The 257,641-nt window shown below is 54.0% G+C and overlaps 9 protein-coding genes, 1 long non-coding RNA gene and 2 other non-coding genes across 27 annotated transcripts; 6 read left to right on the top strand and 6 right to left on the bottom strand.

Annotated features, from left to right (window-relative positions):
• Positions 1-239: 239 nt before the first annotated feature.
• AK1 (adenylate kinase 1) lies at positions 240-45,234 on the top strand. Of its 9 annotated transcripts, XM_073313939.1 has the most exons (14): positions 240-402; positions 8,174-8,360; positions 8,719-8,880; positions 9,849-10,021; positions 11,919-12,032; positions 12,977-13,168; positions 13,574-13,664; positions 16,205-16,284; positions 30,338-30,380; positions 35,251-35,286; positions 36,488-36,651; positions 37,273-37,389; positions 42,980-43,171; positions 43,747-45,234. In XM_073313939.1, the coding sequence occupies exons 1-14, from the start codon at positions 343-345 to the stop codon at positions 43,813-43,815; spliced, it is 1,680 nt and encodes a 559-aa protein (XP_073170040.1). In that variant the 5' UTR covers positions 240-342; the 3' UTR covers positions 43,816-45,234. The 9 variants fall into 9 exon arrangements, with proteins under 9 accessions (XP_073170040.1, XP_073170041.1, XP_073170042.1 ...); XM_073313940.1 differs by lacking the exon at positions 8,719-8,880 and having other exon boundaries at positions 241-402; XM_073313941.1 differs by lacking the exons at positions 8,174-8,360; positions 8,719-8,880; positions 9,849-10,021 and having other exon boundaries at positions 250-402.
• Positions 10,921-19,518, bottom strand: LOC140899098 (uncharacterized). Its single transcript, XR_012155217.1, has 4 exons — positions 19,289-19,518; positions 18,283-18,369; positions 15,833-15,950; positions 10,921-12,043 (listed from the first exon to the last, which is right to left on the bottom strand). It is a non-coding gene; the product is annotated as an uncharacterized lncRNA (long non-coding RNA).
• Positions 45,235-56,298: 11,064 nt separating the features above from the next.
• Positions 56,299-111,113, top strand: ENG (endoglin). 2 transcript variants are annotated; one of them, XM_073314756.1, is made up of 15 exons: positions 56,299-56,685; positions 73,826-73,974; positions 84,311-84,448; positions 89,427-89,583; positions 90,401-90,566; positions 91,586-91,724; positions 92,693-92,867; positions 93,743-93,885; positions 94,189-94,329; positions 97,719-97,757; positions 99,835-99,948; positions 103,394-103,648; positions 104,436-104,496; positions 108,005-108,100; positions 108,856-111,113. In XM_073314756.1, exons 1-15 carry the CDS (start codon positions 56,628-56,630, stop codon positions 108,972-108,974), a joined length of 1,950 nt encoding a protein of 649 aa, XP_073170857.1. In that variant the 5' UTR covers positions 56,299-56,627; the 3' UTR covers positions 108,975-111,113. The 2 variants fall into 2 exon arrangements, with proteins under 2 accessions (XP_073170857.1, XP_073170858.1); XM_073314757.1 differs by lacking the exon at positions 108,856-111,113 and adding an exon at positions 108,677-108,849.
• Positions 71,876-71,968, top strand: TRNAR-UCU (transfer RNA arginine (anticodon UCU)). Its single transcript has 2 exons — positions 71,876-71,912; positions 71,933-71,968. It is a non-coding gene; the product is annotated as a tRNA-Arg (tRNA).
• FPGS (folylpolyglutamate synthase) lies at positions 88,551-131,769 on the bottom strand. 3 transcript variants are annotated; one of them, XR_012155297.1, is made up of 16 exons: positions 131,587-131,769; positions 127,412-127,540; positions 127,124-127,177; positions 126,747-126,811; positions 126,517-126,631; positions 125,864-125,941; positions 125,058-125,119; positions 124,503-124,605; positions 124,078-124,155; positions 123,407-123,554; positions 121,792-121,893; positions 120,180-120,330; positions 119,622-119,697; positions 118,450-118,516; positions 116,959-117,835; positions 88,551-89,763 (listed from the first exon to the last, which is right to left on the bottom strand). XR_012155297.1 is itself a non-coding variant. In XM_073314758.1 (15 exons), the coding sequence occupies exons 1-15, from the start codon at positions 131,695-131,697 to the stop codon at positions 117,399-117,401; spliced, it is 1,776 nt and encodes a 591-aa protein (XP_073170859.1). In that variant the 5' UTR covers positions 131,698-131,769; the 3' UTR covers positions 113,394-117,398. The 3 variants fall into 3 exon arrangements, 1 of the variants encoding a protein (XP_073170859.1); XR_012155296.1 differs by lacking the exon at positions 88,551-89,763 and adding an exon at positions 113,394-115,831; XM_073314758.1 differs by lacking the exon at positions 88,551-89,763 and having other exon boundaries at positions 113,394-117,835.
• Positions 131,770-134,261: 2,492 nt separating this feature from the next.
• Positions 134,262-143,908, bottom strand: CDK9 (cyclin dependent kinase 9). Its single transcript, XM_073314080.1, has 7 exons — positions 143,688-143,908; positions 142,559-142,640; positions 141,638-141,728; positions 139,635-139,801; positions 138,579-138,750; positions 138,047-138,195; positions 134,262-135,489 (listed from the first exon to the last, which is right to left on the bottom strand). Exons 1-7 carry the CDS (start codon positions 143,903-143,905, stop codon positions 135,124-135,126), a joined length of 1,245 nt encoding a protein of 414 aa, XP_073170181.1. The 5' UTR covers positions 143,906-143,908; the 3' UTR covers positions 134,262-135,123.
• Positions 143,909-147,466: 3,558 nt separating this feature from the next.
• Positions 147,467-147,582, bottom strand: LOC140899463 (U5 spliceosomal RNA). Its single transcript, XR_012155348.1, has one exon. It is a non-coding gene; the product is annotated as a U5 spliceosomal RNA (small nuclear RNA).
• A 9,364-nt stretch (positions 147,583-156,946) lies between these two features.
• Positions 156,947-211,836, top strand: SH2D3C (SH2 domain containing 3C). Of its 3 annotated transcripts, XM_073313991.1 has the most exons (12): positions 156,947-156,986; positions 162,225-162,891; positions 175,162-175,201; positions 197,394-197,522; positions 199,901-200,349; positions 201,537-201,661; positions 203,170-203,735; positions 205,018-205,133; positions 205,813-205,984; positions 206,978-207,089; positions 208,509-208,715; positions 210,636-211,836. In XM_073313991.1, exons 1-12 carry the CDS (start codon positions 156,947-156,949, stop codon positions 210,809-210,811), a joined length of 2,799 nt encoding a protein of 932 aa, XP_073170092.1. In that variant the 3' UTR covers positions 210,812-211,836. The 3 variants fall into 3 exon arrangements, with proteins under 3 accessions (XP_073170092.1, XP_073170093.1, XP_073170094.1); XM_073313992.1 differs by lacking the exons at positions 156,947-156,986; positions 162,225-162,891 and adding an exon at positions 165,364-165,450; XM_073313993.1 differs by lacking the exons at positions 156,947-156,986; positions 162,225-162,891; positions 175,162-175,201 and adding an exon at positions 182,879-183,076.
• Positions 211,837-215,272: 3,436 nt separating this feature from the next.
• TOR2A (torsin family 2 member A) lies at positions 215,273-222,664 on the top strand. The gene is made up of 5 exons (XM_073313971.1): positions 215,273-215,506; positions 216,599-216,864; positions 218,022-218,197; positions 218,536-218,663; positions 219,513-222,664. The coding sequence occupies exons 1-5, from the start codon at positions 215,371-215,373 to the stop codon at positions 219,755-219,757; spliced, it is 951 nt and encodes a 316-aa protein (XP_073170072.1). The 5' UTR covers positions 215,273-215,370; the 3' UTR covers positions 219,758-222,664.
• TTC16 (tetratricopeptide repeat domain 16) lies at positions 222,527-231,937 on the bottom strand. Its single transcript, XM_073313972.1, is given in 12 exon segments — positions 222,527-222,884; positions 223,271-223,413; positions 224,319-224,484; positions 224,607-224,748; positions 225,863-226,104; positions 226,277-226,491; positions 227,532-227,753; positions 227,756-227,854; positions 228,395-228,538; positions 228,843-228,933; positions 230,067-230,245; positions 231,365-231,937. Coding segments are annotated over 12 exon segments (1,878 nt in total). The 5' UTR covers positions 231,410-231,937; the 3' UTR covers positions 222,527-222,694.
• A 1,983-nt stretch (positions 231,938-233,920) lies between these two features.
• Positions 233,921-243,216, top strand: PTRH1 (peptidyl-tRNA hydrolase 1 homolog). 2 transcript variants are annotated; one of them, XM_073314239.1, is made up of 5 exons: positions 233,921-234,034; positions 239,030-239,249; positions 240,227-240,326; positions 241,628-241,673; positions 242,353-243,216. In XM_073314239.1, the coding sequence occupies exons 2-5, from the start codon at positions 239,081-239,083 to the stop codon at positions 242,563-242,565; spliced, it is 528 nt and encodes a 175-aa protein (XP_073170340.1). In that variant the 5' UTR covers positions 233,921-234,034; positions 239,030-239,080; the 3' UTR covers positions 242,566-243,216. The 2 variants fall into 2 exon arrangements, with proteins under 2 accessions (XP_073170340.1, XP_073170339.1); XM_073314238.1 differs by lacking the exon at positions 233,921-234,034 and adding an exon at positions 234,042-234,098.
• CFAP157 (cilia and flagella associated protein 157) lies at positions 242,865-254,786 on the bottom strand. Of its 2 annotated transcripts, none has more exons than XM_073314236.1 (9): positions 254,578-254,786; positions 250,956-251,227; positions 249,761-249,914; positions 249,212-249,479; positions 248,741-248,895; positions 246,626-246,776; positions 244,602-244,789; positions 243,733-243,898; positions 242,865-243,432 (listed from the first exon to the last, which is right to left on the bottom strand). In XM_073314236.1, the coding sequence occupies exons 1-9, from the start codon at positions 254,721-254,723 to the stop codon at positions 243,325-243,327; spliced, it is 1,608 nt and encodes a 535-aa protein (XP_073170337.1). In that variant the 5' UTR covers positions 254,724-254,786; the 3' UTR covers positions 242,865-243,324. The 2 variants fall into 2 exon arrangements, with proteins under 2 accessions (XP_073170337.1, XP_073170338.1); XM_073314237.1 differs by having other exon boundaries at positions 242,868-243,432; positions 248,741-248,871.
• Positions 254,787-257,641: the final 2,855 nt, after the last annotated feature.

The following is a 257,641-nucleotide window of genomic DNA, read 5'->3' on the forward strand; positions in this document are numbered from 1 at the left end:
CCAGACCCACAACCTGCATCTTCCCCCCCCCCCGCAACTCCGATCCTGCAGCCCTGGACCCACAACCTGTAGCCCCCCCAGTCCCTCCAGAGAGACAGCTCCCTTCTCTCCCTGAGCCTGCAGCCACAGCCCCCAACCCCGGGCCGCCACCCCCCAGATCCTAGAGCTCCGGCCCCACAGCCTGCAGCTCCCAGCCCCGCTCCTCCAAGACCCTCGCTGCAGCCCGGTGCCCAGGAGGGGCGGGGGCGCCTGTCACAGCCTCAGGCGCAGGGGAGGAGGGAGGACGCGGCTCCTCCTGCCCCAGCCCGCGGGAGGAGCCGGGCCGGCGCTGCGGGCTGCAGCATGACCACGGCGGAGGCGAAGGACTATCTCCAGCGGGGAGCGATCCCGCAGCTCTTCGAGGTGAGGGGCGGGGGCGCCGGGGGCAGGGGACGGGCCCTGGGAGCTGGGGGGCTGCGCCCCGCTCTGCGCTGGGAGATCCCAGGGAAGGGACGGGGGTCCCAGGCTCTCCCGCTCCCGGGGGCAGCTCCAGCCCTCTCTGGGTACCCCAGACTCCAGCCCCGGTAACCCCTCCCCTCCCCAGCTCCATGCCCCGTGTACCCCTCCCGTATACCCCGTGCCCCTGCCTTGCCCTCCCCTTCACCAACCCTCACACGGTACCCCTACCACCCTCCCGCTATCCCTCCCCTCATACCCCGGTCCCCTGCCTGCCACCCTCCCCTCCACCTCCCCTCACACATCCCGTCCCCTGCCACCCTCCCGCTATCCCTCCCCTCATACCCCGGTCCCCTGCCTGCCACCCTCCCCTCCACCTCCCCTCACACATCCCGTCCCCTGCCACCCTCCCGCTATCCCTCCCCTCATACCCCGGTCCCCTGCCTGCCACCCTCCCCTCCACCTCCCCTCACACATCCCGTCCCCTGCCACCCTCCCGCTATCCCTCCCCTCATACCCCGGTCCCCTGCCTGCCACCCTCCCCTCCACCTCCCCTCACACATCCCGTCCCCTACCACCCTCCCGCTACCCCTCCCCTCATACCCTGGTCCCCTGCCTGCCACCCTCCCCTCCACCTCCCCTCACACATCCCGTCCCCTACCACCCTCCCGCTATCCCTCCCCTCATACCCCGGTCCCCTGCCTGCCACCCTCCCCTCCACCTCCCCTCACACATCCCGTCCCCTGCCACCCTCCCGCTATCCCTCCCCTCATACCCCGGTCCCCTGCCTGCCACCCTCCCCTCCACCTCCCCTCACACATCCCGTCCCCTGCCACCCTCCCGCTATCCCTCCCCTCATACCCCGGTCCCCTGCCTGCCACCCTCCCCTCCACCTCCCCTCACACATCCCGTCCCCTACCACCCTCCCGCTACCCCTCCCCTCATACCCTGGTCCCCTGCCTGCCACCCTCCCCTCCACCTCCCCTCACACATCCCGTCCCCTGCCACCCTCCCGCTATCCCTCCCCTCATACCCCGGTCCCCTGCCTGCCACCCTCCCCTCCACCTCCCCTCACACATCCCGTCCCCTACCACCCTCCCGCTATCCCTCCCCTCATACCCCGGTCCCCTGCCTGCCACCCTCCCCTCCACCTCCCCTCACACATCCCGTCCCCTACCACCCTCCCGCTATCCCTCCCCTCATACCCCGGTCCCCTGCCTGCCACCCTCCCCTCCACCTCCCCTCACACATCCCGTCCCCTGCCACCCTCCCGCTATCCCTCCCCTCATACCCCGGTCCCCTGCCTGCCACCCTCCCCTCCACCTCCCCTCACACATCCCGTCCCCTACCACCCTCCCGCTATCCCTCCCCTCATACCCTGGTCCCCTGCCTGCCACCCTCCCCTCCACCTCCCCTCACACATCCCGTCCCCTGCCACCCTCCCGCTATCCCTCCCCTCATACCCCGGTCCCCTGCCTGCCACCCTCCCCTCCACCTCCCCTCACACATCCCGTCCCCTACCACCCTCCCGCTATCCCTCCCCTCATACCCCGGTCCCCTGCCTGCCACCCTCCCCTCCACCTCCCCTCACACATCCCGTCCCCTGCCACCCTCCCGCTATCCCTCCCCTCATACCCCGGTCCCCTGCCTGCCACCCTCCCCTCCACCTCCCCTCACACATCCCGTCCCCTGCCACCCTCCCGCTATCCCTCCCCTCATACCCCGGTCCCCTGCCTGCCACCCTCCCCTCCACCTCCCCTCACACATCCCGTCCCCTGCCACCCTCCCGCTATCCCTCCCCTCATACCCCTGTCCCCTGCCTGCCACCCTCCCCTCCACCTCCCCTCACACATCCCGTCCCCTGCCACCCTCCCGCTATCCCTCCCCTCATACCCCTGTCCCCTGCCTGCCACCGTCCCCTCCACCTCCCCTCACACATCCCGTCCCCTGCCACCCTCCTGCTATCCCTCCCCTCATACCCCGGTCCCCTGCCTGCCACCCTCCCCTCCACCTCCCCTCACACATCCCGTCCCCTGCCACCCTCCCGCTATCCCTCCCCTCATACCCCGGTCCCCTGCCTGCCACCCTCCCCTCCACCTCCCCTCACACATCCCGTCCCCTGTCACCCTCCCGCTATCCCTCCCCTCATACCCCGGTCCCCTGCCTGCCACCCTCCCCTCCACCTCCCCTCACACATCCCGTCCCCTGCCACCCTCCCGCTATCCCTCCCCTCATACCCCGGTCCCCTGCCTGCCACCCTCCCCTCCACCTCCCCTCACACATCCCGTCCCCTGCCACCCTCCCGCTATCCCTCCCCTCATACCCCTGTCCCCTGCCTGCCACCCTCCCCTCCACCTCCCCTCACACATCCCGTCCCCTGCCACCCTCCCGCTATCCCTCCCCTCATACCCCGGTCCCCTGCCTGCCACCCTCCCCTCCACCTCCCCTCACACATCCCGTCCCCTGCCACCCTCCCGCTATCCCTCCCCTCATACCCCGGTCCCCTGCCTGCCACCCTCCCCTCCACCTCCCCTCACACATCCCGTCCCCTGTCACCCTCCCGCTATCCCTCCCCTCATACCCCGGTCCCCTGCCTGCCACCCTCCCCTCCACCTCCCCTCACACATCCCGTCCCCTGCCACCCTCCCGCTACCCCTCCCCTCATACCCCTGTCCCCTGCCTGCCACCCTCCCCTCCACCTCCCCTCACACATCCCGTCCCCTGCCACCCTCCCGCTATCCCTCCCCTCATACCTCTGTCCCCTGCCTGCCACCCTCCCCTCCACCTCCCCTCACACATCCCGTCCCCTGCCACCCTCCCGCTATCCCTCCCCTCATACCTCTGTCCCCTGCCTGCCACCCTCCCCTCCACCTCCCCTCACACATCCCGTCCCCTGCCACCCTCCCGCTATCCCTCCCCTCATACCCCTGTCCCCTGCCTGCCACCGTCCCCTCCCCTCACACACCCGTCTCCTGCCACCCTCCTGCTATCCCTCCCCTCACACCCCCCGTCCCCTGCCACCCTCCCGCTATCCCTCCCCTCATACCCCTGTCCCCTGCTTGCCACCCTCCCCTCCCCTCCCACCCCCTGTCTCCTGCCACCCTCCTGCTACCCCTCCCCTCATACCCCTGTCTCCTGCCACCCTCCTGCTACCCCTCCCTTCATACCCCTGTCCCCTGCCACCCTCCTGCTATCCCTCCCCTCATACCCCTGTCCCCTGCCTGCCACCGTCCCCTCCACCTCCCCTCACACACCCCGTCCCCTGCCACCCTCCCGCTATCCCTCCCCTCATACCCCTGTCCCCTGCCTGCCACCGTCCCCTCCACCTCCCCTCACACACCCGTCTCCTGCCACCCTCCTGCTATCCCTCCCCTCACACCCCCCGTCCCCTGCCACCCTCCTGCTATCCCTCCCCTCATACCCCTGTCCCCTGCCTGCCACCCTCCCCTCCCCTCACACCCCCTGTCTCCTGCCACCCTCCTGCTATCCCTCCCCTCATACCCCTGTCCCCTGCCACCCTCCTGCTATCCCTCCCCTCACACACCCCGTCCCCTGCCACCCTCCCGCTATCCCTCCCCTCATAAACCTGTCCCCTGCCTACCACCCTCCCCTCCACCTTCCCTCACACCCCCGTCCCCTGCCACCCTCCTGCTATCCCTCCCTTCATACCCCTGTCCCCTGCCTGCCACCGTCCCCTCCACCTCCCCTCACACACCCCGTCTCCTGCCACCCTCCAGCTATCCCTCCCCTCCTACCTCTGTCCGCCACCCTCCCCTCCACCTCCCCTCACACATCCCGTCCCCTCCCACCCTCCCGCTGTCCCTCCCCTCATACCCCGGTCCCCTGCCTGCCACCCTCCCCTCCACCTCCCCTCACACATCCCGTCCCCTGTCACCCTCCCGCTATCCCTCCCCTCATACCCCTGTCCCCTGCCTGCCACCGTCCCCTCCACCTCCCCTCACACACCCGTCTCCTGCCACCCTCCCGCTATCCCTCCCCTCATAACCCGGTCCCCTGCCTGCCACCCTCCCCTCCACCTCCCCTCACACATCCCGTCCCCTGTCACCCTCCCGCTATCCCTCCCCTCATACCCCGGTCCCCTGCCTGCCACCCTCCCCTCCACCTCCCCTCACACATCCCGTCCCCTGTCACCCTCCCGCTATCCCTCCCCTTATACCCCTGTCCCCTGCCTGCCACCCTCCCCTCCCCTCACACCCCCTGTCTCCTGCCACCCTCCTGCTATCCCTCCCCGAACACCCCCGTCCCCTGCCACCCTCCCACTATCCCTCCCCTCATACCCCTGTCCCCTGCCTGCCACCCTCCCCTCCCCTCACACCCCGTCTCCTGCCACCCTCCTGCTATCCCTCCCCTCACACCCCCATCCCCTGCCACCCTCCCGCTATCCCTCCCCTCATACCCCTGTCCCCTGCCTGCCACCGTCCCCTCCCCTCACACACCCATCTCCTGCCACCCTCCTGCTATCCCTCCCCTCACACCCCCCGTCCCCTGCCACCCTCCCGCTATCCCTCCCCTCATACCCCTGTCCCCTGCCTGCCACCCTCCCCTCCCCTCCCACCCCCTGTCTCCTGCCACCCTCCTGCTACCCCTCCCCTCATACCCCTGTCTCCTGCCACCCTCCTGCTATCCCTCCCCTCACACACCCCGTCCCCTGCCACCCTCCCGCTATCCCTCCCCTCATACCCCTGTCCCCTGCCTGCCACCGTCCCCTCCACCTCCCCTCACACACCCGTCTCCTGCCACCCTCCTGCTATCCCTCCCCTCACACCCCCCGTCCCCTGCCACCCTCCTGCTATCCCTCCCCTCATACCCCTGTCCCCTGCCACCCTCCCACTATCCCTCCCCTCATACCCCTGTCCCCTGCCTGCCACCCTCCCCTCCCCTCACACCCCCTGTCTCCTGCCACCCTCCTGCTATCCCTCCCCTCACACACCCCGTCCCCTGCCACCCTCCCGCTATCCCTCCCCTCATAAACCTGTCCCCTGCCTACCACCCTCCCCTCCACCTTCCCTCACACCCCCGTCCCCTGCCACCCTCCAGCTATCCCTCCCCTCCTACCTCTGTCCGCCACCCTCCCCTCTACCTCCCCTCACACCCCCTTTCCTCTGCCCCTTCCCCTCACACCCCCTGTCCCCTGCCACCATCCATCTACATCCCTCCCCTCCACCTGCTCTCACACCCCCTGTCCCCTGCCACCCTCTCCTCTACCTCCCCTCACAGCCCCTGTCCCCTGCCACCGTCCATCTACATCCCTCCCCTCCACCTCTCTTCATACCTCAAGGCCTCCAACAGCCTCATACTACTCCCCTCCCCTCATATACCATGCCCTCCAGCAGCACCCCTAGTCCCTTCTCCCTTCATATCCCTGGGCCCCTTCCCTGTTCTCTCTCTCACCGTGTGCCCTCTCCCCTCTCTCCCTTTTTACCAGCAAGAGTGACCCTGTAGAAAAACATTCAGTCCAAGCCATGTACGAGTGCAGCACCCCCTCTGCCCCCCACAAACATGGCTCTCAGTGCAAGGGCGTGAAGGGGCAGGGGTCTCCTGACCCTGGAGCTCCCATGCAGGAGCCCCCGAGTGCCCTTCCCGGCGCTATCATTGATGCTCTCTATGGCCTTGGGCGAGTCCCTTCCCCTCTCTGAGCCTGGCTCCCAGCGTATAAGGACTTCCAGAGGGAAAATCCCAGGCCCTAACGGGCCCTTGAATGCACAGAGAGCCTCTAGAGCGGGTGGCTGGAAGCTGAAGCCAGACAAATCCAGAGGAGAAATAAGGCACCATTATGTTAACAGTGAGAGTGATTAACCATAGGAACAACCTACCAGGCCAGTGGTGGGTTCTCCGTCTGGTGAGGTTTTCAAGACAAGACTGGACACCTTCCTGGAAGATGTGCTTTGGTTATTGGGCACAACAGAGGGGTAACTGGCTGCGCTTCTCTGGCCTGGCTCCTACAGGAGGGAAGACAGACTGGGTGATTAATGATTTGCGACTCTAAAATCTTTGCCGAGCTCTTGGCGATTGCCTGAAGACAAGAGCTAAGGATTTATTATTCTCCAATGGCAGAAGACACTTCCGGACGGGGCCCATAGCAACATGCAAATCTCTGTCTCCCAGCCTGGAGCACTCACCGCTCCCAGGCCTATGCTCTCTCATGCAATGGTGCTTTGAAGCAGCTGCTTTGAAAGGAGCCATGGCACTCATACCCCTGCAGTTGCCTTTGATCCTACCAGGTGCACCCCTCTCCCCCCAACACAGGCTGTTTGTTCCCGTGGCTGGGCTGGAGCGTTCGTGCTCCCCCCCGCCCCACATTTTGTTCCTAGCTGCTTCGAGTGGTTTGAGGCGCTTGCGGCTTCTCATCATGGCTGTTAGCAAACACTGATGTGGAAACGAGCGAGCTGTCACTCATTAATATAACAAGTGAGCAACATTGCCAGCAGCGCCAGCCCCAGTGGGAATCAAAGCAGGTGATCTTCCCACCTGCACAATAGTCCCCCTGGACTTTGCTGCCGTTGGGCCACAGGGCTGTAGGAGACCCTGTGGTCATGTGGCTCAGAGACGGCACTTGTCTCTCATTCTTGCTCCTTAGTTACCCCCGGGAACGTCATGCAGTGGTGTTGCAGGACTAGCAGCCCTTGATACCACACACTAAGAGAGACACAGGTGAGCTGAGGGGTTGGAGCAGGGGAATCCAGACACCTGGGTTCTCTTCCCTACCTCTTCTATTGGCCCTTTGCCTCCTTAGGCAAGCCAGGTCACTTCTCTATGCTTCTCTCTGTAGGTACCTGCCTCAGCAGGCTGATAAGAGGATTTGTTAGTGAATATTTGCAGAGTGCTTTAAGGATCCCTGCTCCGCTAAGCACTGATAAACTAGGGCTGGATTCCACCACCGTCACTCACGCCAAGTAGAATCTTATTCCACTGTTCTCCTGAGTTCCTTCCACGGCGTGAGTGGCAGAATCTGACCCACAGCCAGCGTGCCGGAGCTGTGTCTCTGGGATGGCAGTGGAGGCGGTACAGTCACGTCTCTGTGCTCGGAGGCTGTGCGCTAGCATGGAGAATATGGCAGGTGGGTCATGGCTCAGTTCGGCGGGCCCCGCACCACCGTGCTTTGCGAGAGCAGGTGCTGTGAGAGTGGAGGCTACACGGTGCTGGCCGCCAGCAAGCAGCGGGAACGTGGTGTACCAGTGCTGGAGAGAGGGGCCTGGACGCTGAGCTGTGATAGCACCTTTCCTCAGGGTGGGCCAGTGTCATTAGCTCTGTGTGACAGGCGGGATCAGCCCTATGGCTCCAGCGAGCCCAGTGTCAGGTATTTGCAGCCATCAGTACCAAAGGCTTCAGAGGAAGGTGGCCCCTCACCCCTGAGCACAGCCAGGCCTCGCTCACTGTCTCCTTGGACTGCAACATATGCAGATGTCGAGCACAGTAAAACCACGGCACCCACCAGTGTAATGAAAGCATGAGTCTCTGAGCATAAACACGTGCCAGGACTTGGGCTATAGTGTCCTGCTAGGCTCCTGGAGGGACAAGCGCCTCCCTCATCTCCATCCTTCCTCCTAGTACACCAGAACCATGAAGCTCTCCAACAAGAACAGGCAGAGGTGATTCCAGCACTCCACAGATTTCATTGCTGCCCCTGCTCTGCAGAATCTCACCCCCCAATTCTCCCTCTCTTTTCCCTGCTGTCTCTCACCCCACCTTGTCTGACCTGTGTCTGCTTCCTTCCCAGAGCATGCTAACAGGCTTGATGTATTACCACCCTGAGGACCCCATTGACTACCTGGAGCGTTGCTTGCAGAAGGTCCGGGAGCTGGGTGGTCCCGAGAAGGTGCAATGGGACACTTTCATTGGCCAGGAGCGGCGGACCTTACCCCCCATCAATGGCGGGCAAGGGAAGAAACCTATTTTCTGGACAGGTGAGCTGCATCTTGAACTGGTGTCTGTTCAGAGTGAGGGGGGATCAGGGGCAGGACTGCTCGTGAGCAAACTTTCTCGGGGGCCTGAGTACGTGCAAATGCACACAGATCCCAGTGCACATGCGTGAGCACGTCTGCCCATGGGTTGGCACAGGCTTGTGTGCACCTGCACATGCCCGGACACATACCTGTTGCTCAGCTGCATGTATACCTGTCTTAGCAGGCTCATCCATGTGTTCACACCTATATCCCTATGTGCCACTCAGGTCAGCTCCTCAGTGTATCAGCACTGTAACCACCTGAGTGGGCCGTGTGCAGTCCACTGCAGCTGATGCATTGCCCCTGGTTTCTCCTACAGACCCCCTTGCAGGGCCATACCGCCGGTATGGGTGCCTGCCACCCATCCAGAGCCAGTTCTCCATCGAGAGTGACTCGGACATGACAGAGTCCACTGGACTGATCCAGGAGTATGACGTCTTCAACCCCAGTAGACCCCGCCCCAAAATCATCTTTGTCATTGGTGAGAAACTTGCTTTCCTGCAGCTGTGGGATGAGCTGTGCAGTTTGGGTAATCCCTCTAGGGAGAGGCGGAAGAATAAGTGAGCATGGGAGAGCGAGAGGGAGGGGAGAAGAGAGGCAGAGGAAGGATGGGGAGATAGAGATGAGAGACAAATGAAGAAACATACTGTAATCTCCAGTGATTTCCCTATTAGACAGCCACATACTAAGGAAGAGGACAATTTGCAAGCCTCAGTTTCCACATCTGTAAAATGGGCATAATGCTGTGCTGCTTTGCTGGGGGCTGGAAAGGATTAATTCATAAATATGTGTTAAACACTTTGAGATCCTGGAATGGGAGGTGCTGGAGAAGGATCATTATTCCCCTAAGGATGGCTTCTTCTCCTCTGTTTCCCCACCATTCCTGATGAGTTTGGAGGGCGTTTGGTTGTTGTCAACATTATATACGTTGTTGCTAGCGTAGCTATTTTGGGGGAAATGGCCTCTTACCCCTTTAATGTCAGCAGCCAGCTTGTCCCCACACTTACATCGGTGGAACTCCACTGGTTTCCTCCTGATTTACTCTAGTGTAGGTGAGAGAAGAACCAGGCCTTAGTATTCAATGGTGGGAACTCAGCTGCCTTATCAGAGGCTCCTTCATCAGTTCAGTGAAGAAACCCAAAGCTGGTTAATCCCATATTGGGGAATTGACCCTGGCACCTCTGTGTTGAATGCGAATGCTGCAGACAACAGAAACAGGTGCTTGATAAATCCCATGAATATCTGGGGAACCAGGAGTAGAACCCGTGTTCTCTTGCTCGAAGAACACAGCAATTACCACTTGAGCTTTTCCTGAGCTGCTAGTAGGTAACTTACTTGCACACATGTACCCCTTGGGGAGAACCTTGGCAGGGCAAGGAAAGAGCCTCTTGGCCAACGCTTGGGGATGCTCAGGCATGGATGCCTCTTTGACCCTCTCTTGCTTGGCAGGGGGCCCTGGCAGCGGGAAGGGCACTCAGAGCACCAAGATGGCCTCCCACTTCGGCTTCGTCTGCATCTTGGTGGGTGAGATCCTGCGCAACCAGCTGATCCACCATGCCACCAGCGACAGGAAGTGGGAGCTGATCGCCAAGATAATCGCCAATGGGGAACTGGCCCCACCAGTGAGTCATGGCCAGAGCTTTCTATCACTCCTTCAACGCAGCCTGAGGGGGCATCCATCCAGGCCGCAACAGACTCCCTGCCTTCTGCACTCATGGTCCTGAGGCCTCTTCTGGCAGCCTCTGTCTGGTCAACAGGACCCTGCCGGCTTGGGGCAGATGTTTCATGGCCCCACAGCCTGCTTGGAGAGGCACCAGGGAAATATTTTCCATGCTCTGCCCTCCCACTTTTGCTGAGTTCATGTCAGTGGCTGCTCCCAGTGCTGGGACCTGGGACACAACACTTTCATGGTGGGGAGTCCTGTCTCCCATCGATCTGGAGCTCGTAATAGCACCCTTGGTGATGTCCACAAGATAATGGGCAAAACAGTAGCCTGTTTCGGCCACCCAGTGTCTCTGTTGGGTCTTGTTTGGCTATATCCTCAGGAAAGGTGGTGGCCGGTCAGCCTTGGGGGCCCAAGTATTGAGCTATCCACGGGCTAGCAGCTGTGCAAGCTTCCCATGCTACCCAGCCAGGCTGCTTCTCTCTAAGGTCAAGAGGGGAGTGTGACCCGTGATGCCTAGGGCAGCCTCACTGGAAATGCCAAGGTCAGTGCAGGCTGCAGAGGGAGAGCAGATACTCCCAAGCCTGGGCGGTAACACTGAAGTCAAACTCCCTAACCAGTCACAAACTGCTTCTGATCTCTCCCACTGGTTATCAAGAAGCAAAAAAGAAATCACACAACCCCCTTTATTGCATTCCCATTCTTTGGCTCCCAGTCAACACCTAGGTCCAGTACAATGAGAAGTTATTTAAAAAACTCTGCTCACATATACAAAATGTCACAGCCACGTTACCAGGTCAGTATAGGTTTGGATCTTACCCAAAATACCACGCTGCCAGCCAATCCTTTGGTGTCTAAAACTAAAGGTTTATTATAAAGAAAAAAGAAAGAATAAGGAGAGAGATGTTAAATGGTAAAACAACGTACAAAGTACAAAGTACAAAGTAAAACAACGTACAAATACGTACAAAGACTTCAAAATCCATCAGGTTCCTCGCAGTATTGGTGAGTTTGCTGGCTTGAAAGTCCCTCTGGAACACATCCACAGCTTGGATGGGTCATTCAGTCCTTTGTTCAGAGCTTCGTTTGTAGGAAGGTTACTCCAGAGGTAAGAAGCAGGCCTGAAGACAAGAAGCAGGACTGAAGACAAAATGGAGAAGATGCAGCTGCCTTTTATAGTCTTTTGCCATGTGGCCTGTGCTTCCTTTGTTCCAAACACAAGCTGCCCAGCATATGGCCTGGAAGCCTTAGAGTTCTGTCCACAGACATGCCCTTGCTGAGTCATAAGGTGTAGCCCTTGAACCTTTCAATGGGTTCACTGTACGGTTGATGTTCCTTGGTGAGCCATCAAGCAGGCCCAGAAGCATGGCACAAGTTTTAAATACAGACATACATACATATCTATAACTCCTAATACAAAGGTGATACAAACAAGATTATCATACTTGCCAAATTATAACATTTTTGCAGATACTTGACATGGCATATCTGGCACAACTCATTGCAATTTTACAATATTGGTGTTCATAATATCCTAACGTGCCCCCCAAATTCCATACAGCGTCACAGGGAGTTACGGAACCATAGCCCAGTTAGGTGTCTCTGCTGAGCCTGCCAACAAGGGGACAATTAGTGTCAATTACAATGGTGGGTTTTGTGCTCTCAACACTGTTCCATCAGGAACCGGACTGAGACCCACCAAACTCATGTCCCATAGGCCATCTGGCAGCCACCAACTGGGAATGACTTTTGGGTTCCTTCTGAGCCGGGCTGGGTTCAGCCCAGTGGCCTGTAGGTGAGAGGCTCAGTCTCCATCCCCCATTACGAGCCCCTCGAGAGGTCTCTTTGCCTTGCAGGAAACTACCATTGAGGAGCTGAAGCAGCAGTTCATTAAGCAGCAAGACGCCAAAGGCTTCGTGGTGGATGGGTTCCCCCGGGAGATAGGACAGGCCTTCACCTTCGAGGAGCAGGTGAGGTGCAGCTGTGGAAAAACAAAGGGGCTTTACAAGCCTTTGCTGTCCATCCTGGGCTGCCCCTTTCCCTGTGCCCTCATCAGGCACCAGCTCCCTGGGGCCTTCTCTGAAGGGGTGTCCCTCTCCTGGCACCCTGTGCCCCGGGCCTCTCCGAAGAGCATCCCCACACCTGGCACTATATTCCTTGGACATGCTGCTTTGTCCTTTCCTTTCTCTGGTTATTGCATGTTGGCCGAGCCCCTCCATGCTGCCCCCTCCCGCCCGGCCTCAGGACGTGTGCCCCAGCTCCAGGCTCTGCTCTCTGAGGACACAGGGCACGGCTTGGCAAAACCCAACTACACAGAGGACAAAGACCGTTGCTCTCGGTGACCCTTTGCTGGCCAAAGACAGGTGCATGGCTCAGTTTCCCCCTCCTCTCCTAAGACACACACCTGCCCTGGGTGCCAGCCTGGGTGCTCTGGAGCTGCCATGGTAGTGCCGCTCCTCTCCGAGGGCATGTCAGGCGCCCGCTGTTATTCCCGCACTGCCGAAGGACGATGGGAGCCCGGCCAGCCCTACAGAGGGAGGAGTAACATCTGCGCTCAGGGTCCCAGATGGGATCATGATCGACTCACTTCAGCCCAAGGGTCCTGGGAATGCCTGGACCCTTCTAGTCCCTGAGGGACAGGGCGTCACTGATTCAGGGATGCCACGGGGCTCTTCAGACCCCTCTGTGGGATGGCAGGACTCATTGGAGACCTGCAGCTCCTCTGTGGAAGGGGGGCGTGTTGATGTGGAGGGGCTGGCAGCCATTAGAGTCCTTTGCTGATGGGGTCTCAGCTCCCAAGGAGCCCTGAAATCCTCAGAGCCCCTGTCAGGCCCATCAAGGACTCCCCAGAGCCCCCTGTAGGGAAGGGATCACCACTGTATTGCCTCTGAGTGCTTGTCTCTCTCACTGGCAGATCGGCTCCCCAGACCTGGTGGTTTTCTTGGCCTGCTCCAACCAATGTCTCCGGCAGCGTCTGGAGAAACGGGCGCAGGAGCAGGGCCGGCCGGACGATAATGCCCACGCCATTGACCGGAGGGTGGAGACCTTCAAGCAGAACATCTCGCTGATTGTGAAATATTATCAGGAAAAGAGCATCATCGTCCGGGTAAGGCTCCGTTGGGGCAGCCTGCGCCTGGATTGGGACACAGCCTTTCCCACTGAAGCTGGTCTAGTTAGTAGTCCCAGACACCAACACTTGCACAGATCCAAGCCCTGGGTCTTGATGTCCTGGTTACCAGCTTGATTTAGGGTCCTGACACATACTGGGTCCAGGTCTCTGGTACTGATCACAAAGGGTAAGCATGGGACATGCTCACAGGACCCTGGCACTGACCTGCCTAATGTGCACTATGGCCCTGAGGTCTCGTTCTTCTGAGATGCAGGTGGGATTCACTGTGGGGGAGTCCTGAACCCCAGCGTGGAGTGGAGTTCCCGGTCTCCCTTCCCCCACCACACCCCTCCCCCACCCCCAGAACCCGGCTGATGGCTGTCTCGGTCTTCCCTCTTTCAGTTTGACGCAGACAGAGAGGAGGAGGATGTATTTGGTGACATCAGCGCCATGGTTCAGGAGCGGCTCTTCCCGCATGGCATCAATACAGCAGGTGAGAGCAGAGCCCCTTAGGTGCACTCAGGACAACTGGCCAAGGAAACTGGGCTGCTTCCGGGCACACAGACCCCTGGGAGTTGTAACTCCGTGTCCAGATGGGACCCGCCCCGGCCTGCTCTGCACAGGGCGAGCCCCTTACGGCCGGCTTTCGGAATCTGAAGTAAATTTGGGGGCTCCCGTCCCCTCCTACTTGTGCAAGAGCCATGGCATAGCTAGCGGGGAGGCGATGGAGGTGCTCCGGCAGTGATGCACCCCAGAGTCTTTGTTCCCTTCGCGGGAGTCCCTGCAACTTGGAGGCAGCTCCGGCCCTTGGATTGCGTGAGCCCCACAAAGCTGGTGCGCTCCTCCCCCTGCCCCACCTGTCTCCCTGCCCCGCCGGTGCTCTGCAGTCCGGCTTGTGTTGCTGATTTCTCTGGGGTTCGCCCAGTGGCATCATGAGAGAGGTGGGTGGGAGACTTGACCGCTGACTTCTGCACGGGCCAGGGAGCAGCACTCGGCTGAGCTCAGGGCATCCAGCTGTCCGGGTGATCCCCAAAACCCTCTAGTCCCTAGGGAATCAGCGCAGCCTAATGGTTAGAGCCAGGACGTGGGAGACGAGAGGGCTGACTCTGTACCTGGCCCTGCCATCAACTTTGTGTGACACTGGGCAGTTCCCCTCACCTCTCTGCTTTCCCCAGTCTGTACAATGGTGAGAATGATACAGACCCAGCCCACCAGGGACTGCGAGGGCTCTTTAATGAGAAGGTTTTTTTTAAAGGCACAAAGATACCTTGGGCACCCAACCGCCATTGAAAATCAATGAGACAGGGGCACCTCAGTGTCCTTTGTAAGCCTCCCCCTTGGTGCAAAGTGCTTTGATATTCCCAGGTGAGAAGGGCGGTGTCGTTGTTCTGGTCCCTGCGTGCAGTACGAGGGAAGAGAAGGGAGTGTCTATCTGCCCGCTGGAGGAACAGTGACTGGCAGAGACCATCGGCCCTCAGAAGCCCCCACCGCACTGTCCACCGTGGCCGAGCGGGGCCGGGTCGCCGGGGTGACATTCTCATCTTGGGGCAGGCTCCATCCTTGTGGAAGCCTCCCCCACCGTTCTCTGGGGCATGACACCACGCCAGGCGAGGGCTCTGCAGATTTCGCTGCCCTCTGCTTTCGGGGCGTCTCCGCTGGGAGCCGGAAGGGGAGTCCATTTCCAGAGGCAATGGGGAAGAGTCGCCTAAAGTAGCAGAGATCCCCGGGATGCTTTTAACCCATTCCAAGACATGCCTCATCCTGTGGGAAACAGGAACCCGAATACCCCGTCCCCAGGCTCATTCCGAGCGCCTGACCTCACCTCGGTGTCTGGCAGGAACAAACCAGCAGGGATGAGCCCATCTCTGCACCAGGCAACACAGAACCCCAGGGTGATTTTTGCACAAGGCTGGCATGGAGGGCATTGCACCCGCACAAGTGCCAGTGGAGGGATGGAGGGAAGCAGCTTGTGCCTCCTCTCTGCATAGGCTGTTGGGGTCCAGGCAGCTCATAGCACAGGCTAGGGCAGCCCCAAGGCTGGCAGACTCTCTCATTCACAGTGCCCCCCGCCATCCAACCCACTAACCAAACACACAGCTGTTCCCCTAGAGTCTGAAAATCTCCCCAAAGACCCCACTTCCTGTAGCTACCCAGGAGACACTACTGCCAAGTGCAAAGCACCTTAGAACATGGGGTAAGCCATACTACCTCAATAGGGAGACTGAGGCACGGAGGCATCATGTGACTTGCCCAAGGTCACATTGCAAGCCAATGGCAGTCCAGAATAGACCTCAGAGCTCTTGACGCCCAGGCTGGTGTGCTGCCCACTGGGCCATGCTGTCTGCAGTACATAGTCTGTGCATCTCTGCCTCCTCCTGGACAGTTTGGAAAGGATCTATTAATGTGGCACCCCTTCTCCCGCCCAGGCATCTACCCTGCAGGGGCTTCCAGCTCCTCTCTGATTCTTCCACCATCATTCCCACTGTTCTAGCTTGCTGACGATGCCCATGTGCCCACACACACACACACTATGCACGGACCCTGGGCTAATCTCACAGCGACATTGAGCTCATCCCCACCCACGCCTTTTAATATCTGCGGCAGGCAGCCACTGTTGCTCTGCAGGGCCCTATTGATCAGCCCTTCAAATCTCCCACTCACTGTGCAGTGTAGCCTTTTGCAAAGCAATCCTAAGAGGGTGCCAGAGCTCAGAGGTCCCTGGGTCCCTGCAGCAGCAGTCTGATCCTGGAACAGATTGGCACAGCTGGCTCCGATGACCCTGAGAGGAACACGGAAACGCGTGTATAGTGGGTGGAAGGAGCCAGGGATGGGATGGGGGTTTCCTAAGGTACAGAGGGTTAGTTATGGCTCTGATAGACAACTGCACTTACGGATGCTGATCTGACAAGACTTCAAACCCGTCCCATTGCTAGCACTCCCCCTGTGTCCCCCTGTCATCCCCTCACCCCCACCCCCTGAACCCTCGGGGTATTTGACATGGCTTCCTGGTGACTGTTTATCTCTCTGGCTTAGGGTCTCCACAGTTGGCTCTGTTAGACTCGCCTTATGGTGCAGACAGAGAACATCCTCAGGAGGAAGATGAGGAAGGGCAGGTAAGGCTGCAGTGACGCTCCCCAGGCCCCAGCTAGGAGCCTAAGGGAGATGCCATTGGAATTTCCAGGCCCGGGATTGGAAATTAACAAAACTTCCTCTTGAAGGGTCAAAAACAGGAACCAGGGATGCTCCCGTGGGCCTGTGGAAACATACTGCAGAGTCCACATGCTGGAGCCATCAGCAGCCAGTGGGCTGAGGTCAGGAACAGCCGCAGCACAGAGCAGGGAACAGAGAATGCAGGGTGGGCGGTGAGCACCAGGAGAACGCCAGGGGAGGAGAGAGTGGAGCAGGTAGAGGAGGGAAAGGGAGCGTAGGGGGATAGAGAATGGGGAAGGGGTGCTGCTGGACGGGATCCCAGGGAAGAGAAGCGGCGATGGATGGTGAGCCCCAGATGGATGGGCCGAGTACGCCTGACAATTCTAAGCAACTCCCTGGTGGAGGGATGGAAGGGGCGGGAGCCCTGATGTGGGTCTGTGTGTGTTATGGTGCGTGAGCTTTCTAGGAGATGGGAGAGGAGACTGGCTACCGGGAGAGCCGTGGGGCGAGTAAGCAGCTGCAGGCATGTGGTGCTTGGGGAGCTCGGAAGGGACTGCAGTTTGACAAAGGGAACATTTAACATCGAGCTGGGCTGCTGTGGGCCGTACTTTAAACCCTGTCTTACCACGGCTGCAGCTCCCTGATTGTGAGACCCCCTCACTCACTTTTTTCAGACCACTTTAGGCACTGTGCATGCACAGGGGGGCTAGCCCATCCCTCACACGGCGTCAGCTGTGCTGAGCCGGGCAGCTGATGCTGTTGTACCCGGGTCTGCTCCAGAAGGATCCTGGCTCTCATCAGCGCAGCGGGGCCTGGGGGAGTGGGCAGGATGGCTGCTTTTTCACCCCCTGCTGATTCCAGATCACCTGCATCATGCCAACCTGGGGGCCCTGTTTGGCTGAGTGGGTGTGGAGGAGATGGAGCAGCGCTATGCTGCGTTCACTCTGCCCTAAACCCACCCTGGCCTGCAACCTCCTTTTCCTGAGGAGACTAGCCCTGCGGCAAACGCCTGGGGCAGGCTGGACAAGCCTCCCCCACCAAAAACAGTCCATGTGGGGGCAGGGAAGCCTCCCCCATGACAGCCCCAAGGCAGCAGACAATCCCCCCGACCTGTGGTCCCAGAGAGAGTCAGTTAAAGCCAGCCCTGGCCTCTGCCCATCTCTGGCTCATCCACCCTGGGCCCTGCTGCTGTGTTGACTGCAAGCCCGGCTGAGCGTCAGGGGCCTAGTTCCTGATCCCAGCTGGTGAATTGCCCCCAGCCACCAGCAAGGAGGGGCGTGTGTGGGTGGGTGTCAGGCGGGAGGCAGAGCAGCTGGCCTGAGCCATCACTGGATTGTCTGGGAGACAGAGGTGCAGCGTCTTCAGGCTGGGCTGGTTTAGCTGGGGCAGGGGAATTAATTCCATGGGGCCCTTGTCTTGGGGCCGCTGTGGGACGGGCTAGCCCTCAGTTGTGCAGCTTCCACTTTGGAGCCTGCCCAGAGGAAATGGTTTCTAATGGCTCCGCATCCAAACGCTGTCATTGCTTGAAAGACCAGCCTGGGATTATAAACCACCTCCTCCCTCTTCTTCCTGCCCACCGGGGTGGTTCCTTCAGGCTTGCCTCACACAAGATTGCAAGCTACTAGAGGCAGGGACTGTCTCTTGCCATATGTCTGTACAACACCTAGCACAATGGGGCCCAGAGCTGGCACCCGGCTGTTCTGATGCCTCCGAGGCGAGGGGCTGTATTAAGGCACAGGCTCAGTAACTGTTATGCTGTCACTGCTCGGCATCACTTCTTGGCATTCAGAGTAAGTGAATACACACAACAGAAGTAAATAAACAGTGAATAATCCAGGAGTAATAACTCAAGGTGCTGAGTGGCCTTTTTCATAGTATTCTATATACACCAGGGACTTGAGCCTCGCAACTCCCCTAACTACTATCCCAAGGGGAAACTGAGGCACGGGGAAGTGACTTGCCTGAGGCCACACAACAAGGCAGTGGGCAGAGCTGGGAATGGAAGCCCAGTGTCCTGCTTCCTTCTTCTTCATGCTTCCTTCTTCCACCTGGACACACAAGCAAAAGGGAGTAAGACGAAGAAGATCCTACAGCAGCATTTTAACAGCTGCGCTGCCTGGTACACTGGATGGCTCCCCCATCTGGTTCTGCTGCCCCCATGCAGTAGGCAAGGTCTTTGTGGGGTTGCTTGCCCTGGTGCTGCAGCAGGGCCCAGCAGTGCAGGGGTTAGCTCCCCCAAAGCACTGTCCCTTGTTTGGGTGCAGTTCTGGAGGGGAGGGGACAGGAAGAGCTATTTTCACCTTCCATCAGACGAACAGATAGGTCTGAGCAAGGAGACCCCCTTATGGTCCAGAGTGGCTGCTGTCTGAGCAGCAGCACGTCCCCGGATGGAGCTGTGCTGTGCCTCTCTGGGTGCCTGGCAGATGGCAGGAAGAGGCTGTTGTAGCCAGAGTATTTTAGCCACACCTGCAAAAAATGCCCCACTTGGTGAAATAATGAGCTCTCCCGCTTAGCCTGAGCATGGAGCGGTTTGGTCTGCCCCCCCCTTCTCCCCCCAGGATGGTACTTCCTGGGGAGGTGCGGGGGGTGGGGGGGGATTTCCAGACAGTTCCCAGGGGTGAGTCCCCACTCGCCACATCACAAAAGCTGACCTCCCCCGGGGCCAACCAGCACATGGAACAGTTCCCCCTTGAGCCCTAGAGGGGGTCCCCCCAGGGCACATTTGCAGGGCTGCATGTGGGGAAAGCTTGCCCTGCTGCTGCTCATGCCACATCTGATCTGGGGATCAGTGCAGAACCTCGCCCCAGGGCTACCATACCTGCCCCCTGCACTCCAAACAGGGCTGGGAAGGGGGTCAGGAAACGGCACTTCAGCCTCCTTTGTGGGTGCAAACGTGCTGGGCCCCCTTCTGGCCTCAGTCACAGAGCTGCAACACTGCAATAGCCCTACAAGCTTCAGGGGACTCACCCTGGATGACAGGCCAAATTCTAGCCCTGCCTGTTGACTTCAATGGGAGCAGGATTGGGCCCCAAGACCTGAGCTGAGCCTGGCCCCATTCTCCCTGCTGTAACTCCAGCACCTCCAGCCAGCTCCTCTGTGCTCTCGCTCTCACTGGGCTCTTTGTCTGCACCATGCACTCCCCCCTTCTCCCCTAAATCATTGCTATGCAGATCACATCCCTGGGAGTCAGGTGTCTCTCTGCTGGCTCAGCTCAGAGGCTGTGAGAAATCTCCCTCCCGGCATGCAGTGCGAATGACAGTGTTATATGTAGAGTAAAAATAGCCAGGGAGGACATGCAGGGCAGCTGGCTGCACAGAACCGGACCTGGTTGCTCTCTGCCCCCTTGCACTTCTGCATCCCAACACTGAGAGGTCAGTACGCAAAGCCCCCAGGGCCTGCGCAGGAGGGCAGGGGAACAGGGTTTTGCTGGGTTTTGTTGGAGGGGAGGGTTGCTTTGGACCCCTCCCGGCTGCTGCTCAGAGTCTTGTTTTGTTTCCCATCTGCTCTCCCGCCCCAGGAGCCAGACGGGGGGGTGGCGGGACGGTTATTTGGCTTGTGAGGCAGCTCGGGGCGGCTGCTGGCCCTGGCAGACTCTGTCCATAGCTGTTTGTCACGGGCAGTCCAGATTCCCAGCACTCCCCGGGCGAGTTGATGTTTATCCCTTTGCTGGCTGCTCTGCACACGTGCACTGGGTGTGCGTCTGGGTTTGCCTGTGACTGTGGTGAAAGCTCCAGTCTGGAAGTGAGGACTTCTGGCTTCTGATCCCAGCTCTGCCCTGGCCGCACAATGACCTTGGGCAGGTCATGTGACTCCTGTGGCTCAGTTTCCCCATCTGGATGACAATACCTACCTTCCCCCACACCCAGGCAAGTCGGGAGGCTTAATTAAGATTGTCAAGGGTGCCTTGATTTGCGCAGCTGGACTCTGCAGGAGCAATGCAAAGTCTATTATTCCTGGTACCTGCTTCTGACTTTGGGCCGGGCTTCTGGCGTGTCCATTGTGTAGGTGGTGCAGCGTGGCTGAGCTCTCTGCATGCCTGCAGGAGTCAGTGCATGCGGGCAGTATTGGCTGTGCCTTGTGAGTGTCGGCCTGTGGTAGCGGGTGGCTTTGCTGCTCCCTGTGTGTGTTGTCTGCCTGGTTTAGTGGCTGTCGGCTCTCCTTCCACTCTCTAGGCATCTCACCAGTCTGGACACAGGACGGGTCCAAGAGTGGAACAGCCATGGGTGTAGCAGGTTTGAAGGCTGTTGTTTTGACTGAGCTGTGGGAAGCCCAGAGCAGGGGGTGTTACAGTCAGAACAGAGGAGTCTTGGTGGAGCTCTGTGGGGCTCTGGGTTGAAATGAGGGGGTTGGGGATTCCAGCTTGGGATTGTGGGGTGTTGGCCGGGCTGTGGTGGGAGAGGGGCTCCAGGATAGATGACGCTGCAGCTCCGGACTGAGGTGCATTGGCCAAGTTGGGCAAGGCGAGGGGCTCAGGACGGGACTAGCTGGGTAGGGTTGCAGGTCAGGATCAGTGAGAAGTTGGGAAGTTTGCAGTCTCCCTGCACTATACTAAGAGCCCCTTGCTGTCCTAGGCCCTGAATTCGCTCACTGGTGATTGGAAGAGGACTCCCCAGCCACACACCCTGCCATCAAGTGGAGAGAGAGTGGCTGGCAGGACCCCGCCCCCCTGCTAGCACTTCCCAGTCTTCCTTTGCACAGAATTCCCAGCAGGGGTGCTGGGACAGTTTGTATAGAGGGGTGCTGAGAGCCATTGAATGGAACTGTAAACCCTGCATTTGATGGAAACCACTTACAGCCTGGGGTGCTACTGCACCCCCAGTTCCAGCACCTATGGTTCCCAGTTCCCAGCTGGGTTTCACTGGGGTTATCTTGGAAAGAGCCGCAGCTTCCCGACGGACAGGGCCTTGTGCTTTGCAGTCAGGTGGAGGAGGAGTGTGGAAGTGGATATTGTTCTGTGGAGGCCCAGAGCCAGGTTCATTGCCACCTGGAGACATTTGGAGTTGCTTTTTAATTTCTTCCCACCAGTCAGATGGCTGTGGGGTCAGGGCAGGTTACCTGGAGGTGTTGAATCGCATGGGGCAGTCACCAGCAACTGTCAATGTGTTTAGGTAATAAGGATGTCAATCTACAGGGAGAGGTGTATTCATTTGGGTTTGGGAGATGATGCATGTGTGACGAGTTCCCCCGGGGTGCCACCTGAAACTGGGGTATCACTGAGTTCCCATGACCCACCAGCCTGGGCTCCCTCTCACACTGTGCTGGTGTGACAAGTTGCTAAGCTCTCCAAGCTTGTTCTTTAAATCAGCATACACATAGGTGGGGACACACCCAGCTGCAGCTGCTCACAGATGCTGGGATCAGCTCTGCATAGGAAGACTCAGCTAAGGCACCTCCCCGTTCCCAAGGCGTGCACCCTCCTCTAGAATGTAAACCCAAAGTTATACTGTCTTGCACTGCACAGGGAACTGTACACCGTAAGCTCATAAAATTCACCCCCTCCCTCAATGTGGAGAGAGATATGTTTTCTGCCCCAAGTTATAATGTCCACACACTGGTTTTAGACAAAACAAAAACAAGTTTATTAACTACAAAAGATAGATTTTAAATGATTTCAAAGGATAGCAAACAGATCAAAGCAGATTACCCAGCAAATAAACAAAAACACAATCTAAGCTTAATATACTAAAGAGATTGGATATGAGTAGCAAATTCTCACCCTAATTGTTAATTTAGGCAGTTTGCAGAGATTCTTGAGGGCAAACTGCACTTGTTTGCAGCTTAAAACGCCAGGCATACCTTTCACAGGCTTGAAACCCGTCTAGCCTGGGTTCAGCCCTTCTCCCCAGTTCCAGTCCTTGTTCCTCAGGTGTTTCCAGCAGTCTCCTTTGGGAGTCAGAGAAGAATCCTGGTGATGTCACTCCTGTGCCTTAAATAGCTTTTGAATATGGCGGGAATCCTTTGTCTCCAGACTTAGTTCCCACGCCTTTCAGTGGAAAAAACACTGGTATTCCAAGATGAAGTCCAGTACCAGGTGACTTGGTCACATGTCCCTGTAGGGTCACATAACTCGGAGGCTGTTTGTAGCGTCCTCAGGAAAACTTCCCAAGAAGGCTCCCCAGAGGGAGATTAGCATCTTCTAAGACCTGTTGTTTTCCCTAATGGCCCTTCCCAGCCAGCCATCTAGACTGATTGCATTCTGTCCAGTGGGCATTCCCCAGGTGTAAACACATTTGTAATAGAGGCATAGACCATATTCCTAACTTCAGATACCAGAATGCCGCATGCATACAAATAGGAGAATCATATTCAGCCAAGCATAACCTTTCCGATGACATCTCCCATGACCCATCTTGTATAAAACACCTCATAGTTACGCCATAATCATATCATAACAACATCTCTATGAAGAATATGGGGCTTAGGGTCACAGCATGTTCTGAGCCAGGGATTGCAGAGCCCAGACAGAGCATTCCCCTGGCTTCTCTGCTACCAATACGTGGTGGATGCCAGACAATCAGCTGGCAGGGAATCAGAGTATCAAGATAGAGTCCATGCATCCAAACATCACTCTAACCGGCAGGTACCTCAAGGGCTCCTGGCTGCAGGGCTAACCATGCAGCACCATTCCTGAGAACTACGGTGGCTTTTCAAAATGGAAAAATAGTGGAGCTAGTCATTGGTAGTATGGCTGCACCCAGACCAGTCAGGAGCAAGGCCACGCCGTGCTTGGTGCTGTACAAACACATGGGAAGAGACAGGCTCTGAGCTTACAGTGAATGTGTGACTCTGTATGAATGATCCTGCAGCGTCTGCAGGCTGGGACCACATGGCCTCTGACAAGCCCTAGCTAGTCTGAAGATGGAGATTGATCCGTTTTTGAACAGGAGTCTCTGACGGGGTTGCCTGTGACAACAAAGCACTGGACTCAGTGACCCAAGAGGTCCGTTCCAGTTCTGTGTTCCTAAAGGTGATTCTCAAACGATTCTCCCTCTGCCTAGTCTTATCTGCCTAGGGGTGTTGGTTTTGTACCGTGCCCACCACTGTGGTACCTGGTCTGGGGATCAGCAGTGGTTGATGGAGCCTTTGGTGGCATGGGCAGAATGGAGCAGCGTGAGAGCTGTGTGGTGAGTGTTGGGAGAGGAAGGGGGCTATCCACTGGCCTTTCTCCTATGGCACAGTCAGTAGAGTGAGGTAACGGCAGCCTACCGCCCCCTGCAATTGCTGATACCCATGGGGGGGATGCCGTCTCCACTCTGTGGGCTCCATTATTAGAGTCGCTGGCTTGATCGCATTGATCCTGTGGGGCCCTCACCTCCCTTTCCACTTGTCGGCTCCAATGGGGCACTCAGCCCCTCCAAGGATCGGTCCCATAGATGCACTCCAGCTCTGACAGTGTCGGCGCTGCTCCGAGGGCCATTCCCACACGGGGGAGTCGCCCGGTGGCCCAGACTCAAACTGGGGAGCAGCAGGACCCCAGGGGAGGTGGAAAGGCCCGGCATGCATGGGAGAGGAGGGAGGGCAACTCTCCCAAGTGCCCTAGTTACAGGGCCCCACCTAGCAAACAGACCCTGACCCACCACCAGAACACCCCAGCCCAGAGAGGGTGAGGCACACGGGGCTCCCACTTGCCGGATACAGGGAAACAGATGGGATCTGAGCTGGCACAGCTGCCGACTCTGATGAGCACTCTCGGCTTCAGGGCAGCAGGAACCCTCGGTCGCCTGCTCTCTAGGTTAATGTCCCTGCTCACCCTGGCCCTGCACAGCATGTGAAACCAGCCTGCCTGGTCAGGGACCTGAGGTAACGCCTAATGAACAGGGATACTCCCCGGGCAGACAGGGTGGCTACCCCCAGGCCGTGGGTGGGGAAGCAGAGGCAGGTAGATGGAGCGTGACCGGCCCAGCCTGTCCATAGCAGAGCCAGGCACAGAACCCAGCTCTCTTGAGTCCCAGGCCCCGGCTCTAACCGCGGCATGGCATTGTCTCTGGCGCTCAGCGGCATAGCCTGAGATGCAAAGGCTGCAGGGCCCCATTGAAGGCCAGCAGGCCTGGTCTTGCAGCTCCTGAAAGCCAATGGGAGCTTTTGCTTTGGCTTCAGTGGGAGCGGGGGCAGGCCCGTGGCTCTAAGGAACAGGGGAGGGTGGGGGACGTGGCTGCGGCAGTGCTGGGACATCACAGGAAGTGGCTCTTGCCCCTAGGAGGGGTGAGCTGGCAGCACTGGAAACCCCACCTCTAACGTGCTGCCCCCTTGCGCTGCTCTCTGGTGTGGGAGGGAACCGGGGAGGGAGAGGGGCTGAGGGGGCTACGGGCCCATTTTGCTCAGATGGAGAGGTCAAACCACAGCTCTGTGCTCAGAGCCTCCCTTCTCGGGGCTGAGCGAGGCCTGGCTGATGGAGGGGAGAGTCTAGGGGTGTCAGACAGGGGGCTGGCTACCCTGCCATTGCAGCCTGCTGAGCTGAAGGAGCACAGATGCTGCCAGGCACCCAAAGGGCTATGTTGGGCATGACACTGATCTGAGCCAAGAGGTTGCTTGTCGGGGCATTTTAGGATTAAACCTGCCCTGGAGCCACCAGTGTTTGGAAGCGCCTCTCCTCCCCCAAATATTGCCCTGCAACCCTAGCTGGAGCTCTTTTCTCCAGCCTCCATGGACTCCTAGATTCCTCCCCACCCACCGAAAACAGAACTGTCTCCTTAGCCTCCCCCATCGACTTCCTCCCGGTGCCCTCGTGGGCCCATGTTCAGCCTTGGCATGAGCAGATGCAGCTCCAGAGGAATTGCCCCTTAGGGCTGGATGAGGCCCAAGGCCTCACTGACCTCTCACTTTGGGCCCCTCTGGTCACAGGGCAGCCCCCAAGGGCTTCATGGGGCTGAGATGCAAGCTGGAGGGCAGAGGCTAGTCCCTGTGGAGCTGTTCAACGCGCCAGGGGAGCTGAGGGGCCGCTATTTCCACCCTCCTTTGGGTTGCTGCCACCTTTGCCTTCCTCTGACTGACTGCTCATGGGGGAAAGACTGTGATTCTAGCTGGCTGCTCCTTGGGGCCGACCCCACCCTGGCACAGGTGTGGACGTGACCTCTGCAGGATTTATGCCTGGGCCATACTTAGAACCCCAGAGCAGGCTGAAGCTGAAGGGCACCTGCCCTTTTTAGGCATGGGCTGGGGGCTGTAACCGGACCTCTGTTCTTCCCCACTGAGGCTGGGCCTGCCCGGGGGAGGAGGCGTTAGCTCTGGAAGGGCATGGATCTATTTTAGGGATGGGCTACCCAAGCTGTTTTTCATGTGCTCCCTAATGCGCAAGGCCTTTTCAGGCTTTCCCTACATTGCTGGGCATGAGGGTGGCCCTGACGTGCCAGGCAGGTTTGCTGCCCGTAGGCGATAAACACAGGTGAGCAGGAGGGGATTGGGCCCTGGGATGCCCCCTAGTGGCAGGAATAAGTGAAAACACAAGACTGATGAGGAACCCAGAACCCTTCTCCGAGCACCTGGATCCCATCTTACTGAAGGGTGAGAGCTGCAGTTCTGTGCACTGGGGGCCAGTGGGGGTGGGCCACTATGTCCGAGGCTGGGGGACTCCTGTAGTTGGGTGAGGGAAGAGGAATGGCTCTCTGTGGGGGCTGGGCAGCTGCGGGAGTGTGCCCAGGAGGTTCAGCAAGTTGGCTACTGCGTGTGGGAGATGGGTGGGGAGGACGGGCTGTTCTTTGTGCGGGGGGAGTCCAGGGTTGTGTCTTTGCTCTTCATACACAACAGGGGAGGCAGAGGGCTGGTTAGTCCTGTCCCCAAACATGCCAAACGGCACACATCCTGCTGCGCTGGCTGCTTCTGAAAACATACAACATCCACCACTAGAGGGCTTGCGAACTATCCAAAGGGACACTGCCCTGTTCCTGCACACTACAGACTGGAGTAAGGCCCTGTCTGCATCAGGGGGAAGCGCGGTTTGCACCAATGTAGTTGCCCTGGTGTCAAAGGGCATTTACACCGACACCCAGGGTAAGCTGCACTTGTTCCACGCACGCGGGGCGTCCCCTCTGGTGCAGCTGCATCGGCATAATAACACCAGTTCAATAACCCCCAGGGTAGACCCACAGTCAGGGGGTGAAAATGGGAGCAACTCCACCCTCACTCCAAATGCATCGGCCTTCTCTCCAGTTCCCCCCTTCCCCCCAAATGCTTCTCTTCCCCATGCTCCCCCTAGTGTTTACATACCTGTATTGCATTTACTCACTCTCCATTCAACACACATTAATTCAACATTGCTGCAAGGAAATAGGGCCATGCAGTGACCAATGTGTAGGAATCCTACAGGCCCCCACCAGTTTAACTCAGGGTGGAATTTGGGCCCTGTACCTTTAAGAATTTGCTTATTTGGGTGGACTGTCAATCAGATGTGTTAACTTCCTGCAACAAAGGAAGCTGAGAGCTGATGAGATCTGGTCACTGAGCAGCGCAGGGGCAGGTAACAACAGGTGTCCGATGTAAGCATTATGTTTCCAACCTAAGGTGGCTGCATCGTAAAGCTGTCAGGCCAAGATCATTCCTGATGTGACACCCAGGGGTTAGCTTGGCCCCTCAGTGGAGTAAAGTCAGCTCTACTCAGGTGCTCTGTAAGGGTGGAGCCTTGATCAGGCTGTGCAGGGGGCACAGTAGAGGCTGGGTCATATGACTTCCTCTCTGATCTCTGGGAAAGGGAAGCTGTGAATTCTGGAAGTGAGGTCTGAAGCGTGCAAGGTCTGTGTGAGAGAGAGCATCCCTCGAGGGGGTTCCTATCACAGGGGTGTGGTGCCGGGCTCACTCATGCATACACCAGTTGGCTCTGTTTCTAGGTGAACGCAGCGATGCCAGCTCTGGCAATTTTATCACAGGATACCTGGTGTTTTTCTTAAAGCCCCAGGTCTTGGAGTCATGTGATTAGATGAGAATCTCAGTTTTTGTTTGTTTGTTTGTTTAAAAAGCCAGTTTCCAGCTTGACTGAAGAGAAAAGCTTGAGAACATGAATCCAAATGCCGCCCAATGGCTCAGTAACCAAAAGACAAAAAGACCCCAACACTTATGATTTTAAAAAATCTCATGACTTTGAAGGAAATCGTCTTTTTTGGGGACCTGACTCATGATTTATGAACCCTTTGGACTGGCCATTCTAGGCTGGAGAAAAGTGACACAAGTTCTCCCTGCATGTCAGAGAGGTTTGAACAGGGGCTGGATGGGTCTGCTGGCACTCTTGGTGATGGTGACTCTTTCTGGTTTGGGGGCTAATACCCAAACAGGCACTTCAACCTCTTGAGGTCCCTTTCTAGCCCTACATTGCCAGGATTCTCTGTGAGCCCTGGAGGATGGGGAACAATTTACCAAGGGTCCTGTTGGATTCTCCATTACCGGCAATTTTAAAATCGAGACTGTCTGTTTTGCTAAAGGATCCGCACTAGGAATTATTTGGGGGAAGTTCTCTGGCCTGTGTTACACAGGAGGTCAGCCTAGATGACCACAAGGGTCCCTTCTGACCTTGGAGTCTGTGAATCGAGGTAAACTGCCCTCCCCCCTAGGGAGTCAGCATGGCGGATGTGCACTGTCAGTTGCTGAAGATATCAAGGGAATGGGGGCGGGGGGGCCTGGAATCATGGCTGGCTACTTGTGGGGAAGGGAGGGCTGAGTTAGATAAAGGTGCATGAGAAACATCTGCATGTTCCAGCTTCTGGGGCTCCGTGAAGGCAACCAGGTCTCTCCATTTCTGCTGGAGCCCCGAGCCACTGCCCCACCCTAGCCGGGCAGGGCTGGGTGAGGCTTGCTATGGACCTCAGCAGCATGACTTTGTCGTCTTGAGGATGCAGCTGACTTTTGGGATCAACAAAACCTGTGGTCACAAAGTGAGGGGAGGGGATGCAAGACAGCCCCAAATGGGACTGATCGTGTCAAGGCAGACGTACAGCTGAGCATTGGAAGGGAATTTGGGGTCTCTCTTCTAGTGGGGAAATGTACTGAATAATGCAGCCCTCAGCTGCCCCCACGATCATGTGTGTCCAGTACTCAGGGCTAAGGGGGTGTCACCCCGAACTCCCTCTACAATGTCACAGTAGTAAATTTTAAAGGGGTCCTGTTACCCTGCTTTTCTGCCCCTCTTGATTCCTACCCTGTAAACAGCAGGCCCACGGAGATGCAATATTACTGTCAACTTGGTTCTTGCCTCATAGCAAACCCTCTGGGATGAGTATGTAGAGAACCCAGCAGGGAAGGTCTATGTACATGCACTCGCACCCACAACCCCTCCTGTGCCGTTGTGACCCCATTGGGTTGAGTGCAATGACACTGTGCCAGGGAGAGGAGTTCATCATTCATTAATCAAACTCTGTGGCTAGGCTTTATCTAAAGCTCTTCCTCCAAGAGCTCCCCTTGCATGCCACTGGCTTGGAGCGCTCCAGCCCCGGGAGACTTTGGAGACTCCAGGGGGGAATGTCCAATGCTCTTCCTTTAATCTGTCTAAGGAAGAAGAAGGCTAAACTCGCACTTCGTATCCCCTCCGCCCCAAGCTATTCCAGATGCCCCAGTTTTCCCCACTTCACTCCAGCGAGTCAAAGCACCCGTCACCCTCTTAGTTTCCACCCCCAAACTCAGCTTGAGAGCAGCCAGTCCCTCAGGCAAACGCTGCACAGTGGAATCTGCCTGCTGCCCTGGAGACATGGCTCAGGGCTCCCAGCTGGGCCCATAGCAGAGTCTAAGCACTGACTGCTAGTTATGCCAAATCTTCACCAGAGCACCAGACCAAAGTGCAGTGCCCAGGAGAAGAGACCTGACCGCCTGGCTGAGGGTGGCCCTGCATCCCATGGGGGGGGGAGGAAATGGGGCTGGAGAAGAGGGAGCAGGAACAAGGGGGGGTGGGAGCGCCCCCCAGTGGCCAAAGCAAGGCTCTCCACCTGCCCTCCAAGGAGCAGGGTGTGCTGGTGATCCAGTTGGCTCAAACCCAGGCCTCTTGTCTGCTGGGGCGGTGCACTAAGCCCTGGGTCACGAGGCTGGAACAGGTTCTGTAGGATGCTTCTTCATCCCCTGAGCTCCCGCTGTCACCGAAGCAACGCTTATGAAACATGCAAAGGCAGCCGCCAGGCTCCGACACCAAGTGCTGCTGCTGTGACAGGCAGGACTGGATCAGCTGGGCTGGTGACCAGGTCTGACTGACGGGGTCTGTCCCAGTGCCCATCTCTGGCTCTCTGATTTCTCGCTGCTCAGAATCTATCTCATGATTCCTGTCTCGGGTGGGTTTTGTCTCCTGTGTTTTCTCTCTTGCTTTTTCTCTCCCTCCCTGGGTGGAAGAGGAGGCAGGAAGGGCTGGTTGTCACAGTGACGTGCCATAGGCACTGAGGCACTCCCAGGTGGCCGGGGGACTGCTGTTCTCTGGATCAGACCGGGTAGCAGAAAGCAGCTAGAGGAAGGCTCTGAAGTGTCCATGTCCATCAGGTAATGGGACTGCTGGTTCAGAACCGCTATGCTAGAACGGGCTACAGGCTGAGAGCCTTCTGAGCTGCAGGGGAGGTTGGGGCCTCCTCCTCTGAAGTCTTCGGACATGTCTTCAAATGCACCAGCTTCCAGTAAGTAGGTGCCTGATTGCCAACCAGCCTGGGAGCCTCAGGAACCTGCACCTCTGTCCCCAGCCCTGTCAGTCACTCTCTAGAACAGAACAAGGGAGCAGTTACTAGGGTGCTGTGTTTGTGGGCCTGTGCCATTCGTGTGTGGGTAGCCATGTGTGTGCAGGGGAGCTGGCGTGTTCCTCTGCTCCAAGATACTGGCAGCTGAGCAAACAGTGGGAATCACCTTCTTCCATTTTCTAGGAAATGTATTTGAGAGGTGGGAAGAGATTGAAACCCAGTGAGCTAAGGGGGAGCATGGGCCCTGGGAAGCATTAAGGACTACTTAGCCTCAGGAGGAAAGGGACTGGGGCTGTTTCTGAAGGCCAAACCAGCCCCTTCCTAAAGCCCATAGCTGACCCCCCAGGCCCTCCTGCACTGTCTAACCAGGAGTTCTGTTTCCTTTCAGACTGAAGAGCTTCTTTGCCCAGATCTTCTGAGGATGGCAACAGGTGAGAGCTCCCTTTCCCTGGCTTGGGCGTGGCTCCTTCTCTCCACGCATCTGTCTCCATCTTACTAAGGCTACATCCAGTTGTCTAAGCCCATAGCAATGGGCCTGAGCCCCCAAGTGCAGATCCAGGGTATGGCTGGGGGAGGGGAGGGATGTTGGATCCAGAGTTCTGGCTCAGGGCCATCTCTGCTAACCAGGCTCAGGTTCTGTTGTTGCGTAATCCCCTTTTAGAAACCTTGTGTCCTTCCTTGGTTCTCTTCCTCTTTTCCACTCATCTCCCTGCCAGCCCAGAACAGCGGAAATGCAAGGCTCATGCATGCTGCAAGGATCAGGAGCCGGAAAGAACTAAGGCACCTCCCTTGGACAATTGGTCCTGGCTGGCAGCATCCATGCGCAGTCCTTGCACTTGAGCCCAGTATGAGGGCTTGCAGCTGTCAGGGTGTTCCCCCTCTCCCTCTCTCCTCTTTGGGTTTCACCTGGGTCTTCACCTGCTCTAGCCTGGAGGCAGTGGGTTGCTCTCTGCTCTGTAAACACAGAATAACAGCCCTAGTGACTAAGGGACACGGCCCTGGCAGCAGCAGTACGTCCCTGGTGTCCCCACCCTGTCCTGCCGTGAGACCTCAGCACTGGCCTGCAGGGACCGTTTCTAGGGCCGAGAGGGGAGTTCAGTCTCCATGGCCCTCAGTCAGTCCTTGGCATCACTACTGCCAAGGTTGCCGATTAGTGCTGGTTATGAGGGTGGTTTTTGTGATGCTGGCACTTGTTCACTAGCAACTGGACTGAGAACCACTCAGCTTGTTTCTCCCAGACCGGAGAAGAGCCATCAGATGATCAGGGAAGTGATTATTCCCCTCTATTCAGCACTGATGAGGCCACATCTGGAATATTGCATCCAGTTTTGGGCCCCCATTACAGAAAGGATGTGGACATATTGGAAAGAGTCCAGTGGAGGGCAACGGAAATGACTAGGGGGCTGGGGCACATGATATATGAGGAGAGGCTGAGGGAAATGGGATTGTTAGTCTGCAGAAGAGAAGAGTGAGGGGGGATTTGGTAGCAGCCTTCAACTACCTGAAGGGGGGGTTCCAAAGAGGATGGAGCTAGGCTGTTCTCAGTGGTGGCAGATGACAGAACAAGGAGCAATGGTCTCAAGTTGCAGTGGGGGAGGTCTAGGTTGGATATTAGGAAAAACTATTTCACTAGGAGGGTGGTGAAGCACTGGAATGGGTCACCCAGGAAGGTGGTGGAATCTTCATCCTTATTGGTTTTTAAGGCCCGGCTTGACAAAGCCCTGGCTGGGTTGATTTAGTTGGGGTTGGTCCTGCTTTGAGCAGGGGGTTGGACTAGATGACCTCCTGAGGTCTCTTCCAACCCTAATCTTCTATGATTCTGTGACGACTTCATTACTACCAACCTGAGCCAGTGACAGGCTATACAACCGAGAGCCAATCCCCTGTCTGTACACCTCTGTCTTTGGCTCCCATTGCCATGGGCTCTGAATATATCCTTACAGCCTCTCTAGTGGGTGGTGAAGTATTATCCCTGTTTGATAGGTGGGAACTGTGGTACAAAGGGAGTAAGGGATAACAATTTTCAAATATACTCAAGTCCCATTTTCAAAAGCGTTGGCTTTCAGTGAGACTTGAGGCTGCTACGTGTGGAAACCACTTTGGGCTGGTCTACGCTGGGAACTTACATCAGCATAACTATGTCTCTTGAGGATGTGAAAAATCCACTCCCCTGAGAGATGCAGCTATACTGACCTCACCCCGATGTAGACATTGCTAGAAAGAATGCCCTCCGTCAGCTACACCAGTGGGAGAACCCCGCCCATCACTGTAGTGAGTGTCTCTGCTGTAGGATTTGAAGTGTAGACAGAGCCTTTGAAAATGTGGGACTTAAGTTTCTAAGTCACTTGAGCATTTTTGCAAATGTTATCCATAGTGCAAATCTGTGACAGAGCCAGGAATTTAACCCCGTCCTCTGGCTCCCTGTGCAGTGCCCTAACTATCAAACAGCCTTTTCTCCATTCCCAGTTTTTCTCCAATTCCTGAAGAACATCCCCAGTGTCTCAGACAAAAACAATGAGGAGTCCTGTGGCACCTTAAAGACTAACAGATTTATTAGGGCATAAGCTTTCGTGGGTAAAAAACCCACTTCTTCAGATGCATGGAATAAAAATTACAGAAATGGGCATAAATATATATTGGCACATGAAGAGAAAGGAGTTCTACCTTGCAAGTGGAGAACCAGTGTTCAAGGCCAATTTAGTCAGGGTGTATGTGGTCCACTCCCAACAATTGATGAGGAGGTGTAAATACCAAGAGAGGGAAAATTGCTTTTATAGTGAGCCAACCACACGCAGTCCCGCAGAGTCTCAGACAGTGCTTGCAACCATGGCTCTGCCTTTCTCTGCATGAGCTCCTTGGCACAGTCAGATCTCATCTGCCAACGTGATCAGAAAGCATCTTAACTGCCAAAGGCCACCCTGTTCCCCGTCTGCTCGGAGGTGTAATTTTAGAAGGCTGCAATCAGAAGACCTCTTATTGCTGGGAGCTGCAGACTCCAAGCCACAGCCAGCTCTGAGAACACCTTCCTTTATTTTTAGTACTTCTGCCTTGTCCTTGCGACACTTGAGACAGGACCATTCACCCAGCTTTGAAAATGTTCCAGCGTACTGTACCTGGGGAGAGGAGCTCCCTATCAGCTCCAGGCACTGGAATTAATGGTGACTTCGAATTAAATTGCCCACTCCCAGAATGATTGTGACGCTGAGGGAACCTCTCGGTTGTGGAGCTGGGATGTTGGCCCAATGTGAATTGGGGGAGGGGGGCAGTTGGGACACTGAGGTTGCAACTTTTCTGAGAGGGTCAATGGTTGCATCTCTCTTGTCACTCTGGCTTTTTGGAGGAGATTCTTTCCTGGGTGGGGATTTATAGCTGCGGCCAAATGCAAGTGAGCTGGCCCTCCTGGTGCTAATCCAGCGTAATATTTGCTGTTGTGTGTGGCATGGGGGCCAGATTCTGCTCTCAGTCACACTGGTGTAAAGCTAGAGTAACTCTGTGCATAGGCTGGGGGAGTCGTCTAGGCCATCGGCCTGACCACTTTTTGGCCAGGCCAAACCAGAGTGACACTGAAGCTCCCACCCACCACAACACCACGCATTCAAATATGGAGGGGATGGGTGTAGGGGCTCATGAGCCGGGGGGTGGGAGGGTCAGGCTGCTGGTGCAGGGGGCACCTGAGAAGGGAAGAGAGGGCTAGGCAGGGGTGTGGCGTAAATCTGTTCCCCCCACACACACACTTTAAGTGGTGCTTCACAGCCCCTGACTGTATGTACACCTGTGCAGTTACTCCAGCTTTATATTGGTGTAACTGGCAGCAGGATTTCACACAGAGAGTTTAATGGCCAGAGAGGGTGGGCAAGGAAAAGGGGAATGCGTGTCGGAAATAGTGGGCATGTCCGCGGGTGGACATACCATGGCGGGTGGGAATATCAGAGATGATGGGCTTGTGCAAGAGGTGGGCACAGAGGCTGTGATGGGGCGACTGGAGCAGGTGGAAGATCTGGAATTGGAGTGGCTGGCTCAGCAGAGCTTGTGGAGGCATTGGCTGGGGCAGATGGGAGACAGTGATGTCTGCGAGGGGTCAGAGTTTGTGAAGCACCTGCCAGGCCACGGACGTGAGCCTCTGGGGAGGGAGCGTGTCCCGGGAGAGAGGTGAATCACCCTTAGGTTTTGTAATGGTGCGGGCGCTAAAGGGGGAGATGTCAATCGCCACAGGCTGAAGGAGCTTCTCCCCTCCCTAGAAGGAAGCACCCGCCTGTTTCGTCCCATGGCCCATGCCTTTCTCAAAGGGCTGAGGCCCTGACTCGCTGTTTGATTCCTTAGTCTCCTTGTCTCACTGGGGGCCCTCGGATTTTGAGCTTACTTACAGTGGGCCAAATCCCTCCCTGGTGTAGCTCCAGTGAAGCCAGCTGAGTTACACCAGGGATGAATTTGGTCCTCTCTCTGGAGGCATCTGAGGCGGTGGGGCAGAGGCCAAGAGGAAGCCATCCTCCCGGTCAGAAGGAAGATGGATGCCACCCAGTGCCCTGCCTTGTGTGCCTGGGGAACCTGGGATGTCCTACCACTTTCTCCCCTATCCTTATATATACATCAAAAGCTACAGCTCAGTGCTAGAGGATGGGTCCTGGGTGGCATTGGTGTGGGCGCCATGTTGTGGGGGCTCATGGCTGTCGGGTTCCACGGTATAAGGCTGTTCCGTGAGAGGTACCGCCAAGAGCTGCTGTCTGAGCCCATTTACACCAGCCCCCCATGGGGTCACTCCAGATTGACTGAGATCAGAATCTTTGCCCACTGGCTTCTGTGATGTGGCTGAGGCTTGGCTCCTGCCATATCCTAGCAACCGTCTCCCTGGCAATGTGTGTTAGCCCTGACCACAAGGCTCCAGCCTGGCCCAGCCCTGAAGGGAGGCCAGCCGCTGGCTCAGGCATCAAAATGTGCTGAGCAGAAACTGCTTGGCAAGAAGAGGGGGAACAGAGGAGAGCAGGAGCCAGCAAGTCGGAGAGATGGGGACAGAGTGCTCCTGCCTGGCTGCCTCAGCGGAAAAGGCTGGCAAAGGTACCCTGGGGGGGCAATGTCCCCATATCGCCTGCCATGAAGCCACCAAACGAACGGCCCACTGCTGACCGTGTTCTGCTCCCATTTATCCCCGGGGAACTGGGGCTGGTTGCCAAGTTCCCTCCTCCAGGCAGATCCCCTGGGGAAGTGGTCGAGAGGGATTTGTCCCGGCTCGGGGGAGGTTTCCTTCCTGCGATCGCTCACTCGCTCTCGGACTAATCCTCTTCTCTGCTTTTCCTTCTCCCACAGAAAAACTGAAGAACAGCAAAATCATCTTCGTGGTGGGTAAGTCAGCGATGGGCTCAGTGAAAAGCTGAGGAGTCGTGAGCGGCGCTTTCAGTCCTGGCTCGGTTACCTAAAGCCACATCCACTGAGCTCATGGGGCTGTGACATGGGACCCTGTCCTTCAAATTTTAAGCTGAAGTTTTCAAAGAGACCTGGGATTTCAGGGGGCCAACCTGAGATCCTGTAAAGGGGTTTGATTTTCAGCAGGCAGGTGCTCGGAGCTTTCGGGTCATCAGGTGCCTTTAAGGTGTCCTAAGTTGTGCTCTAAAAATCACTAGCCATGTCTGCAAATGTTTGCCCTGGCCTCCAAAGGGAAGTCATGGCTATCATCCAAAACCAGACTGGACAGAATACATGGGAGTGGGCAATAGAGAGCGCCCTGCTGTGGCACCGAGACGGAATAGAGGGCCTGTGGGCGCTTGCCACCTTTGCTTTCGGTGTTGTTGGGGAGGGTGCCCTGAAGGCCTCTAATTACCCCCAGATCAGGTACAGCATAGGGGAGAGCTTCCACAACCTGCCTTCCTCCACCTCACTTGGAGGAGCCACCTCTGGAGGCATGAGTGGGGGCACAGTCTCCAGGGCCTATTCAGTCCTTTGCTTCTCTCTGCTGAGACTATCCGATGCATCGGACACACAGTGACACCCCCCCCCCCCCGCCCCCCGGCCCCTTTTATTCATGTAGGCCACCAAGCAAAGTCCCAGCTTGGGCTAGGTTTGAAGTGGCAGCTGAGCCACAGATTTCGGGTGACATCCTGGGCAGCTGCTTTCAAAGACACACGGGCGCTTTGTGGGGGAAATGTGGATCCATGTCCTGTGGAGGCAGTTCTGCGGGTATCTCTGTTTCTCTCCCCGCCGCCCACCTTTTGTCACTAGCGATAGAGACACAAAGACAGGAGCTTCCTGGCTTTGGGGTTCAGCTGCTGCCTGTTTTGCTTCACGCTGACCTGTTGATGAGATCATAATAATCTCCCCAGAGCTGGTTGTGCTGCCTGGGGCAGAGGGCTCGGAGCCCAGCAGGAGCCCTGAACTCCTTACCTAAGGTCCCCATTGTGTGCAGAGGCTCCTAGTAAGTAAGAACAAAGAGGAGGATGAAACAGGGCTGTTGCTAGGTGGGATTTTTGCCTCGGAAGCGCCCAAGCTCTTTTCCCATCCTCCCCCTTCTGTGTTTTGAATCTGGGCCTTGTCCTTGTGTGAATTGCAGGTGGGCCCGGCTCAGGGAAAGGGACCCAATGTGAGAAGATTGTCCAGAAGTATGGCTACACCCATCTGTCCACTGGAGACCTCCTGAGAGCAGAGGTCAACTCTGGCTCAGAGAGAGGCAAGAAGCTCTCTGCCATCATGGAGAAGGGAGAGCTGGTGCCCCTGGTGAGTCTGGGCCATTTTTGCAGTGGAAGGAAGTGGATCTTAAACCGTTACATCCTGGCACATTTCCAGCTACCCATGCTGGCGTGTGAGAACCTGATGCGGAGGCCATCTCAGGCCACCTGCTTTCCTGGCTGCAGTGCATTGTGGGGAGCTGAGGCAGGTGCATGGAAGGACCACTGTTGGGGCACCTCTTTCCCAGCTCTTAGGGGATGGCTTATGGACCTGGCTTCCCAGGAGTCTGGTCGCTCCTGGTAGCAGCAGGGAGAAAGTGCTCTGGCAGCTGGGGAGGGGAGCAAGTTAGGGCATAAAATGGGGGAGGACAAGCTCCATGTCTGTGGGTGTTGGTGCCCAGAGACCACGGTGAGCAGCCGCTGCTTGCTGTGCCTCCTCTGGTGAGACAGGAGCTGCATATGGTCCCTGGATCCTGCAAAAGGATCTGTCTGTTGGTGTGATCGAGGACAAACATTGATGCTCCTGTGGCTTTTCACTAAGAGGTAGGGCTGCCCATAGGGAAGGGGAGCCCAGCGACTGCGGGAGACTCTGCAAAGCTGCCAGCTAGCTGGAACTGAAAGCGCTGTCCCTAACTGTGACCTAAAACACCTACGTTTCCCCTCCCCTCAGGACACGGTGCTTGATATGCTGCGAGACGCCATGGTGGCCAAGGCAGATGTCTCCAAGGGATTCCTGATTGACGGCTACCCCCGAGAGGTGAAGCAAGGTGTGGAGTTTGAGAAGAAGGTGAGGAAGGGGGTGGCAGAGGCTCCAATGCCGTTGGGAGGGCCATCCACTTGGCACAATCCTGACTGAGCGTGCTACCATTTGCACTAAAAGCTTGTCAAGCAGAACCAGAGCCACCCTAGAGAGCAGAGCAGGGGCTGGGCAGCTGTTCAGTGGGGCAGAAAAGGGATACGCTCCCCAGGGGAGAGACACAAACAGTGAGTGTAGACAGCAGTGCCAGCCGTGTCTTCTCACCCCTTGCCCCCAAACACTGGACATCACACCCATACCTGTGGTAGTTTTGTCACAAACTCAGCGTGGTGGGGTTGCTCGATGGCTGGATAAGGCGACCCTAGAAATGGGGAAGTGGTGGGGTCGATTCATTGGGGCAGACCATCTCTTCGGGGGGAGTTGAACCAAAGCCCCACATGGTGCCAGGAGAAGCTCTGCTGCTGGAGGCACCATCTTTAGGTTGTGATGTCAAGCCAAGGTCTGGATCACTGCTATTTTCTGTAGAACAGGTTTTGTCCCAGCTCAACTTGAGTAATTACGTTCTGCCTCCCCCAGTTACCCAGTCATGTTTAACTGAGTGTCAGATTCGTCTTTCCTTCCCATCCTGAACTGCTGAGGTAGGGTTGCTGCATGCTGGTAAATAACTGTCATGCTCCACCTGAGAGGTGGCTGCAGTGAGCCCCTTAAACACCCTGAAGGTGTCTGGAGTGCAAGGTTGTATATGATGGTATTGTTAATGGGGTTAGAGCAGGAAGGCTGTTCCGTGTGCTGCCTAGGAGCAGGTTTTACTGTCTGCTCCAGGGAAACTGTAACCCTGCTAGTGCAGGCCTGGAGAGGCTGGGGAGAAAACTTGTGAGAGAGGAAGGTACCTGCGTTGGAGTGATCCCTGGCTGTAATACGTGGGACTGGCACAAGGTGGCGCAATGGTTGCTCCATAGAAACAGCTGGAAAAAACAATTGAAGAGGAAGGATCCTTTTTAGCAGGCTGTGGCCTGGGATGAACCTACAAGTCAGGGTGGTAAATGGCCTGGGCTAATGAACATGTGCAAAGTAACAAGCAAACGGAGGCTCAGTGTGCCCCTGGCACATATGCAGTAGCGTGCTCCAGAGCAAAGACAGAGCCAGCTATTAGAGGGTCACCCAGCGCCCGGAAAATCCAAGTTACCCCCAACCTGATTGCCATGGGATGGTTGGTGTGAGGGCATGTATGTTGGTGCACACTGTGGTAACAGTCCTGACCCTCGTCTGCACGGGGTCAGAGTGGTGGGGTGATAGGGTTGCCAACTTTTTACTCGCACAAAACCGAACACCCTTGCCCCGGCCCCTGTCATAGAATCATAGAATATCAGGGTTGGAAGGGACCTCAGGAGGTCATCTAGTCCAACCCCCTGCTCAAAGCAGGACCAATCCCCAGCTAAATCATCCCAGTCAGGGCTTTGTCAAGCCTGACCTTAAAAACTTCTAAGGAAGGAGATTCCACCACCTCCCTAGGTAACTCATTCCAGTGTTTCATCACCCTCCTAGTGAAAAAGTTTTTCCTAATATCCAACCTAAACCTCCCCCACTGCAACTTGAGACCATTACTCCTTGTTCTGTCATCAGCTACCACTGAGAATAGTCTAAATCCATCCTCTTTGGAACCCCCTTTCAGGTAGTTGAAAGCAGCTATCAAATCCCCCCTCGTTTTTCTCTTCTGCAGACTAAACAATCCCAGTTCCCTCAGCCTCTCCTCATAACTCATGTGTTCCAGTCCCCTAATAATTTTTGTTGCCCTTCGCTGGACTCTTTCCAATTTTTCCACATCCTTCTTGTACTGTGGGGCCCAAAACTGGACACAGTACTCCAGATGAGGCCTTACCAGTGTCGAATAGAGGGGAACGATCACATCCCTCGATCTGCTGGCAATGCCCCTACTTATACATCCCAAATGCCATTGGCCTTCTTGGCAACAAGGGCACACTGTTGACTCATATCCAGCTTCTCGTCCACTGTAACCCCTAGGTCCTTTTCTGCAGAACTGCTGCCGAGCCATTCGGTCCCTAGTCTGTAGCATGGGATTCTTCCGTCCTAAGTGCAGGACTCTGCACTTGTCCTTGTTGAACCTCATCCATTTTGGCCCAATCCCCTAATTTGTCTCGGTCCCTCTGTATCCTATCCCTACCCTGCAGCGTATCTACCTCTCCCCCCAGTTTAGTGTCATCTGCAAACTTGCTGAGGGTGCAATCCACACCATCCTCCAGATCATTTATGAAGTTATTGAACAAAACCAGCCCCAGGACCGATCCTTGGGGCACTCCACTTGATCCTGGATGCCAGCTAGACATGGAGCCATTGATCACTACCCGTTGAGCCCGACAATCTAGCCAACTTTCTATCCACCTTATAGTCCATTCAACCAGCCCATAGTTCTTTAACTTGCTGGCAAGAATACTGTGGGAGACCGTGTCAAAAGCTTTGCTAAAGTCAAGGAACAACACGTCCACAGCTTTCCCCTCATCCACTGAGCCAGTTATCTCGTCATAGAACGCAATTAGAATAGTCAGGCATGACTTGCCCTTTGTGAATCCATGCTGACTGTTCCTGATCACTTTCCTCTCTTCTAAGTGCTTCAGAATTGATTCCTTGAGGACCTGCTCCATTTCCAAGAGGGAAAAAGTCCCTCTTTTTCCAGGGACTGAGGTGAGGCTGACTGGCTTGTAGTTCCCAGGATCCTCCTTCTTCCCTTTTTTTAAAGATGGGCACTACATTAGCCTTTTTCCAATCGTCCGGGACTTCCCCCGATCACCATGAGTTTTCAAAGATAATGTCCAATGGCTCTGCAATCACATCCGCCAACTCCTTTAGCGCTCTCGGATGCAGCGCATCCGGCCCCATGGACTTGTGCTCGTCCAGCTTTTCTAAATAGTCCCGAACCACTTCTTTCTCCACAGAGGGCTGGTCACCTCCTCCCCTTGCTGTGCTGCCCAGTGCAGTAGTCTGGGAGCTGACCTTGTTCATGAAGACAGAGGCAAAAAAAGCACTGAGTACATTAGCTTTTTCCACATCCTCTGTCACTAGGTTGCCTCCCTCATTCAGTAAGGGGCCCACACTTTCCTTGACTTTCTTCTTGTTGCTAACATACCTGAAGAAACCCTTCTTGTTACTCTTAACATCTCTTGCTAGCTGCAACTCCAAGTGTGATTTGGCCTTCCTGATTTCACTCCTGCATCCCCGAACAATATTTTTATACTCTTCCCTGGTCATTTGTCCAATCTTCCACTTCTTGTAAGCTTCTTTTTTGTGTTCAAGATCAGCAAGGATTTCACTGTTAAGCCAAGCTGGTCACCTGCCATATTTACTATTCTTTCTACAAATCGGGATGGTTTGTCCCTGTAACCTCAGTAAGGATTCTTTAAAATACAGCCAGTTCTCCTGGACTCCTTTCCCCCTCATGTTATTCTCCCAGGGGATCCTGCCCGTCAGTTCCCTGAGGGACTCAAAGTCTGCTTTTCTGAAGTCCAGGGTCCGTATTCTGCTGCTCTCCTTTCTTCCCTGTGTCAGGATCCTGAACTCGACCATCTCATGGTCACTGCCTCCCAGGTTCCCATCCACTTTAGCGTCCCCTACTAATTCTTCCTGGTTTGTGAAAAGCAGGTCAAGAAGAGCTCTGCCCCTAGTTGGTTCCTCCAGCACTTGCACCAGGAAATTGTCCCCTACACTTTCCAAAAACTTCCTGGATTGTCTGTGCACCACTGTATTGCTCTCCCAGCAGATATCAGGGTGATTGAAGTCTCCCATGAGAACCGGGGCCTGCGATCTAGTAACTTCCGTGAGTTGCCGGAAGAAAGCCTCGTGGTCTATAGCAGACTCTCACCACGACATCACCCTTGTTGCTCACACTTCTAAACTTAATCCAGAGACTCTCAGGTTTTTCTGCAGTTTCATACTTGAGCTCTGAGCAGTCAAACTGCTCCCTTACATACGATGCAACTCCCCCACCTTTTCTGCCCTGCCTGTCCTTCCTGAACAGTTTATATCCATTCATGACAGTACTCCAGTCATGTGAGTTATCCCACCAAGTCTCTGTTATTCCAATCACATCATAATTCCTTGACTGTGCCAGGACTCCCAGTTCTCCCTGCTTGTTTCCCAGGCTTCGTGCATTTGTGTATAGGCACTTGAGATAACTTGCTGATTGTCCCTCTTTCTCAGTATGAGGCAGGACCCCGCTCTCTCGCATGCTCCTGCTCGTGATTCCTCCCGGTATCCCACTCCCCCACTTACCTCAGGGCTTTGGTCTCCTTCCCCCGGTGAACCTAGTTTAAAGCCCTCCTCACTAGGTTAGCCAGCCTGCTTGCGAAGATGCTCTTCCCTCTCTTCATTAGGTGGAGCCCATCTCTGCCTAGCACTCCTCCTTCTGGGAACACCATCCCATGGTCAAAGAATCCAAAGCCTTCTCTCCGACACCACCTACGTAGCCATTCGTTGACTTCCACAATTCGACGGAAGTCAACGCCCCTTCCCAGAGGCCCCGCCCCTGCTCACTCCATCCCCCCTCCCTCTGTCGCTCGCTCTGCCCCCCTCACTCACTCGCTCATTTTCACTGGGCTGGCTCAGGGGGCTGAGGTGCAGGAGGGGGTGAGGGCTCCGGCTGGGGGTGCGGGCTCTGGGGTGGGGCCAGAAATTAGTAGATCAGAGTGCGGGAGGGGGCTCCAGGCTGAAGCAATGGTCTGGGATGTGGGAGGGGGTGAGGGCTCCGGCTCGGGGTGTGAGCTCTGGGGTGGGGTCAGGGATGAGGGGTTCAGAGGACGGGAGAGGGATCAGGGCTGGGACAGGGGTTTGGGGTGCGGTGAAGGGAGTGAGGGCTTTGGCTGGGGTTGCAGGCTCTGTGGTGGGGATGGGGATTTGGGGTTTGGAGGGTCCTCTGGGCTGGGACCGAGGGGTTTGGAGGGTTGGAGATGGATCAGGGCTGGCGTAGGGGGTTGGGACATTGTGGGGTTCAGGGATGCAGGCTCCTGGTGGCTCTTACCTCAAGCAGCCCCCAGAAGCAGCAGCATGTCGCCCCTCCGGGCTCCTAAGCGGAGGCATGGACAGGCAGCTCTGCATGCTGCCCTGTCCGCAGGCACCACCCCTGCAGCTCCCATTGGCCTTGGTTCCTGGCCAGTGGGAGCTGTGGGGACAGCACTTGGGGCGGGGGCAGGATGGGGAGCCCCCTGGGTGCCCCTACACATAGGAGCTGGAGGGGGGAAATGCTGGCTGCTTTCTGGGAGCCATGCAGCATGGAGGCTAGAAGGGAGCCTGCCAGCCCCACTGCTTGGCGCTGACAACTGGACAGTGAACGGCTTGGTCAGCGGTGCTGACCGGAGCCTCCAGGATCCCTTTTTGACCGGGTGTTCCTGTTGAAAACCAGACACCTGGTCACCCTAAAGGGTGACTGCTCCAGACCCAGCTCTCCCTTCCCTTCCTCCATGTCAGGGTGATTCAGTGACGGCGCGGGGCACAGTCTCCCCCACCCCTCGGGTCATCATCCTGCAGGGCTAGTGGAGGAAACTATGAACTTTGTAAAGCCAAAGCCTGTCTGTATAGGTAAGGACGTTTCCCTGGTTCTCCTCCCCAACAGATCGCCCCCCCAACACTGCTGCTCTACGTGGATGCAGGGAAGGACACCATGGTCAAGCGTTTGTTGAAACGGGGTGAGACCAGCGGGCGGGTGGATGACAATGAGGAGACGATCAAGAAGCGCCTGGACACTTACTACAAGGCCACTGAGCCGGTCATCGCATTCTACGAGAAAAGAGGGATCGTCCGGAAGGTACGTTGGCCACAAGCCAACTGGGGATGGGTGGGGGTGGAACTGGCCCTTTCCCATCTGCTGAGACTCTGCAGAGTCCATTGTGGGTTTTGGCAGGTCTGAGCCACTTGCCGTCCTTGTGTCTCAGATGGTCTGGGGCTTCCCAGCAGTTAAAGGGGCAGAATGCACCCTCAGATGCCTCTGATCTGAGGAAATCCCAGAGCAAGCCACATTCAAGGTTGGCTGTCAGCACGCCCTGCTACTATGGATCAACAAGCAGGGGAGGAGAACTAATGAGGGATGGGGCTCTGAGGAGGGAAGAGAAGCAGCAGAGAGGGCTTTCCAACCAGGCCTTGGGCCTGGCAACCCAGAGCAGACAGGCCTCAGGCCCGGTGCCCCCCAGAGCCAGACAGGCCTCAGGCGCTGTGGAATGGATTCTGAGGGCATTGCACCTGCCAGGAGTAGATCCTCTGGCTAGCATGGAGATCTGGGAGCTGGGCTGTCCCAGGCCTGTGCGGTGCTGCACGAAGCAGGATGTAGTCTAGGGGCTTCTCTATGGCCCTGTCCTGACTGGCTCTCCTCCTTTGCCCCTACAGCTGAATGCAGAAGGCTCTGTGGATGACGTGTTCATACAGGTCTGCACTCATCTGGATGCCCTGAAGTAAAGCACAAAAGGGACCCCCCACCTCTAACCCCTTCCCACCCAGAGAGAACATCACACTTTTCCCACCCCCAGAGCCCGAGTATTCCCCCCGCCCCCATTTGAGCTCCATGGCAGAGACAGCGGAAGTGGCTTTATCCTGTTTTCATGGACACAGCCCTGTGGAGGAAATTTCAAGGACATTGTGTTTGACTCCTTCCCTTCTCGCCACAGTAAAATTCACTTTAATGAGTCCAGGCTTTATCTTTTTCTTCTGTAACAGGAAGTGAGTTTTTCTTTCCAGATATTCTCCCCCCCCCCACTGCGCCCTGAGGTTGATTAAAGGCAGGAAGTGGCCTGTTTATCCCACTCCATGGCATCAGCAGGAGGAGAGGGGAATCTGCTCCTGCATGGAGGGGGAGGATTCTCTGACAGTGCAGGCAACTTGCTCCCTCTTTTGAGCAGAGGATGCAGTTGAGAGTCTTAAAATCTGCCTGGCACAGAGGGAATTTGAATCAAATGCAGAGAAAACCCCATTTGAGCCAGGGCTGGGCAAAATCCCTTTGTGCCTGTAGAGCCAGACACCAACTAGTGTCACCATTGCTGAGCGCCGCCCCCCCCCCCCACCCCATCCACTCTCCTTGCATGATGTGAGCACAGGGAGAGAGCAGTCATCAAGCAGGGGATGCCTTGGGGCAGGAACAGATTCCCCCAGGGGGTGTATAAAATCCATTTGTAGGCTGAAGCAGTGGGCTGGGATGTGGGAGGGGGTGGGGGCTCCGGCTGGGGGTGTGAGCTCTCAGGTGGGGTCAGGGATGAGCTCCATTCCCCACTGTGATGCTGCCTGCACAGAGCCAGCATCTGCCAGCAGAGTAGCCCAGCATTAGCAGCAGAGAGCCCGGGGTTTGGGGGGGTGGTATCTTCCGCTGCTTTAGAACATAAGGGAATAGTCTCTCCAGGAGCCTGGAGTCCAGCTGCCCTGTACCTCTGTGTAGCTCTGTCTCCAGAGAAGGCGTTCGAGGCTGGAGTGCATCTCTGCTGAAACCCCTCTCCGCTTGCTTTTTCCCAACTCTCCCAGGACTGTCTAGCGCTTTGGGTGAGTTACCAAAGGCCAGGGGCCCTGCCTGAGCCTAGGGGCTACCCCAAAAGGCTGTGATGTGAACACTGTGCCTCATTTGGTCGCTGTCTTACTGTGCTTTTTATGGCTCCCGTGCCCCGCACACACTCACGTTTCACACCTCTCCACACACACACATTGTCTCCCACACACTCATTGGTGGCAGCTCTTCTCTTCCTCATTTTTTTTACAATGGTTACAAACAAAAGTATTTATGAATGAAAAGCAACAACTCCACCCCCACCCCAAGTCTTAAAGGCGGCATGTTGCCCCTGCTGCCCAAATGTACACTGACATATTGTTATTAAAGAGCGTGGCAGAAAAGTGCTTCTCAGTGTGAGCTGTGCCTTTATTTGACTTTCACCGCGCTCCATTCAATACCAACTGTGTCTAGGGAGTTGCGGGGAGGACTGCATTGCTGTCCTAATTCACACCCCTGGCTCGGATCCTGTCTGCTCTCGCCAGGGCAGGGCCCGTCCCCACTGGGATGGGAGACCTCCGAGGAAAGCCCAGGACATGGGAATGTACCATAGTTCTCCTCCACAAGGCAAGGCCCTCAGCATAATGTTAGGGGGTCCTGGACAGTGAGTGGTGCCATCTTCAAGTTGCCATGGAAACCTGCAGTCCTGTGCCCTTGTGGCATGTGGCACTTTTCACCAGTGGGGTATTGGCCCCTGGTATCCTGGCCAAACTCCAGCCAAACATCTGTTTCCCACGTACACAGAGACCCCTTGTCGCTGCTCGGGCGGCAAGAAGGAGCCTTAAAGTGGGTGTAACTGCAGCTTACACCCCTTTATGTTGCCGGGGCCCTACCTGCAAGCTCATCCTTCCTCTCTACAATGGGGCGAGGCATCTTCTCCAATGCGTGCAAGCTAAGGTGGCCAGGAGAACCAAGTTATCACTCTCAGGACAATGTGCCATTAATATCAGTGTATTTAGGAGGCAGAGATTTTATGAAGGGCTGTGTGGTGTGAGAGATGCTGAGTGAAGGTGAAGTTCTGGTGGCCTCTGTGTTTTCAGCCAGGGACACTTGAAAGGCCAAAAGACAGAAAGTGATTTTGACTCCCAGTTGACAAACCAATGCACCAAACAGATCCATTGCTTGGGGACCCTCCTGGGCCAAGTTCGTCCTGCTTCATGCCCCATTGGCACTGCTGTACCCATGGCTCATGGGCTGCTACTCCAGGGTCAGTGGGCTTGAATAGGTGTGCACTGGGCCAGTGCACAAAATGCTCAGAGAAGCAACGGTCATGAACTTCTCCACCCTCCTAAGGACAAGAATCAGTAGGAGGCCTTTGTGAGCCAGATCCAATGGCCACTGAAGTCAGCAGGGATCTTTGGCTTCAAAGGGCTTTGGATCAGGTTCTTTCTAGAAAGGGGAAGATCACGTTGCCGTCAATCAGCCAGCAAGGGTCCGGGCAGATCCAAGGTCGGGAGAAAAGAGATTGTCTGGAAGGCACAGAAGTTGCTGAGACGGTGATGAGGAAGGAAATGAGCAGCAAAACATGCTCAGATGTTAGACGTGTTATACAAGAGCTTGGAGTCTGGGTCACAAACAGGAACAACCGGTGGGTCCGCGACAAGCAAATAAGCCCAGTCTGGCTGCTGTTGAGAAGCATCAGTCAGACACAGCATGCGTCTGGAATGTCAGTCAGGAAGGATGTCGCCCGTCCCGTCAGGGGTACATTCCATCAAAGGCAACACCTCCTGCAGCAGCTGTGGTGTGTGTGTGTGTGTGTGTGTGTGTGTGTGTGTGTGTGTGTGTGTGTGTGTGTGTGTGTGTGTGTGTGTGTGTGTGTGTGTGTGTGTCAGTGTCAGGTGGCCAATGGAGCGGAGGATTGTGATGACTGGGGGAATTTCCAGTGTATAACTTATGAAGTTGAGTTTATGAACTGTCTGTTAGGGCTGTCAACGACTGTACTGTCCCCTCACACTCCTCATGCTAAGGGGCAGAGGGTGGCGCTGGGTGTCTGTTTATGAACTGGTTGGTCATTAATGACTATCAGCACCTGGCTAGATCTTGCCCAGGCAGAGCAGAGGAGTCACTGCCTCCTAGAAAAACCTAGTTTTCTCAACTTCTCTGCAGAGGGCTAGGGGCTGAAGGAATGGAACTGGCCCAGGAGAGGGAACAGAGATGTGTCTATACAGCCCTTTAGAAACGCGGGGCCTGGGTGGGTCACAGAGACACAGGAAACTTGGGGCAGGAGAGAGGAACAACGGGATCAGGATTTTGGAGGGAGAGGAGACATTTGATTGTGGGACCAGCCAAGGCTGAAGGAAGCTGTCAGAGAGAGAGGCCAAGGCTTGGAGGAGAAGCCATGAGCTGGAGAAGTGTGGCCCAGAGGAGGGGACCTGGAAGCCAAAGGCCTAAGAATTCTCGAGTGGTGAGGAAACTGAGGCAAGGCTTTGCGTGCCGGTGCTTTGTATTTTGCTTGGGTTTGTGTCTCTCCCCTGCTGGCTAATTGGTTCAGAAATCCCTTTTGCAAAGCCAGTGTGTTATGTGCTTCACCTGCCCATGTCCCTGAAGCAGTAAAGTGTTTGCCAGCGTGCCTGCAGGCAGGAGCTCTGGGGAAGGGTGTGCTGATGCAGTTGAGGAGTTTGGGAAAGGCGGCCCTAGTCTCAAGGCCTAGGCAGTTGCACTGTGGGATCTCCGCTCTCAGAAGGGGCTGCAAGAAGAGAATCTGCACTCCGAGCGTTGCCTGAACCATAGAGCCAGGACTGAACTCTGCTTGGATTCACACTGTATGCGCACACGGGTCTAGTGCTGGGAGCCAACCCCAGCAACCCGGTGAGTGACCAGGGCTTGAGCTCGGAGCACGTGCAGATGGGCAGTCAGCTAGCAGTATGGGGATGAGCACATGACCAGTGGCTAGTATCTGGGGGAAGGTAGAGGTGACAGGTGAGCTACCTGAGGCTTGCTGCAGACTTGTGTGCAGCTCTCCTTGGCTTTCCGAAGGACGTTGCATGACATTCTGGTACCAATGGGGCAGGAGCCCTGGGGGGCTAGCCATCTATATATCCATAGGTCTAACTGGACAAGGTCCTGCTTCTCCCCTCCTTCCCATTGCATAGTAGAGACAGCAGGTGTTCATGTGGAGAGAACCAGGCCCAAGAAGTTTATGCTACTTTTCCCACCCCTGAGCTCCACCGTCTTCTTCCCACGGCAGCATGGCCTAGTGATCTGAGCATGGAACGGGGACCAGGAAATCCTGAATTCTAGTCCTGGCTCAGGTACTGGTGCCCTTTGTGGCCTTGGATCACTTCACCGTCCTGTGCCTCAGCTTCCCAAATGTGTAAAATGGGGATAATGCTGACCTACCTCATGGAAAGCGGTGGGACTAATCAATTCATGTTTGTGAAGTGCTGACTGTTCCTGTAGATGGGACGGGTGATACCTTGCAGGAGCTGGCACTGAAAGTGTTAACCCCCTGCCCCAGGGGAGGGAGGCTGGGTTCTCTCCCTGGCGGCTGGACTGAGCTAGGAGCCAGAGGCAGCCTGGAAGAGGAGACGCCCTTTGATTTCTTTCAATGAACTCTCCATCCGTCCCTGGCCAGGGGTTGTTTGTCCTTCCCCTAACCTGGCAGCAGAGCGGAGTGAGGAGGAAGGAGAAGACTCTGAAAAGCCCAAACAATATTGCAGTCGGGAACTGCAGTGCCTAGAGAGTTGCTGGAAAACAAAAGCAAAATGTATCCAGGAAATTGTTGATATGGGGCCTCTGCATATTGAGAGGTCAGCGAGAGAGAGCTGGAGCATTGGGCTAGAGAGGGGAAAGGACCAGGGCTCTGTCTACTGAACGCAAACACTTAAGGCTTAATTATTGCCAAGGCTGGGGAGTGAACATAGCTCTCATCGGCTTTACCTGCCTCTGGGGTGCTCAGAGAACCCGGAAGGGAGGACTCAGTGTTCCTTAGTCAGAGAAGCACTGACCCAACCCTAACCCTTAGTACCAAGGTCGTACTGCTCCTGTCCCCAGCATTCCGTGTGCACAGGGGGAGCTACCTGAGACGCCGGGCACTTTCTTCTCTTCTCTTCTCTTCTCTTCTCTTCGGGCCAGACTTTTAAAGGTATTCAGGCACCTAAACAGACAGGGACCTTGTGGGGTTTTCAAAGTGCCTAGGTGCCTAACTCCCATTAAATCACCTTGGTGCCTAACTCCAATTGATTTCCTGCCCCATTGACTCAAGCCTTCCACTCTCCTCCAGCACCAGTTCCATGGGCCCTCCCTGACTCTGCTCGCCCTTCCTCCATTGCCCATGTTGGTAAGTCTACCTATTGCTCCTTTTGCAAACCCCAGCCGGGTCAGATGTTCAGTAACACCCAGGCCGCCTCCTCCCGCGCTTCCCCCAAATAAGCCCTGGAGCTTCTGCACTCACATAGCACAGCATCCATTCACAGCTGTCTAGAGCCACATCTCCCAGACCCCACGTGAGACAGGTATTGTCCCCATTGTACAGCTGGAGAAACTGAGGCCCAGAGAAGTGCAAGGACGTGCTCAAGGCCTCCTGGTCTGTGACTGAGTCGGAGTCATGCTCAGGTCAGAGCAGGAAATGTTTGCTAAACAAGTGGCTCTGTCAAGGCCTAATCAGGAGTTTTACCCAGGCAACCCCCTGAGAAGGGTTTGTGAAAACTGACTGGAGTGTCCCCAGCTGCCAGAAGACAGGTATGTGTTCCCCTCACGGCATGCAGAGCGGTGTACTCCTGTGTCTTTGTAAATCTCCACCAGCTCCCTGCTACCGTACCTGGCTTTAAGCAAGGGTTTTACCAAAGGCTTTGTAGCGGTGCCCGTTGCTGCTGCTTTTCCGGAGCTGTCCAGGAGGTGGCAGTGTGCTCTCACAGGAGACAGCCCTCTGGTTTCTCTCAAGGTGGACTTGAGGGATAGTTCCAGGTTGAAAACAATGGACCCTGGGTTGGAGGCAAGTGCCCACCCTGTGCTACGGTTGGGCTCTCCAGCACTTCATCTAAAAGCACAGCGGGCAGCTATCCCCCGTGGAGCAGGCACGGAGGGGAACAGGTAACACACTTAACCCTGGGTGCCCGTGTCACCTACTAACGTAGCCGGGGAATCAGGAATACCGGCTCCATCTCGTCCAGCAACCTATCTCTGGCAGTGCCCAGCGCCAGGTGTGTTGGAGGAAGATGCAGGAAACCGTGCAGCAGGCAGATAGATGTAGGATAATCTGACTCCGGGAAGGTCTCCGCCTAATCCCTAATAGTTTGCGTTTGGTTTGTATCCCTTCCAAACTGTTCTGTTAGCATGAACTATCCTAGCTTTGGATCTTCTCCATAGAAACATCTCAGCCCACTTTGATTTTATTTAAACAAATAAACTCGCTTTTTCTTTGCCGGGGATGGACCCCATGGAAAACGCTAAAGATCACATTTTCAAAATTAGTGCCTTGCATGGTGACAAGTATCAGAGGGGGAGCCGTGTTAGTCTGTATCCACAAAAACAGCAAGGAGTCCGGTGGCCCCTTAAAGACTAACAGATTTATTTAAGCATAAGCTTTCATGGGTAAAAACCCCACTTCTTCAGGTTACCCACGAAAGCTTATGCTTAAATAAATCTGTTAGTCTTTAAGGGGCCACCGGACTCCTCGTTATTTTCAAAATCGCTCAGCATATTGGGTGCATGATGGGGACTGAGAGTGAGATTTAATGAAACCATTTCCATTAGCAATTTTTTTAAAAAAGAAAAAAACTTAATTTTAGCTCTAAAGTTCTCTGTGATACAAGAAAAAAGAAATGAGTTTGGCCTTGCTATTGGAAATGATCTCTGCAAACACAAGTGCCATTGGTAGGGAGTGCCTAGAATGACCAGATCTAGAAGAAATGGTTAAAATGTACAAACTCATAGAAATTCAGAGATTTACCAGGACAACCCTGTGAGACCGTTCAGTGACAAGCGCACAAATGACGCATGAGGACATCTGACTACACTTGGAAATCTGGGGCTGGGATGCGGGAGGGCCTGATTCCCTTGAACTCTGCAAATCAGTGTTTTATCCAGGCTTTGGGCAGCTATCAATGACCGTGCAAGGAGCAAGGCAAGGGAGAACCAGGCCTTGACATCCAGTCGCAGAGCCTAGGCCAACACGCTCCTCTTGCCAATGCCTGATGCACTCTTATGCGTGTGCACTAGTATAGTGTACTGTGTGTGTGATGGGATATCATATCGATGCATGTCTGTGTGTAATGGATCATCCTCTCTAGATACTTGTGTGCTGTGTCACTCAGTGAGGTGTGTCCTGTGTGTGTCTATATGATGTGTCCTGGGGGTGACACAATGCCATTTTTGTATCGCTTGTACAGTGAAAATTTGGGGGCCTTTTCCCTTTCTCAAACCTTCACGCCGCAGAGCCCCAATTGTTTACATGAAAGCAGAATTTGATGTGGAGACACACAACTGCTACCTACACTGCCATTTAAAACCATATTAAAACGAGTCCGCTTCTACGAATGTCATCAGCACATCTGTACAATAGTGAGTAAGAAGGTGAATGTCCAGAATGATTTTCACATCAAACGGGGGAAGGAACAGAGCGGGGTAGGCTTACATCTATATGTTCTGGGCACAATTCTACTCTCATACACTGCGTAACTCAAGAGTAACTCCAGTATAGTCAGAGGTAAACTGGAATAAAAGTGGTGTGAGAGGAGAACTGAGTCTTCTGTCTCCAGGGGGCAAAACTTTATAAGAGGAGAGGAAGAGTGGCTCAGCAGTATGGGGACTAGCCTGGGACTCAGGACATGTGTGATAAATTCCTTGCTGTCCTATGGACTTCTTGTGTGACCTTGGGCAAGTCACTTAGTTGCTCTGTGCCTCAGTTTCCCCATATGTAAACTGGGGATACCAGCACTGCCCTGCCCCCTATCGGTGTTGTGAGGATAAAAACATTAAAGATTGTGGCGTGCTCTGTTACTGTGGTAACAATCGATGGCTAGAGTCTCCGGCTATTGGACAGTGGTAGCATGAGACAGGCGTGCTGGGAAGAGGCTGATCTTTGTTACTGTGCTCTGACATGGGGCAGAGGTCTGTGGCTGCCGAGCCAGTGGCTGCTGTTCAGATGGGCAGGGGAGAGAGATGGTGTCAAAGGGCCATGGAAGCGAAAATGCATGCAGACAGACCCAGGAGAGGGAGCTTCTCCCAGGCAGCAGGGAGCTGGACTGCCCCCACCAGCGAACATAAATAGAAAAGCAAAAATTAAAAATTGTCCCCAGCCATAAAAATGGCAGGGCAGCGAAGAGCGCAGGAGTTTCCTCCCTCCCGTGTAAGTTTCACCACAGCTACATACTCTGAAGCTTCTGCAGTCCGGCTTCCTGAGCTCTGTTGTGCTGGTTGATGGGTGCTCTAGAAATTGATGTGGCTCAGCAGAATCCCCAATTACTTTGGGATCACAGTTCTCAGACCGACAGGCCCAGCTCAGCAAGGTGGCGAGCACCCTCTGCTCCTCGGCATCTCCAGGGGAGGAATCACCTGCTGGAAAAGCCAAAGCCGAATCGAAGCGTACAAAGAAGATGTTAATGGTGGACAAAAGGAGGTCACAGACTGCAGTGTGTCAGTTCCATCAGCCAGGCCCTGGCATATGGGGATCCGTGTCCCCCATTCTGAAGGCAGCTCTGTCCTGTTGTCTATTCTGCAATCAAGGAGCTTGCTCTGATTGACGTCCATCCCAACCTGTAATCAGGGTAACATGAGCTGTGGACTCACCAGGGAAAAATTGATCATAACAAATTTGTGTGTGCAGGCAAGGGCATTCCCCCCCCCCCATGCACACACACCAGAAGGACAAATCGATCTGTCGATCTAATCTAGACAAGGCCAAAGACAGCAGGGAGCGGGGAATGCAGCTGCGTCTAGGAGCTGCACCGTTCCGTGTGTGTCTCTGTTCAGTCTTTGATCCTCCCGAATTGAATAGCCACTGGGGAAGGAGTCTATTGAGAAAGCGCTCTCAGCACAGTCAGGGCTGTGCAGCATGGAGAGAGTCACGCTCCGAGTCCAAACCAGACACGTAACGCGCCGGATGTAGGGCCCAACTGGAAGCGGTGCGGGCGTCCGCTGGAGGAATCCTTGTGGACAGGCGCCGCAGAAGGACTGTGTTTTAAGGGAGGGTCTGGATGGAAGAGGATGGTGTTCCAAGCGGAGGGGAGGGGCATCGAAAGAGGCCGAGGGAATCGCCACCTCCCACCCATTGGATCCCAACTCCAGCATGTATTTTGCCGTCTCGCTCTCCGTGGGTGGCTTGTTGACTGTATTAGTTCTATATTGATTTACGCCAGCTGGGCCCATTCCTCTGCTAGATCTATTAGCTTTCTGGCTGGCTCCTCACTCTGGTTTCAGGCCTGTGTCCAAGCCAGTCACTCTGTTTTTTGAGTCCTCGAGACTCCCGTTCTCCGCCCACAAGTTACACCAATATTTTATGTGCCATTAAACAGCTGCTGATGCTCCGGCCTTTGATCCCTTGGCCAGCTGTTTATCCCAAGGCATCCCCAGCCACTTTCCAAGCCTGGGATGTCAGATCCTACCCTTGGATGCTTCAACTGGCATCTAGGGGCTTGAAATCAAGAAACGCACCCAAACCGGACACCCTAGCCTACATTTCCAAAAGCGACGGGTGACTTTTGGAAGCCCAGCACGAGGCACCCCAGTGGGACCTGAGGGTCCGAAAGTGCTGAACATCCGTCCTCGGAGGGTCAGGCCCTTTTGCAGGCATTCCCCACTGGGCACCCGAAATCACTTTTGGGAACTGTGGGCCCTCCTCCCCAGAGCCAAACATGCCTCCAGTTTCCTTGGGGTGTTTGAAATCCAGATCCCAGTTCTACAGCTCACCTTTCTGGTGCCTGCCCAGGTCTCCGAGCCGGTGTGAGGGGCCAAGTGTGGGCTCTGGATGCCTGCTTGGGAAAAGGGCCCCCATGTCCCCTGCCCGCTTAGAGGTGGAAGGCCAGTGAGTTGGCGAGGGAGCCGGGAATGCCTCAGAAAAGCTGCCGACAGGAGTCTCCAGGCCCACTGGGGGAAGAGGGCATGTGGCGTGGTGGGTTCGGGAGCAGAGGGATGACCGAAGATGGTGGCACCACCTGTCAGGGCCGAGCTGGCGGCCCAGAAGGGCAGAGGAGTTGCTGAGAAGCTGCTGCAGGGCTGTGGGAGGGTGACGCAGCAGGGGGTGATCACGGACTGTGAGAGCAGCATGTCACGAGCTGAGATCTAAACAGAGCCTGGCCTGCCCTGTGAAGACCCAACCTGGCAAAGTCCCAGCCTCCTCCTCTCACCCAGGACATCCCTGGTGCTCCACTGTTGTGAGCCCTTCGGCCCTTCCGTGGTGCTATCCACCCTTTCACATAGACGTGTTCCTTTAGCCTGCTTATGCTGGGACTTATTGGAGTTGGGGGCCAGGGTCAAGTGGGGTGGGGGTGAATCTCTCTGCTTCAGATGGGATTCGTTACCTTGCCAACCCCTCCCAGCCCGGGGGACCTATCCTGGGGGCTCACCCAGAGCCTTCCAGTGAGCAATTACAAACATTCTTCTGCTTTGGTACGTTCTAATGGCTGGGGAGAAACTTTTTTTTTTGAAGGATCTGCTGGGATGGCCTGGTAGGGGAATGAAGCCCACCAGAAACAGGGAGATTCCCTCCCCCAGCTACTATGGGACCTTGGCTTCTGAGGTCATGAAGTCCCATTGTTATATCGACAATAGCTCTTTAGCAGCGTCCTTAGTGAGCCTTTAACAAGTCACTCTTGCTCTCGCATACGGCCGTGGGACTAAGACCCTGCCCGGGCATCAATTATGGCCTGTAACAACATGCTTGTCCCCTGAGCGGGGTGAAAGGCAGTTCCATGCTGTAGCCTACCTAGGATCTCAGCTGTATTCCCTAGCCAGGCTAAAGCCTTGGCCATGTCCAGTGACAGACCACAGCTAAGGGACAGACCACAGTGGTGGCAGATGACGGAACAAGGAGTAATGGTCTCTAAGTTGCAGTGCGGGAGGTTTAGGTTGGATATTAGGAAACACTATTTCACTAGGAGGGTGGTGAAGCACTGGAAGGGATTACCTAGAGAGGTGGTGGAATCTCCTTCCTTAGAGGTTTTTAAGGCCTGGCTTGACAAAGCCCTGGCTGGGATGATTTAGCTGGGGATGGGTCCTGCTTTGAGCAGGGGTTGGACTAGATACCTCCTGAGGTCCCTTCCAACCCTGATGTTCTCTGATTCTATGTTTCTAAGAGCCCATCGGCACTACAATTGGAGCCAGGTTGCAACAGGTCCTCTGCCTCAGCTGCTACTGTGGCATGGAGCGGCCCTTTGACTTCTTCAGCACTACCCATGGAGTGGCGCCATCAGCCATATGCCAGTGAGAACACGAAGTCCTGTCAGGATGTGTTGTGTGGGGGGGAGGGTCTGCTGCTAACCTAGAGAAAAGTTTCTTCTACTGTGCTTTGCCTGAAAAGTTTCCTCTCCCCCTCGTAGGTCCTTGTGCTAGCCAGGCTCTGAGAATGCCCTGGGAGAGGCTGCAGTGTCTGTGTTCTCCAGCGCATAGACACTGTGCCCCATGTTGTTGAGCTTGGGCATGGGAACTCCCCGTTTGGCCTCAGACAGCCCGTCAAACTCCCGTCGTACCCCCTGAAAGGACACTGGGAGCCCCCGCAGAAAGATGCTTTGTCCGTCTCTGTCCCCTTCCATCCAAAGCACTCTAGATTCACCACCCCTCAGAGGCGGGAAGAGATTAGCAGCCTCATTTGACAGGGGAAACCGAGGCACAGAGCAGTGATGTGACTTGCCCAGGGTTACCCAGCAGGTCAGTGGCAGAGCTGGGAATAGAATCCCAGGCCTGGGTACTGATCATTAGACCACACTCCCTCTCAGGAATCCTAAAGGAAGGATTCAGTGGCTGGGACTTGAGAACAGGGCGGTGTCCACACACATGCTGCAGTCGCACTGAGGCATGCTCACAAACCCAACTATCTGTCTCCATGCAGAATCTGGCTGGGAAGCCAGAAATAACTCCCCAGTGTGGCCCGTACAGTTGTTCCTGGGGATGAAGCCATGCCAGGGGATAGTATCAGTTACCGGGTTGGCTGAGGGCAGGAGAAAAGAAAATGCAGACCCACATGGAGGCCAGGAAGCAGAGCCACTTCCAGGAGCTCCAGATGTGCTGGGAACCCCTTCTCGGCTGCACTCCTCCTTGCAGAGGGAACCGAAAGTGCAAGGCGCCCTCCCTTGCTCTCCTTCAGCCTTGAGCCACAGCTCCCGTCGTGCTGTCAGAGCATGACCTCCAGCAGAGGCTCCAGGCCTCTGAAAACGGCATTTCCTCTCTTCCTTTGGCAGGCGATCGCTTGGCAGACCCTCCTCTAAAGGGAGTTAATTTCCTGCCGCGCCGCGTCATCAGGGCTGGATTGAGTCAGTGCTGCCCATTCAGGCATTGTGAGTCCCACACAGCACCTCCACGCTGCAGAGCAGCCCGGGCGCAGCAAGTGGCAGCCGCCTCGCCAGCCCACGACGGCCGGCTCCGGTTCTGCTGCTTCCTCCACTTCTGCATCGCCACGAGCTCTGAAACTCCCCAAGGCTGGAGTGGAGACGCTTCCCCTCCCTCCGGCTTTGTCTCCGCGGTCCTGTAGCGAAACAGTGCAGCCCCTCGGGGGTTCCTGGTGCGAGGCCCCTGCCTCTGGACACAGGCTAAGAAGTGCCGGGAGGCAGAGAAGAGAGGCAGAGCGGGGAGTCGGCATTCCCACCCCATGGAGGCTGGGCTGTTCCTAGCAGCGCTGCTGCTCTCTTGCACACCGATACGCACAAGTGAGTGACTCCTCCTTGCCTGCGCACTGGGCGGGCGGCTCTGGGTGCGGGGCGGTTGGCTGATGGGGTTGGTTTAATTCTGTATTCTCCTGCTGTGCCTTAGCCCCATCCTTCTCGCAGCTGGATCTTTACACTAGACCTGAATCCAGCTGAGCCAAGTGCTCCATTTTTCATGCTGCACTTTCACATGCGCTGGTGGGCTAGACCCCAGGCCGTGTGCCACCCTGTCCCCAGCAAACACAGCCAGAGTCCTGCTCTTTCACCGGGAACTTGCACTCCACAAGCGTCTCCATTGCCCCTCGCAGGCACTGTGAAAAGCCGATGGTGAGAGCAAAACCCAGCTTTGCTTTCCCTTTTCCCCGCAACCCAGGGACCCCACATCGCTGGCTGACTCTTACCTAGCTCTCCGGTTAGCTGCATCTCAGCCAGTCACTCCCTTGGTCAGCCCGGGAAAGCTCACCCAGCACCTCCTTTGCTATCCCTAGGCCTGGGCTTTCCGCACTGCGCTCCCTGTGGCCGAGTGGAGAGTGACTTATTTGTGAACTATCCCGGCGGGCGGGTGCTTGCACACAGGGCCCGAGACTGCAGCCTGAGGTCTATAGCCTGCTGCTGTTAGAGCCAGATCCTGCAAAGTGCTGAGTGCTTCCGGTAGTGCCCTCAGCGCCATTGGCTTTAGTGGGAGCCAAGGGCAATCTGCAGCTCAGAACCGGACTCCCTGGGCCTCATCCAAAACTCACTGAAATCAATGAGAGCCCGTCTCTCGACGTCCATGGAAATTGGATCGGGGCCATAGTTAGCAAGTACGAAAGCAAATTACAGAAAAAATCGCTAAAGGAGGGAAGGAAAACCTGTCCCCTGGGCCTGGGACGGGGGGTGGTTTGCGGCTTCCCAGTGACCCACCAGATAAATCTCAGTTCTAGGACACAGTATGGGACCAGACAAACACTGTGCAAGGCCAGCTGAATGGCTGTTAGGAGATTCCTGGGCTATGCAAGGCAACAAACCACTGTGCTGCTTAGGGCCCCTCTCCCATTCCAGTGTTGGGCTGGGGGTGATTGACATAAGCGTTTAGTGCTGGGAGACGCAGGGGGCCGGATCCTCAGCTGGCTTGAATCAGCGCATGCCCCAGTGGGATGGCTTGGGAGGGAGGCTGATCCGGCCTGTTGTGTTTGGTGTAAAACATCTTTTGATTACTCAGTCAAATCAAACTCCTGCGGCTGCAGCCAGAATGCTGAGAGCTGGAGTTTTGCAGAGGAAATCGCTTGAAGCGTTGCTGGGAATAGGAAAGAGAAAACTCGAAACAAATGTTAGAAAAGTGCAAACCCCAGCTTGTTTGTCTCGCTTGGGATTGTAAAGGTCCCAGGCAGCGCAGGGAGGGGAGAGGGAAAAGGGGAAATGAAAATAACGTACGAGCCTTTGAAAACTGAGACTGTAAAGAAATTGGGAATTTGGCCAAATTCCGTGGATCGGGATAAATCCTCTCTCTAAAGTAACCTCCTCTGGAGAAGTGAGATGCTTGGGAAATCCCCCAGCTGCGTTTATTCACCCTCATAAAATCTTGCAAGTGTCGAGGCCAAAGAGTAAAGCAACAGTAGGAGAGGAAAGAACAATTCAGGATGAGCAAGGATTTGAAAGGGACAAATGTTGTGAGTTAATGAACAGAAATATACACCAAAGAAACTAAACGAGCTACAGGGAGAGAGCACAAGTTGTTAGCTCCCTTGGAGAATGAGACTGGAAGAGCAGATAGCAGAGATGGAGCTGTGGCTTTGCTGAAGGGTCGGACTACCTGGATATCTAGCAAGGCGCAGGGTAGCTTTGTAGTAGGGACAGGCTGTGAAAATCATCATTGATTCCACGCTGGTTTATAACACTCTGTGATCTCGTGCATACAGCCAGGCCAGCACTGTGCTATACCCCAGTCCCACAACATGGCAGGCTTGGCCGTGGAGATCGGTTCTAAACCAAAATCAGGTTTCCAGGGGGATCGTGGGTGTGGAGATAATATGGTCATGACATTCCAGGGTGCAATTCAGACCAGTGAGGGGCTGTGTCACCCCTACCTGCAACCTGGGGTGCCTCACAGTACTTTGCTGCTGTAGTTCCCAAGCTGGGCTCCTGACGTCCTGAGTATCTGTGTAGATCCACAGCCCTGGTCCAGCAGCTGTGACCCCAGCAGCCTGTCAGCGGCACATCAGCCACACTCTGGCTTCTAGCAGCCTTGAGTACTGCCTGTGGGGTGACCCCAACACACGCCCAGTCCCGAATCGTCTCCCCAAGGCGTGTGTTCTTCACTGTCTAGGCCCCTCCCGCACAGTCCAGATGTATTCGGTCCCTTGCCCCCCTAAGGAGATCAGCACACGGCAGCTTGCTGCCTTCAGAGGAGTTACCCATGCAGGTCACAACACTGGATTAGGTTTGATTAGCGAGTCAGACAAGTTTGCTGAAGTACAAGGAGCTAGGTGTTAAGTGAGTGCAAGTATAAGGCATTAAAGTCAGAAACACTTACAAGAGAAATAAAGATCAAAAAGCTTCCTAGTACTAAACGTAACAAACTAGAACGTGGTTCAAGGTGAAATTCTTGCGACAGCTTTCCAGTAGCATTGTTGACCGAACTCTCAGGTCAGGATCTGCTCCCAAAGCCCAACGTCTCTTGTCTTAGAGAGAGGTGGGCAGGGAGGGAGACCCGGAGGTGTTTTGCCTCTTGCTTTTGTTGTCCTGTCACCCTTTGAAAAGCATTTTCCTGAGCGTGCCCCCTAGTTAAGGTTCTTTCTAGCTGGGAGCAAGGAGACAGGGCCTCTGGTGGAGGAAAGAGGTGTTATGCTGTTTCTTTTCTGAAATGCAGATTTTCTCTGTGGTCTTTCTCCCCTCTCTCACTGTCTGAAGGGACTCTGTTTACAGCTTATATGTAAACTGAGGTAAACACACACCCCTTTGTTTAAGCCGGGCCTGCTTGACCAGTTCCACCTAGTCAGGGCTGTGCAGGTTTGAACATGTGTCTTCAACATCACACAGGGGGATGTCAGAACTTTACACATAAGGTTGCTATGTATGAGGTTGATATTATTGACCAGTGGCTTACTAGTTTTCGAATGATACCTCCCAAGGCATATTTTGTACAAGACTATTCCAGTGGTGTGTAGGGTGTGAATACAGGCTTGCGTGGGCTAACAGTGCGTACAGATGGTTTTTAAATGTGTATGCCCCAGGGCCCTGGCCCACAGAACCAGAGGGACTGGCAGGCATGGAAGCATTTTCAGGGGGATCTTCTGCAGTTTGGTCAGCTCAGGAGAGATCACCACTGGGCGAACTGCAGGATTCCCACTCAGCAGGAGCTAGGGATGAGGGTGGAATTTCCCTGACTCAGCTTAACCCACTCTTGCATTCAGAAATCATGCATCAAGACCCAACAAGCATCAGAATGGCTTAAAAATCACAAGCTATTAGAAAATGTGTAAATGTCTTGAGCAGGGGGATTTGCTTTTTGTTTCTGAGCTTTCGGGCTGCATTTGAGTCACATTTTCAAGCTTTTCTGTGGAACCAACCTTTTAAAAAATTACAGCTGGGATTTTCACCTAATCACATGACTCCAGAAGCTGGAGCTTTAAGAAGCCCAACCAAATATCCCAGGACTTGTGATAAAACCATAAGCTTTGGCTGCACTGTAATGAGTGGGGCTGGGAGAGCAGTGTGGAATCTCAGGACCCGGGGCGCACACTCATCTGCAGAACAGCAATCATGGAAGTGTGGTGACAGGGCAGCTCCTAGAAAATGGGAGAAGCTGCGCCTGTGATCATGAGTCACTAAGGGAAGGTGCGTCCCGAGAGCTTGTGTGATCCCTGCAGGTGGGGAAGGACTGTGCTAATCATGGCACTGAGCTCAACAGTGCGAGGGGATCTAGTTAAAGTGACTTCTCATGGAGAACTCCCATGTGGCTGGATAATCTGGTTCAAATGGGACTGGACTGTGGCTAGACAGCCTCATTGGGCCAAGTCTATCCCTGGTGGAACCCTACGCCTTCTCTGGGTTTACACCTGGGGGAAATTTGGCTCAGTATGTCTTCAGTAAAACCCTAGAGGGTCCTCGTCCTCTTTGGTGGCACCCTGAGGATCGTCCCTTTCACGCTACCATTGATGTTCCACGTGGCAGCTGCTGTCCTCCCTGTGGGCCTCCTTTGGGCCTGTGCTGAATGACAGGTGGGGATGGGCATGCTGGCTCAGTGGCTGCTCTTGGATTAGCCGCAGGCCAGTGTGTGTTTCTCGTTGCTCCTGGAAAGCATGAGGAGTCTGACACCAACCCCTCTGAGTGACAGAATCACCCGGGGATGAGAAGCTCTTTCGCTGTATGCAGGTAGAGGTGAGCTGGGCATTGCTACGCGTGGCACTGCCCAGCCACAGCCCAGGAAGGAGACCAGCTGAGCATTCCCTGCTTATGGTGGGCGGGGGGATCACACAGGATGATCCAATGTCCTCTCCTGCCCTTATCATCTACAAACCGGGTAGGAGCTGCCAGGCGCCGTGTGACAGGTGATGCCATCCTGTGCAATGTCTTTGGGGCCTGTATTATATTAAGTTTGTGTATCACTGTGAGCTAAGGATTTTACTGAACTCCCATGAGGAGGGCTCCCCCAGCTTTTCCAGGAACCACAAACCGTGGGAGATGATGACGGCAAATCACGCAGGTTATAACATCTCCAGAGAGCAGAGACTGATTCCAGACACCATCCCACAAAGCAAGGCCATTTGGATAAAGAGCTGGGTTCGCACAGGCTCAGGTCTTCTTTCTGATCCAGCAAACGGACCGGACCTTCTGTCCAAGGGCCCCAGCCCTTGCAGAAGAGTGGGAAAGACTTTGGCTTGTTAGGTCCCCCTAAGGCTGCAGGTGACCTCAGGTCAACTGTTAGCACATGTATAGGAACTTTGGTTTTTTTGCACGTTTTCTCTGTACTGCTTTTACCTTAAGAATAAAGGTGCTGGGCTGGCTCAGAAAGAGCTGAGTGGTAACTTGTAACAGCAGGCAAGGTGCTGGTCAGAACCTCGGACAGAAAGCAAACTGCAGGCACTCGTCTTTCGGCAGCCTGGCTTGCTGGGGATGTCACAGTGCAAGGCCCGGAGCTGTGCCCAAGAGAGGTGACAGCTGGGAGCCAGAAACCTTAAGTGGGTGCCCTCGAGGGACCGTGGCGGGGGATACAGGCTCAGTTACCTGAACCAGTGACATTAAGTAGAGCTGCAAAATGAAAATCTGTCTCCCCCCGTGATTCCCTGTCCCTCACTCTGGTTTTCACTTCCAAAGTAGAAAAAACACGTGAAAAGCCCTAGTTATGGAAAATCTCAAAAGCTGCCCAAACAAGTGGGGGAAAAGCTACGCTCCCCAGCTGCCATCTAGCCGTCTCTGTAGCCCCTTGTGCTGCACTCCTGCCGTCTGGCCCGAGCTCAGCAGTGTTGGACTGAGTGAGTGCTTAGCGGAGAGACCGGTCAGAGCTCCCCTGTGGGTGTCGGTGGTGCAGTAGGTGTCACTCTTCCCTTGGCCAGCACCACAATTGTGGCCTAGGACAGTGCTACTCAAAGTGGTGGTCCGTGGACCGGTGCCGGTCCGCGAGCCATCAGCTGCCGGTCTGCGCGCACATTGGAAAAAAAAATTGCAGGTCCCCCACATCAGATAGCTTGAGAAGCACTAGGAGACAGCACTCAGCTACCTGTAGCCCCTGACAACCCTTGCTGATCCCAGATTGAATTTCAGGGTGGGTTTTAATGTTCTGTCTTCCTAACAGTCCATCTGCGTTTTCCATTGAAAAGGGCATTTTTCGCTTTGTGTCCTAAACTGCAGTCGAGCGCTGGTATCTGCTGTGACGCAGCTGCCATGTCCCACCCCAGAAGGGGCTGTGTTTCAGGGACTGTTGGAGTGAGCCGTGTATCGTTTGTTTGTGAGCTGGTAAAGTGCTATGGGGTGAAAGGCGCTATGTGAATGGATGATCGGGATCCAAAGCCTGAGGCCCTTCACCCTGGCCACGCCAGTCAGCTGCCTCCCCTTTCAGCCAGACCTCCCTTCCCTAAACCCCACCCCTGCCTTCACCCGTCCTATGTGCGCATCACACCCACCACTGTTCGCACACTCTGCTCTGAATTGGCATCCCATTGTGTTGCTGGCCATTTACTGGCATTGTTTTCCAGCTCAGAGAAAGGATCTGAATCATATGATTGTGTCCCGGTGTGCTGAGCTCACCCAGCTATTACTGTATCCATCATCACCAGTGACATCAAAAAGCGAGCTGGGTAACGTTTGTGCTGCTTTTAGTGGGACTGGAGGTTTGTCCTCAGGGTCCTCATATGCCTGGGTTTACCTGGCTCTGCCTGGCATGGCAGCTGGGGCAGATTACACTGCCCTCATGTCATCCTGCAGACTGTGTAGAAGAGGTCAGGGAAAGGCTCTGCTGTACTTAACAGTGACAACACAGGACCAGGAGCCTGGACAGCATGAGCCACAGTGAATCACCAGAATCCCGTTCATGGCAATGGGACAAAGGCTTGGCAGCAGATCCTGCCTCACTTCCCTCACACGCGGGGCCAGGAGAGAGGTGTCTATGAGACGGTGATCATCCATGTTGTAGTTCTGAACTAGTGCTGGATTTCCAGCGGCAAAAATCTGCATTGTCTCCCTTAAATCCCAGGCCCATAAAGAGGCTCCATGACCCCGAGGCACCTCGGCGATCTCCCAGTTATTGTGTAGAGGGTGGAACAGACAAGCAGAAATGATGTAGAAAGGCTCAAAAAGAAAAGGGGTTATTCCCTTTGCTTAGTCCCGGAAACAGGCTGGTTCCTGGGAAATCAATTTCCCCTCACCTAGGAGGAATAGGTTTCAGAGTAACAGCCGTGTTAGTCTGTATTCGCAAAAAGAAAAGGAGTACTTGTGGCACCTTAGAGACTAACCAATTTATTTGAGCATGAGCTTTCTGATCTGATGAAGTGAGCTGTAGCTCACGAAAGCTCATGCTCAAATAAATTGGTTAGTCTCTAAGGTGCCACAAGTACTCCTTTTCTTTCTAGGGGGAATAGTTTCTCTAGCCACGATGGGAGAGGAAAATGGTCCGAGACAGCTCTCACCTACTCCATTGACCTGTGGATTTCCATCACTGCAGCATGCAGTGGCTGTGGTTAGTTAACCTAGTAAAATACCTTCCTGGGTTGATGAGTGAGCACACAGCCTAAGCTGCAGATTTCATGGGGGTCCGTCCTGGAGCTGACTAGCCCAGCTTGCTGCTGAATATCTGCTCCTTGAAGCTTTCAGATGTCACATCCCCAGTGGAATTTCCTACTGGCAGAGGTGGCAGGTTGGTCTGTGTGGTCCATTGGTCACCGCAAAGAGCCCTGGATTCTCATTCTAAACCCATAGAGCCACTGCATGACCTCGAACAAGTTCACGTCACCTCCTCAGCCAGTCCAGGAAGATGGAGCGGTAACAAATCAGCTCTGAAAAGCAGAAGGACCCAAGCGACTCTGGCTAACTAAATCATGGGGAGTGAAGGGTGCTAAGTGCTGACACAGTCAGTGTAAAAACACTTTAAATGAATGTCTTCTCTGAGTTACTAACAGCCCCATCAGTTATTAAAGCTAAGAGTTCTGAATCCCGTTGGCTTTTCACCAGTCATTCAGTCGCTGTGTTTTTCTCAGCCTGTAAATGAGAATCGATTACAGCAGCTGTTAGTGTCACTGCAGAATTGACAAACCTGTATATCCTCCCAGGATCAAGTCTCCTGGCCTTAGGTTTAGCCTTACAAAATCCCCCTGTTGTGCTGAACAAGTGAGGACAGTGGCCAAGGCATAGAAGGGAAAGCGCCCGATTTGGAAACAAGTAAATAATAAATGCAAATGGACTCCCAGTGATCCCACTGAGCAAACTGCTAAAGTTCCCAACCCTTAAAAGGCCAGAAATAGCAACAACTCCAGAATCTTCCCCAGTGTCTGGTGTATCAGCCCAGCGCAGGTGTGATTCGCACTAGGTCTGAGTGAGTGGGGCCAGGGCTCTGTGTGCGTATTCAGTCTTTAAATGATTTAGTGCTGCTGAAAGCCCTAGAGGCTGATGCTCTGGGCTCATCCCCAGGAAAGGTCCTGCCATGGCAGTAGCAAAGAAGCCTTCTCCCCCATCTCCGCCCCCTGTCAGGCACTGCCCTGTAATGGTGAGCTGATGCCCTCTCTGCTGAGACAGCCAACAAGGGGCTGGTTAGAACCAAAAGGGGTGTTGGGTTTTGTGATATGAAGGGTCTTGTGCCAGGGCTCCTGGATTGAGACCCACCAGCTCGTTCCATGTGTGCCAAGCCAAGATGCTTTTCTTGGCCATGACAGTTAGTCCCCACTCAAAACCATCAACCTAGATGTGAAAGGCTCCAAATCCCATTATCAATCCCTGGATCTATTCAGTTCTCCCTGGACTGAGGGTCTTACACTGTATCTGTATGGGAATTCTTTCCCACCCCCTCACCCCCACCTATACATATGGTTTCCTCCATGCCACTGCACCCCAGGGTCTGTTCCATTGTTCTGCACTTGTTTGGTTAGCGTCTCCTTGATCTGCTTGCAGAAAACAGGACTTCCCCCACCCCACCCCCTCCAGGCCCATGCTCTGGGCAGACAGGGTGACGCTCGGGGCCTTTCCAACTCCCTGGTCTCCTCTGCGCTGGGGTGGGCGGGGGGATGGGAGGGAAGGAGTTGGAACAAGATTTTTTTGTACAAAAATAAAGCCTCTCTTATCTGATGCCCCCGGGGCCCTGCAGGCTGGGCCCAGCTGAGCGATGTTATCTGATCATTACATAATGCTGGAGCCAGGCTGCTTTCCCCCCTGACGGAATACCAGTGGGGCCTGGCAGGGAGGTGAGGAGCCAGCCGTGTTTATGCGGAGCAGGCATGGGGAGCTGCCGAGCCTGAGTGTAACGCTGCCAGCCCTGAGCCCTCTGCAGGGAGAGGCCCTTACGCCTTGCTTGCGGGATGATGAATCCTGTTCTGGCAGCACCTACAAGAGATGAGGTTTCCCCTTCTCGGCTTAGCATCTGCACCCCATGAGAGGGTGGGACAGTGGAGAGAACGGTGGACTCCTGGCCCCCTATGATCTGGGGGCAGAGGAGGAGTCCCGCCTCGGGAGCACTGTGCTGAAGGCCCCTTGATAAAGGAGCTGGAGCACAGCAAGAGGGAGGTGTTGGCCAGGGCAGGGACAGTGCTATGAACTGGGGACATGCGGATGTACACAGCCCGAGGGAGCAGGAGGAGGGTTAAGTGAGACAGAGGTGTTTGATGTGTGAGGGCATTAGGTGATGGGGGTCTCTGGTAGCATATAACCGGGGTCTGGAGCACACGTGGGGGTTGGGTGATATATGGAACGGAAGGGGGCAGGGAGTGGGTGCCCTGTTGGCGCCGAAGGGAGGGTCTGATGGATTGTAGGGGGAAGGTGTTTCACTGGACGGCGCCAGTTAATACTAATGAGTTGCTGGGCGCAGGCGTGGAGCGTGATGTAGCAATGGGGGTGGGGGCGCTGAGTGACATGGGGAATTTGATGGACTGGTTTGTGTGCTGGGCAATGTTTTGATGAGTGGGGGCTCAGAGCTGATGAGGCAGAGGGAAGCCTTGGCCTGTCTTTTCCTGCCTTGCCAGGTGAAAGGTCTCCCCTGCTGGCTGTGCCAGCCTAGGACGCCGGGTGGCTGGCTCCTCCCAGCCGGCGTGGCCCAGCTCTCACTCTGTAGGTGGGCGGCTTCACAGCCAGGCCAGACGGCTGGGTAATCTCCCTCTTACATAAGTGATCGGTGCCGTTCTCCTTGGAAACAGTCTCTGAGCAGCTCCCGGGGGCCGCGGAGATCTAATCTTTCCCCTTTGTGTGCTAGTCCCTCAGTGCGAGGGCCATGAGGCTCTACGCAGATGGGACCTGTCTGCAGTGTTCTGAGCAGCCGCAGGAGTCCGGTGTCTAGTCCTGGCTGAATTACCCTCGACTGGCTGCTTGGGGTAGGGCTGGAAGGGAAGAGTGGGCTGCCTGTGGAACCCAGATAAGCCTCTGTTTATCTTCCTCCTGATGCTGCTGACTGCATGGCTGGTCTAGTTGGTGTGTCGAGGAAGTGCAGGACAATAGGTGGGCAGTGGACGCAGCGTCCTGGACGAGGCCTGGTCTGTGACCCTAGTGCAAGGGCGGCTTTGCAATTTGCCTTCTCCTTGTTTGACTTCTCTTCTCCCCACCCCCATCTTTTCAGCTGTCACTCTGCGTGAGTCACAGTTGCAGTCGCATCTTCTGCAGACTGGGTGCAGGAAACTGGGTTTTGACACTGGCCGAGCTCATTAGCAGGGCTTGAAAAATCTTTACCAGAGGAAGATTTCTTCGACGCGTGGGTGTGGTGTGGTGTTGCGGGACGGCAGGGGTGAAGCTACCAGTTTCGGCAGCACGTAAGCTGTCATTTGAAAGCGTGTGCATGGATTTACCTAGGATATTTCCTAGTTCGGATGCGCATGAAGCAAACTGTCCGAAGGGGAACAGAGCGTAAAGGGAAGCAGGACTAGGCGTCCCAGTCTAAAGACAGACAGCTCTGCCCAACAGCAGGGTGAAATTAACAAGCCGCTGTGAACAAGCAATGAAAGGATCAAGAAAGGATCCTAAGGCCAGAAGGGACCATTATGATCATCTCATCTGAGCTCCTGGCCACAACACAGACCCTAGAGCAGCGAAACTCAGACTGCTGCTCACGTGCCACAAGTGGCTCTTGAATGTGTCTCCTGCGGCTTTTTGCAGCACATGATATTAAAACACTGTGAGATTTAATTATTAACCAATCTAAGTTATTAACCAATCAGGATCCTTTTACTATGTTATTAACCAATTAAGTTATCAACTTACACTGTTATTAACTTATTTGCTGCGAGAATTATATATATGCACATACGTGACGCCCTCCGACTTGAACTTGAACTTGACTGGAACGCCTTGCGTAACACAAATTTTGCGTAAGTTGGAAACGTATCTCCGACCATTACGCAAAAAACCCGCAACGCTCCTATTTCTAGTTTATGGAACTTTTTCCATATGTGCGGATTTGCGTACGTCAGGTTTGCGTAACACAGGGAGCGTCTGTAAACATTTTCCTGTTATACGGTTTAAATATGACTAGTCCTGTCATATTTACTAAATGAAATGTACTAAATGAAACTATGAACTCACACGACTGGTGCTCTTTTGGGTACTGTTGGTCGCTAATTTGGCTCCTGAACCTCTGAGGTCTGAGTATCGCTGCCATGGAGTGTTACCCAGTAGATCCCATCAGTGTCATGTTTCTGTTGATTTGGGGGAGCTCTGACCAGAAGCCGGGGCAGGTGCCAGTGCTGAGGGCCACTCAAAAAACCAAAGGCTGGAGGAAGGGCAGAGCAGTGGGGACCCACCTTGAGCTTGCAGCTTCAGGGAAGCTCTGAAGGGAAGGGATGGTGAGCACAAAGTATGCCCCTTGGTGGCTAATGGGGGAAGCGGTGAACTGCTGTCACAGGGCTCACTACTATTACTAACATTCTGAGGGACTAGACCACAGGAGTGGGGGCCTCCGGCTCGCATAGTAGCCGGAGTGTTGCTTGCTGTATTCATTGCATTGAGACCAACTCCTCTCCCCCATTCCCCCACAGCCTGACTGTGTCTGACATGGGATGAGCTACACACAGCCATGTCCCAGCCTGGGGCCTTGGGGAAGTGGCTGAGATGGAGGTTGGCTTTAGTGGGATCTGAGAGTGCAAATCCCTCGGTGGCTTTGCAGATGTCAGCCTAGGGCTTACCAATACACTTCCCTCCTACTGTGGCCAGTCCAGGATCCCTGGGGGCTGGGATGGGGAGGCCCCTGGGTTCAGCAGCTCCCTGCAGTGATCCAGCCTAAGTGCTTCAGTCCCCTGAGTGGATGCTCAAGACTGCATCTCTGGGCTTAGGGCTGCTGTAGGTGGGATCTCTTGGTTAGAGCCAAGGATGCTACCCAAGAGCCCAGAGCTACCCTCCTGCCAGGAGCTGCGGCCAGGGCTCCCGTCCCCAGCCCAGCCAGCCAGGGAGCTGCTGAGAGCCCCCATACTGCAAGCCAGAGAATGGCAGCCTGGGCCAAAGGCTTCTGTCCCATCCCCAGGAGCAGCAGCCCGAAGCCCCCCAGCAGGAAATTAGGGGCTAGGAGCGGCCACAGCAACCCAGCCATAGCAGCTCTTAGCAGACAGCTGGGAGCAGCCAGGTCCCCCTCCCTCTCCAGGACAAGCAGCAGGTGTCAGCACCCCAACCTTGGTCCCCACCCAGCCTAGGACAGGGAACAACCGGGGCAGAGTCGAGTCTCGGCTCAGCCGGAGTTTCCCGGGCACCAGCCAGGGCGGAGCACGGCCAGCCCTATGTTCCTACAGCTCATTCCCTGCTGCGGGCTTGAATTCTGGGAAATGGGACACTTCTGTTCTTTCTGTAAAAGGGAATGTGTGTTCATCAGATATGCAAATTAAGGGATTGTCATTTGCATAAGACCAGCGCCCTGACCTTGCATCTTCCCTGCGCCTTCCTCCCCCCCACCACACGTTCTCCTCCTCCATCTCCCCTTCTCCTGCTCTCCATCCTCCTTTCATTCAGCACTGCTGACACTTTTGTGTAAATTTCCATTCCCATTCCTTGGGCTTTCCATTTCCTGTCACTCACTGGAGCTGTAGATAGCATCGTCCAGTCATCCACCCTTCTCCCCCTTCAACGTCAGGGCGTCTGGACAATCCGGGCCTAGCATCCGGCCCAGCTCCACTGCCTCCAGACGCCTCTGCTTGCATGCAGTTGTCTGGAGCCACTGGTAAGCGTCAGTCCCCAGAGGGAAGTGATGGAAATCCTTTCAGTGGCTGGCCATCTCCAAGGAAAACATTACCCTGAGGGGGCAGCCAGGCCCAGCTGCTGGACCCCGATTCACCCCCTCTGCTTCAGGCTCATTCTCCCACCCTCTGTGTATCGGACTCAGGAGGTTTGTCAAAGGATATTGAGCTCCCTTTAAGGAAGGGCTCATGGTGTGTCACAGTTCACTACCACCACCCTAGTGAATCCTTTGTTACCTTAGGATGTGTTGTAAAACATCTATAGGCACCTAAGGCTTCACAGCTGTTGCAGTGCTGAATGCTAGGGCCACTAGGAACTTAACAGAAGCAGCTGGGACATCAGATCTTGCACGGATAGTCCTGTGTGCCAAAGTAGAATCTCCATTAGCTGTTAGCTGTATAGGGCCTCTGACACACAACTGAACAATTCTGATCCCTCCAGTGAAAGCCATCGGTCTGTCTGTCCGTCTCTCACGCACGCACACACACACACACAATTTAATTAGTATATTTTCTTCCTTTGCCTTGTCTTCATTGATTACCTGTAGGAAAGGGGTCTCACCACCATAGCACTGGCAGCTCCTGTCCCTCCCTGCCTTGGCCGTTCACACAGGTGGACAGAGAGTTGTCAACCTGACCGTCATTCTCGACGTGCTGTAGCCACGGAGCCTCTTCTCTCCCCACCTGCACCTCACCTTCTTAATATCAGTGAGACCCTCAGGATGCAGAAAGGGGAAACTAGCCAGCTCCTACTGTAATTCCCTGCTCCCCCTTCATCCAGAGCAGGGGCAATGCCTGCCCTTCAGCAGCAGCAAGGGCTCAGTCATAAAGTGTCATGAGCTGGGGACTTGTTCCTGCGGGATATGGAACCGAATACCCCTAGGCCATTGCTGGTCTGAATCCAGCTCAGGTGGTCTGTGTGAGATGAGGTGTCTCGCCATGTCCTCACCCAGTTCTCCGGGTCTCAGCTCTAGCAGGATGAAATTTTTCCGAGGTCAGTGCAAAATAGCCACACAAAAAATATGTATTTTATTTATTTCAGAGTAACAGCCGTGTTAGTCTGTATTCGCAAAAAGAAAAGGAGTACTTGTGGCACCTTAGCGACTAACCAATTTATTTGAGCATGAGCTTTCGTGAGCTCACGAAAGCTCATGCTCAAATAAATTGGTTAGTCTCTAAGGTGCCACAAGTACTCCTTTTTATTTTATTTATGTTTATTTTCCTCAACATTTTTGTGTTTTTATTTTCCTGAGGTTTGGCCAGTTCTAGTCTCAGCTTCTGCCAAACAGAGCCGGGGGGCATATTCTGATAGCGTTACTCACACCGAGTAGCACCTTTCGGCTTCAGAAGTCCCATTGCCTTCAATGGGACAATTCCCCAATCAGCTGCATTGCAGTCAGCGGGAGTAAGTAAAATCTGCTTGCAGGATCAGGTATCTAACTTGCCCCTTACAATGAGGATTCCACGTACATTCCAGTAACTTAGATTTTCTATTTTGTTTTTTTGAATGGCACAGTATTATTGTCCCCTCAGTAAAATGTTGCATGCCCTGGTTTTTAGATGATGTAAATAACAGCTTCTGATCTTTCCGATTTCCACTTACCCTGCTGCAGACCAGGGGGTGTACGTGGCATGGCGTTGGGGGACGGGGACGACTTCTTGTCCTCAATTGTTTGTGAAAGGTATAGCCTGATTCTGTCAAGTGTTGGTTGCAGCAGGGACATAGCATTTTCCATACCGGATAAGAGCTTTATTACGTTCAATCTCCTGCCTTGGGCAGCGGCCAATATGTGACACTTCAGAGGAATTTTTAAAAAGACCCAACATAGAGCACTTGGCCTGTTGCGAAATGCTGTGTGTTTTGGTGGGAGGGCACCGGGCTGGAATTCCAGACCTCGATGGGAATTGACCGTTCATGTCCTGAAGTGTGAGTCACGGATTTCTCTGTGCTTTGGCGTGCTGAGATCTCACAATTGATTCATGGTCAGTTTTGTGTGGATGGGTCTGAAAATTTCACTTTGAATAAGGTTCAGGATTTCAACCCCCAAAGCACAGGGGTGTTTGAAGGTGGAAGGCTTGTGGCTGAGTAGGCAGTGTCGTGTGCTATTTGCGGATCTGGGAAAGGCCCCCCCAAACTAAAGCCCCCCACCATAGCTAAGGGGGAAGAACCGCTAACCCCAGGCCATAAGTGAGTATGTAGGGAAACAAATTTAAAAATAGGAGCAGGAATGAGGTCAGAGATTGAAAATCAGGGAACCAAAGGGGGATGCTGAGCAGAGAGCCCAGGACAGTGCCCATTGTCCCTCAAAGGCATCTAAGGTGTCAGTGGACACTGCTCAGAGGATCTCAGCCAGGGTGCATGCTATGTAGGCTCTGTGGCACAATGGATAGTGCATTGGACTTCTAGCATAGTGACAGATTAAGTCATTCAAAGGTTGTGGGTTTGAATCCCACCAGAGTCATATTTTGGGGGTTAGATTAGATGACCCTTGTGCTCCCTTCTAACTCTATGGTTCTAGGATAAGGCATTGGGCTGTGACTCAGGAGACCTGGGCTTTGTTCCTGACTCTGCCACAGACCTGCTGAGTGACCTTGGGCAAATCACTTCATCTCTGTTTCCCCTAAAAAAACAAGGAGTCTGGGGGCACCTTAAAGACTAACAGATTTATTTGGGCATAAGCTTTCGTGGGTAAAACACCACTTCTTCAGATGCACGAAAGCTTATGCCCAAATAAATCTGTTAGTCTTTAAGGTGCCACCAGACTCCTTGTTGTTTTGTGGATACAGACTAACATGGCTACCCCCTGATACGCTGTAGCCCATGAAAGCTTATGCTCAAATAAATTTGTTAGTCTCTAAGGTGCCACAAGTCCTCCTGTCCTTTTTGCTGATACAGACTAACATGGCTGGTACTCTGAAAACTATTCAGTGTATTACGGGGATATTGCAGATTATGTATTCCTTACACCACCAGATCCTAAACCGAACTTTGCACCCCTTGATAATCTGTACCTTATTCCCTGATAGCCAGAAATTTCTATGCTTAAACTCTGTACCGTTTTCTTTTTATTTTAACATCATCTTAATAAACTTATTAAATCCATCCCCGCTCTGTGGCTGGCTTACAGTGGATATGACTGTACTACAGGTACCAGTTAACTGAGTTACTCCTTCAGCTCAGGTGGTACGATTCACATTTTAGTGCTGGGCAATCCAGGGGTCGATGCCCAGGAATGACCTGTGATGTCTGTCGTTACCCAGGGCATAGAGCGAAAGGAGGGAGCATAGCCTTAATTTGGACTTTCCTCTCGATCAGCATAGTTTTAGTGTCTGAATGATTTTGCTGCTGCTTTTCCCTGGAGCTAGTCTCAGAGTTGGCCCTGACAGACCCTGATGAAAGTCAGTGACACTCCACCATGGATGGAGAGTGGCTTGCAAATACGTGGTAAAGGTCGTAGTTAGAGATAAAAAAGCCCTCCCGGATCAAGTCCATACAGCTGCAAAGACAGGACGCGTTCTCCAGAGAGAGGGTGTATTCCTGGTAAGCTGGTGCTTCCCCCGCCTCTTAGCCAAAACACTAGGAAGAATCCTGTTTGGTTACTTTTTTAAAGAGCAGTTACAGCTGATTGAGGAAATGTCCTTTTCAGTAACCTAGGAACGGTTCAAGATATTCCGTCCTTCTGTCCTTCCTTGCTTCCTTCCTGTATTTACGGCCTCTAGAACAATCCCTTCAGGGCTAAGTGTTCTGCCAAAGCAAATTTTTAAGCTTGACATTGTAAACCCTTGGAAACTAGAGCTGAACCCCCCCCAAACCCCTAGCCCTTATCCTACCAGCAGCATCTAATAACTGCCAGATGTTGCTTCCTCAGTGCATCCCAACCCCCTGTGCTCAGACACATTCTGCCCCCAAGTCCCTTCTCAGCTCCTGCTGCACCTCCTTCCTATGCCCCCAACCTGGAGCCCCTTCTTGCTGTCCTGAGCAGGAAATGGGCTCCCAGGGACCTCTTGTTCCAATAAGGACAATGCAGCACAGCCTTCTCCCCTCCTACCACTCAGGCTTCTTAGATAAGGCTTCAGTTGCCCTTTGATCTGTATCCTCTCCTGGCCTCCCCCCCCCCCGGCCCCCCTCCCCCCGCATCCCTGACCCCTTCTCTTCCCTGGCCACTCTGTGCTCCTGCTCCCCTCCTGATGTCCCAGGCCCTTCTCTCTTCTCCCATCCTCCTGTGCTCCTTGCCCCCTTGAGCCCCCCTTCTCACTGTAACTGTTCTGTCCCTCAGCACTGCAGCGAGATGACTGACATTGAGTTGTTTCCCCTCTAGGTCCCATGAGCGCTGATGTTTGCACCCTTCAGCAGATCATGAAGGACAAGGTGTCTTACACAACAGGCAAGACTGTGAGTGGCTGTGTGAGCCGCAGCACCGTGGGGAGACCCCAGGAAGTCCACGTTCTCCAAGTGAAAATGGAGAAGGTCAGTAATTGGGGGCTTGGAGGGTGGGGGAGAGACGCAGTGACACAATGTCTGCTCCCTGTCAGCAGACAGACCAGGTGCTTTCACTGCCTGGGGCATATGGCTTCATAGGCAGAGTTTGGGGGGAGGGCAAGGGAGGGCATTGCCCCCCCCCCCCAAAACTGCAAGCCTCAGGCAGGCAGCCTGAGAGTGTAATATAAGGAGTTCTGTAGAGGAGACAGGAGAGATACTGCTGCTTGCCCCCTGAAGCAGGGAGTCAGAATTTTGTTTCTAAACAGAGATTAACAGGTGATTAAGATAAGAAAGGGCTGTTAGGATGTTTTCTAAAGTTAACTGATCTGTTCCAAGCTTGGTGAACTGCAACAAGTAAGTAGCCTAAATAACAGAATGGTAATTGTAGATTTTTCTACAATTGTTGTATTCAAGAGAAGGTAACAAAGGGACTAGTATCTTTCTTTGGGATGATGGTTTTTTACACACAAAAGCTTATGCCCAAGTAAATCTGTTAGTCTTTAAGGTGCCACCGGACTCCTTGTTGTTTTTGTGGATACAGGCTAACACGGCTCCCCCTTGATACTTTCTGATTTTTTAGACAAAGGAAATGCAGTAGATCTAATCTACCTGGATGTCAGTAAGGCATTTGATACAGTTTCACATGAGAAATTATTAGCTAAATTGGAGAATTAAATTGGGGATTAATATGAGAACTGAGAGGTGGATAAGGAACTGGTTAAAGGGAAGACTACAGTAGGTCATACTGAAAGGTGAACTGTCAGGCTAGAGGGAGGTTACTAGTGGAATTCCTCAGGGATCGGTCTTGGGACCAACCTTATTTAACATTTTTATTACCGACTTTGGCACAAAAAGTGGGAGTGTGCGAATAAAATTTGCAGATGACACAAAGTTGTGAGGTCTTGCCAATACCGAGGAGGACTGGAATGCCATACAAGATCTGGATGACCTTGTAAACTGGAGTAATAGAAATGAGATAATATTTAATAGTGCAAAGCGCAAGGTCACGCATTTAGAGACTAACAACAAGAATTTTTGCTATGAGCCAGGGACTTATCAGTAGGAAGTGACAGTGGAGGAGAAAGAACTGAGTGTATTGGTTGATCACAGGATGACTATGAACCATCAATATGATGCGTCTGTGAAAAAGGTTAATGGATGCATCAGAAGTTTTCAGTTGCGTAGGTAGCCCCTTGAATCATGGTTAAAGTGGCCCCCCTCCCCCAAAAAATCTGAAATGGCGCCCCTGTGCAGGCACAGAATTCCCCCCTCCCTCCCCATGCAGCCCCGTTGGCCTGACTGGAGCCACCCCGCCCCACACACACACACTAAATATAGACTGGTTAACCTGTCAAACTACGCCTATGCTAATGGCCCTGGACCTGGGGAAAATCGGCCCCAGCACAGAGGTCTGGTATGGCTGTTTGGGAAAGGATCCTTTATGTATAGGGACCAGTAAGCTGGGAAGTCAGGCTCTGTGCTACCAGGCTGGCAGCCTGAACTTGGTTCCCTGCTAGGCGCAGCGCTAAGAATGACTGGTGCGAGGTGAGGATTTAAATACCATTTAAAAAGTTAACAGTTTAAACTATTAAAAAATACTTCATTTAAACGGTTAACTGATTAAAGGGAGAGGGGCTGGGGTTGCTCTGGCTGGCCAGTGCGGCTGGGGCAGGTCCTGCCGGTGTGGCTTGGGGCCAATCCAGCTGGCGCGGCTGGGGCCACACGGGCCAGCATGGCTGAGGCTGCTCTGGCTGGCCGGTCGTCTTCCCTGAGACAAGAACCTTTTTAGATGCTTGCAGAGTACATCCCCTCACTTGTTCCAGTCATTGGACAATGCTCCCTCACTCACGGAGAGCTGATGTAATCTTTTTTAACTATAGACCATTTGTGAGGAGACCACCTTTTTCCAAAGCTTGGGTGACAGGGCAACAGGCTGTCAGTTCACGCTCTACTGGCTCTTCATGACAAAAAGGATATTTCTGCCTGGGGCGGGGGGGGGGGGTGTTAAGCCTGTGGCACACTGACAAAATGTGTTGCGTCTTCCCCCGAGCCGATCCTCAGTGGCTATTTGCCTGCTACTTCCCCAGCTAACGGAATCGGTCCATTAGCTCAAGTGGTACCTGTCTGTGCTTTGGAGCAGGAGGTCCCTAAAATCAGTCCAGCCAGAGGGTCGTTTTAAATGAACATTTAGATTTGGTAGAAAACGGCAGACGTAGTGGAATCAGTCTTCGTAATAGCCCCAGTGGCTCTGCTGAGGATTACCTAGTTCTGCTTTCTCGGGGGGAGGCTGTAAGGGACAGTCTGTTGTTTGTAGGAAATGAAAGAGTTTCCAGAATTGTGGTGACAGTGAAATCTCTGAGGCTCTATAGGACGAGATCCCTGGATGTTTAAAAGATATTTGGAGTTTCCCTAAGCAACCTCGTCTCTCTGATCCTTCCTTCATACTCGCTTTTCTCCTGAATTCCTACCCAGAACTAATTCTCTTCAGCAGTGTCACCTCATCTGTTCCCGCTTCTGCACCTACTCATGTGTCATTTGTCTTGACTTTGTCTGAATTAGGCTGTCATTTCCCTTGGCGGAGAGTACCCTATTTCTTCGTGTGTTGAGAAAGGGCTGTTCGTGCTAATAGTGCTCTCTAAATAATCTGTTGCTTTTTCCTTTTGTCCCAACTAGTTTCACTAAATATTATTAAAATATAACTGTTCTACATGGCCAAAGAACAGAGCGCACGGCTGTTTGATTAAGAAATAATAGCAAGGAAGGCCAAAAGTGAAGTCTCTCAGAGAGAAAGAGCGCGGTGTGTGATTCCGCGCAGTGGGGTCCTGGTCCGTGACTCGGACTGCTCGGCGCTACAGCAATACAAATAATAAACAGTAACGATAACAACGGCTGCTGTCTCCGCATTCCGACGGAGCTTGAAAATTCCAAGGTGCAGCGTGCAGAGAACAAAAAGCATCCAGCTTAATAGCAACCAAATGCAAAGTGGCAACGGAAGGGTTGTGCGCAAGACTTTTCTGTTTCCTCTTGAACTCTGTGTCCAAGGACTGGGTGTGATATTTACAGTCTTTATTGTATCCAGCCAGAGGAAGGCTGCTGGGTTTCTTTCTGCTTTCTAAAGGTCTCATCACCCGTTTGTGGATGCTGAGCCAGATCCTCCGCTAAAGCCAATGGAGCCATGTCGATTGACACCAGCTGAGGATCTGGTCAGTTATTATTTTGCGGTCCAGAGGCCGTTTGGGCTTTGGGCACTGCAAAGAATCAAACAGTGCAGCGGGGAAGCTGGTGTGAACACAATGTGCCAGCCAAGGTGGTTTTATTTGACGAGCAGCCCTTAGGGCCTGTCCCCCTAGTAGAGAAAAGACTGAACCCAGCTGTACTGAATCTATAGGAAATTCTGTATGGGCTCTGTCACATTCCGGGGTGCAGTCCAGCCCAGTGAGGGGTTGTCTCATCACCTTCCCTGTAACCCTGGGTGCCTCACAGTGCTTTGCTGTTGTCGCTCCCAACTTGGGCTGCTCACAGCCCGCCTACCAGCATGTAGGTCACACCCTGAAGTGTCTGTGTGCTAGACAGGACTAGTTCAACACTCTGACCCCAGCAGCCGGTCTACAGCCCCTAAGCCACACTTTGGCTTCCACCAGCCTTCATTACTACTTGCAGGGGGACCCCCAACACACTCCCAGTCCCAGATTTTTCCCAAAACATCTGTTCTGCAATGTCCAGCCCTCTCCTGGGCAGTTCAGAGAGATGTTATGGTTTGCTTCCCCTTTAAGGAGTCAAGATTCAATAGTTTGTTACTTTCACTGGAGTTACTAGACAGTTTAGTTTAAACACAGCACTGGATGGGTTTAGATGTTACTTTCACTGGAGTTACCAGACAGTTCAGTTTAAACACAGCACTGGATGGGTTTAGATTAAAAATAAAATACAGTTATTAACAAAAGACTATAGGATTTTAAGTGCATTCAAGTATAAGAGATACAATTAGAGACGGTTACCAGCAAAAACATACTTAAAAGTCTAAAACTTAATCTAGCAAGTTTTGGTTCCAGACTTTGCTCAAGATGGCCATTCTCACCCCAGGCTTTCAGCAAGCTGGTGACTGACCCTATCCACAGTCAGGATCTCTCTCCAAGGCCCAAAGGTGCTGCTGCCTTTGTCTTCTTGGGTGAAAGAGACAAGCTGGGGTTCTCTGCCCCTTTCTTGGATAGCCCAGTGAACCTTTGCAATGGATTCCTCTGAAGGTTACGCCTCAAAGGGAAGTTTATCATGCAGTGAGGAAGGCACCATGGAGTATGGCGGGGAAGGAGGCTCCAGCCTCTTTTTTCCCCCACTTGTGTTTGCTGAAATTAAAATTGTTCTGCTTCCTCCCCTCTCCTCCCCCTGCTGACCTGAGGACCCTGTTTACTACTTATATGTAACGTGAGGTAAACGCACATTTCTTTGTTTAGGATAGACCGGTTTAACAACTGTACCCTCAGCAGGGCTGTCTGGCTCTGAACATATGCTCATAACAGGGGAATTCATAACTGTACGTATAACGTTGCTATATACATTTCACCAGGATATTATTGACCAGCATTTTATTAGTTTTTAGATGATACCCCACAAGGCGTATTTTATACAAAGATTATTACACTAGTGTGTAGGGTGTGAATACAGTGATGCTTTTGGCCACAGGCTCCTGGATGCAGGCAGCACTTGTGGTTCGCCTGGACCCTGTGACCTTAGGGTTTGTGTGTTCCGAAGTAGTCATTTAAGGACGAAAACCAAACTGAATTCTTTAAGTTTTGAGCCTCCAGCACTGTTACAGCTCATTTAATTTTGTGGCGGACTGTGAATAACATGCGTGATAGAATTAAAAAAGTTATTTATTATCAAATATCTATTTAACAATCAGGCCTGGCACCATAACCAGACACTGCACTGATACTCACATGCTAAGAGGAAAGCCACATTTAGAGGTGAGTGGTCCCTAAATGAGGAGACTGGGTATAATCATTTCTCTAACAGCACCTTGATGGTGGATAGATGTGCCTAAGCTAAAATTAGCCTGCTACCCTTTGTATAATCAATTATAATAACACCCCATCACTAATTAACATTAAATCTACCTTTTACCTTATCTGTATTTCTACTACCATAATTAAATATTTTCTACTTCCTTATTGGCTATTTAACATTAAGCATCATTTGAATAGACATCTGTGTAAATTCCATACCAATAACTGTCAATATAGATAACATTGCCCAAAACATTAACATTTTATTTAAAACACTTGTAAAAACCAGTAAGGACCAAAACAACATGACCTGGGTTATGCCCGAACTTATCTCTGACTTCCCTCAGAATTGTCTCACTTGACTACTCACGTTGTACCAGACCTCGCTTGGCTATTGTCATGTCTATTCTTAGGAAACAGATTTCTGGGCCTACTTACATTTTCAACACATTTTTATATACACATAAGCAAGCATCAGCTCTACAGGCTAGGATCCCAAACTAACACACAACAGCCTGGGCTGACTAATGTCACCACCCAGGCTGTCTTTAAGCCCTGGCTTCAACCATGCAATCATTGTGATCTCTGTGTTTATATAAAGTCTGCTGCAGTTTCCACGGTATGCATCCGATGAAGTGAGCTGTAGCTCACGAAAGCTCATGCTCAAATAAATTGGTTAGTCTCTAAGGTGCCACAAGTACTCCTTTTCTTTTTGCAGTCATGAAAGTGATCCAGATTAGGATCCTCAAATGGTTTAAATCAGGATAGCTTACTCTTCAATAGAGTGATGCTGATTTATACGAGCTGAAGCTCTGACCCTCTTAGCCTGTGTGTAGGGTAACACCACTCTTACTGGCCTGTGTGGGTGATGCATTGAAGGGGGATCTTCAGGGGGCTAGGCAGTACAGCAGTGTCATGTAGTATCTGTTTCAGCAGCTGCATTGATCATTGGGATGGTACTTTGGGCCACAGGGATTCAAGTCTGATAGACACATCGACTTTAAGGCCAGAAGGGACCAGCATGATCATCTAGTCTGACCTCCTGCATGTTGCAGACCACAGAACCTCACCCACCCATGAAATGTTTCCCTTCTTGCCATTCCGCTAAGCTGGCTTCTAGGCTATCTAAGGATCTATCTCAGGGATTCATCTGGCCCCATCATTGCACTGTCTGAGCATCTTGCCGTCTTTGATGTATTTATCCTCCCAAACCCATGGGCAGCATGGCTGGGTTGTTATCCCCGTTTTGCAGTCGGGGAATGGAGGCACAGGCTAAGTGATTTGCCCAAGCAGGGATTTGATGCCCTTCTCCAAAGTCTCAGGCTAGCACATAACCACTGGACCCTCCTATTCCAAGAGAGGAGCCTGAACCAACAGCTGGCCTGTGTGCCGCCCACAGTGAAGTAGTTTGACTCTGGAGCCACACTGGGCTCCTCCCCACAGGAGATGCCGTGAATCAGGGACAGCGACAGCTGGGCCTCAGCGCAGTGTTTGGGTGGACGCAGCCAGTGTCTCCTCTCTCTGCTTGGTGGATCCAGCCCAGCTTCCATCGCCTGGCTGCCAAGGCACAGACAAGGGGGGAGGAGATGGTGGGAGACCTGGTTGTGGGGCAGTGTGTTGTATCATGTAAATAAATAGCATGGACTTGCCCCCCCCCACAAACTGTTTATGTAAAGAGGAGATGGGGGGAGCCAGCCATTGATGTCACAATCGTGCCATTCAAGGTAGTTGGCACCAAGCCCCGACTGAGAGGAGGGGGCTGAGGAGAAAGTCTAGGCTCCACATATAGAAGAATTACTGGAAGCTGGTTTCTATAAGCAGATCCCCATGAAAAAGGCAGCACTGGGGTAAAATAAAACCTCCCGCCACTCTGGAGGAGAGAAACAATGGCCCCTGGAAAAAACAGGTGGTAAAAATAGAACCAAGGCCCTCCCCATCACAAGGCCAAGGGGACAGACCGGCTGGGGTCCTGTGGCCACCCACACAGTCATATTTACAGGACACCTCATGCTGTCACATAGGGGCTGGACTTGTAATAGGATTGAGTTATTCTTACGAGGCTGGTGGTAGACTTTTTGGCAGTTGATTTCCAGTAGCTCCTGATAAGATCATCTGGGCGTGTGTGTGTGTGCGGGAATAGCGTTGCCAACAGTCCCTTACTGCAAGGGAGGTCCCGATATTGAAATAGAAAATTGCCCTGTCCTATACTAAATCAGTGCAGGGCACCTTGTATCCCGTCTCGCAACATATTACAAATATTCTCATTATGCAAAGCCAGTTTGATTATTCCCTTACCGTCCAATGATACAGAGTTTGTAACATGAGCCAATGTCATAATGCAGAGCCAGTCCCATGATTTACTGAACCAATTTACCTATAGCACAGAGGTTCCCAAACTCTGGCGCACGGCCCCCTGAGGAGGGCACAATAAGATTATCGGGGAGGGGGGGCCACACTGAAAGGCTGGAATTAGTAGGGGGCTGTCCGGTGGGGGAAGTGGACAGGGCTCTGGGCAGGGGCTTGGTTGCTAGGCCCAGGCTCCCTGCCTGCCTCGCTCCCCAAGTCTGCAGCAGCTCCCGGCCAGAAGTTACGCTCCTCTGCTGGGGACGTGGGCAGAGACTCTGCGAGCAGGGAGGCCACACCCCAGCAGTACTGACCCCTCTGCCAGGCAGAGCCCCTTCCTCACCCTGGCCCTTCAGTGCATCTCCAAGGCCTGCGGCCCCGTCCACTTGCTCTGCCAGACAGAGCCTGAACAGGGAAAGCTGGGGTCAGCAGGGGGCCCTGTCCAGCGGGGGTCAGTACTCACGGGTGAATCTCTCCACTCCCCGCCTTTCTGTGCTGCCCTGTTCGCTTCCAGGATCGGGTCCTGGCAGCCCAGACTGCCTGACTGCTGCAGGGAGTGGAAGGTTTCCTCTACTGCCATGTGATTAGTACCCCCACCCCTGTGGTGGTGGGCACCCCACCCCGGCCCCGTGGGCACAGGCCACTCCCCGCTAGGGGTGCTAAGAAAACAGTCCCGTACTTTTGAATTACAGTGTTGGCCACCCTATGTGTGAAGCTCTGCCGATATCACAGAGCCCGCAGCCCAACCGCCACCGGCTCCTCCGAGCAGGGTCAGCCTGGGTGACCTCTAGGGAAAAGCCAGGCTCTGGCAGGAAGCGGGATTCAGCAGCGCGTGCAATGCCATGCGGATGGCCCTCGGATGGTGCTGGGAGAAGGGTTAGGTGCTGCTGGAGGGTCTCTCTGTTCATTTGTCCATCCATTACTGTGGTTAACTCCTCAGAGTTTTCCATCCCGTACTTGGTATTGTGGGGTAACGGTTTAGGGGGCAGTGTTCAAACTTGGTCCCTGCAGTTTGGCACCTGAAGCCAGATTTAGGAGACTAACTCTAGGCACCCCAGATTGGTACAGATTAATGCCCCAAGTTTCAATGTCTGAGGGCCCCCCCCTGGACTGTCTTGAAACGAAAAAGCTGGCAGAACTCGCTGGCCCCTGAGCTCTGTGTGTACAGGTGTGTGGGCAGGAGTGCTCTGTGTACTTCAAGAGTGGCCAAAGCGCGCCTACTAGCCTGCAGCACACCTTGCCATTGCCTTAAGTGTTCATTCGGAAATGCAGCCCCTGGAGCATGTGCGGCTTCCCCGAATCTGAGCAGAGGAGAGCTGGCTTCTCTGTGGGCCACCAGGCCCGAGGGCTGGTGGCGGAGGTCGGGGGAGGACTGCAGTCTGCTCTGCTCCATTCCTGCTCGCTGTGGCAAGCTGCTGTGGTGGCGCTTGGTTGGGCAAAGTTTGGAACTTCCTGGGCACTGGGACTGGTTGAAACAAACTTGGGGCACCCCCCCCCCCCCAGCCAAGCCGGTGGAAGGGCTCTCCTGGCTGCAGTGCCCAAGGCTTCCTTTGCCAGGCTGGATGTAGTGGGAGCTGAGGCAATGGCTCGGCAGTGGGAGGGCGTTTGTAGAGCGAGTTAGGGGGCGATGGAGGGAGGTTTCCAGTTAAATTGTGGGGAGGGGCTGCACAGAACCTGAAACAGCTGCAGGAGCCCATGAGACTCCCCGGCAGGCTCCTGTTTTCAGCGGCACGGAGCAGCTTCTGTGCCGCGCACTACGTGGCCGTAAACAGCACGCCAGCCTCTGCAGGGCCTGTGACAGGGAGCCCCCGGTGGCTGCAGGTGCAGCCGCATTGTCTGAGCTCACACAGGATGCACCAGCTAGGGTGGGGCGGTGGTTTCCCCGGGCCGCTGCACATGTGTGTGTGCTGTTGACAACAACCAGCGCGTCCACTGAAACTAACCCAAACCATCAGGGAAGCACACTCCAGCCCCCGCCTCTCGGAGGAGCAGCAGCGAGATGACCTTTCTCTCGTGGCTCGCCAGTCAAACTCATGCTTTTCCCCCCTGCACTGGACAAGGACTTGACTCCTGGCCCTTGGGACTTGAGAATCTGGGTCCTGATCTTCCCTGTACTGACCCTAACTCAAGTAGGCTCTCCTCCCAGGACATCAACACTCTTCAGTCCACTCCCTGGCTGCCTCTCAGCTACCTTCTAGCTGTGGTGGCCCGAACAGAGAGGTTGTGGAGCTTGGGTAGGTCTTTCCGCCTCCGTCCTGTTCTTAACAAGCCATGCTGGGGTTGCATTATCTTCTCAGTTACTTCTGACATGAACGAGAGCTCCAAGTCCTGATAGGGTTCTCCTGACACTAATACTAGAAGGAGATTGGACTCTTTGCACAAGCGGGTGAATGGGGAATGTGGGGGCATTGCATATAACAGTGTGTCTGCTCTGGGGGCCGAGGGGGAAAGGGGGGTGGGTATAGACCAGGTGTAATTGTCCTCACCAGTCCTCAGCAGGGTCCAGTTCAAGATGGAACATAGAGGCACAGGGACTGGGTCATACACGCATCAGCTGAGCATAGTCAGGGTTTCCTTCTCTCCTCCACCGATCCCAGAGGACAGAGCTGGCCCCTTCCCTCCCTGTCCATGTAGCGGCATCTCCCTGCCTGGGTCCAGGGGCAGCTGGCATGGAGTGCCCAACCCACGGGCAGAATGGTACCAAGCGGGTCGCTCACTCTCATGGTGACTTTCAATTTGTTTCTTGCTGTGTTTGGCTTTAGCTTAATCTGCAGAACAAGTAGCCCAGGCTGAAAAGCCTTTGGCTGCCCTGTGTGGCTGGCCCATGTAGATGTGGAAGTGAGGGTTTCTCCTCTCCCCCTCCCTGCCTGCCCAACCTGCTCAGCCGGCCTTCTCTGCACTTCACTGCGGTGGGGCACTGTCCGGAGAGCACCTAGCCTCATATGCATGAATGACGTTATCCCCATTCTCTCCTGCAGATGGGGCACTTCCAGTTGAGTGTGTCCTCAGCAGGAAGGACCACCCCACCTGAGCGAAAGGTGCTGTTTGTGATCATCTGTGACAAGTCCTGTAGGGTGACAGTTCATTCGGCGGATCTGCACCCGACCTTTGTCTCGGTGAGTATTGTACCTTGAAACACATTAGCAGCATTGAGCGGAACGCCTAAACACACATGACCGTCAGAAGGAACAAAAGATGTGTCCCGGCTCCCATTGGCTTGTTCAGAACTTTCTCAAACTAATTCTTTGGGGTGGATGTTCTCCAGGCTCAGTCTTGCCTCATGGTGAGTGTTTTGAGACCATCTGAGTAAAATCTGATCCAGCCATTGCTGGCTGAGCCGAACATGGAACGTCTGAGCAGAACATCAGAGGAAGGAGTCATCACGGCTTCCACACTCAGCTCACGAGGGCCAGTCAGACTGAGTTCAGACTTTCCCCACAAATACACGTCAGGCTCTGGGCTCAGAGCGCGCCTGGAGAATTTCACTCACCAGGAATTTGCTTGAGAAGGGTCTGAGCAGCTGGAATGCTACCTCATACTAGCAAATGGGACAGCCTTGGGGTAGCACTGTGTATTGCTGGGTGGGAGCCTCCTTCATAGGTCTTGTCCCCAGGTCAGAAGGGAGTCGGAGGAAGGGCAGCCCATGGTGGGGGAGGTGGAGCCCATCACATCTCTGAGGACTGGCCCCCCGTGATTAAAGAGCAGCATTGTCCACCTTCATTATTGTTTTCAGGTATCACTGCAGCACTCTGAGGCCCCAGCTGAGCTCAGGGCCCCATTGTGCTAGGCACTGTACATATGCAGAGCGAGGGACACTCCTTGCCCTGAGGAGCTGGCAGTCTGAATATAGAGGATGAGAGGGAAAGTGACTTGCCCAAGGTTACCCAGCAGCTCAGTGTCACAGCTGGGAATAAGACTCCGATCTCCTTATCCCCAGTCCAGTGTCCTATGCCCTAGAATATGCTGCCGCTCCAGTCCTCCTTGGCTGAAAGGATGGTGGACACAATACAGGGCCTCCAGGGACAGGGATGTAAATCTATGAAAAATGGGGACCCCTTGGGCTCCCTACAGGGGTGAGAAGGCTGCCCCAATCAAGAAGAGAGTATCAGTCCCCCATTTTACATGTAGGGAAATTGTGGCACAGAGCAGTTCCGTGATCCTTAGACATGTCAGTGGCAGAGGCAGGAGTGGGGCTGGTTCTGCCAGCTAGCCAGGACAGCAAAATCCTCAGAATCTGTTTGTGTGCATGACTGTGGCCTGGTAGGGCCAGACGTTTGGAAGCGTGGCCCAGTGGTTAGTGGGCTAGCCTGGGACTCAGCAGACCTGATGTCAGGTCCTAACTCTGCCATCGACTTCTCGTGTGACCTTGGGCAAGTCACTGAGTCTCTCAATGCCTCAGTTCCCCCTGTGTAAACTGGGGAGAGCAGCCCTGGCCTGCCTCCTAGGGGTGTTGTGAGGCTAAATTAGAGATTGTGAGACACTCGGGTAAAATGGTGATGAGTGACATATAAGCACCATAGCTAGACAGAGCTGCTTATTGGACAATCTGAAGAGCCAGCTCTGAACAGAACCCAGGAGTTCTGGATCTACTCACTAGACAATACTACCACACTCCATGGTAAGAGTCAACAGCATAAATGTTGTTGTCACTAACACAGGCTGGTGCCTTGACTCCCTAACCCCCCAATATCTGGCTTTGCTTCCCTTGGGAATTTGGCAGGTTGTGTCCCGGACTAACTCCACACCAACTCTCCTTGCCCAGGGAGAGACGCCAGCTGGGGACAAGAAGTCCCTTATAGGGAGGGACAAGTTATTAAAACAACACAGAAGAGTGCCCTAGATAGGAGGGTGGGGAGGAGCGCATGAAAGAAGGGGAGAAGGAAACGTCTCTGTCTTGTTTCTGTCTTGGTCTCTCGTTCAGGCTTTCTGGCTCCTGTGTCCTGTTGTTTGCCTTTGTCTGTCTGTGTTTTTTCTTGTGAGAATGGGAAGCAAACAGATGGCGGCATCTGGGAGAGCCGCTCAGCTCCTCTGGCTGGGTTGAGCAACGGGCCCCATGGAAGGGGGAGTTCTTGGCCAGTTAGCTGCTGGCCGCTGCCACAGCTGGAAGAAATCCTCCAAATTCCAAACCAAGCCCCCCAGGACCCATTAGTGTTGATAACAAACAGCAGGGGCGGGAGAGGGCGTGTGACCCCCCCATCGGAAACGTGCACTGCCTCCCTAGCTGAGAAGCCAAGTCCTGCACCCCTCATCCCCCTTCTCCTCCTCACGCAGAGCAGCTGCAAGGGCTCCAGGAGCCGGTGGGGGTGGGCATGGGGCTGGGGCCGGGGACTGGAAGGAATGCAGAGCTAGGACAGGAGGTGAAGAAAGGACTCGCGAAGGTCAGCACTGGCAGTTAGGCGGGGGCGGGGGGGCGGGCGGGTGCCACGGGCAGGGAGGGGCGTGTCCAGGCTGTTTATGAATAGTCATGGCACGGTTTGTACTTGGCACCAGAGGTGGCTTCAGAAGTCAGGGAGGATTTTAGGGTTAATAAAGGCTGACTTGAAAAGGTCCCGATTTTTCCTCCTGTCCAGCAGAGGTGAGAATCTGACCCCAATACACCCCACAGGGGAGGGAAAGAGAGGGCCCTGACCTCCATTTCCCAGTGAGGGGGAGACCAAAGCCCCATGCACCCAGCAAGTGGGAAGAGGGCCCGTGAGCCCCATACAACCAGCAGTGGGCCCTGAACCACTTACCTCTAGCAGCCAACTCCTGAGCCCTGTGCAGCCAGTAGCAGGCCCTGGGCCCCCTTCCTCTAGGACTCAATGCTATATGCCCAGCACTGGGCCACACCGCTTACTAGAAGATCCCTCTTCAACGCTGGTTTAATGTGAAGACACATGCCTAGCTTCCCCAGCCCGCAGTGATCCCCAATGCAGCACATGCCTCCCCAGCGGCACACAGGCTTCTGCACAGCCAAGGGGGACCCCCTTGTGGAAATGTTGGCAACGCAGCATTGGCTCACGGGCCAGGAGGGCGCGTGAGGGAGCCCTGGCCCGGTGCTCGCTGCAGAGGGCATGTGGATGCTTTGCTAAGGCTCCCATCGTCTCCTGGTTTGTGGTTAGTGGGCCCAACCTCCAGGTCAAAGCAGCCCATGCCTCCCTGCTACTCTCTGGGGGGCTTCCCCGATCCTGCTCCTCGGGAAGCCCTGGCTGCCAGGGCCCCCTCATCCCCCCATCCAGCCCCTTTCTGCGGCTGCCTTCCTGTTAGCATTGCCCACTGCGGGGCCCTTGGGCCCCTGCCTCCTCCTGGGAGCCAGGCCAGCACAGCCCCACAGAGTCAGGCAGCCGCGCAGAAGCTGTGGGGTGTGTGAACTTCAAAGGGCTGCATGAGAAATAGCTGATGATGAAGGGAACACCTGGGTTCATCCTCCCACCAGCCTAAACCAGAGCTTGGCCTGCTGCTTGGGAGGTCCCTGGCCCTTCTCTCCTGCTGGGTCTCCCCGTAGGGACCTCCCGGGCGCTATACCGCGTCTCTCTGTCTCCCTCTGGCGTCTGAGACAGGAAGTGCGTTGTCAACAGGTGAGCAAAGCCTGCAAAGAGCCCCCCCCTTGTGAGGGGTCCGTGGGCAGCGGAGAGGAGCAGGGATGGGATGGGAGGAGCTACCCATCCCTTCTGTACTGTGCTTCTGCATTGGGGCCCCAGCACAGCGCTCTGCCTCTGGGTGCAGGAGAACCTGGCAGGGAGCCGGGGAGAGCTGCAAACAGTTTCAAAACTCCAGCACCTGGGGCAGTCTGGGCCACTCCCAAGGAAAGCTGGGACTCATCCAAAGCATGGGGCTGAGCCCCAGGAATAAGCTTGGCCTGTCAGAGATGAGTTGGCAGCATCCAGGGAGCGGCTGGCTCCCCCAGAAAATGAGAGATCATTGCCACCCTCCCTTTGGAGGGCGGGGGGGAGCATTAGCTCCCCAGAGTCCCACCCAGCAGCTCCCTGCCTCCCGCAGCGCGCCCCTCCCCCAGACTGCCCCTTCCCTGCAGCTGGCCTGTATCCCCCGGCCTCCCGCAGCGCGCCCCTCCCCCAGACTGCCCCTCCCCCCAGCTGGCCTGTATCCCCCTGCCTCCCGCAGCGTGCCCCTCCCTCCAGCTGGCCTGTATCCCCCTGCCTCCCGCAGCGTGCCCCTCCCCCCAGCTGGCCTGTATCCCCCTGCCTCCCGCAGCGCACCCCTCCCTTTGGCTCAGGCCCTGTGCTTGGCCCTGGCTGGCTTTCCCCTCTGGCCCTGGATCTGAGCAGAGGGCCAGTCTGAGCAGCGAGTGACGCACAGAACTTGAAAAAGCTCCCGTTTCCTCTGCCTGTTTGGAGGAAGGTCAGGGATGGGATTTGGCTCCAGTGAGCTTGGCTGGGGCTGGGAGCTTTGTTAGCAAACTACACCTCCTTCCTATTTGTGTCTAATAATAACCCGGGCTGACAATGGCGGAGGCAGGGGCAGGGTGCAAAGGGCTATCAGATCGAACATGGCACCACTCCTGCCAGCGGCCCCTCCACTGATCCCCCCACGCGCTGCCCTGGGGGAAGTGAAGGGCCAGCCCAGCTTCCTGGCTCCCTTCCCTGGCATGTGCTCACCCAGCAAAGGTGACCTAGGGGCTCAGACAGGCTGGATGCCGGCTCCGCTGAATGTTCCTGGAAAATCCCAACGCCATGCCAGCTGATTCAGCCTTCCTGGGGGGCCGCCAGAACCCAAGCGCAGCCAGGCTGCCGATGTGGTACCTGGCTGGGATTCGGTGTCTGAGGAGAGACCCCTCCCGCAGGGCTCTAATCATCCCCGTGAGAGCTGGGCCGGGCCGGGCCGGCTGGGCAGCCGGGGCAGGGCGTTGCCTACATGTGTGCCTGCCCTTTGCCAGAGTGGCCAGGGAAGTTGCGGGGTCTTGGTATCTGGTTGCTTGGTCACCCTTGGGCCCGATTTCCAGAGACGGGAGTGCTCTCGGGTCCCCTGGACCCAATGGGGCGTTTGGGGCTAGCCTGATATTTGGTGGGATGTGGGCCTCTGGTTTCGCCCCAGCAGGGAGCCCATCACCCGTCGGGGCGGTCGTGTCCATTCGATTGCTGGCTTTGTTTTTTTCAGAATAACATGGTCAGTGGCGTCATATGCAACGTGTCAAGCGCCTTCGAGCATATCAGTGATGCGCTGCTTGTGCAACGAGTGAAAGAACACTACGAGGGCATCACGTCCTTCACCAAGCTGGAAAACCCCAACCACATCCACTTCCGAGTGGGCGAAGGTGGGTCCTGGACGTGCGTGGGGCTGGGAGCTGGCATCCACTGTGCGGTGATGTGCTGTCACCCCTTGGAGGCTCCACAGTACCCAGCTGTTGCTCTGGTTCACTCTCACACGATCAAAGCAGGGGCAGGTTTCAGGGCAGCACGTGGCTCCCGACCTCCTTGGCGGGCCGTCGCTGGGGCTGTTAAAAGAAACAATCCGTTTTTACCGTGAAAAGCCACGCTGGCGAAAGACCTTTCCCGACTCAGGCTTAGACTTTCATTGAAGGCTTACTAAGGATATGGCAGGTTTGTTTTTTTGTTAGTGCTGTGGACTTCCTCAGAGCAGTGGCCTGTCCATGCCAGCTGGCATCTCAGCAGCATGCACTCCCTTGCAAGCAGCGGTTCGTGTTGAGTGCTGCCTGCAGGCGCTGGTTTGGAGCTAGTCAAGCAGAGGCTGAGTTGATAAGGGAGGAAGGGGATTCTCTGGACAAGACTCCTTGATACCAAATGGTACCGCTGAGAATCTCAGCACCGTGTGTGTCTAAAACCAGCCGCTCTGACTCTTGTGGAACGCAGGAAGCAATGGGCCACATTGAGCCATGGAGTAAGAGGTTGCACCTCTCACGGGAGTCAGCAGGAGCTGTGTCCATTTCTACCAGGGCTCAGTGTGTTGCAAAGTAGCAGTGAGGGGCATGGTAGCCCACGTCAGACATCCCCGCTCCGTCCCATACACTGGCCTGGAGACCAGGCCCCTGTGAGGTTGGGGCAGGAGGTCACTGCAGCTCAGCAGAGGTCCCCACGCTGGAGAATACGGTTGATTTTTCTTCTCTCCCCCAGATGCTAGCAGTCCAGAGGACTGCATCGTGCAGTCTGGGTTCAGTGCCCGGCGGTACCTACAGACCGAGTTCTTAGTCCAAGAGGTTAAAGGCTGCACCAGCCCCACTGCGAAGAAGGGGAAGGAGGCTCACATCTTGCACGTGCAGCAGGGCCCAGAGGAGACCAGGTAATCGGTGTGCTTCCAACCCCGTCACCTCGCGAAGGGAGGGGTCGGAGCCTTCTCCACCCCGGGCCTCCCCATCAGAATACACCTGAGGCTGGCTGCAGGTTCTTCCCTAGCCGGGGGAGGAAAGGAAAGGGGGCACCTCTTAAAGAGGCAGCCCCGGCAGTTGGGCCGAGAGCCGCAGCGCAGGGTAGCTAAGCTCACTGCGCTGCCAGGGGGTGTATGCAGTGGGGCTTCACTTAGGAAGGGAGCCCCTCCCCCCAACACACACATGCTGGCTGGGTCCCAGCAATGGGGCCGAGAGTACGTCTCGAGGCTTGGTCTGGGGAGAAGTTGTTTAGAGGGTGGGCGGCGAGGCTCAAGGAGGGATTCGGATCTGTGAGCTCTAGGGACAGAGCTGCAGGTGTCGGGGGTCAGGGGAAGGAAGAGGGCAGATAGGGGTGATTTGGAGGAGGGTTGTGGTTCTCTTTGCCTGTTGGCAAGAGCCCAGTAGTGGTAAGAGTGATGACCAGGCTCCCGCCCTTGCTGTGGGGGTGAGGGGCGGGGGAGAGTGAGGGCTGGGGCGGGGTGCACTCTGGAAGGGGATGACACCTTGTGAGGGCCCAGGCCAGGGGGTAGAGCAGTGTGTGGTATCTCCCTCTTTGATGGAGGGGGACAGCTCCCAGTTAAGTGGGGGCTTGGCTAGGAAGACTGGGAGGTCAGTGGGGTGGGAGGTCTGGGGGGCTGGGAAAGGTGTGGAGGGTCTTGAAACCCACGCACTCTATCCAGTCTCCAGTGATGGCATGTTCCTCTCTGGCTAGGCCCATGTGTGTGTGAGGGACAGAGAGAGAGAGGACCACGTGGCATATTTTGTTGCTGGCAAAAGAGGCCCTGAAGCTGCGGAGAGCTTGTTAGCAGAAGAGGCCTACCGTGGGAGGTCTTTGTCCAGGGGGCCCAGCTGTGGCCGAGAAAGTGGACTAACCACAGTGGGAGGCCATGTTGGTTCATGAGCCCATCAGTTTATTCTGGGGTTTGCATTGTAGCTCTCAGCCTGTGGAGGTGAAGGTGAATGTGGTCTGCCCCGAAGCAAAGCTGCTGCAGGATCTGAAAATACTGCTGATCCTCCAAAGCCAACCCAACGTGACCTGGAACATTGATACGCAACGCACTGTGAGCATCATGGTAAGGCAGGAGGGAAATGCTGACAGGGAGCTCATATTTCTGTGATGCCTTTCAGCTCAAAATGTTCACCTGAAAAGCAGCCACCTCTGGGGTGGAACACAGCAGTTGTTTTATAAAACCCAGCCATGCTGCAGAGCAATCCAGGATGGGCAGTGAAGAGTTCTGTGTCCAACGGAAACAGCAGGAGGAGTTTAGGGAAGCAGACTGTCACTGAGCGAGAATCTGGCCAGGACAACGGGCTTACCAGCCCTACTCTGTGAAAAGCATCCTGGGATGTTGAAAGGCTGCAAGTGGCCAGGACCTCTGGCCGGCACTCAGACGAAAGGTGGTACCTGCCAGCAGCACAGAAGTTAAAGTAAAAAGGGGGGGGGGACACAGCTTCCCCTCTTCTCCCTGGGTTGGGCAGGCAGTGCTCCCCTACGGCTCCCCAGCTCTGGCTGGTGCGGTGAGAGCACCCCCTCCTGTTTTGATCTATTTCAACCATTCACGCCACCTATTGACTCCCCGCTGCTATTTCTTGCCGGCCGTGCTGGAGTGCTCCACAGCCGTCTCTTGCCAAGGACCAGCCCGGCCTCCTGCAGCTTGCCTGGGTCCTGATGGCATCCCGGCACCAGAACAGACTGGCTTGTCCTAGTGACTCTCATCTGGGCAGTGGGGGGAGCTGGGGCCCTGCTTTAGTTTCGCCAAAGGGGCTTCATGACGTCCCGGGGGCCATGCCACTTCACCACGCGCAACACCTGGGCTCCTGCAGGCTTCGTCCTTAGGCTGCAGAGGATGCACTCGGTTGTGCCCTCATTGAACCTGACTGAAAAATGGCTAGCACCCCCGCCAGCTTCCGCCAGGTCTGTGATTGCTCGTGGGTCACAGACAAGCTTGCTAGCCGCCACCACCCCGCTCCAGCACATCAGTTCCTGACTTCTCCATCTCCCACCCTCCTATTCTCTCTCCTCCCTCTTCTTCTTCCACAGGCGTCTGGGAAATACTGGATCACCATATTCCCCTCCAAGGCATTGGATGAGAATGTCCTCCCTGACAATGAGCAGGGCCTGATTAGCTTGGCCCGCGAGAGAGGATTTGATGACATAGCTTCATATACAGACATCCCGTCTGCTACCCACGTGACCCTTGAGCTGCACAGATGTGGTGAGTCTACACTAGATGCTGCCTGGTGCCCAGTCACTCAACTCAGTTGTCAGCCGGGCTCTAAAGGTAGGTCTACACTGCAGTTAAACGCCCATGGCTGGCCTGTGTCAGCTGACTCAGGCTCTCGGGGCTTGGGCTACAGGGCGGTTTAATGGCGGTGTAGACCTTCGCGCTCAGGCTGGAGCCCAGGCCCTGGGACCCATTGCGGGGTCTATGCCGCCATGAAACAGCCCTGTAGTGCGAGCCCAAGTCAGCTGACATGGGCCAGCCGCGGGTGTTTACATGGCAGTGTAGACATTTCCTAATGGCCCCGCGGGCAAAACTGCCCCGTGGTTCAAGAGGTTGGGAATGGGCTGCCGAGCCTCCCACCCCTGTGGTCACAGGCTCAGCTCCAGCCAGGTCAGTACTTGCTAAGCACTGTTGTCATCTGCTGGCTGCTTGGTGACCTCAGTCCAGATCCCAGCGAGCAAGTGTCCACATCAGAATTCGCACAAATTGTTCCCCTTATTGGCAGCCTCAAGAGAAGTGCCCAGGATTGGCTGGGCCATGGGGACTGAGCCCCCTGCCCTCCAGAGATGGCTCTCTCCAGCTCAGGGCTAAGGCCCAGTGGTGGGGCAGCATATGGGAAGCTGGCCCTGCTTCTGCCTGTGCCCTACCTTCCCTCTCCAGAGCTCAGTCTGGCACCTTTCCCCAGCACTAGATCAGACCCCCTGGGTTCTATCATCACCTGCATTGTGAGGGTGACTCTTGAGTTTGCAAAGACGTCATCCCAGCGAGTTCATCCTTGTAGATACCAATAGCCTCTCTCTGGGCTGCCGAAGGAACTGAGCTGTTCCAGTCCCTGCCCAATGCTGTCCTGATGTTGATTTCTATAGAACCAGAAGTGAACACTCCACCACCAACACCTGCACAACACCCTGAGACCGTCAATATTGTTCAAGCATTTTTCAGTCTGTCCCGACCGTGGAAGTGCATGGACGACTCCATTGAGATAGTCATGCTGAAGACGACCTTACAGGTGGGTGACTAAGCTGGAGCGCGCAGGCTTGAGAAATCACATGCTCTGGACAGAACTGTGGGAAGAGAACTGGGACCCGGGAGAAGGGTTCTCGGTGTCTTGCAGAGCTGGGCTCTTGGTTTCTTCCTGTCTCCGACATTTGGACGCTGGGGGTCAGAGGGTTCTGCCTTACTCTGCCCCTATGGACGGGGGAGAGAAGCAACAGAGGGATCAACCACACGTTTTCCCCAAGCAGGGGGCGCCGGGGGGAATCTGGGATTCTGCCTGTAACAGGTGATGGATACATTGGTATCTTTCTCTTAGGGTTTAAATGTCCACATCACGGATATCACATTGCAAGACCCCCATTGCAGAGCCGAACAAAACAAAACTCACTTTGTGCTGAAAAGGTATTTGGGGGACTGCCACACCGAACTGAAGAGGGGAAGCCAAGCCAAGAATAAGGTCAGTGATAGTCCAACATGGTGCTAACGTCTACGTTCTTATCCCCGTGAACGGCTTGGTGTTACAGTCTGCCCCCACCCGCACCCCCCAGCACACTGATTCTTGATTTGTTGCTCAGAGATATTGCCCCCCTCCCCCTGCTGCAGAGATTCCTGCTGTACAGAATTGCCAGGGTATTGATCTGCCGTCCTCGCTTGGGCAGAGATTTCAGGTGTATTTCACTGAGACTTTGTCACCTTCAGGCATCAAGGAAACTCCTAGTGTATTTCACAGCATGGGACTGTTAGAACTCATTTCTGCCTCCACTGAATGGGTGTTTGGCCATTGCCATCAGTGGGAGCGGACTCGGGCTCTTAGCCACTGGCCTTCTAGCAAGTATTTCACTTAATTCCAGCCCCCTTTTCTAATGCACTGGTGGCCTGATGTTCAGAGCAGCTGATCACCAATAACTCTAACGTCAGTCACTGTAGCCGTGGGCACTCAGCACTTTTGAATATCAGGCTAAGTCTTAATAATCCTGCGAGGGCCAGCCAGGTAGCAGGATGTAGTCAAGACATCTCGAGCGACATGCTGGTGTTCTGCATGCCAGTTCAGATTTCTCCATTTCAGCATCCATGCTGTTAGACGGTTCATGGGTTTGCACCTTGCCACTTCCCCACCCCAACCCAAGGGTGCTGCTTTTGGCTCCTAGTAATTGTGGAAAAATCAGATTTGGTCAAAACAAGGGACTCGGTGGAAATGTTACCTGCTAAACAGCCCTTGGCTGTCTGCTCTGGCTTTGCTAACGGAAGTGACATTTGGGCAAGTTGCATGAAATAAACAAATTGCCTTCCTGGAATGAAACCTACATGAGCTGTCACTCTTGGCAAGTGATCCCTGCTGATCACCTTTAAACAGCTAAAGACCATGGCTTTTTTATTTATATAGTGATGTATATGCATACGTGTCTCTTGCCCTGGAAAGCTTCCTCCCAAAGGACTCTGCCTGCAAACCACAAACACTCACTCACAGGAGCCGGCTCTCACTTCATTTCTCTATAAGATGTGCTCCGTTTCCTAGCAAAAAGCCGTTGTTTTTATCTGCCTGCCAACCCTGCAGTCTGACTGCAACTTGGTAAAGCATTATGTTGCCGATGCACGAATAGCCTCCAGCTCCCTCTCTCAGAGCTGTATGGGTCTGCAGGGCTGAGAGAGGGGAAAAAAAGCAGTGAAAGCGTATCGTTGTCACTAGAATAAGCAGATATGAGTCTCTCCATGCTGGGAGCAAATTAGCTAAGTAAGAAGGTGCCTTTTTTGCCTAGTTGCTTTTTGCACTAGAACCTTGCTTTAAAGAAATGGATCCAAATTGTCCTGTTGATTAACAAATGTGTATAAGGAAGGCCAAGGGGCTGATGTTGTCCTGAGGAAGGTGTGAGGCCCTTAAGAAAAGAAGGCAAACCCTTAATGCCATTCGGAATTGCCATGGAGTATCCATTAGTATCCATGGAGTATCGATTTAGATAATGACATACAGAGTACACTTGTTTGCGGACGATACCAAGCTGGGAGGGGTTGCCAGTGCTTTGGAGGACAGGATTAAAATTCAAATGGATCTGGACAAACTGGAGAAATGGTCTGAAGTAAATAGGATGAAATTCAATAAGGAGAAATACAAAGTACTCCACTTAGAAAGGAACAATCAGTTGCACACATACAAAATGGGAAATAACTGCCTAGGAAGGAATACTGGGGAAAGGGATCTGGGGGTCGTAGTGGACCACATGCTAAATATCAGTCAACAATGTGACGCTGTTGCAAAAAAAGCGAACATCATTCTGGGATGTATTAGCAGAAGAGTTGTAAGCAAGACACAAGAGAAGTAAGTCTTCCGCTCTACTCCGCTCTGATTAGGCCTCAACTGGACTATTGTGTCCAGTTCTGGGTGCCACATTTCAGGAAAGATATGAACAAATTGGAGAGACTCCAGAGAAGAGGAACAAAAATGATTAAAGGTCTAGAAAACATGAGCTATGAGGGAAGATTGAAAAAAAATTGGTTTGTTTAGTCTGGAAAAGAGAAGACAGAGAGGAGACATGGTAACAGTTTTCAAAGTACGTAAAAGGTTGTTACAAGGTGGATTGAGAACAACTGTTCTCCTTAACCTCTGAGGACAGGACAAAAAGCAATGGGCTTAAACTGCAGCAAGGGCGGTTTAGGTTGGACATTTGGAAAAAATTCCTAACGGTCAGGGTGGTTAGGCACTGGAATAAATTGCCTAGGGAGGTTGTGGAATCTCCATCCTTGGAGATTTTTAAGAGCAGGTTAGACACACCTGTCAGGGATGGTCTAGACAATACTTAGTCCTGCCATGAGTGCAGGGGACTGGATTAGGTGACCTCTCGAGATCCCTTCCAGTCCTATGATTCCATGATTAGCATCAATAGCAAGTTCTGGTAATGAAAGGCTATTCGGGGCAGGTACCCAGTACCAATGTCCATTACATCCGTTAAGCCAGTGGTTCTCAACCAGGGATCCAGAGCCCCCCTAGGGGTGGCCGCAAGCAGGTTTCAGGGGGTCCGCCACGCAGGGCCAGAATCGGACTCGCTGGGGCCCAGGGCAGAAAGCCCAAGCCCTGCCGCCTGGGGCTGAAGCCGAAGCCTGAGCAATGTAGCTTTGCGGGGGCCCCTGTGGTGTGGGGCCCCGTCAGGTGCCCAGCTTGCTGTCCCCTAGCGCCGGCCCTGGATTTTACATGCAGCAAAGCAGTTGCTGTGGCACAGGGGGGCCGTGGCGTTTTTATTGCATGCGGGGGGGGAGGGGGAGGCGGGGGGGCCTCAGCACAAAAAAGGGTTTTGCAAACCCTTGCGCTAAGCAACTAAAATGGACTCCGTCGCTTCCAGAACTGTCCCTGCGTTTCACGCCACTCCTAGGCAATTCCAGTAAAGGACCGAGCTTAATCTGCATGTCTCCAGCTGCCCGTGGCTCCAGCAGGCAGGGGTGCCCGACCCTAGCCCAGCCGAGAGCCAGTCGCAAGGGCCTGATTCGGTGGGGTGCTGAGAACCCTCAACCCCCCCATTAGCTTTGCTGGAGGTTGAGGCTGCTCAGTACCTTGCAATCGCGACACCCGAACTTGCAGACAAGTAGGCCGCAGCTGCCAGTTTTGTCTTTAATACAGAGGTGGCGTGCAGAGACTGCAAGTCCAAGCATGCCAAGTGGCACAGTGAACTCAGTGGCCAGAAACCACACTGTCTTCTGGACTTTTAACCCTTTTCTACCCCCCAAATGATTGGCTCCCACCTCTGAAAGATACGCGCGGCGCTTCGGGAACCAGGTGCCAGAGCACTGTCTGCTGCATCAGTTCTGTGAGCCATTCACCAGCGTCTCACGTTCTTTCCGTTCTCTTTGTGTTCCCAGCTGATCCTGACACTGGCTTCATCTCTGGAGAAAGTCGAGGTAAGAGGAGTTTGTTGTTTAATCTCCAAGGCTCCAAGCTGTTTCCGAGAGGACAACTCCTGGACAGCAGGAGTCCCAGGCTGTGATTCGAGAGGATTCTTTCCTTCTCTCTTTCAGTCACGCTTTGCTCCTCCCCACTGCGCCAGAGAAATCCCGGTGATTAGGGAACAGTCTTCCTTCCTCCCGCCCTGGTAGGGGATTGACAACAAAACCCGTCGGAGGGGAAGCGAAAGCGTTTGCCATTTGCTCACGATGCAGCTAGAAGTGACTGTAGGGTGACCAGAAGTCCCGGTTTTATAGGGACAGTCCCGTTTTTTGGGACTTTTTTTTTATATAGGTGCCTATTACCCCCCCACCCGCACCCCTTCCCGTTTTTTCACAGTTGCTGTCTGGTCACCCTAAGTGACTGAGACGGCCGAGTTCTCGTGGTGCAGCAGAGAGCATCCCTCCATTCCAGAAGCAGTAGAGATAAGTACAGGATTTCTACCATCCTGGGGACTGACTGGCGTCACAGATCCCAGTGAGTGCCCCCTTCCAGCCACTCGTCAGGACTGCTGCGAGGGGAATCCGAGCCACTGCTGTTCTGGATCCCCAATGCTTCAAGCCCATGGACCCCAAATGGAGTCCTGCCACTGCCCCATTCTCGGGGTCCCTAGGCTCGCTCTCAGACCACAGACCCTCTGTCTGGCAGCCCCCTCTGAGGGCTGGAACCCATTGTCCAGCTGCCTACCCACTCTGGATACGGCCCTGACCCCAGTAATTAAACACACCCCTCTTGCAGAACTTCACCCTAAAGGTGTGACGCTTTGGGGGGCCTGCAGTTGTGACACGGTCGACACGCGCACACTCTGCCAGTCTAACATTGGCATGCTGTTTGTATTGAATCATGCAATTCACCGGCGCATACAAAACAATAAAACACCCTAAATGCCATGTCCCTCTCTAGCTCAGCCTGCTCCTGTGGGCCCTGGGAGATCACCTGTGTTCTGGCAGGCCAGGGCTGCCACCCTTTGCCTATCCCACCCCTGCCGCAGCCTCCCATCCCTCATCTTAATCTGATGCAAAATGTCTCCTCCAGTCGCTCTCCATTCCCCCTGTGAGTCCCTTTAGAGGCTCCTGCTTCTTTTGTTCTCTTCCCGGTAACTTCCATTCCTCTCAAACCCCCTCCCTTCAGACAAGAGGAGGCAACGGCGTCTCCCAGCTAGACCAAACCCATGGTCCCGAGGTGTTCAACTTTGCTGGGGGATGGTTGAATTTTGATCACTCGCTGTTGTCTCTGGCCTGGCAGAGACATGACACCACCCCGCTAGCTCATGGGGATCCGCACACATATGGGCCTTCCGCCGTGCATGAAAGCAGACAGGACCCCCAAATTGTCACACTGGCTCAGGAGCCGGCAATCTGGAAACCTGTAGCTGGCTGCCACTCGCCCCAGCTCCCCAGATTGGCCCTGCCCAAGGGTTCCTCAGACTGCGGGACCTGGAGCAAGTGAAGCGAGGAGAGGTAGGAACTGTCTCATGCAGGTTCCGGGAGCCCCATGCCTTGAGTCACTGGCCAGGACAAAGCAGGGAGGAATACGCCATCGGGAACAGACCTGCCCAGGCCCTTGGGGCAATGGCAATTCCACCCTCACTTCTCTGCTTCCACACCTCTGACCGTGGAGCAGGTTTCCGCCTGGTTATAATGAACCAAGTACACAATAAGTTCTGAACAAACTGCCCTACACAGACACGCACTCTTGAATAGCCAGAGAGAGGTCAAAGGTGAGACTAGGAGCCAGATGTCCGAGTTGTTGGCAGGACTGTTCAGGGGTGGGAGGAGGGGAGCATTAAGGCTGTAGCCCTCTGGGATGCTGCATCAGGAAAAAGCACCGGAGTGGGGGGAGGTATATCCGTTGTCGCTGAAATAATCGTCCCTTTTCTGAGGTATTCCTAAGGCACCCATCAGTGCAAGGCCTCAGGGCTGGCTCCGGGAGCTTAGATTTCTGCAGTGATGCACAGTGGGCGCCCAGTGCCCTGCGGAAGCCCTGTCAGAGCGACAGCAGCCTGGAGCTCAGCCCTGTCTCCTTCCCACGTAGGTGCCGTTGGAGTGCAAACTGCCACAGGAGCTCCAGTTGCAGCTTTACCGGACCCAGGACTTCAAGTGGCCTTCTACCACCGTGCTGGAAGTCAACAAAGCTGCTTATGTCCAGGTATTGGGCATCTCTCCCATCTTTGCTGGGCCCGGCTGGTGCCAGGCTTGGCTGGGCTGAGTTCATGAGACCGGGTGAGCAGCTAGAAGGCTCCAGGCCACTTGGAGAGTGGCTTTGCATAGCCCGTCCCTGCACCTTGGGGTGTTTGTTCCCTGCTGTGGCTGTAGAGTGAGTGATGCCGTGGGAATGGGGAGTTAGTGCAGGAGCCTCTTTACCCCTGGAAAGCTGGGATGAAATCCCAGTTGGGCTCTGTGACTGGAAGTCATTTATGCACCCGCTTGAATGAATCCCCCGGCTTGGCAGGCTTTGGCTGAGAGAGGCCCAGGCCAGCACTCACTGTATGGGCTTAAAACCAAGTGTTAGATAGACACATCTGATAGATGTGTGGGGCTGGGACAGGTGTAGCCCCCCGGTCCCTTAGCTAAATGCCTCACGGAGACAATTACAGGCATGACTGAAACCAGTGAACCAGGTCTGGTGGGGACCGTTGCCCTGTGGGGGCAATGGTTGGTCTGCTGAGGTAATTAGCTCAATCAGGGGCAGCGATACAATTGATAGGAGCAGGAAGTGTGCGAGTCATGGCAGAGAAAGCTGGGTGGGGGGGGCGGCTCTTCCTGATACCTGTCTGCACTATGTTCCGCAGGGCTTGGCATCAAAAGGTGCAGATGGGCAAGCGCAACAACCTGTGTGTAAGAGACCGTGCAAATGGGCCAGGCAGCGGGTAGCTGAGCCAGCGCCCTGGGACGGGGCTAGGACGGGAATAGCCCTGGGGAGGGGACGGGGATCAGGCTGCAGCTCAGGGTTGAGGGTAGTCGGTAGAGCTGGCGTGGGAAGGAGTTTGCATGGAGCCAGCTGCACCCCCCGCCTTTGCTGCTCACACAAGTCGTAGCTACGGGAAGGGGAGAGCCGCTCCTAGGAAGAGAATTCCGGGGGAGAGCTAATTGCCAAGGACGGCATGTGACCATGGACCTGTTCCTGGGCCCGGCTGACCTGGCCCAAACTCCCGCTCCATGCCAACGCCACCTCCGCGCCCCACCCAGCCTCACTCCCTGTGTGCAGGCTTCAGTCTGACCGAGGCTGCTCCTGCAACCAGCTTCCTCCAGACACGAGAGAACGTGTGACAACCCGCTCCAGTCACCCGCACTTCAGTGCAGGAGGGGAGAGCCGTGCAGGCAGACCCGTGCCGGCCCAGCTCAAAGCAGCCGTGTAGACATGGCAGCACAGGCTTCAGCGCAGGCGAGCAACACGCGTACGAACCCTGGTGCGTTTGCACAGAGCGGGCTGAAGCCCACGGCGCTGCATCTACGCTGCTGTTTTCAGCGGTGCTCGCGGGGGGATGGCTGCACAAACCGCAGTCGCACCTTGGCTTACGGTGGAGGCATTCCCCCAGGGAGCGAGCGTCGCTGTGTTAGCTGGAGGCAGACTGTGCCCCAGAATGACCCCAGTCATACTATGCCCATGGGTATATACATTGCCCCAGTTAGGCGGGTACAGAGGGGTAAAGGGTGAGTGCAGGGGACGGGACTAGAATCGATGACCTCTCGAGCGCCCTTCCAGTCCTACACTACCCTTCGATGATAATCAGGTCTCTGATGACTCAGGCCTAGGTTTTAGTGGAACGTTTTTTCGCGTAAAGATGATAACATATCACTTAGCAACCTAGATCTCGTCAGAAGGCTCTGCCGGCCGGAAACAGAGCCATTTGGCTTGGTGTCTCTCTTATTCCCACATCCCGTCTGTAAGCATTTGATCATTGGTGACGGGTGCTGATAGCTCACTGGGGCCTTCCGGCTGGGGGAAGGTAAATAACTCGTTTTCCTCTCCTCTGTTCTCTTTGTGCCAGGATACACAGTGCATGTCAGACAATTGGCAGGGAACTGGTTCTTTGATTCCAGATGGTTCGGGCTGTCCCCTCCCTCTCCCCCTCCATCCACAAATCAGGTTTAGGGGTCAGCGTCTATCAGGGCTAATCATTTTTCCCAAACAAGGTGGCTCCAGCCTCTTCATGTGGTCATAGCTTCCTGCTCAAACTCTTCGGGCTCAGGAATTAGGACTCTAGATTTCCTGACCGTTTATCAGTCAAATGAAGGGTTGTCCGCAAACCCATTCTGTGCAAACTCTGCCGGCCATGTGGCTGTCATCAGCCTGACCCAAAGCCCAGGGAACAACGACAGTTGTTGGATCCGGCCCTTACAACCCGGCGCTGTCTGTACAGGGGATCAGAGCCAGGCCAGCTACAGCTGTGCATTAAACACTGCAGTTGCAGTGTGGGTTCTGGTACATTGGCCCAGACCAGAGAGGACAGGGAATTACAATGGTCTGAAGCCATGTTAGAAACCCAAGTATAAGGCAGTGGACTAACTCAGCAGGCAAGAAACGTGTGCAATCAACAAAGCTTTAATCCCCAGGGGTGATGCTTATATCATGAAAGCAAAGTATCTTACCCTGAGGAAAGCTCCCCACTGTGGGGGTTCACCTGTCCTGTGGTCACCGAGCGTGGAGCTCCCCCAACTCAGCAGCATCTTCCCCTCTCTCACTGGCCTGCAGCCAGACCACAGCCTTCCCCTTGAGCACCTGGGCTGAGCTAGAGTAACCCTGGTGCCGTGGGGAGAAGGTAGCCTCTGTAGATTCTTTGGGAGGTAGGTACCCAAGGGCTGGTGTCCATGGCATGGTGGTGGCTAAGATCTCCAGCAGCTGGCCCACCTCCCGCTCTCTCTGCTTTTCCTAGTACACGCAGCATTATTTGGCAGATCCCCTAACGCCCATGCCTTTGACAGCGCTTGGGGGCAATGAAGGTTTATTCTGCTTCTGCCATCCTGCCAATCCCTTCCTTCTGTGCTACTGTCCATTCCAACTGCCTGCGCAGGCCTGTTACTCCAGGGCAGGGTTTGCCGCACCATCACACCGCGGGAAGTGACTCCGCAGGGGAGTCGAGAGCGATAACCCACATTCACATGGCCAAATGAAAAGCAAAGAGAAATTAGAGAGAGGGTCATCCTGTAAAGAGTGGGTGAGAATCAACCTGCCTCGGGGTATAGTATGGCTCAGATACCGTTGGATGGGCTAGACAGTTGTGTTCCAGTGGGTCAGGCGGCGTGGAGCGGAGGATTCCTGGCTGGGCTGGTGACAGAAACCCTGCTAGAACTGTGCCACACCAGCGGTGTGTAGACAGGGTTGGAGTAGCCCAGTTCTGATCCCAGTGTGGACAGAGCTTCAATGCTTCCAGGGCCCACGCCTCAGAGAAGCACCCAGCCGGGTTGTACTCACCCATGAGGAAGCCACATCAACTGGAGACTGGGAGTCGGGGCTGGCTTGCCCCCTCCAGTCCTCAGCCTGTACATGGGTGGATCCTTTGGCTTCCTTCCCTGCCAGCCCAGATACAGAGCTGAGATGCAACCTCCGAGATGAGCTAACTGAACTCTCCTTCTCCTGCTGCCCCCTGCAGGTCTCGTTTCGGGCAGAGATTGCCCAGACTCGCCTGAAGGTGGAGGAGTGCTCTCTGCAGGCTGCTGGCGAGGAGCCTCAGCAGCTCCTGATCCAGCCTGTCACGGCGCTCGGCCAAGCAGTGACCGTCCTCAAGCCAACAGAAGCCACTCTGGGCCGGGAACTCCATCGGTTCAGCTTTGTCTACAGCCTGGCTGGGGGAGGGCCCTTTCCTCCTTGCGCCATCCTGTCGTGCAGAGTGACCTTGCCTTTCAACGTGAGTGTGGGGGCCGTCTCCTTCGTGGGCACCCCCAGGAGGCCTGGTGGCATGACCCTGGCCCAGGACCCTTTGCCCATTTGTCGAGCGAGGGGGCTGTTCCCACTGCCCTAGCAGGGGGGCAGGGAGGCACCGATGGAAGGTTTGAGGGATTCCATTCCCGTGTCCCGCTGGCTGGCTGGTGACGTGCAGCCCGAGACCAGACGACACACACATAAGGCTGGGTGGAAGTTAATGGGGCCTAGCTCTCGCTGCACCGCCCTGCTGAGCTGAGAGGGGTTTGCACTGGATCGCAGGGCCCAGCCTAGCCCCACTGCCACAGCCTTCGCACGGGGCACAAGCCGGGTGTGACGTCGCCTCCCTGTTCCCAAGAGCAGTGGAGCTGTGGCCAGGGGCACGTAGTGCATCTACTGGCCAAGAGCCCCAATGTATGTTAGAAACAGGAACGAATCAGGCTTCACACCAGTCCTGGGGATCAGTATCCCCATTTACAGTGGGAGAAACTGAGCCACAAGGAGGGGAATGAACCCCTGCCCCCCGGTCACCTGGGCACTGGTCCTGTGGCAGAGGCAGGGATAGAATCAAGGTCTCCTGCCTCCCTGGCCTGCACCTTAGCCACAAGGCCAGGGGTCTCTTCCCAGGGTGTCGCCAGGTGCTCATCCCTCCTGCTGTAGCCTTGTGACCAGCTGCTGGGGGATCCGTGGGGTACTCAGGGCTCTCTCGCTGGGCGGGGCAGAGATGTGCGCAGCTCATCTTAACCCTCTTGGTTTTCTTCTCAAAATCACAGGACAGCACCGTTGAGAGAAAATTAGAGGTGACGCTGCAGGACACCAGACCTCCACCTTCCAGTGAGTTCACAATCTCCTTGTCACGTCACGTCGGGTCAGAGCTGAGAGCTGGAGCCGAGCTACCCAGTGAGGGTGGATCAGCATGGAGCCCAGCCTGCACTGCCGTTAGATTGTCCCTGGTGCGAGGTGCAGGCAGACGGGTGGGAGCAGAGAGTGTCCCATAGTCCTTGCCGAGTTTCAGTCTGGTGAGGATCTTCTGGCAGGATTAGCGCCCTCCCTCGGCTGGAGAATGGGAGCTGGTTTAATGGGGACCAGGGTGACTAGATGGGAGAGAAATACCAGTTCAAAGAGAAACGTGGTTGCACCTATAGAAATGGGCTGAGTGGGGAAAGGAGTGATGGCTGATGGGACGCCTTGTAACTGGGAAGCAATGCCCAGGAGGGGATAGCAGGACCAGGGCTCAGTATGTTCCTCACCAAAAGGGGAGGCCCTTGAATGACTGTGAGACCTGGCAGGCTGGGATGAGCTGCCTTGCTAGCGGGTGAGATATGGACGAGGCTTCCGTGCGAGGAACTCCACGGGCCAGAGGCTGGCGGGAGCCATCCTGAGAACTGGCCATCTCAGGGTGCGTGGCTTGCGCAGGCCTCAGCAAGTGAGATGCCTTCATCCTGGTGGGGGGCTGGGGGGAAAGGGGCCAGGCTGGCACTGAGCCCAAGACTCAACACAGGCTTTTCCACGGCGCCGTCCCGCTGGCGCGCTTATCAAATTCCTGGCAGCTTCCTTCTGCTTTTCTTCCCCTCGTTTCTTCTTGATCTGCATTCCCGCTGTGGCTGTTGTGACAGAGCCGTGCAGTGTGTCAGCCGGTCTCCCCGGAGAGGGGTTAGGGGTTGCGGCTGGGCCAGGCGCTGACCTACAGGAAGTTGTGTACAGTGACTGTGCACCAGTTGTCTGCGGAGGATAACAGGCTGCAGGGGGTGGGGAAGGGAAGCGAAGTTCTGAGGTGAGCCAGAGCCCAAGTAAACTTGTCTTGGTGTGATAGGAAACAGCCCAACTTGGAGAGGACTCAGTCAAAAGAGCCTGGTGGCAATTGGATGCAATATCCTTTACTTCCTGTCCCAAACTCTTGTGTAGCCTTCCTGTGTTGCTGTTAAACCCCAGAGGTAGCTGCATTTCACTGATGTGTGCAGTGATTCCTAAAGCTAGCATTTGTAACGTGCCTTTGGGACATTCTGAACAAAGGCTGCTGCATGGATGTAGATGCATTATTGGTCCAGTTTGGTGTTTGCATTTAGTATCAACCACATCATTTTTATCCTCCCCACAAAATCCTGGAAATCAGAATCTCTGTGTGGGAGAAGCTCTTTGGAGGAGTTGATCTCTGATAGACAAATACAGTGTGGCCAAGCCTTGCCATTTTAATGCATGTCATGAGATGGTTAGTGTTTGTCTTCAAGCTCCAGCTCCTGGAGTCATAGGATGGAGGTGACAGGCTCAGCTTTCGTTACAACCCAGGACGTTTCTGGCTCTAGTGGCTGCAGAGAAAAGCTAGACAGCGTGACCCCTTACATCTCAAAACCCAGCAGGCAAAGTCAAGCTCCCAGAATGTGTTATTTTTAAGATGTCCTGATTTTGGGGGCTGGGGGGGGCTGGCTCAGGATTTCTGAAGCTTTGGGGTTGGCGATGCTGCACAGAGCTTTGTGCGAGGGCAGAGGTGTGGTGAGCTCGCTGGGGCAGGAGCTGTGCCTGCGTGCGAACAGCACCTGGCACAGGGCAGGTGCTCCCGAAAGACACAGACTTGGGGATGATAATGGACGGGTGACTTCAGCCCCTGGTGCCTACTGAGTAGTAGTTTCCTTGCCTGCCAGTCTCCCCCGGCTGACCCCCCTGAGCAGCCGCGAGGGGGGCGTCCTGCTGATGTCTCCCAGAGCAGTTATTCTTGCATTCACTCCATGCGAGGGAGCGTGGCCTGTCTTCCTGCCCAGCTGAATCCTTTCCAAGCAGGAATGAATCTTCAGCCCCATCCAAGAATGGATGATTTCCTGCTTTCCTCCCACCTTGGTCCCCTCTTCCTGCCTCTGTTTGCTCAGCTCCCCCAGGACGGCAGCACAACAAAGCAAGGAAAGGCTTTTGACACGCGCTAGCCCCGACTGGAATTCGCGCCGCACATCACACTCTCAAACACACACGTCTCACATCCCCGGGTGGTTTCATGAGTGCCGCAGCCCGGAGACAGACACAGGGAGGAGCTGCTGGGCTCAGCAGAGGAGAGCTGCTCCCTCTAGGGGGGGTGGAACCAGTGACTGAGAGGAGCCCAGGAACCATCAGCAGACCAAACCAGTGTCTACCTCTTCCAGGCCGTTGGCCTCCACCCAGCCACCTGAGCAAGGTAGGGCTTGCAAGGAACTGGGAGACCGTAGCAAGCCCAGAATAAATCAGAGCAAAGGCTTGATCGTACCTTGACTAGGTACTGCAGGCTGTGGTGGTGTGAATCTTCTCTGAGTCTGTATTGAGCCTGTGGTGGCCATGGGGTTTGCTATCTTTGGAGATGTAGCACTGAAGTCCTGAATACCTGTGCCCATGAAAGATCCCAAGGGGTGCGCTCCTCCCCCCGCCACGCCGAATGTTTAGTTTCACAACATTCAGCCTCATCTGGAATCCTCCATGTGGTTTCAGCTGCCAGGCATTCCTTGTTAACCCGCCTGCAGAAAATCCACCATCAGTGTAGTGTTCCTGTGCGCTGCCAAGCAGCTGTCACACCCATGCCTAGAGGTGGCTGCTTTTCAATGCTGCACCAAGGTGGTGCTCTGTGCGCGTACAGGAACAAACGTATAAAGCATGCAGCAGTTTGCAGGACTGCATGGCCCAAAGCGCATGGTCAGTGCGGCAGGAGAGAAGCTGTGAGCCTGCTGCTTGCAGAGAAACCTGCCTCTGACAATTTCTAAAGCTCCCCTCCCTCCGTGCGGGAGAGGGGCAGAGTCAGACTGATGCAGAGGGGTTGGGGGATAAGGTCACTTAAAAGCCATATGCTTTGCTTTCTGTCTCCTTTTAACTGGTTAATTTCAAGTCACTGGCAAGCTTTGGTCCTGCCCTCACTCCTCAGTGCCTGGTGGGACTGGCACGCTCCTGCTGTCAGACCATTGCACAGCCTGTGAGCTGCCGATCCTACCTGCTAGGGGCGCGGAGCCCTTACAAACCTAGCAGTCACGTCCTTCCAGCCAGATCCCCCCCACAGGGACAAACCCCTGCCCAGCTCGTCGCTCTGCTCCGTAGTTCAGTTCCCACCATGGTTTCATCTTGGCTATTTCCTGAGCTGGCCAGGTACCTGCGTGGAAAAGGGAGGCTCTGGGGCAGGAGACAGGGGCGTCTCTTGCTGGCCCATCAACAGTGGATGGGTTTCAGTGGAGAGTCCTTACTATGGGCAGAGAGAAGGCTCCACAGTGTGTTAACCCATCTGGAGCCTGGAGGCGGGGGGCTCTGGGCTATAGAAGAGCAATGGGGGGCTCATGTCTGAGGAAATGTGCTGATTGCTTTCAATGCTCCTCTCGCCTTGTCTCCTGTGTGGCTCCAGGCCTAGGGATAGAAGCAGTCGTGGGGATCACCTTCGCAGCCTTCTTAATCGGCACGCTCCTCACCGCCGCGCTCTGGTGCATTTACTCTCATACCCGTGAGTATCAGCTGCTCTGCCTCGTCTCTGCCCCCCTCCCCTCGCATGGTGCCCAGTGCCATGGCCTTGGGGTGAGCTCGGTCTGCTCAGCAGGAGCCGGGTCTCTCCTTGGAGTGCTGCAGGGGATGGTGGGGGAATCCGCGGCTGGCAGGTGCTGATCAGCTGTTGGGCTGGTCCAGGCTCCAGGGTGTGACGCAGCCTTCGGGCCGGATCCCCAGCCGGTGCATCTGCCCCGCAGCTCCACCCCACAGCGACCCAGGGAAAATGCTGTCCTGTTGGAACAGTCCACCCGTCCCTTTTCCTGAGGCCTCCAGCTGGGAGCGAGGATGATGGTTGCTGTCAGAAGGCCCCGGCTCTGTCCGAGGCTCGGTGCTGCTCAGGGAGCCTTGCTCCTGTTCCCAAGGGCCGGAGCAGTTGTTCCCGGTTTGCCTGGAAGCTTATCTGCATAATATGCCAGTATCAATAGAGCAAGGACAACAAAACCCTGCAGCCTATCGCCTTAGCTCCCTCCTGAATAGGCTGGCCAGGCCCAGCCCGGACCAGCTGATTGGTTTATCTCTCGCCTTTTCCTTCCAGCGCCAGTGTAAACACAGGGACAATTGGCTTATCTCAGCACTGACAGGGCCGTGATTGGGCCAGGGAAGATTGAGCCACCGCATGCTCTGTGTTCCCTCGTCATCACCTGATTGGCTGTGAGCAACCCCCTGGCGCCTGCCTAATGTTTTCCATTTTTTCTGACATGTAACATCCTCCAGGCCCCATGGCCAAAATGCAGCCGGTCTCCACCAACGCCCCAGCCTCCGAAAGCAGCAGCCCCAGTCACAGCGTCGGCAGCACCCAGAGCACCCCCTGCTCCAGCAGCAGCATGGCCTAGGCAGCAGGCCACCCGGACACCCCCACCCCTCGGGGAGAGAGGGGCTGTCTGGGAGCTCCCGCCCATGGACCTCATCGGAGCCGCAGACAGCTGAGCTCCCCGACCCAGGGACAGCTGTGGGGGAGAAGCCAGTGGGGCCCGTCCCTCGTAGCCTGCTCTGCTGGACAGGCACAGCGGAGAGGAGCACCCACACCCTCACTTTTCACCCACTCCGGGAGCAACACGCCCACCAGCTCTCCACAGCCAGAACTGAACAAAGGAAGGTACCAGCAGCATGCTGAGGGCTGGGAGACCAGGCCAGGCCCATGCCAGCCACAGGCTGGGAGCGTGAGCATGAGGACTAGCAGCCAGCACGTCGGGAGAGCGGATGGCCCAGGGAGCCTTTCACTCCGAGGCCAGTCGTTCTCTGCCCAGGAGCCGGAGTGCCCGAAATCCCTCTAACTCTCTCCTGCAGCTGTTCAGTAGCCAGCCTGAGAGGGGCTGGGGGCATCTGTCCATTCCCTAATGCAGAGATGGCCCCGCTGGATCCCCCCTGTCCTGCCCCCTTTGCAGGCTGCCCCAGGAGAGGGGCCAAAGCCTGACGGGGGCGTAAGGCCTGAACTCCCCTCGCCGGGGTCCCCCAGTCAAGGAGTGGGCTCGGCTGGTGCTGCTGCTGCCTACTTCCCAGATTAGAGGGGAAAGGCCCCTGCTCCCTGCCAATCCCTCCAGCTGAAGAATCACCGTCGCCTCCCACGCAGCCCGTCTGCCGGGATACAGCCCATGAGCAGGAGTGGCCACTCGAACGCCCTGCCACTCACAGCAGAGCTTAGGTCAGCATGAGCCCAGCCCTTTGCCCCGGGCCTCAGCCTGGCAGCCAGTGGGCTCCAGAGCCAGCTGCTTAGACCCACTCCGACTGCAGCGGTTGCCAAACGCGGTCAAGGCGCTGCCGGTCTCCCAGGCCCACTGAGGCGCAGGGGAGGCAGCTGAAATCAGCAGGTCCCCTCGTGGAACCTGGGTGCTCAGACAGCAGCTGTGTGACCGCACTCCGGCCAGGCAAGGGGAGGCTCCCGGGCCAGACGGGGTTTTCCTGCTGGAGGGATTCGTTCCACCCCAGTCCGGTTCCTTGTCAGGGACCGACTCCTACAGATCTGGGCAGGCAGCAGGGAAAGATTCCTCCCCCATGTCCTGGGGCTGCTGGAAAGGCGTGCGCACCTGCACAGCAAATAGGAAGCTGGGATTCGGCTCCCCCATGACTGTGACGGGCAGGGAGGGCAGAGCTCGGGGCCCGGCCGTCGTGGCCCTTTCGGGCCGTGGCACACCCAGCGTTCCTTGCTGTACATAACCCTCTAGCCCTGCAGTCACACAGCCGCGGTGCCGAGGCGGCGTGTCAGTTACTAGCAACTATGTACCTTTCCTTTTGGGGGGGGGTTAGAACTGGGAGCCGAGCTGCCTTCAGCCTGCCCGAGCGGGTATTTACGTGCGGGCCAGACACAGCCCAGGGCGAGGCGCGAGGCACAGCTGCGGGAACACGGGGGCCTGCGTGGCAAAGCCACAGGGGGAGTGTTTTCTGACTGGCGACCTGGCATGATGGCGGGCGCCATGCCTCTGCCCTGGAAGCACTGGGGCGAGAGGTGGGCTCGGGTCCTGCAGAGCCCCCCCACCACACACACACTTTAAACACCCCCCCCCGGTGCCCCCAGGGGGCTTGACCCTGACTGAAGTGTCACTGATACCGCCCTTTACTAAACGTAACCCACCGGGAGACACCCGCTCTGGCAGCTTGCTGGCCTGTTTCAGGCCCCCCAGGCTGAACGCCTGGCCCTTGGGGGACTGAGTGTAATTAAAGTCACACGTGGACCCCCCGAGCCGTAGCGCAGCTGGCTAGGAGTCACGGGCTCTCAGCCGAGGGCCTGGCTCCACCGGCCCACAGACCAGGTTTGATGCCCCCAGGCTCAGAACCAGTCTGAATGGCGCCCACCGGCTGGGCCTTGCCCTCCCTCCCCAGCCCTGGGGTTGTGCCTTTGGTCTGTAAATATTTGTACTGACCCCCTGTAACCATGATAACGTATCAATAAAAGTGGGTTGACTGGAGCCTGTGGAGAGGATTCCTGGCCCTGCCCAGCCTGCTCCCGGAAAGGCACCAAACAGCACGTCCCCCTTTCCAGCTTCTCCTTGTTTATCCCGGCCCAGCCACAAACCACCTGCAAGCTGGCCTGGGGGGGCGCGGGCGAGCCAGCAACTGCCAAGACCCCACGTGACCTCCCTGTGTTTGGGTTTCCAGTGCATTGTGCACATGCAGCTGTGCAAGCGGCCGGCCAGCGCTGCCCCCAGGGCCCTGGCCAGCCCCACTTCGACAACCGGAAACCCAGAGCAGCACCCTGCTGCCGAAGCGGCAGAGCACGGCCCGAGGGGCGAGCTCCTTCCTGGCTCCCGCACGGCCTGCCGGGCTCACCCCGGCACCAGCGGCCATGGGCTGACAAACAGCTGCGGTACAGCAGCAGGGGAGGGGGTGGGGAACGTGGCCCCAAGCGGGCATCCCCCCACCCTGGAGGAACAGCCAGTGGCAGATGGAGCCATCCTATCCCGCAGCCCCAGGTCTATTCTGGCCTAGAGATCCCAGCCTGCAGGTAGGGATAGCGAAGGGAAAAGCCACATCCCAGCCTGCAGAGCTGACGGGCAGAAAGGGCCAAGCTGCCCCAGACGGGTGTTGGAAGGGCTGAGCCAAAGCCAGCTCTTACTTTGAGCCCCGGGCTGGGGGCTGCCTCGGCTGGCGACGGGGAAGACGCTGCTCCTGCAGGTAGCATCGCTGCTGTCAGATGCTCCAGGCTGCCCCGGCTCCCAAAGGCCTTGGGTTAGCCCTGCTCCTGCCCACAGCTCAGCTAAGCCTCCTGGCGCCAGCCCGAGCTGAGCGATCCCAGGCCCCGCCTTGGCCAAAGCCAGCCCAGCACCCCAGTTCCTACCCCGAGCTGCCTTCCCTGGGGTGCAAAGTGAAGCAGGAAAAGCAGCTCCCTGCGCGGGCCGCCTGCTTTTTACCCAGGCTGCATGGAAGGGACCAGCCAGGCTGGCCACGGTGAGAGGAAGCGTCACGTGAGCCAGGCCTAATTCCCCCGACACTGGTGCCTGGCAAGTGTCAGCAGCCCCGTCAGCAGCTGTGTCCCTCCTTCTGCCCCCCGGAAGCTGCAGTCGGCTTGCCCAGCAGATTTGACACCACCCCTGTACATATTAGCTGGGTCCTTGAGCAGCGGCACCCAGACCAGCCCCATGTTCACCAGCTCCACCATCGCTCCGTGCAGCAGGCCCCGGGGAAGGGGGGACCACATGCAGAATGGGGTGGTCGGGCTCTAGGGATGAACACAGCTTGTCTAAGCCCTCCAGGAAAGCCCTCCACCTGTGCACAGATGGCCGGGGCCCTGGGTACGTGGAGGGGGACCCAGCCAAGATTTATTAACAGCCAAAAGCCATGGTGCTCTCAGCAGCTTCAGCCCTGCCCACGACTCCACCCGGGCAGCCCAGGCCAGGCCCCAGGCCCCCGCGGTGAATGCAATAACACAGCCAGCAGCCCCGCCGGCCCCAGGCTGGGGCCGGGGAGTCCTCTCACTCTGCAGCTGTTCCCGTTCCGTCATTTCACTCCATACCAGCCCGGGCCTGGCCCCTTCCCTTTGCACTGTATTGAGTTAGGCTGGAACCTGCCCCATGCCCCTTACCGCACACACCAGCCTGCAATGGGCATCAGAGCAGCCGGCAGCCTCCCAGGTAAAGCCCCCAAGGCCGGTGCTCTGGTCATGGAAACCTCCCCCCTGAGAAAGTGGAGCAGCAAGCGAGGTTTAAAAATCCAGAGCTGGGTGCAATCCAGCTGTTGCCTCTTGGCCAGGCTGGTGGCCGGCTTAGCACCGGATTCCAGTGCCGATCGGCAGGGCAGAGCTGGAGTAACCAGCAGGTGCAGCCCACCTAGGGCTCAGACACACAGAATTTCATCATCTAAACATTAACTACCGCTCGCTCGTTCGGAGCTCAGCAGAGCAGTGGGGCGCGCCCTAGCCCCTGCAACCCAGGTGAGGCCCACACCTGGAAGGTGAAGAGCCCTTTGAAATGAGCAGCCAGGGGGAAGGCTGCTCTTTCAGGAGCAAGCCCTTAGCCTGCCTCAGTTTCCCCACTGGCAGAGTGAGGGTCATTTTCCAGCCCACACCAGGGCCAAGGAGATTAGGCTAGGTAAGGGGCTTTACAAACAACTCCAATGCTGCCTGGCAACACAGCTCCCAGCCTCATCCCCGCCAGGCGCCCTACGCGCCCAGGAAGGAGATGACACTGTACAACGCCACGATGAGCAGGACATTTCCATCAACAGATCAATGGAGCAGGCTCTCATGTAACAGCAGCACCATGGCTTCACTTTCAAACCCTAATCTCCCAGGAAGCAATCTGGAAATTGAATCAATACTCTTTTTTAAGTTGCAGAAGATTTAATAAAAACCCTATTGCTCGTTAAATTATTGGAGACTCAGTACCATTCAGCCTTTCAACATCATCTGAGGCTGGACACGGGGAGCAACTTCCAACCTTCCTTCATGCTTGAACCCAGAATGTCCAGGCTGCAATCGGAGGTGTGATGGCAGCTGGTGTAGACCCCAACACGGAGCTGGCTAGCGAGAGCAGCATGACCTGCACAAGCCTGCCCAGGAGCCTAGGGACTCACTTGAGTGGCTAGCCCATGCTGCCGCAGCCTCCTTGCTATTGGTATTTGTGTTAGCTGGATCAAAAGTAGCACAGGTCCGTCTACCCACGCTGCAGTTACACCTCCCACGGCTGTGCAGACACCCCCCCCCCCCAGCTCCCTTCAGGCTAGTTCTGCAAAGATCTTTAAAGGAGGGGGGGCGCGACCCATCCCTGGTTAGGACAACATAGGGGAACACTAACCAGCTAGCAGATATTCCAGCCAAGGCAAACGTAGGCAGCTCGGCCCCATCTCCCACCTGGGGAGACCAGCTGCTTCGCTCATGGCTTATGCATGGCCCCTTACTAAGGGACAGGCGACACTCCGGAGCCAGCGGCCTGGCTCCAACCATCCTCTGTATCACAGCAGGACCTGCAGGCACCAGCATGCCAAAGCACAGCTCTGTGGCAGTGCAGAGGGGCCCAGCCGGCTTCTCCCCCCATCTCCGCTGCCAGGGCCAGTGTAGTAACCCAGCCCCTGGGAGAGGGGCAGGCTGCAGCAGGCCGCGTGGGTCACTAGTCTGGTGCACGGGAGGTTCCGCAAGGAGGTCCGTGGATCAGGCAGCATTATTCCGTCACCCAGACCCGCACGTGGAGTGGCTGGGCCAGAGGCCATGGGCTGGGTTTGCTGAGAGGGGGACATGCTGGGCCCCAAGCTTTTCGCAGTTTGAGATTTACCCAGGTCAACCCCTGAACCCTCCTGCCCCCCCCCACTGGGGAGGGGTTAGGGCATCAGACACACGCCCCGAGACACGGCTGGGTCAGGCCCCAGGCTGCCGTCAGCGTACTCAGGAAGGCACTGTGGCAGTAAAGGAGGAGGGGAGGAGAGACACTTGCCAGCGTGCGAAGGGCTGGGCCCGTCTCCCAGGGCGAATGCAGCAGAGCACCCAGCAGGGTCCGTGCAGCAGCGCACTGGGAATAGCTAGTGAGGCGGCTGCATGGCACAGCCAGCAAGGGGAGCAGGTAGGGCAGTGCATTGCAAGGCCAGGGAGGGGTTTCCTTCCGCGTGACAAGCCCCAGGGCCTGGTGCAGCCTGGCAGTGCCCCCTTACTGGAGCCGCCCATGCTGGGAATGGCACTGATCTGGCACAGCATCGTTCAGAGCTCCCCAGCCCTCAGGCGGAGACACACACGGCTAGGACCGGGCCACAATGCACTGGGCCACCTAGTCCCCCCAGCAACCCACGGCGTTCCTAGAGACCAGTAGCAGGATTTTGCACAGGCCCCGCGGCAGCGAATAGCCCCATATGCTCAGTGTGTGCACACGCCCCAACGTACGATCAGCCATAACAGGGCTGGTACCGACCCTCGGCACGCACCGGCCCCATTAGCCGCCCCACTCAGCACAGGGACCAGCCAGGCAGGAGCCTGCAGAAGGGGGAGACACGCTCAGCTGCCCAGCAGCACCAGGCTGGACTTGCTGTGATCAAACACAGCTCCACAGATCCATGCTCAGGGGCTAGATGGCCCAGACCTCACACTGTCTGCCCAAGCACCCCGGCACTGCATGCGTTTGAGGATGGGGTTCAAAGCCCAAGCCCACAGCCTGGCCGATGTCCGGAGTGGGTCCAGCCAATGCCCTCGCACTGGGGCAACAAATCTGAATACAGGGATACAGCAGACAGGTGGCTATTAGTCACTGAATCAGGTCATGGCTGGGCTGGCACAGCTGGGTACTCGTGTCAGCAGAGCCTGGCACATACTGACCGTGCCATGCATCTGGGCACTCCAGTGAGCACAGACAGGCCATGTAGTGCACCCAGTGCAACCAAGACCTTCGCAAGAGCATCTCGCTCCCCCCACCCCAAAGGCCGCCCTGCTCACAAGTGGCTTTCAAGGACCGATCTCCGGTAACATGCTTGCCCCAGCCTGGCTGTTTCTTCGAGCAGGGACAGCTAGCTCGCTGCCTGGCCTGGTGCAGCTTTCAGCGGGTTTCTGCATGGAGCACGCCCCCAGAGGGCAGCAAGAGACGCTGGCTGAGCTGTGACGACACCAGGCGGCTCGTGGCCTTGGGGCTTGGAGCCAGTTTCCACAACTCTTGCGCCAGAGGGACTCTGCTCCTGCGGACAGATGCTTCCTGAAGTCCCTGCTCAACGAGGGTCCCTGAGAGATCAGGCCGATTCCCAGCACCCGTTTGCCTGGACACTGCCGGGCGGTGAAGTTGTCATCCTAAAGCGACCCGGGTAGCAGGCCAGCCACCAGCACAAATAAGAGAACTGCATAAGGTCCAGAAAGCAGCCCGGCTCCTCAGCTACTAGGGCTTCCCGACCCCCAGACCCACATGCCCTGCCCACCAGTCATTCATAGTTACCGTCCAGCAGAGAGCGAGCCCAGCCTGCCGCCTGACCCACCCGAGTCTGGGTGGGGGGATCACCCACTTTGCAAATGGCATGCAGAGAGCCCTCACATCCTGCTGCCCAGCACTGGAGAGAGGCAGGAGTCTCAGCCCCAGTGCACAGATCTCTGCACCGGGAGGAGACAGGAGGGAAAGACAGGGACAAATCCTGCACTAGGCCCCTCTGCACTCAGGGATGACCTGCCTACACAACACTGGAACTAGTGCACATGGACCCCATTGCCCCATTGTTGGCCTGGGAGAAGCTCACATAATGGGGCACCAAGACCACTGTGAGAGACTCCTTGGCACTACAGTGCATGGATCTCACCCCACGGGCTGTGTGAACATGCCCGGCAGCACCAATGGGTGGGAGTGAGCATGACTTGGAGCCCTGTGCCTGGCCCACAGCTCCCACCGCACTCCTGGCCTTCGATCACAGGCAGTTCCAACCGGATCCCAATCCAGACACACCTCAGCACTAACGGCCTCTGACGAGCACCCAGCCAGAGCTTCCGGAGCCGATTCTACACACAGGTGGCAGGACCTGGCTGCATTCACCCAGGGCAAGCCCAGTCCCAGAGGAGCCAGAACAGTCTGAAGCAGCGAGACTCAAACCCATCCCTGGATCACACACCGCTCGGGTTGTGCGGCTCAACCGAACAGACACCAGGGCAGAGACAAAGGCACCAGGGCGGTGGGGGAAGAGACTCTCGTTCTGCGGGGTGGCTGGGGCAGCTCCCAGGGAAGTCAACGCACCAGCCAAGGGAGGCTGATGCTCAGCTTGGGTCTGCCCGATGCGCACGCCTCCCTCTGAATGCCTGGCAGGGGAAAGCCTCACCCTGGCAGACGAACACTGCCCTCCTCAGCCCCCCGTGGGGCCCAGAGGCTTGGGTAGGGAGAAGGCAGCAGAAGGGCAGAAACCAGGAATTCCACTCCGGCCCACGTAAGAGCTCCCCACCTGTCTGCTTGGCTAGGCCAGGGACGGTGAGCTTCCAGGAAGGACAGCGCCACGGAACATCAAGTAAACGTATGGTGCAGCCAGTCCCTGCGGGCAGAGATCAGCTGCTGGGGTCTCACCCCAGGCTCCCCAGCCCAGGCAATAGGGACACCAGCATGAGTGCAGTGACCAAATCCTGGCACTAACGAGCGGATCCTGCTCCGGCGAGGTGGGGGTGAGGTTGAATGTGTGAGTCCTGGTGCCAGGGTGCGGGTGTCACCGCCGCGAGGGGCTCCGCACAAGATCCCGGTGCCAGGACGTGGACCCTGGCTGCCCCACTCCCAGTCCTAGGGGGTAGGTCCAGCTGCTGCAAAGGGCTCAGCACGAGCGGTGCCCAGCGCCTGAGCCGTTTCAAGTAAACCTCAAAAAGCAGCACGGAGCCCCCCCCCCACGGGCGCCCGCTACTGCGAGAGCGATTGGTCGAGCAGCTTCAAGACTCCGCCCACCAGGTGCAGGCTTCCCGTGACCAGCACACGGATGGTGGCCGCTTCCTTGAGCAAGACGGCCCCGCTGCCTGCCACGGGGTGCAGGTGGAGCCCCTTGGTGGCGGGCGCCTGGAAGTGCGGGTCCCTGCCCTGGGTGATCCACTGCAGGGCGTGAGAGATGCAGGGGAACACCAGCGAGTTGGAGTTGAGAGCGCGCTCGGAGGAGGGCACGAAGAGCAGGGGGCTGCGCAAGGGGTCTGGCTTCAGCAGGCTGCCCACGCCCTCCACCTGCATGCGGGGAGACAGCCAGAGGTCCTGCCCCACCTTCTCCTCCATCAGCTGGTTCCACTTCTTCTGGTTCTCCAGGCAGCGGGTCAGCATGTTCTCCAAGGTGACGTTGAAGTTCTGTTGGTCTGCAAAGGGGAGAAGAATGAGCTGGCATCAGAGCAGCCTTGGGACACTCCCACCCTGCCTGTTTTAATGGCCTCTCTGCCTCCAGACAGCCAGGCCCCGGGGGGACACCAGGCCACTGCACCCCACCAGCTGGCAAATCCAACCCTGCAGAGCAGGAGGGTCACAGACAAGACGGGACTCCTGGCATGGTTCCGACAGAGCAGTGCTGTGGAGCCAGCCCTGGCTTTGTGGGGCTGTGAGATTGGCAGGTGGGCTGGCCCAGCCCAACACGCTGGTACATGGGGGAGCCCGCCAAGCCCCACAGCCTGCGGAAGCAGCACATGTCTCCCCAAGAACCCTGATCAAAGCTATCTGACCAGCGCTGCAGACAGGGCCCAAGACTCTGCAAGAGATCCCGAGCCCCTGCAGAAAATTCCAGCGAGGAGGTTTCCAGGGGCAACTTGCTCCCACCCCCACCATTGAGCCAACCCGTGCCCCTGGGGCAGGAATATTCCCGGCACAGACATCCCCCAACAGGACGGGCAGGGCAGAATCCAAGCCAGTCAGGGCATGCCTGCTCTAGGGCAAGTTCATGAGCAGACTCCCAATGGAGCTCCCCTCCCTGGGTACTGACCTGCGTTCCCCACCGCAGACACCTCCGTGAAGTTGGGGCAGAAGACGGCGTAGTCAAACTGGCAAGGCTGGGGCACAAGAGACACAGCATCAGCACAATGGCCATGCCAGCATAGGGGGTTGGTGCTGCAGCCTTGGGCGGCCCACATTGGGGTGGATGGAGGGGAGGAGGATGAGCAGGGGATTCAGCTCCTTACAGGAAGGACCTCGGCTACTGGCTCAGCATCCGTCATTATTCCTGCTGGAACCATTACAAACCAACAGGGGTGCATCTGGTCTAGAGGGTAGCCAGGACGCCTGGGTTCTATTCCTGCAGAGGCTACTGGGCAAAGCAGCCAATCAGTCAGTCACTGGAAACTGTCCCTTCCCCTTCTATTTTCACTTCTGCCACAAACAGGGGCAAATCCAGACCCCAAGACTCTATCCCGGGATCGCTCCCGGCCACTGCGCAGGGAGGCTGGAAGACCCCTAGAGTCCGGGCTGTTACAGGAGACAGAGGTGGACTGGACTCTAAGGGGCATGGCTGGGGGACAAGAGCGGGCCACTAGCACCACCTGGTGGCACCCTGTGGGATGTGTCAAAGCAGGCCCTGAACAACCAGGCAGGTGCAGGCCAGGCCCCACCTGGGCCAGGCCCCACCTGGGCCAGGCCCCACCTGGGCCAGGCCCCACCTGGGCCAGGCCCCACCTGGGCCAGGCCCCACCTGGGCCAGGCCCCACCTGGGCCAGGCCCCACCTGGGCCAGGCCCCACCTGGGCCAGGCCCCACCTGGGCCAGGCCCCACCTGGGCCAGGCCCCACGGCTCTGAATCCACCTGGCACGTCAGATCCATCTGCCAGCTCCTGCCCGAGGCCAGCATTACCCCATGGCACAAAAGGGGAGAACGAGGAACAGAGGGAAACGACTTAGCCAAGGGTTGGGGCAGAGCTGGGAACAGAACCCAGGAGTCCAGGCCCCCAGCCTGAGCTGGATGCTGGCAGCCTCAGATACCCGCATGCACCATCTGTAACCACCCTCCCTCAATTCAAATCCATTTGATCTGCTCCCCCCACATGGGCCAGGAGGCCCATCTGCTGCCAGCCCATTTTCTGCCCTTACCAACCCACCTGCCCGGCACCAGCCCCCCACCCACCAGCTTGTATCAGGCAGGGACCCAAGGCACCGACAGTCTCACCAGCAGCAACTTGAGCAAGGCAGCTGTGTCCCGGTCCCCCGTGGCGTTGAAGAGAAGCACCCGGACCTCGGAGCCGCTGCAGACGAGAAGGGACCAGCCTGGTCAGCTTGGGGGCTCTTGCTCCCAGCCCCACTTCGGAGCTGGCTGTGCTAGCAGCTGCCACCTCACAAGGCCCAGGAAGTCCAGGAACCCCAACCCAAGGCCTGTCCCACCAGGGTCCCTTCCCCATCTGCCCTGGTGTCCTGGGACCATGCAGGTTGCTGAGACAAACCTCAGCCCTCCTCCCCTTCCCGGCCTACCACCTCCAAACATACCCTGCTGGGCTGGGGCCCGCCCCCCTCCAGCAGGGAAAGGCAGGTGCTGCTCGCACCCTTGGCATGGCTGATGGGCAGGCTCTCCGCCGCAATGGGCCACAGGAGCCTCATTCTCAACCCAACAGGCACTTCACTGGGAAATCCCCACATAAGCCTGCTCCCTCCAGCCGCCCTAGGTGGGGCTCAGGCAAAGTCTGTGACAGCAGAGCGACGGATTCCCCTCCCCATCCCAGTGCCTCCTTACTCCACAGGCTTCTCCTCGTTGAGGGCTGCCTGGCGGAACCAGCGCACGCAGGCCTGCACGCTGCTGGTAGTGTGCGCCCCGTCGACGTACCACGTCACCGGCCCGTGCTGCAGCACCTGGGTGCGGCCCAGCCACTCCGTGTCCCGTAAACCTGGGAGGGGAGAGGGGGCTATGAGGGGCCAGGCCCACGCAGCAGGGACTCGCAGCCCCCTACACGAGCCACAACCCCGCACAACCACCCCCGTTGTTCAAGCCAAGTTACCAGCTCCCTGGCAGGCCCGACCCAGCTAAGTTATGGCAGCACGAGGGGAGTGGGGACAAAGGGATCAGAGACCGGGGGGCGCTGGTGTCATAAAGCAGGCCTGGCTTGTTAGAAGGCTGGGAACTGGCATGGGGCCCTGCTGACAGCACTGTGACCCATCCACTCTGGGGCCTGTGCATAGGTATGTTCATCCCACCCAGAGCCATTCCTGCCATAAAACCTTCCAGGGGCATTTCACTGGGGAGACCCCAACACCACCAACAGATCCCCCCTTCCCCTTATTCTGGTACCAAGCTCCCCCAAGCCCTGCACTGTGCCAGCCCAGCCTGCTCCCTAACCCCCCAAGGCGGCCACGGCAGCCAGCCTCACCCATTCTAGTGCTGGCTGTGGGGGCACCGGCCCTGTGCCGCGGAGGCAAGGAGCCCGACAGTGACTCGTTATGCCCATGGCCTGCCCACCTCATAGTGTGCTTACTCCCAATGGGGCAGGTACTGATTGCAGAGACCCCACCCAGCCCAACCCTCCTGGGCTCCTGCCCTCAGACCAGCGGCTAGGGTCATGGTGTGGGCCGGCCCAATGCTCCCGGGGAGGTAGGATGGTGCAGTGGTGAGGGGGCCAGCCTGGGACTTGGGAGACCTGATCTCAATTCCCTGCTCTGCCACAAACCCCTGTGTGACTTTGGGCCAGTCACTTGGTCTCCCTGTGCCCCGTCGGTAAAACAGGGGTAACAGCCCTGCTCTGCTTTTGGTTGCATGGATAAACCCATTATATATTGAGGCTACTGTAATATGCCCAGCTAGTGACTGCTTTGCACTGCCCAGGGACCCCACAATGGGGCACAGTACGGGGGGTAATAGCGGAGCAGAGAGAAGGCCCCTCACTCTGCAGCAAGGGGCAGAGCAGCAGGCAGCCTCCCAGGCCAGGTGGCGGAGAGACAATGACCCTTAGCCAACAAACAGGCTGGGAAATACCCAGCACGGGAGGCAGGGGGAGGTCGGGTTGGTGCTGGAGGCTGGTGATGTACAATCGCCCTCAGCACTTGCTGGCAGCCCAGGAAGCAACAAGCTCCTAAGGGTTAAAACTGAGGAACAGGAAGAGCTAAAGGGCAGCAAGTTCAAAATGTCAATGCCCGGGGTGGGCTGGGGGCAGAGTCCGGGGCCTTGGCGGTTACGGCCCACAGCGCTTCGTTATCTCCAACGAGCGGCAGCTCCGGCCTGATCCCAGTTAGCCAAAGCCAAGGGCAGGCACTAGCCAGGGACCCACAACAGAGCACCCAGGAAATGCCCAGGACACGCAGGGGGCACCGGAGCAGCAGTGGGGGGGTGGAGGGGACGACACCCACGTCCTTACCCTGCACCATGGAGCCGCTGGGCCTGAAGGCAGGTGCCAGGGGCACGGGTCTCTTGCCTAGCAGCTCAGCACTTGGCTGCAAGTCCTTCAGCTCCCCAGTACCTGAAAGATGGAAGGCGGGCTGAATCACCATTCTAACAGCCCCACATGGCCGCCTGTAGCCCCCTCTCCTCACACACGATTGGACTCCAGTCAGCCTGGTAGAGCCACCCCGGGGGTATATTCCATAGAAACGAGGGTGGATTGATTTAAATCAAGGTGACTGAAATCACCGAGTGGAAAACCTCAGTTCAAATCGTGGATTTTCATCAAGGGTTCCATTTGCACTTCGGTTCTTTTCTAGAGACAGGTGCATCCTCGTGGGTTGATACAAGCATCAAGGAACTTTCACATTACATGCGGTAGCTCTTTTTGCTCCCCAGGAGAGTATACGCTAACTATACACATTTACTTAAGCAATTATGTAGCTTCAGATTCTTGTTAATTGCATATTTTTAGTATGTTAGAAAATGGTGTCTGCTGCATTGCTTCTATACTAGATAATTAGCACTTTGCTCATGATTTGTGTCAAGCTGCATTAGGACAGTACCTGGAATTGCACTACACACAAAACAGCACATCACATTTAGTTTTAAACAAAACCACCTTTGATGATTTGGATACACAAATTGCAGTGTTTTTTCGTGAGGTAGAGAGTGTTTCCAGGGTGGGTGGAGTCCTAAATACTCATAATTTGAAAACTGAGCCAATCAGAGCTCAGGTCAGGAGACGCTATAAAATAGGGGCCTGAGACCTTCCAGGGGGGTCACTGGAGGTCCTGATGAGCTACACGATGGGGTCTCCTGAACTCAGAGGCTGGGTCCCAATACCTGTGATGACTTTGCCAGTCTCATGCACCCAGCAGCATAGCCCCTGGGCCCCCCCACAGGATCCAGCCCTTAACACATTACGCAACCTATCACATTGATAACACTTGTCCTCCAAAGTTAGATGTTTTTCCCCTGGTTCTTTCTTTGCATAGAAAAGCAGCCTTGAACTCTAAATCTTTATAGAGGCTCTTCTACACTGATTTTGAATTGAAATGTTTTTAAAGGGTTTAAAGACCTTAACATATTTTGTATTAAATTCACATTTCATTTTAAACAGGTTTATTTTTAAAAAGAAAAACTTATAATTTAAATAAAATAAAAACTATCCCAAGTATCCTACACCCCTCGCCAGCAGGGCTCCCCTTAGCTTAGCCCCCAGCACGCTGGTAACTTGCTGGCTCGTATTTGCTGGGTGCAGAGAGCCCTCCCTCCCAGTCTCCCATAAAGTCCCAGCCAGAGCTCCTCACCCTCGACACACACAGGGCACTTGGGAAAAGAGCAGCACCAGGCTGGATGGTCACATGCTGCATAAGAGCGGCCCGCCTGGAGCCCTGCGAGCACAAGCACTGAAGTGCAACCCAATCAGGACTTTCCCAGAATCTCCTCGGAGAGACGCCCCAACCAAGGAACTAGAAGCAAGGGCTGGAATGTGCCGTTCAGCGCAAGGAGGGGCGGCCCCAGCCCCCTAACAAGCTCCCCCCTTCCCATACGCACAAGCTCCCCCGTGCCGGGGCCTTGCTCCTTACCCTGATACCCCTGCCGCTGCAGCCAGGCCCGTGAGAGCTGCAGGGCCAGAGTGGCATTGCATCGCTGGTGCTCGCCCGCCAGCCCCAGCTGAAGTGCCTGATCATCCTCTTCGAAGGCTCCCAAGTCAGGGCACAGGTAAAGCGGGCACTGCACGGAGAGAGGGGGCAGAGGGTGAGTCCTGCCCAGCTCACCCACCTCCACGGGGCAGCTCCACCAGCTGACCGAGAGCCCCCGATGGGTTCTGCAGAGCTACAGACCAGGCAGCAGCGACTGAGGTAACCCCACCCCCGGGCCCTGGCTCGTATTCATGGGTCGTCACGTTTCCACCTGGCCCTGCCTCTCCAGGTATGGACCCCGAGGGGCGCCGGCACCAGCAGCACCCACACTCAGCTGCTGCACAGGAGAAACGGGGGCACCCCTGGGATCACAGGCCCGGGGCCACCCTGCAAAGGATCCAGAGTGAGGAGGGGCCACAGGAGCCCAACCCTGCCTGGGGAGGAGAGAGGGGGTTGGGACCCCAGGCCTCTGGCCAGCACCATCCACGGGGGCAGGAGCCATCTGACGTCCCAGCCCCTGCACCGGGCGTGGGTGCAGCAGGGAGAGTCATCTCCCCGACCCAGGGACAGCAGCAGGAGGGGGCAGGGGAGGCATGTATATAACAAGAACTCACCGAGCTCTCCCTGGCTCGCACCCTCAGCACCTCCAGGGGCCGCTCAGGCTGGGGCACTGTGAACGCCGGCACACCAGGCTGAAAGCAAAGCAGATGTCGTCAAGGGCAGCCACCCAGCCTGCCACCCAATGCCAAGGCCCCCCCATCCCCATGCAGACACCTGGACTCCAGTGACAGGCTGCTGGTCTGGGGCAGACCTGGACACCCAGGGGTGAGCTAGGACCCCTCACTCAGATTCAGAGCTTGCCCCTCAGATGGGCCCCCACCCCCCCAGGCTGCCCTGTGCCCTCTGGCTTGGGACCAGCCTCCTGCACCAGGGGAGTTTCACTTCCCAGATGTGGGCAGAATTGGTCCTGCTGAACCAGGACCAGCCCGCTCAAGGCTGTCAGAGACCCCCTCTCCCCACAGAGCCCCATGGTCTCTACCTTGAAGATGCCCCCTTTCTGCCAGGCAATCTTCTCAATGGTGTCCCCCAGGATGCTGGTGTGGTCGATCCCCAGAGAGGAGACCCCGCACACGATCGGCTTCCTGTAGACAGAGAGAAGGTGAGAGCCCAGCGCCAGGACTCCCGAAGGGCGGGCTCCTCTCCCCAGCTCTGCAGCCAGCACCCAGGAGGCCCCAGAACTCAAGGCACTGGCTGGCTCACTGGATCGGCACAGAGCCTTTCACCTCCCGGGCTACGGCTCACAGCGAGCCCAACATGGCTGGAAGCTTTTATCACCTCAAGGACAGTCAATGGCTTCCCTGGCCAGGAGTCCCCATCACAGCCACCAGGACTGGGACCCTTTGTCAGCAGAGGGGTCAAGAACTGACCGAACTCCCCTACCGGGCCCAGCTGGGTTGAGGCCCATTGACTCACCAGCCCCTGCCCAGGCTGTCCCTGCTCTGGGGAGAGCTGGTGGCTTCTGCATGCGAGTTTCACTCGGAGGCAATAAGGAGGCGGGCACCTGGACCCAGTGCCAGGCCCAGCCTGCTCCTACCTGATGATGTTGGTGCAGTCGTAGGCACCCCCAATGCCAACTTCCACCACAGCCAGATCCACCTGGAGGGGAGACCAGAGCGTGCTAAGGGACCACCTGTGGCATCCGTGCCCAACACGCAGGAGACAGAACAGCCCCATGGCACAGCCCTGAGCAGGGACAGAGGGCTCAGCACCCTTACGCAGGGCATGCTCTACTCACAGCAGCCCTTCAGACACATGGGACCCTGGCCCAAACACACGAGGCAGGGACAGGCTCCGATCCAGACTCTCAGAGAAATGTCCCAGCAACGCACAGCTACCCAGGTAGCTGCCCGCATGCCAGACTGCAGCAGAAAGACATGCACGTAAGAGAGCATGAACCCAGGACTTCTAGCTACACACGCACAGGCCTCTGCCCTGGAGGCTAGAGGAGAAGCTCCACTCTCTCTCAGCAGTATTACAGCTTTTACCCTGTGGGCTGCAGCCACTAGGGGGCAACAGTCACACACACAGGCGGTCCCAGGTGGCAACTACAGCTGTGCAGATCCCAGGACTCTCCTACTCGGCATCCCTGGGAACGGAACCAGGAAAGGAGGAAAAAAACATGGGAGAGGAAGGGTGGGAGAGACAAAGGCCCCTGGCCCCATCCCAGCAGCAGATGGCTGGGTAAGACTGGGGCCAGGGAGTGACAGGGCCCCGGGCTCCGGTGGCCAGACCCTCACCACCCACAGCTCCCACTACAGCCTATCAGGGCTTCAGCCACTTGGCACCGTGGGGTACTGGCAGGAACTTAGCCATCCGCCCGGAGGGGAGGGAGTGCCATACCTTCTCCTGCAGGAAGACGTGGAAGGCCATGATGGTGAGGAAGCGGAAGTAGGCGGGCATGCTGGTGTGGCCGGGGTCCTGCAGGACAGACCGTTATCTCAGGGACTGCAGGGCAGCACCTCTACCCCAGCCCCTTTGCTAAGCCACAGCCACAAGCACACTCCTGCCACAAGACCAGCAAGGGACTGACCCTTCTCCCAGCGCTGCCGGCCTCCGGCCCAGCCCCCAGGGCAGGAGCAGAGACACGGCACGTCCAGGGCCCAGCTCATCTGAGAGATTTACAAGAAGAGTCAACTTCGCCACGCAGCTGGGGAACTGAGGCACAGAGCGGGGAAACTGACTTCCCAAGGACACCTAAAGGTCCTCTGCTGTAAGCACTAGATAACCCGCCCACACCCAATCCCTACAAGGAGCCAGCCTGGGGGCTGCGGTCTGACTTTGCCTGGGCCCCCTCTGGACCCAGGAGCATAGACTCTGCTACTGTACCAAAAGGGGGGGCTCCCCTAGCATGGGAACTTACTGGCCTGGTCGCGGGGCACACTCCTGCCGAGGAATGGGTGTTCCAGTGCCTTGTACAGGCTCCAGGAGACAGCAGTCGCTTATACCCACCCGGAGCAGCAGCAGCCCCCTCCCAGAGCTCCCACCACACACACCTTGGTCTCCTCCAGCCGGTTATACACCTGCCAGAAGTACTTGCTGAAGAGCTCCTTGCTGATCGGCTGCCCGTCGATGCGGATCCTCTCACGCACCTGGACCAGGTGGGGAGAGCTGGGGTGATGGGAGAACAGACTGTCAGCACCCGGGACAGCTCCCCCATTCCACCCACCCTGGGGTGCCACTCAGCACCCTGAATCCGTCCCCCAGGAGCCACCGGGGCGCCCACCTGTAGAAGCCTGTCTTCAGGCCATAGTTGCGGAGGATGCGCTCCGTGAAGGCACACGTCGAGCCCTGGAAGAAGAAGTCGGCAGCATTAACCATGGAGCCAGCCCTCCCCAGCAGCCCCCAGCAAAAGGGAGCCCCCTGGAGTCCCCCTCATCCCCACTGTACCAGTGCCGCTGTCCTAAACCTCCAATACCCGCACCCTGAGCGTCCCATGACCCATCACACGGCCGAGTTATTTCCCCTCTCACCCTATCCTGCTGCGTGCTGGCCCATCGTTTCCCCCTCGCCCTGCGCCCCACAGAATCCCCTCACCCCAACGTGCCCCGTTCCACCCCACACCAGTGACCCACGCAACCCCACCCCAATGCCCCCGCTTACCTTGCCCTTTGTCCCAGTTACGTGGATAATGTTCAGTTGATCCAGGTCTTCGACCTGAAAGACAGAGGTTAACAAACCCATGAGAAGGGGGTCAGGGCTGGGGAGACCCCCCCGGCCCGGGCACTGTGCCAACATAGTGGGAGGGCTCACAGCCAGTCCCACCGAGCAGAAAGGCCAGTACAGCCTGGGATGCTCATCCCCCCCACCCCGCCCTCCAGCCATCCCTCGCCACAGAGCGGCACTGAGAGGGCTCTGCTCAGCCAGGGAAGGGGACATGACAGCTCTCACCTTTAACCCACTTCGCTCCAAGAAGCCTTTCATGGCCTCCAGCTGCACCTGGGGGTCTCCTCTCTCCCGCTTCACCTGGTCCAGGTAACTGGCGTTGGTCTGGAGGGTGTTCAGGGTCCGGATGGCATCCTGGAATGAGACTCACAAGATGAGGCACAGATCAGCTCTCCGCTCGTAGGAGGGGATGGTGGCCAAGAGCCAATGCTCCAGCCCCCTGTGCGTGCTGGAAGGGGGTCTCCTGCTCACCCACAGAGGAGCCCCTGGACCTACATACTAAGCTCAGGGGCTGCCAGGCAGCTCAAGCCCACACTGCTCCCAAGCATCACTGGCTCCCAACACACAGCTGCCAGCCTTTGCTCTTCTGGGGGAGGGCGACCTTACCGACCAGGCTTCCCCGCCGTCAGAGCCCTCATCACAGGTGGGAAGATAGCCACCTCCAACCCCAGTGCCACCCACCCAGCCCATCTCCACACCAGGGCCCTCCCAGGTGAAGGGCTCATCAGTCACCTCCTGTGCCAAGAGCCTCGTCTGCCCTGCACCAAGAGCAGTGCTGAAGCGTGACAAAGGGGAGCAGTAGGATCTCCCTCCTCTCCCTGCCAGGTGAGCGCTGATCAGAGCACGCCAACCCCAGCTTTCGCTTCCAGCCAGAGCAAACAAAGGCTGAGCTCAGGGCCCAGAGGGGGTGCATCACTCCAGGCAATACGCTGCACCACTGTTTACTCACACGCTGGAGGGTGAAACATAGTGGCCAGGCCAGAACCAGCCACTAGCTCCGTCTGCTCCACAGTGGCCCTTGGATGCATGGGCTGCATTCAGAACAGTAGGACTTGCACACAGCTAGCTTGTCTTGCCCCGCTATCATTATGGGACTGCAATTACACAGTCCCAGGTACAGTGCTTAGAGCAGAGGGAACTGAAATCCAGTGGCCTTTAGAGTTTTCCCCACTAGCTAGGTGACTGGCAATGCATCTCCCTGCCCTGTCTGCTCAGACCAGACTCGGGGGCCAGGGGAAGAGACACGACTGATAACTCTTTAAAAATACACAAGATGAAGGACCACAAAAATAAGGGGCACAAGCGACACCCCAGATGAGCGATCCCCACAGAGGAAGCGTCTCAGCAGTAATTCAGAAAACATGACAGGCAGCTGCCAGAGGAGGCAAGAGAGGGGGAAGGTGCGCAAAATCAGCTCTGATAACTATGTCCAAGGCACGGAGAGTGGGGACAGAGCATACCCCGATCACGAGATGAGCCCCAGGAACGCAAGCTGGAGCACTGGTGTAACAGAGCCCCAGGGTGTGTTGGGTGGGTCCAAGGGCAGTACAATCCGCCCACAGTCTACACCAGAACACTTTAAGGGCAATATATTTTCACCCATTGCCATTACTAACATTAGTTGTATTGCAGTCGTGCCTAGAAAGCCCAACAGAGACTGGGGTCCCATTGTGCTAGGCATGCCAAACATGCATGGGAGAGACCCTCTGCACCAAAGAGTTTACAGTCTAAACAGACAAGACAGTCAGTGTGAGAAGGGAAACTGAGGCACAAAGAGTGCCTCATCATGGCAGAATCAGTACCCAGGGTTCCTGACTTCCAGTCCTGTGCCCCAACCATGGGACCACAGCAATAGTATCTGGAGCAGAGCATTTAAGGGCTATATAATCTCACTCGCTTTGATCACAGCACTGTCTGAGTCAGAGTGTTTTAAGGTCCTGGTTTTCCAAGGCCCAGAATAGCCTCTTTAAATGCTGATTAATACATTTCCCAGGGTTGGCTTTAGTTCCAGTATGCCTTGTGCAGAGTAGCAATTTATTGGGGTTTCTTAAATTATCTCTGGGGGTAGACTGTGCAGCTCTGGCAGGGGCTGGACGGTAACCAGATCTACTCCCCACAATTCACCTCTATAAAAAGCACTAGCCATGCTCCTGCAGATACATGTGGCTATTTATACTGGGTGGGATAGTGTATCTCCCAGGGAGCAAAGATACCAAACGCCCTGTCCGCTTCTTGCCTTCTCTCAGCTGAGCCAGACGGAATCAGGTTTTCCCCACACTGCACCAGAACTCCTGCTCTCCCCACATCATGCACTGCTCCCCTTCTCCAACCAGGACAGGAAGCCAGCCCACGACCTGTGGTGACCCCAAGAACTTCCCAGCTAGACCCAGGCACACGGTAGCTCATGCAGATTATTATTAGGCACTATCACGATACCCGGGACTCCCGTCATAGACCAGGCCCTGCTGTGCTAGGTGCAGTACAAACACTTAATGAAGAGACTGTCCCTGCCCCAGGGACCGAAACCCACCTCCATCCTTCATCACTATTACTGGTGACTACTGACATCGGGACACCCAAACCTGACACGACTCAGAACTCAGCCAGGTGTTAAGGCTGTGAATCCCATGTGATCCTGACTCACTTCCTGCCCAAACATCATTTAATTAGACACAAAGACCCCTCCACATTATGTTCATGATGGAGCTGCCCGGTCAAAGTTGGTTCTAAGGGTAGAAATCACAGTTTCCACATGAATGTTGAACATGGCTACGTCCCAGACCCTTCTGACTTTACAGGAGGAGCCCAGTAAGCAACACAGCAAGCGCCAGAAAAAGCGAGCGAAGACATTAGCCGGGTGCAGCCAGCCACGTTAATGGTGCTTTGGAACATGATTGTTTGCGTCATCGGACATTCTGATTCCAATTCAGCTACCTTCATGTTGCTTTAGCTGTGCTTCACGCATTTCACTCCTCTAAGACCATCCAGCATCTATTAACAGTCCCTGATTTCCATATATTCAAAGCCCCTTCGTTTGAAGAGAACACGCACATACAGCTCTGCAGCTCACATAGAAGAGCGCTCCGATGTAGAGACCTTTTCTACAGGGCATTCTCAGGATGCAGTTTTCAAATGTAACTAAGTGATAGTTGACAAATCAGTTTTTCCCCCCCAAACTGAAGTCCAATCAACCAGTGCCAACCATTTTCGATGTTAAGATTCAAATGTAAGCTGTTGTGATGAGAAAAAAAAGTGATATTGTTATTTGTACAGAAGTGATTTCATTTAATTTGACAAAATGCAGGAAGTGCAGCTGTACTGGTTTGGATGCAGGCAGAGGATGAAGGAAGGGCACCTGGTGAAAGCAGCAGAGCAGAAGAGGGTGATAGGAAAGAGATGCTGAGGATGCAATGGATGGATTGCAGCAAAGAAGATGGTATGCAAGTGGACCTCAGCGCTGCCTTGGACAAAGACGGTGGATGCTTGCATGACAATCCAACTCAAGTTGATGGGATAAGGGTGATTTCATTTATTCACAAAAATGAAAGGAGGACTTGTGGCACCTTAGAGACTAACTCATTTATTTGAGCATAAGTTTTCGTGAGCTACAGCTCACTTCATCGGGAATGCATCCGATGAACTGAGCTGTAGCTCACGAAAACTTATGCTCAAATAAATGGGTTAGTCTCTAAGGTGCCACAAGTCCTCCTTTTCTTTTTGCAAATACAGACTCACAGGAGTGCTACTCTGAAACCTTTCATTTATTCAGAGGTTTCCCCCACAAATCCGAAGTTGGCTGAATGATTTTCCCCCACGTACTTCCTGACCTTTGTTTGAAGTATGGTGCCTGTTGCTGAAAGCCCACTGAAATCAAGGGAGTCTTTCCCCTGAGTTCAATCAATGGGAAGAAAGTTACGAAAGACGGAAGACAGGGAGTTGTAAGTAGAAACCATTACGCAAGCTGGGCTATTAGGACCTACGAGGAAGAGAGCCCGACCCCAGTCACCCTGTAATGCATTTTAAGCCCATCGAGCCCTTCGCAATGTCAGTATGAGGCACATCCCCGAAAATAAAAACCAGAAGGGGCGAGGGGTCGGGGGTCACCCACTGAGGTTTTGGCCGGAGGGGCTGCTCTGCATCCCCCAAGTCCCCCAGACAGCGTCAACAGCCGTTTATAATCAGCACCGACCCCCAGCACAGCACCCCGCCTCCACGTGTGCCAGATGCCCCCCCCAAAGCCCTCAACCCCCCCCCACAGAAACCCTGTATATAAACCGCGACGTGCCCACCCCCGCCCCCAGCTAAAGACACGCGCCCATGCCCCATGCAGCGCTGCCCTGCCCCCCCGCCGGGCCCCACGTGTCCCGGCTGATGTAACCGGGCCGGCCCCACGCCGGTACCTGGTACTCCATCCTGGGCACGCGGGCCGGCCGGGTGCTGAAGCAGCGCGCGCCGCCGGCCGCCACCAGCCGCAGCGCGCAGTGCAGCGCGCGGAGCCCGCGAAAGCCCATCCCGCCTCCCGCTGACAGGCGGCCGCCGCCGCCACCGACGGGCGCAGCTCCCCACCCCTCCCACTTCCCTGGGGGGTGCGCCCGCCCCGCGAGCCACCGCCAGCGCGCAGGCGCGGCAGCGTGAGCCCCGCCATCTTTGTGAGGGGCACTACAGGGCGGGAGAGAGCCCGGGCAGGGCGACGGCCGCCATCATTGTGAGGGGCACCGCATTCTCTTAAAGGGCAACGCGGTCTCCCATTTACTCATTAGGGCTACCATGTCCCCTACAGCAAAGGGGGTGGGGGGGGGGGACATAATGCTGATCTCATACACAGTGATCAATTCCCTCCCCCCAAAGGGCCCTCCCACCCCCACCCCCCAATAGCCGCATTAGAGAAGAGAGGTCAGGTCCCGCCTTGGAGAGGCCTCATGTCCCCATAGTGTCTACAGAGGAACATCCCCGGATAAAACCACGTTTGCACATTCGCTGCTTAGTATCTAAAGCCTTCCAGGGCACATGGCAAGGAAAACCCGCCACTACACAGGGGGCACTCTGCGCGCTGCGGCTTTCAAGGTCAGCCGGCACAGAAGGGCAGCGCAAAGTCCAAGCAATCCTGCTAGTTCAATAAAGCGGTTTTTATTACAAAATGGAATGTTATGGCGGTGCCTACCTATGAAAACACAACACACCCCTCTGAAGGAAACGACCAACTACAGCCAGGGTATTTCAGGGGCCTAACCCACCCCCACAAAAATACACAGCAGATGCTCCACTTTTCATGCACTGTTTTCTCCTCATGTTGCAAATACAGGGGCAAGCTGTCATTCCATCCCGTTTAACTAGACGCATGCGGAGGTCTTTTAAAAAAGGATTTTGGCAAGGACCGAAACGATAATTTAATAGCAAGCTTTAAACACACCCCAAGCCAGATACGCCATAGTTGGCGCATTGCAACGAAAACCTCCATTAAAACCTCCATTAACCAACAGCTGGAGGTGCAGCCAGCTCTACCTCCCGCTCACCATTCCCAACTCTTAACTGCATTTATAGCTTTAGCAGTGAAGTTAGTAGCACAGCCCCGAATTTAAAACAAAATTAAATTACCATCTCAATTCTTCGAGTGTAGGGGCAGCTCCACCACATTCAGCCAGTCTCTCTCCTACAGTTTGCAGGGCTGTTGCTAAGTGTGGAGATTCAGCCAGAGATTACAACTGTAGCAAAGACCAGTTTTTAGTATAGGAGCCATTTGTTCCCGTTCAGGATTATCATCTACTGCCTGTATCGTGGTAGCACCTAGGACCCCCACGTCACGGAGCAGGGTCCCACTGTGCTAGGCACTGTTCAAACACATAACAAAGACAGTCCCCCTGTCCCAAAGTGCCTCAGTGGAAAAAATGCAGGGAACGGGTAGGAATCATTACTCTAAAGTGGCCATCTTCTAAGATTCCAACACTGCTCTGGAGAGAAAGGATTCAGCAGTTCAACCAGATTTTGTTCTTGTTCATGTCTTGATGCAGGAGCTAACTTGTTAACACTGTTCAGCATTACAGCTGACAGCTCCATCCTAGCCGCTAAGGGGGACATCACCAACTGAATTACAGGTATGTGAACCGTTACCTACTTGCTCATAGAGCACATTGAAGAGCTGCAGCTCCATTTTCCCTATTTTTGAAAAAATTCACACAGGGGAGAGAAATCATTTAAAAACAGGACATATGATTGTTTCTTCACAACAACTGGCATAGGGCACCAGGCCAATGTATCACCTGCAGCTAATTTAATTCATGGCCCTTTAGCACCAAAAGCTTCCCACAACTCTCCATTGTTTCCGAACCCCATCCCAGAGAAGAGATTTACCTTATACATGTCCTTTATCATCCTTACTTTCTGCTCTGAAGCAAGTTTGATCTCTGCTGCCTGCTGTTTACAGACCTCACACTGGCTGCTGGCGGGTGTTGCTACTAGCCTAGTTGAAGGACAAAGGTTATCACCAGCTGCATTCTGCACACATTTCTCTCATTTCAAAGGCTCAGGGTTTACTCTGGTTTGCCAGCACCACTGCTGCACCCTCTCAAACAAATTCACAAGAGCTGCTGCAGCCCAAGGAAAGAGAGAATTTCCTTTCCGCACAGGAATCCATTAAGATCTCCATAGAGAGTTTCTATTAGGTGCATATCAGGTTTAATAAGCTCTGTTGGCAGGAAAAGGTATTTACGGGATACACGTTGCCGAAGTTAAGTGCATTGAATGTGCAGTGCATTTGCTCTGTTCACTTGGAGAGTTACTGCTCTTAATCTAGACCCATGTAAGCAAAGCCAGATAAAGCGACAGACACAGGAATGCTTGTAAGAATATAGCCAGGTGTCTAGCTGGGCCAGGTTTTGCAGTAGTAATAGCTCATTGGGCATTGCTGCTCTGTCACTATGGTCAGCACCCTGGGGAGTTGGACAGACCCCTGCCATCCTCCAGTCACATCCACCTTCAGACTACGAGCAGAATGTGTCCAGCTCCCTTCACGTCTGAACTGGTGCTGTTGCCGCACTGGTTAGTGAGTCAGTCAGAGGAATACACAGCAGACCAGGGGTCTAAGAAAGGGAATTTTAATTGCAGTTTACAACCAAAAGTGGCAGTAGGCTGAACACAAAGCATGATGAACTTGTGTTGAAAGCAACGACTCAGACGGATCCTCCTGGTCAGAGCAACAGTAATGAGCACCCCTGCTTCCTCCTGATTAGTCGCTGCGACCCTTTGTTTCTCATAGGCTCTGACCCTGTCTGAACCAGAAGGACTTGCTAGTCTTGAACATGGTGTGAGCTAGTTCTTGAATTTGGAGGCGTTTTGTCTGTACCAATCCCACTGGCTCCACACAAGGAAGACACGCACAAAGAGCTCAGTGGCACTCAGCAATGCGACCCCCACCCTACACACAACAAGGGAAGCTCCCTGCAGAAGGAAGGACCACATGGGGAACTGTAGCCACACACGAGCAATTCAGAAGAGATCTGAGGCAGTTCCCAAAGTGAGCCGATCTATCCTGCCAGCTGCAGCAGCAGTTCAATTACTGAGTCACCCAGTCATGTTCTCCAGTGCTGTAAAGCTTGGGCAGTGACAAAATCTTCTCCAATAGTGGCTCCCCAACAGAAATGACCCATTAGATCCAGCTACTGGTAAACAGATGCTATTTCTGGGGGCTGAGGCAGAAACTCTGAGCCAGATAGGCTGAGAGATGATCCCAGGCCCTTGGAAACAGCTCCCAAGGACATCTAGGGACAGCCCCCTTCCTTTATGCCCACAATTGTTCCAGACAGTTCGTCCAGCCCAATATCTCAGACCAGGCCCTGCAGCTCCTTTCCATCACAGCTGCTGCTACAAGAGACTGAAGAACGTAAGGGTATTTCAAAGAAAACTCAGCCTGCTCCCTACTCACTTTTCCGGGCCCCCACCAGTCAAAACACTCTGTCAAACTCTGTCTGATTGGTTGCAGCTGGATTCCTGCCCTGATTAGCTGGCTGCTGCGGCATGTGTCCACCTCTTCTCCTGGGTGGAGCCAGGTACTCAAACATTGATTGATTGTGGGTGGAGAGCATGTTCTTGAGATCAGAGGGCATCGGGTCTGACCAGAAGAAGTCATGATTCAATGCATCGTCACTGTCTATTCTTTGGGCAGGATCCAGAACGAGCAGTTTGTCTATAAGATCCAGAGCGTATGGGTCTTTGACATAGGCTTTCAGGCGATCTTTAACCTTGCGCTTTTGGCCCTTGGGCAGGTCCAGTTTCTGGTACAGCTCATACTTATCCACATTTGGCCAAACCTAGAGGGAGCATAAGGGAGATCAGCCTTAGAGAGAAGACAGCTAAACCGTTTTAGAGCCTGATGTTAGTGCCCTAATTAAACCCCACATGCATTCAGCTGTAGTGGAGAAACAAACAAACCAGTTCTTTCACTACACACCCTCTAGGGCCCCATGACATCCATTAGGGATTTTACTGTTGCAGTCGAAAGCGGAATGCATACAATTGCTACAGAGATGAGCAGCAGTACAAACCCGTAAGGCAGATATTGCACTTGGAGATACACGGGGTGGGGGGAATCAGCGGGAAAAATCTAGCAGTGTACGTTTAAGCTGCTCTTTGATACTCTAATTCTCTTAGACATCAGACAGCAGCTGCACAGTAACATGGGCTAGACAATTATGAGAATACACAAAAGAAAAAGCCAACCGAATAACTTAAATTTATACAGCACCTTTCATCCCAGCAGAGCCCAGAGCCCTTTGCAAATGCGCCCCCTCCCCAACAGTCCAGCTCTGCGTGGAACGTGGCAAGCTTTTGTTTATTTTAAAGGGGTAATACATTCATCTATACCAGTGAAGGTTACAGCCTGACAGACCTGGAGATCAGCCTCCTATTTATCCATAGCACAGGTATAATCAGGCAGCAGCAGCGTAAGTCTATCTATCATGCCCCACTATGCCACAATCCTGACTTGAAGGGACCATCGCTAGGCGTTCAGACGCAATGACTAACTCAAGACATTTGCCTCTCTTCTGAAAAAACTAGAGCCAAAAACGGTGGTGGTCTGAGAAAGAATGGTCAACTAGCAACTAGGCTGGCACCAAATTCATTTCACACAGACCTCTCAATAGCCGCAAGATGGTGGCAAGTTTACCAATGGGTTTGGTGCCACGTATCAGACAGATTCAGACCCACAACCTAGAAATGAAAAGCACCCCCCCCCTCGCTGTAATAGTAAGTAATAGCCTATTACCAACTCTCTAATGTGATAGCGGTTGAGGATTATCTTGTGGCTAAAGTGCAGGACTGGAAGCTGAGAGACCTGGGTTCAATTCTCAGTTCTCTCACTGACTTGTTGAGAAACTCTGAGCAAATAACTTCAGCTCCGTGCCTCAATTTCCCCAGCTGTAAAATGGGGGTGTGACGTGTCATTCCATATTCTTTAGGAAAATATGCTTGATATGAATATGACATAACTGAGATATACTTTACGCAAGATGGCTCATGTAATACCATTGGAAAGGTTATGATTTACTGAAAGTGGTTATCCAATTTGTATGCATGTGTCATTTCTGTATCTGAAATTAGGAATATTGACTATGTATCTGTATTTCAACTGTTACTTTGGGTGATGCCCACTGCTAACACTTCAGGTACAACAGGCCCATCAGCAAGAGACAATGGACTGTAAAAGAGCTTAGTCTTCCCGTGAGTCAGCCTCTGAAGAATGGCTACAGGGGCCCTACAGGGTCAGGTGGTCTTGTCACCTGATACTAAAACATTACCTGGGACTTCTTGTAACTTTCCACTGTAAGGGAAGAGGGGTCAAACTAGGAAACAAAGGATTCCCACCTTATGTAAATCCTATTTAATGGTGGGGAGTGAGGTACTCCAGGTCATCAGTTCTCCCCTGCTACCCCACCCAAGATGACTGCTAGAAACAACTAAGACTGAACTGGGGGGAAAAGAACTGGACCCAGGCTGGAAGGGTGTCTGGTCTGTGAAGATTATTAGAACCACATTTAGGGTGAGAACTTGCATGTACCCAGTTTCTTTAGTGCATTAAGCTTAATTTGCACGCTGTTTTATTTTCTTAGTAATCTGCCTTGTTCTGTCTGCTACCTCCTTAGCTACTTAAAATACACCTGTTACAGTTAATACCTTTATTTCTGGTTTATAATACAACCCAGTTGATGTAATTTCTAACTGGGGGGCAAGAAGTTGTGCATACCCTCCTCCACCTTGAGGGAAGAGGCAAATTTCATGTAATTTTGGGTCTGTACTCCAAGGGGGGGGGGTGGACGTCAGGATGCTGTGGCAAGCCCCTTAAGCTGAGCCTTCTCAGAGCAGATCTCTGTCTCTCTGCGCAGCTGGGTGAGGCCCTGCCTGTGCGCTTGGCTGAAAAAGGCTGGGGAGCCCAGCCCAGTAAGACCAGGTAAAAGGGTGCCAAGGCTGGCAGAATACTCAGAGGCATCCCAGCACCCCAAGTGACATCCCGGGGGTCCATCCCATCGCAGGGGGTGATACTCACCTCACATGGGGAGAGGCTAAATTCACTGTTTATCTTTGGTAGAGGTGCTAGAACAGGGCAGTGTATCATTCTAGATACAGTAAACATGTCTGATCTCTTCATGGAGCAACACAGCCCTTGAGCACAGCTCTCACCACTCTTGAGATGTAAGGATGCCCCCTTTAAATGCAGCCGATAGATCTATTACTTGCTTAAGGTCACCCAGCAGGTCAGTCTCAGAGGCAGGATTAGATTGCAGGGTTCCAGGTTTCTAAACCCATGCCCATTCAGTTTCATTGCAGTTTCCCCACAGGTGCTGCATTCCCATGCTTTGGGGCCCCTACCTCTGGAGTGATGGATCCACAGAGCTGGCTGATGAGAGTGAGCTGGTGTTGTTCCGTGTTCCCCTGCATGATGGGGCTGCGAGTCCACATCTCTGCCATGATGCAGCCTGCACCCCAGAGATCAATGGGGGGGCCATAGTCCCGTTCCCCTAAAGACAGCGGCACTAGATTAACCACTTAGACTCTAATATTAAGAGCTTTGCATGCACCAGACTGAGAGAACAAAATAGTAAAGGGGACAGGGGAAAGAGAAAACAAACAAAAGATGGGTTTCAGAGTAGCAGCCATGTTAGTCTATATTCGCAAAAAGAAAAGGAGGACTTGTGGCACCTTAGAGACTAACAAATTTAAGCTTTCGTGAGCTACTGCTCACTTCATCGGGAATGCATCCGATGAAGTGAGCTGTAGCTCACGAAAGCTTATGCTCAAATAAATTTGTTCATCTTAAGGTGCCACAAGTCCTCCTTTTCTTCAAACAGAAGATGGGAGAATTCCCTGTGCAATTTCTCCTCTAGCCAAGCCTCCCACCTACCTAAGAGAAGCTCCGGAGGCCGATACCACAGAGTCACCACCCGGTTGGTGTAGCGGTTGGGCTGACTGTTTTTTGCCAGGCTGAAGGCTCGAGCCAAACCAAAGTCTGCCAGTTTCAGGACCCCATCTCGGGTGATCAGTACATTTGCAGCTTTCATATCCCGGTGCAAGATCTGCACAAAGGAGGGAAATTGAAAGGTTAAGCCATTAAGTCATCTTCTGCTGGATCCAGCTCTATCTTCATCACAAAGATCCCCACCACCAGGAAGGTGAATGGGGCATTCCAACCCTGGAAAAGAAACACTGGAAAGGCTAGGATTGAACATGGATGAACACAACAGAAAATAAACCCATTGGGAGCATCTCACTGAGCATGGAGTTGGCTGGAGGGGAAAGTTACAGCTGAGGATCTAGAACTGGTGAGAGGTACTGCAACCATAACCCTCGGTCTCCCACAGGACAGACAGAGCACAGGCGGTAGTATGACAAGCATCCCCACAGCAGCGAATGTGCCTCACCCCTGCCGTGGGAGAGCCAGGGTGAGTGCAGATGACATGGCCCAGTCAGTCCTGGGCCCTCATGTTAGCAATCACAGCACAACTATGCATTAGCTCCTGAACTTAGAACACAGGTCACGCTTAAATTTGGTTTTCAGGTGTATCACTTCTTTGGATGCTCTATTCTGCAGTGTTACAAACACCATGGTGGGTTGGGAGGACTTCATAAGGATCCTCCAGAGCATCCTTCTCCCCCCTTTGAAAATACATCCTAAGTTTTTACTTGGCCATCACTGACTCTGCTAACACTTCCCACTCCCCCGGCCTATAAAAAAGCCTCCCAGCATCAAACCCTGAGACTGAGAATAATCGTTACTGATTCCGCGCTAAGCCACCCTGAAAAGCACACACATCCCAGAGTGTGAGTGTGCAGAACTAGCAGCCCCGCTAGAGACACTGGCCTGTGCTCACATGCCTGTATCTCAGAAGGGCACACACAAGACCACTGCAATCTCAGCCCTCAAGCCATGCAGCAAGGGAATACAGATCCCGCCCTTTACCTTATTCCTGTGGATGTAGTAAAGTCCATTCAGCAACATCTGCATCACTTTCTTGATCTCAGACAGCGTGAACTTCACATGGGCATTGCTGAGGAGGCCTGCGAGATCGTGCTCACAGAAATCGAACACCAGATAGATGCTGCCCTTGCAGCGATTGTATGGGGAGGCTACGAGAGAAGCGATGTGTGGTTGTTAAGGAGGTCTATCAACCCAAACAGTTCTCTCCCCCACACTGATGGCTAGCTTTCCCTATGTCAACTTCTAGCACCGGATGCTGACCAGCCTTTGCCACATGACTAAGAAATAGAAAACACGACATAACTCTATGTTAAGGTCACAATCGAGCGTCAGGGTGAACACACAACTTCCACCTCGCCTGCCCCCTTTCACCGCGTACCTCCAGAGTCTTCAATTACACAGCCATAGCTATACAGAGAAATGGGGACATCCCTGGCCACCAAGAACCTCAGTATCTAGATACCCATAAGGCTATCCAAAGGAGAAATATGGAGAATGGAGGAGGAGGGTCACAGCAGTGAAGATCACGGCATGTGTACATTACATACGGCACATTTCAGAGTGGTGAGCTCCTAGGGTGACCTGTCTTCTGAGAGGGAAAGTTTAACCTAGCAAAGTGAAGACTGAGAGGGAATGACTGCTCTCTAGAAATACACCAAAGAGGAAGAAGAGCTACTGAAGTTAAAGGACAATGTTGTACAAGAACAAATGGAAATAAACTGGCCACAGGTAAACTTGGTCTGGAGATTAGAAGGTCTATAACCATCAGAGGAATGAGGTTCTGGAACAGCCTCTCAACAATAGTAGTGAGGGCAAGACACCCATCTGGCTTTAAGATGGAGCTTGATAAGTTTACGAGTAAGATTATGAGACAGGGCTGCCTGCTCATAGCAGAGGACTGTACTTGATGACCCAGAAAGACCCTTCCAGTCACATTCTTATGTTTTTTAAGATTTAATATACTGGGGGGAGGTGGGGGATCCAAAATGAAGCCCAGGAGGACGAACAACTGAAGACTAAGCAAAACCAAGGAATCTTCTATTTCTCAAATGCTGTAATACACAACAGAAGGTTTTATGCAGCCTCAGATTATATTATTTGCTTCCAGGAGCGCAGATGTTAGCACTATATAAACACAGAGGAGGCACACTCACTGCCCCAAAGAGACAAAACTTGCAATGCAGTGGGAGGACAACCAGGCATTCAAGTGACTGCACCATGGAACCAGAAAGCCTTTGAATCCATTGACCAAAGTGCTTACAGTTACCAGCCACACTAGGGGAGCTCTGAGCAAATCAGCTGCAGAGCATGTCATGAATACAAAGTTTATAAAAAGAGCCAGCCTGTGTTAAACAATGTTTTTAAACAAGAAGAGGGAGCGCTCCCGCTATTAATGGGATATTAGCACCATTGGGGTTTTTGGTTTGTTCGGTTTTTTAAAGAAAGGACAAATGTAAAAAACCAACCACTTTCAGGATGAGAAACTTGTATGTCAAGTTTCTCTCCAGTGTTTTGTTGTTGTTGTTGTTGTTAAAAAACCCCAGAAACATGAGTTTTATAATCTCACACACACGCCTTCAACTGTAGCAACACAGTATTTCGAAGAAGCTTACAAAGGCATCTTCTAGTCGAGCTGCGACACAGTCAGAGCTATGCCAACTGAGGTGTTAACGCTCATATAACACACCACCACCATGTAGCTCTTTTCATCCAAAGACCTCAAAGCACTTCACAAAGCAGGTCAGTATCATTTATCCCAGTTTTACAGATGGGAAAACTGAGGCACAGGGAGGGGCAGTGACCTGCCCAAGGGCATTCAGCAGGCCACTGTTATCCAAAGGAGACAGGTATCCAACAAAATCTTTGGACAAACCAGGCTATTTTGTATTGGGCAAGTGCATCTCACTGAAAGAAAAATAAAGGGTACACTGGAGATCAACTGATGTTAGTGAACAAAACAAAAAGAGGGAACTAAAACATGCTACCTTTGGTCCTGCAGATTTCTATGAGGTTCACCACATTCTCATGCTTGAGCAGCTGAAGGATTTTGATCTCACGTAGGGCTGTGATGGGGAACTAACAAGGAGATGGAGAGCCACAAGTCAGAATTGCAAGAGAATATCCCAATCTAGTCTAAAGCAGGTTGCGGGGAAGGCGGGGGAGTGGCGGAGGAGGGAAGAGAGAAAATTATGGCAGAAATCTCGAAGAGGAGATGTATTCAAGCAGACTTAAAAGTGCAGGACAAAGTGCAGCTAGGGTCAGAACAGAGGCTAAAACCAACATTGTGGAGTTCCAGTTTTATTCACTGTGACTTCCAGTTCCAGTCTGCTCAGTTTACAACTCTTAGCACCAAGTAACTTAAGTAGAAGTTGAGTGTCCTGAACCCCACACAGGATCAGGCCCTTAAGGTGTAGCACCAACTACTAAAAAAACCCAAGTGAGATGTGGAAGAGAATCCAGTCTGGTTTTGCTTCTTATGAGGTCACCAGCAATACAGATGTTTGTCATCGGAATATGGACACATTTTGTTCATGTGTGATCCTGATTAGAATTCAGCTCCCCATCTCTTTAGTGTATCAACACTACCATGTTAACAGAAGTAAAACCTTATTTGAATCAACAGAGATGTGACTCAGACACACAAAAAGGCAATATGGAAAGAGGTTTTTTAACCAAATCACTTTCCTGATACATTGGGAAGCACACCACTTTCAGTCTTGTATATTACTTTATCCATTTCCATACTGGTTTTTACTGCAGAAGGTCCTGCAAAGTTACACACACAATGAATTTCCTTGTCACATCCCAGACAAAGATTCTGTCTTTGTCTAAAGACATATGCCCAGCTCTCAAACTCCCATCCTCCCACACCATACACAGTATAGGCACATGCCCATCTATCTTACCCCCTCCTTCTCATTTTCCATCAACACTTTCTTCAGAGCCACCTTCTTGCCAGTCTGTCGATGTTTTGCTTTGAACACTTCCCTGCAGAGAGGACGGAAATACATGAGCATTCCTGGAGGAGTTGAAGTGGCCAAGTAGAGCAGGCACAGCCAGGAAAGACCAAACAAGACATTTCTACACTTTCACACAGGCAGCTCTGTGCTGACCCTCTGCCTAACCCAGGTCCTCCCCCTTCATGCCAAGAAAGGCCACGATCTCCTGCAGAGAGCAGGCTCTCAGATTCCAGGGTATGTGAGAGAATGGCAATGGGGTAGGGCTCTCACAGATCCCCAGGAGAGTTTTGGAGGCAGGCCTCACAGATTCCAAGAGGTGGCGGGAAGGGTACAGGAGGAATCTCAGATGTGGAGGCATTCAGGAAAGAGTCTCCCACAGATCCCGGGGCACCTTTGGGGGGGGAGGGAGGGAGGGAGGGAGTCTCCCACAGATCCCGGGGCACCTTTGGGGGGGGAGGGAGGGAGGGAGGGAGTCTCCCACAGATCCCGGGGCACCTTTGGGGGGGGAGGGAGGGAGGGAGGGAGTCTCCCACAGATCCCGGGGCACCTTTGGGGGGGGAGGGAGGGAGGGAGGGAGTCTCCCACAGATCCCGGGGCACCTTTGGGGGGGGAGGGAGGGAGGGAGGGAGTCTCCCACAGATCCCGGGGCACCTTTGGGGGGGGAGGGAGGGAGGGAGGGAGTCTCCCACAGATCCCGGGGCACCTTTGGGGGGGGAGGGAGGGGAGGGAGTCTCCCACAGATCCCGGGGCACCTTTGGGGGGGGAGGGAGGGAGGGAGGGAGTCTCCCACAGATCCCGGGGCACCTTTGGGGGGGAGGGAGGGGGGAGTCTCTCACAGATCCCGGGGCACCTTTGGGGGGGGAGGGGAGGGAGTCTCTCACAGATCCCGGGGCACCGGGGGGGGGGCGGGGGAGTATCTGTGTCTCTCTCTCAGATCCCGGGGTAGCAGGAAGGCGGGTATCCGGGGCGCTGGGGGGCTCGGCCCGCAGACCCCAGGGTAGGCGCGGGGGTGGCTGGGCCCCTCTAACCCCGTGCGGGGGCAGACCCGGGAGGCTGGGGAGGGTCCGGCTCTCACCCGAACGTGCCCTGCCCAATCTTCGCCAGCTTCTCGTACTTGGACACCTCGTCGCAGAAGGGGCAGTCCACCGTGTCGTACTGCTTCGCCATGGCGGGGCCCCCGAGCCCAACGGCGCCAAACGGCCACCGTCCCCGCCCTCGCGGCTCCTCTGTCGCCCCCAGCGACGGCGCCTTTGGTGACGCGAGATCCCGGGAGCTTCCGGTCTCGCCAGCCATGCCCCGCCCCTTCCTGCGCCGCGGTGGCGCCTGGGAGTTGCAGTTCTGGAACGGCGGGGGAAAGTCACGTTTGAGTTCGGAGGCCCCGCGCCTCTTCTCCGGGGGCCGCCCCGCCAAGGGTCCCCCAGGTCTTCCCCAGCGGGGAGCCCCGTGCAGTGCCTGTGGACCCAGTGCGCCCACCCTGCTCTTCCTCCCCATGTCACGCAGATGAGAGATGATGTCATCACCCTGCATCACTGCTCCATGGCCGGTGTCACCCAGCTGAGAGATGACGTCATCACCCTGCAGCTCTGCACCATGCCCGGTGTCACCCAGCTGAGAGATGACGTCATCACCCTGCATCACTGCTCCATGCCCAATGTCAGCCAGCTGAGAGATGACATCATCACACTGCATCACTGCTCCATGTCAGCCAGCTGAGAGATGACATCATCACACTGCATCACTGCACCATGCCCTGTCACCCAGCTGAGACATTGCATCATTGCATGGCATCCCTGCATTATCACACTTGGCTCGTGTCAACCCACTGTAACATTACAGCATCAGGCAGCATCAGTACAGTACTGTCTTGTCATAGCCCTCTGTCATCATATCCCCTCTGAATTTTCTTCTGTGGCACCTCTGTGACATCACATTGCTTCTGGACATGCTGGTACCACTTCACGTCAAAACATGCACATATCACGTATGTCATTCCTCAGTCTGTGTCTTCAGGTCATCTCTGTGTGTCCTTACACCACCTCAGTTTCATCTCCCCATGTGTCTACATTGGCCAAGTGCTTAAAACAAACTCCCATCTACCTCTAGAGCGTTGTGGAGTATTTCTACATCAACCTAGCACAGTTATTCTCAAACTTTTGTACTGGTGACCCCTTTCACATAGCAAACCTCTGAGTACGACCCCCCCTTATAAATTAAAAACACTTTTAAATATATTTAACACCATTAGAAATGGTGGATGCAAAGCAGGGTCTCGGGTGGGGGCTGACAGCTTGCGACCGCCCATGTAATAACCTCACGACCCCCTGTCTTTCATTCCCCCACCCCCTACACACACTCTCTCTTCATGCATATGAATCAGATGCACATTGTCTATCTTCTCAGCACCTTTCCATCACTGGGGCTTTATCCCCCCACCCCAACCCACACTTCCTATCATATCTGCCTGATGCAACAATTATTCACAATTCAGCAGCATTCTCAGATGCAGTTGTCTGCAGATGGACATGAGTGCAGAATGCCGGCAGGGGGGGCTTTGAGACAAGCTGACGGTATTAGTAGCCAGGCAGAGGCAGAGAGGGAGAGATTTAGCACTCTCAGGAGTCCTGAGATAAAGTCAAGCCAAGATTTCAGGCAATAGAAATGGGCCTGCTGAGAGAGCAGAGACATCTGATAGTACAGTGGGGCGCCACTAATCCCGTCGTTGGGAAAGGAGAGAGACTAGATCATTGGAGTAGTTAGGACGGGCAATTGGGAGGCAGGCCTGACTTTGCCACTGTCTGCTGGTGTGGCCTTAGGTAAGTCATTTATCCTCTCAGAGCCTCAGCTGTATGATTAAGATTAAAAGGGGAGCCTAGAGAACCAGTGTCAAAAGCTGGTCCCACTGACAGTGATACACAGTATTCACTTACAGGCTGGGATGCAGGAGAACCAGCAACAAGGGAGGATTTGCATGGCCCCTGAGAGAGAGCAAAACACACTGATCATTTTTCACAGAATGTTTGCATTTTGCCCTGACTGACATGCTGTGGCATCCTGGCTACTCTTTGAGCCCTCGCATACTGCATCCAACACATCCCCTAGCTGCTGTCTGATCCCTTAGACGCTGGGCCCCATATCTGTTCTCTGATCCATTGGAGGCTGGGTCAAATGCATTCCTGCGTACATCTGGGGCCAGGTCCTCAGTGGGTATAAAGTGGCATTGCTCTGTTGACTTCATGGACCTTTGTCAGTTACACCATCTGAAGATCTGTCCCTGACAGTTTTGACGGCTTTGTGTTTCGGTGCCAGTAGGCTAGGTTGCTCACAGATGGGGCAGCGCGCTCATTTCCTGCCCTCTAGGGGTGGCATGAGCTGAAGGGGAAACAATTTTAGTCCCTATTCAGGGCAATACAAAGGGTATCTCCATCTCTAGGTAGCAGCACTGGCCCCAGTGCACCAAACTCTCTACCAGGCTCTACCAACACAGGCGATGATAATGTCCATTAGCTCCAGGCACACAGAAGGTCTGGGGGATGAGTTCCGAGCTGGTCTGGAGGTTCGTCTGTCAGTGCTTCTGGGAGCCGTTGTTATGGGAGGAGGTTAGTTTTTCCCAAGACCAGAAATGAAGGTGGCTGATCCCCTCTCCTCCCAACCCCAAGCAGAAGTCCCTGAATAAATAATTCCAAGGAGAATTCTGAGTGGATTCCATCAGCCCCTGATATTTCCCATTGCCTCTTCCCAGCCCTCCATCACTGGCCTTTCCTCAGGGAGACAGGCTCTGTGCTTGCCTGACCCTTGAGCAGGCTGTGTCCTGTGATGCAGTTTGCCTGCTTGAGTGGTTCCTTTTAATTCTGGACACCATCTGCTGATATATACTAATTTCCAAGTCAGGTGCTGCCCATCTTTCACCAGGCAAGCTGCATAACAGTGGAGTGATTTGTATTAGGGATGGAGGGAAGTCTGCAGTTCCCTCAGCCCACTAGCAAGGCAGCATGGCTTTCATAGAATCATAGGACTGGAAGGGATCTTGAGAGGTCATCTAGTCCAGTCCCCTGCACTCATGGCAGGACTAAGCATTATCTAGACCATCCCTGACAGGTGTGTGTCTAACCTGCTCTTAAAAATCTCCAAGGATGGATATTCCACAACCGCCCTAGGCAATTTATTCCAGTGCTTAACCACCCTGACAGTTAGGAAGTTTTTCCTAATTTCCAACCTAAACTTTCCTTGCTGCAATTTAAGCCCATTGCTTTTTGTCCTATCCTCAGAGGTTAAGAAGAACAATTTTTCTCCCTTCTTCTTGTAACAACCTTTTATGTACTTGAAAACTGTTATCATGTCCCCCCTCAGTCTTCTCTTTTCCAAACTAAACAAACCCAATTTTTGGATCAACTTTACCCAGTTGCACCATGGGCACTATCCCTGCAGGGGAGCAGGCAATTTGTAGGGTTCATTACAGCTCTCCACCAGATCCATCCAGCCTCCCGAGTGACCCAGGCATTAGGAAAGGCGAGTGAGATAATCAGCAGGCCTGATGAGCCTCTTGACAGCGCTAAGGAATAAAATAACTTTACACCTTCCTTGAGGAAACTCCCCACCCAGGTCAGTTCACATACCCTGCAGAATAGCTTCTCCAGTCTTCTCTTCCTGTCAAAGCACAACATGTGCAATACACATTGTGGGGAACAGTCCTGCACTGGCCCAGGGGATGGATGAGATGTGACCTTGTTCTTATGACTCCATGGTCCTTGCTCTCCCAGCCGGGGAGAAATGTTCCTGCAATAAACAAAGATTTCACATTGCTATGCTGAGCAGAAATACTCTTTGCATGTGCAAAAGCCCTCCCGCTCCTCTGCCCACCAGGCTGACTCCTACTTGCGGGATGATTTGCAGATTCTGCAGTGGAGCCTCTCCACGGAAATCTTTAGTAAAAGGAGAAAGATTTATGCGATCTGGTGCAAAATCCAATCTCATCTTCAAGGTGTGAGGTGGCGAAATCATTCATGTTATTTAGGAAGTGTGGGCTAGTGGGAAGACCAGAGGCCTGAGCGTCCAGACTCCTGTTCTATAGTGGCTCGGCCACTGAGCCGTAATGTAACTTAGGGGGAAATTTTCAAAAGTGGCCTCTGGCTTTGTGTGCCTGGAGCCTGGATTTTGGAGGTGCTGAGCAACCACAGCTCCAGGTGATGCCAGTGGAAGCCCTGGGTGCTCGACTCCTCTTAAAATCAACCCTAACTTATCTTAACGCTGGTCATCCAAAAATCAAGGCCCCTCCCCACCCAAAAGTAGCAGCTACTCTTGCAAATGCTGGCCTTCTGAGTGCCTCAGCTTCCCCTCACTGTCAGATGGGGAGAAGAACGCTGCCCTGCCTTCGCTGGGTCCTTTGAGATCTGTGAGTGAACTGGGAGCGGGAGAGGGACAGTGTACGGATACATCAGAGAGAGTCCTGCAAAGGACACCAGTGACTGACATCCCATTGTGACCCAGGCTTGTTGTTTGGCTTGGCAGTTCACTCCCCAGAACCGTCCCAGCAATATCTAAGCTTCCCATATCTCTGTAGAGACAAAGAACTTTGCAGACACAGAGCAACAAGTCACTCTCCTAAGCCTGGCCGGCTGATAAGGCTGCTTGTTTATGAACAATACTCCGTGGGGAGAGCGCTCACATCGGGAACACGGTGTGCCAACTCCCCTGGCATACATACTCGAGCCGCTGCCAGTGAATCATCTGCTCTCCTGGCTCGGGAGCATGTTGGGCCCCCCTCATTTAATGTAATCAACGCCAGGAGAAGAGCAGGCGTGGGTGTTTCATTGAGATGCAGGAGTGAGCCGTCCGCTCTCCATCCTGTTGTATCATTTTCCTGCCAGGGGCCGGTGAGTGGATTTCTTTCATTGCCTCTGGGGACTTGGGCAGGAAAAGCCACAATAAACAGGAGCAGAGAGTGAGCTCAGCTCATGGGGGAGGCGACTCCTCAGATGCACGTCCAGAAACAGACAGAGGAAAATGGAAGCACCTTGTGCTAATGTCGCGCTGGGGAGAAGTGCCAGGTTGCCAGGGCCTGGGCTCTGATGTTATCTGTTTAACCAGGCAGTAGATCCAGCCCAGGTACAAGCAGTGCAGGTAGGAGTTCTGTGACCCCCCCTGCCACTGGGTGCTCCGACATGCACCTGGCCCAGAAGAACCAGACTGGTTGGCACAGGATCCTTCACAGCCACAGAGGCAGGTGTGAGCCCAGATCTAACCCGCGGGCTCGGGATCAAGGCTGAGGAGCAGGACACCCTGCCACCCTGATCCCAGAGGGCCCCGTGAGCACCTGCTCATTTGCAGCTCAGGAGACCTGCAGCGAACAATGACAACTGCCCCCTTGCGCTTTGCTTTGCTTTCTGACCCAACCATGGGTCATCGCATGTAGGGCACAACGGGTCCCCAAGCCGCCAATTGCAAACGTTCAGGTCAGGGAGGTGGAGAGGATTGGTTGACAAACATGGATATTGCCCATCAAAATCCAATCTGCCCTTGGGCTGCGCGGCACTCAGCCGAACAACCTGCCTTTCATTGTCCTGGTGCTTTCAGCAGCGTTGTAGGTTTAGGTGCCACAGACTGAGAGGCCATCGATCGCCCTGCAAATGGAAAGCACTGTACTACCTCCTCTTTTACTCACCTCACCTGATTTATGCCCCCCAGAGCTGTGACATATACAGATTGCAGTCTGAGTCCTGGGCAAGAGGCTGTTTGAAAGTACCACATATGCCAAGACTTTCATACCATGACACCAAAACTGTGTACGCAGGAAGTGGCATGGAGAGCCTTGTGTTCAAAGCATTGATTTGAGACTCAGGCGCTCTGGGTTCAAGTCCCAATCCTGCCACAAATTCCCTGCATGGCCTTGGGTAAGTCACTTATCCTCTCTGTGCCCCAGTTTAGCCATTTATTAGCTTTCTCAAGAGGAGCATAGCAAGAATGAATTCCTGGTTTTGTAAATCACACAGACAGCCTCTGATCAAAGGCGGTGGAGAACGGCAAAGTCTTGTTGTCATTTACTACATATAGTTGCCTCTTTTTGCTCGTCCAAGTTTGGCGCCCAGGGGATGCCCAAGCTGGGAACAGAAATTGCTTCTGGAGTCTGGCTTTGCTTTGACGCAATCCTGCTTATTTACAAGAATAAACAAAGTCCTGCTGCTCCGAATGCAGGAGGAACCAAAGGCAAAAGTGCTGTAGGCAGGGCCGGCTCTACCGTTTTGGCTGCCCCAAGCCGTGAAAAAAAAACTGTCACTGCCGAATTGCCGCGGCGGACGGCAGAAGAGAGAAGCTGCCGTCCGATTTCCACCGCGGCGGAAACACCACTGCCCCTTTCTGCCTGCCACCCCACGCACCTGCTTGGAACACTGGGGCCTGGGGCTGGCCCTGGATGTATGTGTAGACGTTTTATCTCAGGGTCAAACCATGCTCACAGGCTTCTGCTGCTTCTTCAGGCTGTCTCTGTCTCTCTCTGGTTCTGGGTTCACCTTTTCCTCCCATTCCCCCTCCCATCCCCTGATGCAAAACAATACTCTGCAGCAAAACCCGCTCTGGCCACACAGTCCAAATCTCCTGGGTGGGTTCATGTAACCCTTTTCTCTTTGGTGAGGGACTGTGACTAATTATCCTTATCGTTATGTTAATTGAAGGGGTTTGTTCACACCCATCACTCTTAATGAGGCTTTAATTCAGCCCATACCCAGGTTTCGCCCAGCACATAGCAGTATTTTGGACCCTGAAGGGTTGGCAGGTGAGGAGGACAATCTAATCCAAGTCCAATAAAAGAATCCCACAGAGCTCCAGGGCCTCCCCAGATTAGCCTAGAACCTAGTGTGATGGAAGCATCTTCCACACACCAGGTGTCCCACGGGTAGCAGTGAACTACTGCAACTTGTCTGCTGTGGTGAAAGCCCTGGTATGACCAGCAATAGCTCTGCCCAGCCCAGCCAGCCCCCTTCCTGGGTGCCACACGCTGCTCTCTAACAGGTCGGCTTGGCAGATATCCTAGCCCACAACAGCTGCTTTGTCCTCCGGTCTCAGTAACACATTCCCCAGCCTTTGGCCTGTGGGTTTAGCCCTGCCAGGCTCTGACCCAGCGTGGGAAATGCCGATCGGGTTACACGCCCTTTCAAGCCCGGCCAGCCCAGCTGCTGCTCGGCAGCTGTGTGCGCAGGCCAGGCCGGGCTCTGAGAGGCAAGGAGTGCACAGGCCACTTTCCCAGCAAGGGGAAGGGGAGCAGGCGGATGACGTTCAGTGTCTCAGGGAGCATGTGCAGCCATCAGGACAGAGCGGGTGACTGTGGGGTCCAGGGTGGAACAAACCCTGCGCCGGTGACGCCCACCTCTTGGCGTGCTCAATAACGAGCGAGCGCTCTCGGGCAACGGCAACTCTGCCCGTCTGCCACAACACCGTGCTACCGAAAGGGGTGGTGGGAGCCGCAGGGTGGCTCCCTCTGCCCAGCCCTCTCACGGGCTACACCAGCGCCCTAGCGCTCCAAACACCACACCGGCCCCCTCCCATACACCACCCCCACCCCCTTCCCCTGCCTCCTAGCCCTCCCGTACACCCCACCCACACACAGCCCCTCCACCCACTACATGGGCCCTGTCTTTTCAGCACCATCCTCCCACAGGCCCCGTCTAGGTACCTGTCTTGTCCCCAGCTGCATTAACACGCCTTCCCCCGCCCCGCCCCGCCCCAAAGTGTTCTCCTCACCCACAGCACAAGAGGGGCCCCAGCTGCCAAAGAAAACCTGGAGGCTGGTTCCCAGACACTGACCTTTTCCCTACACTCTCTGACCGGGGTGTCCTGTGAATAATTCTGTGGCCCTAACGTCCAGAGGAGTTTGCGTCCCCCCTCTGCCCTGCCATCGCGCCCGGTACAAAGCTTCCCCCATTCCCCAGGCCCAGAAATGCTCTGGTGTTGAGCCTGGCTCTGACCTACGCTACCCGGGCCGGGTTTGCAGCCAGCAGGCGCCTAATCCCACCAGCTTGGACCTTTGGACCAGAAGAGGCTGGTCTCCTTTTCCCCCATGCAAAGCCTCACTGTCCAGATGGTTCTTTCCAGGGCTACTGCTGCCATTGGGATGGGTGTAAAGCACTCGGCATGCTGGAAGGCCACGCTCTCTTTCCACCCAGCGCTGCTGTTGCTGCAGCCGGATGCTGTTTAAACTGCACAGAAAGGATGAGCCGCCCCAGCTGTGGGGCACACAGCCCCCGCGTCTGGCCCCCGGAGATGGCGCAAAACGCTCCTCCAATTACAGTCCTGTTGGACCGATTCCTGCATAACCAACCTTGCCACTGGCCACCCTTCGCTGCCGCCCAGGGAGCCCCGTTTTTGATCTCTGCTGAGCTGGCCAGTCATGTAAAACTTGATTCCATTTGGATGCACAGAGATCCGGCTGTGAGACAGCATCTCCTGGGACCATAATTGGGCTCAATGGTTCACACCTATTTCTATTATAGGAACTCACTGACTGAACCAACAAAGCGAGATCAGATTCACCATCTGGTTCTACTGAATGGGCTAAATACTGGCCTTCAGTTATACCCGTGCAAGCCACTCCACTGTGGGCATCTGGGTGGGTAGAATGTGGCTCTTTGCATGGGATCTGGGCGTGCATGTGTGTGTCTCTGTGGGCGTGCACACACAGTGAGGGGGCTTTTCTCTGATGCTCATTCCTTTCTACTCATAGTGACATAGAATCGGCTTTATCCCTTCAGACCTTTGATCCATCCGGCCCAGTTTCCTGCCTCTAACAATGGCCAGTGTCTAATGCTTCAGAGGATGCAACTAAAAAATACCATTCAGCATCTATGTTTAGACTGTCCATTTGATGTAGTTGTTGCTGATTAACCGATTGCCCCTTTTGTGGGTATCTCACACACGACACCTGTCCCAAGGGTAAAAAGAGGGTAAAATCCCAATTTGCACAGCACAGGAAATGTGTCAGTGGGCTGCACTGGAGATGAATCTCCTTCTTTAGAAGTTTTTAAGGTCAGGCTTGACAAAGCCCTGGCTGGGATGATTTAATTGGGGATCGGTCCTGCTTTGAGCAGGGGGTTGGACTAGATGACCTCCTGAGGTCCCTTCCAATCCTGATATTCTATGATTCTATGATTCTATGATGAGTTCTGTAAACCTCGTTTTAGCAAAAGAAAGGCATTGTTGTCTAGTAGTTAGAGCAGAGGAGTCCGGTCGAGATCCAGGTGCTGTTCCCAACCCTGACACTGAATCTCTGTGTGCCCTTCAGCATGCCATGGACTCCCCGTGCATGTAAAACAGAGATAATGCTACTCACCCACCTCAGTAAAGTGCTTCGAGATCTTGGATGAAAGGTGCTATATAAGTACAATGTATTTATTATTCAATAAAAAGAATTAATTGATTTATTATTATTCATTATGATTCCTACTACTATTATTATTCCTTCCACCCTCCAGGATTCTTCTTCACGTCTTATCAAAAATCATTGTGTAGAATTAAACAGCCGTCACATTTCATCGCAGTGGTGGCTGTGTTTCAGGTTGGGCAGATTGATTCCTATACATAGGCCTAAACTCCAATCTCACGAACACTGATCAAAATCCATGGCAGTCAGAGGAGCCATAAGAAAATAAGAATGGCCCTACTGGGTCAGACCAAGGGTCCATCTAGCCCAGTATCCTGTCTTCTGACAGTGGCCAGTGTCAGGTGCCCCAGGGGGAATGAACAGAACAGGGAGTCATCAAGTGATCCATCCCCTGTCGCTCATTCCCAGCTTCTGGCAAACAGAGGCTAGGAACACCATTCCTGCCCATCCTGGCTAGTAGCCATTGAGAGACTGATCCTCCATGAATTTATTTAGTTCTCTTTTGAACCCTGTTATGGTCTTGGCCTTCACCACATCCTCTGGCAAGGAGTTCCACAGGTTGACTGTGCATTGTGGGAAGAAATACTTCCTTTTATTTGTTTTAAACCTGCTGCCTATTAATTTCATTTGGTGACCCCCTAGTCCTTGTGTTTTGAGAAGTAGTAAACAACACTTTGTTATCTACTTTCTCTACACCAGTCATGAGTTTATAGACTTCTATCATATCTCCCCTTAGCTGTCTCTTTTCCAAGCTGAAAAGTCCCAGTCTTATTAATCTAGCCTCATACAGAAGTCATACCCCTAATAATTTTTGTTGCCCTTTTCTGAACCTTTTCCAGTTCTAATATATCTTTTTTGAGATGGGGTGACCACAGCTACACATAGTATTCAAGATGTAGGCGAACCATGGATTTATATAGAGGCAACATGATATTTTCTGTCCTATTATCTATCCCTTTCTTAATTATTCTCAGCATTCTGTTCACTTTTTTGACTGCCGCTGCACATTGAGTAGATGTTTTCAGAGAACTATCCACAATGACTCCAAGATCTCCTTCTTGAGTGGTAACAACTAATTTAGACCCTATCATTTTATATGTATAGTTGGGATTATACTTTCCGATGTGCATTACTTTGCATTTATCAACATAAAATTTCATCTGCCATTTTGTTGCCCAGTCACCCAGTTTTGAGAGATCCTTTTGTAGCTCTTCGCAGTCTGCCTGGGTCTAACTATCTTTAGTAATTTTGTATCATCTGCAAATTTTGCCACATCACTGTTTATCTCTTTTTCCAGATCATTTATGAATATGTTGAATAGCACTGGTCCCAGAACAGACCCCTGACAGATACCACTATTTACCTCTCTCCATTCTGAAAACTGACCATTTATACCTATCCTTTGTTTCCTATCTTTTAACCCGTTACCAATCCATGAGAGCACCTTCCCTCTTAACGTATGGCAGCTTACTTTGCATAAGAGCCTTTGGTGAGGGACCTTGTCAAAGGCTTTCTGAAAATCTAAATACACTATATCCACTGGATCCCCTTTGTCCACATGCTTGTTGACCCCCTCAAAAAATTCTAGTAGATTGGTGAAGCATGATTTCCCTTTACTAAAACCATGTTGACTCTTCCTCAACAAATTATGTTCATCTATATGGCTGACAATATTGTTCTTTATTATAGTTTCAACCTGTTTGCCCGGTACCAAAGTCAGGCTTATAGTCCTGTAATTGCCGGGATCATCTCTGAAGCCCTTTTTAAAAATTGGCTTCACATTAGCTATCCTCCAGTCATCTGGTACAGAAGCTGATTTAAATGCTAGGTTACAGACTACAGTTAGTAGTTCTGCAATTTCACATTTGAGTTCCTTCAGAACTCTTGAGTGAATACCATCTGGTCCTGGTGACTTATTACTGTTTAATTTATCAATTTGTTCCAAAACCTCCTCTAATGATACCTCAATCTGGAACAGTTCCTCAGATCTGTCACCTAAAAAGAATAGCTCAGGTTTGGGAATCTACCTCACATCCTCAGCTGTGAAGACCGATGCAAAGAATTCATTTAGTTTCTCTGCAATGGCCTTTTCGTCCTTGGGTGCTCCTTTAGCACCTCAATCGTCCAGTGGCCCCACTGGTTGTTTAGCAGGCTTCCTGCTTCTGTTGTTCTTACAAAAAATTTTGCTTTTACTTTTTGAGTCTTTGGCTTACTGTTCGTTCCTCAGATTCTTTTTTGGCCTTCCTAATTGTATTTCTACACTTCATTTGCCAATGTTTATGCTCCTTTGTATTTTCCTCACTATGATTTAACTTCCACTTTTTGCCTCTCACTGCTTCTTTTACTTTGTTGTTTAGCCACTGTGGCTCTTTTTGAGTTCTCTTACTATATTTTTTACTTTGGGGTATACATTTAAGTTGAGCCTCTATTACAGTGCCTTTAAGTTTCCATGCAGTTTACAGAGATTTCACTTTTGGCGCTGTGCCCTTTAATTTCTGTTTCACTAACCTCCTTATTTTTGTATCGTTCCCCTTTCTGAAATTAAATGCGACAGTGTTGGGTTGCTGTGGTGTTTTTCCTACCACAGGGATATTAAATTTAATTATATTATGGTCACTATTACCAAGCGGTCCAGGTATATTCACCTCTTGGACCAGATCCTGTGCTCCACTTAGGACTAAATCAAGAATTGCCTCTCCCCTGGTGGGTTCCAGGACCAGCTGCTCCAAGAAGCAGTCATTTAAGGTGTCAAGAAACTTTATCTCTGCCTCCCGTCCTGAGGTGACATGTACCCAGTCAATAGGGGTACCCAGTCACTCCAGATGTACTCCAGTGTAAAGAAGCAGGGAGCTAGTCCCATTGTTTGCAAGGTGCAATCAGTAAGTAAAGCTGTAAAAGCATTTAGGGACCCACTGAGAATGTGCATTTTTATTACACTGTCATTACCAGCATTGTCACCCCGTCTTGTTTCGCAACTCAGACCACAATGACAGGGCCAGATGGCTTAATCCCTGGACTCAGAAGGGTCATATCAACCTGACAAATGTCAACACGAGCTGAGAACCACCTCCTCTGCCCAGCCAACAACAATCTCCTCCCAAGCAGCAACCCTCCACTGTGCAGGGTCAAGCACAGTGGGAATGGATCAGGCCCTAAAAAGGAGCTGTCAGGATTGCCCATTGTCCAGTGTCACTAGCTAGACAATACATTCTCTCCACAGAAACCCCTCTTGTGCCCTGGTGGACAGAGCAATCGAGGGTAGGGAGGATTTAGGCGGGAGGGATAGCTCAGTGGTTTGAGCATTAGCCTGCTAAACCCAGGGCTGTGAGCTCAATCCTTGAGGGGGCCATTTAGGGATCTGGGGCAAAAATTGGGGATGGGTCCTGCTTTGAGCAGGGGGGTTGGACTAGATGAGCTCCTGAGGTCCCTTCCAACCCTGAGATTCTACGATCTCACTACCTGCGCAGCAGCCTGCAATCCAGCTAGCTGGATCCTCGAGGGCAGGGGATCTCACTTTGCAGCATAGCGTAGGGTTGGGGTTAAAAAGTGCAGGTGGGGGACAGGGAGAAGGTTATCATGGAATCACCTAAGCCTGGAAGACCCTGCTTTGATTCCTGGCCAATGCAAGAGCAGATATTACCATTAGATCGTGGGGCCTGGACCCTGTCTTCCTATGTGTTTATATGGGGCCCTAGTCCTGATCAGGTGCCAGCAAAACACAGATCGTTCGAATCCAGCCATGGAAGGCAGGGCAGCTGGTGACAACAGGGGGCATTATCCCCCTGTGGTGACAGCAGCGGGAGGGGGTAGGGGCTGTGAAGTAGGTGATGGTATTTTTTGAAGATAGAGGAAATGCTGAGTGAAAGAGAAAGAGGGGCGGGGGAAGAGGAAGGGAGGGGAGGGGAGGGCTTAGGGAAAGTTATAAACTTAGACCTGGTTCATTTTGGTGGCTCCATCAGAAGCTGAAAATGGCAGAGAGCCCGAAGAGAGGGGCCTTCAAAAAATTCAGTAAGTTGCTCCGGGGAACGCGTCGCTAGTCTCTTGTGCATGCGCCTATCTGAGCCTGGCAGCCAGAGCTTTAAAGCAGGGTGAGGCAGAACGGAGGGGCTGTGGGGGGAGAGCGCTGCATGTGGTGAGCCCGTGTGCGTGTGTGTCTGGGCTGTGCATCGGTCCTGTGGGAGCTGGCCCAGGGGCTGCTCACGACAGCGGCGGACGCAAACTGCCCATGTAGTCAGTGGGTTCGTGGCTGCCAGGTTCCCGCGGGCCTTTCAGACCACAAGCCAATTTTGTTTTGCTCTCGGTTGGGCTGATCGGGACGGGGCTGGATTTACTTTGATGGGGCCGAGCGGGTGTCTCGTCCCACCTCTCGCAGATTGAGGTATACAAAATAATCCAGTTGATCAGCCCCTCACTGAACTGAACTGGACTGAACTGGTGAGCTGGGACCAGTTTAGTTTAATCCCGTGTGAAATTGGGTGCAGAGAAAAGTACAGGACAGGTGTCTCTCCTCCCCCCGCCCGCCGCCCTGAGCACCATGGGGGCTCCTGAGCCACCCGCAATCCTGCACCTGGACGGAGCACATCGAACACAGGGGGCAGCATGTGCGGAACAAGGGAGCAAATCCAGACTGACTCCAGTGGGACGAGGCTATGGCTGAAATCCTGGCCCCATTACAATGGGAGTTTTCCCACCGACTTCACTGGGGCCAGGATCTCACCCTACGTGTGCACAGCACTAATAAACTCTTTGGAGCTGGTCTCAGAGGAAACTAATCAGCAGCAGCTGTGGGTTGAATTCTCTTCTTTCCCAAAGACCTGGGGTTTTCCCCAAAGCCCTGAAAGGTAGCTACCCCAGCATAATTTCATTTGCTGCCCCCTCACACACTTCCTTCCCAGCAAGCCTCCCTCACATGTAAGTTGGCCTGAGATGATGACGCTAGAATTTAAATTTGCATTTTCCCCATTTCCGAACGCTTGGTGCCCACTCTGAGGCTTTGCATAGAATCGTCCTTCCCCCACAGGATCACTCAGTGCTTTGCAAACATGTACTAATCCAGCCTCACAGCACCCTCATCAAGTCAGGATTATCCCTGATTTAGAGGCGAGGGAAACTGAGGCACAGTGGCATGACGTGATGTCTGTGGCAGAGCTGCATTTACCACTCGACCATCCTGGGGCACAGCGGTTTTTGGATGGCCCCTCTCAACAAATCCATCGATTCCCCATCAATAGGGCCCCCACCCCAGCCGACAGAGGAGAAGTATGGTCTGGAGGTTCAGGTATTGCACTGGGACTCAGGAGATCTAGGTTCCATTCTCAGCTCTGCTACAGGCTTCCTGTATGACCCTTGGCAAGTCACTTATGGGGAGATTCCAAAGGCAAAAATGACAGTTAGCTGCCCTGCTCCCTTTGACTTGCAGCCTTCCCCTTTCTCTCTGTGCTTCAGTGTCCCAATTTTTGTCTGTTCAGATTGGACGGTGTCAGGGCAGGGACCATCCCACTAAGTGTTTGTCCAGCCCCAGCAGAATTTCAGTGGGGGCCTCTAACTGCTACCATAATGCAAATAAACCAGAAAAGTGAGTTAAATCCCTTCTCCTCATATGCTAGCCCCTTCTCTGAAATGGACTAAGAGATTGTAGGTGGCTTGATCTAGGAATGAAATTCAAGCCTGGGAGTCAGGACAACTGGTGTCACTCGCAGTTGTGCCACTAATTTACTGCCTGACCTTGGGCACATCACTTCCTCTCTTTGTACCTGAGTTTTCCTGCTGGGTTTTTGCAAGTCTTGTTTGCCAAATGCTCTGAGATCCCGTAGAGAAGGACAAAGCTTTGCATTAATAATGCTACAGCCAGGGCTCCATAGACTCTGAGGCCAGAAAGAACCATCAGGTAGTCTGATTTCCTGCTAAACCGGGCCAGAGACTTTCACCCAGTGATTCCTGCCTCGTGTCCTGGCCCCAAACCCTGTAACAGCTATGTACAGTGAAGCTATTCTGCACTGGGACAGCGCTGCAGCCTCCTAGAAGGGAAACAGCAATCCCAGCGGGCTGCCCAGTTACCTGCTCCCTGAACCATGCATGTGGCATGCAGAGACAGTAATGCCACAGGAAGAGCACAACCCTGGCACTGGGGGTACATCGGCGAGATTGTGTTCCGCCCTCATTTGTGGGATGCACAAGGAGAAGGGGGGGTGATTGTCTGACCCTGGGCTGCGCTACCGTTCAGAGCAGAGCTGGGGGAAAAGGGCTGGGGTGTGAAACACAAATCCATCCTGTGAGGGTTACAAATATGACTTCGGTTAACGCTCTGCACTCAGCAGTAGCAGGTGGCAGCTGGGAGATGAAAACAGTGATCTAGAGGGTCTAGTTGCTCGCTCGCTTCGCTTAGGAAGTGGGTAGATGATATCCTTCCCGCAGTACACGCTTCTCGCTGAACGCAGGCTGATCTGCTAGCTCTGGCGTGCAAAGGGGCCCTGAACTAGTTCGGAGGGAAACTCTCATAGACATGGGCACCCACACAGCAACCCGGCCCCACATGTACCAACATACACATGCATGGTCCATCCACACAGGAACCCAGCCGCACACATACCGACATGCACACACATAGTCACATGGTCTCATCCACACAGGAACCCAGCCCCACACATACACACTCACAGTCATATGTTCCCACCCACATTAACATACACTCATCATCATACACATACAGACATACGCACAAGCACAGGGTCCCCCACACACTGACATACGCACATGCTATCACACTGGGGTGACCACATGTCCCGAACTTATAGGGACAGTCCCGATTTTTGGGTCTTTTTCTTATATAGGCTCCTATTACCCCGCACCCCCTGTCCCAAATTTTTCACATTTGCTGTCTGGTCACCCTATATCACAGGCACACAGCTACACTGTCTCACTCGCGCTGATATATGCAATCATGGTGCACCATGTACCAAAGACAGTCACACATACACTCCCCTCCACCCTTTGGAAATATATACACACTCATGGACTCCTGCTGCCACATACCTACATACCCAGGGGTATTATATCATCAGGAGTCACCGGGTATTACAGAGAGCTTTTCAGGTTCTGGCTGGCTGAACGTATAGGCAGCTAGATCTTGGAGAAATGTGGTGCTGTTCTGTTTGGAAGCTGAGCACATCACAAGGCTGCGTCACTCTCCGACTGACAGAGTCTCTTAGCTGCAGGGTGACTGAAATGCAAAATGGGTGTAAAATGCTACCAGATTGGAGCTGTTACATTTGACACCGTGGCGGGGTTGACTCACCACTAGTGCCTCCTCATGGCCAAGCGTGGTGTAGCAGCTCACTCCCTGTCGGGCACCTCCTGCCGACGGTCGCTCCAACAATGTGGTAGTCTCCCTCTTCCTTTGCCTTGGCCCTCTGGCCAGGTCACTTTAAAATCTCTCCCTGTCCAGGGCAGCCAATGAACAGAAACAAGGGAATTACAAATCATTCATCCCATAATTGAGCTAAGGCTCTCGTCCAGCAGAGGGGGATCATTGGGCTCTGGCCCTAAACGGGATTTCACAGATGGTAGTGGTGGCCACTGTGGGGTTGGTATACCTGATCACAGGCACCTTCTGAGTATGGGCATACCAATGACACAGGGGACAAGGCAGAGGAGAATCAGGCCCTTAGTAGGGCCCCAATCCCACCCCCAGTTACACACGTGTTGTGCCACTGATGGGGGGGGGTGCTGCCCCAATGTCAGTGAGGGCAGGATTGGGGCCCTATGGAATTTGGGGGGGGGGGAGCGAGTGCCAGCACTCTGCAATTGACACCCATGATGTCCCTGCTGGAGCTGGTCCAGCCCCCCCCACAGAAGATGCGTCCACTCACAGGCTGCGTCCCCCTGCACGGACTCCAGTTTAACTAATGTGCACAGGCTCCAAGCTGAGCAGTTCTGGATTATTACACACTGTGCCGACCACACGCAAAACCACAATGGTGCAGAGCAGCCCTGGGACCCACAACTGTTATGGAGGAGATGGTATGATGGGATAACATGGTTTTGGTAATTAAATATTCATGGTAAATAGGCCCAATGGCCTGTGATGGGTTTTTAGATGGGGTAAGATCCAAGTTACCCGGGAAAGAATTTTCTGTAGTATCTGGCTGATGAATCTTGCCCATATGCTCAGGGTTTAGCTGATCGCCATATTTGGGGTCGGGAAGGAATTTTCCTCCAGGGCAGATTGGAAGGCCCTGGAGGTTTTTCGCCTTCCTCTGTAGCATGGGGCACGGGTCACTTGCTGGAGGATTCTCTGCTCCTTGAGGTCTTCAAACTACAATTTGAGGACTTCAATAGCACAGATATAGGTGTGAGGTCTTTTTTAGGAGTGGTGGGTGAAATTCTGTGGCCTGCATTGTGCAGGAGGTCAGACTAGATGATCATAATGGTCCCTTCTGGCCTAAATATCTATGAATCTATGAATCTATGAAACTGTTCCCACCGGGGGGGGGGGGGGGGCAGGCGCAGAAGAAACCTCTCTGAGAAAGGCAACCAGGGGAGGACTAAAAAGAACCGGGTTCTGCCAGCGGGCATGAGAGGCTGTTCTAACCAGGCTAATGGAGATTTCCAAAAGGTGGCTCCTGGGCACTCTATTTATTGATAGCATCTCTCCTGGCTTGTTTCCTGCCTTTTGTCTTGAGGCAAAGGGACCAAAGCCTCTGGCACAGAATGGGGATGGGGCCAGGAGGGTGGGGAGGGCATGTCATCAGTTTGTTCAGCAGCCAGACAAATGCAGCCTCTTCCCCTGCAGCTGTCAGTGTTTTGCTGAGGCTGGAAGCGAGAGCAGGGCTGCCAGGTGCCCTGTTCACATTCCTGTGGCTGGTTGGGAATTTCTTTCATTTCACTGATGGAGAAAGGGAGGCACAAGGCGATGACGTGATTAGCCCAAGGCCACTCAGCAAAGAAGTGGCAGGCCCAGAAACTGAGCGGAGTTCTCCTGAGCCCCAGCCCAGCGACCTAGCCATTAGGCCATGCTACCTCACTGACACCCCAAGGTGCAGGCCAGAGGGGTGTCAGGCTGGCTGGGTCTGACTCTTCTCTCTCAGGGTGCAACTCCATTGAGCTACACCCACATCAGAGGGCACAACCCCACTGCAGAGACTGCCGTCATCACCATCTCAGCCCCATACCAAGAGCCGGCCCAGACCCTGCCACCCGCCTCCTCCCCGGGAGTAATCCCAGCTCACGTTTCCTTTTCTTTTCCAGAGTTCTTTAAGTTCAAAGGCTTCGGGAGCCTGAGCAACATCCCTCGAGCCTTCACCCTTCGGCGAGTGTCCGCCTCCTCCGGCCCCACAGAGAGCTTGCGGGCGGGGACCCTGCATGCCAACAGCTTGCTGGAGGACACCCTGGAAAGCACTCAGGATGACTTGAACACCATGCCCAAGAGCCCATCCCCCTACGCCAGGTCCTGCGACATGTACAGCCACATGGGGACGATGCCCAGGACCACCCCCAGAGGGGCGGGGAAACAGACCAAGAGCTCCCAAAGCTCCCATGACAGAGGGACCACAGGTGGCAGAGCTCCTGGCACGTCCCCACCCGCCATCCCAGAGTCAGTGGCTCCCGCTGACCCTGCCCCAACAGCAGATGCTTTCTCGGGGACTTTGCCATCGACTAACAGCCCCAGCCTGGGTGTGTCAATCACAACAGAGCCCAGGGTGAGATCTGATGCCTCAGGGAACAACCCTCCGCCTGGGCAAGCACCTGGGGGCGTGGGAGAGAGACACACTGCCAGCCCACCCCAGGAGCCTTTCCGAGCTCCTAGCGCTGGTTGTACCAAAGCAGAGCGGTTGCAAGAGCCTGTCCCGTGGGAAGGACAAGAAGCAGCAAAGGAGGAATTGCCACCTGCCTCCTGGGAGATCCAGCAAGGGAGGTAAGCCACAGCATGAGCGTGCTCAGCTACTCCAGTGCCCCCTTGCTCTGCTGCTGAATGAGGGCTCAAGCCTGCAGGGTGCGGACGACTCTGGCCCCAACCCAGCAAAGCATTTAAGCACCTGAATGGTCCTGGACTAAGCACATGCTCAAAATTGAGTGCATGGTGAAGTGCTCAGCTGGATCAGGGCCAGAGTGCTCAGCACCTTGCAGGATCGAGCCCCTCCAAGGCATCCCCTCGGGTCAACTCCCTTTGTATCTAGTGATGGATTTTCTCCAGAGGTAATAATGATGGTGTATTCTGCCCACCCCAGCACCTGTCAGCCGGGGCATGCTATTTCCCAACCTCCACCTTTCACACATCCCTGAGGGCAGGGGGCTATTATCTTCATTTTACCAACAAGGGAAACTGAGCCACAAAGAGGCAAAGTGACTTGCCCCAGGTCACGAAGCAGGCCAGAACCCAGGAGGCTGGTCTCCCGGTGCTGGGTGCTAGCCTCTAGGCAACAATCCCTTACACAAACACCGGGGAAAGTGTGGCTGCTTATTACAACCTTTCGCATCTGCAGCCTGGGGTTGGCGGCTTCATGAGAACAAGCTTCCCGTGGGATTTCTGGTCTTTCCTGCTTCCGGTCGGGACGGAAACGGTTCAGGCAGCCTGGTTTAGTCCAGCCTTCGCATTGCCTTGTTCTCAGTTTAGTTTCAAGTCGTGGCTTTCATCCACGAGAGAAATACACCAGGAGTTGGGGGCGCTGTATGTGGGAGCAGAGTGGGATTTGGAGAACTTCATTCCTGATCTCTTTCCTTATCCTTCCTTTCTCTCTCCCCCTCCATCTCCTCCTGGGAGGGAAGTGTCACCAGTGGGCTCTTGGGCATGAACGTGCAGCCGCTGAGGGGTTTCTCAGACTCCAGCTGCCCGTGACTCCCAGAGGACAGCGCTGCCCCTGGGCCTCACCCGAGTGCCTCTCGGCTCCACCACTGACTCGGAGCCCATGTGGAATCTGTAAAGGAGGGCTCTGCTTGGGAACGGGCTGGGAATGCGGGGAGTGGATGAGCGGGGCCGGGTGGGCGGCTGCTGGGAGTTACAGCTGGCACTGGCTGGCCCCCGCCATGCTTGTGTGAGGACTGCAGGATCTTGTCAGCCTGGGCCCCAAAGGACAGCAGCCCCCTGCCCTCCCCGATTTCAGCCCCTGCCTGGGAAGCCTCCTGCACCTTTAACTCAGCCAAAGGAGGTGACCTCATGGGCGCTCCCTATGCCTTGTCTTCTCCACTTCGAGGGCTGGCTGCACTGAGGCCAGCTGATCCCACTACACACGCCCGTGAACACGCATGCACACACGCACACGCCCGTGAACACACACACGCACATGCCCGTGAACACACGCACACACACGCTTGTGAACACACGCACGCACACGCTTGTGAACACACGCGCACACTCGTGAACACATGCACACGCTCGTGAACACACACACGCTCGTGAACACACACGCTCGTGAACACACACGCTTGTGAACACACACGCGCACACGCTTGTGAACACACACACGCGCCCGTGAACACACACACGCACACGCTCATGAACACACACATGCACACGCCCGTGAACACATATGCATGCACCACAGCCTACGTGTGTGAGCCAGAACCCTTCTCCCTGGGAACTGGGCTCTCTCGCCTTGCTGGGCTCTGGCTGCTCCCCTGTCCCCCGACTCCCTGCAGCCCAGGCAGGGCACAGCGTGCAGGGGAGAACACCACCCGGCCCAGCGCTGCGCAGGATCCATCGCCTTAGCCAATGCCACCCTCTCAGTGCCGCCGCTCAGCATTGCCATGTCTACGGCAGAGCAAGAGGCCACCGGATTCGGGTGCCAGGGAGGCCGGGGGGGGCGTCACACGAGGGGCACTGCCCTTGGTTTAGGGGATTCAGCCCCATTGCTTGTATCTACCTCGGACGCCCTCTCCCTGGCACTGGGTTTGCTTGTTCAGAGGGGTCTGAGCTCCCAAGCTGAGGGGTTTGCCCTGCCGCCCGCCTGCCCCCGCGGTATCTGGAGGCTCCCTGGTGTCAAGTCAGTGGAGAGGCACTAGTTTACACCAGCTCCTTCTCCAGCCCATTGCTTGAGCCAGGCCTGATTCTGTTGTCCCGGTTTTACACCAGCGTGGCACCAGCGGAGTCACTCCTGATTCCCAGGGAGCTTAGCCCAGGCCCCTGCCTGCCCCCCACCGCCGGGGCCGGTCGGTTCCCAGGGCTCTGGGGTTTGTTTGCTCAGGCGGTTTGCGGTAGGGAAGGGGCTGCTGTGCCTGCCAGGAGCCTGGGAACGGAGAGGAATTTCTCCCAGCTGTGGGAGCCGGGCCCCGGCGAGGGGAGGGAGGCAGGGCCAGAGGCAGCTGGGCGGAGGGGCGGGCCTGGCCGGGCTCAGCCCTCCCCAAGTTCAGCGCTCGCAGGGGGCAGCGCTCAAACTTGCTCTCCGGCTGGCCGGGTGCGTGCGGGGGGCTCGGAGCGCAGGCAGCCGGCACCGATGACCGAGGTGGGCAGGAGGCCCCAGGGGCTGGGCCCCGGCAGGTGAGCGTGTCCCGTGGGCAGGGGCGGCGGAGGGGGCTGCAAACCACAGCGCAAAGCTGCCCCGCCGGGGGGATCCGTCCTGAGGGGGGCCCCGGTCTACTGCGGGGGCTCTGCCTGTCCCCACCCCACGGGGCAGGAGGGTCGCTCGTGGGAAGCACAGACACGTCGGGGGACAAAGCGCAGGCAGGAGGGCAGCCCCTGGGGGGCCGGGCTGGGGTGAGGTCACCCTGGCACCAACCCTGCCCGGCTCTCTGCGCCCTGCCCTGGGCTTGGGCGCTTGGCAAAGCCCCGTGTGGATCTGAGTGGGGTGGGGGTTGCCCTGCAGAACCCCCCCACCCACGCACTTCCTCGGCGGCCAGCCAGAAAGGGGAACTTAAGACCTTTCCGGCTGCAGCCCCCTCCCTTCGCCTGCCAGGGTTTGCTGCGGCCCTGGCCCAGCCCAGCCAAGGAGGCAGGGCAGGGCCTGCACAGCTGGGAGTGGAGCAGGGAAGGGGGCTACTAGCCTGGTGATTTGGGCTAGGAATGGATTAGAGCGGGCGGCAGGGAAAGTTCTCCAGCACTAGTCCCTGACGTGGCCAGCCAGGGCCCAGTCGGTTCCCTTTGACATTAAAGGCAAAATTCCCTTTAACTTAAACAGGAGCAGGATCATGCCACTAGCCCTCATTGCCAGGGCAGGGAGAGGGGTGAGCCAGTGTGACAGGCGGAAGGTGCTGGGCTCCCTGGGTTGCTGTCAGTGTGAGGAATACGGGAGAGCAGGATGATGGGCAGGCAGAAGCGTCTCGCTCTCTCCGGAGCTGGGCATGTGCAGGGCTGGTCAGTACCAGTCATGGAAACAGCGGACTCTTCCGTGCCTCCCAGGAGCGCACAAAGCCCGGTGCTATCCCCAAGGCCACCGGCGCCGCGCTGGAGCTGGGCCCGGGCTGAGGAGGGAGAGGAAGATGTTCCATAGACAACTGCAGCCGGAGCTCTCTCCCCATCCTCATAGACCAGCCTGTCGTTCTGGAATGTCTCACTTCCCCATTGAAGGGGAGAGGAGGCCAGGGATACATGGCTGTGACGGGCTGTCCCTGTCCTGGGCACCTTTCCCCTGCACTGCCTGATGCTAACTAGGAGTTCAGCTGGAAGGTGAACTGTCCAGCTGTAACTCACCCCGTGGTGCCTGAGTATTGCACCATATAGTCCATGATTTCATGCACTGATCTGAGCTCACTGCAGCATCTAAGCTCCAGGATTTGAGCAACGGTGGACAGTGCAGGAAGGGACGTACCTGCTACCTACCCACAGCGCTGCACTAGAGCTTAAAACTGCCCCATCCCTGGTTCATGAAGGTGCGATCACACCTAGCTTTAGCACTGGACCCTAATCTTGACCTGCTGTTCCACTCTGGGGCCATGCATTGCTCTGCCAATGCACCTCCATTCTGCCCTGCAGCAGCCCCTGCTGTTCCGATCCGGGTCCCCTCAGGAGTGGTGTCAGGCTGTGGCATGGTTCTGTGATGTGGACAAATGTTCACCAAGCATTAGGCTGCGACCATCATTCTTGTGTGACCAGTGATCAGATCAGAGGAGAAAGGTTGGTGCTTTCAGCAGATGTGCCAAGTGGAATGAAGTTTCCAGACAGGTCCTCCTGTAGTTCCATAGCTAGGAATAGTGATGCTCTCCTCTAAGCCCATATGTCCAAAGGTCCTGCTTCCCGAGTGTCACCGTGAAGCACCCACGTGACATGGGGCAGCTCCCTATTTCGGATCCATCTCTGCTCCCAATACACTGATTTATGCTGGGTTCTGGAGCTCACCTTGAAGCATTCCCACCGGAGGGAAGCCCAGGAAGGCTGCTGATCAGGAATATCCTCCATCCTACATAGATCATCTTCACTCTTGCACCAGGGGCAGGACGCCATCTGGGGAATAATCCACCTAAAGAAATATAGACCAGTGCTCGCTCGTGCACATACACCCCCCCACACACACTCTCTCTCTTCCCAGGGATAATCCTCAGGCGCATGTCCTGTAACAGTAGCCACCAGCATCAGTGGATCCTGTCATGGGCTTTTAATCTTTGGAACTCTGACCATTGTTGGGTGAGTGGGGCCAGAAAAGTTCAGCCTCTCCCCAGCATGCTTGTGGGCCCTGCTTTAGTACGCTGTGGGAAGCTGAAGCATCCACAAGAATGGAGCAAATGCAGCAGCTTCCTGAACTGGGGGAGTGAGTCCACCTTCTTCTTGGAGCAAGTGGTGCCGAAAGAGGAATCAGAGGGTGAAATCCTCCGGGCTGCTACCTGTGGCATTGGAGAGCCACAGTCCATTCCTCTGGGAGCACGAAGGGGACTGCAAACTGCTCGGCAAAGCCTTTCAGAAATTTCCAGAAGACTGATCCAGGCATGAATGTGACTGGGGCGAGCATGTTTTCTTTACAAGAAACCAGCTGCCAGGCGAGACCATTGACTGGTGTGTTACAGACACACGTAACACCACCCTGAATGTGAACTGTGACCAGATGAATGAATCCGAGACCGAATTATTCATGGTGTAATTGACAAGCAGCAAAAAAGGAGGTCCCTGGAAGAAATGGACTTGACTTTTCTGAGAACAATGGATATGCACAGGACTAGTGAAAACTGCTCCCCAGAGGAAAGTGATAGCACACAGTTAGCTAGCCCCCTGCAGAAGCTGTACTGCAATGCAAAATCCCTGGTACAAATACATGGCACTTTTCATCAATGGATCTTAAAGTGCATTATAAAGGAGGCAACGCGCGTTATTCCTATTTTATAGATGGGGAAACTGAGGCACTCAATAGTAAAGTGACTTGGCCAAGGTCACCCAGCCGGCCAACAGCAGAGAGTCCCCAGTGTTCCAGTCCAGTGCCCTGTCCATTGGAGCATGCCGCAGAGCGGAAGAGGAACACACAACGTTAAGAATACTCTTTGGCTGTGAAATGCAGGTGAGGCAAGGAGCGGCTTGGAGCTGGAGCACCTGGACGTGGTGAAAAGCCAGGAGCTGCAGCAGGAGCCGTTGGAAGTAAAGATTAATCAATTTCAAAACCAACGGCGACATGCTGAGGGGCTGAACCCAACGTGCCCTAGCCTTCCACTCCCTGGCATCCCTGCCAGCATTGGGGCAGTGCCTCTGAGCCTGCCCCTCCCCCCGCGAGGCATCTCAGGCCAGTCGGAAGGGGCTCCCAGGCAGCAGGGACTCATTCCAAAGGGAGCGCTGGAATTTCTCCCAGGCGCTGTGACGGGCTTCAAGAATGTTTGAGTCTCATTCCAGAATGCTCCGGCCATTCAGTCGCACAGCTCCCTGCATATTGCGGCCGCTAGCGTCCCTCTGCCTCTCCCAGGGCCAAGGCGCAGGCTCTGCATCTGCTTACAGTTAGGAGAAGGGGTTATTTATAGCCGTTTCTTTCTTCCCCAGCGCCGAGTGGAAGTCGGGGCTCTCTGGCACTGGATGCTGGGATGTGAGTGTTGCAGTTCATTAGCCACAGACCCTGATGGCTTTGCAGAGCACTGGAGGAGCTTGCAAGACCCTCCTAAATTCCACTTCCCAGCTGCTCTCATGCTCCCAATTTCCTGCCTGGAGTCTCCCTTCCCCCTCCCTTTGTTTTTTCTCACAGATTCCCAAACTCCAGCCGGTCTCTCTCTGACCCGGTGCCTCTGGAGGCCAGCTTGCAGCTGGCGTAGGGAGGGAGCAGATTTTTAGGAACCCCACCAGCCCAGGCCCATCTTTGCCCTGACATCCTGTAATCACCTGGAAAATAATCTGGCAGCAAGACGGGAAACATTCTCTCCTGCTTGCAGCTGTCTCTTCTTCCAGGAGCGTTATCCATGGCTTGCTCCTGCTCCAGCTTCTGAGAGAAACCAGCCGGTGAACTGAGGTTTGCTCTAGGTCACTGTGGCAAGCTGGGTGGATGGCGCTAATCCCCCACAACCTGCTAGGGTGCTGCTGCGGGATCAGTAGGGAAACCCTCGCTCAGTCACGGGCATGGGCTTTGGAACAGGCCTGTCAGGGAGATCCTGTGGCCCAGGGGTCGGTGCAGTATGGGATCCTATTGAGCACCAACTCATGCTTTGTACAGTCTAGCTTTGTTCCAAGCACCAGGGCTTCCTTCACACCCCCTGGGAGATGGGTCCCCAGTCCAGTAGATCTCCCTGTCAGGAAGGTTTGTTGCTGATATTCAGCCTAATGTTTAACATGAATGAAATTCAGTCTTTGTGGTCATCTAGAGCCAGGAGATAAACATATGGATGAGGTGTAATTAGATTCCATGCCAGGCCTCTTGCAACGGTCCCTGGCGCATAAAATAGATGCCATGCCTGGCTCTCACAGGCTGCAGAGATTCCTGGGAGAACATCCATTGTCTCCTAACAGCTGCAGTACAGAATAGCAGGTACCTGGCCCTAAATATATGCCACAACTGCTGCAAAGCAGCGTGGTCTAGTGGAATGAGCACAGGACGGGGAGCCAGGAACTACAGCAGGCTAATACAGGCTCTGCCCCAGACTCTCTGGGGCTTTGGGCAAGTCATTTCACTTCTAAGACTCATTCTCCCATCTGTAAAAGAGGGTAATAATCCTCATCTACCTCCCATTGGGGTCAGGGACTCTTATTAGCTTATTAATTAGACGTAGTAGTGTTGGGGTAGCACATAGGAGACTGGATATTATGTTTCGCACATAAAAGAACAAACCTTTGCTTTTAGCCTGAGGGGATTAGGGAAAATAATACAGGAAAAAACACAAAACTAAAGTCTCCCTGAGAGAGTGCAACATGCATGTCTTGTCTCTAACAGTCTGCGTCATCTCTGCCTCACAAAATAGCCACTGCAGAGAGGCAGACTCCCTGCAAAATGAAAGGTGCAGCATAGACAAAGTCCCAGCAATTCCCTGCTGTCACTCCACACACCACAAATGCTCCTACGGCATGTGGAAAATGGAACACCCAAGCATTTACACCATTAAAAGTTTATAAAGCAATGTAACATATGGGGCCTGACACCCCCCCCCCCTCACCATGTGACTCCATTGATTTTAAGGGTTCCCCCTGGTACGGGTGTGTGTGTGAGAGCTGAATAGCAAACGAATAGCAAAAATCCTGCTTGTTCTCCTCCCACTCTCAGCTCCAGGAGATGGGCAGTTTGTCTGCTATGACAGGCTCTGTTTGCCACTGGCCTGTGAGGATACCGCTCCGGTGACTGGAAAGTGCTTAGGGCTTGCTTGAATTTAAGTTTGTGACTGATTTCACTGGGGTTACTCACATGCTTAAAGTTAAGCACGTGCTTTGCTGGATCAGGATGGCCCCACTACACATGCGGTTTGTAGTGGTGTAAGGGGAGGAAGCATTTCTCAGCCTGTGGAAAAACAGCCCGGCGGGGGCGGGGGAAGATAGCATTAAGCGCCCTCTAGATCAGTGATGGGCAAACTATAGCCCAGGGGCCATATCTGGCCCTCCAGACTGGAATTGAGGTCTGGGGCTTGCCCTGCTCTGGCACTCCAGCCGGGGAGCGGAGTCAAGTTCTTGCCCCACTCCACCCGGTTCCTGTAAGCAGGGGCATGTCCCCCCTTCCGGCTCCTACACAAAGGGGCAGCCAGGGGGCTCTGCACGCTGCCCCTGCCCCAAGTGCTGCCCCTGCAGCTCCCATTGGCCAGGAATCACAGCCTGTGGGAGCTGCAGGGGCAGCACCTGCGGACAGGGCAGTGCACAAAGCTGCCTGGCTGCACCTCCTCATAGGAGCCAGAGGTGGGACATGCTGCTGTTTCTGGGAGCTGTTTGAGGCAAGCGTGGCTGGAGCCTGCCCCCCTGAATCTCTCTTCGTGCCCCAGCCATGATCCCCCTCCCACCCTCTGAACCCTTCAGTCCCAGCCCGGCGCACCCTCCTGCACCCCCAACCCCTCATCCCCAGCCCCACCCTAGAGCCCACACCCCCAGTTGAAGCCCTCCTGCCCTCCAACTCCCAATTTTGTGAGCAGTCATGGCCCGCCATACAATTCCCATACCCAGATGCGGCCCTCGGGCCAAAAACTTTGCCCGCCCCTGCTCTAGATTCTAGGCTGCTGCAGGAGCTAAAATGCCAGGCTCTGGGGCTGCTCTAACTTACGGCAGGCTCCTGCGGGCAGCATCGCAGCCCGGAACCCTGCTCCGTTTCATGCCAGGTGCGCCCATCTGCTCTGGTGGGCCCTGTGCGGGGAGGCCATGTAGGGCCCTGGGCTGCTCTTTCACCCATAGAATTCTTCCCAGCCCTTGCAGCTCCTATACAACCCCTTGTGCACCTTTCAAGCAGGCTAGAACTGGCCCCTTGCTCTCTGCTTGGAAAGCCAGCTTCTACAATGGGCACTTCCCAGCCGATTGCAGGGGTGGGTCTCTATGGCACGCGTGTCTGGGTTTGCTTTCTGTCCGCACATACATTTAAGGAGCCCGGGGTCCCAGAGGGAGGCTCTGGCACTGTGGATGCCGAATGCGGGATGTCCCCCATGATTTTTCCAGGTCGAGTTATTGTTCTGACACTCAGAAGATGCTACTCTTTATAAATTTAAACCGCGAGGTTTCAATATGGAATGCCCCGGTGCTTCTCCTGGTTACTGGTCCCGACTGCAGGAAGAGGGGGAGCTGACTTCTCCTGCAGCCGTGGCGCAAAGAGCGTCACCATTTCTTTTTTAAAGATTAAAATGCCTACTCACCCCCCCGTGCCCGGCTCAGTGAGTCTGATTGGGATTAAACGCTCTGGCCTTTCAGATCACTCCTTAGTTTGCTGGAGGTGGGAGGGGATCTAGAGCTGCAGTTTACAGACTAACAGCAGTGTGGCCCCATGCATGGTCTTTGCCTGTATGAATCATGTCAAGATGCAAGGTCATGCATGGACTGTGCCCTTAACTAGTTGTTCTCCTCCCTTAGACCTCTGATAACTGGTCTTGCTGTGCCTTGCACCTGCCACTTGGGCAGCTAAAACCAAGTCTGTCTGTTCCCAGAACTTCTAAGCAACAAGGATCATACTCAGAACCACTGACAGTGGTAGAGCAGCAGATCAGTATGCCCTGGGGGCCACGTAGCCACCTTCCAAGGTAACTCCCAGCCGCACACTTCAGATCTGTCAGGCTGCTGCCCTTGACCAGCTGGGATTCTTAATAAACGGCTGTTTCCCAATTGATCACTAGTTGGCGCCTGACAGTGATTTCCAGAGGAAAATTAAACTGGAAGCAGCTGGGAGTCCCAGGCTATGGCTGCGCTCCTAGAGATGCGGGAGGAGTTTTTCTGCGGATATAGGACCACCACCTCCGCAAACACCGTTAGCGACATCCACAGAAGCACGTGTCTGTCAGCACAGCTACATTGGTCAGGAGGGTGCGTTTTCATGCCCCAACCACCATAGCTACACTGATAAGTTTTCAGCGTAGGCCAAGCCAGAGAGTTTATATGGCATGTCCCATGCCTTGCAGCTGTGTTACCTTGTGCTATGACCCTGTCAGTTCTGACAAGCTAAGGCCAGTTGCAATAGCTCAGGACTTGGATGGGAGACCTCTAAAGAGACCCCCGGAAGAGTGGGGTTGGGGGTGTTCTTTGTTACCTACCCAGTACTCCAGCATGATGTTAGGAGTTGCTGGAGGTGCTGTCTTTTGGGTAAGAAACTAAACTGAAGTTCTGATTTTATTTTATTTTTTTACGGTGATAAGCCCCTGCTGCTGCTGGTAAGAATTGGGGTGCTAACTCCAATGTCCTGGCCAAACTCCCGCTCAGGTCAGCGTATTCCGTGCCCCTAAGCTACCCCTGCAGTTTCACTTGGACACAGCGTTCTGCTCCACTGAGCCTCAGCTTGTAGGCTGTTGCCAGGAGCTGTTAAACAGCAGCAATGGTACCCTCCAACGAGGGACGCCCGTTAGTAGGGGGTGATGTAAATCTCCGTTACGCAAGAATGACGGATTCCCACATGCTGCAGTTACATCGTTACCAATGTGGAGGTTTTGGGTGCAGAGGTTTAAGATTCAATGGGGTAACTTCCTCATGTGTTGGAGGGGCTGGTGCTTTTCTCCAATTGCAACCTTGCCCAGACAGAAGGGCACTGAGTCACAGCCAGAATGGTTTCTTTTTGCAGCCATAAGGGCAAGGAACTTCAGTGAATGTTTAAGTTCCGCAGGATGACATGGGGGCAAGTAAAGAAGTGTTAATTGTGGGGTGTTAGCCAGCAGGGCTCAGTGCCCATCCTGCTCGCTGATTAACACTCCCTCCCAGGGTGACTCTTTGGTCAAGGGTCCGGTTACAGATAGGATACTCCTTCCCTCCCATCTCTCTAGCCAGCACAGAGCCTGATCCTGTACCACTGATGTCAAGGGGAGCAGGATCTAGCCCTTGCTGTATGCTCATCACAGAGCCCATGAATACCCATCTCTGCGCCCCTCTCTTGTCAGCAGTCCCATCAGGCCAAACAGAAACAGGAGGCTGTAGCTGAGAAAGCATATTGGCTTGTGGGGCTGAATCCTTGCAGGGCACGGTGTAGAAAGAGGGAGGGGGGCCGTTTCCTGACCAACCTTCCCAGGGTGGGTGGAGGTACCACTGTCTGTCTGGCTCCTGACCCCTGATCCTGCAAGTTATTCTGGGCCTGCCATCCCACCCCTTTCCGCCCTTCAGAGCTCCCCTATGCTCCAGCTGGAAGCAGCTGGGGCCCAAGCAGGGCAGGAAGGTGCACAGGAAACACTGGTGTGAGTCTGTGTCCCAGTGACTCCCTGTTCCCAGAACAGGATGGAAATCCAGGCCTGAATAACGGGAAAATCAGCAATGAGCATCCCCCTCCAGCTAAGGAGGGGGGGGGGGAATCAGTGATTACAAGAACACCCCCCCCCAGGAAACACAGAGAGCCCCCACACCTGGTCTGCCTGCTCCTCTCCCCCTCAGTCCTAGCCCTTATGGGTCTGGAAGGATTCCACCCAATAGCATCACCTCCCCAAGGTTCTGGCTCAACTGCCATGAACTCCAGAGACCCCACTGAGCCCAGACAACGTATGAAGCCTGGCCCGGCTGACGCTGCCCAAGCCGATTTGAGGAGAGATCCTGCAAGAAAGACCTCATTCTTCTCCAGTTGCATTAGGGATGCTAAGCCCCACGCCAGGAGCTCAGGGATGGGGCAGGGGGGAGGGGATGCCAGGGCTCTAGGAACTTCACATGAAAAACACGTTGGTTCTCTTAGCTGTTTAACAAGGACTTCTGGTGCCTGTCCACATCAGGTCATTCCCCCAACTGGGAAAAGCCCTGTAGCCTTGAGTGACCCAGGGCTTCCCCCTCCTCCTTCAGGCAGTACATGGCCTCTGGCAGGAACAGCTCTGTTAGTCTTCAGTGTTACAGGAAACTGAGGGAATACACATGCGTGCAGCCCCTATAGTGCAACCGTTAGGATTTTCTGTTGTCCTTACGGCCCCACCAGTCTATAGCATGTACCATATAACGAACCCTCCCTCTGTTCGCCTTCTATAAGTAGCCATCCTTGAGGGAAGTCCCAGCTGGGATTACCCTGTAACCATGCTTTAGGCTGCTCAGGCAGATAGCTGCTGCTGGAGCATTGCCAAAGAAGTGGCCTGACTGGGGATGAGTTGGGAAGAATGTCCTGGGCTCACCCTAAGCCCTGAGGATGGTCTGTCACTGGGTGACCAAAGGACTTGCCTGGGGGCATACTGACCATGTTTGACTGCTGTCACTCTCCGATAGTCATTAACTCCTTTTCGTTTCTTCTAGTCCCGCCGATGGCCCGGAATCCTGCAGTGAATATGTTAAGGTAAGAAACCCTCCCCTTTCTACTGGGTGTCTTTTCACGGCTGTCCTGACCATGCGAGTGTGGATGCTTATAAGCCCTGCTTCTCCTTTAAAGATCAGCTGCATCCGCATTTCAGATCCAGCAGCAGGGCGGAGCACACAGCCTGCTCTCAAGAGCCCCTAGAGTGGAGCATCTTTACGTTCTGTCGAAATCCATCAGAGCTGCAGGAAGTTGGTTGTTTCTCCTGTTCCATTTGCTCCAGTAGGTTCATTAATATCCAAGAGCGAGAGATGCTGAGGTACCAGCCTGTGGATGCTGTTTCATTGCATGCAGGGCGTGGGAACCTCATTTGCTATTTATGCTCCTCCATCCTCCTCGTCTATGTAGGGCTGCGTTTCCCCAGTGGGAGCTTCCTGCTGCTCCCTTTTGGAGCCTGGTGATAAGCACCCTGCAGCTGCCAGCAGGCCTTTTCATGGGTAGAGAAGAGCCTAAGCCATTGCACGTGAATCCAGAGCTGCAGGTCACCCCTGTTCCCAACCCACTTTCAGCCCATTCAGAGATGGAGTAGGGCTGGGCAGCACGATTGCAGCATGTGTAGACGTACCCAGGCTCACTCGGGTACCAGCAGCAGTGAAGCCGCAGCAGCATTTAGCGTGGACTAGCTGCCCGAGTAAGTATCCAGGGGCCCGGGTTGGCTTGTACAGGCCATGCTGAGGCCCATACTGCTGCAGCTTCACTGTGGTGGGTACCCACCCTAGCTAGATTAAAGCTAGCTCAGGTAGGTCTGCAATCACCCCTCTGGTTACAGTGTGAACATACCCTCAAATGCACCCCAGGCCTGGATCCAATGCTTTGGTTCAGACCAATCTCTGATGTGAGAATTAACCTTGCTGCCACACGAGGCCTTTGAGGTTGGTAGGTGGGCGCACCAAAGGGAGACAGTGGAGGGCATCCCCTCCCTCCTCACAAGCAGCCCTCAGAGTGGAAGCTGCCTTCGTTTCATGCTCTGGGCAATGGGAGGGGTGTCCGCTCTCTTGGGGACACAGCCAGTGTGGGCCGTGGCAGGTGCCATCTCCTCGCTCAGCCTTAATAGGGGAAAAGCAGCATTTAGCCACTCTGGAGCTGTCACATGAAAGTTGGTGCAAATCTCTCCAAATCCTCTGCAAAGACCCTGCTTATCCTCCAGCAAACTAGTCACATTCCTGAGGGCTCTTTGCGTAGTGCCAGGAATTCACTTGGGAGATGGCTGGCTTTATGGAAGAGCGAGCCTCTTTCAGCAGACTTCCTGTGGAGTTATTCGAAGAGGCAGGGGTGGAAATGCCTGGCTTAGGGGATGCAGAGTTTTTCCATGGGACAGAGAGTTTCACCTCTACACCAGCAGTTCAAATCCAACTCAGCTCAGTAGTGAATGAAGTTGCCCCCCCACCGCTGTCAGTTTGATGGGCTATGTTATATGAGCTGGTGTCTCAGGCCGGTTCCCAGTGGGTCAGTGTTCCCAGCCACAGACCCAGAGTTCCAAACTGGCTAGTGATTTTGGGTGCCCAGCTGGAGACACCGTAGTGGAGTTTCTCTAAGAATCAGGCCCCTTGGCACCCAACTGGCCAACCCTCCAAAGTCAGGAGCTGCTCTTTAAAGTCTTGACAGTGGCACGAGGTGGCGAGGCTGAGGTGATGGAGTCTGAGTTACGCACCTGCTCTTAGAGGTGGTCCCCCCCCAGTCAGGCGGAGGCAGCGAGGGGGGACGGTAGCATTACCATTGTTCATCACGAAGGGGAAGACTCCAGGTCGTAGGTTCTGGACTGATGGTCCTTTCACCAGCACTGAACAATTTTTGAAGGCAGTTGTTCTTGTCTTTCTCCATAGCGAGACCCCACTCCCAGCTAGAAATGTGGGAAAGGCAGGGTGGCTGCATGCCATTAGGGCAGTCGAGACCACTAACAGCCCCCAGGTTAGACATCTACACGGCCAGAAGCAGGAAGTCCTTGGCTCTAGAATTGGCTGCTCATGTTAGCGTCCATGTTTGTTCAGCATCAGGGTGAGGCTCCTCTGTTCACACAGGCATTGTCCCGAGTGTGGGGATGATGGAAGGGCGGTGGGGGAGGAGGAAGTGGCAATGAAGGGATTTGCTTTAGCTGACGTTGAATATTGGTGTTCTTGTTCTATTTGTTCGTGCATCCAGAGCCTTGGCAATGGGAGCATTTTATAAATCATGAACTAACTAAAAGAGAGAGAGAGAGAGATGGGTATAAGCTATGGAGGGCTTTCAGCTTGGTGAGCCAACAGAACCCCCAGCTGCCAGGGTTCCTGTCCGGATTGAGCTTGTTCACCATTTGGGTCAGTTGTTCTTGGTGTGGCGTTGAACGGGGCTGGTTTGTATTTTGTCTGGCACTGGGCCAACCGCAATTCGCTTTGAATGGTTAGTGTGCGAGGTCACAGAGAGCCAGCGTAGGTATGTCACCCCCAGCTCCATGCATGGACATCTCCTAACAGCTGTGGTGATAGGAACTGGTGGAGTCAGCTACACACAGACAGAGCCATTGTGGAAATTTACATGCACAGACTGGTAACTTGCTACTGTGCACCTTACATCCTCACCAGGGTGTGTCCACCCCAGACAGAGGGCTAGGTTGAGGCCTATGCCCCCATTTAAACCCTAGCTTGAGGCCTTAAGTGGGACAAAAGTGATGCAAAGGCTTTGTGCTGGGCCTCACACAGGGGTGACTTTCCCTCACACCTGTCACCTTTTTTTGGTGCATTTAACCAAAGAGACCCGTCTGATGTGGTTATTCATACAGTGGCCCAGGTGTATATGGTGCTTTACAGGCAAATAAGACAAGCTCCCTGTGCCCGGAACCTTCTCAGCTAGATGAAAGTCAGTTGCATGCCCAGATTGCCTGATCCTCAGCCACGCACCCAGCAGCCTTGAGTTCCACAATGGGAATTTCACTACCCCCAGGTGGAAGCATTTGCTGCTGCCATTAGTCCTTTCTGCCTGCAATACTCTTCCCCCCACTCCTGGGAGTCAGCACCCCCCTGATGGCAGCGAGTGCTTGGTCCCTTTCAGGAGCTTGTGCTGCCCATATCCAGGTATAATGCGTGCTCCTGGCTGGCGTGTTACCAGCTGGGACAACTGGTGTTCTCTCATTCAAGCAAGAGAGCAGCATCAGTTCCAGGCAGAGGGGGATTCCTTTCTGCAGAGGAGATTCCCCTTCCTAGCTGTTAGAGGTTAAAGGCGTTGCCAGTCCAAATGACTATAATAAACCTAACTGCACAGCCGTGTCTTCTCCACCAGTGAGGGACATTGGTCTGCCTCCAGTGCAGGCTCCACGGAACCCAGACACACTGACCACCTTTTTTGCTTGCTCTCCTGTTTCCCCATCATCACTCCCCCACCTCCTCTGACCAGATCAGATCCTTCAGTCCCAGCTTCTCCCTGCAGGTGTCACTGCAAGCAATGGTGCACTAGGACTGCCAGCTAATCTGGGTCCCCAGCAGGAGTCGCTGTAGGGAATGGTGGCACTGCAGTAGTTGTGGGAGAGCTCCCAGTTCCCCCAGCTCCAGCCTCTCTCAGAAAGAGGTATGATTGGGAACAGGGTAGCAGCACTGGCCTGTTGGGAATCTGCATTGGTACAACTCCAATTCTCAGCCATTGACTCATTTCTGTATGTGGTGCAAGTAAAGTGATAAGCAAATAGAATTAACCAGCCCAGCTGTTCTGCAGCAACCAAGCAAAGAAAGATAGAGAGAAAGAGGCAGAGAAGAGAGCACGAACACCTCCCTGCTTACACACAGTTCAGTGCTAGCAAGGCCTAGAGTTCTTAAGAGAATCGACCAAGCTTGGCACTCATGGACTACAAGACCTGGCTAGGGAGGACTTTTCATCAGCTCTTAACCCCCGGTGGGTTTGCTCCTGCTACCACCAGAGCTGTTCTCACAGCCATTCACCAGCACCATGAAGAGCATCTGGACTGGGAAATGAAGCCCCAACAGGTCCCCCCTGCAGCCAAGCAGAGCAAGGATGGAGCATGTAGACTGCAGCCCAGAACCCAGGTCTGCTTAGTGACTCTATTTAGAGCCCAGGTGGCTGAAGTGAAAGAGAAGGCAGGCTGGGCAGTGTCCCTTGAGGAGCCGTGAGCAAACAGAAGTGAGCGTGCCCGCGTCCCCGAGGGAGCTGAGTGCTATTTGCTGGCCCCGTTTGCTCTCATTCACAGTTTCGTTCTGATGTGGGAGCAGCTGCTGCCACTGGCTGATGCGCTCCTGTGTGCGGCAGCGCAGAGCTGACAGTCAAGTAGAAAACCACACACCACCTGAGCTACTGTAAATGCCGGACAGCAGGGGACCAGTGGAACACGGGGTGACTGGCATCTCATTGGACAGGCTGGGCCCAAATCTCCATTGCTTACACCCTGTGTAGTCATTAACACGTGCAAAGTGCTGCTATCCTGATCTGGCCCAGTTTGAGCCCTGACTACTCCCCTTCCCATCCTGGGGAAGAGACAGACCCCCCAAGGCCCTGGGGAATGGCTGCTATTGTGAAAAGAGTGAGTGATAAAGGCCAGAATTGCAGGACAATCCAAATTTCACTCTGTATGCAATCCCAGGCTCTTCAGAGAGCTGCATTGTGGCACAGATCAGGTCTGGCCCTAGAAAGGCAGGCAGATAAGAGATGGGAGATTGGGTACATAGCCTATGTACCCATCAGCATAGGAGCTCAGTGCTGTATCAACCAGCGCTGCTTCTCCAGAGAGGAGCTGAGTCCTGCCAAAGCTCCAGCTCTGTCTAAGGAAAGCAACAAAATCCTTCAAGAAGGAACAGGCTTTTCAGGAAGACGAATCACAATCAGATTCTTTCAGTTCAGCATCTCCCTGTAAACCACCATCTGTTCTGTCCCTCGATCTCATTCAGGATGAAAGAGGAGCCTGTGCTCTCCCCTTCCAGCAGTGAAGGCCTGGAGATGCCTATGGGAATGCATGTATGTCACTGTCTCCATTATCAAACAAAGGCAAGAAGGGAATTCAACTCCAGGTTCACGTGGCAGATTTCAAATACACACACACACACAGCACTCCACCATCAATGGCATTTTCACAAGCACATTGCATTGTGTGCTATACTCCAGTCTGCTGAGACCTGGATCACCATGGCCAACCATTCACTCATAGCCCCTAGGATTCCAGGACTCTGCCCTGTGCTGCACTTCCTGCCCCAATTACCTCTTACGTGAAAGGTGCACAATATGGACATGCCATGTCCCATGCTGGAGAGGAAGGACAGCCTGGCGGGTAGGGCACTGGCCTGGGATGCGGAAGACCCAGATTCAATTCTCTGCTTCACCATGGACTTCCTGTCTTACCTCAGGCAAATCACTGAGCCTCTGTGCCTCAGTTTCTCTTCTGAGAAATGGGATGATAAAGCTTCCCTACCTTACAGGAGTCCCGGAGAGGAGGCGGCAGCACTGGGATAAAAGCACTGCCCCTTGAAATGTCACAGAACAAAGCCCCTACGACCGAGTCAGCCACAGGTCCCATATTGTATTTGTATTTCCTTTCTGATCTTCCCATGCATGGTTCTGTGTGGAACTGCCACTCTGGAGAAGTGTCTCTCTTCAGGAGCATTTGCTTTGTCCTTTCCTCAGGATGTGAGGGACTTGTTTGAATTAATTACATCAGAAAATGTACTGTTCATATGTTAACTGCAACAGAAATACCTTTGTGTGTTAGCAGTTACCTAGCTCCTTCAAGGCAGCAATTAACACCTACTGTTAAATACCAAGCACTTCTGCACCACGGTTGCCCAGGTGCATATGCTTCCTGGGCCTTTGGGGATGGGGGTATGGTTGGCAATTGCATGGGTGAGTATTACTATATCTCCCTGCAGTATTTGGCACTTCAAACGTTCGTAAGTAGCTTGCAGGCTCATCCTTCTCCCACACACCTGCCTTGTTTCACCCCCAAAGTTTTGATCAATCTGGGCCTCTAATCCTCCTCTGGTCCATCTAGTCTAATACTGGCAGCGGCCAAAACATAATCACTCAGGAGAAAGTGGAGAACCTCCTAGGATGCCCCACCTGCTGGGTTATGGGATGGGCAGAGAATTCCTTCCATCCCTTGTGAGTGGCCTTGCAACCTAAGATTCGATTTCCCTTGGATAACCAAGCAGGCAGGACTCAATACAGGGCAGCTGACACTGATGGCAGCTGTGCAGAGTGGTGGCTTCCTGCTGGCTGGGATGTGTGCCTCTCCCAGGGCCAGGGCCAGGGCCACTTTTCTCCGGACAAAGCTAAGAAACCTCCCAATAAAGAGTGAAGGGAAAAACAAAGGTCAGCCTAGTTTGGAGAGAATCAAAAGAAAGTGCAAAAAGAAAAGGAGGACTTGTGGCACCTTAGAGACTAACCAATACTGCTCACTTCAGCGGATGCATACTGTAGCTCACGAAAGCTTATGCTCAAATAAATTGGTTAGTCTCTAAGGTGCCACAAGTCCTCCTTTTCTTTTTGCGAATACAGACTAACGCGGCTGTTACTCTGAAACCTGTCAAAAGAAAGTGCAGGGCTAGGCCTGGTCTATGGGGCTAGGGGAGAAAAAACAATGGTACCAAATGGACCCTGGAGGCTGAAAGCATTCCTGATGTTACTCCATGGAAGCCACTGGCATGACACCAGGGATGAACTTGGCCCCCAGCACACAGGCCTATTATCACTTGTGAGCCCTTGCTGTGGCCAGAGATTGGCTGGACAGTTTCACTTTGGTCGCAGGCAACTCCCTTGACCCCCCAGTGGAGTTTGTTGAATTGAAGAGGATTGTGCTGGGTGGGGCAGGGCCTTTGGAATGCAGGGAAGCCTGAAGGGGCCTGGGTGCCGGGTGCTTGGGCTGGGGGGAGTTAAACGAGGCGTGAACCCGAGTCCCCTTCCTTCCCCCTGGGTTTAGTTACTCCTTTGATTAGAGAGTGTAAATGTGAGAAAACAGAGCTGGTGCCAATTAAAGCTGGCTCCCTTCTCAGAGCTTGTCCCCTGTGAACCACCTGCTTCTTGAAGGCTTGTTAGCACAGCCAGTGTGGGAGAATATCCTGCATGGGGCAGCTGGGCCTCCTGGCTGTAATAGTGGGGCTGGCAGATCAGGATGAGGTGCCCTGTGGAGAGTCAAAGATGCCCTGCAATGTGTTTGGCTAGGAGATCGGGGTGGGCTAGCCGGGTGGGAAGATGCCTGGAGGCAGGGATGGGCTGGCAGGCTGTCAAAATGGCAGGGGGGGGGCTGGCAGGGTCTGGGGGTGGCAGGGCACCCCGCCACCCCTGAAGCCTGCCTGCCTGCCCCCCCAGGGGGCACCCCCCCACCCCTGGAGCCTGCCTGCCTGCCCCCGCCATGGGGCACCCCCCACCCCTGGAGCCTGCCTGCCTGCCCCCCCCAGGGGGCACCCCCCCACCCCTGGAGCCTGCCTGCCCCCGCCATGGGGCACCCCCCACCCCTGGAGCCTGCCTGCCCGCCCCCCCCAGGGGCACCCCCCCCACCCCTGTAGTGGGGGGGCTGGCAGGCTCCCGGGGGGCCCAGGCGCCCCGTGGGGCGGGCGGGGATTCCCAGCCGGGGTTGGCAGGGCCAGGGCCCCGCCGTGCCACGCTCCCCGCGGGCTCCGGGCTGGGTGGGGGCGGGGCCGGGGGCGGGGCCTAGCCCGAGCCCGCCCCCAGCCTGACAAGGGATGAGGTAATCCGGGAAGCGGCTGAAATTGAAGCCCGGCCGCGGCAGCGGCGGCAGGAGGGAGCCGGGAGCGGCAGGTGCAGCGAGGGGCCGGTCCCGGCTGCAGCGCTGGGCCCCGGGGAGGCGCCATGACCGAGCGGTGCAGCCTCTGGAGCGCCCTGTCGGCGGCCGCCTGCTGCTTCTACCGGGGATCCTTCATGCAAGTGCAGGTGAGGGGCTGGCTGCTGTGGGGCACGGCCACGGGGGGCACCGGCTGGCTGCTGTGGGGCACGGGGCCGGGCACGGCCACGGGGGGCACCGGCTGGCTGCTGTGGGGCACGGGGCCGGGCACGGCCACGGGGCATGGTGATGGAGACGGGCACCCCCTGGTGCAGACCCTAGCATGCTAGGGGGCAGAGGTCAATTCCACCAGCCACTCCAGACTGGGGACTGCTCCTGGGGTGGGTGAAGGGGGGTCCCCCTCCCCGGCTCTGACTCATTGAGCAGGAGAGGTAGCACAGGTGTGCAGGGAGCACTTTGACTCGAGGTTTGGGAGGCAAATCACCCCCATGTTTGGCTGGGTCTCTGGGGTGCCCTGGGGGGGGCGAAGGTGGCAAGGAGCATCCCATGACTCAGGGCTAGGGGGGCAGAGGCAGCCCCCGGGACTGGACTTGGCAGCATGGGAAGAAGATGCAGGTGCAAGCAGGGATATGGGGAGGGGCACTGAGCTGCTGTCCACTGCAAGGTGAGGGAAAGTGGGTCAGAGTTACCCCCCACTACCTGGCTGAACCTTGCTAGGCTGCTGCTTTGGGGAACATAGCTCTTGGGGCTTGATGGTCAACTCTGCCCCCTCCTCCCCAGCCGTGTGTCAGCAGCAGGGTGCCAGCTAGGTCCGTTCCCAACTGGAGATGCCCCCGGACCCAGATCTGCCCCTGGCTTCAGCCCTTGTTGGCCATACTTGGCTCTGGAGAGCGACTGAGTCAGGCTAGTGCTAACCCGGTTGCAGCCACTTGCTCTGCAGAGCCCTGAGGAGCAATCAAGAAGGGCAGAGGGGGCTGCAAAGGCTCACCTGGCACAACAAAGTCAGGCTGGAGACTGGGAGCTAAATCTAGCCCCCTCTCCTGCTGCAGTTGCCGCCTTGTATGTGCTGCCCACACCCCAGCTGGGGGAGCGGTGAGGATTCCCCCTGCTTTCAGACACAGCCAGTCTGCTTTGCAGGCTCAGCAGCAGCTGCCTGCCACAGGGATGCAGCAGGGAAAGTAGCCAGGTCCTAATAACATGCGTGTGCCACTTGCTGGGTACCCGCACTGGCAGCGGGGTTGGTGTTGGAGGGCTCCAGAGCCCTGAGAAAGCCTGGAGGGAGACTGCCGGGACGGGTGGAGGGATGCTCCCTTTTGTCTGACAGGGGCTTTTTAAACACAATTTAATGAAAATTGAATCCGTCTGGTTGGGACTCAAAAACCAAAATCCCTTCGCAATAGCAAGGGTCCAGGTTTTTGGCAGTTTTTCATTGTGGGTTGACAACAGCTGTAAGATTGGAATAATCATCCCTCCTTTCTCCCCCCTCCCCTTTGCCTTGTCTAGTTAGACTGGATTATGAACTCTCTGGAGCAGGGGCAGTCTCCCACTAGGTGCATGTACAGCACCTAGCACAAACAGGGCCCTGACCTCAGCTGGACTACAAACACTACTGAGGAATACTCCACACTTGGTCCTGTTTTCAAGCAACCTTTCCCCTCTACCGTCCTCCCCCTTCCCCCGGGCTTTCACCAAACTGGATTAGCCGAATACAATCTAAACCGAGCACAGAACCCCCAGTTTCTAGGCTTTTGCAGTGAATATTTTTCACGCAGCCCAAAAAAGCAACATGGAGTCCCAGCCTCATAAGAAAAGCCTCTTTGGCCCCTGCCTTTGTCACTTCCTTTCTGAAGGACTTGCTGCCCGACCCAACCGGGACCTTTACACCTGTCTGACCAGGAGACCATGGACAGACAGCAACGTAGGAAGAGCAAAGCTGACCTGTAGTTACAGCAGTGTCGTCAATGTGCTGCGTTGAGGTTGGCGGGTGAGCAGATACAATCCACAACCTAAGACATCCAAATCAGACACAGAGGATGCTTCTACCAGTGCTCCACTACCACCGCTGGCCCTCTCCCCTGCAGCTCACTGTGTGCAAGGGTGCATTTAAATCCTTTCTTAAAAAACATACGCTTCTTCCAGAAAGTCTTCTGGCGAGAACCCACCCAACGTCAGCTCCAGACTTACCCCAAAAAACCGTCTGTGGTTTGAAGTTCACCTGCTCGGGCTGTGCTACAGCATTGGCTGGGCCTGATTTCAGCTAAAGGACAGCTGGGGTCAAGGAGCAAGGGCCTGGTTCTTGCCACCTTACACCTGGTGTCACCACTTACACTTGTGCAGAGCAGGTGTGAAAGGCTACCTGTACTGGGGCAGTAGCAAGCAATGGAGAAGCAGGTCCCTTCAGTATCTGTTTCCTATCACACCAAGCGTACAGCAGGTGTCTGGCAAATGACAGGAGTTGAACAGAGCATTAGAAGAGTCCAGCTGCATTTGACTGGAAATTCAGAGGAGAGTAATCTAGTACAGTATGGGTTTAAAAACACCACTTTGTGGAAGGGATGACTTACCGCTGGCACGCCCCCTCCTGGCTGGGCACAGTGTAGCAGTATCTTCGGCTGTAGCAGCCCCTGTTAACAGCCAGTCTGGCCCTGTAGTGGTCTACTTCTCAGGATTCGGCCCTCCCACTGAGTCACATGTTGTCTCACCCCTTCCAGGGTAATAGAGTAACAAACCAGTGTCCAATCCCTCTGCCTGGTCTGCCACCCTTGAGTCTGAGCCCAGGAGGTTATACACCCCTTTTCTTGGGCTTTGTACCACCTTACCAGGGGCTGGCAGTGGAATGCAGGCCCACCCTCCACACTAGGCTCCAGTCCAGGGCCCTAGGAAGGCAGTGAAGGGTCATTCCAACAGACTCTCTGATACTGCCTCCCTGGATGTATTCCTACCAAGCCTTTCTTCTCATCCTCCAGGAGCTTTTTCTTATAGGTCTGGTCCCTCCCTAGTACCAAAAGATTAGTTGCAGAGTTCCTCCCTGCACCCCCTCCATTATATGCTACACTTCCTCTCTTTATAGCATCACCTAGTCCCTCCCCAGCTAGGTTTCATCATTCATTAGGCCTGGCCAACCCTCCAGGTGCAACCAGGTGGGTTAATTGTGTGGACTCTCCGGTCCACTTTAGTCCTTTCATCAGCTGTGTGGGGTAGGCACCATATCACAAGTCCACGGCTTATGTCCCAGGTAACTTGGAGCTCCTTAAATCGTGAGGACTCTCCAGAACTGGGAGGTATAGCCCTCTGAGCTTCAGTGATCCTGTCTGCACTGCGTGAGTATAGGCAGAGACCAGTCTAAATCCCAAAAGCCGTGTCACTGCAAGCACTGGTCTCAGCGTAAAACCTGGGCAGGATTTTCTGGGGACAGCTTCTCTTCTGATTGTTCCAGACCTTTGCTGAGGAATCTGGAAGGAACATCCACAGGACATACAGCTCTGGCTCATCAGTCCATGGGTTAAAGAAAGGTGCTTTAGCCACTCTGACCCAGCACTGCATGAGTTAAACCAGCTACGGTCTCTCTTGCTGGGACACTGCAGGGAATGTGGTGTTATGTCCCAGCAATGCAGGGTTAAAAGTGAGCCCCAAGCGCTCACCTGGCTCTGCCAGATCTTTATCTCCATCTATGTGTCCAAGCCCACAGAGTGAACATGCACTGAACTCCACATGAATGACTGGAGCCTTTCCAGCTGACAACAGCATCTCTGCCCCTCCACCAATAGCAATGCACCGCCACCCAGCACTGGAAGCAATGACATCATTTCTGACCAATGACAGCTTGGCAAAGGGATGCAGCTGCAGCCTTGGAGTGAGATAACTAATATCTAGATAGATGGATGTGCATACGCACGCCCTGGCTGGGTCTACACTAGAGACTGAACCAGTAGCATAGCGCCCAACCTAAGTACCAACACTGCAACATCTCCGCCATAGCCGTGCTGTCTTGGCTTCAGCTTTGCCCCACAGCTCCAGGACTATCTGCTATTGTACTAACTGCTATTCCATAGTACAACTGCTATTCCCCCTAACATTTCAGAGTCCCCCCACCACACACACACATCCCACAGTCATGTCTCATTGTTCCAATGGAACGCAGCTGCTGTGAGAGGTCATGGTCATGGTCATGGAGAGAGCTGACTTGTTGTGTAGCTATGAGCAATTCCAAAAGAGGGCTTTGAATATCAGGACAGCGACCTTGAACTGGAGTCTGAGGCAGTGCAGAGAGTGGTGTACTTGAGTGATGTGTTCAGTGACCTATGTTACTAAACATACGGGGTGGCGTGTTCCGTACCAGTGGGTGCTCTTTCGGGATGCGTGGCTGCGTTCCTAGAGAGAATGGAGGAGTGAACTGTTGTTTTTGGTATTAAAGACCAGCATGATTGATTGTGCTCATTACACAGACTTTCCCCAGATTCTGCTTTATTATACACCAACAAAAATTCAGGCCAGCTGCAATGGCAAAGCAGAGTAACACAGTTGCACGAACAATGGTAACTGAATATTTTACAGGTGCATCTTGCCCATCTAACTGGGGATTCTAGTCCTCTTAGGTGACTGTGACAGAGGGGTTCAGTACCTGGAGTGAGGGCTATGAAGGAGCTGGAGAGTAGGAGATGCTCCAAAGAGCACTATTAACCTATATCTGGCAGGTGCCAGGGCCAGTTATTAGGTTCAATGTGATGCCTGAGTCCTTGAAAAGCTCTCATTAGAATTGCCTGGTCTCAGGTCTCCTTCCCCTCTCATTCCACATCTGCCTGGACCTGTCCAGTCTCTTAAAAGCGGGCGTCATTTTTACCTCCTTCCATCATTCACTCCAAGACCCTTCTCAGGTCCCTCTACGTGTCCCAAGTATTAGTTTTCCTTGCTTTTCCTGGTCCTTGGGCTTCTTAGCTGTTCCACCATGGATCATGTCCTCCAGCCCCACATCTGTAGCAGGTGCTACAAAGAAAAAGAAGAGATGGAGTTGACAGCATCCCTGTGCAGAGGGTCCCAGCAAGGGACTGTCAGGCAATTCTTGAGTTCATGAGGAAATTGGGGTTACTCACATGGATCATATCAAAGGAACCACTCCCTGGATGGAGAGGCTAAAAAGTTCTGTGGGATTTGATGGAAACATGCATTACTCCTGCAACTGATTTGCATTTTCAGACACCACTGCCGAGGATCTGGGGGTGAGGGGGAAATAAGGGCTAAGATTAATTCTCTCTGCTAGACTGATAAAAGGTATCTTGTGCCTGACAGCAGGAGGATATGTGGCGTAAGCTAACTCTCATGGCCTGTACTAGTTGTACATAGAAAATAAGCCCAGGACTGTCTTTTGTGCATTAGGTAGAAAGAAAAAAAAAGGGACTGTAGGTGGGTAAGAGAAACGTGTCTCTTATTGCCATGTCTGGCCTAGGGTAGAAAGAGAAAATGGAGTGTAAATGTCTTAGCTATAGGGACCCCATATAATTTTTTTCAATAAAATTCTCTGATTCTCAGCCTCTCTCTGTCCCTTCTAGTCCAGCCGAATGGCATGGCTCAGCCAGGGCATTCTCACCCCGGGCATTCTCACCCCGGCTGGAAGCTGATCTACTACTGCAGGGGGATGCCAACCCTGGGGAACTAACCCGCCCATCTGGCTGATGGCATTTGGTGCTGTGCTGCACAGGGACGGGGGGTAGGGAAGCAGGGAGAGGAGGACCCCCCTGCCTTCTTCCAAGCAGTAATGGCAGCATTCCCAGGAACTTGGAAGACTGTCTCAGCTCCCATATAGCTTGGGCAGAAAGTTCTCTTCTCCTGCTGGGCCAGCATGGCTGCTGTGTTGGACTCCCTGAGCAGATCCTGGTAATGTCTGTAGCAGCTCCTAGTATTGTCTAGTTCTTCTGGCGTGACCGTTTCACCACCCCTTTCCTCCCCACTGTGCTGTGAGCTGTCTCCATGCTCTCTGGTAGCATACTGTGTGGCATAGAAGGGCAAGTGCCAAGCACCTGGTCCAGCTACTTATGGAACAGGCATGATCTCTACCCTGCACCAGATGTTCTGTTATTGTCCTGGTCCTTGTGCTGGACCGTAACTCTTTTGATCTCTTGGCATTGCTAACTGCTCTGGGTGATGCCCTTCTCAGCTAGTCAACCAGAATGCCCGGTTACACACCAGAGTGTTCCTATGACAGCATTCAGCTGGCCTTGGATCTCATCTTGCCAGCGCCTGCTTGTCGGCTCCTGGCCAGCTGGCAGCATGCTCATGGGAAGGCCTCCTCTGAGACGCGCTAGTGACTGAAGCGGAATCAAGCTGATTGCTGCTGAAGGAGTTGATTGCTGGGATAATGGCGCGTAACTCCACGGCGTGGACAGGGCTGGTTGTGCACATGGCTTCTGGCACACATGACCCCTGTGCAGAAGGCAGACCAGACAAGCAATTTAAGCAGCGACAGGTGCACTGTGGGAGAAGGAGGGCTGCATGCATGAACGATGCTCTCACACCAGCAATCCCCGTCCTTGCTGGCACTGCACACTGGAGGACCACGCGGCCTTATTCCAAGCATGTCTAATGCACATGATACACTGCTAGCACGCCTGCATGTGAATGTGCAGTGCGTCACAGGCGTGCGAAGGGGACTAAGTGGTGGCTAATGCAGCACACTCTAGTGTAGGCAAGGCCATCCAGGGACAGCTAGGGAATAAACAGTGCACAGCACAGGGCTGGAAAGCATGGCAGAGCCCCTGCAATGGTGAGGATCTCTCCATCCAATCAGCAGGGTAGCTCAGGGTGCTCTGTGCTCACAAACATCCCCCCCCCCCATCCGTAACGCAAGAGTCTCCTGCTCATTCAACACATTCCCTTTTTTCTGCTAGTTTAGCACCTGGCCATCAGCACTAATGCTGTCCTGGCCCCTGGCCAAATCCAGTCTTGGGGACAGTGGGTGCTGCTTGGCTGGGCTTGTTTGGTTTTGTTATCCTGCATATGTGGATGGTGAGGATTTGGGGAAAGCCCAGATGTACGATATTGGCTGGAACCGTCACTAATCGGGGGGGGGGGGGAACAAGTCCAAGACTAATCTGTTTATTGCGGGCGTAACATTGGAGGTCTTCAGGCTGACTAAGGCCAGTTTCTTATAAAACAGACTGAAATAGACCAGACTTACTCCTCTCATTTATTCCTTGCTTTTTAAAAAAATAGACTATTTCTGGATGATTGCTATTGAACATTGATATTGTGGTAGCGGCGGGTGGGGTACATGAAGGGGTTGACGGGGAGATGGCTGTAGGGGGAACTGATGCACGGAGAAGTGAGATTCCATGCTCCCACTCTATATGGGATGAGCTGACTCTAGAAGCTTAACATACTGCGGTGCAGGACCCGCTGTATTCCCAGGAGGGAGGGCAGGGGGGAAGCTTTCAGTGCATGGATGGAGTTGTGATGGGATCTTGGGGGCTTGGCTACACGTGCCCACAGTCTATTGATTGTCTATTTAGATTAGTGGCAAAGGTTAAAGATCCTCCTAGAGTCTCTCTGGCGAGAATGAGGTGTATGCCTGAGGGGGCTGGAGAGAGATCTCTGGAGCAAGCTAATGGGGAGAGGGAAGGGCCAGTCTCCCAGCTAAATGATGCAATGACTAATTCTAGGCAGCAAACAGCTTTGAAAAAGCTCTTGCGGGCACTTTCTGACCCTCAGCCCTCTTGTTCCTCTGTGCATGCTGAGCTGGGATCACTCCCATATACCCCCCCCCCCCATCTGGATGGCCCCGACTTCTCAATACATCTCCCTGTTATTTTCCAAGATACCCCTGGGAAAGGGGGGGAAACTAACGCAGGAATGAAACTGCCCGGAGAGCTGTTTTCCCCCACTTTGGGCAGCTCTGAGAGCAGCTGCATCAGCAGAGAAAAGAGGGGATGGATATGGCAGAATCACCAAGCCCTCACACTCTCAAGCACTAGTGACTTCAATAGGATCCCCCCACTGTGGGGAGTCCCACCCCAAACCCCCACCGCTCCACCCCCTCTGTGTGGATCATGTACTGCCAGGTGGGCCCTGCAGGCTACATCCTTCCGCTCCCTGCTTCCCCTTCAGCCCTAGAGGCTAGTTTGGGAGGTGTTTTATTGGGAGCTTTTGCTGCAGGGGAGGGAGCTGCCGTGAACAAGCTGCTGCCGCCACTCACAGGGAGAGATGCGGGCTTCTCCGTGTCAGAGGATGGGGTTGTCATGGCAACAGTATCTGCTCAGGCCTAGGCCCCCTGGGAGGGAGCTGGACTTTGGCTGCATCCCCTGGCTACCATTGGTTGTTAAGAAAGTTCAGCCGGGTTGAATGGGTTTGCCTGTGTGTTTAAGGACTTGAGGGCAGGAGCTTGCAGGAAACCTGCTGCTCCCCCTCAAGTCAGTGGGAGTTCTGAGTGCTCTGAACCTCACAGGACTGGGCCCCAGTGCCGTCAGAGGAATTCACACCCAGCGCTCGAGACATAGGGTGCCAGGGCTCGAGGGCTCCAGAAGAGTGCAGGGCTCACCCCAGCACTCTGCTGCAGGTTCGCAAGAGCCACCAGCAGGTGAAAGAAGAAAGGGTCTGGTGTGTGGGATCTGGTTGGAGCCCATGCCAATGCAGCCAGTGCAAAGGATTCTGGGATATGTCAGGAGCAAGGTAGCCAACCCCCTCTCTGCCTAGTATGCCACTGGGCAGTCCAGTACAGCTTCACAGAGCACACAGCATAGAGCTGAATGTGGAGCTGCTGTGAGCAGTCCAGAGCCCTTGAAATCAATGGCATTTCACCTGCTAGTGACAGATCTGGAGTTGGCCCCTTCTGGTCTTAGGCTGTATCTAGGATCCCCAAAATACTTGGTAACTGTTCTTTGAGTCCAGAGAGTTCAAATAAAATGTCAGACAGAGGAAAGGGAGAAGAGAGACTTTAAAACAGGAGGAAGGCTGGATGGAGCGAGAGAGAAGGCAGCTGTTCCAGAAGGCCATGGCTGCATCACAAGCACCTAGTGCATGCAGAGGTGGGCGTGGGGACAGAAAGAAAGCAAGTTTCTGTTGAGCACGGAGGGGGAAGGTCTGTGGGTTAGCTAGGGCAAGTCCAGGGAGGAGTTAAAAACAGAAGGGCAGTTTTCCGGTTCCAGGACAAACGAACATGGTGCCAGCAGACCAGAGGATAAGAGGGTATAATCATGCGTCTGCGTACTTTCCCCAGCTACCTCAAGCCATAGAGAATGGGGTTGTAAGAGGAGATAAAAGCTTGGCTCGGGACTTCAGCAGAGGTGGCATACTGTACACGCAGGGAATGCCTGGGAGGTGATGACAGGCAGATTTGCGGATGGAAAGCTTGTGGTTTAGGATGATGCCTAGGTGGAAGGCACATGGGAGGTCTGATTGCCCAAGACAGAATAATCTGCTTTAGACAATTAGCTGAAGGAAGCTGGGAGGAAACCACAAGTTTACTTGGTCAAGAGTGATGGGGAGGAATCATTAAAAGTGTCAAGAGATGGAGAGCCAAGTATCATCAGGGTAGAAATGGTTCAGGTTAAAAACAGAAAAAGGATTGAGGTGGTAGAGAGCAGGAGGAGGAAAGGAACCTTCTGGGACTCTGCAGAGAAGGGATCTCCACCAGTGGAAGAGTTTAATAGGCAGGAGCAGATCCATGACCAGAGAGCACTTGATAGGGACTCAGGAGAAGGAGTCCTCGATGGTGACACAGGCTTCCCTGTGGTCCAGGATAGTGAGGCAGGAGAAAGCTCCATGAGCAGAAGAGAAGCCTCACTCACTGTAATGTGGCTTCCAGGCTCTGGCCAGAGTGAGAACAGCCCACCAGAGAGGTGGTTGGAGAGCTGAGACAGAGCCACGCTCTCTAGCGTCCTGCTAAGAAAGGAGAGGGTAGATGGTGACAGATGTAAAAGAACAGGGGCAGAAACGGATAAAGGAGCTAACCGCAGAGAAGGTCTGGAGAGCACATAGACCTGTGGCAACAGGAAGAGTGGAAGGGGAGCAGACAGGAAGGTGTTGGGCATGGAGGCAACGTTCTAACAAACCAAGGCCAGCTGTCATGCAAGTGCATGTCTGAAGCACTTGCCTGTAGATGTGTGTGTGTGACCCTTTAATATCCTGCCAGCTGGACCATGGCTAGTGGTTTACTTCCAACTTCAGCCACCAAAGGCCTCAGTGAACTCTGCCGGTGCTGGGGCAGGGCAGCCCTTCTACCTTGTATCCAGATCAGAGACATGGGGGGGAATAGAACCACAATTATTCCAAATCCCTATTAGTTTTAATGGGAATTCTGGCAGAGTAGGAACGCGAGAGCCTAGCCATAAATGGATGTGGCGATCACAGTTATTCGGTGTATTAGCAATTAGCATCACATAATCAAAACGGGTGACAAGGGGCTTCAAACCTCTAACTGATGGAGTGAGCCAAACTTTGCTGTCAATTACACCCTGGATTGCAGTGCACTTGCATCATTGTACCTGGGAATATGGGCCAGTAGGTATAATAAAGAGGAGGAAAAGGTGGAAATTAAGCAAAGGAAACTTTAATAGTGAGATGCTTGTATCTGCATCACAGATGAGGAAACTGAGGAGGCATGATTTGCCTGATGCGGTAATATGAGAATGGAACCCAGGAGTTGTAACGCCCAGGCCCCACTGCACTAGATCAGCACCCTTCTTTGGAAGGCAGTGCTAACGTGTGTTACTGCCAAAGCCTTTGGCACCAATAGTTCAGCACTGGCCCAGAATGTGGGACTAACACGAAGCTGCAGGACTGTGGGTCATGCCTGTATTAAGTGGTGCTCCAGGATTCTTTCTATCCAAGAGAAGCCTGCATGAGTGTGTGTTGTGCGAAATAATGCAATGGGAGGGCCCTGTGGCACTGCAGCTGCACAGGTGTAAATCCAGAGCGGCTCCTTTGAGATGCTGCGCTGGTTTATTGGAGAGCCTAGCCTGTCCCTTGCAGGAAACAGGCTCCGAGGTCTGGGCTTGTGTACGTGAGTGCATGTCCGGCTGTGGAGCTCCACTGTGCGTTTGTGACTGGGCATCCTCTGGGAATCCTGTCATCTCTCCGGGACGTGGAGTCTGAGGAGGGTGGTCTTGGGCCTGAGTCCCAGCTTCAGCTGATCTGAGACATTACATCATTCCCTTGTCTCTCTAGGGGGCGGGGGAGGGGAGGATTGGATGTTTTAGGCTCAGGTGCATGAGTGTTAGTAAAAAGCTCATTTTTATGCAAAAGATTTCCTTTAAATCTGTCATTATTATTCATGATACTAGCAGGCTAACAGAGTGGAGTTAACCCTTTGGTGGATGGGTCTCTTGTGTTACTCCTACATGATCCATCCTTAACCACAGGGTGAGCTTTCCCCAACAGTGCACTGATTACAAATCAGACAAAGTGGCTTTTTTAAATTTTAGTTGCCCTGGTCCAGACTCAACCCCTGCCTGCATTTCAAATCCTGACCACAATGCCGCTCACTTCTCTGGCCTCCCGCTGGGAGGTATCATCCAAATATGTTGATTATTCCAACCTCACAGTTGTGTGCATGGGGGTGGGGAACAGCTGAAATGCTGAATAGCTTTGCAAGGAAAAAGCATCTGTTTACATCTAGAGAAAGGTTCTAATACTATCCTACACAAGAGCCTGCAGAAACTACAATCTACACACAGCGTGGGGAGTAGGGGGATGGCTGGGGGAACAGGGCAGACTCAACCCAGTAACAGGCAGTGCTTTTATAATGGAAAGCTGGTTGCAACCTAGCATCTTGGTGGCAGTCAAACTACTTTCCAGTATAAATTACAAGATAAGCTGCTCCAACCAGGGAAGAAGGATGGTCCGCCAAAGACCTGCCTTGAAGTCCTGGTTCCAACCCAGATACTTGAAGTGACTTGGCCCAAGCCACAGATCTGTGAGGCCCTGCGTTTTTAGTATTTACCTATTTTTCTCTGAAAAGTTCCCAGCTTTTGGTGGAGGTGGGAAAATCAGTATTGGGGATTTACCAATTTTCACCTGAATTTTGGGTAAGCCAGGACCAAGCTTCCCCCTTGCAGAGTTTCCACAGCTGCTGTGAAGGGGGGGAGCCAGATGGGCAAAGAGCCAGCTCCCAGCAGCCCAGACCTCCCGACTGCTGCAGCAAAAGGGAGCACTCTCCTGCTAACTCGTGAGCACGAGGCATGCGCCCCCCCGCTTTTTTTTTTAAAATCAATTTTCACTCAATTTAAGTTGTGGAATAAACACTGAGAAAGCTCCAGGAAGTATTTTACAAAATCAAAACAAAAAGCCAAGGGCCTTACACAGCTGCTCTGTGCCTTGATTCCCCATCTATACATGGGGATAATACCTCTGTGACAAGGCAACCCTACCCCAGGGCACCCTCCAAAGTCATGCACCTGCCTCAGTTTCCCCATGGTCCAACCATAAAAAGGAACACAGTCTCCCGCTGTCCAATACAAAGTCCCATCTTTGGGCATAATTGATGTAGATGTACAATAGTCCACAGAACTGCTATGGTAAAACTGTTCTCCCACTCACAGTAAAACATACAAAGGTAGTGAGATTTTTCCATTCCTAGGGATCTCACTTCCAGGTCACCCAGCAGCACTTGGTTCCCTCCCAGTCCCTTTCTGCCCTTGTTCCAGAGCTCCACTCTCTAGCCCATCCACATGAAAATCACCGTCTCTTGACTTTGACCCAAACACCAGCCAGCAATTCAGCCCTTTTCAGCCACCCCTCATTGGCTCTCCAGCTCAGGAAGGTCGGCAGGCTAGCCCCTTTCCTGACATGCTTAGGTAGATCTCACCTGCCCCTTTCACTTTGTGCTCACAGGCAGCTGGGGGACTCTCCAGATCTCTCTCCTCCCCTCTAGGTCCCAGCCAGACATCCTCTTAAGCCCAGTTGGGGATTGGCTTATCAGTCACAGGTGAGCTGGCCTCTTCCTTCTGAAAGGACCAGTGTCACCCTGCGACAGCCACTTTATTTCCCAGGGACAACATCCATTAATGTGTGAAGAGCTCAGATACTATGGTGAAGACGGCCAGATAGATAACAGCAATACAGATAGACAGAGCACTATGAAGAATGGGAAGTGAATTCTGCTACATAAATATCTCAGGGCACAATAGCCCTGTGCAGCCACATTAACTGTAAGCATGACCGACATATTGCGAGGAGATGTCACCCCGTTAGAAACAGAGGGAAGCTTTGTACCATTTTGGTGGTTATCCCACGGACGAGAAAAAAATCAGAGCCATCCCTCTTGCCTCTCGACAGCTGTCTTACGTAGCCATCTCCATATTGTTCATGGCAACATGCGAGCGCCAGGGGTGCGGAGATAGTAAGTGTGCATGTCTCCCATGTGTGCAGCCCAGAAAAATTAGTACTGAACAAGTCAGAAGAGTAAGGGTTTGACCTGGTCCAAAACCTTCTGGCGGATCAAATTCCCAGCCCCCCCCTTAGAAATAAAGGCTCATTCACCCGATCAGCCATGACTGAGCTGACAAATATTGTAGGAGTGAGTGCAGTAGCCCAGTTCAGGCGTAGGGTATAGAATTGCATTGTGAGGGGATCCTGCAGTGATGATGCACTGGAAACAGAGGGAGCGCACTGTACACACAGCCTGATTCAACAGGCATTGAGGACTGTGCCGTAGTCACCTGCAGCTTGCTGCAGGCAGGATTGCTAGCTCTGACTTTTCTTCCTCCAGCAGCTCTGCCTTCAGTTGCACTGGTGTCATTAGCTCCTGGCCTGCTGGGACTCTGACAGACAGAAATAACCCAGTGATGTCATACAGTTTGGTGGCAGAGTAGGGAGGGCAGAGAGGAGGCTGTGTCCAGTGGGACCGCTCGTTCACTGCAGGGGAGTTGCAGGTGCTTTGATTCAGAGAAGCATATGCTGCCAGAGTGGAGGAACGGGGGCATCAATACATCTCTCCTCCCCGAAGCGCGTGTGTGAACAAAACACACACGCAATCAATCCAGGAAGAAAAGCAGTGAAGCAGCACAGCCGGCCCCAGGGGATGTGCAGATTGAAGGGCTCCTCACAAGAGCCTTCTCGTGAAACCAGCTGTCATCTCGGGATCCACTACAGACAGCACATCCATGCACCTCCCTGTGCACCCGGTGACGGGATCATTTTGCAGCTCATGTTAGCTGACAGTTCTCTTTACGCATCATCCCTCTTCCCCTACCACAGGCCCCGATCCTCTGTTGGTGACAGGCCATCCAAACCATCCTTACGCTGCTGCTATCTGTAACTCGGTGTTGGTGGATCTCTGCTGTGTGGTGGCAGCTCTGTATTTGAGGGGATCCTTCTACAGCTGGTGGGGCTTGTATCTCCTTGGGGTGTCTTGTGTGTCTAGGATAGGACCTCTCCTCAGGCCAAGGGCAACTCCTTGGGTGCTGGTTGTGTTCTCTGGGCTCCTGGCACGTCTAAAGGAACAGAGCGGTGGCTGATGTGCACTTGTGCTCTTTCCAGTTCTCCAAGGAGAAGTACATCCTTGACTCTTCGCCAGAGAAGCTTCATAAGGAGCTGGAGGACGAGCTGAAACTGAGCAGCACGGACCTGCGCAGCCATGTGTGGTACCATGGGCGCATCCCCCGAGAGGTGAGGGGGAACTGAGCTGCTGCTGGAAGCCCCTAGCCTTGGCTGCCTGCCCTGGAGAATCCAGGCTGGCCTCAAGTGCAGCAAGAGACACCCTAAGGCCCATCTTTGCAGGGGGGCTTTGAACTCAACACCTTGCCCAGTCTGCCACTCTGCTAGCAGGACTGGAAGGAGAGGGCAGGACGCTCTTGCCCCCTGCACTGGGACACCTCATGGCTTGATTTCCCCTTCAGGCAGCCTTCCCGCTCCACCGGGAAAGGGTCACTGGCCAATCTGCATTGCCTCTGTGGATCTGTGCTGCAGGGAACACTGCCTGGCCATGTGGTCATGGGACCATTCTGAGCAGCACTTGGGGGGCACAAGCAGTTCCCTTGAACCCGGATGATACAAATACCCCCACCCCCTTTAAGTGTCCCCTCAGCTCCTGTCTCTCCACTCACTCGAGCGGACATGGAACCAGCCTCTCTCCCTTTCCCTGCCCCTCCCCTATAGTCTTTAGATCCAGCTTGGGGCAGGCGGGGAGATAAATGCTTGGAGGAGGAACTCAAGTTAGAACAACCGCACAGGTGCCCTACAAGACAATCCTGCTCTGTTCTGGGGTGGGCACAAAGGGATGTGGGTGTTGCAACACTCAGCATTGGCATAACTTTTAGGCGCCTAGAAAAAAAAATTACAGAAAGGACCCTGTGATCCACAAGTTTGGCGCCTAGGCTCCCTATGCAGTAACAAGGGGAGGGACACCTTACGAGGCCATCCATAAAAGCCAGCATGCTAGGCAGGGAGTCATCTGAGCTTGCCAATGGGAGATCCCAACCAGAGGGCTGTGTGCTAAGCCCCGCCCCTCCGTCGGAGATCGGGACTGCAGGGAGCACCTATCCATGCTGGTGATCCACGAATGGGAACCCATCGCCTGGAGCCGGATGGCTTCAGCACCTAAGTGGTTTCTTGCAGGAATGAATTAGGTGCGTTCCTTGCTCCACACGCAAATGGCTGGAGGAGGAGGAGCCACCACCCACCTTATAACTTTTAGCCTAGAGCAAAGAGTGATTGGAGCAGGGAGATTAGCCCTTGGGTCTCCCACCTCCCAGGTCCATGCCTGGGCTATAGGCAGCCTCTCTCTGGCCCAAAGACTGTTTCAGTCATTATCCACAGTAGAACGGTCATTAGGCGAGAGAGAGTGAGTGACTCTGCAGTCCAGTGGTTAGGGTGATGGGGTCCAGCCCCCCTGCTCTGATCACTCTTCATTATTTATCCCCCATGGAACAGCTTCAACAGGAGATACTGAGAGTGCCCCACATCAGAATATCCACTAGCTCACTGTTAGAGTGACTGCCTGAGAGGGGGGAGACCCCTGTTCAGAACCTGCCTCCCTCTCACCTAGGTGGCAGGGGAGAAATTGAACCACTCAGGTGAGTGATCGAACCACTGGACTAAAAATTAGAAGGTAGGCACCACCCCCATCCCCTTATCTGGACAGATTTTGAATGGAACCTGATTCAGTAGGCATGCCGAGAGGCCACCTACTGGATCGGGCCCTGCACACGACTTAGGCAGACGGATGCCTGTCTTCCACTGGTTTGGGATTCCCTCTGGACTTAGGGGGCAGATGGGTGTCTAGAGGGAGGCAGAAACCAGGTGCCAAGGGAACTTTTACCCTGAAAACGTAGGCACTGAGGGAGTTTAGGCTCCTACAGGTTTCAGTGAGTTTTGTGGATCTCAGCGGAGCCTAAAACTGGGGCGTAGGTCCCATCTTAGGCCCCACCACGAATCTGGCCCCAGTTCTGTGTCCTGGAGGGTCTCTTCCCACCCCAAAGTTTCAGGGGATGGGACAGAGATTCCAGCTCACGTGACAAGGAACATTTTGAGAAGAAAGTTAGCAGAGCTCCCCAAGCTCCATGCAGCCATGTGAGAGGCCTGGATCAGGGGCCTAATTCACCACTGCCGTACACCTGGTGGAATCACCTACCCCAGTGCAACATGGTGCAAAATGCGACCCAGTCGGAGCTACAGCACTTCACACCAACTCTGCACTGGTGTAAATAACTGTATAAGGTGCAGGGCAGGGGAGAATTGGGACCCAGGGTTGGGCCTAGGCTAGTGCCATCTTCCTCTTTCTCACCATGCACTTAAGTCTTCTCCATTCCCTCTAGGATGAATTTATTTCGTGATCCAAACACCACCTGCCACTCCCCCCGCCCCGCCCTCCTCCCCAAGTTCCTGGATCCCTCTCCCTGGCTGACACCGGTCCCCCACCCAGGTTCTGGAAAGTTGCTTGTGGTGGTGCCCACCCAATATCTCACTTGGTACAAGGCCCTGCTGACCCCAGGGCTGGCCCCACCCAGAGCAGGGGAGGTCTGATAGTCTCCACCTTACGCCCCCAGGTGTCGGAGAGCCTGGTCCAGAGGAACGGGGACTTCCTGATCCGTGACTCGCTCACCAGCCTTGGGGACTACGTGCTGACGTGCCGCTGGAGGAATGAGCCGCTGCACTTCAAGATCAACAAGGTGATGGTGAAGTCCAGCAACGGCCGCACACACATCCAGTACCTGTTCGAGCAGGAGAGCTTCGACAACGTGCCCGCCCTGGTGCGCTTCTACGTGGGGAACCGCAAAGCGGTCTCCGAGCAGAGCGGCGCCATCATCTACTGCCCCATCAACCGCACCTTTCCGCTGCGCTACCTGGAAGCCAGCTACGGACTAGCCAATGGGAAGCACAGCGGGCCCCACAGCCCTGCCAGCCAGAAAGGGGGGCACATAAAGAGGCGGAGCATTACCATGACAGACGGATTAACGGCCGACAAGATCACCAGGGGCGAGGGGTGCCCAACCAGGTAATGAGATAAGTGAAAGGCAGAACAGTAAGGGTCTCAGAGGGCCTTGGCATCTCACCACATCCCTGGGATTATCTCCACTTGGGGAGACTGGCACCAAGAGGGGAAATGACTAGCCACCGATCACACAGCAAATCAATGGCAGAGCTCAGACTAGAACCCAAGAATCTCGACTCGTAGTCCCCAGCCCGCAACTCACTGGACAACACACCAGCAACAGTCAGCAACCAACTGCATTCCTCACTAAGAGCCACAGAGCACTTTGCAATAACACCCCTTGGCGTCACCAGTGAGTCAGATCAGTTAAAGCTGCAGCAAGCGTGTACAAGACACCCGATCAACTTGATAGGGTTATACATTCCTCCAATTTCATTTTATTGGATCTTAAAAAAAAAAAAAATACCCCGGCCTTGCCGAGCATGCCAGAGATGGGAAATGGAAAGAATTGTCAAACTCTCACTTACTCTTCACTGCCCATTTCTGCCATCTGTTCTGCTTAGGCAGTGACACCAAAACAAGTCAATTTCTCCTGCACTGTCCCCATGGTATGGGGTTTGGGTTACCAGCCCTCTATGGGGAGGGTGGGGACAGGCTAGGGAGAGGAGAATGTTTAAATCCAAACAAACTGCTGTCACTGACAGTTAATACACCAATTGTGCAAACATTTCTCTTCTTACTTTGGGCCTACAAAACCTAAGCGCTAGGCCTGAATTAGCTGACTACGATCCTTCAAATACTGAAGTGTCATGAGCATTTCCTAGAGAATCAAGGCCTGGTTTCCAGAGGTGCTGAACAGCTGCAGCTCCCATTGACTTCAGCTAGAGCTGCATGTGCTCAGCACTCTTGAAAAACCCATCCCCACAGACTGGACTTTTCAGCAGAGCTTCCCCACCCACATACTTCTGAAAGTCTGGCTACTTGTGCTGGTGTGTAAATGAGAGCTGAGCTCTCCTGAAAATCAAGTCATAGGTGCCCTCTCCTGGAGTGTGGGTATACTACTCCAGCCACCCTTGAAGCCTGGGGACCAAATTCACTGCCGGCGCAAATGGACACAAGTTCACTGACTTTCATACAGTTGCACGCATTTACACTGTGAATTTGTCCCTTGGCATCTACCCTGGAGCATCTACAGGAGCCGTGTGTTTTAGAGGAATCAGTGACTTGACCTATTTTTACCCCACCCCCAGCGTATCCTTACTGCATCACCGAGACGTCATCCGGAATTGTGCAGTCAGCGTGGACCAAATCCAAGATCTCCATTCCCCAGTGTCTCCCATCTCCGAGAGCCCACTGTCTCCGGCCTACAGCACTGGTAGGAATCCCTCAGCCCCCTAGAAAGCAGTCGTACACAGAGACTCAGATGTGCATTATCCATAGTATGGAGAGAGGAATTGGGGAAAGAGGGCAGGGATTTAGCATGGGGTGACACCAGAGGCTCAGGTATGCCAACTGGGCCGGGCTGCTGCTAGATAGACACGGGCCCTGTGGCACATAACGCTGGCCTCTACATGCTTAGTACGGATCTTGTCAATGAGTCAGGATTCACCCCTTCCTCAGCCCTAGTGGCCAGGTGCCACACTACAGATACAAACTCAAGGTGTGGAAACTGAGGCAATAAGTCCAAAACAATCTTGTATCAAAGAATGACTAATCAACAGAAAACATGTCCCAAATAAACTTCCAATTTGGGTCTCAGATGCCACTCCTAGCTCTGTTGTTGGGGTGCCCTTTCTTGCAGTCTCTGGATCTTCCCTAGATAAAAATGTTTCCTGGAAGCTGGGGTACTGTTCTCACCAGTCCTTCAAGTTCTCTTTACATAAATAACCCTCAGTCCTCCACTCTGGAGCTCAGATACTGCTATCATCAGGACTTTTTCCTCTCTCTCCTACCTGGCACTGGGGTTCAGTTCTCAACAGTCCTTCCCATAACTGGTTTAGGAAGCACTCCCCTTGTGCATTGCTGGGATCTCCTCTCTCCAAAAGCTCTCTGTCCCCAACTGATCACCATACTGATTCCTCTCCAACTGAGTTCTGCTGACCTTTTTATTAAAGTCAGGTACTTACCTATCAGATAAGCACTAACCAGCCAGCTGGATGATCAGTTAGCCCCTGGGCAATCAATTAGCCCTAAGGCTGGCTCACCAGCTTTAGTCCCAGGTAAACTGCCCCCAATTCCCTCCAAAAGGCCTGTCACCCCATGACAGATCTCTTTCCTACAACTCTACTTGCCTGCTGCATCACATATTGCTAATGAAACACCAACTATCTATAATAACCCCTCTTCAGATTAAGGGAAAACATTGAGAGAGAATGAAAGTCCAGTCAGAGAGAACATAGTGTAAGAATCTCCTATGTAACAGGCTGCAGCCACTCGAACACAATGGCTGCTGTCTTTGCACAGAGGCAGATCTTAGAAACTTAAAGGAATAGTACACAGAAAACAAGGGCCTCAATCTTTCCTAACCCCCCCTCCCCCCCCACACACCACCATTTAAAAAGAATCAGCTAGTCTGGAATGAGAGTGGGGGACTAAACCCTAGAGTTGTACAACTGTTAGAAACTACTCTAATTTCTGCCAGTCCTTGGCAACCTCAAATATAACATGGGCTCAAAGTCCTGCCCTCTGACTGGCTAGAAGTTCTTATGATCATGGCAAAGATATTGTAACTTCATAGGTCCCGATCCAGATTGTGTGTTCTATCTGAGAGCTGGGTCTCTTGCATTTCTCGGTTTGGCATGCAGCATGCGTGTTTATGGGTGTGCCTGGGATGCATGTCTCTCCTCTGATCTACAGTAACTGGGTCTCCTCTTCCCTCTGCAGTGACACGGCTAAAGCCCCAAGGGGGTCAAGCTGGTGGCATACCCCCAGCCTCTCCAGTCATAAGAAGATCCAGCGAGCCACAGCTGTGTCCAGGAAACAAACCCCTGACAGACCTGGCTGATAGCACCCACTCCACTCCCTGCTATGGGTACTCCAGGGCCTCTCCTTCCCCCTCCGTTAACAGCTATAGTGACCCGGACACAGGGCATTACTGCCAGCTCCACCCCACCTCCCCTGTCGGCCAGGAGAGGCCAACTCCTGACACCAAGCTGCTCCCCACTAAGAGCTATGTGGAGAGGTTGAAGGTGGAGGGGGCTCAGAGGGTGACTGCAGAGAACAGCTCCAGTGAGGCAGGGCAGAGGATGAAAGGGGAGCAGGACATTGTGGGCTTTGTCTCACCCACTGTGGAGATGGGCTCGTCTTTCAACCCTGTGGCATTCCAGTCCCTGCTGATCCCTCTGGAAAACAAGCCTCTGGAAATGGCCGTGCTTAAGAAGGTGAAGGAGCTCCTGGCAGAGGTGGATGCCAAGGCTCTTGCCAGACACATCACCAAAGTGGACTGCCTGGTATGACTGCAGATTTGGAGGGTGGGGAGGGCGATGTCATTCCCATGACCTGCTGCTTTGAACTAACCCCACCCTTGCTGGGCTTGTTGGAAGAGCTGACGTTTAACTAAAGAATTTAGCATCTCAAAGGGACCTATCTTGTGCCAGCTGAGCAGATGAGTGGGGTCTGGTGGACTGAGCACAGAGCTGGGAGTGACCAGCTTTGAGTTTTAATCCCAGATCCACCAGTGACTCTGTGTAACCTGAGGCAAGTCACTTCAGTGCTCCTTGCCTCAGTTTCCCCAATATGTAAAATGCATGTGTATGGCTGACCTCACAGGGTACTGTGAGGGCAAATTAGTATTACCAGTGCTCTAGAGGCATGAGGGGAGTTGAGTCTCTCCTGGTCCCACTCAGTCCTCGGCCTCTCTGAGACAGCAGACAAGGGGACAATCAATGCCAATTATGTGAGAGCTTATTGCGAGGTGAGGACTTGTGCACCTGGAATTGGACTGAGACAATCCACCTCATTTCACACAGGGCACGTACTGGGGATCAGCTAGGCCCACCCTGGTCACCAGCACCCCTGGGCTGGATGGGAGCCAGCTTCCTAGGGCTGGGTTGTAATCAAAGAGCACTGTCCATTCTCAAAGCCATTACATTCCTCACGGGACCCTGTGCACAAGGTAGGGCAGGATTATTGGGGGACCAGGGAGGAGAAGTGTCTTGCCCAAAGCCTGGCGGTCATTGGCAGAGCCAAGACTAGAAGCCAGATCTCCTGACTCTCAGACCAGTGCCTCAAGAGGCTCCATACTAGCCATCCCCTGCCAAGGACACTGCTGAGGCTGTGTCCTCAAACACCTGCCACCTGCCTGCCCCATCCATGCCATTTGCCTTTCAGAGTTTGTTTCCATCTAGGGTCTGGACGCTGGTTCTTGACACCAGGGGATCTTGGGCTTTAGGGCCAAACTCATCCCTTGGGGTAAGTGGGTGCATCTCCATTTGCTCACAGTGTTTAGTACCTTCACACACACATCCAGTACCGTCCATCTCTTGGTGTGCCCTGTGTGTGTCAACCCCGCACTGGCAGCAGCTTAGGGAGTCCCCAGCATCGGTGCTTCTTTGGCTGAGCCATGCCAGCCCTGCCCACGCTGAGGCTGGTGTGTGGTGAGGCAGGGGGAAGACCTAAGCTTGTGGCTGCCACACAATGGAGCCTGTCCAGAGCAAAAACTTTCGCTGCACCTAGCCAAGCCCCCTCCCCTCAATTAGAGGAGCTTCAGCTGCTTTCCCCTCTTCCTTGCAGGTTGCTAGGATACTGGGTGTTACCAAGGAGATGCAGAGGCTCATGGGAGTGAGCTCGGGCATGGAGCTGCTCACCCTGCCCCACGGCCATCAACTTCGGCTCGACCTCCTGGAACGGTAGGCTGGGAAGCAAGGGGGCAGGGGGCCTGTGGGGCTTGGCTCCTGTCCCAGGCAGCCCAGCCTGACTCCAGCAGAGCCGTGGGGCTCAGCCCCACTCGGTTAGGTGTCTCGCTCTGGATCTTGGAGACTAGCTGTTGGCGCCAGATTTGGAAAGTTTGGCCTGTGGTTCCGAATGCAGCTTCCCTCGCCGTACACTGCTCTGCCCCGAATCTGCTTTTGGGGGGTTATTGAAACGACAGCGACAGGCCCCAGAGCAATAGCCCCGGAAACTGAAATCCTCAGTTTAGCCCCGCACTCCAGGCGGCGGCAGAGCAAGCACCACACCCAGTGCTGGCCTCCCGCTGGGCCTCAAACCTGACCTTGATGGGCCACCTCTAGGGGGAGCCCAGGCTCCATGGCACCATTCAGTCCTCAGCCTCTCTGCTGAGCCGGCCGATGAGGCCTCCAGTTGTGTCCCCCTGGACCGAGGCAGCCAGGGCATTGCACATGGGGAACCACAGAGCCATCATGATGGGGACATCTTCTGGCCACTCTTCACTTGGGTCAGATTTGAACCAGTGGCCAAGAGGCTCCATACCCCCTCGCCACCTCCTAACTCCCTTGCCTGTGCTTCCTGCATGGTCCTTGCTGACTTCCCCATCTGACATCTCAGCCTCTCTGTCTCCTCCCACGTCAGGTTCCACACCATGTCCGTAATGATCGCGGTGGACATCCTGGGCTGCACAGGCAGCATGGAAGAGCGGGCAGCCCTGCTGCACAAGACCATCCAGCTGGCTGCCGAGCTGAAAAGCACCCTGGGGAACATGTTCAGTTTTGCCGCTGTGATGAATGCGCTGGAAATGACCCAGGTACCAAAACCCCTCTCCGGCGAGTGCTCGGCTCAGCTGGGCCCCTTCTCCCACCCCCCTCCCCAAATCACACACACCTCACTGCATCCTTCAGGCTCTTGGAGCCCCAAACGCCAGCACGTTGGGGTGGGGGGGAAGAGCGGAGAGAGAATATTGTGGGGTCATGGGGTCCAGTTCAACCTGGGTGTAACTCAGAACAACGCTTGAAGCAGAGCAGAAAAGAGCTATAGGGAAATGGCGAGGATGGGAACATCTCCACCCCCAAAAAATGGCCCGGTCCCATACGGCCATGATTTGGTATTCTTTGCTGAGCTGTATTATTTGGAGGAAATGAAGTCGCCGTCCAATAGGATACAATCACTGCTTTAAGGCCCCAGCATCTCACAGGCCAAGCTGCTCCCTTCAGAAGAAGGAAGGAGATTAGAATTCAACTTTAAATCAAGCCCAGCTGGGAACTCACTTTCCCCTAGTACAAAGGAGCTGGAGCTGCTCCCTACCCTCCCCATCTCTCGCTGTCCATCACCAGCCACGCAGGAAGGAAAAAAATACCAGCAAAGCAAAAATTATTTTGATGAGCTCTCAAGTTTCTCACCACTGCAGCACGGTCAAGCTTAGAGATGCCCAGAGAGCTGGCGCAACCAAGGGAGCCCGCAGAGGGGACTGGCAGGGGAGGCTGCAAGTTGGGGCTGAGGTTTATAGGCAAAGCTGCGGGGGATCCTAGATTGGCACAGCAGGAAGTGTTGCAGGTTAGGAGCGAGGTGTGATAGCTGAGCTGCCGGGGTGTCCTTGGATTGGAACAGCAGGGGGGCTGCAGATCAGGTCTGAGGTGCTTTGGCAGATCCACCCACGATTAGCCTGTCCCCAGCTCTAGCTGGTGCTGCTGGTCCCTCATGAGCGCCAGAATCCCAGTGCGTTGGTGGGACAGTCCCTGTAGAGCTGAGAGCCTGCTGCCGACGGTCCCATGGTCAGACCCCTCCTTTCTGCTGCTTCCAGATCTCGCGGCTAGAGCAGACCTGGATGGCACTGCGCCAGCGACACACCGAGGGGGCCATCCTCTATGAGAAGAAGCTAAAGCCCTTCCTAAAGGGCCTGAATGAAGGAAAAGGTAACGGGGAGGAAGAGTCGTTCGCCTGGCATTTCTCTTTCCCCTTTGCTCTGCTCTGCAGCTCCCTTGCAAAGGTCCATACGATTCTCCCCCTCCATCCATGGAACTGTGGATGGGCTGGCCCCGTCCCATTTTCCCATATCATCCCACTGAATGAGTGAGGGGAAACGGACGTGTCCAGTTACCTCCCCCTGGCTTCCTGCCAGACTCTTCATCATCGTGATGGGTATTTCCATAGCGAGAGCCCCCTGGAAAGTGGCAGCCTCCAAAATCATGGCCTCTCTGCCAGTCACCCAAAACGTCACTCCTACCCCACTCAACCCTCCCCTTGCCCCCTCTTCCCCATTCCAGTCCCTGGTGGCTCTACCCCTCCCCTCGGAGCCTAACTGCACCCTATGGCAGCAGCAGCTCCTCCCAAGGCCTCTGAAGTTATGGGCCACCAAACCGCACTGGGGCTGCTGGGGTGGGATTGCTGCCTATGATCTGTCCATCCTTCCTCCCCCATGAGCTTCCCCCCTCCTAGCAACGCCAAGGGCGTTACGGTCAGCGTTTGTACACTGCTGCTGGGATGCAGAAGGTGCAAGACCCTGCAGAAGCTGCAACCCCAAGCTAATGGAGTCCAGCTGTTCAGTTGTCCACAGCCCGTGTGCTCTGGAATGCCTGCCACCCCCTTCCAACCAGTCCTGCCTCTTCACTTTCCAAATAGCCCCATTCAAAACAAACAAAAGCAGTGGCTGGGCATAAACATTGCTTCCTAGAGCCAGTCCCAGGTGACTTGAGTAAGCAGCTGTGTGTTCCACCATAAGGAGACAGGGTGACATTAAGAGGGAAACAGTTGGGAAGATAGACAAATTTTCCGAAGGGCTCAGAGCAGCGTTGGATACTGAGCTCTCTTGGAAAATCTGATCCCAAGTGCTGAGTGCTTGGGAATCTGACTCTACCCTCCTGACAATCTGGACCAGATGGGATTGGAGCATTCCCCCCTAGGTCCCTAGTTCATGTCTAGGGCAGGGCTTGTAGTGGACTGATCATCTGATGGCTATTTAGTGACCTAGGTGAAATGAGTTGACTGGCCCAGACCTGTCTGTAGAGGAGAGGTGTCCACATTGGTACTAACTGACCCCCTTGTTGGTAGTGAGAGGCCAAGGACTGGAGTGCCCTCTTGCTCCTGGGAGGGTCTCCCTCCTCTGTGGGGTAAGGACTGGGGCATGTTGGGAAGTGCCTGTTTGGGGGAATCTTGCCCAGACTGTACCTGTTCTGTAGCTATCTGGAGGGCATCAGTCCACATGGCTCTCAGTCTTGCACCTTTCACCATGACAAACTTTGAGGGTGAGCGTATGAAGTGGCCCCTTTGGCTCTTGAAACATCAGGCAGTAGCCAGGGAATTCAGGGTGTGGGTGTGTTCTTGCTCTTTCACAGAAGGCCCTCCACTGACCAACACCACCTTCCCTCATATCGTGCCCCTTATTACACTCCTGGAGCGGGATGCCGCACTCCTGGACAGCCCTGAGCCCTGGGAAAACACAGACAATGGTGTGGAGGTTGTCATGGCCCATCTGGAAGCAGCACGGATGGTGGCGCATCATGGGGGACTGTACCATACCAACGCAGAGGTGAAGCTTCAGGGTAAGGAAGCATTGAGTCTGATCTGTGATATCCAACTCACTTTGGGCTAAAAAGCCCCTCCAGGCTGCACTAGATACCCCACTGGCAAGGGGAAGGTCCATACAACACTAGATCTTCCTCTTCCCATCCCCGTGGAGCTGGTTCCACACCACAGAGGGTGCCCCGCTGTCAGAACTGGGGCCGTTCTCCTGTACAGAAGGGGGGATGGAATCAGGGGATACCATGCCACTGGCAGTAAATAAGCACCCCAGGGTGCTTTTCAGCTCGGCAGCCAGCTGGATGGTCTTGTGCAGCATTTACCCCTGTGGAAAAGGGGACTCCCCACTGGAGCACGTGGCTGGGTCTGGCGTAGAAAGTTCTCATCAGCACCACCTGCAGTGATCCACCTCTTCTCCCAACTTAGAGCTCTGGACAGTTTCTCCCCACCCAGCATAACAGAAAGTTCAACAACAGTCCAGCATCCTGACAAAAGCTCTTCAGTCCCATGCCCTTCTCTTAGGGCTCTCCATTGTCCTTATCCCCATCTAATGGGCCTCACACCACCTTCCCCAGAAGCTGGTAGGGAATCCAGGCCCTCCCTCTAGTCTGGGTTCCAGTCCAAGAGACTCTATAACCAGCAGCCAAGGTCTGTTCTGTCAGACTCCTAGCTGCTGCCTCCCTTCCTACTGTATCCTATCAGCTGGCCTTTCTCACAGCCTCTCCAGGTTTACCCTTCTCTCAGGGCCAGACCATACAGGACTCCCACTGGAATCCCCTAACAAAATCTCAAAGGACAAATGGAAACCCACTTCTGCTGTCCCTGGGCTTGACATTTCATCCTTCTCTGCACCTCAGTATAACACCTCCATGGGCTCTCTCCTTAGAAGTCCATATTCTGCCCTATCTTCAGGGCTACTCACCACCAGAGCCTGCTCCATCCCCAGTGGCCGTTCTGTGTAACTCCTGGCTTCCTGCTAGATTTCTCTACTCAGGAAAAGATCCCAGGGCCAACTCTGCCCCTGGATTCCTCCTTGACTCTCCCACACTTTCTGGTCCCAGAGAGTGACTGTAGAGTTCTTCACTCTCTCTTCCTACAGTACCTTCTGCTGCAGACTTCCTGTCTTTGTTGTACCGCCCAGCTGGGCTTCATCATCAGATACGCCTGGCCCACCCTCCAGGTGCAACCAGATAGCATAATTGGCCTCTCCAAGCCACATTAACTTTTTTAATTGCCTCCATGGGGTACACACCCATCACACCCCCACTGCTTCCCTCTAGATTCTCCAAAGCTGGGTTACATAGCAGTTCCCAGCAATCATGAGTTGCAAGTAGGGTGACCAGATAGAAAGTGTGAAAAATCGGGGTAGGGGGCAATAGGCACCTGCATAAGAAAAAGCCCCCAATATCAGTACTGTCCCAAAATCGGCATATCTGGTCACCCTAGTTCCAAGTCAGGGCAGAATCTGGCCCATTGTGTTTGAAGGGACTTTGAACAGAGCATCATTAAGGCCTTGGACTGGATGTGGGGTAACTCGTACTTTATCGCAGCACTATTAGTAAGAAGGTCCATGTTTCGGCCAATCCCTCTCCAGGCTAGAGACAGGCATTGTGTGGCTGAACCATGAGCCTCCCAACCCTGCTCCTGGAATAGCTCATGCTCAAATAAATTGGTTAGTCTCTAAGGTGCCACAAGTACTCCTTTTCTTTTTGCGAATACAGACTAACACGGCTGTTACTCTGAAACCTGTTTTATCATGTGCTCTCTTGATCTCATGGCCCCAGGCCAGTTTGCTTCTCCAGGACAGCTGGAAGGGCAGAGGAATCCCTGCTGCTTCCTGCTGCTCCATTTAGGCTAGGGTGGTTCAGAGCATGCATGTGATGAGCTTGTCCCCTGGTGGGCTGGCTTCTCTCTGAGGCTCTTGGGTCTTGTATCCTTTGCAGGATTTCAGGGCAAGGCTGAGCTCCTTGAGATCTTCAGCACTGAGTTCCAGATGCGTCTCCTTTGGGGCAGCCGCGGTGCTGAGAGCAGCCAGCGGGAACGCTATGAGAAATTCGACAAGGTCCTCACTGCGCTGTCCCACAAGCTGGAGCCCTCTGTGCGGTTCAGTGAACTGTAACCAACGTGGGACTCGGAGTTAAACTCACAGGGGGAGGGTGGCACCAATCAGTCCTTCAAGAGGCCAAGTAACCAGGTCCCCAGTCTGCAAGCCAGCCCACTCCTCCTCATGCAGCCATGGGGGCTAGGCAGCTGTGGGTACCACAGACCCAGAAGGGGAGCCAGCCAGGCGTGGATGGAGGGCGTGAGGAAGAAAGTTGGCATTTAACATCTGCAAAGGAAAGAACTAACCCGGATTGAAATCGCGGCATTGGGATGGGTACAGCTGTAGCTCTCTGGAGAAGAGAAACCTCCTGAAAAGTTCCAGCATGACCAGACTGGTGGGGGAGGGGGAGAGGGAGGGGTCCCAGAACAGCTATTATGATATAGGTCCATCCATGCTCCACACATGCAAACGACAGGAGGCTGCATTTTAATTTCCACCCAAAGCAGTGACCTCCCCTCCTCGACCACCAATACAAATCAACAGTGGAATCTCACTAATGGACCCTCCCCACTAACATCCTATCGAAATTCCGTGGGCAGTCCTGATGCAAACGTTTTGAGCTGCATGTTTGTGGAGGAAGGAGAGCGCTGATCACTCCCAGCCATAGGACCTCCTGCTGATTCTAAGCTGTAGTTTAGGCCAGTGTGTGCATCCCAGCTGATCTACACAAAGATGCCTGTGAAGCCAGAAATCCACCTCCTCTGGCCTTGCACAAGGTATCTCATTACCGTTGTGTTCTTCATTCAGCTTTGCTGGTTCTCAGCCACGTGGGGTCCAGTTGCTATGATCACCCAATGCCGCCTCCACTCGTACAGCCTGTTGGCCTCAGATATTTTATCTTTTCTCTGGCTTGTCTGAGGCCTCTTAATTCTGACTGTAAATAAATTTCACATTTACTTCTTGATGTACAGACTTGTGAGGGCGTTCTTGTAAATAATTATGCTCACGTCATTTTGTCTTGTAAATAAATGTACATATATCAGGTGGGGGGGCTTTGTTGTTGTTTTTGGTTCTTACATACAATAAACTTTTATGCTCTTCCTCAATGGACTCATGTCTTTGGAGGACATTTTAAAATACTTTTCTATAGTGACACAAGCTCTTACCATTCAAGGTGTGTTTGTACTGATGCCCAAGTTTCAGTGGTGTCTATTGTGCCCCAAGCATTGATAGTGTTTCTTCTTTTGTTGGCATTACTTTAGAAATTTAATGCACCTGCGGCATACAAATAGAACAGTTGCAGTGGGAATAGCTTGAGGACATATCAAGTAATAGTAATTTCACCTGCTGGAGGCAGGAACGTAGTGAAGCTGACCTTGTTCCTGCTGTTCCCTCCTGGTGTAACTCCAGTTGACTCAGTGGAGTTAAGTTGATCCATTAAGTCCTAATTTGGTTAATGCAGTCCTAACAGACAAGCCAACTATAGAGGGAAAATGATAAACCAGTTCTTAAGCCCTGGTTGTAAAGAGTCTGCTTGCAACCTAAAATGTCTACATACTATGTAGAGTCAAAATCTCACCCCAATGCGTAACAGAGTTCACGTTAAGCCTTCTCACTGCACTTAGCTGCTCCTAGGGTTCCTCCTTCAGAACTGTTCAGCCCACTCCCTTGATCCTTTCTCCCCAAAGGGTCACTCCCCCCTCCCTTATCCAAATGGGGCAATGAGCCACCTGCAACACTGAGTCAGCAGAGCCCACTTAATCCTTTCCCAGCAGGAGGAGCACCAAGATCAAGGGTTAGATGTTTCAGGCCAGACTTGCAAAAGTCCCACATGTGCTCCCTCTCCCTCTCTCTCTGCCATGCTCTATACCAGTAGAGCAGTGCTTCTGTACTTCTACAAAGATAGTCTCAAATTTCATCAAATTAATTCAGGTCTTGTTTCAAGCGTGCTGTCAGGTACTCTTGTCTGATTGCCTCCTAAAGCTGGTACTACCACAGTTCAGACTAGGGGCTTTCTGTACTCATGGCCGTACCTGGCTATTGGATGACTGTGAAGTGCTACTCCTTGAGCATCCTTAAAGGCTGCAGAGCTGTTTGGGAAGCCTTTCACATGCCTTTCAAAGACCATGGGGGAAATGATCTGCGATGTACCCTAGGCACAGCAGAGGTCCTTCTGAGGACAGTGCATTCACATACCTTCAAAAGATCAGCGGGCTTCTTCTGATAATGTATTTGTTGCCTAGTGGGGACGACTCATCGCTTATGTTCAAAATCAGATGGTCCCCAGAGTCTGAGGTCCACTAAGGGCTCTTCACAACATTATCAAACAGTAGCCCAGTCTAGGGCTGGGACTAACCCACTCAGTCTTGAATGCAACATGTAGCATGTAACAGACACCTGAGGGTGTCTGGTGAAATAGAGAGAGGGTGTCATCAGCACCTAGCTCTAAAAATCTCTCCACCTTTTCATCTTCTTTGCTTTACACCAGAACAAGCCATCTACCCATCCATTCATAAATGATGATTGCTGGTTATCACTCAGCTATCCTCTGAGTCTGGCATTTTCAGCCCACTGCAGGGTAAAAACCTCTCCAGAATTTCTCTTGGTCATTAGAACTCCTGATTGGATTGTACATTTTTTTGCTTTGCTGTAATTCTGGTGACCAGAACAGCGTGTTCTGGCAGATGGTTGGATTATGGGCTCCAAAGCCAACTTAAAAATAAACCACTCAAAACCTAGGGTTTGGGGAATTCTGGTGATCCCATTGGAATTGCTGTGGCTGCTGCTGGAATGCTGCTGCTGTGATTGCGAAAGGAATAGAAGAAGATCCATGAGGCTGTGCAGGGAGAGGAGGAAACCAAGTAACAATATGTGCTGCACCTTCTGGAAAAAATTGGTGTTGGATTTAGTGAGAAGGCGCCACCTGGTGGTGCTTTTAGAGTTGCATAACTTACCACTACAGCCTATGTTGGTATAATTTATGTCACTCAGCGATGTGAATAAACTACCACCCTGAGCAACGTAAGTTAAACCAACATACATGCTTGTGTGCACAGCGCTCAGGTGAGGTAATAGGATCTTTTACATCACCTACCTTGTCTCTCTCATGTCCACATTACCACTTATGTCGGCAAAACTGATATCGCTCAGGGGTGTGAACAAGTACTGCTGAGCCGCTGTAAGGTCTCTAGTGTATACATACCCTGGGACCAACATGGCTACAACAACACTGCAAACAACTGTCAAAGTATCTTGTGGGGGGGGAAGCAGGGCAAGGGGGTAATTTACCAGTAAAAGCTGGCTGCTAAAAAGGCAACAGCCTGACACTGCCAGCCATCCGCCTGAGCTCAGGTCCCTAGAGCGCTCTCATGCCCGAAACCAACAGGCTTGCACACTCTGAGGAGTTACTGTGCTCGGTCCTAAGTCAAGAGGGGCATGCTCAGCGATCCTTTCCAGCAACCTCCTCTCTTCAGTGCTGGGAGGCAGGGAGATGGACAGGCCCCAGAGGGTGCTGCTTCAAATGCTTTTTTGTTAAAAGGAGCCTGTTTGCAATGCCAAGGCCCCCAGCTGTACAGGGCAAAATGAGGGTGTGAAAGTGCCCAGAAGCACTCCCATATCCCAAAATAGCAAACGTACCTGTGTACTAATCACCAGTCAAGAGTCTAAGTGAGATCCTCGATTGAGCCATGCAGAATGCATGTCTTGGAAGACGCTGTTAGCTGCACCCATCCATGAGTGCAGCAGCTGCTGGTTCCCCCTGTCCCGCTCCTACCATGTGGAGAAGCTTCCCTCTAGCTCGCCCCCTCATCGCTGCTCCATCTCATTTCAAATCTCAGATGAAAACCTCTCTCCTCACCCTTGGCTTAGGATTCCCACAAATGCAAGTTTGTCTGGTGGGGCAAACACATGCATCCCGACACTGACTAAAGGGGACAACAAGGTAACCTGGGCTCCTAGTTATTTTGAGACCCCATGATCCAGGCCTGAGACATTTGGACGACTCCAAAATCAGGATGATCCCAGAAATGCCCAGATCTGGTACCAACCCGCCCTGCTGCAATGCTCTCCCTCGGTTGCTGTTTCCACTTTAGACGCACTTGTGACCCCCCCCCCCCCCGCCCCAGGGAAGCCAGTGGGAATTGAAGATGCTCAGGCTGAGGCAGTAGCTGTGCAGAGCCTTTGGGATGCAGCGTGGATGACAGACGCGAAACCAGGGGCTCCCAAACTGGGCGTCACGACCCCCCCGGGGATCGCAAGGTTACTAGGTGGGTGTCACGAGCTGTCTGTCAGCCCGAGCCCCTGTTCAGTTAACCCTCCCCCTGTTTGCAACTGATAAGGGGGGGGGTCACACTTGCTGCGGGACAGGGCTCGCCAATACGAAGTTTGAGACCCACCGCGCAGCCCCACAGGAGGAATCTCCCCCCTGGGCCCTGTCCCCCGAGGACCCTGGGCACAGCCCCGCCCCCCGCATTTAGGCCCCACCCCGCCCGCTTTGGCTCCTCCCCCGCCCGCTTTGGCTCCTCCGCCCCCGAGCGCTGAGGCAGCCGCGGCTCTGGCCGTTGCTTCCCGCCCTGCCGGGAGCCGGGCCCCGCGCGGGGCAGCCTGGGAGCTGTGGTCCGGGCCGCGAGGCGGGGATGGGGGGCGGCTCCGGGCCGCTGCGGTTCCTGCTGCTGCTGGGGGCCGCGGGCTCGGCCACCCCCTGGGACCTGCGCTCCCTGCGCTGCAGCTTCTCGGCCGCCTGCGAGTGCGACTTCCGGCCCGACGTGCGCGGTGAGTGGGGGGGGCCGGGACTCGGGCGGCGGGGGGGTCTCGGGGGGGGCTCCTGAGCAGCTAGGGAAGGGGGTGGACCGGGGGAGCTGTGGAGCGGGTCATCCCGGACTGAGGGGCCACCGGAGGACGGTTCCTCCCGGGGCGGGGTGTTGGCTCCCCTGGGGTGCCCCCCCCGCCCCCCCCCCGGTGCTGTCTATTTAAGGAGCGGGTACGAAGAGTAACGTGCATTTGGTTGCTGCCCCGTGAGCTCCCCGCACCCTGGGGAGACACCAGGTCCGCCGGCCCCCAGCACAGGTGCAGAGGGCGAGATCTCAGGGGCGAGGGGGGGCCAGATGTGGCTAGTGGATGGTTGGGAAGGGCTGCGCCTTTTGAGAGTATCCTTGGAGAGGAGGTGGAAGGATGCCCCTTCTCTGAGTCCCACACTAAAACCAGTTCCTTCAGGGCTGCCGCCATACAGATGTTCAGGAAGAGTTACCGTTTTGTGTTGACTAGAGCCTGATCCGAAGCCCGTTTACTGCACCAGGCATTGAATAGCGACCCTGCTCCCTGGACAGTCCCTTCCCGTCTGTTCAGTGTTTCTGTTCACTCTTAGTTCAAATGTCTAAAGTAATGGAGCTTCCCTCTGGAGACGGACCTTTCCTCCACCCCATATCCCCTGAAATTCATCATAGTATTTCCGTCTTAACTGCATCCCATTACTCCCATTGTGAGGCCTGGCCTACCTACACTTAAAACTTTTATCAGTATGTATGTAACTTTTTGCTTAAACTAGTTATACCAGTAAAAGCTGTAGTGTGAATGCAATTACACTGCTATTAAAGTGCCTTAATGCCAGTATAGCTTTTCAGTTCCCTGAGCACTTTTATGCCGATAAAAATGCATCCACACTATTTTTACTATACTGGTAAAGTAAAAGAAGTATACTTTTAAGCATAGACAGGCCCTGAGCCAACTGAAGTTATCCCAAAGGAAGAAATATCCCCCAACCCAGCGTCTGAGGGGAGAGGGCAGAGATGGCTTCAAACAACAGCCCAAATAACATCCATCTCTTAACCCCAACACATTCTAAATCTTGGTTTGGATTCATTCCAGGTCTGGAGTGTGACTTGGCCCTGAACCTGGTTGGGCAGCACCTGGTGAGGCAACTGGTGGTGAAAGGAGTGAAGGAGTTTTTACAAAATCATGATCCTGTCAAACCTCTGGTGATGTCCTTCCATGGTTGGACTGGCACAGGGAAAACCTTCGTGAGCTCCATGCTGGTCCGCTACTTGTTCCGAGATGGGCTGCGCAGTCCATATGTCCATCAGTTCTCCCCAATAGTGCACTTTCCCCACCCTGAACAGATCAAGCAGTACAAGGTAAGAATGGAGGCTGCCTCTGAAAGCTAAACTACAAGACTGATTTCCTCTTATGATTATCTAGTCAGCCATTGGATAATATTGAGACTCTTCTCCCACCTTCCAGCACATACTGGAAAGTGCAATAGAAGCACTTGTTATAGCACCTCTTATCTGAAACTGTTCTGGTGCTTTCCAAACACTAATTAAGCCTATGGGATATTATCTCAGCTATGCAGATGGGAAAACTGAGATATAGCTAGGGCAAGTGACTTGCCCAGGGTTACACAGCAAGTCAGTGGAAGAAGTGGCCATACAACCCAGTCTCCTGATTACCAGCCCTCTGCTCTAACTACTTGATTGTACTCCCATTAACCTTGGCATTGCCCAGAATCTAAAGAAATTATGCAAGAAGGTTAGCTGACAAATACTGAATGGAGCAGGAGAACTAATGGCATTTTGGGTTTTCATTACACTGTATTTGGAGAAAAATGCGTAGCTCTCTTGCTTCCTCAGAAGAAAGAAACTTGAGTTAAAATCCTCTGTTGGAAAAAGCGCTTCAGTGAAGACTAACACATTTCACCAGAAAGTTTGTACATTAAAATATGGAATGGTATAAATATTGGACCAGCTGTAGCCTTTGTGGTGTAAGCATGTGCAGCTGCCACCAGAAGAGTCTTGCATGCTTACACGAGAACTCAATTTGGGTAAAGTATATCTTCCTAAGCGTCCATACTAATGGCTGGTCTCAGCACAGAGTGAAGGGAGAGAGAGTACATGTTCAATAATTTCTGGGGTCTGACTATTAAACTTGTGGAGCTCTTGAATTTCCCTTTGATCCACTCCATATTCTTCTTTATATGGATTTGTATTAGTAAGACTATATTAAATTAGGCAAAATTCACCATGTTGAATTAAGAGCAAAACAGTTTACCAGGGAACCTTCACAAATGGAAGTCAGTCTTGCACTGTACAAAGTTAATCCTTCTTTCCAGACAGAGCATCACAAGTGCTGTTCTAAGGAACAACAGCTTTTGGAGGTTGCTATTTCTGGCATTATTAGCCCAGGCTGAGTTTTCATGTAAGCGTAGCTCTTCGGTAGCTCAAGCTCTTCGGTAGCTCAAGCTCTTCGAACAAGTTTGTGGTCCTAACTGGTTTGGTTTGGTTTGGTTTTCCAGGAAAATCTGAAGAGTTGGATCCAGGGGAATTTGACAAACTGTGGCCGATCAGTGTTTCTCTTTGATGAAATGGATAAGATGCACCCAGGTCTGATCGATGTGATTATACCATTCCTTGGACCCTCCTGGGTTGTGTATGGAACCAACTACAGAAAAGCTATCTTCATTTTCATAAGGTAAGAGAGCTCCCTCTGCGGCAAGTATAACTGGGTTGGGGATAATTCTAATGCAATGCTACTAATTTGGTCAAATGTTAGTAAGTTCCTCCCTATTTTAATCACCCAGAGCAGGTATTTTCTGTCAGATCCATGAGATCTCAATTCATTTTAGTCTGCAAAGGTACATGGTCTCATAGTGCTTTGCCTTTTCCGCTATCTGGCAACCTCTGTAGCAGTCTTCATAGGCCAACTAAGACTGCTTCCATACTCACTGCAGAATGAGGCACTGCCCCTGCAGTACAGTACTGATGTCATGGGATAACTTTCTGGTAATTTCTTGTCTTGGTCTTGCTCAGCAACGGAGGAGGTGAGCAAATTAATCAAATGACGCTGGATCTCTGGTATGCCCGCAAGGACCGGGAAGAGATCAGCCTGCAAGATCTGGAATCTGCAGTTTCAGAAGCTGTGTTTGAAAATCCCAATAGTAAGTCTTTCCATCAACTGGGAAATGCTTTTCAGCGAGCATGTTCACCAGCCATGGGAGCCATACCCTATTTCACATAAGCCAATGATATTTATACAGTGTTTTACAGATATGTGTCAAGCTATTACCAGTTTTCAGGGAGAAGCCTGAGGTGGAGTTAGGACCTGGATGAATTGCTTTGGCAGATGATAGGAAAGTTCTGCTGTTCAAGCCTACAGAAACATTACCATGCTTAAAAGAGCTCCATTGGGAGAAGGGGCACCCACGACTGAATAGTAGGCAGATAGGGTAGTGGGGCTCAGTAAGAAGCTAATTATTAAGGGCCTGATCCTGAGAGGTACTGAGTACGTAGAGATTTCCTTTATTTCCATGCTCAGCAATTCTTGGGATTGGGCCTAACATACGTTGGTGGGTCTGAAGTATCAGTACAGCTGTTAGGAACCATGTGCTTGGAGACCACTGGATTTGATTACTTAGTGGACAACAGATGGACCCAGCTCCCTCAGTTGAATCTGGAGCAGAAGCAGATCTGTTGTCTCTTCTAGGTGCTATGACTAGAGCCCGGCAAATCTGTGGATATCCACTTTATATCCACAGATATCTGCATTTCCAACTGCGGTTGTATTGTTGACCATCTTTGTGGCTCCTGGATTGGATGCAAATCTAAATGTTTGTATCCACACAGGGCTCTAACTATGACTTCTTGGAAACCAGCTCTGGTGGTGCTGGCTTTGACATCTGATTCCTCCTAGAGGGTGGGGGCATCTCCTATGCTAACAGGGTTGAATTCCAAAGAATTGAGAGAGACTCTGAAGGTAAAACTCTTTGCCTCCCCTTTTTCTCCTGCAGATGGGTTTTGGAAGTCTGGAATCATCGAGGAGCACCTCATTGATCTCCTTGTGCCCTTTCTCCCACTGAAGCAACACCACGTGAAGCAGTGTGTGGTGAATGAACTCATCCAGCAAGGCTTAACGGTACGACAGGACATCATTCAGGCAGTTGCTGACAGCATCCCCTACTTCCCAGAGGAGGAGAGAGCGTTCTCGTCAACAGGCTGCAAAACGGTAGCCTCTCGCGTCACCTTCTTCTCCTAACCTGAGAGAAGGAATCTTTCTCCAAAGCAGTGCACAGTTGAGGAGCTGGTAAGCAGCCCTTGGAGGATAAGTTTACCCATGTACTTGCTCAGATTCAGAGGAGCAGAATTTAAGCATTCTTAAAGCTGCTGTGCCCATTAAAACAGGGATGACCATTAAGAGCAACAGATTGTGGAACTCTGATAGAACAAGTGCTGCCTCCATGCTAGTCCCACTGCTCTTCAGCCCTAAGACTGCCAGATGCAATCCTGGGAACAAAGGGCAAACTGACCTGATTCTAAGCACTTTATCAATCTGTTCTTTGCCTTGGGGGAGGGTGAACACAGAACAGCCAAGAATACTACTGTGATGTGTAAGTGGAGTTCAAAGGGGAAGAGGCTGGGATGTATCCCAGTGGCTGGGAAGGGTTCTTGGCTACTGCCACCTCCCTTTGATCACTGGAGCTGAGCAGATCTTCCCTGTTACTCTCTGGGCAGCTGTCAAGAACTGAGCAGTCAAGATTCTCTGGCCTAGCTCCAATAAATGATCTTCCCTGGGCTGCTGACAAGGGAGTCTCACCCTCTAGTGCTTTTTTAATGGCATTTTTAAACATGTATTTTAATGTGAATCTCAGTATGAAGGCCCCAATGTCCTAGAGCCTGCCATACTGCCCTGTGAACATTCTAAACAGATGGACCAGAGTCTCATCTTAAATCTCTGGGGTAAATGTTAAGAGCCAACTTTTCTCAGGTTTTCTTTCACTGTGAATAGGAGCTAGTAAGTAAGATTCCAACTGCAGTATCCCTGAGTGCATTAGCATAAGGGAGAAAAGGATGTGTGATTTCTGTTACCAGCTCTCCCCATGACTTGGGGTGTGACCTTGAGCCAGGCCCTTAACCTCCCTGGACATTTCTTCCACCACAGAATACCAGGTCGCTCCCTTTGAGTCAGTGGCAATTATTTGCATCTTGCCAGGGAAGAATTGGGAGCCACCCATATCAGTCTTTCCAGATATAAAAATAGTGATTCCTACCTCGCAGGGAGACTAGACATTAACTAATGGTTTTAAGTACCAGGTATTAGTCTTGTGCTGTATTACATTGCTGGGATGAGTGTGTCTCATCTGAGTTGTGTTGAACTGCTGAACCTCTTGCATATTATATATTAGAGGTTGTCATTCTGATAGGACACTGCTGAGAACCTGTTGTCCCTGGCAGAGCCAGTTTCCATTCCAATTCAGTGCCTCAGATGCAGCTTACTGTATCACAATTAAATGCTGCTGGGGGTAGGAAATAATTCATAGGAATCTACTTCCCCAATCTCTGCTATCACTGACCAGCACAGCACTCTGCCCTTTCACCGTGTAGCAGCTGGCTACCCAGCATACAGTGAGAGGAAACCGTGTAAGCTCTATCTGAGCAAACAGATTTGGGGCTAGGCAGAAAGTGCTCCAGGAACTCTCATGCCAGTTGCCGCAAGAAGGTCTCTTCAGTACAGCACTAGAGCAACCTGCACTCTGGTTGAGAAGGAGCCGGCGCTATTCCACTCTGTTCAGATCCTGCCCAGGATACAGCTGGACCACGATACAGATTTACAGTCAAACATTCTGCCTTTTCCAAAATGTTCATTGTTTTTAATTTAAAATAAATCTGTTGAAAAAACATGCATGAGAAGCAGTCACTTACCTCCTTTCTAAACTCCCAGTTATCTATGAGCCTGCATAATGCATTGGAACAGCTGCCTGACCTGACAAAACTAACTCAAGTAGGGACATGGAGAAATATCTACTGTCTAATGATGGAAAACAAAAGCAGTGGTCTTCCTCTGGTGTAAAAGACCAGTGAAAGGGCCATACTCAACTATAAGAAGTACCATGCATCCTCAGTGGGGGTAGCTGGAGTAGGGAATGGTGACGTCTCAGCTACTGTCTGTCAAAGTTAAACACCAAGAGAGCACTGGCATCTGTTTTCTCTGCCACGTATGTCCCTTTGTTTAAAAACCCAAAGAGTTGCTCAGGAGACCATTAAAACTGCAACAGAGATATTAGAGCAGAACAAATGTTATCTTCCACTTCATCTTACAACCAGAGTTAGCAGTGATATTTTCATCTGAAGGGGGAGACCCAGTTGCTATGGTTGTTTTTTTCCCTCAAGTTCTCATGGTCAACCTCCTCACTTGTTTTAACACTAATTGAAACTGAAACCTTTTTGTTGTTTTGGAAACCAGGTTTAGCACTCTCCTTTCCACCCAAGTCAGAGCAATTGAGGTAAGAGTTTGGGGTAGACGGGACAGGTATAACTTCACAAAACTTTCAATACGTGGCATATGTATGTCAATCACCCAGCGTGACTAGCATTAGATTAACACACCTGGTTTAAGAGTTTATCCTAATCAAAGCATTGCTCCTGCTCAGCCTGCATTCAGATTAATGCAGTGCACAGAGATGGTTCACAGCTAGTCTGCTTTCCTGTCCAAATCTTATCACTATGTAGGTAACTTAACACTAGCCCCCTTAGACGTTCACCTCTAAAGCAGCAGTATTACAAGTTTCTTGTTAATTCAGCACCCTTCTGTGGCAGTAGCTTGCAGTACAGCAAAGCCTGTAAATATAGTGACTTCCTGGAAAATAGCCTAAAATTCTTGGCAGAGCTGGCTTTCCTGCTTTGGGAAGACAGCTCCTAGGCTACCTGGACAATGGCTGGGTCCACACCTTGCAGGAGGAAAGGAGGTCTGTACAGATACCAAAAAAAAAAAATAAAGATGAGAAACAGGAGGGGGCTACAGAGGAAGTGAAGTGAGAGACGCAATATATTTATTAGAGCTGAGATAGCAGGACAGGAGTCTAAATGCACCTACTTTCCATTGAAAAACAGCTTGGTGTCTGTAACCCAGGCAGCTCAGGTGCTGTCTCTAACATGAAGCTGGAGCGGTTTTTGTACTCCGACTTTTCCTGCCTTCTCACTTTTTCTCCTCCATGACAGCTTCACTTACTTTATTCACTCTCCTTCTGGAGATAGCTATCTGCTTGTACAGTTCTTGTTCCGTGGCACAAGGGCTGATGATGCTCTCTGAATCCTTCAGGGCTCTCTCGGGCTCTTCCCTCTGAGCACCTGGTTTCTTTGGTTCATCCTCTATAGCTCCGGGTGGCCTGTAGGGGCACATGAAAGGCAGAGACCTTACTTTTTGCAGCTGCTCTGCAAAGTGATGCATGAACAGATCCCCTCAGAGAGCATGTGATCTAGTCCTTGTGACAAGATTCACAGTCTATAGAAAGATGGCAAGCTACTGTCCTTTTAGGATCACAAAAGGACAAAAAACTATCTGGAATAAATCTGTCACTCCCGCTCCCATTGAAATCCTTGCAGATTTTGTGGTTGACTTGGGTTCCGGTTGTCCTACATAACCCAAGAATAACGATACAGTACTTCTAGATCCAGGAAGTGATCAGGCTTAAAAGATTTGTATTTTGTAATCAGCAATTATTAGATCTTCAAAACAACTTTAGCAGACCTGTCCCCAGTGCCTACTCCATACCATTGGAGTTTAGCTGGGCTGTTGGAGTAGGGGCAGGCTTGAAGCTTTCTTTCCAAGATTGTTCTGGCAACCTCCGCAATCTTGCTGCTTATAATATCCTGGATGGGCTGTCCTGGAAAGAGGCTGGTTACAACAGGTAGGACCTGCTGAGGGAATGAGATCAGTTGAATGGCCAGATGTGTGCTGAAGGAAAGAGTTCTTCCTCCTTCCATCATCAGATAGGGTTGCAAGGATTAAGCTGTGCAGTTCCCATTAGAGCAGCCAAACACTTGCATAAGTTACATTAAAAATATATTCTAGCATTTATGGCCAGAAGGGACAATCAGATCATCTAGTTTAACCTACATTGCCCAGGCCAATAGCCACCCTACCCCAAATCCAACCACCAGAATTAGACCAGCGTATTACAGCCTTGAGGCATAAGCCTCAGCGTTAATTTTTTTTTTAATCCAAATGAAATCTTGCTAGTGTAGGGATTCTGGTTTTAAATTTAAAGAAATATTTAATCCATCAAAACCTTTCAGGGAGGGTGGGGGAGAATGCAATTCCTGGGAAATGAAGGACTAGTTTATACTCAAGGGCACGTAGTACTTTGTTTAGCTAGCATGGTAGGTGGATGTGGGGTTTTATTTTTCCACTCAAGCCCTGGTCTCGTTTCCTGATCGCTCTTAGTCACAAGGGGTTGCATGCTCTGAAGCCAGATGCATCATGAGCAGCTTGAAAACACAAGAAACAAGTTCTTGGTTTATAGGCAGCAGAAAAAAAGCCTCCTTAGGTTTTTAATTTTAGCAAATAAATGCTGCAAGCCCTAATCATTATTATCTGTATTACCGTAGTGTGAGGGGGAACCTTGGTCCTGGACCAGGACCCCACTGGGCAAGGCACTGTTCAGACACAGAACAAAGACTCTCTCTGCTCTAAGGAGCTTGCAGTCTAAGTGTGTGTGTCCAGGATATGGCACAAGGACTACGGGCCCAGATAAATAGGGTGTCACAGATTTTCACTACTTGGTCAGTGTCTGGCACAGGGAGTGGTGTCAGTGAGGTACCGCCTCATTTTCAGGGTCCAGCAACAGAGTTATGATCACATCCTCCTTAGCACTCATCACATCCTGCAGGAACAGGCGGCTCTTGGCCCGGTGCAGGTAATAGTGCGGCAGGCGAGGGTTGCTCTCGATAGCACCAGAGAAACAGTATACTGCCTGCTGGTACTTTCTGGGAAAAAAGATACAGGGAAACAGAAGAGTCAGGTGTGCAGACTCCCTAGGCAGCATGAGCTAGGGGGATAAGAACTCTGTCAACTGGATGTAAGGTGGCAGTGAGCCATTCCAACATACCCCTGCTTGTGCTCCTGCAATCCTAGTTCATCCAGCAACATACCAACGCGTCTTCGCAAACTAAAGTCCATCGGACTCAATTCCAGCGCCTGCTGATAATCCGCCAAGGCAAAGGTGAGCTCTCCCAGCCGGAAGAGGCAGTCTGAAGTGGAGCACACAGATTACTTTAGCAAACAGCAAGCTGAGGTCAGTATTTGTAGCAGCTATAACATCCCAAGACTCTCAAAGTCCAGTAATTGATGCGCAGCCTGTTTACTCTCTCTAGATATCTCCAAGCATATATAAAATGCAACAATAACATGTCTCTACAGTGCCTCCCATCCCAAAGGCTCCAAAAGCTCTGTACAAAGCGTAGACACACGGAAGCAACTGGAGGAACAGTGCTGTAGGAGAGCTAGATATTATTCACTGAAATGCAGCCACCTGTAGGGTGGAATGCAACAGCAGTTCAACAGTGCTTAGAAACACCATGTAGCAATCAGCACACTATAGTGGGATTTTAGGGAGGCAGAATGTAGTTTCCAGTTTGGAATTAACAAGGTGACAACCTCGACTGTTGCAAAAAGTTCTATGGGATCTTTCCTGGTGATAAATTGGATCAGATGGGAATGTGAGGGCGCAACCAAAGAAGGTGCTTCCAGTAGCACAGATGGGGAATGAGTCCGTAATAATCATTAACAGTTAGTAGTTATGCAGCACTTTCCATTTTCAAAGGGCTTTGCAAGCATTGACTAATTAATCTTCACAACCCCCCATGCAATAGGTATTAGTTACGTTTAAAAGAGGAGGAAACCAGGGTGCAGAGAAGTTAAGCAACTGACTGTGCATCCCGGAATGAATCAGTTACAGAATTAGAGATAGAAGCCCAGAGATCTAGCTTCCAGTCCCTTACTCAGACTCCACTGCCTCCCTGGTACGGAGAATGGGAGGAAAGAATGCCACGTGCAGCACCCTTCAAGGTCTCCCATTTGAGCACTGACTATGCTTTACTTATGAAATCCAACATGATTGCATCCTGGGCAGGGTAGCTATAGGCATTGTATCTCCCCCCTCACGTGTGCACCCGTACATACACAACCACATGGTTCCACCGCTGTCAGCACACTCACTCATGCACTCCCTTATCCCAAGGAACATTTCTGGTTGTTTCTAAACATATGTAAGAGTTAAACAGCTAAGCTGTGTCAGAGAGAGAGGCTACCCCAATGGGATACCCTCACGCAAACTCCATCACCACCCAGGAAGAGCCTTGCTACCTCCTCTGTTGACATAGAGTCCCTTCTCGTTCTTCTCCCCTTTCAGGGCTTTGTTGAGGAGCAGCAGCGCCTCTTCGAAGAAGCCCTGAGTATAGCAGTGCACTGCAAAGTCGTTGTACGTGAGCAGGAGCTGCCGTTGCGCCTCCATGGCCACAGCTCCCTCTTCTTCACAGAGCTCTGTGGCCTTGATGTAATCATCGATGGCTGAGTTGAAGTCTTTGAGCCTTCTGTGTAGAGTCCCTCTGCCATGAAGGGAGGGAGACAGGATTAGAGCCCACTGGTTAAGGAGAAATTAAAATGATAGGGGCGTTCAGACCCTGGAGCCAGCACGCACTCACTAGTGCGGACTCCCACTCCCCTTAGTGGGTCACAGAGAGCCACCTCAGTAAGGACTGGATACAATGGGGTCTCTACCTGAAGATTAAGTATCCTGCATCAAAGGGGCTGTTCTCTATGGCAAAGGTGATTTTGAGCAGGGCATCCTTCAAGTTTCCCTTCAAGGCCTTATTCATAGCCTGGTTCTTGGCTTTCTGTGCTCGTTTCAGCAGCCTCTGCATTTGAACCTGAGCTTCTTTGTGCTGCGGCTCCAGCGCAATGGCCTCCTGGATGTCCTGGTAACACAAGATAGCCTGGGAACAGAGGTTAGGAGAATACTAAGAACTTGCACTCTCCTCCCTCTGTTACCGAACACTTTACAAAGGGGAACTCAGGATCATTATCCCCATTTTGCAGACAGGGAATTTGAGACACAGATTTGCCCAAGGCCACACACTGCATCAATGGCAGAGCCAACACTAGAAACCCAAATCTCCTGGCTCCCAATCTGGTGCTTGTCCACTAGGTCATACTGGGCAAGAGGCAGTTTCTCTGATCTGTCTCATTCTGTCTATGCATTTGCCACACCGCTGTGAGCGGCTGATAAAACAGGAAAACAGGTGGCTCAATGGATTCTCCAGAATCCTGTCATTCAGACCCTGATTTCTAACCAAGGGCACCAGTTGTTCGTGCAGGGCAAGAGGAGTCCCGTTTCTAACAGGAAATACAAAACAGAAATAAGATCTCTGATCTCCTCAGGGTTGAGGGCACCACACTTCTGCTGAGCCAAGAAACGTGTGATCTCCCATCAAAGAAAAGTACACTACCCACAGAGTGAGGCTCTGCTTCCATCTCTCTGCCTGCTTTCTATAGACCAAGGAGGGAGAAGGCTCTGAAATGGTGTAGGATTCCATGGCCAAACAGGAGGGGAAGGTAAGAGCCCTGCCCCAGAGGTGCGGAATCCCACAGCCCAGGAGGCTGTTATCTAGAAGAGATAGAAACCATCAGTTTCTCAAAAGGAGTGAGAGCAGCTGGAAAGGTTTAGAATCATGTCTCTTGAAACCAATTTGATGCTTTATGCTAACTGATTAACCACAGAGCAACTTAGCTCTTCTCTGTCCTTAGGAAGCAATTCCATATGAAATCCATATCCAGCCTTGCACGTATGCTGTTGCTTCCCATTACTTAGGTAACTATCAATTCACCCAGCAAAGGGTTAATCCTGGAGCTGGAAGTGTTGACCCATTGTCCGGCAGATTGAGAACGGTAGCTATAGGCCACATTGGGACAGGAATGACTGTTCTGTGAAAATTTCCTGCAGCCAGCACACCCTGGGCAGAGTAGGTGCCCCTACCCGACTGAAGTGCTCATTCAGCTTGGCTCTCAGGATGTACAGATCTGGGTTCTTTGAGTCCTGATCTAGCTCTTCATTGACAAGCCGAAAACAGTCATGGTATCTGTTCAGGGCAGCAAGACAGGAAATGCTAGAAAGAAAAAGAAAGGGCATCATAAAGTACCAATGGAGAATACAGTTGTTAGAGAGGCTAGGATAAAGACATTCCCTATCCCAGTTTACCTCCTCCTGCGATAGACTGAGTTGTCAGGCTGCAGTTCTGAGGCTCGAGTGAAGGACTCTAAAGCATCCCCATAGACCTCTTGGTCAAACAGAGACTGGCCCTGCGGATTCAAATCCCACAGCACAGAATCAGTCTGACTCAGGCCACCTGCCCATTGCTCCAGGTTAACGAGAGAGACAGAGCATTCTCTCTCTCTCTCTCTCTCCAACTAATCCAGGAACGGAAGAGGAGATGCAGCTGCACTAAATACCATTCCCTCCTAGCTGGAAAGCACTGAGCATGCATGAACCCCAAATGGGACTTTTGGCTCTTCCTGTGCTGCAAATAAATTAGCATGTGGAGAGGAGGCCCCAGCAGACTAGGCATGAATATGAACAGTAGAAACATGAAACCTTTCAGAGAGGAAGGATTGGAGAGAATCCCCTATCCCCAAATATAAGTATGCACAAAGGACTCTCTCTTGGAAATCCAAGATCATGTTGACTTCCACTTCAAGTAGCATCTTCAGATTTGCCTCAAGATCAGAGGTCAGACACTAGACCCAGTATGCTAATGCTGATAGTGAAAGATCAAGGAAAGGCACGTGGCGGGGATAGGGAAGGCTGGTGCCAGCTGGTAGGGGCTATTCTGTACCCTTCACCTGCAGGTAAAGAATGAAGGCCATGCGCTCTACATATTCTTCCTTTGCAGAGGACAAGGAATACGCCTTTCTGAGGTTCAGCACAGCAGACTGGAAATCACAGAGCTTGAGAAAGGCTTCTGCCTTCTGTACATAGAACTCCACCTGCAAATGCACCCACAGACATTCCTCAGTCCTGGAGGATAACTTTCTTCCTTATCCTGTTTATCCTTTATCTGGACACATTGAAACTAACCCTTTGAGACTCATCACTGCAATCCCGCCCAGACAGATTTTAATATACGCCAATGACATTCTTCATTTGATAATCTTGGAAACGCAAGAACATTACAGGCTTTGTCCTTCCCGCTGAAGGACTCCATATCCCCATGCCATGCAAGGTGGGCTTGTAACTTCACCTAACTATGCCTGTTCTGCATTCCCCCTTGCCTAATCACGTTCCTCTTACCTGTTGGGGGTTCAGGTTAATGGCTTTGGAATAACAAATGACAGCTTTCTCCCACTCGCCTTGGGAGAAGAATGCCTTCCCTCTCTGACAGCTGTGATGAGAAGACAGCATTATGAGCTAATGCAGAAGTACATTTCCCCTCCCTGCAGCACAGCCTTTGTGACAGTCACAGACCCATGGGAGCGCTGACTCAGTTTCCCTACCTGTAAACTGGAGATAATAATTGTATCTGCAAGGGTGTTACGAGGCTTAATTCATTATTCGTTAAGCACATGGAGAGCTTTGGGTGGAAGGTAGTAGAAAAGAGGACAACTGTCTCTACAAGCACACTAGCCAGTGTTCTGAGCCTTCTCAAGATCAAAAAGGGGAACTTGCAGGACCACAGCTCTGCTAATTGACCAGCACTGCCCACCTATTGATTCTGCAGCAGACTCTGGTGACCCCACTGCTCATATGCTTAGGGAGAACAGATTCTGAAATGCAGGAACTGGGGACTACCGGTAGACACTAGTAATGGGATAAAGATGCTATCATCTCTAGGTCACTCGGTCATATGCTCCTCAGCTTGGTAGTCACTGAAGCCATCTGACGGTTGTTTGGTGGCCTCACCATATTTATAGAGTCTGTCATGGAGGTTAGAGGACCTATGATTTTCCTAGGTTTTATCCTAAAATGGGCTATGGGTGAGTGTCTCTGTTCTGCCTGTTCTGATGTGAGGAAATCAAGGGGCAGTCAGCACAGTGAAACATCAGACAGTCTTCCAGATGGCAGTTCAACTGCAGATAATCTGCCCTCACTTTTAGAAAATTACCTAGCATGGCAGCCATTTCTGGTGAAAATTCCCAGCTTAAGTTACTAGGTCTTAGTTCAGTTCCTAGAGGACAGGTTACACCATCACAGTATGCTCTTATTGGGTCCTGGCTGGCAATCTCAACAGAGAGACCAAGGACCAAGCAGGCTGTGCAGCCTGACCTCCCTCTTGCCCATAGAAGGGAACCCACCAGAGCAGGCTTAGGGCACAGTGGCTGGGCAGGGGAAACTGCAGCCCATGCTGTACCTGTTCTGAGGATAAATCAGACACCAGTCCCCCAGGACTGTCATTCCTCGAACCAGTACTAAGTAAGGTTTTTTAAAAGTTTGGTTCCCGGCCTCCTTGCAGGACGTGGACAAGAAACCAGGTGTTTGTAACAGTGAAAATGTATGAAGTGTCTGCTGGGCACTCACTGCTCCTGTATCTTTTTCTGCACAATCGCTGTCGGGGACTTCACTCCGCTGGGGTCCTTGATGTCTCGCAGAGTCTGGCTGGACCCAAAGATTTGTCGCAGGGATCTCTCCCGGAGATCCTCTTTGGACACAGCAGTCGGGAACAGCCCTTTAGTCTCTGTCTTCATCTCCAGTCGCACCTGCAGGGAGAGAGGCTGATGGTCACTCTTCCTCCCCGCCCCCCTGCTGGGGTCTCCACCCTTGGCCACCACCCCACAGCTCTAGTCCCCGGGGACCTCTGACCCCTGGTTACATCTGACCTGTCTCAGCTCCCTCTGATCCCACCCCAGCTCTGCACCTGGCACTCTCCACACCCCCTCTCCCAGCTCCCTCTGCCTCCACTGCTCTGTGCTCTCTGCCCACCCGCTCTGTGTCAGTCGCCCTCTTCCCCCTCTGCCCCCACCCCTCTCAGTTCCCTCTGCCCCCCAGCTCTGTGCCCTGTGCCCCCACCCCTCTGTTCCCTCTGCCATCCCAGCTCTGTGCCCTCTGCCCCCACCCCTCTCAGCTCCCTCTGCCCCCCCAGCTCTGTGCCCTGTGCCCCCACCCACTCAGCTCCCTTTGCCCCCCCAGCTCTGTGCCCTCTGCCCCCACCCCCTCAGCTCCCTTTGCCCCCCCAGCTCTGTGCCCTCTGCCCCCACCCCCTCAGCTCCCTCTGCCCCCCCAGCTCTGTGCCCTGTGCCCCCACCCACTCAGCTACCTCTACCCCCCAGCTCTGAGCCCTGTGTCCCCACCCCCTCAGCTCCCTCTGCCCCCCCAGCTCTGTGCCCTGTGCCCCCACCCCCTCAGCTCCCTCTGCCCCCCCAGCTCTGAGCCCTGTGCCCCCACCCCCTCAGCTCCCTCTGCCCCCCCCAGCTCTGTGCCCTGTGCCCCCACCCCCTCAGCTCCCTCTGCCCCCCCAGCTCTGTGCCCTGTGCCCCCACCCACTCAGCTCCCTTTGCCCCCCCAGCTCTGTGCCCTCTGCCCCCACCCCCTCAGCTCCCTCTGCCCCCCCAGCTCTGTGCCCTGTGCCCCCACCCCTCTCAGCTCCCTCTGCCCCCCCAGCTCTGTGCCGTGTCCCCACCCCCTCAGCTCCCTCTGCCCCCCCAGCTCTGTGCCCTCTGCCCCCACCCCCTCAGCTCCCTCTGCCCCCCCCAGCTCTGTGCCCTCTGCCCCCACCCCCTCAGCTCCCTCTGCCCCCCCAGCTCTGAGCCCTGTGTCCCCCTCAGCCCCCCCCCCCAGCTCTGTGCCCTCTGCCCCCCTGCGCAGGCAGCGGTGCTCACTTTGCTCTGCCCCAGCTCCTCCTGCGGTGCCACCGCCGTCGCCATCCCAGCGGCTGCGTCCCTCGTTGCTAGGCAGGCGGTATCCAGGCAGCTGGGGGCGGGCCCGGAGTGAGAAGGTTCCATGGCCAGGGCAGGATCCCCGCTGCGCTCGCATGGGCCCCTGTGAGCCCGGCCTGGGAGGAAGGGGCAGGGCTCGCAACAGCCCCTCCCACGCCGAGGTCATTAACCTGGGTGATGGGCAAAATCCTGGTGTCCCATCGAACTGCAGCCAGCTAGGTAGGAAGGGGCACGAACCTGCCCCTGAGCAGGTGGGCTTGTCTGATCGGGGTCAGGACGCCTGGGTTCCATTCCCAGGTCTGCCGCTGACTCGCCATGGGCGTGTGGGCAGGGCACTGGTTTTCCACCAGAGCTGCTCCACTGGTGTCTGGAGCAGGCCAGACTTTTGCAGTCACCCATGTTCTCTACCCTAGGGTGACCAGTCATCCCATTATTAGGGGCTTTGTCTTAGATATGGAATTGTAAACATCCCCACCCCCGCAGAAAAAAGTGTCCTGATTTTTCACACCTACTGTCTGGTCACCCTACTCTACCCCGTGGGATTCTGAGCCAGACTAGAGGACATGGTGTTAAACATACTGATCGCCGTCAGGAGTCTGGTTCCATTGCCAATGCAAACATTGAAAAATCACAAGACAGGCCCCAAATTATGAAACTGGTTTAAAAATTAGGAGATTTTAACACTAATATATTTGGGATTCTTTGCACTTGCCTTCTGGTTTGGGAACATTTAGAGGTCGAGTTTTCAAGCTTTTCTCCCCAACCCTGAGGGCTATAAAGTTACTCCTTTTTCAATGAAATTCTCAAGTAATAACAGGTTTCAGAGTAACAGCCGTGTTAGTCTGTATTCGCAAAAAGAAAAGGAGTACTTGTGGCACCTTGGAGACTAACCAATTTATTTGAGCATAAGCTTTCGTGAGCTACAGCTCACTTCATCGGATGCAACCGGATGTAGCTCACGAAAGCTTATGCTCAAATAAATTGGTTAGTCTCTAAGGTGCCACAAGTACTCCTTTTCTTTTTTCAGGTAATAACCTGAGTCTGGCACTTGGGGCTTTAAGATAAACACCACAAATCATAGCACAATAAAATCACAAGAGTTGCCAACTCTGAATCTTGTCTACACTAATGCTTCCACCAACTGTGGAACTATTGTAATGGTGGCTGTATAAGTACCTTAGATAAATAGATGGCAGCTGATGGGCCATTTAGACTAGTTCTATGTCTACAGAAACCTGTTATCGCTATCATTTTCCTCCATTGCTACCACCAGAGCAGCTGTTACCAGTGGTAATAGTACATAGCAATAATTGTAAGGGATTTCCAGAGTAGCTTTGTTAGTAACATACTGATCAGAGTTCAAGGATTTTTATCCTCTAATAATACTTTGTGTTTCTCTAGCACCTTCCATCCAAGGATCTCAGAATGGGTTGCAGATGTGGTTATGGCATACAACTGAGATTCCTAGGTTCTAGTCCTGGTTTTGCTACAGACTTTTGGTGTGACCTTGGACAAGTCATTTAATCTCTCTGTGCCTCATTTTACCAGCTGAAGCAGGAGAATAATTTCCTACAACAGTAGGTTTGGGAGTTAATTTCTTAAATGTATGTGGAGTATTTTGAGATGCTTGGTTGAAAAGAAGGGAGGTTCAATTAAAAAAAAATAGGAATGGGAATTAAGCCTCATTTTACTCCTTTACATCTGGATTAACCCCATGTTACAGAAACCAAAACACAAAGGAATGTTACCAAAACAATAGAACCCAGCAGTCCTGACGCCTAGATTCCAGCTCCATACTACCTCTGTATGTTCAACAGCTGTGTGGACCTGGGTTTAAAGCTGCCATTTACATCTATGATCCAAATGGGTAAAATAATTTGAGACGGGGAATCCCATCCTGTGGATCATTACAACGTGATGTTCATCCCATAGTAGTGATGGAACTTTTTTTCTTGCCCAAATGTCAACTGAGGGAGACTTTTCTGAAGCATCCTTGTCCAGTACTAGTGCCATGCAGAGTGATTGATATTGTGATACAGGGCCTTCATCCGCTAATAATGTATTAAAGCTGATTACATCATGTGACAGACAGATCGAGGAGGGTTGGTCTGACCTGCCAGCTTTGATGCAGCCTGCAGGCATGAATCCTGTGCCTGGTAGCTCTGCCAACAAGCAAGCAGTTGAAGACCCTTGTTGCGGTACATAAGTCACCAGCTCTTCCACTCTGATAAAGGGACCAACAAAGATTAAACGAAAGGGTCCCTCATAAAGGAAACCAAGGGCAGCCGGCTTACAGTGGCTGAACACTTCCGCCCACAAGAAAGATGGCCACGTCTGCAGACCACGTGGCCTACGCCCTTCCTGCACCATAATCAAAATGGTCTCACCCACCAAACCACGTGGTGTGAATCCCTTCTGCCCGCAAACAAGATGGCACTGCCACGTGGTAGGGTGCGGCCTTTGTGATTGGTCGCCGTGGGCGTGACGCTTAAGAAGCAGAGCGGCTGCTCCTCAGGGGTGCTTGTGCCCTGAGGTCTCGGCGGCGCCGAGGCGGCGGCCGCTCAGCTGGGGAAAGAGGGGGATGCTGCGGCCGCCACCCAAGCGCCTCGGGAGGTTACTGAGCCGCACCATGAGCCACTGCGAGGCCGATCCGCGCGCCGTCGGGAAGCGGGTCCTGGTAGAGAGTGGGCGGAGGGAACACTTCCGGGGCACAGGGGGAGAGACGGCGCGGGAGGACGGATCACTTCCTGGTCACGGGGCGATGGGGTCGAGAGAAGGCGGCAGGGCCAGTGCGGGAGCTGGGGGCGCCAGGGCGACGAGGCGTAGGCCCCCTGGGAGCTGAGCCCTTGGGTACCACCCTGCCTGGGCTCAGCGCTGTCCTGGCTCTGCTGGAGCCGGGGTCCGCAGCCGCCTTCTTTCTGAGCCCCCCGCTATAAACACGCCACAGCCCACCCGTGCCAGGACGATTGCTTTTCTCCATGTAAAATCTACGCCTGGCATTAAGGGGTAGGAAGCAGGGCAGTTGCCCGGGGGCCCACGCCACAGAGGGCACCGTGAAATGAAGTTGTCAGGCCTCAGGCTGCAGTTCTGCATGGTGGGGATTCAGCTTTCTGCCCTGTGCCCTAGCGAGTCTAATGCCAGCCATGCTCGGCGGACCCCCTGAAACCAGCTCGCAGCCCCCCAAGGGGCCCCAGATCCCTGCTTGGGAGCTACTGTGTGGAGGATGTCAGCACGACCCATGGATCAGACCAGCCCCTTAAGTTCCCCAACCTGCAGGAGCAATAGCTCTGGGCATCACTAGCCCATGGGCATGCTGGCTGCTTGCTGGAAGGCTGGTTTTCTGTCCCACATACTGATCCGTGTTGAAATGGAGAAAGTACACTCAGATCTGAAGTGTCACAAAGCACCCAGTAGGGTCTGTGCTTGGGGGGAGGAAGAGGGGGAAAGCGTCAGTTCACAGGTCCCAAGAGTGTACCGATTTGCAGACAGCAGTTTCACATGCATGCTAGATGTGTGACCCCATGTGCCAACTCACTGCATCTGTTTGCATATAGACACACACCTTTAATTTTAAAACCATGATTCAGAACTGTATTTGAGTGGAACAAAATAGAAGTTAACAAATAGCATAATCCAGTCATAAGTTCCCCAGCCTCTTTGTGACTTTGTAGACCAGGGGTCAGCAACCTTTCAGAAGTGGTGTGCCAAGTCTTCATTCATTCACTCTAATTTAAGGTTCCGCGGGCCAGTAATACATTTTAACGTTTTTAGAAGGTCTCTTTCTATAAGTCTATAATATATAACTAAACTATTGTTATATGTAAAGTAAATAAGGTTTTTAAAATGTTTAAGAAGCTTCATTTAAAATTAAATTAAAATACAGAGCCCCCCGGACCAGTGGTCAGGACCCGGACAGTGTGAGTGCCACTGAAAATCAGCTCGCATGCTGCCTTTGGCACATGTGCCATAGGTTGCCTACCCCTGCTGTAGACTACATGCTTCATAGGAGCAATCCCATCTCTTGAACCTTCCTCCCTTTGACGCTTACGTGGCTAATGAGAACATTCACAGTGACAGTGGATAAGATAAAATATGCAAGGGGAGTGACAATTCAAGGCCAAAGCCAGTGTTTGACAGGTTAAGAAGAGATTTCCCCCATGATGGGGTTATTTTCTAGTTGCTCACTATTACAAAGACCTTGATGTCATACTATGAAGTATGGGGTATGAGCTGCATAAGCAGCACTATACTGATCAAGAGGGACCACAGGTCTGATCTGCTTTGTCAATTTTTATGTTCCCTCCCAGCTATCCCACAACACACACGCTACTTGGTTCCCAAAATAATTCATTTTGCTGCCCACCACAAAGTGTTCCATGGATGATAGATTCACAACCAGTGTTCTAATAAACTAATAATGAACAGAAAACAAACAAGACTCAGGCCTGCTACCCCACACTTCCATCTATATCTTCTGGTAATCTTTATACCTCTCCCTTTCACAACTGCATTAACCTTTGCAAATGTTTCATAGTCAAATGTGATAGTGTCACTATCCAATGTCATATTGTATGGAAGTGCACCATACTTGTTCCTCCAACTACCACCCCTTCTTTCATCTCTCAGCGCATTGAATGCGCTGTTTACAATCACTGTCTGGAGTTCCTCCCCTCCAATCCCATCCCAGACCCTCTCCGATCCAGCTTCTGTACCTTGCACTCCACTGCAACTACTCTCACCAAAGTCTTGAATCATAGAATCATAGAATATCAGGGTTAGAAGGGACCTCAGGAGGTCATCTAGTCCAACCCCCTCCTCAAAGCAGGACCAATACCCAACTAAATCATCCCAGCCAGGGCTTTGTCAAGCCTGACCTTAAAAACTTCTAAGGAAGGAGATTCCACCACCTCCCTAGGTAACACATTCCAGTGTTTCACCACCCTCCTAGTGAAAAAGTTTTTCCTAATATCCAACCTAGACCTCCCCCACTGCAACTTGAGACTATTACTCCTTGTTCTGTCATCTGGTACCGCCGAGAACAGTCTAGGTCCATCCTCTTTGGAACCCCCTTTCAGGTAGTTGAAAGCAGCTATCAAATCCCCCTTCATTCTTCTCTTCCGCAGACTAAACAATCCCAGTTCCCTCAGCCTCTCCTCATAAGTCATGTGTTCCAGTCCCCTAATCATTTTTGTTGCCCTCCACTGGACGTTTTCCAATTTTTCACATCCTTCTTGTAGTGTGGGGCCCAAAACTGGACACAGTACTCCAGATGAGGCCTCACCAATGTCGAATAGAGGGGAACGATTACGTCCCTCGATCTGCTGGCAATGCCCCTACTTATACATCCCAAATGCCATTGGCCTTCTTGGCAACAAGGGCACACTGTTGACTCATATCCAGCTTCTCGTCCACTGTAACCCCCAGGTCCTTTTCTGCAGAACTGCTGCCAAGCCATTCGGTCCCTAGTCTGTAGCGGTGCATGGGATTCTTCCGTCCTAAGTGCAGGACTCCGCACTTGTCCTTGTTGAACCTCATCAGATTTCTTTTGGCCCAATCCTCTAATTTGTCTAGGTCCCTCTGTATCCTATCCCTACCCTCCAGCGTATCTACCTCTCTTCCCAGTTTAGTGTCATCTGCAAACTTGCTGAGGGTGCAATCCATACCATCCTCCAGATCATTTATGAAGATATTGAACAAAACCAGCCCCAGGACTGATCCTTGGGGCACTCCACTTGATACTGGATGCCAACTAGACATGGAGCCATTGATCACTACCCATTGAGCCCGACAATCTAGCTAACTTTCTATCCACCTTATAGTCCATTCATCCAGCCCATACTTCTTTAACTTGCTGGCAAGAATACTGTGGGAGACCGTGTCAAAAGCCAAAGCTCAGAACCAGTACTACAACCTCATTGACCTGTCATCTGCCTGTCAGCCAGGATGTTGGAATCTTCTCCTCCCTTGGCTTGTCTGACTCCATCCTCTCCTGGTTCTCCTCTAGATCTATAATTACTCCTTCAGCATGTCCTTTGGAGGATCTTCCTCAACGATCACTCTTTCTGTGGGTGTCCTTGGTCCGCTTCTCATCTCTGCGTAATCTCATCTGTGAACACAAATTCAGCTACCATCTCTATGCTGAGGACTCCCATATCTACTTTTCTACTCCAGACCCGTCTTCTTCTGTCCAAACTAAAATCTCAGCCTGACTCTGTCATCTGGTGGATATCTAGCTCAAGCTCAACACAGCTAAACAGAGCTCTGAATCTTTCCCCACAAGCCCTCCCCGCTACCTCCTTTCTTGATCACTGTGGACACCACCACCATCCTGACCGTCACTTAGGTCCATAACTCTGGTGCCATCTTTGACTCTGACCTCTCAGTCCTCACATCCAGGCTGTCTAAGTCTTGCCAATTCTTTCTGCATAACATCTCTCAGACATAGCCTTTCCTATCCATCCACACACATAAAACTGTTGTCCGGGCTTTCATCATTGCATTTCAATTACTGCAATATCCTTCTGTCTGGCTTTGACAAATGCAGTCTTGCCCCGCTCATAACTGTTCAGAATGCTGCTGCAAAGATCATTTTCTTAGTCTGTCACTTTGACTACATCACCTCTTTCTTTGAAACTTCCCGTTCTCTCTCTCTCTTCAAACATAAGCTGCTTCTCTTCACTTTCAAGGCCCTTCATGGCCTATCCCCACCCTACCTATCCTCTCTCTTTCACTGTGGAGACGTTGACTCCCACCTCTGATCAGCCCATGGTGCCAGCCTATCTCTCGCTTTCTCCTGTGCTGTGCCACATGTTTAGGAGACACTCCCCATAAACATCCACAAAGCTACCTCATTATCCACATTCAAATCCATCCTTAAATCTTTCCTTTTCCTTGATGCCTAAAAAATACTTGATATCATCTCATTGTTTTCTTGTACTCGACCCTCATCTGCTTGTTTTATACTTAGATTGTGAACTCTTTGGGATAGGGACTTTTTGTTTTATGTTTGCACAGCACCTAGCACAATGGGATCTTGGTCCTTCCCTAGGGCCCCTAGGCACTAGAGTCATACAATAAATGTTCCCATTTCTCCTTGTAAATGACCTTATGATGCCATGTCAGTGTACTGTGATTTCACAGATGGAACTCACCATCTTTGGATTATGCTCTTTGCTCACGTAGGGACAAGAAATCGCAGGACAGATACGGCTCTTAGTCACCCTATGGCTTCTCATTCCTGGAGATGGGAGGTACAGCTGGAATGAGTGGGGGGACAGGGATCACCTAGGTTGCTAAGCTCATTTGAGCATCTTACTCAATCTCAGCCCATCTCAATTCTGTTTAACAAGAGAGGGACAGGCCCTTGTAGCTACAGAGTCTGGCCCTACAGTAATCAACAATGGACATGGTGATTGTCTTGCTGCTTCTGAAGGGAAGCAGCTGGTTTTGCTGGGTGAATTTCTTGCCGGGGTGGTGAAAGGAGCCCGGCTGCAGGGAGGGCAAATTTGATCCTTACTACACCACAAGGGCTGACTCTAGTGACTCCGTTTGGTTGGATTCTGATATAGAGAGAGTCCTGGTAACACCTGTTGCTGGTCCTCTTTGCAGGTGGCAGGGCTAGGGAATTATGGGCTGCAAGGAACCCGTCATAATGTGGGCATGGCGGTGCTCAATCAGCTGGCCCAGAAGTTGAACATCGCTGACCAGTGGAAAGCAGACAGACGCTGCTGCGCAGATGTGACCGTCACCAATGTGGAGGAAGCAGAGCTGGTGCTGATGAAACCTCGGCGGCTCATGAACATCAATGGACTCAGTGTAGCAAGCGCTGGTAAGTGACTCCGAACACCTCCAATAGCCAGCTGAGGAATGTACACAACTGTAGCCTTCCAGGGACCCTTGTGCTTCACCTTTCATCTTCTTAGCCAGAGGGGACCACTCAGGGCTGTAAGCAACAAGTCTGAAATACCTGCCCTGGAACTACAGGGCCCACTCCTGCCAGGGTCAGTCTCCTTTTTCTTTTCTATGGAGCCAACGATGTAACAACTCTTAGGACTTCCTGGTTGTTCCATGGCCATTCAGGCAGAAAGACAGTAAAAGTAGACCAAGCTCAAGAACCTATCACTTGAGCTAAAGGAGAATATCCATTTCCAGTATAGGGCTTATGACACACAGTTGACCATAGCCAGTTCTGTCCAGTAGAGGGCGGTGCACACACACACACAATCTCCTAAACCCATTACTAATTTTTCACACCACCCTTGGGAGATGGAGAAGATTAACTGAGTTCCATGCAGTTTGCCATTTTGGCATCTCTAGGAAAAAACAGATGGCAAGGTTCGGAACCAAGGTCCTGAGGGCTCTGCACAGACATCAGAAATCCCAGGGCAGTTTTCAGAACAGTCAGGCTTTTCCCTGGCATGCTGGGCTATGAGTTCCGCTCCTCACACTGTTGCATAGCCTGCAGCAAGCTAGTTGGCTACGACCGTCCAGCCCGCTGTGTTTCAGGGGTGCGGACTGTAAAGTACTTTTGGCCAAAAGACAATAGCGGTGCAGAGCAGTATCACGTGGTGCAGACATCAGGCAGCTCCAGTGACAGCGTGTGCAGCTAGTTTGCCAGCATGGCTGATAGTGCATTCCTGAGGTTAGAAGTTCTCTTCGCCCTGCTATGCACTTCCTGCCTCCACGTCCCCTGTCATTTTTTATCACTGTTGCCTGCAGTGTCCTTCTTTAGGTCCCCGAGGCTGTGGGATGGTGAGAGATGGATTTAATTTTTCCTCACTTCTTGTGCGTTGTTTCTTTCTCAAGCTGAAACTTACAACCTCGGGGTAGAAGACATTTACCTCGTTCACGACGACCTGGAGAAGCCGCTGGGGAAGATGGCGATAAAGTTGGGAGGCAGCGCAAGGTACGAAGGGAAAGCCCCTGTGGAAAATGACCTTGAAAGATTTGCTTGAGCTGCATCTTACTGTGTGCTTTTTAAAATGGGCCTTTGGGGCTGTGACTGTCCCATCTCCCCCACCCCCAGGACTGCAGAGATGGCAGCAGATTGGTGGCAGAATCTTTCTGCAGCGCTTTACAAGCTTTACCTGACAGTGGTTTACTCTGCTGTCTGCCCAACCTCCTGCAGGTTCCAGTTCAAAGCACCAGCTAAACCAGAGATATTTCAATAAATTGGGATGGCCTCAAATAATGGGCTCTGGCACTAGGTGTGCAGGAAACAACTGGTGCCAAGGCTGCTGCAATAAAATACAGCAGTGACTGCCCAGAGCCCTGTTAGGCAACCTCCCCGAGTCACACGTATCCTAGCTTGATCGACACTTGAGACCGAACAGAACCTAGACCTGTGCTTGTGGTGACAGTGACGTTTGACTGAAGAGTGACCTTTCTGAATCAGTTACATTAGCCACACACTGTTCCCTGGGGTCTCTCCTCTTATTACCACGTGGTCCATACCTGGCTGTGTTCAGGCCTGCCCAATGCAGGCAGCGTGTGCAGTGTGTACTCCCTTCTCCAGCAGTTGAAAGCACTGGGTGCCAGAGCCCCGGCTAGGGAGTTCAGTGCAGGGCACGGGACATTCTGGATCTGCACAGCCATATCCCTAGCCAAGTACCCTCTTTGGCAATACCCCATGGCAGTGGGTCACCCAGGGGGTTTGGCCCAGCTCAGAGGCTGCTGCATGTAAGTGAGGCCTGCTCTGAGTATAGGACTGGGAATCATGAGCTCCTCTCTGACGCGGATTGCCCCTCGGGCCATGGGCGTGCCACTTAGGGTCTGATTTTTCAGAAGCGCTGAGCACCCAGAACTCCAGGTGCAGTCTGCAAGACAAGGCAAGCCTGCCTGGGGCTTCCTCTGCACAACTTTGCATCAGTTTCCCAGTGTGGATACTCAGATGTTGCTTTGAGTGACTTGTGCTTTAGTCTAAGCCTGAATAAGCTTAACCGTCCTAGGCTGCTCTTACACTGAAATCCAAGTGTCCGCATGGACTTTGCGCCAGCTTAACTAAATTGGGGTAATGTCACACCTCTCGTTAAATCAGTAGAACTCTCTGTGTAAACAAGCCCAGTGCCTAGGTCTTCTGTAAAGGGGGATAACGGGGCCTGTTTGTACAGAGCAAAGAGGAGGGAAGAGTTTAGTGTGAATCCCATGGATGATCCCTCTGAGGTTCTCATCTACTCTCTGACAGCTGGTTTCTCTTGCTTTCTTTAGGGGGCATAACGGGGTCCGTTCCTGTATCAGCTCCCTGCACTCAGATGTAAGTCGGCCTTGTAGGGTAAAGAGCTCTATCCTGCACACATCTTAGCAGTGCATATGTAAAGCACCATCTCTCCCCAGCCCCAGAGCCCCCTATGAGCCACCCCCAAGGCCTTAGCCTCCCCTTGTGTTTGTGTTAGCAGACTTGGACCTTCATCCCCCGCTCCCAGCCCAGCCCTTCTCACACGTGAGTTGTTTCTGACTCGTCCATGAGCCAGGATGTGGAAGCAATTAGCTAAAGTGGAACCACATGGCCTAGCTGGGAGCTCAGCCCACCAACTTAACTGCGTTTGTTGGACGAAACTCTTTCCAAGCTCATGTTTGCTGGAGCCCAGCCTGAACCCAGCTACAGCAGAGGGAGACAAAGGAACAGAGCAGGACACAAACTCAGCTTGCCGTGTGGGGCTCAAGTGAGGCACTTAGGATTCCCTTTCACTCCACAGGCTCCCCCTTTGACTGGTCCCTGGCTAACCAGGGTCTCAATGCTCCCCTGCCCTCCAGCTCCACCTCAGAGCCCCCAGTATCTGCTTTGGCTCCAGGCCGTGCCAAGCATGTTTAGCACTTTGTAGCAACTGCCATGCTGTACCGAGATCCCAGCTCGGGTGAATGCAGGCCCCAGGAACAGGTGGCGATGGGAAGAGGACACACAGCACATGCTGCATCCCCTTTTCTCCCTGCAGTGCATGGTGCGGCTCAGGGTTGGCATCGGCCGGCCAGTGGGGGAAGCCATGGTGGATCACTACGTGCTGGGCCGGTTCGCCAGCGCTGAGCACGAGGTCCTGCAGCGCGTCCTGGAGCAGGCGGCCGACCTGCTGCTGGAACACATCCTGCAGAGGAGCAGTGGCAAGGACCGCACGCCCCCTGGCAACAAGGGGGACAGGACCCCTCATTAACCCTTTGAGCTGGGGGAGTTTTTATGAATATGGTGCCGACGGAAAGCAGTGGTCCTGGACTCCTTCATGGGCCTCTGGGCACAGCTGCCAGGGTGGGCTGGGGGAGCTAAGCAAAGAGCACTGACCCCACAAGTTGTGCTGTGTGGGGGTAGGTGCCAAGGGAAGTTCCTGGCAATGAAACTGGTAGGGGAGGTGGCGGACTGCCAGGCAGGTGCTATTCCTGCACCCCCCATGTCAGGTGACAGGCTTCTCCTCCCAACCCCATTAGCGCTGGCAAAGGCAGCCCGGTAGATGGCCTGGCTCCGCATGGCCAAGTGCCCGTGCCTGGCACTTCAGCACCCTGCAATGTGGGGAGTAAGGAGGACCCCGAGAGAGACTCCAAGCCCCAGCCAGGCTCCCCCCTAGACCCCAGCTAGGCTTGTCATGTTCAGGGGCGCCTGCCTCCTTGCCCAGCGTGGGACCACTCTGTCCCAGCAGCACCTTGTCCCTGCCCCTGCAGAACAGGTCTGGGACTTGGTGGTTGTGCCCAGTCTCAGCTTTGCCTTGTTCGTCCTTGGTTCCCAGCCAGACATCTCAGTAACTCCAGACGTTTTATAGGGCAGTTCTGCATAGACTGTACAATAAACCCAGACACCCAGTCTGCACACACTTTGCCATCTATGCTCAGTCCCTCTCCTTTGTGCAGGTGTCCTGGTGGCAGGGGAGGGAGCAATCGGCTGGCAGAAAGGGGTGCTCACTCACTCCCCCCCCACCATTTCCCTATTTGGTCAGCAGGCCCTGCAAGGAGTGTCTGGCCGCTATCTCTGGCAGGGGCAGAATCGGCTGCTGCTTCACCGGTTTCTCCTCCGACCAGGAAGTCATCCGTGGCTGTTGGGAAATTGGCAGTGATTCAAACACTGCCACACCGGTCACTACATCCCTCTATGGGGGCAGGACAGGGCAGGCCAATGCCAATGGCGCTTGGATAAGCTTTCCTGACCCTGTGGGTCCGTGGAGGGAACCATTAGGAGCAGGGACAAGGGGCTGGGAGTCAGTCTTGGTGCTCACCTCAATCCTCAGCCTCTCTGCTGAGCCTGCCCAGCCCTCCCTGTGTGACTCCCTTTTTAACCTCCCAGGATACCCCTGCCCTGCAGCCATCTATGCCCAGTTGGCCCAAGCCCCCCTCACCTCTGTGGCACTGGTGTAGGTGCGGACGGTCCCGATGCGGGTGGTCTTGGACAGCAGACCCATCTTGCTCATGCTGTGGAAGAGCGGCACCCCCTGCCCCTGGTGAGCCAGCAAGTGGTGCGAGATGATGGGAGAGATCTTGAGGCACGGGGCTGGGTGCAGCTGGCTGGAGCAGAGGAGAAAGGGGATGGGTTAGACCACGTGACATGGGGGAGGCAGGGGTCACTGAAGGAAAAGACTAGAACGGCATTGGCAGGAAGATACTGCAGGCTCTTCAAGGTGGGAAGTACAGTAAGGGTAGGGTGCCTCTTAGGGTGAGCCTCCCCAGCTCAGGCTTAGCCAGGACAGGCTCTGGAGGCAACTGTGAACAGTAGTCACTGGAGAGGATCAGCCAGCTTTGGAGGTGCAGGGGAGCAAGCAGACAATCAGAGACCAGAGTGGAGAACTGCACGCTCAAGGGATCAGCAAGGGGAGCAAGATGGAGCCAGTGCAGGTCGGTGTGGGTGGGAGGTCGCTGCCGTCAGCTTGCTGGTGGGAGGCCTGTGGGGAATGAGCTAAAGGTGACCTATGAAGGTCTCATCTGCCGTGCTTCCCCTGGAGGGCTCTAGGAGAAGTCGGGGGAGATGGGAGTCGTGACATCACAGGAGCAGGGAGGCACGGTTTTATGACAGCACAGAGTTGGAAGGCAGAAACGCAACCACATGTCACACAGGGCTATAGAGATAATAGGTACAACCCCATTTCTCTCCCCTTTGCCCCTGGGTGTCTGGCCTGGCCTCCAACTGGGACCTGCCTCTCTTGGGTGCAAAGAGATGCTGGGGCAGGGGCTGTATGGGGAGTGGGGCTATTCCCCTGCATTTCCTACTCACCTCTCTGCTGTGGACTCCAGTCCATGTTCCCTTTTGGCCATTTTCTGGGGCCCAAAGACCTGCTCCTGAGGCGCGGGCCCAGCCGTGCTCGCCCGCCTCAGCAGCCCCAGCAGGCTCCGCAGCATCTCCTGGTGACGCAGCTGGAACATTATGTCGAAGTCGCCATCCTCCTCATCAGACGGCCTCTCCTGCAGGGTGATGAGGCGGGGGAGGTGAACCGGCACTGCAGCTCCTGCTCTCCCCCCATGACTTCAAAGCACAGGGGTTGGACCCCCACTGTAGGCAGAGGAAGCCCCACAGCTCAGTCTCCACTACCATCGCCCTGGCTCCTGCATTCTGAGGGCACCCAGAACCCGGCAGCTCCCGTAGGCGAGGGAGGTGCCCATCTAACAAAGGCTCAGGCCCCACGGCCATTCAGAACTCTGCTGGGACAGCCAGTCGGGAGCTGGAGCTGCTGGGGGTTGGGCTGCTTGTAGTTCAAAGCCAGACTTTAGTGGGGTTCCCTGGAACAGCACCCCAGCATCTCTTGGCTCTTCCCCACCGACTCTACCTCCCCACAGCTGGAGGCTTCCCGTCCCCAGCACAGGACATGTCGTCGGATCCTCACTCAGATGCAGCCGGGGGTTCAGTAAGAGACTCCGCACTTGGCGTGATGGGAGGATTTCTAGTACCACATGCAATAAACACCATGTATGTGCTGGATTAGGGCATCTGCCCCAGCAGCCTGCAGCATGGACCCAACCTCCCCCATGACTACCCTCCAACAACTGGACTCTATAGGGGACAAGGGAAATTACAGTGAGTCAAACCAATGTAGCCCTGACACATTCTGGTTTGGTGCAAAATAAAGAGCCGGAAACAGCTGCCACAGAAGATATAGTGCCAAGGTCCAAGGTGGGTGTTTGTACAGAGCAAGATGCTGGTGGCTCTGATCTGAAAGAGTCCAGGGCTCTGGGTGTGGCCAGGGCAGACCCCTTACAAGGCATGGCACATGTGCTAGGACATCTCAGCACAATGTTTGCTTGGAGGTACACCACCAACATGAGGCCATTGTGCCCTCCCAGACTATCACAGCATCCACCTTAAGTGACACAGCATCCCCGGGATTGGATGCAAAATCCATTCCTATTAATTTCAAATCTTCCCTAATTGACACAACATCCTCATTGCCTGATGCAAAATCAGTTCCGGGTAAGTCAACAGAGCACTATGATGTGAAACCCCAGATAGTGCAGGACTCTGGCATTGTCCCAGGAGCCAGCCTCTCAAGATAGGGACAGAGCCAAGGACAAGGGCAGTAGATGGTCCAGTGGTTAGGGGGCCAGCCTAGGTCTCCAGAGGCCTGGGTTCAATTCCCAGCTCCACCGTGTTGTGGGGGGATACTACCCAGATCCTACTAATGGGGGCCATACATAAGTACCCAAGATAAATGGATACAGCTCAAGAGCTCTCAGTCAGGGGCCTCTAACTCTTAGCAAGATTTTGGGCAACCTCTTTTATGTTACAAGAGCTCATGAGTTTCCCAACAGTTTGCTGCCCCACAGCCTGCACCTGTGTTACCCTGTTCTTAATGGAACCGCTTTGCTCTCCACAGCCTCTCCTTGGAAAGAGCTCAGAGATCCTCTACACACTAACAGACCAAGCCTCACAGCTGCCCATGGGGTAGGTCAGTATAATCATCTCCATTTCACACATGGGGAAACTGAGGCACGGTGCAGCGATGTGCCTTGCACAGTGTCCCACAGCAACATTGTGGTAGAGGTGGGAATAGAATCCAGGAGTTTTGGTTCCCAGGCTCCTGCAGACAATATTGCTCCCTTTCTAGTTCTCAAGTCTTTCCTAACCTTTGACCTCTGTGATCCTGGTGGTGGCTTATGTCCACTGATGCGTCTGTTCTGTTCTAGCTTTTGGGAGCAACCAAGGAAATGTCGCCATCTCAGAAACATGCTGGGCTCTGGCCTGTTTAATGCCAAGCAGCCACCAGAACACGTCCACCCCAATCCCCGAAACTGTGTGAGTCTCACCTGCAGCAGGTCCTTAAGGGCTTGGACAGCCTGGTTCAGGATCCTCTCTGCATTCCTCCTGAGCTTCTGCTCTTCCTTTAGGAGCTTGGCCTGACTCTGCCCTTCGTCCATCTTCCTCCTCACCTCCTCCTTCAGCTCCTTCAGCTCTTGTCTGCAGGGAGGGAGCCAGACAAGAACAGCCAGGGGTGAGGTAGCAAACAGCCACTTCACCTCAGGGTGCTTGGAGTGCAGGGAAGCGTGCATCACCTCCAGCAGGCCCCAGACAACTGTGTGTGTGTTCGCATGCACTTGTCTAAATCAGGTTCCCCAGGGAGGTCTGTCTGTCTGTTCATCCAAGTCAGGTCCCCAGGCATATATGTGTCGTTTGTCTGTCTGTCCAAGTCAGGTCCACAGGGAGATGTGTGCATGTGTCTGTCTATTCACCCAAGCCAAGATCCCAGGGAGAAGTATGTATATGTCTCTGTCCGCCTGCCCGCCTGGCTAAGTCAGCCGACCAGGGAGATATGTGAGCACAGGAGGTGGGTCTAAATCTGGTCTCCATGGAGATGTGTGTCTAAGTCAGGTCCGCAGGGGGGCTGAGGTGGGCTAAGCCCCCTCTGCACATCTGTGGAAGTGAGGTCTCCTAGAGAGATTACTTTCCAAGAGTTACACCCACGGAAGGTGCCTGGGAACACCAGCCTCCCCTTCCCCATGGTAACTCCCACCCCATGTGGGGTTCCTGAATGTCCTGGACAAGCACCAGGCTGCAGCTGGCTGAGCAGAGTGGCCCTTGTTGGGCAGGATGCGCTCAGAGACCAGGCACTGACAGAGCATCGGTCAACATGGCTCCGGGTCAGGCCTTTGGGGAACCGGTATGTAGCACCAGGCGCAGCAGCTCTCGTGGGGGGCCGTGACAGAGCCTTGCTGAGTCTGTCAGAGGGTTGAGCAGGTTGAGGTGACACAGACACAGTCAGGGGAAGCATAATCCAATAATACTCGGTCCTTTCCTAGTCCCTCCCATCCAAAGAGCTCCAAGTGCTGTTAGACACTGCTTAGTGAAATGTCACAAGGGCCCTGTGAAGCCAGTGAATGGCTACACAGGGACCACTTCCCTCAGCTCTTAAATGCAGCCACCTCTAGGGTGGAAAGTGGCAATTATTTAAAAACACAGCACAACACTGCATGGCAGTTTAAGTCAAGAAGTGAAGACTCCCAGGTCAAATTGCAATCGCAGAGGGCATTGAGCCAGGACACCTGGGTTAACACCGCAACTCTTCCAAGTTCCCACTCTGTGGGGTTAATGGGCACAAGGGGTCAGGACTAGACCTGGTCAAAACATTTCCCACAGCACAATTCTCCATGGAAAAAAGCACTTTCGTCAAAATCAAAATGTGTCGATTTCAACATTTTCAATGGGAAAAAGTCCAGATGAATCCCATTGACTTTCCTATTGCATTTTGAAAAAGCAAAACGTTTCCTTTTGGCTTCCTCATTTTGATTCATATCATTTAGACATACTAAAACGTTAACTATCTACTCAATTCTATACTGTGTTAAATGCCTAATACTAAACACTAATATTTTAACATAATATTAAAGTTTAAATTCAGTGAATCAAAATGAGAAAGTCAAAACTGAAATGTTTGACCTTATTGAAGCAAAATGATTCAACATTATCACAATGAAATATGTTCACAGCGCCAAGTAGACACCGATTGGAATTTTTGCTTTGTTACAAATTTCAAAAAAAATTTTCAGAACAAAAAGGGGTTTTGAAATGTTGGATTTTCCGGTGGAACTGAACTTCCAGCCCCCGCCCGCTGGAGTCCGGCTCTGCATTGTGCGTCTCATGGAAGAGTTAGCAGTACAGCACCACACTGAGCTTGCCGTTCCAGAGGCAGTGTGCCATTTTCTGAACCACTGACCCCAGTTCCTGTAATACCTGGGTTTTCCTTGAAGGTCTCCCATTCAACCTGGCCTGGCCACACTTAGCCTGGGAAATGTGATGGGATCACAGCACAAGGACTCTCCTTTGCCTCTACATGGCCTTGCAACAAGACCCGGCTGCAGCACGGGAATGAGATCTGCCGCTGGGACCACGACGGCTTGCTGTCGCCTCCACTCTGCTCTACGTACCTTAGTGCCTGGTTCTCCTTCTGCAGCATCTCATGGGCTGCCTTCAGCTGCTGCATGGCCTCCTTCTGCTGCCTGTACTCATCCACCAGCACCTGCTGCTCCTTGCATTTATTGGTGAGCATCCAAATCATCTGAAATGAGCAGCAGGGACACAGCTTCGGGATCAGGAGACAAGAGGGACGTCTCAGGCACCAGCCTCAGCCCAGGCTCCCTATCCCCCTCACTGCCGCCCACACTCAGGCTGCAAGTTGCCCATGCCCACTGTCAGGTCCCTACTGCCAAGATGATGAGCCACATGCACTTACATGGGGTCTGAGCAAACTCTAGGGCAATAGTGCTGTCAGGGAATGGGGAGACCAGGCCCCTGAAAGCCACCACATGGTCCCTAGGGGCAGACAAGCTGGAGCAGTAACAGGACCAGAGCCTGGCTTCAGCACCCCGCATCCCTCTGTGCATTGGTTGAGCTCTGACCTTCTGGTTGCTGAGGCTTTTCTTGGTCATCTGCTTCTCATTGTGCTCCAGCATCCCCAGCTGCTTCTGCATCTCAGCCTGGGCCTCCTTCAGCATGTCATTCTCCTGGATGAGGTCATAGCTGCGATCAGACATCTTGGCCAGCTGGACGTTGATGGCGACATTCTCGCGGATGGTGCGCTTGGTGGTCTCGGCCATCTGGCTGTTGGAGACCTTGCGGAACTCGGCTGCCACCACATTAACACGCTGCATCATCTCCTTCTTCAGCCTGCAGGAGTGGGGCGTGTGCGTACGCACACAGGACACACAGAGAAGGTCATCACTCCTGGGGCAGGGCCCACTGCAGCTGCAAACGCCTTAGCCCCGGCAAATCAGACCCCAGTCCAAAGGATTAGCTCCTGTCCAAGGTCCCACAGCAAGTCAGTGGCAAAGCCAGGAAGTGAAACCAAGGCTTCCAAGTCCCACACTTGGCACTAACCATGAGACCACACTCCCACCTTCAGACTCCAGTGGGGAATGACACACAGTCAGTCTCTGTCTGGCACTGACCTGTCTTTGTCCAGCACAGCTTTCCTCTCCAGGTTATAGATATACTCCTTGTGATTTTCCTCTTGTTTCTTCAGCTGCTCCTCTAGGGCTGCAAACTTGCCCATGAGATCCTCCTTCTGGATCCTGAACTCCTCCAGCGCAGCCAGCTTCCCACCTGCCAAAACAGATCACTTAGGACCCCAGAAGGACCATTGGGGGCTTCCATGCTTAGCCATGGGGGCTAAGTGCTTCGCCAAGCTGGCAAACCCCACTGTGAGATTCTCCCCAACTGCTCTTCACACCACACACCTGTTCTGCATCTTCTTAACCACCCTGATCACAAACTCTATGGGGCCAAGACTGTTTCTTTAGTACATTTGTACAGCACCGAGCACAATGGTGCTGCTGTAATATCAATAATACAGGGCCAGCATATGGGGAAAGCTTGCCCTGAGGCTGCCCAGGCTGTACCTGCTATGGGGACCAGCAATAGACAGCAGCCTCCAGCACTAGAAAGGAGCCTTCCACAACCCACATTGTGGTGGAAAGAGAGGGAGGCTCAAATGTGTACACATAGTTACCAGATAGCAACTGTGAAAAAACGGGATGGGGGTGGGGGGTAATAGGTGCCTATATAAGAAAAAGTCCCAAAAACCAGAACTGTCCCTTTAAAAACGGGACATCTGGTCACCCTATGTATACACCACCTCTGTCTCCACACCCCCATGTGTCCTCCCCCACACGCAGCTGGAATTAGGGCTGGTCAGAAATTTTCTACTGAAACTCTTCTGCGGAAAATCAGGTATTTGACTAAATGAAAATTTAAGATTTTTCATCAGAAAACTCAAAAACCTTCTGCCAAAGGCCCAACACTGTTTTGGTTTTCAGCAGCTTTGGGCCAAAAAACCATTTTGCAAACCCTTTTTATTATTACTAGAAGTGTAATAATAGAGAGTTCTGTTGAAAACAAAAAAAACTTTTCATCAAAAAAAATGTCTGGGGGTGGAGGTACAAATTCCCACCCACTCCAGCCAGAATATTTCCACTGACCATTCTCCCACCAGCCCGTGGCCACAGCCCCAGGCAGGAACTGTTCAACCCTCAGAATTCCAGGCTCTATCCCTGCACGGCGGCACCAGCAGCCCCCTGCCCCAGGAAAAGGGACCATGGGGCAAGAGGGAAAAGGAAGGGTCCAGTCTGAGCCAGGGCACATTACTTAGCAGCATGTTCTCCGAAGTGAGCTGGTCCTTGGTCTCCTGAAACTCGTGTCGAACCTGGGCCAGCTGGGCCTCGAACGCGTCCTTCTCGGATTCTTTGGCCTGCTGCAGGCTGAGCAGCTGGTCATTGACTTCAGCGATCTCATCAACCCGCTGGTTCAGGGTCTTCTTGAGAAAGGCCACGATCTCTTTGTTGTCATTGGCCATCTGATCGTACTCCACCCTGAAGAGGGTCTCGTTCACTTGCAGCTCGTCCCATTTCCGCTGGTACCTGCCAGGGGGAAGCAGCGCCGAACAGACAGTCAGACAGCAGTCTCCAGGATGGGCTGATTCCCTGCCCCTCACCTATTTATAAGTTGGTCCAGTCTCTCCCATTGCCTGGGCACAGGCCCAGGGCATGCACGGGAGCACAGCTCACAGCTGATTGCAGTGGGACTGGAGAGGGGGACTATTCATGGCTATGGCCCTACCAAATTCACGGTCCATTTTGGTCACTTTCATGGTCACAGGATTTTAAAAATCAGAAATTTCATGTTTTCAGGTATTTAAATCTGAAATTTCACGGTGTTGTAATTGTAGGGGCCCTGACCCAAAAAGGAGTTGGGGGGGGGGTCACAAGGTGATTGTAGGGGGGGTTGCGGTACTGCTACCCTTACTTCTGCGCTGCTCCTGGCGGCGGCCCTGCCTTCCGAGCTGGGCAGCTGGAGAGCGGTGGCTGCTGGCTGGGAGCCCAGCTGTGAACGCAGAGCCGCCGCCAGCAGCAGCGCAGATGTAAGCGTGGCCTGGTCTGGTGTTGCCACCCTTCCTTCTGCGCTGCTGCCTGCAGAGCTGGGCCCTCAGTCAGCAGCCGCCGCTCTCCAGCTGCCCAGCTCCGAAGGCAGCAGCGCAGAAGGAAGGGTGGCCTGGTCTGGTATCGCCACCCTTCCTTCTATGCTGCTGCTGGCAGGGCACTGCCTTCAGCGCTGGGTGGCTGCCAACAGTCACCGCTATCCAGCCACCCAGATCTGAAGGCAGTGCAGACGTAAGGGTGGCAATACTGTGACCCCCCCCCCAAAATAACCTTGTGACCACCCTGCAACTCCCTTTTGGATCAGGACCCCCAATTTGAGAAACGCTGGTCTCCCCTGTGAAATCTGTATAGTATAGGGTAAAAGCACACAAAAGACCAGATTTCATGCGGGGGAGACCATATTCCACAGTCCGAGATGCATTTTTCATGGTCATGAATTTGGTAGGGCCCTACTCATGGCCCATTCCCCTGCACTCCCATCCAGCAGCTGGGGACCCCCCAGCCCTGTCCCAGGATGGGAAGGAGATGAGAGGTGGACACCAGAATGGAAGTGGACAGATCTCCCTGCCCAGCCCTGCCATTCTAATTCCAACACAGGTGGCCAAAGTGAGTCCTGCTGCAACCAGGTAAGGTGCCTTGATTTCTGTGGGAGCTGCACCTGCTTACACAAGGACTGAATTTGGCCCATGGGCTCAATCCAAAGTGTCTGGGAGCAGAAGAAAGAGAAGCTGCACCTTTGACCCAGGGCTTCACCTCACCCTCACTATGACTGGCTTCTGCAGCATCAGTGGTAAAGGGCTATCATGAACCTCGATAGCAATCATCGTAAAACCTACACTCCTGAAACACCTGGCCCCAGAGCATGTTGCAAGCCGTATTTACAAGAATCCTTTCACCCCGCATGGAAACGCGGCCGTCTCCGGGGAGGGACAGGGGCAGCTCCGTATACAGGCACCCTTCACCCCGCACGGAAACGCGGCCGTCTCCGGGGAGGGACAGGGGCAGCTCCGTACACGGACACCCTTCACCCCGCACGGAAACGCGGCCGTCTCCGGGGAGGGACACGGGCAGCTCCGTACACGGGCACCCTTCACCCCGCACGGAAACGCGGCCGTCTCCGGGGAGGGACAGGGGCAGCTCCGTACACGGGCACCCTCCACCCCGCACGGAAACGCGGCCGTCTCCGGGGAGGGACAGGGGCAGCTCCGTACACGGGCACCCTCCACCCCGCACGGAAACGCGGCCGTCTCCGGGAGGGACAGGGGCAGCTCCGTATACGGGCACCCTCCACCCCGCAGGGAAACGCGGCCGTCTCCGGGAGGGACAGGGGCAGCTCCGTATACGGGCACCCTTCACCCCGCACGGAAACACGGCCGTCTCCGGGGAGGGACAGGGGCAGCTCCGTATACGGGCACCCTTCACCCCGCACGGAAACGCGGCCGTCTCCGGGAGGGACAGGGGCAGCTCCGTATACGGGCACCCTTCACCCCGCACGGAAACGCGGCCGTCTCCGGGAGGGACAGGGGCAGCTCCGTATACGGGCACCCTCCACCCCGCACGGAAACGCGGCCGTCTCCGGGGAGGGACAGGGGCAGCTCCGTATACGGGCACCCTTCACCCCGCACGGAAACGCGGCCGTCTCCGGGAGGGACAGGGGCAGCTCCGTACACGGGCACCCTTCACCCCGCACGGAAACGCGGCCGTCTCCGGGAGGGACAGGGGCAGCTCCGTACACGGGCACCCTTCACCCCGCACGGAAACGCGGCCGTCTCCGGGAGGGACAGGGGCAGCTCCGTATACGGGCACCCTCCACCCCGCACGGAAACGCGGCCGTCTCCGGGGAGGGACACGGGCAGCTCCGTACACGGGCACCCTTCACCCCGCACGGAAACGCGGCCGTCTCCGGGAGGGACAGGGGCAGCTCCGTACACGGGCACCCTTCACCCCGCACGGAAACGCGGCCGTCTCCGGGGAGGGACAGGGGCAGCTCCGTATACGGGCACCCTCCACCCCGCACGGAAACGCGGCCGTCTCCGGGGAGGGACAGGGGCAGCTCCGTACACGGGCACCCTTCACCCCGCACGGAAACGCGGCCGTCTCCGGGAGGGACAGGGGCAGCTCCGTACACGGGCACCCTTCACCCCGCACGGAAACGCGGCCGTCTCCGGGAGGGACAGGGGCAGCTCCGTACACGGGCACCCTCCACCCCGCACGGAAACGCGGCCGTCTCTGGGGAGGGACAGGGGCAGCTCCGTACATGGGCACCCTTCACCCCGCACGGAAACGCGGCCGTCTCCGGGGAGGGACAGGGGCAGCTCCGTACACGGGCACCCTTCACCCCGCACGGAAACGCGGCCGTCTCCGGGAGGGACAGGGGCAGCTCCGTACACGGGCACCCTTCACCCCGCACGGAAACGCGGCCGTCTCCGGGAGGGACAGGGGCAGCTCCGTATACGGGCACCCTCCACCCCGCACGGAAACGCGGCCGTCTCCGGCAGGGACAGGGGCAGCTCCGTACACGGGCACCCTCCACCCCGCACGGAAACGCGGCCGTCTCCGGGAGGGACAGGGGCAGCTCCGTATACGGGCACCCTCCACCCCGCACGGAAACGCGGCCGTCTCCGGGGAGGGACAGGGGCAGCTGTTCAACCCCAACAGAGCTGGGCCTTGCGGGGCGCCGACGATCACTTGAGGAGGCTGCGAGGAGGGGCGGCCGGCCGGGGGGCGCAGACCCCGGGGCGGGGATCCCGCAGCTCGCCCGGGCCCGGCTGCCCACGTGAGCCCCTCTGGAGCCCAGCCCAGCCCAGCCCCCGCGGGAGGGGACCCCGCACCGGGCCAGCCGCTCCTCCAGGTCCCGGATCTGGAGCAGATAGAACTCCCGGCTGTGCTCGGCCAGGGGCTGCTCCGCCTTCCCCTCCGGCCTCGGCTCCTTGCCCGCGTCTTCCCTCTTGCCGCCGCCCTTCTTCTTGGGGGCCATGGCCGCGGCGGGCAGCGGGGGGAGCCCGGCGGCCGCTGGAAGAGCCTCGCGGGACCCCGCGTCGCCGGGGCAACGCGCTGTACATAGCAACGGGGGCGCGGGGCTTAAAGGGCCAGGCGCCCGCGTGGGAGGGGGGGCAGCCTCTAGCCCCTCCCCGCGGGACCCCGCAGGGCCGCCCGCCTGGGGATCCCTGGGCTGTGCCCTTCGCCCAGCGGGGTCCCCTGGGCTGGGGCACCCCCAAACTGGGGACCCCTGGCCTGGGCCCTCCATCCAGCGGCGTCCCCTGGGCTGGGGCACCCCCAAACTGGGGATTCCTGGCCTGGGCCCTCCATCCAGTGGGGTCCCCTGGCCTGGGCCACTCCCAAACTGGGGACCCCTGGCCTGGGCCCTCCATCCAGTGGGGTCCCCTGGGGTGGGCCACCCCCAAACTGGGGATTCCTGGGCTGGGCCCCCCCCAAACTGGGGACCCCTGGTCTGCACTCCCAGACTTTGCTGCCCTCCATTCCCCCCCCCAAGGGCACTCCCTGTACTGTGCACCCTCTGACCCTCCTTAAAAAATCAAAGAGCTCTTAAAGTGCCCCCTGTGGGTTGCTCCCTGGATCCCCCAGTCTCTGACATTCCCCCCTCCAACATCTTCCCCACTGGTGAAACCCCTTTAACATGGGAATGAGCATGCAAAAGCCCCCCACCCCCATCATGAATGTTACCCTTTGCGCTAGATTAGAATAGTGCGGAGCTGCAGTGAAGACACCGTCCCCTGCTCAGCTTGGTTTAAAGCAGCAGCTGGGACTTTGGTTATACACGCCAAGGGAAATACCACTGCTATGGATGTTAAAAGGTGGGACAGAGGAAGGCTGGTGCAGTGGTTAAGGCTCCAGTCAAAGTCTTAGATGATGTGGGTTTAAATCCCTGCTCTGCCACACATTCCCCATGTGACCATGGGCAAGGCAGTTAGTGTCTCTTGGCCTCAGTTCCCTCCCTGCAATTGAGGGATAATAGCCCTGCCCTACTTCACAGGGGGCACATGAAGATAAATACATTAAAAGGACTAGGAGGTGCTCAGATGTTCCAGCTTCATATAAATAGCTAAGATAGACAGGGGCTGCTTAGAGAAGTCACACAGGCATGGATGTCTTGGGATATAGCCAAGGATTTGTTCCCTATACAAAATCTAGCATGATTTGGCCACTAAAGTATCATAGAATCATAGAATCATCGAATATCAGGGTTGGAAGGGACCTCAGGAGGTCATCTAGTCCAACCCCCTGCTCAAAGCAGGACTGATCCCCAATTAAATCATCCCAGCCAGGGCTTTGTCAAGCCTGACCTTAAAAACTTCTAAGGAAGGAGATTCCACCACCTCCCTAGGTAACGCATTCCAGTGTTTCACCACCCTCCTAGTGAAAAAGTTTTTCCTAATATCCAACCTAAACCTCCCCCACTGCAACTTGAGACCATTACTCCTTGTTCTGTCATCAGCTACCACTGAGAACAGTCTAGGTCCATCCTCTTTGGAACCCCCTTTCAGGTAGTTGAAAGCAGCTGAAAGAAGTCCATAACTTCTTGTGCCCTTACTGAAGGCCACATGGAGACCAGTTAGGTTGCACCCTGTGATTGCTCTGGGCCCTGGCACAGTCCAAAGTGAGTAAGAACAAATAGTTTTGCATCACTGAACAAGAAACTTTATGGGCCATTTGATGTAACCCAAAGGCCTGGCATTAAATTCTTCTCTCGTTTTCTGGGCAACAAAGCGGGTGCTAGTCAAATGTGGCAGGGTCAGCAGGTGGTAGATTAAAGTGACTAGAGGAACTCTAGTGCCAAGTATATAATGAGAGTGGAGGGGTAGGAATATCACTTCAAAGATCTAACTGGGAAGGAAGGAGATGGTTTGACAGAGACACTCCATTTGGGCAGGGGGTGCATTTTCTTACTCCACTGACCTGCTTTGCCAGTCTACCGAGAAGGCAGGTTCTAGGCTTCTATAAACGGAGGTAAGTCTGGGCTCATTTCTAATGGCTAGAAGCAGATCTTCCCCAGTTACCGGGGGAGTGATTGGTTTCTGTACAGGAATGCTCAGGCTGCAGGGTCACTTAGAACAGCTCTTCTGAAGCCAAGAGTCTTACCCTCTGCATCTTGCACCCGGGGTCATTCACACCTGTGCAAAGCAGCTGTGAAATGTCACCTAGTTAGAAGGTTTTAGACTAGCAGCCGTGTTAGTCTGTATTCACAAAAAGAAAAGGAGGACTTGTGGCACCTTAGAGACTAACCAATTTATTTGAGCATAAGCTTTCGTGAGCATATGCTCAAATAAATTTAGTCTCTAAGGTGCCACAAGTACTCCTTTTCTAGTTAGAAGGGGAGTTTTACACCCAATCTGCTCCCATTTCAGTGACTACACAGGGGAAGATGGGGATGAGCCAGGCCCCGGCTCTGTAACAGCATGGTCAGCATGGGGCAGGCCAGCATGGTCTCCACTCCCTGACAGTGATGCACGGAGAAGGACATTCCACACAGATCTTCACAAGCCAACGTGCACATTCTACAAGGTCTTCACAAGCCCACATGTGAGAATCCCTCCCTGTGCAGCTAAAACTAAGATTCAACCATCCGGAAGGCACAGAATAAGTTCTAGGGTACACATCACTGGGGCAGGCAGAACTCCCTCCTCCCCGGGTATCTTCAAAGCCCTTGACAGACATTAAACTAATTACCCCGCCCAGTGCTGGAGGAGGGAAGGCTCCCGTCCCTCATTCAACAGCTGAGGACAGTGAGGCACAGACAAGTGCAACATATTGCACAATGTCAGCTTATAGTAGTTCCACATCGTGTGTTTATTTCTTTTTGGGTTTCTTTGTTTAAAGGGTAATTGGTCCATGAACAGTGACCATTCTAAAGATCAGCCCTTAGTGTTAAATTCT

This window comes from Lepidochelys kempii, chromosome 16, assembly GCF_965140265.1.
Source record: "Lepidochelys kempii isolate rLepKem1 chromosome 16, rLepKem1.hap2, whole genome shotgun sequence".
In the NCBI taxonomy this organism is placed as follows: Eukaryota; Metazoa; Chordata; order Testudines; family Cheloniidae; genus Lepidochelys; species Lepidochelys kempii.

What these genes read in the sequence shown, in the direction of transcription:
- CFAP157 (XM_073314236.1), bottom strand. Translation starts at nt 254,723, where the DNA reads ATGGCCCCCAAGAAGAAGGGCGGCGGCAAGAGGGAAGACGCGGGCAAG. An exon ending in CTGGAGGAGCGGCTGGCCCG is followed by an intron (nt 251,228 to 254,577) that starts GTGCGGGGTCCC and finishes TCCCCCTGGCAG; the next exon opens with GTACCAGCGGAAATGGGACG. An exon ending in GCTGTGCTGGACAAAGACAG is followed by an intron (nt 249,480 to 249,760) that starts GTCAGTGCCAGA and finishes CCACTCCTGCAG; the next exon opens with GCTGAAGAAGGAGATGATGC.
- AK1 (XM_073313939.1), top strand. Translation starts at nt 343, where the DNA reads ATGACCACGGCGGAGGCGAAGGACTATCTCCAGCGGGGAGCGATCCCG. An exon ending in CAAAATCATCTTTGTCATTG is followed by an intron (nt 8,881 to 9,848) that starts GTGAGAAACTTG and finishes CTTGCTTGGCAG; the next exon opens with GGGGCCCTGGCAGCGGGAAG. An exon ending in GTGTGGAGTTTGAGAAGAAG is followed by an intron (nt 37,390 to 42,979) that starts GTGAGGAAGGGG and finishes CCTCCCCAACAG; the next exon opens with ATCGCCCCCCCAACACTGCT.
- TOR2A (XM_073313971.1), top strand. Translation starts at nt 215,371, where the DNA reads ATGGGGGGCGGCTCCGGGCCGCTGCGGTTCCTGCTGCTGCTGGGGGCC. An exon ending in GCTATCTTCATTTTCATAAG is followed by an intron (nt 218,198 to 218,535) that starts GTAAGAGAGCTC and finishes GGTCTTGCTCAG; the next exon opens with CAACGGAGGAGGTGAGCAAA. An exon ending in TGTGTTTGAAAATCCCAATA is followed by an intron (nt 218,664 to 219,512) that starts GTAAGTCTTTCC and finishes TTTCTCCTGCAG; the next exon opens with ATGGGTTTTGGAAGTCTGGA.
- PTRH1 (XM_073314238.1), top strand. Translation starts at nt 234,051, where the DNA reads ATGAGCCACTGCGAGGCCGATCCGCGCGCCGTCGGGAAGCGGGTCCTG. An exon ending in ACTCAGTGTAGCAAGCGCTG is followed by an intron (nt 239,250 to 240,226) that starts GTAAGTGACTCC and finishes TTCTTTCTCAAG; the next exon opens with CTGAAACTTACAACCTCGGG. An exon ending in AAGTTGGGAGGCAGCGCAAG is followed by an intron (nt 240,327 to 241,627) that starts GTACGAAGGGAA and finishes TGCTTTCTTTAG; the next exon opens with GGGGCATAACGGGGTCCGTT.
- FPGS (XM_073314758.1), bottom strand. Translation starts at nt 131,697, where the DNA reads ATGGGCTTTCGCGGGCTCCGCGCGCTGCACTGCGCGCTGCGGCTGGTG. An exon ending in TAACTGGGACAAAGGGCAAG is followed by an intron (nt 126,812 to 127,123) that starts GTAAGCGGGGGC and finishes TTCTTCTTCCAG; the next exon opens with GGCTCGACGTGTGCCTTCAC. An exon ending in GTCTGCGGTGGGGAACGCAG is followed by an intron (nt 117,836 to 118,449) that starts GTCAGTACCCAG and finishes TCCCCTTTGCAG; the next exon opens with ACCAACAGAACTTCAACGTC.
- SH2D3C (XM_073313991.1), top strand. Translation starts at nt 156,947, where the DNA reads ATGGCAGAGAGCCCGAAGAGAGGGGCCTTCAAAAAATTCA. An exon ending in TGGGAGATCCAGCAAGGGAG is followed by an intron (nt 162,892 to 175,161) that starts GTAAGCCACAGC and finishes CGTTTCTTCTAG; the next exon opens with TCCCGCCGATGGCCCGGAAT. An exon ending in CGCAGAGGTGAAGCTTCAGG is followed by an intron (nt 208,716 to 210,635) that starts GTAAGGAAGCAT and finishes TATCCTTTGCAG; the next exon opens with GATTTCAGGGCAAGGCTGAG.
- CDK9 (XM_073314080.1), bottom strand. Translation starts at nt 143,905, where the DNA reads ATGGCTGGCGAGACCGGAAGCTCCCGGGATCTCGCGTCACCAAAGGCG. An exon ending in ATTGGGCAGGGCACGTTCGG is followed by an intron (nt 142,641 to 143,687) that starts GTGAGAGCCGGA and finishes TCCTCTCTGCAG; the next exon opens with GGAAGTGTTCAAAGCAAAAC. An exon ending in AGAAATCTGCAGGACCAAAG is followed by an intron (nt 139,802 to 141,637) that starts GTAGCATGTTTT and finishes CTTCTCTCGTAG; the next exon opens with CCTCCCCATACAATCGCTGC.
- ENG (XM_073314756.1), top strand. Translation starts at nt 56,628, where the DNA reads ATGGAGGCTGGGCTGTTCCTAGCAGCGCTGCTGCTCTCTTGCACACCG. An exon ending in CCACTTCCGAGTGGGCGAAG is followed by an intron (nt 89,584 to 90,400) that starts GTGGGTCCTGGA and finishes TCTCTCCCCCAG; the next exon opens with ATGCTAGCAGTCCAGAGGAC. An exon ending in ACAAAGCTGCTTATGTCCAG is followed by an intron (nt 99,949 to 103,393) that starts GTATTGGGCATC and finishes TGCCCCCTGCAG; the next exon opens with GTCTCGTTTCGGGCAGAGAT.